Raw genomic sequence first — 218,920 nt, 5'->3', positions numbered from 1 at the left:
GCTGGGTTGGAATAGAGATAAGACTGACAAATGCTGTTCTAGAAGTGATAGTGAGGACTCAAATGGAAGCTGATCAATGACTCATTTGAAGATGATAGCAGTCAACCTTACAGCATTAGTTTAAGTAGTGATAACATCAAAAGAAGGACTTGTCAAAAGAACTTAAACTCAGATTACTTTGCCAGTTTAATCATTATTTAATACCTAAATATTTGCCAGTTTATTTCGTTAAAATAAATTCCTGAGAAACTAGGAAGCAAAGAACATGTCTTCTTTAGTATCCCCAGTACAGCACGGTGGCTGGCATATGATGTTTATTAAATGACTGAATTAAGCGGATGGTTTTGTCTTTCTTATGCCTTATAAAATCTATTAAAAACTTTTTAAAATGCAAATGTAGCCCTCCCACAACATGGCATCAGTCCTAGTTGTTTTTAATGGAATTTCTTTAAATATTCAAGAAAGAGATAATTAATGGATTATTAACCCATTAAATGGATTTTTAATGGCAATCTTCCCAGTGAATTTCACAAGGCCAGTCTTACCTTGTATTAAATTTTTTGCTAGAGCTGTAGTCACTATTAAGAAACTACATAATGGACTAAGAGTGCAAATCACACTTGCAGTAATGGAATCCGTGAAGAAAGTCAGGAAACTTTACTGATATACTGACATAATGGAAATGAATTCCATGTTTCTGACAGGGACCTCAAGAGTGCTAAATATCAATTAATCAATTTAATAAAATGCCTCAAAAGTCGCTGGAATAGCTAAGACAAATTTTGGAAAAATAAACAGAAATAAACAGACTCATATACTAAAACATATATTCAAGATACAGTAATTAAGCCACTGGAGCTGAGACAGAAACAGAATGACAGATGATTGGAAGAAAATAGTACATTGAGCTCCAGAAAGTCTACATGAGAATTTAATACATTTTGTGGCATTACATAACAGTGGGGAAAGGACAGATATAAACAAGTGATAGGAGGTAAACAGACCAACCAGTCATGAAAATAATTAAATTAAACATTTAAGATAACCTTACACAAAACAAACTCCAATAGGATTAGGGAATTACATATTCTTTAAATATACAAAATAAAACTCAAAAAGGAACTGAACATTCTTATAATCAAAGGCCTTCCCAAGAATAACTTTAAAATTAGTAATCATAAATGAAAAGACTGGTAGTTTTTTGGTAAAGAAAAAGTCAAGACTTTTGTATACTTAAAAAAAAATCAACAGCAGCTAAAGAGTTGTAAAATGGTGAGATAACAATCTCGTAGCTAACTTTTTAAAATAATCCGTTGAAAGCAACACTTGAAGTGAGAAAAGACCAAATATCCTTTCTGAGACAAAACTCGGACCCACCCATATATTTGAAGAATTGCTGCCAGGTTGGTGAAGTTTGGACCAGGGACGGGAGGCTGCGGGGGAAGCATGCGCACTACGGAGCTCAAGTGGCAGCAGCCGACCGGGTGCCTCTAAAATACGCGGGGCATGAACGAGGGCAAATCATTGACGTTTTCTTTGGAGATGTGGAAGCAGCTTCGGGGAACCCCACTGAATCCCTTTCAATACCACAGAGAGGCAAAGGAATCAAGGACAAATGAGGAAAGGGACAGAAGAAAAGAAGCTTCCAACATGCAACTCCTGGTACCACGTGACAGGGTTGGAGAGAAGCTGTGTTGGGCAGGAAGCTCTGCAGTGACTAATCCTTCTCAGCCAAAAGGAACAGAACCTGACCACTTACAACCACCAGCCTGTTTCATGTGCACTTCATTCTGAGCCAGAGGGAACGCCTGGCCCCTCCACACTGTCCTGTTGCAAATAACTGGCCCAGGAAGAATTCACTTCATTCAAAACCCAAGGCACATGCTGTGGGTGGGCACCGCCAGATGCGGTGGTTAATTTTACCAAAACTTTCTGAAAATAAAACACATCTGCCAGTATAGGAGGGGAGAAGGCATGGACAACACTTTTAGCAAGATTCCCCCCAAAGCATCTGTGACCGAACCATCACTAGCAGTAGGACCTGCATGAAATGACCGTCGTGTGGTGGAAGTCCACTACTGTATCCTAAAAGCCATCGAAACTGAAAAGTTGCCGACAAGTGCTCACCCCCAAGAAGAGAAACAGCACCCTGATGGAAAATCAGGATGGATCGTGCTGAGAAATACCCAACAGGGAAAGGCTCTCACAAGGTCAGTGTTTTGGTAAATACAGCAACAACAAGCACAAAAGTCGTGTGATGAAAAAGCGCTAAGGCTGCCTGGGCCCCTGAAAATCTCAGAAATAGCCACCAAGCCTTCTTTTCCAGAAGGGTAAAGCCCTATCTTAGAGGAAAATCGTGGACACAGATACCAAATTGAGCAGAGCCAGGACAATGAAGATTAAAAGAGGGAAGGCTCAGAGGAAGCAGATCCCAGAAAGTCCTGGAACAGCAGAACACAGTCTGAAGCGGAGAGCACCCACTGGGCAGCAAGGCCTGTGGTGCGGACGCTGGAACACACAGGGCTGAAGGCAGAGAATGTCGCTGAATCCAGCAAGGCCACAGAAAGGCTGTAGTAAGTTTCTTACAGTAATAACAGAGGAGTCATTGAGCTAGGAAGCTGGAAATATATCCACTCCATCCCTCCCACCCAGCAGGAAACTCCTAATAACCCAGAAAAAGGCCTTATTGACGCATGGGTAACACAAAGGACACAATTTAACCCCATATAATACAGATTATAAGAAAAAATATAAGAACAGAAAAAATTATAAGAACAGAAAAAACGTGCCCACAAATCAGGTGACAACTAAAATGACACAAATGAACTAAAATACATTAAGAAAATTATTGTACCTTTGAAAGAACAGCACAAATCAGAAATGGAGACTCTCAGAAATTAGCTCTTCAAGCTAATATGCAACACACACACACACACACACGCACACATTCTTCATGTGGATCCCTTCCATGTTTGGCTTCATCTAGTAGTTTTGGGCTGAATTGTTTGAAGAAAGGAAATTTTGTTTTCTTAATTATTGCCAGGGTTCTCTTGGTAGTGTTTGTGTTTCCACCAGGAGGACCTGGGAAAAGTAACATACCAGTAGCAATAGTATACCCGGAACTCAGATCTTGGTTTCTAAATACCATTTCCTATTAAAAGGAACTGGTATTCCTTGGAAAAATAAGTAATTCCAGGCTTGCCATAGGGAAAGTTCAAGATAAGCCAGGAACATCTTATTGTGCATGAAAAGAAAGAAGTGGTAAGTGAATTCAAAAGGATCCAGAAGCCATCTTTAAGAGATCCCCACTGGCCAAATCTGGGACAATGTGAACATTAAAATTAACAATGATAATAATGGATGATAAGACATTAAATTTAAAAATCCACATGTCCATCCTAATTTAAACAAATGAATTAAGTAATACTATGTTGAGGAATAGGATATTTATATAGTTTGAAAGTAACTCCTTACAAAACACTTTGAGAAAAAAATTAACAATAGAGAAACCTGGTATACAACATTTTAATCACGTGGCCAAGCGGACATTGCCAGTAATAGGAAAGTCTAAATAATGTACCATGGGATGGGATGCATTAAGAACTCAGTATCGATTTTGTTTTTACTGTCAGTGATGCAAAAATTACTTCTAAACATGCAGGAAACACTGACAAGTCTAAACTGAGGGGCATCCTATAAATTAACTAGCTTGTAACCTTCAAAAGTGTCAAGGCCCTAAAAGCTAAGGGAAGACTGAGAAATGGTCCTAGACAGCTAAGCAGCCTAAAGAATCGTGATAATTAAACAACATGAGCATCTGAGCCGGATCCTTCTGCTATAAAAGACATTGCTGGGGATATTGGCCCAATTTGAATGGAATTTGGGGATTAGATAGTAACAATACATCAGTGTAAATTCCCTAACTTTGATGGTGGTGTTGCAGGAAGGTAGAAAAATCTCCTTGTTAGCAGGATATACACATGAGTATTTGTTGGGAATGAGGCATCATGTCTACAAATTACTCTCAAAGCACCTGGGAAAATGTCTTTGTATTGAATCGTCAAATTTTCTGTAAGTTTGACATTGTTTCAAAAAAAGAATAAATTAGAAGGAAGAATAGACACATAGAATGTAGAGCAAAGGAAATGAAAAATGATAAGAAATAAAGTAAATAAAGCAGAACATTAGAAAAAATATTTTAGGGGAGGGTATAGCTAAAGCAGTAGAGTGTGTGCTTAGCATCCAGGAGGTCCTGGGTTCAATCCTCAGTACCTCCTCTAAAAATACATAAACCTAATTACCTCCCCCACCCCCACCAAAATAAAATAATTAAATACTACAATTTAAAAAAGAAGAATAAAAAATATTTTAAGACAATGACAGATATGGATGACCAACAAGGAAATAGAATATGGGTACTAATAGAATCTCAGAAGAAAAAAACCAAAACAAAAACAAATATTTAAAACTATAGCTTAAGAAATTTTTCTAAAATTAAAAAAGACTTGAAAATATAGGCTGAAGTGAAACTCCAGGGAATGGGTAAATATTTCTCAGAATGGTCAAACCCATACCTATTCTAAAGAGGAATTTCAATGTTAGAAAAAATAAAAAACACAGGAGGGGTAATCCTAACAGAAGAAAAATGGCGTTGGGAGCAAAAATCAACAGTCAACTTAACAACAAGAAAAATGATTTTGAGTGGTTTTCCTTGGCTCTTGGTGAGTTCATAGGTGTTATCAATACTGCTCCGTTGTAAATAAATGATTCTTAACAGAGGGAGCATTGTTGCATAACAGTATTTCAGAATTAGGAGAATGTGTAGCTTGAAAAAGCATAACCTGCAAATTTATTTTTAAACCCCCTAATATCTATAATTTTCATAATACAAACCTCAGAACGCTTGTCAAAATATTTTTGGCTGGCTGGCAGGAATATTCAGAAGACAATGATTCTAACAAATAATAGGAAAGGAGAAAAGGGATGTCAAAGAGATTCGCATAAGGAGAGGCTAAAACATGAGGTTTTGTGTTTATCGGAAGATTGTAGGATATTTGAAGGTGGGAAGTAGAACACAGGGAATTTCATGTAATGTCCTGGGACCATTCTACATTCTACACAGCTCGTGTTGCAAACAATATAAAGATGATTAAGTCTGGGGATAAAACATGTGGAAAATGAAGCAGCCAAAGCCAAAGGTCAGAGACATAGTGCAGGACCTTCACTGTGAAGATGAGGACACCGTTCTTGGGCTTTCTATTGTACCTTTGTTGTGATTCTTTCCCACACTATTGGCATCATAGAAAAACACGAAATGCCTGGAAGTTCAGTACAACAGCAGGGAAGGATCTCGCCGGCGGGGGTCCTGGCCTGATCTTGTCAGAGTCACAGGATTATGACGGAAGACATAGCCCCAAAGGTTTCTACCTCGAGGTGAACACATAGTCGTCAGAGATCAAATTTAAGCAGATTACATACCCAGTCTAGTCTTACCCTCTGGTCACGTAAACCCCCAAATAGTTTTTTCCCTCATAGAAATCTCGTATAAAAAAGCCAAACAAAATTGTTGTGTGAGTTAGCCAAGGTCAATGCTATATTTAGCAACTTGAGCCAAAAAAGGTTTCAACTTTCCAGAAAAAATTTTTTTGTAAGCAACAGTTTTAAAAAATGCCACAAACACAGCTGTGCAGAGGGCACAGAGAGATCTGTACCTGTGACCACGAGACTGGCCTTGGGGGCCTTTCAGAACAATGATGCCACCCTGGAGTGAAATTTTTAAAAGAAGGGGGAGGTTAAGAGGAGGGGATAAGGAGAAGGAGAATGGAATAAGTAAAAGCAATGTCTTCCCAATGAATCTGGCTTATTGGAGCATTCCCAAATGTCCATCCGTCTCAGTTCATCTGGAGCCCCTGCCTGGGTCTACAAATCCCGTCTGCCATAAATTGCCACCAGTGACCCTTCCCTCGTGTCCAGCTTGTATCTCTGAGTTTATTCTCCCTCTACGGCCAACCACTCTTCATGGAGAGGCCCTTAGAGGTCACAGATCTCACTCCTCTACTGACAAATGATAAGAGCAAACAAGACCCACAGAAGGGAAGAGGACTGTTGTTTGGTGAATTTCAATAAGCATTATAGAGTGTACCTTCGCCACAGAAGAGCTGATGTGTTTGCTGGAGGAGATCATCAGGAGGATATTGGGGTTTTTTTTCTTTTTAATTTATTTTTTACGGACATATGGGAGAATATTGTTGAGTCCAGTTGACTCAAGAGCTGGACCCTGGCAATCAGAGGCTCCTCACCCCTCCTCTCGTCTTTGAAATGTATGTGCTCTGCCCACCATTCCCACACTAGGAGCCGTTTCACGGATGAAGCCTTGAGAGAGTGAAGCATTGTCCAGACCATCTGGACTGAATATGGACTGAAGCTTGTTAGGGCCTCTATGTAAACTTAAAGATTCTGGGGGACAGGCATGGAGCTCTCCTCCTCCTGCAGCCGCATAAGACAAGCCTTGCCTCAAATATACGTTCTCTTCCTATTAAACCTGCCACTTACCAATCTGGAGCTGTGTGTCCCTTTCTTCAGTCTCTCCCTGTCCTCTGTGTATAGGGGCCAATTTCAGATTTCACCTGGGAAACTCCCATGGTGATGAAACAAATGCTTGACTTTAGTTTTAATAATTCTTATTATCACATGTAATGGAAAGTTGTTTTTGTATTTATTTATTCCCATAAGTAAGAGCTTGGCTCATCATGACAAATATTTGCTTCCATTCTCCAAGCATAGCTGGTGTTGAGGCTGGAAGAAACAAGGGCCAGAAACAAACGTCTGTTTATTTCAAGACGGTCATAACCAAGAAATGCTGTCTTGTCCCTTGGGTCCAAACTTAAATCATCACTAAAGTCATCCCAGTCTTTAACTTACTGATAACCTATGAAAGCTTCTTTAAGAGTGTGATTTCTATGAAAAGATTTATAAATGTAAATCATAACTGTATAGGTTTATACAAGTGGTAAGATTTTATAAAAGTTTAGCCAAACTTTTAACAAATGCCCAGAAATTTTTTTAAATACCATCAAATTACAAAACCCCCTAAACTACTGAAATACTGTTCTAAAAATATGAGATATTCTATTTCACTTGTCTTCATCAATGCCTTCTGAAAGATCCATTAAAGTTGTTGGTTGTCTATCATTAATAGCTAATTTTTAAATTTCACTAAGTCCCTAACTACACATTTTTTTCTTTCCAAAGACAGTACGTCTCTAGCTACATCTTTAAAAAAGAGTTGTGTTTTGCTAATAGTTAACAGGTCTCCTGCTGCTCATTCTTCTGAGCTCAGTAATTAAAATGAAATAATTTTTGTTAGGATTTCACCATGTTTGCTTAAATTTTTTGTTGCAATATTTTAACGTAAGTTACAGAGATACTATTTCACTCCCTAATACTTCAGCATGCATCTTTAAATAATTTAAGTATATTTTCTTATATAATCACAATACCATTATCACACACCTGACAAAACTTATCAGTAATTCCTTAATACCATACTCAAAATCCCCAAATCATTCCAAAAATTTTTTACAGCTGGTTTGTTCAAATCAGTACCCTTTGAAGGATCGTGAGTAGCATTTGTGCAGTATGTAACTCTAAAACACCTGCTCCCTCTTTTTATACCATGGCATTAATTGTTGAACAGTCAAGACCGGTTGTCTACAGGATAATCTGCCTTCTGAATTTATTTCCTTATTGTGCCTCTTAAGATGTTCCTCTAGTTCCTGTACTCCTGATGAAGTAGAAGTTGTAACAAAAGCTTGAATACATTCACTATTGGCAAAAATCTTTCACTGGTGACACTGCTGCTTTGTATTTGGTCCATTCCCTCTCCCAACCAGAAACCTTCCCGTAAGTGGTCATCTCTCTTCTCCCAGGATCTGTGGGTGACAGAAAATTAACTTTCTCTATATGATCCATCTACTCTGCTGACAAAAAGCTCCGAAGAAAAGTTTGCCCCAGGTCCTGTTATTTATGGCTTACCTTTTATCTAAATGCAGGTCCTCTGTAAATGCACATAATAGAATTTATCCCAAATAATAAAAGTAGATACTAATATCAGAGGCAGGGTGGCATAGTCAAGAGTTCTTAATTTTGGAAACAAATAGTTACAAATGTTGGCTCTGCCCTACCACTTAATTGTCTACAGAACTTTGAACAAATTATCTGATTTCTGAATCTTGGTTTCCTTAAATGTTTAAAGTTATTGGGAGACGTAAATAGATTCACGAGTAAAAGCATCTAGCAAGACCTGCACTAGCAAGTATTCAGTAAACGTTTGCTGTGACCCCGACGTATACTGGTGCAACTAAAAAGATTTTTAAAAGTAATATTCTGCCAAAATGAATACTCCATGTGTGTAAATAGATGGATTTATAGATTTAAAATTGAGATTATTTTGGAAACAGAGGCAATCTTAGATTGTGAAAGCCAGAAAGGAAGGGAACAGCTACCTCAATTCTGTGTTTACAGATAAGGATGCAAACTGAAAGAAATGTTTTTGCTTCTACCCACACGTAGCTCCCTTAAGCTTTGGTGATTCATTGGTAGAGCAGAAAATGGCAGATGAAAAAGTATTAATGTGCCCACCCTTATCAAGCCACATTGTGAATCCACTCCTCCTGAAAGGAGAGGGAAGGTGGTCTAGAGATGCAAACATTTTCATTTCAGCTGCCATACCAATACATGCATGTTTAAAGATCTTTGGATGATGCTTTTATACGAGGGATGAAGATTTTTCTGAAATTTCTTCATTATTCTTAACCACAAACATCCAGGCATGTGGTCTCCCTGACGTTTGATGAATGCCAGGACCCAACTTGGGGTTGAAAACTACCAACCCAAACTCAGAAAGCCAGGGTCACACTATATTAGCATGAAAGTTCAGGGCCATATGGCAAATGGTGCAGTCTATGAAACATGCTGCTTTTGAACTTATTGCTGATAGGATATCACGATAAAATGAGCAGAGAGAAATGCAATTATTATAGCTAAAAGTTTTACAGCTTGATTTCTACCATGTATAATGTATGTTTTCTTGAAAAAGACAGTTTTCCAGCTAATGAACAGAAGGTAGGATTCTAGACGTTGCAAATAATTTTCCATTGGTGAATATTTATTCTAAACAATGTTTAGATCATGGTTTTTTGTTTATCTATTGAAATTACAGCATTAAGAAGTAACTGTTAAAAATTGGCTATCTTCCTCATAGAGGAACATTAACTGTATCGATTCTGTTTAAAGCTACATACATATTTACCTGATATTAATAAAGTAACAGGACCAGGAAATGACGCCATCCTGTTCCTTTAGTGTAAGTAGTAATTAGTGCTCCAGTTAATGGCAAAAAGGTTTAGCCTCCAGATTAGAACATGGGGAGTATGAATGTAAGTCTCTTCCCGATTCCCAATAATGACCATTTGGGAAGTGGAGTAGCTGGACAAGCAGTCCCTTGGGTGACTCAGGGGAAAGGGTTCTGGAGAGCATTTTCAGGATGGAGTTCAGTATCTGCCCCAAAGCACTGCAGAGCTCTGGAGCAGCAGGAAGCCCTGAACCAGCAGCTGCTGCTAAATACAACCTTCATTTTCCTTCCCAGCCATCCTGCCCAAGGCTGAGATCCCAAGTCAGGAAACTGTTTTCAGCAAGGTAATGATCTGATCCAAAATAACCAACACTGAGCTGTGACTAGCCAACGGGCTTAATCCCCCCAGGAAGTGTTACAAAACACCTTAAAGAAACCTCCAATTCGTGATGTGAAAGCAGTGTGTGTGTGTGTGCGTGCGTGCGCGCGTGCGCTTGTGTTTATAACGGGGTTGGCAAAGAAGTCACTAAGGGTTCTTCAAGTAGCTCCAGAAGCCTCGTTCCTGTTTCCTCACATCTCTCTCTGAAAGGAAATGAGCCACACACGCCTGCCTCTCATTTTCTCTGAAATAACTAGTCATTTCAGGGATATTCTTATTTTTAAAATGCCTGGTCCTCTTTCGCTCCATCCACTCTGAAACCAACCTTTCCTTGCATCTTTAGATCTTCCATTTCAGATGAGAAAGCCATAGTGTCCAGAATAATCTACTGTTGAAACATGTAAAACCAGGTCCCACCAGAGAATTGAAGTCCCGTTGAGTTACTGCTTATAAATTCCCACACACCCCCCAAAACCCAGACATAAATAATATTAAAATTATGACTGCTGCCTTCGGGCATTTTATATTGTACTCAAAACAGAAATTGTTCTAACCAGTCTTCTGGGCGTCAGAAGGACAGAAGGTCAGTAACTCAATGACTGGCTTACATTTCGGACAAGAAAAGGTATCAGACTACATCCCATTTCTGCTCACCTTCAACAATGTCTGACTTGAGAGCCCTTGGTTTACAGTACTCACAGCAAATTCCGAGTGCCTCCTCTTTCGTGTCCAGGGTGCATGCTGCTGCCCCAGAATTCCACGCTAGGATCCTGAGCATAACCCTGACTGGAGCAGCTGATAGTATATGCCCAACCCCTAATTTATGACTGTGGCCAGGGAAATGGTTATGTTGACTGGCCTACACTAGTCAGGGTGCATCTCTGGAGCTGGGGATGAAGTAATTTCTCAAGGACGCAGATTACACGCAGGATCGGTAGATTACTAATAGGAAAACTGGAGAAAAGGCTGAATAGCTGGATCACCTGGCCTGAAAGACAACAGTAAGCCATAGGCTATATTTACTGAAAATTACTGTTGATATTACTAAATAAGAAAATGGTTTCCAGATTACAAACTAACAAAAAACAACAACAAAATTCCAAGGCCAGTATGTTTCTTTTATTATCATCATTTTTGTGTTCGACTTAAGGTGGTTGAATGATTTCATTTTCACTGATAAGCATTACATTAATTCCCATGCAAAAACCAAGACCGCATATGCCTAATTTCCATTGGCCAAAATCCAACCTGTGAGTCTGGACATTCAAGAGCAAAATCAAAGTGTTGCTTGGCCTTTCCAGTTGTAGACATCACGGTCATCCTTGGAGAGGCCGGCAGGCCCCTGACCTCCCAAACACTACAGTTGGCCATGAGTCCATACCAAGACAGAGAGCCGATGTCCTGCAGCACCTGACCCTTGCAAGTAATTTCATCTGTGAGGACAGGACACCTCTACACCAAGGCTGACACTCACAGTTAGTTCCTGGTTCCCACTCCACTGCAAAACCTGCTTCTGAACAGGCATGGTATCTATTTGGGGATTATTACTAATTTGTCCTGCCAGTTTTCCTCAAGACCCTCAGTAGAAGCAGAGACTTTACAAAAAAGTTTACCTCTATAGCTTCAAAAGAAATACAGTTGACCCTTGAACAAGGTGGGGTTGGGGCACCAACCCCTGTGTGGTTGAAAGTCCATATATAACTTTACGGTTGGCCCTCTATCCATGGTTCCAAATCCATGTATTCAACCCATCGTGTATTCAGACTGTACAGTTCTGTAGTATGCATTTGGTGAAAAATCCACATATGAGTGGTCCTGTTCAAGGATCAACTGTACATACAAAAGCAACTACTTTATCAAGTACGTATCTTCCCCAGCTTCAGATAAAGTCAGTTAGCAGGTATAAAGCTTTAAAAACTTCTCTCAGTAAGACAGGAACCAGGAATATCAAAGAGGGCAAAACAGGACCCCACAATTAAAGGAGAACTAAACAAATGCAAAAAATCATTCTATTGATTAAGAGAAATGGGCTAAATGAAGAAATGACAGCATTTCAACAGTAGATGTCAATTTATACTGAAACACACGCATTGGGACTCTGACAATGGCAAAGATTTCATTAGTGCAAATAACAAGTATAATGGTATGTTCTTTAATAGGATTTAAATAAGGCTTCAAATAATTACACACACTAAAACTATCATTTGGAAACCTTAACTGTATTTGGAAAGTTGTCGAAGACACCTTCCAAACCATCCAAAGTTCTGATTTGAGGACAATTACATTCAATGAAGTTGCTCCAAACACAATTTGTAGCATTATCAAAGTCTACATTGTTTGGCGAAGACTGGGAAACTACCCTGGCCACTGGTCAAAAGGAAGAAATTCAACTAACGTACCAGGCAGTTCCCAGATTCAGGTGGTTTTCAAATATCTGTACTGATGAACGCTCATTTGAAAAAATAAAGACAAAAAAAAAAAAACAAAAAACCCAAAAAACCCAAAAAATAAGAGAATCCTGAAGCATCAGTACGAGATTTGTTTCCCCACTTCCATTAACAAATTTGCACAAAGTATGAAACAGAAAAAAAGCAAGAGAATTCATGGGCTTTGTCATCTATGGCTCAAGTTCTCCTTAAAAAACAAACAAAAAACCCCACTAAAACAAACAATGTGACAATAACTACAAAAAAGTAAACAACAAAATCAGAGGCAGAATACGAAATAGTAATATTCTGATTCAGATCCTGCACCATCCTGCAGAACCAGGAAACTTAAAGTGTGTTCTTAACAGATCCAAACCTGGCTGGATATGTAAAAAACGGAAAGAACGCATCACAAACCACACTACAGAACAGGAGAGTTTTAGAACGGGGGCGGGGGGGGGGAAGGCAGCAAAGATGCTCAGAAAAATTTATCATCGATTCTGAAATGGGGCCGTGTGACGTCATCAGGATTAATAAAGACGGAGATGGACTTCCCCGGGATTCTCAGTCACTAGCTGCTGCAGTTTTTTGGCTAAGCGGTCATCGGGCTGGTTGGGGTCCCCTCCGTCGGACTGCGGGGAGGGGATGCTGGTGGTGCTCCCTCGCCTCTGGAGCTCCAGCGTCAGCCGGTTGGCCGCCTTGACGTGCTCGATGGCGGTGCGCAGGTGCTCCGCCGGGTCTGAGCGGACGGAGGAAAGCTTCCGTGCGTGGAGCATGACCGTCTCCTCCGACAGGTGCTCCAGCATGTTGCACTGAGGGATGAAATAATTGGGGCACATCTTGTTGACCAGACAGTGCTGCAGGTCATCAATGAGGCCCAGCAAAAAGTGTGCTGCATAGTCTTCTTGGGCCAAGTAGTTGGCAGGAAGTCTGTCGCAGGCCCAGAGCATCATGCTCCGCAGGTGATAGGGGCTGATAGCCTTGGGCCGGGACAGGAGTTTGATGATGATGGCTTTGCAGGCCTGGTAGGCCTGCATGAGGCTGCTAGAGATGCACTTCTTCAGCTGCACCTCGCTCCTGGCAAAGGACAGCCGCCACTCATTGTCCTTCTTTCCCTTGTAGGAGCAAGCAGGCACCAAGTAAAACCCACTGATGACCTCTTCCTCGGTGATCTTCCCATCCCAAAAGTGGTTCTCCATGAGCCAGCTCTGGGCCACTGCAGGCCAACCTTTGAAAGATACCACAGGGACAATATCGTACAACATGCGACTGCTCCCCACAGCCAGAATGATGGAGATGATGGTCCCATTCTTTTCTACCTTTTCCACCTTTGGCATCCCTCGCTGGGGTTTCTTCTGTATCTCGGACAGGACAATGCTGATGGAGTCATAGAACCAGTCGGCCACTTTGGTCGGGGAGAAGAAGTAGTTGGTGGCACCATTGATATGGTCTACGATGGTGCAACAGTCTTTCCATTTACTGATCGTCCCCTCATCGAAGAGCCGAAGGCTCAGCCAAGAGTGGCACAAGGCTGAGTGGCGCATATCCAGTGTCACAGGCTGATTACGGTCATGCAGCTTCAGGGCTGGCACCAGAAGAGTGAAGTCCATATCGTAGTCGGTCCCTCGGGCGTAGACATTAAGCTCATCTAAGTCCAGGTCCACCACGCCTTCCCGGACTCCTCCAGAGAGCAACAGGTACTCATTGGCCACTGGAAGTTTTTGGTCCAGCTTTTGCACCATTCCTAGAAACAGAGAGAGAAAACAGTTAGAGGAGGCACAGACATAGCGCGGTTTTATGTATCAATGCAGAATGTGCTGAACTTCCAAGAGCCAGGAATCACTTTCGCTGCAAAACCAGAGCTTCGGCTGCTGCAGACACCCAGCTAACAGTACTCTGTTCATTCTCCTCAGTGCTAGAACCCATCCTTTTCCAACAGGGAGAATTAGGACAGATTCTTCTCTCACAGTGGAAGCAGCATCATTTCCAATCATAACCCAAGGCTCCTCTTCCCCGAGTCATCACCTCGGTTACTGGCATTGGCATTAGTCACCCAGTAAAAACCTCAGTAAAACCTTACTTGCCTTTCTATTGCCACATCCTATCTACGAACCTGTGCAACACGGCTCGCTCCTTTCCTGTTCTCCCTCTCTGCTGCCATCATAAAAAGCCTGGCTCTTCTCTTGCCAAAGCAGCCTCCCTCCCCCAGGCTCTCCCTGCTGAAATCTTCTTCTATACTGGTGACTCTCAGTGTGGGCTGTGGACACTGAAAGACTTTCAGGGGACAGTGAGGTCATAGCTCTTTTTATAATAATACTAATATATTATTTGACTTTTTTACTTTGTTGACCCTTGTGCTGACACTTAATGGTGCAAAAGTGAAGGAGGGCAAAACTGCTGGTGCCTTAGCATTAGTCAAGACAGTGGCACAAAACTGTACTAGCAGTCATTGGATTCTTTTTTTTTAAATTTTTTTTTCGGGGGGAGGTATTTAGGCTTTATTTATTTATATATTTAATGGAGGTACTGGGGATTGAACCCAGGACTGCGTGCATGCTAAGCACGTGCTCTACCACTGACCTATACCCTCCTCCCTCGTTGGATTCTTTATTACTGACATGCACTTGCATTAAGAATAATAATCCAGTTTCACCTGCCATCCTTAATGGAAAAGAAAACTGGATTAATTTGATTGACTCTCAACTTCCAAACCACCTTTCTAACATTCTATGTGACGAGATGAGAAGTAACCATCAAGCATTTCTGCCTCATACTGAAATACGAACGCTGTCTTCAAGAAAAGCATCATGTTTAAGTTGTGTCCTAAATTAGCTGCTTCCTTCGTGCAACATCATTTCTAACTTAAAGAACACTGATAAACTGTGGGCATTCAGACTTGGGTATTGGATAGACATTTTCTTAAGAAATGAACCAAATAAGCCTGTCTTCACGAAAACAACTAAAATCTTTACTGCTAATGAAAAAAATTGGAGCTTTCAAGAAAAAAAATGTAGAAAACTCATCTCCCGCACCACGAGCTTAACATCTTCCCCAATTGTATACTCTTCTGATGAGACGGATGGTGATATAACCGATGTGATTTTTGATGATATTGTGAACTCTTTGAGAATGAGAATCATGTCTCAAATATGTATTAAGCAGGCATAGGGGTCTGTACCCAGTAGTCACACAACTGAAGCTAAGACTGAATGTCAAAGGAAGAAATTGATGAAATCAATCAGCTTACCTAAGGTTTAGAATGTATCTGAGATTCCCTGTGGTGTAATAAAGGATTCTTTTAAATTAAAAAAAAATAGGCTTAACTAGGAAGTACTTTAATAAAGATGGGACGTTAATGACTGTTCCACGAACAACATGAAAATTTACCTTCTCTGATGCCTGTCTTTTTATTATATATTTACCTCTGCTTCATTATCTGACAAACTACCAGCATCACCCTGTGGCTTATGGAACTTTTCTTGAAAGATCAAAAGGAACTACCACAAACTATGATTCTACTATTCACTGCAGTTACTTTCAATCAATATAGTTTTCTCTTCATAAGGCAATCCCAATGCAAATAAATAAACCACGTATGTGTTTATGCTACCACTGTATCTCAGAGTTGAACACTCATTTATGAAAATGTGCTCTTTTCCATTCTTTAAAATCCTGTTTTCCAAACAACATTAATAGCAAGCTATCATTTTCTTTTTAAAGCAATCAGTTATCCAACATTAAAGAGTCAATGATTCATCACAAAGAGTATCCAGTGTACCCAATTAAAAAAATTTTTTTTTAAATCTTTTGCTATTTCTCACACTCCCTGTGTTGTGATGGGGCACCCAGATCCCTCTTCAGTAAGGGATTGCTTGTCTCAGTTGCTAGGAGTGCTGTTAGTACTCCCCATAAAGATTGTCTTGCTGCCAAGGTCATGTCCCGTGGCTCGGGTTAGGGTGGGAGGTACACATCCCACAACTGATCAGGAAGTGTCTAAGTTCAGGATACTCTGAAGAGTCATTTGAACCCAGAGTTCCCAGTGGGGTCCGCGGAGGTTGACACTGGACCTGCAAGGAAACCTGACTTCTCCATCCGCTTGATCCTGCTCTCCCCCCCCCCCCCCCGCCTTCCACAGGTGCGGATCCCAGGGGAGCTCCTTAATAAACACACTAACTCCACTTCAAGGGCTGCTTCTTGAGGAATCTAATCTAAGATACTACCCAAGCAGCCTTCACTGCAAATCAGCACAGACCATTTATTTTCCTTTTAGAAGTGGTTTTAAAAGCCAAACTTAGCAACCAGAGTTGAAAAATTATCATCAACACCAAGACAAAGATTCAGTTCCCAGTTGTCATCATGTTTCAGCATTAACCTCATCTTTACAAAGTAACAGCTACTCCCATCCCAAGTATTAGCTGCAGCTCTAAAAGGATGAGATTGAACTCTTAGAATCCAGAGTAGGTTGTGAAAATCAACTATTTTACTATTTTAGAAACTCACATGTAGGTACAGATAGTTTCAAAAAGAAACATTTGATAATGAAATAATTTACTCATTATTTCATATACTATTTCATTCCAGCATTTGGAGTGCCACAGATATACATGAGGAAACCGTGAAAAGCTAGGTTGGAATTAGTCAATAAGATCTGAATCAATTAGCAGTAGTATTGTTATATGTACACTACATCACTGTCTGCTCTTAGGCATAAATAATTCAAAACTCTATACATTGTTTTGTCCTAAACAAGCTCCAACTGGCTCTGAGCACACTAGCCAGGACCTGTCTATACAACTAGAATAACACAGGCAGTAATGAGCTGCGGATAATCTGTTTACAAACATGCCACTGAACTTTGCCTTGGATTCCCACAATTTTGTTTGGAGAGTTATGGGTGAGAAAAAAGCTAAAATTCCCTTCTGCTCTCTGCTGGATTAAAGAAGAAGTTTCAGCGCGTTTTCGCTTATTAGTATACACACTAGAATAGTCCTCTTTCCTCCCAATTGCGGCTTATGCACCTAAAAAGTTGGCCTTTCTTTCAAAAGAGCCATACCAAGTATTTGGCTAAATTCTAATGTTCAGGAGTTAGGGTCATGTTGGACAATTTTTATTCCTTTTTTAAAAAGGGCAGAGCAGTATAGAGAATGTGGCTGAGGCTCATTTGCTAAGCTCCTAGGAGTTAAGAAACAAAGTCCCCGGGGCCACATTGTTCTGGAAGCTGATCCCCTGAGACCTCCACAGTTACATTCAGCCTGCCTAAGCCCATTAGCCTGCAGTTTTACAAGTATTTGGTAGCACAAATTGGAGCCTTCCCCAGCATGATACAAACTCAAATGCCCTCCTTGAAAACTTTCCTGGGCTAAGTTTAAGTGAAAATCAGCTGACATCAGCTATCATCACAGATGGGTTGCCAGGCAACTAAAACACAGCCAGGGGCTGAGAAGGAAAAAAAAAATTCAACTGTACACTTGGGCTGCAGGCATCGGTTCCAACAAGTGCCATCTCTGAACCGATCCAAGGATTTTTGTATAATTACAGGATATTTTTGTGATAACAAGTGTCTCTGGCTGTTAAGCTATTAGCAAATTATCCAAAACCATGAGTGGGAACAAAAGAAAGATTGAACACATACCACCGAGCCTGTTAGCGGCAGAGAAAAGGAGGGATGGAGAAATATAGCTCATTCCCTTGGGTGGGTCTCATCTTTTCAGGGAAGCATTGGCATATGATTGCTCTTAAAAACACAAAGTAAAACTGCCTCCTGGCTGCCTCTCTTGAAACTGATTCTTTGATTTCAGTTTATTGCATAGTTTCTACTTAAGACCTTAATATTACTATTTTAGATCGCTACTGGGGCCCCAGTTTAAGGATTGGCTTCCAGGTCATCCATCCACAATCAGTTCTTTGCTGATTGTCTTTAGAATGTCAAGTAACTCTGTCCCTGACTTCCTTATATCCTAGTGAATAAAACTTTATCACATTCTGCTGAACTCAAATTACTAACCTCCTTCACTCAAACATATAAGGCCCCACGGGTAACACCAGAGCCCAAGAACTAAGTATCATTTGTCTTTTCTCACCTTCACAGCTTTATTCGAGTACATATATGAGTATTCAAGTAGGATGTAATAAATACTAAGCAGGTAAGTGAAATTAGCACTTGGATAGATTCCTTAAAAAAAAAAAAGAACGCTTAACACTGTTGAAGGAATAAAGATTATCAAAGAGGCAGAACTTTTATGTCTTGTAATTAAAGCTGCAGAATAAACTGTATCTCTCTCTACGTTTTTGACTGTGTATATAAAAAAGATTTCTATGTAGATAAAATTGACCTGAATATCTCAATAATATTCATTGTTTTGTAAAAGAGTGTTCTCTTTTTCACTTCAACTCATGTGGCACGCCAATAACACTGCCTCATCATGGCAGTGATTCTTAATGGTAGGACAGGTACCAAATGGGATGATTTTGACAAAGCCCTTCTGTGATTCTTATACATTCCCTAGGGTAGCAGTCTCTTTGGTTGTTAATAAACAATATAAAACCTTCCTATAAAAATATTGATTTATGCTTCAACTATTTTTGTTAAGCTTACTCAATATTCTGAGCAACATTCTGAGAAGTAGGTGCAACCACCTTCCTCTAACAAAGTCACCAATCTTTGGGATTTATAATGACTTCCATTTGGGGAGAGTTTTCACATTTTCTTCATTCACAGCCAAAAGTCATCCATCCAAGTCCCTGACTTGACAGGTGAAAAACTGAAGTTCAGAATGGAGGACTAACTCATTCAAGGTCACACAGCCCTAGTGACAGACGAACAACATTGTCTTATTCCCACATTTGTTGTGAAGGTCAGGATGGCACGTGCATACTGTGATCTGTCTGACAACGACCTGACCTGACACGAATGCAGGATGGCTGGGAAGGGAAGTAGCAGAGGTCTCAAGGCCCAGTGCCAGCTTTGCACTTTTGTTGGTCAAAGCTTTAGTGTGACCTTGGACAGGCAAGCAGAACATGCCTGATCATCCACATTTTTCAGAAGGAGGAATGCACCTTCTCACAAGAAGCTATTTATATTCTCAAATAAACACTCTAAGACACAGAAAATACAGAAGTAAGGCACCAGAGGAGCTTCCCAGCTTTTCAATAATCTGCTGAGTGATCACTAATATTATCACATAATATGTTTTATAAGTCAGAGTCTGTTTTATTTGGCATAACTTCTGAGACAGCTGCATGTAAATTTGATTTAAACCTTTTAGAGAACTGATCAATCCGTGTTATGGGAATGACCTATGGACCAAATATATATAGTAATAGGAATGATTCAAAAGATGCCTCCTCCAAGAAGTCTTCCTTGATTGTTCCTCATTTTGACACTAATAATGTATGCAAGGACATTGAAGTCAGAGGAAGACAGGCTTAGTTAGGTTTGACTCTTGGGTTTGTCATTTCCTACTTGTCAGCCTGACAAGTTAATTTAACCTAAGCGTCCAATTCCTCATCTATTTAAAAGGAACAAATAAAACCATAAAACTGCACTAAGAGGGTTGATATGAAATGTCTAAGCACATAGTAGAGGCTTAGCTCATTTTCCCCATATATTCTTCCCTTTCTCCACCATCTATAAAACTGGATTAGCCAAACAACACCTATTCCCCAGAGCTGATACTCTATTTAACGTCTCTAAGCACGTGTAAGGCATACAAAACGTGTGATATGAAGGGAAATGAAGGGAGCATCCTCTCCCGCAGCCGCACCCAGACTGAAGCGAGCCCAGGGACGCCTCCTCTGGTGGCTGCTGCTGTGCAGCCTGGCAAGCAGACGGCGGGCTGGACCCCAGCCCTTTCTTGTGCCCTCAGAACAAATGCCCTGTAAAACCAACAACCCACACACCCCTGTGAGGGGTCCTGATCTGAATTCTTACCTTTGCACTTCCTATACCTGTAACTGTAGTGGGCTGTATTTATCATCCCGCTTTAATGAGATAACAACATAAAGCACTTGGCACAATAACTGGCAAAGAGGGTCTGTAAATGAAAGATGCTGTCACAGTCAATAGCGTCTATGAGCTCCTGTGGCCAAGGTTTCCTTACGGCTTGGCTAATACAGACATTGGGATCAGAAGGCGGCTGCTTACTGAACGCATCGTTTGGTTCAGTCAACTTGAATACCTCATCAACCATAACCAAGGGATTTTGAAGGTAATACGGAATAGTGTCAGCATATCTCTATAAAATCCTTTACTAATAATCCAAAAGTCAGGTTGCGGGGGGGAAAAGCCTCTCGAATCTTTCATTATTTGCTTTCTTAAAAATTAAAACTAAAGTTCTAAAAATTGATGAGCTTTGCCAAAGTTTACTCAGCTATTTTAAACAGAATGAACATGAGTTACACCTGGATTCAAGTCCGATTCATCCAGGACCATCATAATTAAGCACTCTGGGCTTCAGTTTCCTTAAATGGAATTGGGGAATAACAGCTAAAAGTTTGCTGGGTGGCTACGGGGATAAAATAAGAAAATACACACCAGGTTACTTAGCTTGTGGTCTGGTACTTACTTGGCAGTCAATAAACAGGGTTTTGGGCAGGTGCGTGTACCCACATTAGCAATATACTTTTCCCATCTAATAAGTTTTGCCCTTTTCTACTTTTAGGTCTTAGGCTAGTTTAAAAACTCGTGGTTTCTGCCAATGAGGGCTTATTGGCAAGACTCAAAGGAGTGTCTCATTAGCCCCACCTAGCTGCCTCTCACAGCTACGACAGGAAATGAAAGCTAGTTGTTAATTTACAAAAGGAGTGATCATTTTAGATGGCTCATTCTTGAAGGACAAAAACAGTAGCAAGTGAAAAGCAAGAGTGATGCCAATATTGTATCAAATGGCTACATAAAAATACAGAACTATATCAGTGATGACCAGATTACCTCTCCTGATCTTCAGAAGCAATAACCTTCTAATGGACATGTTCAGAATTAAGTCAAATGGACCTTCATTCAGCTTTGCCTGTGACCCAGCTGAGTCTGGTTTCCATTTCTTTCTCATTTGGGGATGTATATGAAAACTACTTACTTACCCTGAAGCTAGAAAGCTGGCTCTTATAGGGGGTTTAATAGGGGGTGGGGTCTAAATTTTGGAAGAGGAATAATGATGGAAGCCAAGTCTGAGAAATTGCAAGGATGGAGGTGGGATTCAAAACTCAGGTTTGATTTATTCATACACATGCCACATAAGCATCAGCGCCTCCTCTGAGCCAGAAGTACATGAGATACTGAAGACCCAATGGTGGAGAGAAACACCCAGTCCCCACTGCATAATGCTTGTCATGGAGTGAGAAAGCCAGACACACTGTATCAATCAGCATAGATGCAGTTATGCTGAGTAACAAACCTAAAACCTTAGTGACTTAAAAACAACAAAGTCTTATTGTTCATTCAGGCTACACAACCATCAGGGGTTGTTGGCTGGGGCTTGTCTTCCTTCATCCAGAACTCAGGGGGAGGGAACGACCCTCATCTAGAACTTTATGCTCCCTCTACTGGAGGAAAAGATCCCTGAGGATCTCTTTTCAGCAGCTAAATGCTCTGATCTGGGAATGACAAATACCATTTTCATTCACACACCCCTGGCCAAAATGAGTCACACAGCTCCCCCTCCCCGCCAACCCCAGGGAAGAAGGCACGGTTCTGCCTCGTGCTGGGAAGGCGGAGAGCCAGGAATATCTGATACGCGGCACAAACAACTCCCACACTAATCAAATGATCACACGCTAATGAACATGTAATTACAAGCTGAGAGAGTAACACTGAAGGAAGCGAACAGAGGTCCTAGCCAAAACAGAAGAGGGCAGAAGTGCAAACTGTTTAGCCTGGAGGATGGCAAATTCACGAAGGCCATGGGATCCGCTGTCAAATATTTGATGAGCTGTCCCGCTAAAGACGAAATGGACTTTACCTACATGATCTCAATCAGTAGAAGGTGTGTAGAGAGAAAAAAGAATAGTCTAATCTGTAAATGAAAGTCCCTCCTGTCTGGCAGAGTTCTCTAACAGCACTGCCTGTGGAGGGGGTGCATTTCCTGTCCTCAGAGGTGATCCACCAGCCTCTTCAGCAGGGATGAAGACTGAAAATACAAACATGTGATGGAGTCTGAGCATTGATGTCTGGGGCTGCCCATCACCACAGCCTACCACCGACCCCAGACAGCCATGACACAGACTCCTGCCGCCACCTGTGACTGTCCAGCGTGGGCCCCGTCACAGGCGCAGTAAGATTCCAAGGGAGCATTTCGCCCCAGTGCGGGCTACCGCTCTTCTCTCTCGTCTGGTTTACTCTGTGTCACGTCTCATCTGCAGCCCAGGTGCAGTCACATCCTCCAATCAATTCTGCCATTTTTAAAAGGAAAGATCACAGTACTAGCAATAAAACATAGAAACAAAAGAAGGACTGACTTTACAGAGCACATTTTCGAGGTACGTACATTTCAGGTCAAGTGCTCTCTGAGAAGGACACAGCTTTCTGACTCTACTGTGCATTAAGGCAGAGGCTGAACGTCTCACCCATGCCATTTCATTCTATACTCTTGGCACTTTCAAGGAGGTAGTCTTGTCCCCATTTCACAGGTGAGGAAATCAAGATACTTAACAGTCAAGTAATTGTTCATGGCCCTTGAAAATTCAAGCTCATTCCATGTTCTTCTCACTAGCCCACGATGCTTTCCAGCATTAAAAGGGCGCTCCGAGAGAATAAATACTTTAACACCTTTGGGCATTTAAAATTGCCATGTGAAACACTATCAGAAATAGGGGAAGCTTACTTCTCTATCTAAAAATAAAACAAATTCTGTCTTGGAGTAGGATGATTTTTAAAGCAGATTAAAAGCTTATTTTAGCCATCCCTGGGGAATGAAGTATTATGAGCAAAATGGGTCAAGGATTATAAGAAAGACTATAAATGACTCTAAAAAAAAAGTGAATAGTGCTGTGACACACAGCTATGTGTGCATGCACATGTGTGTGAAGCGGACTTAACCCCTAGACAATTCTAAAAGAGCATTCCACAGGTGTTTTTTTCTAAATTGAAGTATATTTGATCTAAAATGCTGTGTTAGTTTCTGGTATACAACATAGTGATTTAGCTATATATATGTGTGTATATATATATATATATATTCTTTTTCAATATAGGTAATTATAAGATATTGAATATAGTTCCCTGTGCTATAAAGTAGAACCCTGTTGTTTATCTATTTTATAGAGAGTAGTTTGTATCTGCTAATCCCAAACTCCTAATTTATTTGTCCCCCTTTCCTCTTTGGTAACCATGTTTGTTTTCCATGTCTGTGAGTCTGTTTCTGTTTTGTAAATAAGTTCATTTATAACTTGTTTTAGATTCTATGTATCAGTGATATCATACAATATTTGTCTTTCTCTGTCTGACTTACTTCACTTAGTATGATCACAAGTGTTTTAATTATAGCAGCATCCTTGGAATTCTTTCAAGCCACCAAGACAAACTCTGAAAATGTCCCTATATATTCAATGCATATGCATAGTTAAATTTGCTTATTTTAATCCAACAGCAAAGCCTGAATTTTAAAGTTATATCCCCTAAGTTTCTACTACTCGACTGGGGAGGCAGACAGAAGGTGGCCAAGAACATCATTACTAAAGGAAATACTAACCACAAAGCAGAGGCTCTTACTGAGTTCTGAAGCAAGAAAGTCTTTTTCCTTTGTGGACAGAGCAGAATCTATCAGAGCTTCTTTTTGCCTCTGTGCAGAACTCAACCCTGCACACTGAGCCACGGGGAAAGAAACATGAAGAATTCTGTGCCTTCTCTAAAACAAGACAAAACAAAACAAAACCAAACCAACAAAAAAACCCAACTGTGTCTGCAATAAGAGACATTCCCCCTTGTGACCCAGCAGCCTGAGAAAATGTCACGGGTGATTAGAAAGGGGCCCTATTAGCTGGGGTCTCCTCTACACTCAGAGCTGCTACATTAGCTCAAAGGTAATTGCAATTTACATAAAGAAGTCCCATTGAAAGGATTTCAAATCTGTCATTGGCTAGCAAAAATCCTGTCTTAAAACTCGTTTACTTTGGAAATTTTCAAACATACAGAATTGCAGAGATCACAGTATGATGAATCGTCATGTGCCCATCACTCGGCTTCATCAGTTAGGCTTGCCATTCTCGTTTCACTTATCCCCTCATTTTCTGGTTGTAATACTTTAAAGAAAATCACTTCTAGATATTTCTCTGACAAAGCCCTTTTTAAACTGTAACCACCATTCTTGTATCTAAAGAAGATTAAAAATAATTACTTACTATTACTATGATTGACTTCACTTGATTTTACCTTTCTCCTAGTGTGTGTGTGCACACGCGTGTGCAGCAGGGCTGGACAGGTTCATCTCTGCTCATAATTCTGGATGAAATCACATCACCTCCGATGTGTAACTGGCCATGAGAACAGAAGCACAAGCCAGTGACAGTGAATGGCGTGTTCTTCCCCACATCAAGTTACAGATCTAGCACATGTGTCTTATGAAACTAGATCTGGGCCCTGTTCTCACGTTGAGCTCCTCAGCCTTCTCTGATCAGTGAGCCTGTTGTCCAGGGCATTTATACAGGTAGCACTTTGTCTATTCACTTATCCCTTTGTTGGTATTCAAATTCTTCTCATTTCCCAAAGGGCATTTTAAAACCGCTTCCAATACCTGAGAACTCTGGAAAGACGGAAAGTCACTCATACACTCATATACTTAGAGACAGACATCTCTTCCTCAAACTACAAACAACAGCAACAACAGAACCCAATGGGGACTAAGGATTGAGGAGAGAAAGCAAAAAAAAAAAAAAAGTTTGTCTTCCCAGTTTACTGTAGGAACCAATTTTCAGAGAGGAGCTTTAATCAAGTAGACCCACCGTATTCCTGTATAAAAAGTCTCAAGACAAATTCAAAGACCAAAATAATATTTTCTTTCAGCCTCTGTTTGGGATCATTCTGCCTCTGTTCCTCTAAGTTGCATGGGAAAAATTCTAAATCACGAATTTAACCTCTCCATTCAACGCCCTCCGCCCGTCCTTTCCCTAGTGCAGTGCTTATATCCATTGTCAGTTCTTTGTTAACCTGTTGGTGTCCCTCTGTCTGATGACCTGTGCATCTCCTAACCTAACACAAGTTCAACGCATGTCAGCTGATGAATAATAAAACAGGTGGTACTGACTAAAGATAGGGTCTACTGTCAGAGTGATGTACTAGGACGTACAGTGTCAGGTTGACAGACATGATGAGACACTCCAGAGCCACTATACTTGCAAGCAAGGGACTCCTGTTACACACGCAGCAGAGATGGAAGGGAAAATCTAGTAGCCTGTTAACAGCTGACCGTGAACTATATGGTAACTACCCAAAGGCATCTCCTCTTGCTTTCAGCCAGCAATCTTAGCCAGAGATTAGAAGGAAAGCTGCTATCTAGTTACAGTGTCATCTAAGATCACAGCCTAATACCTGATTTTTAAAAAAAGATTATAACTGCATTTTTCCTTTGATGCACAAGAACAGACCAGGTAAATGAACAGATGCCATCTTACTAAGTAATTACCAATAACTGCCAGGAGATGGCGCCCACACTGCATTCATGTACTAAGAGTTCCTGGATCCAAAGTCATAAAATCCTCCAACGAAAGCTCTGGAGAAATTGAGGCTTAGCAAGGGGCTAAGACTTGATGAGATGACATTAAGGCACCAATAACGGCTTGTCTGCCCCCAGTGACTCAAAACTTTGTCTTTTGGTCTCCCAGAGGAAATCGCCTGCTTATTCAGGAGCTGACAGAATCCATCTAGACAGAGCCCAGACTGAAAAATGCTTTCTCTGGGCAGGCAACATGATTATCAATTGATTCTTAGAGCATACTGAAGACCCTGTCACAAAGCACAGTGTTTCAGCTCCCACTGGCTGCATCTGAGATAGAAAGATCACGAACACAGCTTCAGGAACCAGGGAAAAGGGAGCGAGAAGGCAGAGGAAACGGTTTTTGATGGTATGAGGCTTAAGGCACCACTCTCTCTGCAAAACTGTTTCATTCTAACTACCAATAAATAGATACATCCAAAGATTTCAGGAGCCAAGATGCAACTAAATTTTTTTACCTGGCTCCAATCAATAAATCATCCAAATAAACGTTCATTTACATTGTAAATAATTGTTAATTTACAATTAATTTGAAGCTTTCAATTTCCCAGAAAATGGTCACAATCATTTTCTCATTTGTTCCCAGCGATAATTCTGTGAAGAACACTGGAGTGTTCACTGCACAGGCGTGGAAACAGACTCTTGGCGGCTAAGTGACCAGCCAAGATAAGGGCACAAAACATCCACAAAAATCTCTGGTCTAAACAAGATTAAAAATGAGTCTGCCCACACAAAATTATTTTGAAAGAAGGAAGGATATGTCATTTGGCTTCTGTACCAAGTTATTAGTCTGTTGCAGAGTGAGCAGAAAGAGAAAGAAAGGGCTCAAAATGTAAATTATTTTGTCTGCAAATAATTAAGGGCTCATTGCTCTTCTGGGGGCAGTTGGGGGGGGTGGCAATCTGTGGGTGGTAAGCCTGGAGATCTCAGTTATGCCTGGACTGACTGGGTGATTGACAAAATGCCCCGCTTTCTAAGCAAACACACATCATTCCTAGAAAGTAACCTGTCTTTAAGTTTCAAATAATTAGATACCTAAAAATTACTAATTAATTTTCCAAGTAGCTCATTGCTGTATAGCTATTATTAATAATGACCCCTTTGTCTATATTGCCTTTACCTTCCTTTAAATTGTAAAAAATGTTATTTCAAATACTAATACCCTCGATCAAGTTTCCAAACACTACAGCGGTATAACATCCTAAAAATCTGCTATTTCAAAAGATAACGTCTCAGTTAACAAGTCTTAAAAGTCTTCCCATCGTATAAAGCTGGAACGTTCCACGCAACTACACTCATCCCTATAATTTAAGGAAGGACTAGAGGAATCAAATAACTGTTTCCAAGGAAAAGAGACGTGGGGGAAAAGTACGGCCAGCCTGACAGACTAACAAAGAATCCACTTCTGAGCCACAATTGTCTACCTGATAATTACTTTCAGTGCCTGGATGAAAACATACTTTATTGTTTGAGCTTGAAAACGTTTACATCAAAAGAAATCAGGCTTAAAAAACAACTAGTCACAAAGCCCCGTGCAGAGGCTGAAATCTGCAGTTTAAAAGCATGAGCAGATCATTCGAAAGAAGGTCAAATTATTGCAATGTTTTGAAATCCACGCCAGGACAATAAAAAAGGAGAGTCAAAAAGTGAGTCTCTTCATGCTGACAGGCGAAAGTGATACTTTGAAAAATAACTCCTTTCTCCTACTTTTCCTCTCACCATTAAAAAATATGGAGTAATGGCCAGCGGTGTGGGGACAAAACAGGAAATTCAATATTCTAGCCAGACATTGTAAACTAAAATGGTGGCTCAGAGAGATATAAAAGGGTTTGGGTTTTTGTTTTTTTTTTTTTAACTTTATATACTGTTATCTGAATCAGTTGCCAGTTCTGTAAGTCGGACTCCAGGGGGATGAAGCCGAGGTTGTCTGTCTGAACCCCACACAAAGAATGCGAATGAGTCATTGATTACCGGAGGCAGAACTGACTTCCAGTGTCATGTACTCCAACTGCCATGGGACAGGTCATGTTGCTAAGGCCCCGGGGAAAAGGACACAGCCCAGCACCCGGCACAGGTGCTGGGAAGACAACCCTAGGTCCTGATCCTCCGTCCAGGGCTCTCTCCACTCTGAGTGGGGGTCACCAACCAAACAGCGGGAAAATATGGGTCCCATGTCCCACCCTAGAAGGACTGAAGCACAATCTCCAAGGAGATATGGGAATTTTAGACTAGCAATTTTTAAATGCTTTTGCAAATGGAGACTGTCCGCTCTCTCCCTCAATTTCAGAGCAGACAGTCTAGCTGCATGGATTCAAGAAAGGCAGAGCCGTCAGGTTAGAGGAAGGGGTTCACTGGACCAGAGATTCTCCAAAATCTTGAAGAGGTGAGATTAGCTATTCCTCAAATCAGGAAAGCTACTTTGGTGGGACTTTTGGAAAGATGACAGTAATTGAGATTCAGGAAAGACAGGACATCTCTCATGCCTTTGGGGGACTGGGGGATTCATTTACACCTTCAACTTCCAAGTTATGCAATTTGCTTTGAATGAAAAAGATCTATTTTTTTCTAGATTTCTGCCAATTAGTTTTTCATATCTTCTATCTCCCTCTGCCCATCAGATAGTGGTTGATTTTTGTCCTCTATTCAATCTTAAGCTTGGACAAAGCAATTGTGTCACCAGCCAAGAATCCTTAAGGGCACACCCCCATCCTCTCTTGAGAGCACGTTATATGGGTCAGTGTGAATCAGCTGTAAGGGTGACTTGGCAGCCAAGCAACAAACCCGCGGTGATGGGCACAATTACAGCTCAGTCCTTGACATCAAAGAGCAACCTTTTGGACAGAAGTCTACAATTGCCAAAGCTATCAATGCCTGGGAGGTGAATTTAGACAAGATGGATTTAATACACATAACCATATTCATGCTGTGTCCCTTCCAAAAATCCAGTGAAATTAGGTTTTACAGTAAAGTGGGGAAAAGACTAAATGACAAGCATTCTTTTAAAAGACGGTGCCCACTCAAGAGAGGCCATTAAAGGACTCACAGCCAAGTGCGGTGTGATCGTGAGATGCAGAGGTCTCATTTTAAGGTCGTTACAACAAAAATGACATTTGTGCACTGACCTAAGTCTTGTCACGAGAGAAAGTTTCAGATGAAAAATTTCGTAGTTTTATTTTAAAGAGGGAAGGGGTGGTCCAGGGAGAAACCCTCCAGCAAAACCACAGGATGTTTTCTGTCTTTCCACTAGAGGTCGTGCTTTCCTCATTCTTCTTTACAGTTGTTGGCCAGGCTCCAAACCAAAGGACGGCAGAAGGGCCTGAAGGTTGAATAGAAATTTTTAAAATTCATACCTGATTTTACTGATACTATTTCAAAGTGAGTCAGAAATGGATTTGGGTTTCAGAAACAGTGTTCCTTACTGGTAAATCCCAGATGCCCACTGCTGCTTGCAGCAATGCCTTTGAAGTGGTGGGATGGCATATGTTCACTGAGAAAATTCCATGGCTTCAGGATGAAAAAGGCATACGGGAAAGAAAGATACCCTAAGAGATAAGGTGGGTGACGTGATGGGCAGATTATGAATTTAGGATATAGACAAGCTTGAATGTGAACCCTAGCTTCATGATTTATTACCTGTGTGACATCTGGGGAAGTGTCTTGACTTTCTGAAACTTTAGTTTCCTCATTAAAAAAAAAATGAGGATAATAGCCTTGTGAAAGAGATGGTATTGTGAGACTTGACTGAAACAGTTACATAAAGCTCCCAATACAGTTTCTGGAACTTTGCAGATAGAGAAAATGTAATTTAAAAAAAAAAAGCATTCTGTTCACACTTCTCTGGGTCAGTTAATTACATCAGTTTGTATTTGCTGTTTGGGCACATGACTTTTTTATTTTAAGAAAATGTTCCAGTATTTGCCTCTTTTCAACCATCTCCCTCCCTTTCTTTTTTCTTTTGATTTTAGTTTCCCCATGTTTGTCACTTAAGTAATGTGATCACTCTGCCAGCTTTGTACGGCAGAGAGAAGCATTTTTAATAAAAAGTTACCACAAAGTACCTGGTTGGTAGGAGTGCGGAGGGAGGGGAAGGGAGGAGGGAGGGAAACGGGAGGAAGAGAAAAAAAAAACACACGCACTGATTTTTGTGGTCAGTTTTAGCTTAACACCATCTCTCCTCTGTGAATTTGGTAGATGAGCAAAATGTAGTGAAATCCTGAACACTGAACAGATTCTGCCTTGTTACCACAGCAGTTCTCTAACTAGCATGCAGAATCCTCTGGAGATATTATTAAAACACAGATGGCTGGGCCTCGGCCATCAGCATTTGTGACTCAGGGGGTCTGGGGCCGGGCCAGAGAGCGCGCATTTCTAGCACATTCCCAGGAGCACTGGTGTCACAGGTCCAGGACCACACTGTGAGGACTGGTTTAGCACAGCCACAGAATTCACAGTCCAACTGTGGGCAAGAACATGGAATCAGAATAAGAAACCCAGGCTCTAGTCCTGACCGTCCATTAATTCACTGTGCGAAGAGGAAGGCTCATTCCCTGTCACGCCCAGCAGTGCTTACCTGGAAAAAGAAACGACGTCTCTCTACCAGTGAGATCGGATGAGGGTCAAAAGAAGAAATGGGTAAAATAAAACTCTGAAAAATTAGAATATAACCTGGGGGGAGGGTGTATCTCAGTGGTAGAGCACGTGCCCAGCATGTATGAGGTCCTGGGTTCAATCCCCAGGACCTCCGTTAAAAATAAATAAAATAAAATAAAATTTAAAAACAAACAAACCTAATTACCTCTCTCCCTGCAACTTTCAAAAAAAAAAATATTCTGGAAGAACAAAGTATCATGAACAGCAGTTCTAACAGCCCAACAGATCATCTGAGTTACCAACTTGACGGCATCAGAGGATGCCCAGATCTGGGGGTGTGTCTGCTGAGACTGGCATTGGAACTGGCTGACTCAGGGAGTGAGAATGCTCTTCCCAAGGTAGGTGGGCATCATCTAATCTGTTGAGAGCCTGAAGAGAACAAAAAGGTGGAGGAAGGAAGAATGTGCCTCTTTCCTCCTGCCTCACTGCTTGAGCTGAGGTCTCTCATCTCACCTTCTCCCCATCGTCAGATGGGAAGTTGCATCACTGACCCTCCCTTGTTCTCCGGCTAAATTACTGCACCCGCTTTCCTGGTCTCCAGATTGCAGAAAGCGGGAACTCTAGGCCTCCAGGATTGCATGACCAACTCCTCCTGATAAATCTTCTTTTATATCCTGTTAGTTCTGTTCCTTTAGAGAGCTAATACGCAGTCATTACATAAAAGACTTCCTGAAGACTGCTAACTGACAGTCCTAGGTGACATAGTCTGGATTCTGCCTCTGGCTTCCCCTGGACACACACTTGACCTTTCTGGGTCCTGGTTTTCCATCTAGCAAAAGGTTTAGAGGTAAGATGATCTCTAAGGTCTTTCAGATGTAAAAATGTTATGGTCCTAGGGTCAGAACCTGAGCAGGGACTGGGGCTCAGGCAGGTGGGCGTGTCTCAGTGCAGGGAACACCATCTCCCCGCCGAGAGCTGAGGGCAAGCCATTTCATCCCGTCAGTGTGGACCGCCCCGCAGTAACCTGGGGGCCACGTGCTTTGCCCACACTTCAGTACAGACCAGTCCCAGGACCCAGGTGTGCCAGCCCTCAGCGTGAGCTCTCGAACATTCCAAAAACCAAGCTCCGTATTGGCTATCGTTACTGAAAACAGTAAATTTCTCATTATCAGACAGTTATCAGCAGAGCCCTGTGCCTTCCACTCAGTTGACAGATGCTTGAGATTCTGTCTTAAAAGCACATTGCCACTGCATGTCATTGCCACAGTGGTGCCTAGGCCCTCACATCTCTCACAGGGACAATGCAACATCTCTTAACTGGACTCCCCTCCCCTCCACCATCACCCAGCATAAGCTGCCAAAAGGAGCCCCTCCAAGGGGTCTCTAACTCCATTACTCAGCTACTCAAAATCCTTTGATGGTGGCCACCATCCCCGGAGCCAAGGCCTCCACATTCTGAGGCCAACCTCCATGTCAACCCATATCTTACTGCTCCCTTATGTTCCCTCAGTGGCTCTAGCCCCAAATGGATCCCCCAACTACACTGCTCCCTCAAGTATGTCCTTGCTTTCCAGCTCCCAAGCCTTCGTTCATTCCCTCCTTGTGGCCCGCCAACCTTGACTGTTGAAATCACATCAGTTCTACTCCTTCTAAAAGCTTTGGCCTCCTAACCCCCCACAATCAGACATTATTCCCTTTCTTTCTTTGCACAATCTTTTATTAACCTGGTATTTTATGAGATTTATAGGGTGATTTGTATTACAGCGATCTGAATTGACTCCCATGTCTCACACAAGATCTTAAGTTTTTTGAGGACTCACCCATGTCCCTCTGAGTCCTGAGGATTAAGCTACTGAGATCTAGGAACAGTCCATCCTGATACAGAATGTGCCATCATAATAGGGACTAGCTTGTACAGGGCTGGCAAATAGTAACATTATGTCAGCGCGATAAAAGCAATGTTAATTCACATGTAATTTTCCAAGAATGTTAATATTCTGTACAACCAAGGAATAGCCATCAAACAGAATGTGCTCAAACCCAGCAGAATGCAGTAGCCTGTGGAGAGAAGGATGCTCAAGTTCTTCTTGACTCTAATTGGCATGTGATCTGTCACAGAAATGCTTCTCATTGTTTTCTATGATTTTCATGCATTTTTTTTCTTTGTCTCCAAAATTGAACAGCTTTATCCCCCATCTTTTTTTTTTTTTCTAAAACCCTTTTCATCAAACCACCTTCAACCTTTTCTCAAAGGTAAACTCCTATATTAGAGTGATCTTTTTCTTTTTTTCTTTTCTTTCTTTTTTTCTTCAGGATTGCTATTGCTTTTGTTAATTTCCTGGACAAAGTCTTTGGAGGTTTGAAGTGATGTGCTCTTAACTCTATTTTTCCCACAAGCCCTGTTGTTTTCAAAATGCGGCTTTGCAGAATGCAAGGACTTCATGGAGCCTGTACATTGTACTGTTGTGTAAATGCCTAGACTATTACTCATCGAGGGGCAGAAATTCGTTCTGCTGGTGGGAAGACAGGAAAGCTTATGAAGTCCCTCAGTACAACTCCCCTGAAGGTCGTTGTTCAGGCCAGCTCTAGGCTGCCTGGAAATCAGTGATGGGGATGGAGCGCTTCTGCTGGAATCTGGAGGTGTGGATGGAAATGCTCTTGGGGATGACAGAGCTGACCTGAGTTGACACTAGAACACAAATAACTCAGAGTTTTCCTGGGAAGCTGAGCATGTCTAAAAACTGCTGGTGCCAGAGGTCCCTGGGCTTCTGAAGAGGGGAGAGGACACCTAAGGGGAAAAGGCACAGAAAGGGGGAAGGAAAAAAAAAAGATAAAAAGAGAGGTGGGAATCAGTGTTTACAGCATGTCTGCTGTGAACCAAGTATAGGCTGTTATCTCACCACTTACATGCAAAGTCTTTCCATTTAATTCTTTATCCTCAATTTACAAGAACAGAGAATCAGGCTTAAGTGGTTAAGGGATTTGCCCACAGTGACGAACCTTTTCACTGCGAGGGTGGCTTCCCAACTGAGCCTCAAGGGCCCAGCCTCCCCGAAAGTCCTGCAGGGAGCGGAGGGTGGGGGTGGGCGACGTGTAAGGACAGACTGCGCCTGCGCCAAGTGGGCAGCCCCCGGCCTCCCGCCCCCACTTCAAGCACTTTTATCTGTTTTACATATTGGGCTTCCTCTGATGCTTCTATTTGAAGTAAGAGTCCTACAGTTTTAAAAGGGAGGGGGGAAAAAAAGGGTTGAAAATCACTGCCTCATATCAAGCTGGCTACTTCCCAATTCTGCCTGAGGCTGGCCTTCAGCAGAAAAATAAATCAGCTGCTTACAAAAGATCGACTCCGTACAGAATGCTGTTAGGGGAAGGGGGGCCCCAAACCCCTGCTAGAATCTTCCAAAGCTCTGAAAAGACTGCGCTTTATGCCAACTTTACCCGCTCATCTGACTCTCTCTACCCCCTTTTCCTGACATTCCAAGGCAGGTCTGGAGCTGGCGGAAGGTCAGGAGCCTGGAGAACAGACCTTCCAGCCAGTGCCCCGGGGAGAAGCCAGGGATGGACTGAGCTCTGAACCCCAGCAGGACCCCGGGTCCAGCCGTGATGCTCCCTAGAGAGGCCATTCCTCACCACCCAGTGAGCTGGTCGGACTAGATGGTCTTAAATGTTCTTTCTGACTCAGAAGAGTGTGTGTGTTTCTGAGCCGAGGAAAAGGACGGGGAGATGTTTCAAGAGTGTGTCTGTAGCAAGCAAATGAGAGTAATGGGTGAAAAGCTAAGGGGAGCTAACGGTGCAAAGCGCGAGCCCCACAGACGCACGCAGAGGCGAACGCAGACCTTTTGGATGACTGGTTTCTCTAAGACGCACGAGTCCCAGGGAACAGGTGGGAAAAGCAAGCAGAGGCATGATGAGCGCTGATGGGACTTGAGCAGAATGGAACAGAATACATCTGCCTTTCAGTCCCCCAAGATAATAACGCCTAACAGCACAAAAGGCCATTTCAGATCTTTCCAAAGACCTGTGGCAGTCCCACGGTGAGGCTGTGTGTTTCGGGGAAAGGACGTGCGGGGGAAGTTTCTTTAAAGTGGTTAGAAAGGAAATAACAGGGCGCTGGATTTACAGCCAGTCTCTGCGCAATGAATGATTTGTCACCTTCTCCTTCTGGTATTGATTCTCGCCTCAGACAGACGACAAATGACTGCTGATGAAAGCACGCGGTCCTCGGTGACTGCTCAGCCTGGGTGTGAAAGCGTCTCCAGCATCCTGCCCCTGGCATCTCACGGCAAAGGCTCGCCCTCCTCCCCTGCGGGAGCAGCTCAGCTGGCCGCCTCTGCACCCACCTGGAGGCCCTCCCCCTGGGGTACCGACATCACAGCCTCCACCACGTGTTTTCCATTTCCAGAATTTTTAACAAACTTAATGTTTTTAAATAATAAATATTTAAAACAAACACACAGAAGAGTCTCTGGCATTATGCACCCTTCAAATAACAGTGTACACATCACTTATGTGAAAATTCTCCTTGATGCAGTGGTCTTCCAGATACTGCTAATGCCATCATCCAACCATTCCCACCTCTTAGTAACACAGCCCATTTATTGAGCATCTATATTGAGCCCAGGCTTTTTTATGTATTATCATTCCTCTTTATGATGTCCCTGCGTGGTAGGAAGAAATGGAGACTCTGAGGTTAAATAAATGCCCACAGTTACATAGGCTGTGGATCTGATCTTTGAACCTACATGTCTGACTCAAAAGACTGATTTACAACATCTCACACAGGTGAGTGGGGACAACTCAGCCGCATCTGCTTTCAACCTTTTCTTATGTTTGTTCTTCCAGCGCCAGGGACATGGCTAAGGAATTAAAGCTCTCGAACATTTGTAGGGGGTTCAGAAATGACAGAGGCTGGGAAATCTAGGGGCAGACCAGAAGACCTGAACCTGGAGACAGATTTTCAGGCCTGAATTTTCTGTCTTTTCCTCTCCTCTTGCCTGAAATTCTAGCAGTGAGGTTCATCTTCACAATTAAAAAAAAAGAAAGAAAATGGAAATTGCTTCTTGGAAGTTAAGGTGCTAATTACCATTTACCCCTTAGTATAAGTGTGTTCCATCGAAGTGTGACATTCTCACTGCAGTGGAGACCACCTGCCCGGCTTGAAGGGGAGCTTTGATTCAGAGAGGACTGTGATTTTTGTGCTGGAAGGCCCTGAGGACTGTGATTTTGTGCTGCAAGGCCCTGAGGACAGAAGTCAGAGACGAGGAGGCCTCCAGAGCCAGTGCTGAGGAAATAATGCATCAGGTTTGTTTGCTTGTTTATTTTTTCTCCTTACCTGATGGACCCAGGACCTTGTGCATGCCAGACATGTGTTCTACCACTGAGCTACACCCTCCCACCCCCATGTGTCAGTTTCAAAACTGCTCCATCCCTCCTGCACAGGCTCTTCCCCAACCCATGTTGAGAAGACAAGGACTGGGACTCAGCTGATGCTTGAGTTAAAATGGCACCTGTGAACCCAGGCATCATTTGGGTTGTTTTTACATGGAAATACGTGATCTGATTCCAAACAAACAAACAAATATCCATCATATTCCTAAAAGGCCACCAAAATGCATTATTCATAGCAAGTCATACGGAAGCTAATTCCACAAACACAAACAAGCTTAACAGAATCAATCCAAAGGAAAATGGGGGGTGGTGAATGTCCTTAAACTCTTCACTCCCACGGGAAGTTGTTTCTAAATGCGGTTGAAGAGGAGGGCCTGGGATGCCCTGGAGAGTGACTCACTGTTTCATTATTTGTCTCTCCTCAAAATAAGATTCAATAGAAAAGGAAATATTTGTTCATTTCAGACACCAATTTTGACAGGCATGGCGGGAGAATTCAGCGTAAAAACGGGATTGTGCCAACTACCACTCTCATGCCTTTATACCCACCTAGAAGTTCGTCAACAGACATAAGAGCGAATGCAAGTAACTGGGCTTTGTGAACTACGAAGTCCAATATCAAATAAGTGTTATCAGGGTGGCTATGAGGGAGGCATGAGGTCCAAAGGGATGAAGAGGACCAAAAAATGTGCAAGAGCCTGACCTATTCCTATTCAGCTGGCGATGCTCCCTGCAGCCATGAGCAGGTCACTTTACCTTTCACAGCTTTGCTTGTGTGTGTGCAAATGAGAAGGAAGCATTCATCACTCACCTTCACCCACCTCAAAGGTGCCTGGGTCCTTAGAGCATCTAGCCTGACCACTTCATTTTATAGATGAGAACACTATTACAGATGAGAATGTCAAAGTCGTGCTGCCAGTAGTTAAAACCACAAAGCTAGTGCGTGTCAGAGCCACGACCAGATCAAGGTCTTCTAATCCTTGGACCAGCACTCTGATGCTCTGGTGTAGGAGTCAAGTATGACCAAACAGAGGCGGTGAGATGGGCTGTGTATGTACAAACCTCAGTCCTTTACAGGACAGCCTGATCATCACACTAATGCTGATAATCAGCTGACATTCGATTTGCCTACTTTCTACTCGATAGATATGGTAGAATACGATTAATATGATATGACCGAAGTCATTTCAATCCATTTAGAAGCCATTATACTATTTGTTCAAAGTTAAATTTGCATTTTTAAAACCTCTTATTTTCACACAATATTCCAAATTCCTGTTTTAGATAGCTTCAACCAAAGACACTTAAAACTTTCCAAAAGATCAAGATTACCTGCAAAGAAATTCTACTTAAAGCAGGTTTAATTTTAGTTAATGTCATACAAAAATGAATCTAGTTTGCTTTAAAAGCATTGAGTAAATAAATGTCTAATAATCTCTAAAATGACTTGTAGCTGGAGGATTCCTAATTGCATGTACTCACGGCTCAACAAAACGTATTTCTCCAAGATAAGTCTGCTCTTCTGACTGAGAGCTGGAGGGACAGGAAAAAGATTTCTCATGGCCGCCTTGGATACATACACAAGATACACATCATATACATAGAAGGCCCAGTACTTTTACTCATCTTATTCAAATCAGTTTCTGCTTCTGAATAAGATTAAAAATAAAAAGTTGAGAAAAGGTAAAAATCATGGACATAATCATTGGCTCTTTTGTCAAACCCTAACAGAAATACTTCTAATGGAAGACTTTCTGGCAGATAGCCGACTGAGTTTAGGACAAAAATTCCTGGGAGGTGCATAGAAAAAAGTCCATCCAAACACTCTTCTTCCTTCCAATCTTCACCTTGTTTCAAGGAGCAACTTAAAATATTACATCCTCTGAGCAGCTTTCCTTGATTATGCCTGGTTACGGCGTGAGCTCCCCCTAGTGTATCCCTGATGACTCTACTTAACTTACCTAGCTCCCAGTTCCAGGGTCGGCCCTTGGGGGTAGGGGTCTGTGGGCAATCTGGCCCACTCCCTTCTTTATTTCTGGTTCCCAGCACAGTAACTGACACAGAGTAAGCATCCCAGTGCTTACTGAATGAATGAACAAGTGAATGGGGAGAACAGAGGCCTGGATGCATGTGTGTAGGGGGAATGCAGTTCATTTCAGACAAATTATCTTGCCAAGCAAATAAAAACATGGAGTACAGAAGAGACCTCAGAGATCATCTGGTCCAACCTCCTCATTTTCCAGAAGCCAAGGAATCTTGGCTGAGTGCCCCGTGAAATATAAAAGAATATTTCAGAAAACATATGAAAGAATATTAGGAAAAGCAAACACTCTCTCTAATAAATGAAGATACCAGCCTACACAATCTTCAAGCGGAACTTAAATAATTGAAGGGTTCACGGCGCTAATTTTATTTGGCCTTTATTAGCACCTTCAAAAGCGTCCACCTATTACCTAGCAGTGTCAAATCTCCATCAACCAGGCTCAATTACTTCTCAGTATGTAGATCAGGCAAGATTCTCCCTTCGCCCCCTCCCGCGTCTCTCCAGCCTTTCAATGCTCATTAGCACCTCCAACAGAAGGCTGAGGAAATGAAACTCCAATTTATCAATGTCAACTGTTGAACCAGCAAATTGCATCAGTCCCGCCCCCAAATGGAAGTGTTTGGACAATTCTGAATCAACAAGATGTTGGCAGCTGTGTTCCTATGGTTCAGTAATTGCATTGTTTCCTACTGCTGCTCTACGGGTTGTGAAATGAATTTATTAAATAACCTACAGAGGGAATGTGGTGTGGGCTTGGGGAAACAGCTCTGAGATGGTGTGCGGAGGCTGGTCTCTAGTCCCACTCAGACCACGAGCCTTGACTTCGGTTTTCTAGTCCTTGGGCTTCTGAGTATTTAAGAGGATAATATTCCTGCCCTGGGCAGCAAAGAATCTCTGGCACCTAAACCACTCTACACACAGGGCTTGGTAGGTAGGATGCGCTTGAACCTGTAACAGACCACTTCATACTGGAAGACAACGGTGAGGGAAGGAAAACTGAGTCCACACACATGAAGCATATAACGGAAGGATTCAAACATACATGGTATAGAAATCAGTTCTATTGTCTTTGATAAGCTGGCTAGTTGGTATTCTGCAATTGTCTTAGGTTATTAAAACTAGCTGGTGTTTTGTAAATCTGGACTTAAACTGGCTATGTGACAGAATGAGAAATATTTCCAAGTGAAGATAAAAAACTTACTGGTTTATTATTATTATTATTATTATTATTAATTATTATTATTATTATTGTAAAAGAGGAAAAGTAAGTTTAATAAAAGTCAACCCTAAGCCTAGTTGCCCCTATTTCCATTAGCGTCATATCAGACTATCTCAGAAGGCAAAAGGATTTGTGACTACAGAGAATGTCCCCAGAGAGCTGCCCTGCTGCAGGGTGTGGGAGTGAAGTCTCCCTAAATAGCACAGGGTCTCCTGGGTTGCTGGGGTGTTTTTTTCTGGACAAAGACAGAGGAGGCTGAGTGAGCATGAGATTAGGAAAAATACCTTCCTCTCAACTGGGAGTTCAGGGCTCACTGAGGACCCTCATTTTGGTCTCAGTGTTGAAATAAGGCTCTCTCTCAAATTAAGAAGCAGAATTCCACTCCCTTCCAAACTCTTTAACCAATTATTTGAAAAATAGGACTTGATTCAGATCCATAATCATTTACTGTTTCCACAGAGCTCAGTGGTCCTGGCCAGGTGGTATAATGGCTAACAGATTACTTACCCCAGGCTTGATCATTTCTACACTAGGTGTAATAATGGTTAAGGATAAAATCGTATCTGTCAAGCCAAGCCCGGGGCTGACCACACTGAAGTCTATCCTAGCTGGGCTGGGTACTCTATTTCCAATCTCTTACCTAAACCTTGCAGAAACCACGTGAGGTAGGAATGAGGATTACTGTTCTGCAGACGGAGAAGGGTTTTACTCAAGGGCATGAAGTTGGGAAGTAAGAGATTTAGGAACTAAAACCAGGTCAGGCTCACTCCACATCTCCCCCACTTCCTGCGACAAGATGTTGGTGTGAATCTCGGGGAGATTCTGTTCTTTCTCAACTGACTGGGTGACAGTGCCCCACAAGGCACTCTTGCGAATACATTAGTGGCACTACACTGAGGCCCTTCCTTCCCTCCTTCCCAGCCGAGTCGATGGAATATGTACAGAGAAGTTCATTATTGGAGCCTTACGGGCTTTGGTTCTGGCTGAATGCTAATTTCCTTTATTTCTAATTAAGAGTCCTCTGGTCAAATTGCAGGTCAACAGCCTGATGGGCGGCACTGTAGAGTGTGTTTTAAAAGCCACCCATGGGCTGCATTAGAGCTGAGGACCGGCGCTCCAGCCCTCCCCGGGTGTACCGTGGACCAAGAGAGGAGGCCAAGGTCCCAGCTCACTCCTGCCCCAGGACTGGGGCTGAGAAGCCTGGATTCCCAACTCACAACTGCTGGAGCAAGTCATCCTCTCCTCTGGGGCCTGTTTCCCCATCTGCTAAATGGTGGGTTTGGACTGGCTGATGTATTTTTTAAAGACATATCTATGGATGTATAACTTACATACAGTAAAATTCACTCTTTTTAAAGATAGTTTGAGGAGGGGGTAGGGATATAGATAGCATAGTGGTAGAGTGATGTTCAGTGTGCATGAGGTCCTGGGTTCAATTCCCAGTACCTCCATTAAAAATTTTTTTTTAATTCTAAAAAAAAGGTAACAGTTTGAGGAGTCTGACAAAGATATACAGTTACATAACTCCAGCCACAATTAAGGCATAGAAGATTTCCATCACGTCCAAAATGTCCTCCTGTCCTTTTGCAGTTAGTCAGTCAATCAACCTCTGATCTGATTTCTAACCCTAGAGTTTGGCCATTTCCTGAGCGGCACATGGGTGATAAAGCACATAGCCTTTCATGACTGGCTTCTCTCACCTAGCACGGTGCTTTCGATATTCGTTCATGTTGCTGAATTCATCACATCAATAGCTGGCTCCTTCTCACTGCTGAGCAGTAGCCCCTGTACTGACGTGACACACTTTGCTTATCCACTCACTGTGGACATGCAGTTGGGTTGTTTCCAGTTTTGTGACAATATGAGTAAAACAGCTGTAGGCCTTTGGTGGACACAGATTCCGTCTCTCTTAGGTAAACAGGAGTACGACAGTGGTGCCATTTGTTGAGTCTATGGTGTGTGCATAACTTCCTAAAAGTGTCACACTGTTTTCCAAAAGTGGCTGTACCATTTTACATTCCCACCAGCCATGTGTGGACTGGCTGATATTTAATGGGTAGCTTCAGAAAATGACTGTGATTCCCATCAATGTCCCATGAATGGATAGACTCTTCTGGAGCGGAGGTCCTGTGAAATCCACCTCAGAGCCTTCACAGCACCCAGCACTGAGGCAAAGTAAGTGCGTGGACTCAATATTGGGAGCCCTTCCAGCTCTGACAGTGCCACCATCCTCTTGTTCCTTCTCTGGACATCTTGTTCTGACAGTGGACACTGAACACCAGCTTTAGGCTGCAATCAACCTGGGATGGCCCACAAAACTACCACCTGTGCAAGGTAAACGCTCTCTCCTCTCACAGGCCTGATTTCCTTTTCTGTAAACTGGAGTTGATCATTACCTTCCTGCATGGGTTGTTGGAAGGTTCAATAATGTAACATATGCGCTCAGCACATAGTAGGTGTTCAGTAAACACCAATTTTTAGCTTCTACAGTTATAGACTGCCATGGCTGATAAAGAAACGTTAGGTGATAAACTCTATCCCCTTCCAAAGGTCCCCAACAACCACTAGAATGTGAAAACAGAACTCCCTGTGCTTCAGTGCAGAGACCTCACCATGTTTTCCTGCTAGATTCAAAAGGTTCAAGAGTTCCCTCTCTCCAAGTATTATGTCGGTGTATTCATTCCTCCCTTTATTTATAATGTATACATACGCCTGTATCCGTGTGTATTACATACATACAGAGGCAGAGAGAGATGAGCAAAAGAAACATAGTTCCTCTCCGGTTGAGCTTAGTCTAATATGTTCCTCTTAACTAATGTGCAGGAAGACACAGGACAGAAGTTTTGCCATGGCCGAGAAAAAAGCCGAGTGCCGGGACCAGCGTTCCAGACGTCAGCCACGCAGCTACAGTGCGGCAGCATCATCAGGATTACTCCAGCTCTAATTTTCATTTTATTTTGGGAAATATATTGTAGATCTCGAGTTTTCCTGAGTGCTAATATGTGTGTACAGGAGAAGTGTGTGTGTGTGTGTGTGTGTGTGTGTGTGTGTGTTAAAGAGGGAGAGAGGCAGGAAAGGAGGACGGAGAACCCACTGATGGGCATCTGAGCTCTGAATAATGCAGCGACACGTTTCATTTCAAGCACTGTTTGTGTTCCATCCCCACCCCCACCCCCGCAAGCTAATCCCCTCGCCTTCTGAGTGCCCAGCTGCTGCCGTCTGAAACCTGCCCTTCGCTGGGAAGAGGCTCACAGCTGCAGCAAGCTGCCCACCTACTAATGCCTGGGCTCCTATCGGCTTCACGCCTCTCTTTCCCTTGACCGACTTAGTGAAGTGGGCTGGTTTCCCTAGTTCCTTCCCCCAAACCATTTGTTTCTCTGCCAAAATTAGAGGAGGAGGCGAGCACCCCTCAAGGAGAGAGCCATTCTGGTCGCAGTGCAGCCCTGCAGAGAGGGCCACCCGAGGCCTGCCCGGCTCTGCTCGCTTTCCTACCAAGAGGGTGCTTCCTGGACCAGGAGTGAGGGCAGTAGACGAGAGCTCGTTAGAATGCATTCTAGACTGACTGAAGCAGAGCCTGTGTTTCCACAGGGGGCGCAGGGAATGTGGCAGCACATTAGACTTTCAGAAGTGCTCGAATGGAATATAAACCCCAGAGAGTTTTCGTTGAATTTAAGGACCTGACCTGAGAATATGAGATCAGGACAAGGCGGATCAGGACAAAACTATATTGGAGAAGCAGCGCGGTGTGAAGGAAACAGCCCGACCTGACGACCCTCACTTTCTGATATTCACGCCCTTGCGTGGTCCCCGCGAACACTGAGTCACGGTTGGTCCAGGTGGCAAATACGAGCATGTGAGGCTTCCGAGGTGAAGTCAGAACAGCCACTGCGACATTGCCCCAGATTGGCTCCTTGCACCACTTGCACTGGGGGAGCCCATCACTATGTTGGGGGCACTTTCAAGAGCTTGTAGAGAAGCCCACCTGGGGATAAACAGAAGTCTCCCAGCACCACTCACCCTCCAGGCGAGAAGCCAGCTTTGCGAGTGGACCCTCCAGGCGCAGCCAAGCTTTCAGGGGACGGCAGATCCAGCCAACACCTTACCTGCTACTTCATGAGAGACCCCAAGCCAGAACCACCAGCTAAGCCGCTCCCAAATGCCTGACCCCAAGAAACCATGCGAGCTAATAAACATTCAATGTTGTTTTAAGCCACTGAGTGCTGGGGTCATCGGTTATTCAGTAACAAATAACTAGTACGAGGACAGAGCGCTGGGTCTGAAACTGGGCTGCTCCAACTAGCAGGGGTCTTCCGTGCTCACATCACCATCTTAGTCCCTCTGATGCCTTGTCTACAAAGGGAACAATCGCAGTTCATCCAACCTTCAAGCCCTTTGAGTATACCAATGCACCATTGCTCCCTATGTCACCAAGACCGAAAAAAGGTGTCATCAAATTCATATATCTTTGGTTCTCAAATGCAGACTAATTTGAGAGATATAAAACTAGGGAAATGTGCATCTTAAAATCAATGGCATACAGTTTGATGTTTGTTCTGCCCACCACACGGAGACGGTAAAAGGATCAATGGCATAACAGATGAGGAGCCACCTGGCGGGGACGGATGGGCAGCATTCAGAAGCATCTCTGCCTGAGAAAGGGAAATGACAAGATGGTTCCAGACCAGCTAATTAAACCAGCTCTGCTGGGCTCCCGCACTTCACTTTTAATGCTCTTGCCTCCGGCTCCTATCACAATTTATGCTCAAAATGACTCCTACAAAGCCCAACTGAGAGGGAAAAATCGTCAAGGAAAACCATCTATGACAGTGCTCCCCAAACTTGCTGGAGCATAAGAAATGACTTGGTGCATTTGTTAAGTCTACACCTAGGCCCCTTGCTAGAGACTTTGATTCAGTAAACCTGGGGTGGATGTTGGAATCTATATTTTAACAAGGGCCGCAGGCAGTTCTTGTGAACATACAAGATTTAAAACACTGATCAAAACAAGATAATATTCACCCACTTACTAATATTTTTCCTTGCATCAAATCATAATAGGAAAAGTACAAGTCTGGATTGCCTTAGCTCTGTCCCCAATTAAAAAAATGTCTTCAACCCAATTTGAAGATCAATGCAAAAAACTCTCTTACCAAGGAGAGTTTGCCATCAGCCGGAAAACTTACTGAAGTCATGGAAAATTATACCAGTCAATGTTTGTAAGTTTAAAAATCTGCATAACATTAGAGGAGATACATATTAAAGAATATATCTCTGACAGGCTGACCTGTTTCCTCTTTTGTTTTTAATTGAGGTATAGTTGATGTACAATATTATGCAAGTTTCAGGTGCACAACATAGTGCTTCATAATTTTTAAAGGTTATATTCCAGTTAGAGTTATTATAAAATATTATCTATATTCCTTGTGCTGTACAATATGTCCTTGTAGCTTATTTATTTTATACATAGTAGTTTGCGACCTGTTTCCTTCTTTATCTGTCAATAAAAGTTGCTAAGCAACCGTATTTTCTTTTTGCTCAGACTATCAAGAATTTTTTACTCAATATTCATGCCCCCAAACAATAATAATATCAATAATAGCTAATATTTTTGGTCAATAAATACAAAATTGCTACTGCACAGAACTTCTTGAGAGATTGTGGCTCTGCTGTGTATTTTAATGGTAATGTTATAGTCATCTGTTTTTTCCTTAAGATCCACAAGCCCTTTTGGAAGTAGGCAAGAAAAATTTTGGCAGGGGGTGGCGGGTAGATAATTAGGTTTATTTATTTTTAAACTGTTTTTCAATGGAGGAACGAGGGATGGAACCCAGGACCTCGTGTATACTAAGCATGCACTCTACCACTGAGCTATACCCTCTCCTCCTGAGAAACAAGTTTTAAAATCAATGCTGTTTGTTTTGTTCTGTTCTGTTTCTAATCACATTGAGACTAAACCACCACAACCCCATTTCTAGCAACTCTTCTCCAAGTTATGTGGGTTGTTTCCTCTCGTACCCATCCCTGGACCAGCTTTTAAAACACCACAGGGATGCTAACCCCATCTTGGCAAGGAAGTCCGTTTCCTACTCAAGCCAAGTAACTTACACAAATGAACAGAAAATAATTTTAGAGCAGTTCCTCAAAAGGCTCTTCTTGTCTATCTCTGGTATATAACGTAATTTTCTGACAATTTGACCCATCTATGGCAGCTGAGTCAGGCCATTAAAATCCTTTCCTGCAAGAATCAAAACCAAAAAAAAAAAAAAAAAAACCAACAACAAAAACCAAAAAGACCTTCCTCATCATTTTTAAACATCTTACTCATGTGCTTTCAGTTTTGCAACAGAATTTCATCCTTGACCTGAAACTAAATATCTCACAGACAATAATTAAGTCACTAGAACCCTGTTGTGAAAAGGGCATTTTCTGACAGATGGGATACACCAAGACAGAAATTGTTTGTCCTTTTCCCCAGCCTTCTGGAGTAAGGAGACTCAGGGCAAGGATTTCCATGATCAACCTTGGAGTCTGAGGAGCATGCAGAGGCTCAAAAGGACACAGTTAGGCTGGCAATGCTTTAGAGGACGGGGTAGTGTTACTTCCCATTGTCCCAGGGAATATTGTCAATCTACCATCCTGGCTGGCCAGGCTGACTTCACCTTGTTCTTTCGGTGGAAGACCCTTTACTCTGTGAAGTCCTCCCAGCTGCCCCTCTCCTCCCCTCAGGGCTAATCCTGTTCCCACCCGTCTTCCCATGACACTCACAACATGGCCCCACAACTGGTGGCCTTATCTATTTGTCTTTGCTGCCGGACTAAGTTGCTTGAGGTCAGTGATCCCAGTTAATTCATCTTTGAACTGCAGGACCAATCAGATTACCTGGTACATAGTAGGTGCTCGGTCAATCTGTACTAATGAAAGAATCTGATCTAGTTCAGGGATTGAGGTTCCTCTGATTCAAATTCTTTTGACCAAAGAAGGTCAAACCAGAACTCTTAAGCTGATTTGCATAAAGAGGTCATTATGCAAAGAAGGACATTAGGCCCAAAGAACTGAAGTGATTTTTCCTGAGTTAACACCAAAAAAAGGAAACAAGACAGACAAAAATCCAAACTCTCTCATTACCAACCCAACTGATTCTCCTTTATGCCACTTCACGCATATGTTCCTCCTTTTGTCAGACCCTTGTCTTCTGCCACCACTTCTTGGATGTTCCAATTTAGTTAGCGTCTCCCTTATCCACCATTTCTCAACCCAGAATCAGGTTCTCAGGGAGAAACCTTCCAGCCTGGAGCAGCCTCCTTCATCGTCTGCTCCCATACCTCCCTGAAACATGTTCCTTTCCTGTGGAGATTTAGCCCCAGCTTGCAATCATACTTTCAAAAGTAAAACTATTTTATGAGGGACTATATTTCCCATTAAACTCCCTGAAAGTAGAAACATGTCTTTGTCCCCTGCTTTATCCCTAATGTCTAGTACTGGAAGCCTCACTCAACTAATTATTTGTTGAATGGCTAAATCATTTTAAAACTCTCCAAAAATAAGGAGTGGGTCAGTTGTACAAATATTCTGTCTCATGAGTAGCAGAGATATAATAAAAGCAGCAAACCATCCCTGTGCAATATTAAAAGACACCTCTATTTTTGCATTCAGATAATTCACATTATAAATAACATGTAGGCAATGCTTAAATTCAGATGTCCCTGTTTCAGACTCTGGGGAAAATCTGGGAAGCACTCCTCTTTCAGTGGGTTCACATGGAAATGTTAGTTATTATATCATGAGATTAAGACAAACTGGGACCACCAATATGATGCTCACAATTTCTTTCCTTGGATAGACTGGCATGTCTGGATTATGTAGACAATTGCTTTTGACAACAGGAACAGACATTTGAGAGGATTATTATTTCATTTGTCCCTGGATCTTTAAAAAGATTCTTAAAAGCATATGACTATATTTGCAAATTTTATTCTACTTAACGCAGAAAAAGGACCAGGTTACATCTCTGATTCCCCAATTCACTTACGGATTCCAGAAAGAAATGATGACAATTTGATGTAACTGCTTGAAACATTTTAACAATCTGTTGGGTCTAATACTACTTAATTAGATATGAAAGATTGATTCCAATCCTAACTCTGGAATTGAACTAGAGAAGTAAATGGATCACTTCTGCTGTTTCTCTCTCTTCTTCACCTGTTTAAATATAACAAAACTGTCAGCATGAAGGGGTACTAGCCTTGATCCTACAACTCATGGTGGGAAATCTGCCTTCCTTTGGAAAACCAAGAACAAAATGTTCTCCCTTGGACAAAATCCTTTAATTATAGTATGTCACTATTTTTAGAATGTTCTTAGCACATTCCCTGTGAAGGGAAGCATATCTTCCCCTTCTTGGAGCTTGAAAAAATGTCCCACCACTCCTAAGTTGAGGTATCTCAGAGGTGTTGGAGTGAGGCAACAATGATGTCAGAGATTATGGTTATATGCTCCGATCTGTCTTTGAGTGGATGGAATTAGGTCATAAATCGAGAGACCTAATTATAAACACAGCACAATCTTTCCCTGGACCTCACCCTCTTCTAATATTAAATAAGGAGCATTACTCAAAGGTCCTGTTTATCACTAGCATTCTGTGACTCTAACTTTGACCTTACTAACACACAGGCAGTATCTCAGAGCTTGTTTCTGGAAAAGCAGAGAAAGGACCAGGTATCTTGAGGAGGTTTACTGCCTGTTCTGCCTGTGCTATAGATACCCATGGGTGCCCTGCACCCACCCCTGGGCACTGCTTCACAACAGACCTGTAACACCCAAAGGTAACCTGGATGCCTGTTATGGGCTGAACTGTGTTCCCCTCAAATTCAAATTTTGAAGCTCTAACCCCTAGTATCTCTAAATGTGACTATATTTGAAGACAGCACCTTTAAAGGAGTGATTAGATTAAAATGAGGCCATTAGGGAGAGCCCTGATCCATCCCATCAGACTGGCGTCCTTATAAGAACAGGAAACTGGACACAAAGAGACACAGAGGAAAGGCCATGTGAGGACACACCAAGAAGCCAAGAAGAGGGGTCTCAGGCAAAACCAAGCCTGCTCACCCCCTGATCTTCGGCTTCCAGGCTCCAGAACTGTGAGAAAATACATGTGTGTTGTTGTTTAAGCCGCCCAGTCTGTGGTGTTCTGTTACAGCAGCCCTGGTCGACTAATGCAAGGCTGAACTGACTCACCTGTCTAGAGAAGAACTTGGATCATCTTGTCTGTATCGCTCCTTTCTCCAGTGAAGAGACTTTAGTTCTAAAGCAGGAAAGTAACTCTCCCCAGGTCACAGAGGTACTTAGTGCCAGAGAGACACCAGAACAGAACTTACGGAGGGAAACGGGGATACTCAACCCCCTGGACTTTTTCCTTAAAAAAAAAAAAAAAAAAAAAAAAATATATATATATATATATATATATATATATATATATATATATACATACACACACATATATATACACGTATATATATATACGTATATATATATATTTTAGTGTATAAAATATAAAATACATGTATTTTATACACTAAAACATCACAACTTGGCATAGGCATCCAAACAGCATGCATCAGGGAACCCACACCCAGTCCAAAGTCAGCGTGCTTGAGTAACCGATTTCAAATCAGATTATGATATTTCATTGAACTAGAAACACACGTTTAAAACATGTCCTGTTTGTACCCAGAACTCCGTCAGCATCCAGAGGAGGTATCAGGACTAGTTCTTTCACTCTAGAAGGCCAACAACTCTCCTCCAGAGAAAGCTCGCCACAGCTACTGACTCTCCTCTGTGCTCTGTTCTTTCCCAAAGGGGACTCCGGGCATCTGTGTCCATGGAGACACTCAAGCATAAGCATGCCTGCTTTTGAGACTTAATATCAGGCATGAGACTTGACATGTGCATTGGAACCCATCTCCCTTCTCCACTTCTGGTCACACACAAGACTTGAACAGGCAGTCTCGACTCCTGGGCTGGCAGGGGCTCCATGCCAAGCACGAGAGGGGGCTCAAGAGGGGGGGTCTAGCTGCATGCTCCCCGGCCACAGAAGATGTGAGGTCCCGAAGGAGAACTCAAATGAAATTATCGATAGCAAACCTTGATTATCAGAACCAGGCTAAGGAACAAGGGAAGGGTTCTGGTTCACTGGTTCCTAAATGATGTTCTTTGGACATGTTCAGGTTGTCTGTGTATGAATCATCTCAAAAGGCTTTCTTTTTTCTTTTCTTTTTAAATACAAGTTTCAAAATCTCACCCTTAGGATGTTCTATTTCAATGGTCTAGGGTAGGTCTTTGGACTGTGTGTTTTTAGATGATCCCTGGTATGTAATTTGGGAAACACTCAAAGCTGCTGTACATTTTGCAGAGCTGAAAGGAAACAGTAGTAAGTGTGTCTACAAATCACAGTTCATATCATTGAGTCGTCATCATTAACTATCAGAAACATCATAAGCCTGGAGCTCTTTGAGGTACCATCCATCCGTTTCTATTTTCACCCTCCACTGTAAGATGACAGATGATCCCAAAACTTAGTGACTTATAAAAACAAACATTTCTTATCTCTCAGTTTCTGTAAGTTAGGAATTCAGGCATGATGGGGTTGGGTACTTCCAGCTTAAGGTTTTTCATGAGGTTGCAGTTAAGTCATTGGCTGGGGCCACAGTCATCTAAAGGCTTGACTGGGGCCAAATAATCCATTTTCAAATTGTTGACCAGAGGCCTCAGTTCTTCACTGACTGTTGGCAGAGGCCTTAGCTCCTCCCCACATGGGCCTCTACACAGGACATCCTATGTGTCCTCATGACATAGCAGACACCTCCCATGGAGCAGGTAATCCAACAGAGAGTGAGGAGGAAGCCACAGCGCCTTACATGATCCAGTTCCTGAAGTTACATCACTTTCACTTTATTCTATTCATTAAAAATGAGTCACTAAATCCAACCCACATGCAGGGAGAATATGCCTCACCTTTCATAGGTAATGTCAAAAAACTTGTGGACGTATTTAAACCCCTGCAACTTCTAATATCCGTCATACTTTGAGAATGGAAATAGAAACTAGAAATACAAAGCATCCTGCCCCCATGGAAAAGTCTTGGCTTTGAGACTCTCCTGTCCCAGCTTTAGCTCTGTACCACACTTAGCCACCAAGCCACTACCCTCTTTCTTTACAAAATGAAAATTATTATTTACTGGTGGGGAGATGTGGGTGGAGTTGGGGGCAGGGATTCTGCAAAGCCAAAGTAGATAAAATCCATGACAGTGCTGGACAGAGGTCACCTTAATTCCTTTTGTATATCCCCTCTCTGGATTTGTATACGTTCCTTCTGGGCACAAAGCAGCCCCCTAACACTCTCTAAGGAAATCCCATGCACAGGGACAGTCATCTCCCTGCTCCAAATTGTGTTTTCTTTCTGGTGGGCACATCCTACCTGTGCTGTTCCTAGCAATTATGCCTGGACAGGCCCTGCAAAATGTATCTAAACAATTCTTAATGCTATCTGATTAGGTAAGTCCCCTGGAGGACTTACCGTTGTGGCTGTGAATTCTTCAGTGCCCATTTATACTGAATGTGAAAGTGAGAACTGCAAATAACTGTGGACATGTCTGGAAACACTTTGGGCTTGTGGGTATGTCTACATATACATATTTAAGTATTATTTATCTAGACCTGATATATGTAAAAAATAAAAACAAAAGAGAGAGATTTCTACTGTGATCAGAATGGGAACTTCTCTGGAGCTCTGAAGAAAAGAATTTGGTTCAGAGTCCAGCTGCCAAAGAAAATGTCCATCAACACAGAAAACAACCTTATAACCACCTAGGCGTATGGAAAACAGCTGAGAAAGCTCATTCCCAATTCTTTTTCAAATCCCTTTCTCATCCTCCTCTCCTCCCTAGTGTTTTCAGACTCTTTAAAGAGATCCAAGAAATTCCAGTTTGGGGGAAACTCATTGTGATAAGGCATGTAATATTAAACCACCCTGTGGCCATCACAGGAAAAAAATAAAAAGTGAAAAGCATGCCCATGCAGAGATAAGAAAAGAGCCTGAAAAACAATACTCAAAAGTTTTCCAAGCATTGAGGCATGGAGGACATACCTAAATCAGAAGTATTTTTTTTAATGTAGCTTTAGCTAATAAGTCAAAAATTCAAGGAGCATCACAAGAGTAAGTGTAAAAGGTCCCCCGCAGACATGAAAGATGATCATGAGAGGGAACACAGAAACAGGAGGTATTCATGTTCTAGAAAGCCACCTGCAGGGCTCCCTTTTTTGCCGAGAATAAAGGGAGAATGACTGAAATTAGAAACACTTCTACTCATTTCACATTTTGAAAGTCAACTAAGGGGGACAGAGTGTTCAAAACAAAAAAGAAAATCGAAGCTCTTTTAAGTCAACCACCAGAACTCTGTGCTTGAGGGTGCAGCAAGGACTTTTCTTTTTTTTTTCTTTTCTTTTCTTCCCTTCCCATAAACCCCCAACCCTCCCTAGGAAGCTAAGTCACAGTATCTGGGGCAATTTATCAGGAATTATTCCCACTTAAATTATAGCCCAATTCAACCAAACCTAAAAAGTCCGGAATCTGTTCTCAAGAGCCGTCTCTATTTGAAACCGATGAGCAAGGTTTTGTGGTAGGAAGTTTCCTGTGGTGCAGGTGACAGGCTGGACCTCCCCAGATGATGTGATAAGAAAAATCCTCCTCCTAAATGTCCACCGACAGATGACTGGATAAAGAAGCTGTGGTATATTTATGCAATGGAATACTACTCAGCCATAAAAAAGGAGTAAAACAATGCCATTTGCAGCAACATGGATGGACCTGGAAATCATCATTCTAAGTGAAGTAAGCCAGAAGGAGAAAGAAAAATACCATATGATTTCACTCATATATGGGGAGGAAGGAAGGGAGGGAGGGAGGGAGGGAAGAAAGAAGGAAGGAAGGAAGGAAGGAAGAAGGAAGGAAGGAAGGAAGAGAAAGAAAGAAAGAAAGAAAGAAAGAAAGAAAGAAAGAAAGAAAGAAAGAAAGAAAGAAAGAAAGAAAGAAAGAAGGAAAGAAGGAAAGAAGGAAAGAAAGAAAGAAAGAAAGAAAGAAAGAAAGAAAGAAAGAAAGAAAGAAAGAAAGAAGGAAAGAAAGAAAGAAAACACTAATGAACTCATTTAAAAATAGAAACAGACTCGCAGACATAGTAAACAATCTTATGGTTACGGGGGGAAAGGGAGTGGGAAGGGATAAATTTGGGAGTTTGAGATTTGCAAATGTTAACCATTATATATAAAAATAGATTTAAAAAAACCTGATGTCTTCTGTGTAGCACAGGGAACTATATTCAATATCTTGTAATAACCTTTAATGAAAAAGAATATGAAAACAAATATATGTATATATATGCATCACAGGGACATTATGCTGTACACTAGAAACTGACACACTGTAACGGACTACACTCCAATTAAAAAAAAAAAATCCTCCTGCAGTATGGTACTGTTATGGGCCTCTTAAGCCTTCAGCTTTCTCCAGTAGTTCAGCCAGATTTCAGAGGCTTTGATTAAGCAGTCACTGAATAAATTAAGGCCCTGAAGTTTCAGTTCATTCAGGATGGCCTCTTCAAAACTTTCATATACAATTTGGGATTGTTATATACAAATATTTCCTGCAGTCACTGGGCACTACTGAGTTGTTCCTCTTAATTTCCCCCAATGTTAACAGACAGGAAGCAGGCTGTAGAAAATGTTTTACAGAAAATCAAAATCAGCAAACCATTCGTATAAGAGAAAGAACACAGGTTTTAGATCAGAAAGACCTACGGCTGAATTCAGCTCAGTCACACAGGAGCTGATTGACTTGGATAACTAACCCCCTTGGGCCTTAGTTTCCTGCATCTCTTTAAAAAAAGAAAAAGCCCAATAGGTTATTGTGAAGACAAAATAAGCATCTCCATGAAAAGCCCTTGGAATGACTTCACGGAGCCAGGATGAGTGAGACCAGCTTCTGATCTTTAGCAGTTCCCAGGGTAGCTGGAAAAGCAGAGCTTCATGCATGAAAAAGACAAGGGAAGTACAGTAACCAGCCTCCAAGCTGGGCCCTGAAAACTTCACCTTCTGGTAGTCACATCTTTTGAGTGGTCACTTTGCACTAAGTACCAGGGTTGGTCAGCGTGACCAACAGAAGTGATGGTTTTCACTTCCAAGATTAGGTTACAAAAGGCATTTCAGCCTCCATCTAAATCTCCCTCTCTCTCTCTCATCACTCCCTCTTGGGAAAGCCAGCTGGCATGTCACCGTGCAGCCTTATGGAGAGGACCAGGTGGAAAAGAACTGAGGTCTTCAGCCAAAAGGGAGCTGTGAAATGGATCCTCCAACCTCAGTCAAGCCTTCAAATGACCGCAGCCCTGATTGAGAAACCATGAGCCAGAACCACCCACCAAAGCCACTCCTAGATTTTTGATCCTCCAAAATTGTGGGAGGTAACAGATGTTTGTTGAGTTGTGAGTAAACTGTTACACCACAATAAACAACAATTTCTTAGGTTACACTAAGCGTGGTGAGGTTTGGAAGAGGAAGAAATCCCTGAAGGCTGGGACTTGTTTGTCAAAGAATGACGTTTGGAAGGGAGGATGGGTTTGGCTGGCGAGGGAGTGGTGCTGTGCTGTAGACGTGAGCGAACTAGGCAGAAAGGCAGGGAAGCATCAGACAGGTTCCGTGGGCAGTGCAGAGAGAGCCCCGGATGCCAGGCAGCGTGTCTGCATCTTCTGATTCAGGCAATGGAGAGTCAGTGTGGATCCCTGAGCAAGGCAGTAACTAGGAATGAGAGTTGCCACTGGTGGGCACATAGAAGATGGACTAGCTACGTAAAACCAGAAGCAAGGAAGTCAAGCAGGACCCTTTTGGAATGACCCAGGGGAAGAAATAAGGAGCTGACTCAGAGTGCAACTGAAGTCAGGATGGAGAGAAGAGATGAATGAGGTACAACAGGAACATGGTCCACCTTGTCGCACACGGCCGCCGGCCAGAGCCTGAGGTTTCTGAATCCTCACTTGGTCCTTTAATCTGTATGCGTATTCAGTTCTATGCCTGAGGACACAACCACCAAGGGACACATACTTCAGTCAAAGCCTACCATTCATGCATATAACATGCCGTTCTGGCATACGACACATGGCACTGCGAAATGAATGCCATAAATATTGTAGATGTTATAGACACAAAATGAGAGTGAATGTGTAAGCTTTGTTTCCCTACAGTCACCTCCACTGCAAGAACCGACTTCGAATTACGCTGTTATCTTTAATAAGGTCAGTCAAAGAGGACACCGTGGAAGTGACACACAGAAATTTCAAAAAACAATCATTCGTGACAGCAACAGGTCAGAGGAGGAAAGCCCTAAGAACCAATATTAGTACCATCAATCTTGTCCAGCCATCTGTGTAACAGGAGAAAAATCACCAAAATGCCAATGGAGAGTCACACCACATCCACACCGTGGGATCGCTGGGGTTCTCTGGGAAGGGACACCGACCAGTAACTCAGAGGCTGCCGAAACCGCTCATTGCTCATGCTGGGAGCAATTAGGGCCATTCTAGTGAAACTACAGCAGGACAGCTGACAAAAGGACCTGACCCTTCAGCCAACTGTCTCCGACTCAGAGTCTCCAGGCATCAGAGGAGAGGAAGCAGCATGCCACTGTGTGGGAACAACGCTCGCGGCTGTCCCCTCCCAGATGCCCAAGGCTAGTGCCCACCTGGTTTAGCCTATGTGGGAGCTCATCCCGTCCACTCTCACCTGACAGCTAGGGAAACTGAGGCTGAGAGAGACACACAGCAACCAGCCCAGGTCACATGGGCTGGAGAGTTGATCAGGACGACAACCTGGTTTCTCTAAGCCCCAGCCCAGCACTCTTCCTGCTTCCCCCCATCCTGCGGTGGAGAGGACAAAGATGATGAAGGTGCTTCCAAAGAGCCTCCGGGGAATGGACTACGCTCCGAGACGTACTGATTCCATCCAAAAACAAGCTTGAAGCCTCCCGTTCAGCCATCTTTGAGCACCCCTGGCAGCACTCTGCCAGGTCCCATGAAGTAAGACGGTGTGTGAGCTAATACAAGCAGGGACAGGGCAGTTTAGTGGAGATGGAAGATGCTCATGGCTGACTAACCAAAGGCTGACTATCAAGGGTGAAGGGGGAGCACTTCCAGGGGAAGGTGACATTCAAAGGGTGATGTGTCCTGACAGGGGGAGGTGGTGGCCACAAATGCCATTCAGAAAGCCTGGGAGGGCCAGCCAGGGCATATGCTGGAGGGCTGGCTCCAGGGAGGCCAGAGAGGGAAGATTACTGGGAGGCCAGGTACAAAGAGAGTCTCAACCCAAACTGCAGAGGCTTGGAATTCCAAGAGAAATTTGAACTTGACCTCACTGACAACGGGGAGACATGGATGCTTTTACTTAAGGGAGGAAGGTGATTCAACCCCAGACAGGGAGAGGCTCCATCAGCCCATCTGCGGTTTGCTAAAGAGCTGTCTGTCACTAAGGCAGTCTTTTCAGGGAGCTACAAACGACGAGCACTGAAAGCAAGCTCCTTCCTGTCGCTGACACGTCATAGCGAAATGCTGATTAGCCTTCCAGAAAGGGAAGGTGCTAAGAAGCCAGCTTCAGTACCCCGTGCTTCCCCGCCTGCTGTGATGACACGGCTGTCATCCTCACTGAGGGGCCGGATCTGCCAATACCGTCCTGCATCGGGACGAAAGGGATGCCAAGTGTCCTTCTCGGTTCAAAAGCAATAGAGGTGGGGACACTTGCTCACGAGAATGGGGCTTGATAAAGTTACAGAAAGAGAAACCTCTCTCTATTTGGAAAACAGAGAAATCTGTCAAAGGCAGTGTGGACAGTATACACAGATAAAAAAACTAGAGCTGGGTCGGGGGAGAGAGCTCCGGACATGGAAGGGGAACACCTGTATCCCCATCCTGGCTCCACCACTCACCAGCCGCCTCACCCGTGGGGCATTCACTTTCCTGAGCCGTGGTGTCCTCGTCTGTTAAACAGAAATAAATAGCCTCAACTTGGTCTACCTATCAAGATGCCTGAGGGAGAGAGGTGCCCCAGGGGCCCCAGTCCGGGATGTGAGCAGCCAGGGCCACCCTCCAAGCACAGTCAGACAAGGAGCCTCCTGGAACTGACTCCCTCTATGCAGGCTGAGCCCCACACTGCCGGATTTGGGCCAGAGTTCCTGTCCTCCAGCTCCGGAGCAACCATCCCTGGGCTACTCAGCTCACTTCATCTGCTGCCTATGAAACGTGCTGCTGTCATCCAGGTTTTGATGGCTGCTCAACTTTGCCAGAAACCTACACTGAAACCACCCGAAGGGGGTCCTCCCCACCCAGCCGGCCCGAGGAGACACCTAAGGCTGCCAGATCCCGGCCTGCGCACACAGTGCCCATCAACATTCAAGTTCATCTTTATGTTACTTTCAAACATTTTGGAGGAATGAGTTGAGGTCATGTCTGTTACCCCGAAGGCTAGTCAGGGCTGCGACTAACTCCCACTGTGTCCCTTGCCTTGGCCATGAGCTGCGCGCCCTCACTACCGTGGTTATCTCAGAGACATCAGCCCCCTTCCCCGAAAAGCTCTGGCGACCTCCATTCACCGTCCCCCTGCAGTGCTGCCCACCTTGCCCTTTCCTTCCCTTTCAAAGACTGACGGGTAAACGAGCAAGTACACCACGTTGCTATCATGAAGCCAAAGCTCCAATTATAATCCAAAAACGCAGGAAGGGAGGTAAGCAAAATGGCACCAGCCCCTTCTGCCCACCAGCAGATGGCCCTGTCATTTCTCTCCTCTGGCCAGTGGAGCCAGCAGAGCCCCCTGAGAGACTGGGTGGGGGTTTAAGTGCCTCTGTGACTGGGCTCCCACCTTCCAACAGGCTGGGACTTGAAGCGGGGGGGAGAGGAAATGCTTCAACACCCTTCCCCGCAGGAACCCCTGGGGCCTGATTCCAGCCCCCTCCTTCACAAAGACGCCATTCACACGAGGCCATGTTTTCCCTAAAAAAGAGAAGCCCGAATAAGCACAGAGGCCCCCTTTGATCTGCAACTTCCAAGCCTCCCAGCCCTCAGCCAGGCAGCTGGCAGCCTCTTTCCTTATTTCCTCCGAAGGGAGGCCAGCACGATGAAAGCTCTGGCCTCTGGGTCCCATTTGGAACGTCTGCGAGGGGAGATTAACAGCCTCTTACACAGGAGTGATCCTCCACTCACCACAGATTTGGCTGCCAAGTTAATTGGATTCAAAAGTAAAAGAAACACATGTATTCATTGTTCCATTTCCTTGGGAAGCTCAGAAGTTGCAAACTAAGTGATGCGGAACCTCCAGAACTGTAAGAGGAGGATTATGGGGGACCTGCACGTATTCTTCAAATGACATAATTTACTAAGTAAGGTTTTTTTCCCTTTGTAATTAAGAGCCGGGGAAAAAGCAACTCCAACCACTTCATCATTTACTAGCCACAGAAGAACATTACACCACCCCTAATTCAGGCGAGCGGCCTTGGCATCCAAAAAGTTCTCCTGTCCCATTAAAGAGTCAATGGTGATTTTTGTGGGGGAGACCATCTTGCATCTATAATCCCAGTTGCCAATAAAGCTGTTTCCTCTCCATCCCCTGATCTGCTGAGCATCCTCACCTACGTGCCAATCATAAATCCCTACCCAAGGCAGAAGGGTACCAAGGGTGAGAAAATTCTTGGCCTCCTTAGCCCATAAATCACATCTTAGCTGTTAATGTTTCCACCCTGACAGGCTGATAACCTCTGCCCCGCCCCCAGCAAAGCACTCTGAAGGACCTCACGGGAAGGACAGCACAGAGACTCAAATGTCACACTCCACTCCAGGCCCCTCCCTCTCCCCTCCACCAGAGACTTGCAACCAGTGTCCATGTAAGAGTCCACATTCACTTCATTGTCTAAAATAACGCCTGCAGCCACATCATTATAAAATTCTGATTGGGTGCCCAACCTTCTCACCTTTCTCTGGTTTAGACTCCAATCAGTCATCCCTTAATTCTAAGTTATAACTGCTATAAAACTTACACTGCATCCCTTAGTAATGCATAAGCCTTTTTCCCATATGCATCTGATATAACTATAACAGGAACAGAAGCAATGTAATGACATAAGAAACAGTATTTATTGAGTATCTGCTGGATGCTACGCTTAGAGCACTTCATACATATTATTTCAGTAAATCTTCATAACAGTCCTGTGATGTAGGCTGTTTTAGCATTTTGTTTTGTTTTATTTTTATATCTACTTACCTAGTCCACCGCTCCTCCCTTCTCCTCCCTGCCCCAGGCCACAAACCACACACTTGGATCCACGTGTTGGTGTGCGCATACACAAATCCACACCACGGGGTCACCGACAGCACAGGTCTCCCTGCCAGCATTACTCATCCCACGTCCTAGCCCACTCGTAGCATCACCGCTTATGGAATGTGAAGATTTGAGATCTCTGGTAAACCTCCTTCTATTGGAAACATACCTAAAGTACCCTGAACAAGAAAGCTGTGTGGCTTCACTTAAAATTGGAGAAACAGCCATCATTTGACTAAGCCGCACTCAGAACACTGCAAGGAAGAGCTCCCTAGAATAACAAAGCCAGGCACCACCTGTCATTCCTGCTCTGCCAGACCCTCTTCACTTTTCTGTCACACGTGTGTCATGACACAGGAGTTCAGCACAGGCAGCTGTGGGCATGCACCCTGAGTCCTGCAGTTAATTTAAAATCTCCCAGGCGATCTGGTTTCAAGGGTCCCTGAACCCCTTTATTTGGAGGTAATAACTAGAGCCCGGATGTGGGGACATCTAACCACATGGAGGCAGAGTCTCTGGGAATCTCCTGGAAGGAGCCATTCCTGAGTCTTCATGGTCTCAGACCCACAGAGCTGGAAGGAACTCAAAGCTTTATTAGTCCCCAAGACAACCACACAATTATCTGTCAAAACAAGATCCAGATGACTGGGTCTCAGAGAACCAATGTAACTTTGCTGATTAAGTGTTGAAAATAAATCCATCATCAGGTTAAGGCCTGGGCTCTCCATTTAATTATCTAGAGATTAAGAAACATTAGCTCTGTCAGACCCAACTTCTGGGGACACACTTGACAAACATCAGACTGCTCCCTCCCTAAAGCCAACCAAAGACAGTAAAAGGAACCGGGGCTTTTGAGTAGATCAGAACTGGGTCCAAATTTCGGTTCTGCCACTAACTGGTGGTTAGGGATCTTGGGAATGGTGTTGTTTAGAGGATAATTTTCCTAGTTATGAAATTGAAATATTAATTTACATGAGTTGGGATTAAATGAGATAGTACGAAAGTACACACCAGGATGTTTCTTGATACACAGTAGGTACTTTACCTTCATTCGTTCCCAGATTGTAACAGTGGTACACAGTAATACCCCAAATCAGAGTTCTTGCAGGACAAACAATTTCCAGTTCAACACAGCAGCAAGACTCTTGCGCAGACTCTTTATAAACTCAGTAACCCATCAACCTAGCCAGCAACTTACTTTTTTCACTGACTACAACATCCTAAAGCTGCTGGCAGAGCACTCTCCCTGGGGAACTAGAGTTGGAAATGATTATTTGGTCAGTATTTGAAAAATAGAAACAGTTGTATCTGTTTCACATCCAGTTAAAATATTCTAGCCAGTAGGAGCAGGTAAAATTCATAAACAAATGAAAATCCCATCAACCAAATTCAAACAGAAACTCAATTTGGGCTTAGCTTCAAAGTACTGTGCACTCTCAAAAATAAAATACAAGCCACCAAAATATATTCATGTCCACAGCTGTGACAGTAACATTAGTGACAGCTTGTTTACATGTAGCAGCCAAGAAATGCTCTTCCATCTGGTCAAACACCCAGCATTACATACATATTTTAAAGTTATTCAAATATTTCCTATGTGAAAACACAGAGGTTACTTCATGTAGACAAATTTGGAAGAAGTCAAGCGCAAATATGCTACAAAGATCCTGCTTCCCCCACAGAAAGTGACATTTTCCTTTCAACCTGCCAGTTAAATGCCTCCTCTGCTTTTTCATTCATTCGCCCATCTCTACAAGTGTTTGCACTGACATTCTGCCAAAGAGTTATCCCTCAAATCTCTAACCGGGAGGGGAGAAGGGAATCCAACAATTAGAACATGAATGTCAAACACTGGAGGTATCCCCCCAAAAATTCTAGCCCAGAGAAGGCCCAACATCAAGCCAGATTTAAAAAGTGACATCAGTACTTCAGTATATTATTACACATTTACGCCACAAGAGGCTACCTATTCCTATAGGAGATAATGTGACTACAGTCTGACCCGCTCCCTCCCTACTCCTGACAGAGTGAAGTTGTGATTGTGACAGATCCAATATTTTGCAGACTAAAAGCACACTTCTGAGTTCATATTTCTAACCTGAGGAAAAACTTGTGAAATGAAATAAACCAACTTATAACAGCTTACTCCACTAGCATCCAGAAGCTATGTACTGTATACATACATCTCTATTTCTTACAGTATACACTTAAGGTATGCAAATGACCCAGTACTCATTGCTAAATCTTCCCAGAATAAAATCCAAAGCCTGGTCACGTTTCCCAGCCAGCAGCAGGGAAACCCATCCCCACGACCGTGGCATTGGATAAGCTTCTGCTGTAGAAAGCGTTATTTCCCCTGACAAGGAAAGAAGCAAATGCATTCAGATTTTGGGAGCCTATCAGAGAACTCTAGAATTCCCCAAGTTTTGCTTCCACAGGTACCATTTTTTTAAAATTTCTTGAGTAGTCTTCTTGAGGAAGTGCACTTACCATATTACAGATTCAATATCATTATAAGATTCTCAATGCTGCAGCTAGAGAGGTCATTGTAAAGCACATGTGCAAATGCGTCACTCCTCTGTTCACTCCTGAAATGCCATCCGACTAAGAGGAAAGGCCGGAATCCTGCCAGTGGCCAGAGGGCTGACAAGCCTTGCTGTCCCACCGCTTTCCTCCACGCTCACACTAGCAACACCACCTGCCTCCCTGCTGTTCCTTGAACATCTTTAGAGTTTGGCCCTGGCTGCCAGATCCTCCCCGGTGTTCTCACAGCTCACCTTTAACCATCTGCAAAACCTTACTTCCACCATCCTACTCAACGTAAAATTTCAATCTCTTCCTATGTCCTTTACCCCTGCACTATTTTTCCTTTTTGTTTTATGACACTTACTGTATTAAATAAAAAACAAAATGATCATTTATTATCACGTCAATTGTTTACTGTCTGCTTTCCCCTGGGAGAATTGTTTAAAACCCAAGAGAGTGAGAGTCCTCCATTCCATTCAATGACTTGTGTCTCAGGTGCTTAGACTACTTCCTGATGCATATTAGGGCCTCAAATATTTGTTGAATGAATAACTGAACTGCCAGAGACAGAAGCGTTTTATCACAGAAAAATTCCCCGGGGCTCTGCTGAGGCAAAGACCAGGCCTGGAGATTCCATCTCCTGGGCGGTTCACTCTACAATGCCATAGGAAAGGACCTGGATCCCTGGGCAGGACCCCAGGCAGAAAGATGTTAGACCAGTGCTTGAGCAGAGTAACAGAAATATGGACAGACCTGGGCAAGACACACACCATCTAAAAATCACGTATCTCATCCCTGCAGGGTTCAAGACCTCCCAAGGCACCCTATTACATGGTCTCTTCAATGTGAGGTTCAAGGCTGTCAGATCTGGCACGCAGTCTCGCTATCTCTCATCGACTCCATCACTCCTCACATATGCGGTGAGCCACGCACCTCCCTTAGCCCTGCATGTACTCCTCTACATGCTGGCAGAAGAGCTGCTTGACGCCAAGTCCCTGCCTGCCCCAGCCCCACCCACGTGCACAGACTGTCTGAAAACGTCTGGCCTCAGGCTCAGCCCCACCCACCGTTTGAGTCAGCCATGACCAAACCTGGCAGTGGATTGGGAGCCCTGCCCCATCACCACGTGGCCTAGATCACTTGTTGACCTAAACCCACGGTGTCCCATAATCCAAAGGGCATGGAAGAACGATGCAGGGTACAACACACATCGGATCAGCCTCCCCCAACTCTGAACTACTGACCCCTACAGTAGTTTAAGACCTTTGTACCTTTCTCCCATATTTATAATCACTTTTAAACGTCTTACATCCTCTGACTCGTAATGAGGATGGGGGCTAAGAGCACAGACTGCAGTTAAACTAAGCCGATCACCAGCTGTGTGACCCACCCTTGCCTACTTCTGTAAGTGTAAAACGGCGATTACAAGTGCACCTACCATTAGGTTTAGGTTAAATGTGAGGACAAACACATTTAAGAAGGTAAACCTCATGGAACAACAAACATAGAAAACACCTAAAGCAAACACTAAAGATATTATTCCCAGAAACAAAAGGTAATAGATCCACACAATGGAATATTATTTGGCTATAAAAAGGAATAAAGTTCTGATACAGGCTACAAAATGGATGAACCTTGAAAGTCTGCTCAGTGAAAGAAGCCAGAAGCCAGACAAAAGGACACATACCATGATTCCATTTGTTAGGTCCAGAACGTCTAGAATAGGCAAACCTATACTCAGAAAGCAGATGAGTAATATGAAAACAAATATGTGTATGTGTATGTATGACTGGGACAATATGCTGCATATCAGAAATTGATACATTGTAACTGACTATATACTTCAATCAAAAAAAAAGAGAGAGAGAGATTAGTGGTTGCCAGGGGCTGCTGCGGAGGGGGAAAGGGAAATGACTGCTCATGGGCACAGGCTTTCTTTTCGAGGTGATGAAAATGTTCTGGAATTAGATAGTGGTGATCACTGTGCAACTTTGTAAATATGCCAAAACCACTAAATTGCACATTTTTAAAAAAAGGGGGTATTTATTCCTCCTCTTCCTCCTCTATGAGCTACTCCAGAACTGGGTGCAAGTGTTATCACGGAATCCCCTAAAGTCCCCAACAAGAGGCAAGACAAACTAAATGTCAAATAAACCAAGTAACCGGCGACAAATGTGGAGCCAAAATTTTCTAGGAAATATCAACAAAGTCTAGAACAACTAAGCAGCTGCAAAGAATGACCAACTTGGGCAAAGTTTCATCCCCCCCAGGCATCTGGAGTTGGGCCAGCACATACTCATTCACTGCGGCTGAGGGTCAAAGGCAGGTTCTGCCAACAGGGGAAATAATCAAACAGCAGAACTTGGACAATCCAGTTCAGGATTTAAAAAAAAGGAGGCGGGGAGGACTTCATCCTTTCAGCTGGGTTCATAATCAGAGACCTCAATCAGCATGCCCAGCATCAATTTCCGACATGCAGACCTATTTATACAGGCTCCCTTTAATCGATGTAATGGCTACAAAAATAAATGAACTGGAAAGGAGGGTTGGAAGGAGAGAGAATGCCACAGGAAACAAAGAGGCACATATTTCAAAGCAACAGTTTCTTTGTTAGAACTGGCAGTCAGTGAAGAATTCTTAATTATATCCTACCACTCAGCTGAACCATCCTTGCAACCTGTTCTATGTACATGTTCTAGAGGTCATTTTCTCAGCAGAAATTTTTTAAGGAGGGGAAAAACAGAGGAAGGGGAAATGAGGTAAAGTCTCAAATAAGAAAAGGAAAATAGTGTTTTCATTTTATGGTGGAGAGAAAAAGAGAAATGTCCTTTCTTACATTGCCCAGAGCCCAGAGGCTTATAAATATAGGAAATTTAAAACAATTAGAATGAATCAAATGTATTAGTATGGTTGACATAATTGGAAGAGGGATAAACAAACAGGTGAAGCGCAGTCGTCCAGTAAATCCTCCAAATGTGCCTTAGAATTTTCAGACTGAACTCCCCACCGCAGAGCCGCTGGACAGTCTTTCCAGGTCACTTTAATCAAGATGCCCATTTTCTCTGCCTGTAGCAATCCTATTACATTTCCAGACTACTCTGGGTTTGCCTGTTTCTATTTTCAAGAGCACTCAGAAATCCAGATTCTTAAAAGGGCTTTTAAACCACCTCATCATCTTTGATTTCTCTCAGCTACTTTTCTTTCCCATTATCACTGCCCTGTATCCAGCCCTCAACATTTCTCTCCCTCTGAGACTATTTCAATCGCCATTGACCTCATTTATCTTTAGTATACTGACTCGTTGATACACCTTCCACACACCCCGGTATTTATAACTGGACAAACGAATGAATGAATGAATGAATGAATGAATGAAATTTAAACTCCTTAGCCTGGGCTTTAAGACTAATCATATCCACTAACCACATCAGCCTTCCAGGCTCTTCTCTCATTTGAGCCCACTCTGCTCCACATCACCACACCCTCTCACAGTCATTCTACTCCCTGATGACTCTGTCAGAATTCAACACTCCTTTCTCTACAGGGCAGTTCCGTGGTAAGTGGTTTTTCACACTAAGGTAGCATTTAATTCAATGTGACTTTTATCATTTGATGCTCACCAAGTTTCAGTTCACCACAGATGTAACCATGTCTCATCTACAATGCCTGACTGAGTACCTATGATAGGCCAAAGTAAGGCCTACAGCAATGGTGTTGGGGTTACAACCGGAGTGCCGTTCAGTAAGTGCATACTAAATATATAAATGAATAAATGACTCCAATAGAAAAATAATGCCCATAAACATTGATTTTGCACTATGCTAAATGACAGGCACTCTACTAAAGGTTTCACCTATTTTTCTGTTTTTTTTTTTTAAATCATATCCTCAAATGACCTTTTAGGTAAGCACTATCATTTCCATTTTACAGATAAGGAGACTGAGGTTCCAGCTGCAAAGATCACAGGGTCAAAACGCAGCAGTGCCAGGGTTCTGCGCTAGGTCTGCTGACTCCAGAACTCATCCTCTTGAATATTAACATCCTCTCCCTCTGCCTTCCCCTGCTCCACCCACTTTTATTCAATGGGTAGAAAATGAAGCTTTGGGGAAGCTGAAAAGCAAGACAAAGGCATCAGAGATCTACACTCAGAATAAATGGAATCAGGACAGCTGTGGTCAGGAGGGGCTGCCCCACCGGGTCTCACCAGAGGACAGGTTTGAAGGGGTCAGACGTGGGGTACCTTCCATCAGCACAAGCCCTGGAGCCTTGGCGTACCCCAAGTGATCTCGGTTGAACACCCAGCTCTCATACTTTTTAACGGTGTGAGCTTGCGCAGATCAGCTTCAGCCCTCTGCAGCATCAGTTTCCTCCCGGCTTCAGTGAGGCTCACATTGCACAGAAGAAATGAATCACGGACAAGTCCGGACTCTAAGCACCACATGCAAAGAGACCCAGTTCCCTTTCTCACAGCTCTACCCGAGCCCCTGGCCCTGCACTTGCCACATTTCCTTAAGTCTGGATCATGGTTTCTTGGGTATTTCTCTTGCCCATAATAACCTTCTGCCTACTTGATATCTAAATGGAGGAACTGATTAAAGAAGAAAAAGCTCCGGGGCAGGGGGACATAGCTCAGTGTATTCAGTGGTAGAGTGCATGTTTAGCATGCACGAGGTCCTGGGTTCAATCCTCAACATCTCCATTTGAAAAAAAAAAGAAGAAGAAGAAACTTAATGATCACATCATTATCATCATCATCACCACCGTAAAACATAAGGAAAAAAAATTAGGCAAAAATAAAACAAATTTAAAAATCATATGTTCCAGCGGGCAAGCGAGGAGAAGAGCTTGCATTTCATTACAGCTTCCATGACTGCACACCGTTTACAATGGAAGAGAGATAAAGAGAAGGAAAAAAAAAAAAAGAAACATGAGGAAATAGATTAAAAAACCTAACTGATATCCTAAATGTGTAATCAGAAAGAACAGGCCTTGGACCATAAATGGAAAGACCTGCTCAGAGAGAGCCGACTGAAGGCCCGAACTGAACAGTCCCAGCGATCTGTGGGAGAAGAAATATTCTGAAATGGCATAACGTAGGCACACAGAACAAAGCGTTTTTATCTGGCTCCCAAACAATTAAATGAACCTGCCAATTCCATGTGGAAGATGGGCTTTAAAGCACTGCAGCCCAGCCGAGGGAGCATTCAGAGTGAGTCGGAATTCATTAGATGCCAGAGGAGGCGCAAATACAGATTTCTGAACAGGCGTCTCCAACCCAGGCCAGAAGGAGCCCGAGGCCGCCCAGAGCCGGCTGAGGACTCAAAGGGAAACCATCCTTGGATTAACCCATCCAGCCTGCACACCTTGCCCTGCTCCTGGGCCCCGTTCCTCCCATAGGCTTTGCTAGTCCACAGGCCCATAATCTCTGAGGAATTACAGACATGAGGCTAAAGAGGAAAAAGCCCTGGTTGCAGGTTAGGAAGACATGGGCTCAATTCTCAGCCTGCCCCTCATGCATGCAGAGAGAGGAGGGAAACCCCGCCCTCTGAGACAGTTTCCTCCCTCACCTGCGCAGTGGGCAAAGGCAGGAATGCATCGCATCAGGAAATCGGTTCCTAAATCAATGGGCAAAAACCAAGTATGTTAAAAGCAGCCTTCAAAATCCCTACACTCACCCAAATGGCAGGGTCAACATGTTTTAATGCTTCTACCATGAGAGCACATGGGTCCTGAGGCCAAAGGAGAGAGAAGAGACTCATGTCTCCATCATCTATCTCTTGCCCCTAAGGACACTGCCTTCTGGTGGGATTCCAGACACCAAGTACCAACACCATTTAAATCGCTCTCTCTCTTTGCATTTTTTTCCAAGTCATATTACTACACTTCTGTGATTCAATGGGCACAAAATATAACATCGTCTTTTAAGTCCTACCTCAATCGCTGGGATGTCTAAAGACCAATAGGGTAAGACAGATGTGAAAGCACTGTGAAAACGACCAAGTGTCTTATGATAATATTATTCACCAGCCATGCTGCGACCTTCCAGAGGACTTATCAGAAAGTATTTCCAGTATCTAACACAGAGCCTAACAGACTTCCCAGGCGCTCTATAAATAATGGAGATCAATGGATAAAGCTATGAATCAGCCAACCCTCAGTTCAGTGCCATCTTCTGCAGGTCATGAAGGGGACAAGACACGTTCCTGGGCCTGCTGCACAAGTACTCACAAGCTATTTGGAGAAGACAATCTCCCAGGACACACAGCTCTGAAGACGATATACCTGCAGGTGCTTCTTACAGGGTACAGCCCACAGCATAAGCCACAGAGCAGTCTGTGAGCTGGACTCATTAGCAAGGAATCCTACGTGGGATGAGGCCTGAACCAGGATTTCATAACACAAAATAGAGGAACTTTGGAGCTGGGAGAGCTCTTTAAGAGTCAGTTATTCAACTCCTTTATTTGAAGGTTGAGAAAACTAAGCCTTTGGAAGGGACTCTTGGGTACTGGGTTCACACAGCAATGGCAGAACCATCACCAGAGACCAAGGACCCAGAGGGGTCCCTGATCCCTCACTGAGTAATAACTGCACCATACAGAACAGGTCCTGCTTCACCTCACTGGGAACAGCAGTAAAACAAACCTGGTCACCAGTATTCACTCTAAAGTCACTTATTAAGCACCAGGAGACAAAATGCTGGACGGCACGGCAAGACACACACACGCTCTCCCGTATCTTTCTTTCTCCCTCCTCCTCCCGCTTCCCTCAAAAGTGGTCCCTGGCCACAATGAAGCTGGGAGAGTGCCTGAAGGAGGTCAGAGAAGAAGACAGCACTTCCATCTTCAGATCCCAGCTCAAGTATCACCCTCCCAGTAAGGCCTCTCTCCTGGACCACTATTCCATTAAATGACAAGCCCACCCCTGCTCTACTGCCTGACATCCTACACATACATTTTTACTCTCCCTCTCCTGAGTAGGGTGTAAGGGCCATGGGCAGTGACCTTTGTCTGTTTTCCTCAGTGCTTCATCCACAGTATCAAGCACGGGTTAGGTACTCGATGAAATGTTTACTGAAAACAATGAATAAAAATAGAAATCAAGGGCTTCATGAAGAAAACATCATTTGACCTCATCCTGAGATGATAGATGGTATTTGGAAAAGACAAAACACAAAAACCAGATACTGATATGAGCAGGAACCAAAGTAGACATCACGGGCAGAGGAAGCGGTGTAAACACAAGTGAGGAGTTCCTTGTCCTAAATGCATGGTGAATAAAGAGAACTAAAGCAGAGATAATGAACAGTGAAACCCAAACCGTCTGGGAAAGTGTATACACATCATTCTGTATAAGGAGGGCTGGAAGGCTACCACCCGATCTCAGGAAGCCACTTTGGTAACCCCAGACCCACAGAGCACCTGTCAGAAAGCAATTCAGTTGGGGAGGGGATGGAGGAGGGGGAAAGAATGGCTCGAAGCCAGTGAATGTAGCTCAGACCTTCCAGCTGTTGTTCACAGGGCCAAGTGCTTCCCTGAGCCAAAACCCCACCTCCCTCTTGACTCTGCCTTGGCCTCAGAGGGCCCAGGAAGGCCAGCCAGGGTCTCTCCTGCAGTGTTTTCCACCCCCATCCAGATTCATGCCACAAAACTCCAGGCAGAAACTCACGGTGATGTAGAGGACTCTTTTTTCTTTTCTTTTCTTTTCTTTTCTTTTCTTTTCTTTTCTTGTTACTTATTTATTTTTTAACGTTGCAAAGACTGATTGGGGAAACAAGTACATTTCAAAAGGAGAAAAGTCATTAGCATGCATAAAAAATAAAGGCAGTAGAATATTGATTGTGGCAATTTAGGAAAGCTGGCACCATGCACCTCTCTAGTTCACAGGAAACTGAGAGAAAATATAGTCCACGTTGTATTTTAAGTGGAGAGAACACGGCCTGAGGACGCAGACCGTTGCTGAGTGTGCAGACAGCCTCTACGCTGTGTCTGCCTGCCCGCTCCGGGGCCAGCACTTCAGGGCCACCCAGCACAAGTGGGGACATTAACAAGGTCTGGGGCAACTAACTTCTTCACTTACGTCCCTGTCTCAGAGGGCAGCCATTTTCACAAATCATGTAGACAAATCTGAAATAAATCCAGGGACACTACAGAGGGACTCAATCAATGTTCTGGAGAGGAAGGTTTTAAATACCAATTTTACTTCTGTAGACAAAAGCAGACTGCTAAATAGATAAGCTGATGATTTCTGAAGTGCTGCGGTGGTTCAGAGCAAAGTGCCTTGAACTAAAAACCAAAATTCCAACTAAAAACCTTGAACTTCATTCCTGCTCTGGGGCCGCGTACCCCAAGTGACCTTGGGCAAATCATCGGAATTCTTTGGGCCTCTGCTTCCCTTCCTAACTGCATCTTAGGAGAATTAAACGGATATTCTTATCTCATTTAACTGTGACAACCCTGAGTTGATACTATTATTAACTCCACTTAGCAAAGCAATTTTTCCAAACTCACAAGCGAGAGGTCCAGCCAGGCCTCGCAGGACCAAGTCCTGTCCAAAAGGTCCGTAAGACATCTGGTCCACGTCAAAACGTCCTGGAAATATGGTCCTACCCAAAATGTCCACGAGCACATTTGTTCCATGCCAAATAGTTTCAGACAGGACCCAATATCAAGGACCTTTGAGTGTGGATCAAATATCTCCATGTCCATGGACATTTTGGACAGGCCCAAGTATCAAAAATCTTTTGGCATGGACCAAATGTTTTATTGACCAAATGTCTTATGGACATTTTGGACAGAACCAAACATCTGCTAACTGAGCCAGGAGTGCAAATCTGCCTGATTTCCAGTCTCATGTTCTTAATCCAAACCTTATACTGCCCTGGGGTTATCATCTCCAAACCCCTCCTGGTTCTGACCATCTAAGGCATTAATTTATTCATCTGTGTAAATTCATTCAAATAGAAGGGCTGAGAGCCTACTTGTATCTGAGTATAGGAGGAGACCTCCCACCTAATGGTATGAAAGAGGTGTCCTCCGTCTCAGTAGCAAATCAGAGAAGCAGTAGAAACCCCTTAGAGCTCCAGATCATATCCGGGTTCTGTTCTGATCAGCTGTCTGGGGACAGACAAGCAGTACAGTGACCTCTAACAAAGAACCATTTGTAATGACAGCCCCTTCTCGTACCCTCCCCCATTGCAATCTGTTATCATCTAATATGCAACATGCAATGCCAACTCTGTGATATGGTTGTGTCTGTAGGCTGGGGCCACAGGCCAAATGCAGCAGAGAAAAGTATAATCATACTAGGGTCAGGCCCTGTTCTCAGAGTCAAAACGCTAAATGAGAAGAACAGAGCTTAGCAGCACCACATGCAACCAAGAATAATCCAAGTGTTTCGAGGGTGGGTGTTGGCCACTAAGACAGTGTGACTGAAGCTGCAGGAATAGAAGTGGATTCCCGGGAAGTAGATGTGTCTGCTTTGATTTGTGCCCACACCACACCTGGAAAGTCCTCATTTCATTTCACCCAATGCACTGACAAACAGGGCGTTGCATCAGTGTGGAGGAAGCTTGGTAAGGAAACTATATCTGGACGAAGACTTGAGGAAACTGGGAAGATTTAGAGAGGAGAAGCCTTGGAGTCCAGAGGCACCATCTTCAGAACCTGAACGCTCTCCCTCCTCCCCCCAAAGGAGGAAGCTTATTATTCCATATTGACCATGACTGCTGAATGACAGGGACAGCAGGGAGGTAGAGCTGGGCCCAATTACAGCTGCCACCCAAATCTAGAAAATGTGCCTCTGGAGGAGGTAACTCCCCAGTGCTAGAGTCACTGAAGCAGGGACTGGACAACCACTGGAAGAAGAGGCTGAGAAGTCAAGGAGTCAAGATTTCATGATAGAGGTCAACGTGCTATTGTGGGTTGAACTGTGTCCTGCCCCTCCCCCCCCAAAATAAAATAAAAAATTCAAGACCTAACTCCCCACCTCCCTTACCTGTGAATGTGACCTTATTTGGAAACAGGGTCGTTGCAGATGTAATCAAGTTTGGATGGGGTCCTACTGAATTAGGGTGGACCCCCAATCCAGTAACTGGTGTCCTTTAAAGAAGAGGGACATTTGGACACAGATCCACACACAGAGGAGTCAGCCATGTTACAATGGAGGCAGAAACTGAAGTGATGCAGCTACCGGACACGGAAAGCCAAGGATTGCCAGCAACCACCAGAAGCTAGGAAGAGGCGATGAAAAGGTTATTCCTTAGAGCCTGCAGAGAGCACGGCCCTGCCAGCCCTTTGATGTCAGAATTCGAGCCTCCAGAACTGTGAGGTATAAATTTGTTTTAAGCCACCCAATTTTGGACAATGCATTACCGCAGAACTACGGACCTGACAACAAGTAGCAAGCCCTGGCCCTAGTGACATTCTATCTACGTCTTAGGAACTGAGAGTTGTTTTCCAAGTGGGAATTTTGATGGGGTAATAATATTAATTTTTGAATCAGAAGGACTGTCAGGAAATCAGTTTTTTTGTTTGTTTTACTTTTTAACTCATTCACTGAGTGCTCAGTATGTGACAGAAAGTCTGCTAAGCCCCGAGGCTACAAGGATAAAGGAGACGTGATTCCTGCCCTCAAAGAGCTCACCATCCACTTTCCACCAGAATGTGACAGATGTCTTTACACCAGTGAGAGGTGCTGTAACAGAGGCATTTACCAGCTCAGAGGTTAAGGAAAAGAGTAGAATGGTTGGTCATCTGTGACAGTGAGGGGCAGGGAAGACCTTTTACAAAGGTTACATCTGCACTAGATCTTTAAAAAGTAGGTGTTCTCCTGGTGAACCAAATAAGGAAGTGCTTTCTAGACATGACAGCCCAGTTCAAAGACCTTGGACCAACATCTCCAGATATGGGTAGATCAGGGTATAAGAAGGGACCAAAAATAAAACTCCAGAGCTATGAGGAAGCATCTCCTCCTTTACAGGAACTAGTTCAGGAAACCTCACAAGTGCTGGGACAATTCTGACTCCAATTTTTAAGTCCTAGTCAATTACTCCCCTCACACCCAGGGCACTACGTCATTCTCACTGCTCCATTTCAGAGTAACTAGAGTGCTATACCCCCTCCCCCACGCTGGTGACATACCCACCTTGCCGTTTTAACGGGGATATCAAAACTTAAAATACGCATGGACGAAAAGCCAAGACAGAAGATACATCAGATGGCTTCCCTCACCCCAGCAGATTTTCAAGCCATTCATGTCTCCTCATTCTGGCATATGGAGACGGGAGAGGCAGAAATGAAACGAAACTAACAGCTGCTTCCCAACAGTGGAGGAGCATGAGAGGATGTCTGTGTCACATATGACGGCTCTGAGCGTTCTCAGAACATAATTACATAACCTCTGGTGTAGAGAGCCTCCCCCTTCCAGAGCACTCTCATGTGTCACTGGAGTTCAATCTTCTAACAACCGTGGGAGCCAAGGAGTGTCCGTGAGGTTAGCAGGCAGCCCAGGGGTTAGGTGAACTGCCAGTTAGAGGCTAACCCAAGGTTCAAGCTCAGCCTCTTGACCTCAGGGTGCTCTTGCCTTCATGGCTTTGTGTATTTGTCTTTTGAAGCATGGAAGACGCCTTCTGGGATGGTGTGCTGGGAAAATGGTTTGGTGGGCATAAATGGAAACGACTCACATTATATGAAGAGTCTACTGGAAGGGCTTAAAAAGAGCAATGCCTGCTTTCCTTCATCTTACATGTAAGAGGTGTTTCATGCATGTGATCATATAACCCCATCTCCACGTTCGGATTGTGGGAGTCTTAAGAAATGGGTTGAGGGTTAAGTAGGAAATTGAAGATGGGGGGTGCATGTAGCTGTGCTGAGCTTAGGGAGCAGACCTGGTCCCTCCAAACTCTCCTCCTGACCCCCCACCCCCACCATTCTACATTCAGTATATGACTTCTGTGTCCAATATATGACTTTATCTGCCTCCTTTAAGAAACAAGGGCCAAGAAGTTGCTGATACCAAGGGTGATGATGATATCAACTCCTGAGGAACTGAGAACAGAGCCACTGACCTTTTGCCCACAGATTTTTCTTTAAATATCACTATATTAAGCTACTTGTTCATCTCCAGGGCTCAGAACTCTTCCCAAATGCTCAGGTAAAGAAAGCAAGGGCAAACTTTAAATACAGACAAAAGCTACAACATACGAATATAAGCCAGAATCACATTCTTCCTGAAAGAACTGAAAACGTGCCTGGCGTTATTCCTTTAGAAGGATTAAAAACCAAAAAAGAACATCAATTAGATCGCATCTTCTGGCTGTAAGATGTCTCTCTGATTAAGAGCAGAATTAATACAAGGAAATAAATGAAGCTTACATTTAATTAATCCCCTCATTCTGTCCCCTGGCCCAAAATGTGTGTTTTAGGGATTTATTTTTGCCTGATTTATAATGTTAAAGACACAATGCATCTCAGCATGCATGTGTGCGCACACACACACGCACACACACACACGCACACACACGCACATATGATTCTGAGCTGTAATTTATTCTTTCCCAGGTGCCCCGGGTTGTAAATGATTTCGAAACTGACTTAATTGTCTTGCATTTCCATGAAGGCAGCACCTGCTTTTGAGGCATTTGGGTGATCACATGAAACATAAGGCTATAAAAAACAATCTGTCCTCACACCAGGTATAAGATAACTCAGAAGGAGAGAAGAAAGTTCCCATCTTTAGAGGAAGTGAGTCCACTGGTTTCCTGAGAAATTGCTGAAATACTAAGCACAACACGTTTTCTGACCATCTCTCTCCTCCGGCCTCACGTTCCCTGAAACAGAGGAAAGGATGTAAATTCCTCCCGGATGAGACGGGGGAACCTAGAGGGACTGGAGAAACCCATTTCCCGTCCCTCTCAGGGCCTGGCGCGAGCGCATGCGCACAGATGGCGAAAGCCAGGGGTTGGAAGGAGACAATAAACCCGGAAAACGTTGAAATATCGGGTTATGAAGTGACTTTCAAATAGGAATATGTCAGTGGCTCACCAATTAGTGGGAGGAGCACTGGGGTGCAGGGAGGAGGAGGCAGCTCCGACAAGCGTGGAAGCCTCAGTCCCTTCTGCAGGACCCCCACGCCCCCTCCAGGGAGGAGAAATGTAACAGGCAAAGGAGCAGGAGCAGCACAACTCAGACCAGCTCGCGGGCTCAGGCGCCTGCTCCAGGCCGAGGCCGGAGTCCCAGCCGAGCAGCTCCGCCAAACCGACAAGCAGCGTTATGTCGGCACCTCATCTGCAAAGAGGAAGCCCTCTGCTCCAGCTCCCCCAGCTCTGGGCCTCACAGCTGCAGAGCACAAGGAGAGGCAGCAAACGATGGTTGAGGGCAGACGTTCTGGCTGGAGAGTGTGGACCCAGTCCTGGTTGTTGTTTCTTTCCATTTTATTTCTGAAAAAGAGGGCTCTTGGATCAATCGCTGCTTCTTTGGCAGCCTCAGGTGTTTTATCTGTGAATGGACGGGGTCCTCTCCCCTGGAATCTAGGTGGACTCCTCAACCACGTGACCTACGGAACCCATGGGAGGGATGCTTTGCGGGTTTTCGGGCCCAGGCCTTGGGAAGCTAGCAGCTGCCACTTCCCTTCTCTGGGAGCCCTGATCGTCCACGTAAGAAGTCTGACTTACACGGCAGCTGTCATGCTACGATACAGGCCAAGCTCATCATAGAGAAAGACTGGAGGTAAGGGAGAGATTAGAAGGAGCGAGGGAGAGAAGTGTCTGGCCAGCCCCCAGCTGAGGTACAGAAACCACAGAGCAGTGAGAAGCCATCCCCTCTGTACACTGTCTGAGTTCCTGACTCACAGAGTCATCACATACAGTAAGCTGTTATTTTACGCTACTAGGTTTTAGGGTCGTCCCAATGCAGCAATCAGTACTTGAAGCAGGGACCTATAAAAGCCCTTCTAGCTCAAACAGCTCTGATCCTGTGACCTTTATGCATGTTGGTGGTCCTCCACTTCTTACCCATCCTCAGTACAGCAGCCAAATCCAGAAGTTAAAAGGGCCGGTTTATGTTGGACCTTCACTGTCTCTGTTCATTCTCCTCAGAGCCCAGGAACGTGATTTTCATTTCAGAAACCACCCCTTCCCCACTCTCAGTCCACATAAATGGAAGGGATTTACCTCCCACTGCTCCAGGGGTAATCCCAGCCCTCAGCTATGCGCACTGGCCTGACCATCCCTCTGATCTCAGTGATTGCTTCAGGGCTGGGTAACTGACTTTTTCAGAGCCAATGAGACATAAAGGCTCTTGCCAGGAATGCTGGAGAAGAGGCGGAGGTTCCTCTCCTGAACTTGAAACAGAGGCAGGTAAGCCAACCCACTCCTGGACTTGTCAATGTCGCAGGTCAATAAATTCCTATTTTCATAAGCAGGTTTATGTTGAGTTTTCTGACATGTTGCTGTTGCTGAAATTCCTAACTGCCAGTTAATGGAGAAAAGGTATCACTGGCCCCTGCTTTCTTCCACTCCTAGCCAATCAGGCATTAGCAGCAGGAAAGATCATCTTGCGGGGTGTCACGGTGAAGTGGGGGGAAACACTGGCAACATTTTAAAACACATCAGGTTTTCCTGATTTTGTTTCCCTTCCATTTTCTGGTCTTGAAAGCAAAGAGATCAGACTGAGCTATGTCGAGGGAAGGAAGAATTCTTTCCTCCTAGGAAAGAACAACCCGAGGAAGATCATGCTAGGAGTCTGAGTGCAACGCCTCCGTGCTATTCACTAACTACCACACATAACCATGAAAACTGAAGGTAACCTCCCAGATGGGTATCAGTGGCTAGCTAAGCAAACCACCAGAGGAAGCACAGTGGGAAATGATAAAGCCAATGGAATGGTTAAGTTTGGGGACGATGCTACTAACTGAAAATGTGTCCATGAAATAAAACACTGATTAAGTAGGTCACAGGCTAGTTGTAAAATAAATGTACCATATTTAGTAATGAAATAAGAGGAGGAAGAGAAGAACGTGTCAGGATCGGGTGGTGAAGGAGACGGACACGGTGACTGAAGCAATCCAGACTCTGAAAGCCGGCTCCAGCTGAGGTCTGCTGCTCTAATCCTGTCTCCACCAGCACTGGAAACAAACCCCAAGCACAACACAGTACGTGGCTGATGCTACCCGGGCTCTAATCACAGAGGGGTTTCCTAGCTATGCCACAGGAGAGGGAAGGCTGCCAACTACCCAGATGAGACACTTGACTCTGCAAACCCCACCCCGGCAGCCCTTGACCTCGGCGTGCACTTGGGGTGACGGCCAGGTCCACAGGAAGCAAGAGGAGCTGGCCCTGCTGCAGTCCCAGCCGGCGCAGGCCAAAGCAACCAACCTGCCGCCGACAGCGTTAAGAAGGGAAGAGCCCACTGCTCTCTGGGCCGCCACCAGCCCGGTCTACCAGCTGCTGAACGGAGCAAGGAAAAGAAATCAAACCGCAGGAAGCGGGGCGGCTGCAGCACGTGCAGTGTACTAGAGGCCCGCGAAGCCGCTCCCAGAGGAAAACAGACTGTACAGCAATAGCGCTTGGATGGATGATGCTTGAGTGGAACAAGGGCCCTGAGATTTGTCAGAATGACTTGCTGAAGAAGGGCAATAACAATCATCATAAAATAAGTTAAACAGCCAAATACTGATGCTCTTGGCCCAGAACTGCTTAGGCACACAGTGATCCCCAAACCATGCAATCTGGGCTGCCCCTCACTCTCTGGTGCCCAGAGAGGACTTCCCCAACATGAATCAGGACACCTGCATCTGAACCTCAACTCCATCCCCCAACTGAGTCTCCCTGGGAAATGACATCTTCTGACTCTGAGCTTCTTATCTGTAAAATGGGTAAATAACCCAGAACACTTACAGCATGGTGGGTGCAAGGAGTGGGTGCACTAGACTAGCTGAGGGCTTTGACCGCGCTATCTTTGAATTTCAAAACACAAAATCCACATTGAAACAGGGAGGTCCAAAGATAGCTTCTCATCATATGCCTTATTTAGGTTAAAATATATTAGTTCCAAACTGGAAATAGTTTCCTTCTGTAACTCTACTGTTCTCCTTCAAATCAGCATGGCCTTGATCCCCAGAGCAAATATCCAATTCGACTTCTCAACCACACACTATTCAGTTATCAGGAACATCTCTTAGCTGTAAAATGGGAATAAAGACCTTTCAGGTTATTATGAGGCCATCAGTGGAGATTATGCAAGGAAAAATTGCCAATTATAAAGTTTCAGTTCACATGGGAGATGAGCTTGTTCACAAAGGCAGGGCTGAGTCAGTCACTTCTATACACAGTCCACCTTCTGCCCAGCCCACCCACGCTGACAGTCCCCTAGCATAAAAAGTTGGAAATACTTGTAGATTGAAGGTATCCAGGTTCTTTGGAAAAGGACTGATACTAACTTGTTAAAAATTATGGTCATGGAGTTGATGAAACCTACTAAATATAGATTACTAATGTCAGAAACACTGGGCTACTGTAGGACACACACTTCCTTTTTCACAACAGATCTTTCCCGAGCATGTCCTGCTTGCCAGGCACTGAGCAGGGTGCTAGGGATACAGTGGCACCAAGCACAACACAGAATCTGTCCTCATGAGGAGCATCTTCTATGGAGAAGCGCTGACAAGTACAGGTACAGATGTGGGAACAGAACAGAAAACTCTAGCCTCACCTATGGGGTCAGGGAAAGACCTGAAGAATTAGAAGAGGGAGAGGGCAAAGGAAGCACGTTCCAAGGTTTGGAATCAAGAGGAAGTGAGTCTGGTTAAGGGACCTCAAAGAAACCCAGAGTGGAGAGAGCAAAGAGGGTGGAGGCCCAAGATGAGGTTGGGGGAGTGGGCAGAGGCCAGGAGGTCCTTAAAGACACTTTTAATTTAATGACACAGGGAGCCATAGGAGGTTTCAAGCAGATGAGTGACATGATGGGGGCAAAGCTTTGTGGGGAGAGCAACTAGGTAAACTCTATTGGATGGCTCAAAAGGCATTTCATTAACCAGAAATACTTTGGGGTACTAAATAGAGACATCATATGGTACTGAGATATACAGAAAAACTAAGAGCTGAGCTAACCTTGTGACATGTCCTAGACATTTCACTCATTTAATAATCATGATCGAAGTTGGTTTCTCATAATACTGACATGTGGAAATAATTCTTGCCTTGCTTTTTGGTTGTTTAGATTTAGATAAAGTCTACTCAATTACTACTCAAACCCCTACCTGTTTCCAAAATAGATCTGAGGCGGTTTACAATAAAAAAAGGCAGAGAGCCTCCAAAACCAAAATGCATCCCAAGGTAAAGGGGAGCTCACTGGGGACCTTCTGCACCAGCCCTGGAGGGCTCTGGACCCAAAGGGGCAAAGCTCTGACTTTGGTCCAAACACTTCAATACAGAGAAGAGAATGGGTCCAGGGATGGCTGAAATGAAGGCACAGAATCAGTTCCCCAGTTCTCTTTAGGCTCATCTCCAGACAAGCCCCACTCCCTCTATCAGAAGAGCCAAATAGAGCAAGAACAATGGAAAATCAATAATTTGATAGTGTTAAAGATCTCACACTATGTCTTTGAAAACAGAGGCCACAGCTAAGGTTTCACTTCTTCAGAAACACACACATGCACCCGTTAAAGATGCCGCTGGATTCTGACCTCTATCGTCTTTTCCCTAATAACACTCAGCCTAAGTAATTAGCTTCCCAAGCCCAACAGATCCCCAAATTGGCAATGCTCAGCAAAGCACCAAATATGAAATTCACACGTTTAGAAGACACAGATCCCAAGGATGGACCCCCAGCTCCGTCTTACACACCAACCAGCGGGAAGCGCTGATGTGCTCTGCTCCCCCATCTCTCCAAAATGAAGCCCTTCCCCGGGCCCCATCTGACTCCGCCCACTGTGACAATGGAAAGGCCACTGTACAGGAAGTTACTGTTGATACGATCACAGCAGAGTTGTGCAATGTTTACCAGTACTCAAGGGTGTAGCTTCGGACAGTACGGGAAGAGTTTCTCCAATGACAGCACTTGATAACTGGAAAAGCCCCAGACACTCCCCAGCTTCATCACGTCCTGGCGCACGAAACAGAGTTAGAGTACGTGTAGGAAATGGAGATGATGGGGACGAAGCTTCCAGGGAGGTCACTCCCCGGAGGCAGCAGACTCCCCTAGAACACTCCCTCCCTTCTCTTCTGCTCTGGGTACAATATCTAGGTGCTTCTCAAATGTTTACTTCTAAAATGTCTCCTCCTAGGGCCCCTTCAGACAAACAGGTACTTTCTGGTCACCAGCCCTGGGGAACGGCACCTTCCTGGTGGTTTCCTTACACTGCTGACCACACCTTTGTACACTGTCCCATAGCAGACCCTCCTCCATTTTCCCTAATTCGGGTGTGCCACCTGGATCCTTCTGAGACCCTGACCAAGACCACACTGAACAGTAAGAAAGTGGTTATATGGCACCTACAACATGAAAACAACAGGTTGCACCATGCTTATTAACTCAATTGGAAGATTTTTCTGTTAATATGCTACCCACCAACCATTCCTCTATTCTCCAAATGTCAGCTTCATGAGCACCGACACTGCCAGGTCCCCTAATACCATGCAGAAGGCCTGGCATTTACAAGATACCCAGACGTTTGCCAAATGGATGGATGAATGAATGAACGAACAAATAAACAGCAAGGTAAAATATTTGATGGAAGAAAAAAGTTAGGGAACCGAATATGAATTAGGATTAGCATACGGCTGTAGAAAGAAAGAGGGTAACAGAACTAAAGCTTGATTTTTTTGTTGCTGTTGTTGTTATGGGAAGATTGTGGTTGGATTTTTAATTTTTAATTTTTCATTAAATTTGCAGTGTTTCTCCAGCAATAATACCTTAAAAAGAAAATATTTTTGTGTCACTGAAATCTGAGATGAAAGAAGAAATGTAAAAAAAATGCATTTATATATGTTTATGGGTACACAAAGGGAATACTAAAATCAACTTTTTCAAGACACAACCAAATGATTAAACATTTAAGTTGACTTTCCCTCTGCACATAGCTATTAAAAAGTAATTAAGACTTTCCACTGTGTTAAGCAACCACTTGCCTAACAAAGTTGCCATAATCATGTTAAGACAAGGCAGATGGCATCAAATGAGATGCAAATGGGGCATAGTCCCCACATGGATTTATGGTCCACATTTTTACTGCCAAAACAGTTCTTCCCAAGCAAGGGACAACATGGCTACATACGTTCATTTACTTCTACATGTTTCTGAGATGCTACCAAACCAACAGCAAGAGTGCAAACGCTTCTTGACAGATGCTAGAGACTTAAGATACTAGACCCAGATCAATCAGTAAGTAGCTGTGTGACCCAAAGCAGGTTGTTCTACCTCTCTGGACTCTACTTTCCTCGTGCGTAAAATGAGAGGATCCCTGCCAAACGTGGGAGTCCCTACAGTTCTGACATCCTACGCCCACTACCTGTAGTGTTGGGACACCTGATGGCAAAGGTGGACTGTTAATACGTTCCCCAGGAATCTGCCAACTCAGCAGGGCCAACATCAAACTCTCTATCTCACTGTGAATCTTGCTCCCCTTTGGTCTCTGTCCCTTTTCCATGCACGCCTCCACCATGTGTTCCTGTGCTCACGAGAGCAATCTGGCCATCACCTTAGATTTCTGCCTCCCCTTTACCACTCACATCAAACCCCCTCAACTGATCAGTCTTACCTTCTAATTGTCCCTTGACACTCCCCAGTTTTTTCCATAATTGCTGCTCCTATTCCAGTTCAGGCTCCCATCATCTCTCTCCTGGACCATGGAACACATACTTGACTGGTCTCCTTCAGCTGGGCTATTTACTCTGTGATCAACATTGCAGCCACAGTGGTCTTCCTAAAGTGCAGTTTGCACCCCTGCTCAAAACCCTTCAACTGCCCTATATCTTGACGGTTGGCCCACAGGCTCTTCATTATCTAGCCCCTGTTGGCTCTCAGTTTCTTCCTCTGTTCCCTCCACTGTTAGCCCACACTAAGTCATTTGCAGCTCCTCCGGGGGCCATGTTTTCCTTGGGCTCCTAACATAATGTGCCCTCTGGTTAGAAAGCTCTTCCTGGCCCCATTTCCCCTATGTGCTGGTCTGGCTACTGCCTACTCCTGGTCCCTCAGGCTCCAGCTTTCTCCAAAAACGTCCTTGGGACCCTGAATCTGGGCTGGGTGCTCTTGCTCTGTGGTCTCAAAGCACCTGACGCTTAACACTCAGAATTACGGTAGTCTGTTTCTGAGCGGAAACTTGAGGGCAAAGGCTTGTTCATCACTTTTTTCCAGAATCAAGAATTAAGTCTGCCCACAGTAATGAATACATGTTTATGGATGAACGCATGAAAGAGAAAGAGAAGAAGTGAAAGGGGAGGGTGAAACGCAACCAACTTTCAGGCAAGCCTGAGGGCTGCACTAGTGGGATTCATCTCAGCCAGGACCCCGAGGACTCCAAAAGGGCCTTGCCTGCACACTTGTATTTTCTTAGAGTTCTAACTTAGGAGACGGAAAGAATTCTGAGATTACCATATCTATTATTTGGGGTGTATTCAAGCTGTATTATCCTCAAGTCATTCCAGATGATTCCAAGGTCATCTTTAAAGGAATACCCACAACTACCTAAAACTACCTAGGTCATAGCTTTTTTTAAAAATCCTGAAATTAAGCTTTCAAAGTAATGAAATCTGACAATTATTCTGAGTGTTCAGAACCATTTCAAACCAGTTACCTTCCACGAAATACGTCATGTGCATACTTTCTCAATTTCTGAAATTTTCTTTAGTGCCACTCCCAGTTCCCTACTCTGAGCTCGGCCCATCTCAAATATAAAGTCATCCACAAAGGCTTCCCCGCCATCCACATAAGTGACACCAAAGGCCAACTCATCTCACTGTCCTCCCACAAGGCTTCACACAGAGATCTTCCCATGGTCCACACTTGATCTGTAATTACCCAAATACACATCATTTACGTATAGTTAGTGTACATAACACATTTTACAACATTTATCTGTAGTTACTCAAATGTTTGCTCAGGATTCAATCTAGCTCAAACTCCCAGCCAATGCATCTTTATTAACAAGAATAACAACTGAGTGACACCAGACTACTCAGATCAGGGACTGAGGGTTTGGTAAACTCACACACAAGTATTCCAGATTGTTGCATTGGTTTTGCACATCTTTCTCTCCGGCGATTTCCATGACTAAATTCGGATGGGTATTTTTGTTGTCCAAACTTGGAAGGGCCAAAAATATCAGCTGTTGGGAATGTGGGGTTCTCAAGTAAATCACAACCTCCCTTTCACACAAACCTATTGTTGAAAAAGGAAAAAAAAAAAAAAAACACAGAGAAGTAGCATGATGGTAGAGAGAAAACATGAAATTAGGTAGGGACTGTGCCCCAACTAATGTTTACCTTCAGACAGTCCCTCCTCTTTTTCCCATCTCCCAACACCCAAAATGAAAAAAGTAGGGGCAGAGAGCTCAGTGGTAGAGTGTCCTGCTTAGCATGCACGAGGTCCTGGGTTCAATCCCCAGTACCTCCATTAAAAAATTAATAACAAAATAAATAAATCAATAAACCTAATTACCTCTCCAAAATTTTTTTAAATAAAAATAACAAAAAATCTAAAAAAAATAAACAAATAAAGTGAACTAAAAGACTTTAAAAGGCTTGACTCTATGGTGTACTATCTACTTTTAAGTCCTCTTCCCCCAGGCAAAGTCAGTGGCAGGACTAAGTTATAAAAAAGGTGGACACAGATGAGTGACTTTATAGACCTTTCTCCTCCTACAGAGAAAATTGGACCAGAAATAAAAAGCTTAACAAATTCTTTGGTATCAGGTCTTTGCCTATTACCTTCTATAGAATAAAGACTTATTCAGCAGCATCTTCTGGTCCAGTTTGCCCTTTCAGGAAAAACTAACTTTTTGTATAGCCTTCAAAAGACATCCATTAAGCAAGGGAGGCTTTTGAATGTCTGCATTTATATGAACTATGTCTTGCAGACCTTACTATGAGAATTCCAATTCCCCTCTTCAGCCCTAGCTGCATGCACACTGATCACGTGGTGGGCAATTTGCGCTAAAGAACGAGGTCACTGTGTCAGCCAAATTCTAAAGGACACCCCCCATCCCCCCAAAAGAGACAGAATGAGGTCCTAGATAAGCAATGATCAAACTTCCAGCAGGCATTCTTTATCTCCCTAAAATTCACTTCGATTCTAAAATACACACAGTGGTTGCTGGCTGAGGCTGAAGGTTAAAGGCACCAAAATAAACTGCGTCTTAGGGGTTAGGAGGGGAGGTGAAGAAGGACTCTCTCTGCCCGCAGTGGTACTTATTAAAGAGAAAGGAGACATTCCAAGGGACCACAGAGCACATGGGGTTCTTTTTAAGCCAGATGCCACTGGCACAAGGGCTGGCAGTACAAACAGTCTTGAAATGAAAGTCTCCAGGGGGACCTTGAGAAGATGGAGAGGCAGGGCCCACGGATGCTCCCAACATCAACCAAGATGACAAAGCTGTTGAGCAAAGACAGTGACTGGAACAAACCCCCATCAGGCCTCAAAAAGGCGTTCACTGCTTCCTCCATCTTCTATCTCCAGATTCCCTTCTAGCTGATTAGTGAGATTATAATTTCTGCTGGAAATTAAACAGTGATTGCAGAGATTATGCAAATAGGACATCTCAAGACAGGAAACCAATCATCGTGCAGCAGGTTGGAAGAAGGGGGTATCTGCTGGAGGCAAAAAAAAAAAAAAAAAAAAATCTCCTTAATCAATTCTTAGGCAGGAGCTTTCAACAGTTCTAGAGAAATTTCTCCCAAAGCAGATGAATCTTTAACTGGTTAATGTCATAAACAATTAAAATAGATCTTCATTGCCAAGAATATCTCATAGCAAGAAAGCCTTTTAAGCTTTCCCTTAAACCCACAGAGCAGTCAGCTTGCTCAAAGCCAAATTCTTCAAACGCCAAACCTCGGAGGAGGAGTGGAGAGACAAGGGTTGGATTAGGAGATCCTGAGCTCGCTAGGATTCCACTAGCTCGCAGGAGGGGCTGCAGGAGGCGTTCCTGCTGCATCAGTGGCTCCTGAACCACTTTACAAACACACAGTAGTATCTGCGACCGCAAGTTGGGTTCTCCAGAAGCAGAAGCTGAGATGGAATCTGGGGTTGAAGACACTTATTAGGGATGAACCCTTGTAAAGGGAGGAGGAGGATGCAGGAGTGGGCAGAGGTGGGACTGCAAAGCAACCCAAACCTCAGCCTATCAGTGGGGGCATTCTGGTGTCCGGGGAGCCTTCATACTCCGTGTCACCAGATGTCACCCCAATGCAGGTGCCCCAGGAAGGACATGTCCTTAGGATGTGCAGCTTTCTGTGTGGCCCAGCCCAGGGGTCCCTCACGGAGCTGACAGGTAGTGCAGGGCTGTCTGCAGACCACGCTCTGTGCCACTGTCAGCATACCTTTCCTTCAAAGGGGACCTGAGTGCCCCATCTCTACAGCCAGCACAGCACCTCTTCAAAGACATAACCTGCCTTTATATTGATGATTAAACTTAAGGATAGCAAAAGTTTAACTTATATTACTGGGAATACGTTAACATGAGTAAAAATTAATATGAGTAAAGTTTGCCAATAGGGAAATATTTCCATCTGTACTTAAAATGAGTTGATAATCGTTTTTTCAGATTAAAGGAAAATTAATTGCAAGAAAAATGTTGCTATTCTCGTTTACTGAAATTACAAAGAGTTAGATACATCTGTGTCTGTATACTAAGATAGATACAAATGTATATATTTATATAGAGGATTGCCTGGAAGGATGTTCCCAAAAATGTTCAGGATAATTATTTCTGGGTGCTGAGATGTCAGAGGATTTTTGCTGTCTTCTTAATATCTTTCAGTATCAATTGGATTTTCTATAATAAAGCATCTATCTTTGTAAAAAGATACAAAAATGCAAACTCAAAAAGTATGCTCTCTGGACTTCTATATCCCACCCATGAATCCAAAGGAGAACCACCATAATAAAAGAAGGAACCCAATACTAGACGAAAGTCTCAGATCTGATAGTGACTCATCATGAGAACAAAGGCTAATGAATGGATATATTTGCTGTAAGAAGCCTGTACTGACAAGCATGAAGTTTGAGCTGTCAGTTACCAAAACCCTGCTGGGGAGAAGCAGCCTCTCCAACAGGTCTTTGCTACAGAAGTTGCTGAAGGTTTTGTCACAAACTGATTAAGCTCGGAGTAAGCAAATCAGTATCTGTGGAGGCAAACCCAGCAGGATGGGCCAGTGGGAGCCCTCCAAGGCAGATGACAAAATCTTGATCTTGTGAAATTGCATCACTAGAAAAGTATAAATGCAACATGAACAGAAGCCAGTGGCATCAACGTTGGTGTGCTACTGCCCCAAAGGGCACTGGGCTCTGGCTGTCGTTCTCTGGTGTTTGCCTTTCATCTAGTCTTATAAATAAGCACTGAGACCCAAAGGGATTGCAAGCCAACAAAGATCATTCCCATTGCTTCTGATTCCCGAAAAGAACTCCCTGTCTCCCTTTTAGGATGTCACTGGAGTAGCCTCCAAGGTGAGAGCAAGGATCATGTCTCATTCAGTTATATGTTGCTAATGCCTATTCTACTGCTTGGCACAAAACTGACATTCAGTAATTATTAAGCAAGATGAACACATGAGTGAACTCATACGCTCCTTGGCTAAGTGCAATGACGCTAAGGATATTAGAAAACAGCATGCAATGCTTAGAAGTAAGGCGAAAGGAGGGCAGCACGTGCTTTTAACACCATACTCGAGCGTTATCTAGCAGGCACACTCAGGGATTAGTTGGTTCTCTAGGAGTTCTACTTGTGGTTGGTGCTAATTACCAACGATTTGGGTACAGACGTTGTGAAGTTACACATTAACTTGTGATTCTCATCCATTATAGATGCAGATGATTTCTAATTGGTAGAAATGTGAGCCCCAATTGTTACTGCTTTATTGCCCTGCAGGATATTAACCAGTTTTGTATCTAACCTAGCAATCTTATTCCAATATTCTTCAGTACCTATAACTACACAGCTGTTCAAATGCTCTTTGAACCCGCTTTGTTTCCCTACTGGTTCCCTCATTTATGAGTTAAATACTTCTTTGGCATGCTCATTTTATATCTGTATGAGTCATGTTTATAACTTTAAAAATATATATACACTGACAAGAGAAATAAAAGAAAAAAGATCTAGTTTCTAACCTCACATGCAAGTAAAACATACTCATAAACATTTATAATTAGGCTAGAAAGGGTAGTAGAGGTGACAGATATGAAGAGATACCAAGGTACAGGGAATCAAAGAGACCGCCTCTAGCTTAGGTCACAGCTAGGTTTAGTATTTATTATCAAGACTGTAAATCTTTGGCATTCCCTAAAAGAAGGGGGAAAAGGAAACAATCCTTTAGAAGGCACCTAGAAACATTACACAGCAGCTGTGTCTGCTCTAGTTCAGTAGGAAGGGTCAGGAGACTGAAATGTCAGTCCCAGGGACGCTGCTGTAATACGAGGAAAGTCACTTCTCACTTCTCTCTGAATGCCAGTTTCCAGCTCCAAAGTTCTTTAATTACTAAATAGTTCCCTGACTTGAAAGTTAATTCACCTCTGTTCCTGCCACCTCCGTTTTCCAGAGAGGCATCTACTGTGGGAGACACGGACAGGAGGGTATTTCGTTTGTAATGATGGTGGTGCTGCTGCCTGAAGGCAACAGTCCAATCTGGATGAAATCTCACAATCCTCTCGGGCTCGGTCTGTTTGTACGGTTGTCTTTGGGCATCTGAGACCCCTTGTCACAGCAAAGGAGCTGGACATGAGTCAAAATCACTTAGATACATAAGGACACAGGTTCCCATGCATGAAAAACCAGGACCAAAGCCTTTAGCATGGGGATATATCAGATCCTTCAGATGAGACATTCCCTTGCCTTTCAAAGTTAGGGTCCAGAGTCTATGCAGTGAGGTTAATGTGGAATTGTACTGCATTTCCTTAGTTACTATTGTTTATCTCCCAATAATAGACCTCAAGTTCAAACACCATTCAAACATAGTAACTCATTCTGTGATTTTGCACTAACCATCTCTCGCTTGTAACTATCTGCAATTGGCAAAGTGAACTACAGCAGAGCTAGGGGGTTGAGGGAAATAGAGTTACATCGGTTTGTTTTAAAACCGGCCACTGCTGCATCCTGATAAAGTAAAACACACGTTCTGAGGCTGCACTGAGAATCTGTCTATCTCAGCACCTGTGTGTCTGTGTCCACTTCCCCTCTTCCCATGACTCTGTCTCTCCCATAGCACCCAACGCAGCACCCCAGACAGAGGAGGAGCTCAATAAATATCTGATGAGTAGCTAAGTGAGAGGACAAATCCATGAATCACGTAGAGATAGGAAAGGACAGAGTATCATTCCTACTCCAAAGAGGTAAAATCTGATACAGAAAGATTTAGTGACATGCAAGAGTCAGGAGGCAATTCTTCTGCTCCATCTGGCCCAATTCAGACCCTTCAACGATAATTATATATGTTTCTCGAAGATTAGAGATATTTGAGAATTGCGATAAGGGCAATAAATATGATTAAGAGAACAAAAATTGGTTCTGTGAGGAAATTAAAATCACAGCAGCAAAGGTTACATTAGACGAGAGGCAGACCTTCGGGCTGTCTTCAGGTCCTGGATAAGACTATAAGCTCGATTTAATTACAAACAATAAAACATCCACAACGAAGGGACCTTGACGCTAGACACCCTGCAGAAAAACAGCACCTTACTTAAACTCTCGGCAAGACACAGTCTACCATTTTTGTCAATGAGGCTCAATTAACAACATTTCTGCTCCCACCCCCAGCACACGTATCTTGGTTGAAAAGCCAAAACCATCCTTGTTGCCAGAAAGAACACGGTCAGCGATCGGTTTCAGTTCTATACTGTGCTCATGAATAAATATCACATCTGTGACCTTTATCACACCCTCGAGGCAAGGATTATTATGATAAGACCACTGATCAGTGGCCTCCACGTGCACAGCAGGAAAACCCGGATGTGTGGAAGGCCATTCTGAAGGGACAAGTGATTAAACATGAAAGAGTTCTCCGAGAAGCCCCTTCCTCACTGATCTTTCAAAACACCATCTGTCTCAGAGGACTCAGGAGGAGAGCTGTCCAGGCCTGGGACAGCCAGAAATGAGAATGAGAGCCGTGTGCAGGCTCTGGGAATGCAAGATGCTTTCAAGGCCACGGCAGAGATGGGACTTTGCCACCTCAAAGCTTCCTTGGAAGCAGCAGCACTATAAATTGCAATAAAAATCACAAACGGCCCTGGCCAACCTATAACTCTTTGGAACATCACCAGAATCTACATAGATAAGGTGGCCAGGGCAGAGAAGAGTAGCTGAAATTTTGGATAATCCCACACACTTCCCAAGTGGTTGCTTTTCATTTTTTTTTTTTTGAGTCTTGAACCCCACCAGTTAAATCATTTTCATAATGTGAATGGAGTACCTAGCACCACTGAACTGTGAATGGTTATGTTGGTAAATTTTATTTTCTATAAATTTTACCACAAAGTTTGAAAAAGGAAAAAAAAAAATTTAGGGGAAAATTATAGCTCTGGGATTTGTTTTAGAATAATCCAGGGTGGGAGGGTGGAGGTTACTGATGAAACAAAACCAGTTGAGTTGATAACAACAGAAGCTAAGTGATGGGGAAGCGGGGATTCATTTCACTGGTCTTTTATATTTTTGAAGTTCCCCCAAATATATTTTATATTTTTAAAGTTCTCCCAAATAAAAAAATTTCAACAGGGCTTTAGCGCAAACCACCCCAACCAAATTTATTACTTCACCAGCTGTTTTACTTTTAAGTAGAAATGAAAAGCAGCTTATTTTTCAAATGCTAACAGGTTCTGAGACCTACTTCACCTGCTGTAGTTCTAGAACGGACAGTGCTTCTCCAACTTGAATGCACGTGCATAGTCACCTTGGGACCTTGTTAAAATGCGGTTTCTGTTCAGCAGGACCAGGGTAGGGCCTGAGATGCTACATTTCTAGCAAGCTCCCAGGTGATGCTACCAGTCCAGGAGTCACACATTGAGTAGTAAGGCTTGCAGGCAGCAAGCAAGTGTTTGCAAGCGGAGAGGCCAGAAAAGCTTTGTTTAGACGGCATCTTTAGGGGCCAAAAGGGCATCAACACTGCTGCTCTGTTCTGGAGAAAGGTATCCCCACCCCTTTGCACTGCAGCGCCAGGCACCACTACTCATTCAGCGGTAACCACCAAGACAGACGACAGGACGAAAACAGAAGAATCCCAGGAATTAAGTTTGGTTTTTCAGGGCCAGTCCTGTACACCTAAATTCAATAAACAAGGAAAAATTACCACCCTGCTAGATGTCTGCTTTTAAATCTATTAAGTAATGTCTAAACCAAAGAAATCTGTCTAGAAGTCAAAGCTCAGAGGCCGAGGCAAGACTTGGGAATCATTAACAAGCTGTGAGGTTAAAAGATCAAAATATCTTGGAAACTCTAGTAAATTCCATCTGATAAAAGAAACAAAACCCATTTCAGCACACACGTTCCTAAACAACCATCAAATCTCTGAAGAACTAAAGAAAATTTTTTTAAAGAATGTCTACATGTAAAAAACTCCAATCCACAAATACAATTAGTTCATCTAATGCTTTATGGTCATCAGGTAGACTTGAGGACAGAGTCTTCTGTCCTCAGAGACTGCTCTATTATCTGTTAGATGAGGCATGCCCAGAGGGCAGGGATTATAATTTATAATCGAGGATTCCCTCCTTTAGCCAGTGTGATATGTGATTAAGCCATTACCATACCATCTCACAGTTCCCCGAGAGGTTGTTAAGTGCTAGGCAAGCACTAAGCAGTTTACACTAATTATTTCACTTAAAATGCTTTGTCTTCACTCATTGTCTTCTGAAATTTAATTATAAGCTTCTAAATCCCTCCCCTCTTTGCAAATATTTTTCCTAAAGGGTTCATTCTTGCTTCTCTCAGCAGGGAATGATGTTGCAAGAGAAGGCACTAGCCCTCTGCCTTGTGAACTCCAGGTCCAATCTATCCAAGGTCTAGAGAAATGGCTCAGACCACGCCCCTCCCTCACCATCCACACACGCATGGCAGGGACCAGCCATGGGAGGGGTACGGAAGAAACCCACACCCAGCCTTCAACAAACAGACCATGTGCAATAAAAAAAAAAAAGACAAAAGTCAACTTATTTACAAAACAGAAACAGACTCACAGACATAGAAAATAAACTTATGGTTATGAGGGGGGAAAAAGGGGTGGGAAGGGATAAATTGGGAGTTTGGGATTTGCAGATACTAACTACTGTATATAAAATAAACAAAAAACAAGTTTCTACTGTATAGCACAGGGAACTATATTCAGTAACTTGCAGTAACCTATAATGAAAAAGAATATGAAAAGGAAATTATGTATGTATATGCATGATTGAAACATTAGGCTGTACACCAGAAATGGACATAACATTGGAAACTGACAAGTAAAATTTTTTTTAAAAACAGACCAGTGGAAAAGTCACCAGCAGATAAATTAAAACTCATTTTTTCAGTTGACATAAACACACACACACATACACATACCCCTTATAATTCTGTTCAGAGCAGGCAGAGGGAATACGTCTGACAAAAGAATTAAAGAAGTCTCCATTAAGAAGTTTTTCAGGCTGGGCTTTGAAATGCTGGTACTTATACATGAAGAAGGAAAAAATAAAAAATAAACTAAGCACTGAGGCGTAGTGAGAGCTGAAACCAGTGAGGAGCTTGGAATGACTGGCATGCAGAGACCCAGACAGCTGGAGCTCCCCAGGGAGGAGAACTTAATGGACTAGTTATTCTGAGAGGTTCCTTGGCCCTGAATCTCTGAGTTTGCACTTAATCCTTAAGTTTTACTTCATACATGTTACTCTTTGTAAAAATCTCATTGCATCTTGTCCCAGAAACATTTCCTCAAGACTGCAGCCTGTAGGAAAAGTACAAGACACCTGTCCAGGCCAGGCCCTAGAGCGTGGCACAGGATGATAAACACGTCCCAAAACAGTTTCTATACACTTGTTCCAGGGTGGCTCAAGCCCAAAGCTGTCACCCAAAATAAGTCACAGAGAAGCAAAAAAGAAAGCCATGCATCCAGAGTACGAAGACCTGAAAAGTGTTTTGTGGGCTGTTTGCAACATGTACAATGGTAAAACATGATGGTAAAATTTTCCACCCATAATGAAAAATAATTCTACCATTTCTAAGATTAAATGCAGTCCAAAAACTTTTGATAAAAAGACTTCAAGTCCTGAATACCCACATCCAGAGAGCTGACACCCTGCTTAACAAAATTATAAACATGCCGCTGAATTGGTAAGAAACTCGAAAGAATTCAAAGTTTGGACTTCAGAAATGTCTGATCTTCTCTGTAAAGGATAGGTTTCAAGAAACAAATGTCTAATGCTATTTCTGAAACTATGAGTAGTCAGAAAAACATTTCTTTTTATTTTTCTTTATTTCCAGAACACACAGAAACAAGAGCAACCTTTTCTTGGCATTCCCTTGGTGTTTCTGAAAACAATTCCTTGGAATAAGTAACTGAAGAAATGTCTCTGCCTCCATCACAGGAGAAGTATGAAGGCTGAATACATTAAAGTCCTGTGTTGATGGTAAAGTAATGTGTAAACAAAAAGTCTCATCATTGTGTAGATAGTCTATTTTCACAGATCACAGTTACCAAGGGAAATATCCATTAGAAATCAAAGGGACTATGAAAATTTTTCCTACTGTGTTCAACTCTATAGACTTAGGGAAATCACAACCTGAGTGAATCCTAAAAATTCAAGATACTAGATAAACAAAGGGTTTGTACTTGTCCTTTAAAGAAAGCCTGAGTTTCAGAGGGTGGCAGGGCTTAGCTTTTTAGTGCCTGATGGGGCTTGGTGACAAAAGGTAAACCTGAGCTTCCTGAATAATGTTCTGGGTATTGAAAACCGTCTCATTCGATCTGTTTTGTAAACAATGATTAAGGGGGAAAAACCTTACCCATAAAGTTAACAGTTGGCAAACCATGCCTCTTCCTGACTGCACAGGTACAAACTCATAAATTCTAAAAGTCATGGAGCCAAGTGATTGTGCTTTCTTGTAAAAACCTTTGAAATAAGTGAATTTCAGCAAAAACGACCTGAGACGAGAACATGGCATGAAGTCATAATGGCCACCCTCACCTCTCCCATGGCAGGTGGGTAACATGACAGGATGTGCAGACCTCTCAGAAATACCAGGTCCAGGCAGAGCGATGGGGAGAGGGAGAAAGAATGGTGATTTTAAAATATTAATAATAAAAATTCAAAGACTGTCTTGTGTGGGGAAGAAATGATGGCGACAGGCTCAAAGTTCTTGCATTTTTAGAGGTAATTTTCAGCATTTCTTAACAGCTTATCTCAAGAAAAAAGGGCACCACTCAGAGGAAGATGAAACCAAAGATTTATTTAGAGTACAAAACACACATCATCTTCTGAATGTTCCACTGGAAGCTTCCTGCTCAAATTAACTGGGCGAGCCATTTTACCTCAAATAGGTAAGTAAGGTCCTGCCTTGATGTTCCTAAACTTGTTATCTTAGCTCACTCCCCAAAAGAGACAACTCAGTCTTGGACATAAGTACGCACCTCCTTCCTCTTCCCAGCACACACCCACATCAGGGGATGTCCGCACCAGCTCCACCCCCATAGCTGGCAACTTTGACCAACGATTCCCATCTCTCTGGGCTTCCATTTCCTTCCATGACAATGATGGTAGCCATTTTTCTTTGGTACCAACTACATGCCAGACGTTGTGCTAAGAATGTTTTATACTTAATTCAATCTCACAAACATCCAATGAATTGCCCCGAGGGTCAAGGAAGTTAAGACTCATGCCAACATTTAGATAGGAAAAGAGAAAGCAGGGATTTAGATCAAGGACTGCCCAAAGTCCTTGCTCTTTGTTCTTTACACATCTCTACACAGCTTTTGGAAAAACAAAGTGTTGAGCCTGATGACTGTTAAGGGCCCTTCCAGACCTGATGTTTTATTTCTGATAGTTTTAACCTCCAGGTTCAGAATTCCTTATGTCTGAACTCATCTTGCCGGTGCCTAACCATTTGTCTACGGCATGCTCTGGATGGGAAAGGACCGGGATCAGAGCATCAAGGCAGCTCTGGCAGTGGTAGGAGTTTCTCTCCGTCCAGGCTCCCATGTAGCTGGGACTCTGTGGTTCCCGTCACCTGCCTGCTGGCATACCTGCAAGCCCTCAGTTTCCTTCCTCCAAGAACATGATCATCCCCTAGCGTATGTGCAGGAGGAAGTTTTTAAAAACCAGCCTAAACTAAAAACTGCAAGCTGTCTAATATATACTGACACTCTGCTTGAGGCTTTATATGCATTAGCTCAGTAAGGTCTCAAAAGTCACCATCACCATATTCATGTATTTATTCACTCACGTATCCAGTAAAAATATGGAACATCTTCTCCTTGCCAGGCACTGTCCTGGGTGCTGGGAGACAACATTAGCCACGTTTATATACACATATGGAACTGGCTCAGAGAGGCAAGTGGCTTGTCAAGCCAGGGACAAAGCAGCAGCAAGCAGAGATTTCAAAGTCTGTCCTAAGCTTGAAATGGTAGTAAGGGGACAATGCTCTCAGAACATCTCCAATAACTTATTGGCTCAACATCCAACAATAGGGAAAACGCTTTCACAGACATTATCTCATTTAATGCATGAAATTTTGGATTTGTTTTAAAGAAAATATTGTAACTTCATATTCCCAAATGCTGGGCAGTACAAGTTTATCAAGAGTAGGTTTGTGTATGTCCCCTTTGAACTTCTGATGAATCCCAGACCTTCATGGCGAGGGACAGGGCCCTTCTTCCCTTATGTAACAGATTGAGCCCTATGTGCCCACCTGCACATAAAGCACCACGAGGACAAGTCACCTCACAAATAGCAAATGTTCTGTTCCCAAACTAGGCCTGTTTCTTAAGCCGCCCACTTTAATTCAATACAACACACGCTTACTGCATTTCACCTCTATGCTAAAATGTACTTATTTTTCTATCTTCCATAAAGCATATACTCCTAGGGACCTCAGACTAGTAGTTAATGTGAGATGGAGAAAGGAGATAGGGAGAAAAAAATGAAGATCGTTTCCAGGCTAACGGGTGTAGTTTGATACCAGTATGTGGATAGGCAGATCCTGTAAAGCCACAGTTTTACATGAGAAACCAGAAATCTAAGGGTTTGGTTTTTTTTTTCAATAGTCACCTGAAGTATCAGCTATTGTCATCTAATTCAACCGTGCGTATGTTTTTAATGGTAAGTCTCCAAGCAAAATTCAGGCGGCAGACAGCCAGTACAGAACATCTGGATTAAAATAACAAATGTAACAGGAGAGTCCAAAAAGCATCCTAGAGGCACTGACTTTCCCTGTCTCCAAATCCTTAAGAGAAAAGCAAAAGGGCGATTTTGCAAATTGACTGTGAGGGAGGGGTGATGACAGGTGTTCCCGATCTGCAGAACATTTTCAAGGGCTTCCTTCACAGGGCTAGTGTGCCACCAAGTGAGATTCTGAGCGGGCAGTATCTCACACAGCCCCTAGCACAAGAAGTATACAGCCAAGAAGGCATTAATGTTTTCAGTACTAGTGGTAGTAGTATAGAAAAAACTCAAACTGGTCTTCCACACGAGCTGTGTAACCTTCGGCAAGCGACTTAGCCTCTCTGAGATCACCTTCCTCATCTATAAAATGTGCTAGCATAGATCAAGCTTCAATGATTACTGTTACAGAGGTGATAAGAAGCCCTTCCCAAAGAAAAAAGGTGCTGAAAGAGAAAAGAGAAGCTCCAACCGCTGCAAACACAAGCCAGAAGTTTTAGCAAATTACTTTGAATGGTTTAATCTGACTCTTGGCACATTATTTAACCTATCTCCACCAACTACTGGGTTAAGAGGAGGGGAAAAACCAAAACCACTTACCTTCCAAGGTTTGGGGGTAAAAGCACCTTGTACATGATTATGTGTCAAACAAATTCTACAATCGTTAGCCCAAATATTAAACTATAAAATGTCTCTTCCACAAAAGACACGCATGGGACCACCCAGAATCATGTAAGAAAGTGGTGGCTCCTTGTTGCCAGGACTTCAGGAATTGTGTTATCAGCAACCCCCACTGCATATCGCGTGTACAGTCCATCCTTAGCTTCCAAAGTACTTTCACACCCAACGGGCTTGCTGGTCCACACCCACCAGTGACCAGGAGTTCAGAAACTTTTGTCCCCTCTTCACAGATGAAGATTCAGAAATTGGGTCTCTGAACTCCTAACCCAAAGCATGTCCCCATGGACCACCCTGCCTGCCTGCAGTAGCACATAAAATGCTAGGGAGAAAGGCTCAGAAAAATCTTAATTTAAAAGGCTACTGAATTCTTTTTAATTTTCTGTCATTGCTTATTAATACGGCCAGTACAAGCAGACTCAGGGCTAATATTTCAGCAATTGAAAAGCAGAAAGTAGCTCTATAATTACCCTAATGCTTCTAATAGAACTCTACAATGAGCATAGAATTATGTACAGAGGAGGGAAAATTGTATTAGACACCTCTGAACCTTTCTAAATTATATTACTGAGAACCTTGGCAAATGAGCAGGAAGTATTTAAAGAAGATTAAGATGAATTTCCCATTTGGTGTCCTGCTTAATTTGCACGAAAATATTTGGCTGTCACCTTCCGTGTAAACTGCCTTCTTGGGGCCTGCCACGGTGAAGTCACAGTCTGCTGATGAGACAGCCCTGAGCTTTTGTACCACTAACAGCAGCAGGGGCCAGGTGACCAGACCAACAGGGGCCAAGCTCCCCTGGAATCTAATGAGTCATTCTCCTGAAAGCCACAGGAGGGGATCTGGGCTTCCCCACGTGTCCTGTGACATGACACCAGGACTTCCTCAAAAGAGAGCAGAAACCACTCTCCAGACATTACCTAGAAAAATAACTAACTGCCCCCAAACCAACCACCACAGCAAACCTCCACATCTACCCCAGGGATTTCAAAAGCAGAGCTATTGGATGCAAGTTTCAGTGTCAGTTAAGAGGGATTTGATTCCACGTTTGGAATCCTAGCATCATAGATCCGAAGGCAGCCCAATTTCCTCATTTGACAGCTGGGGAAAGTGAGGGCTGAAGAGAGGAAGTGAGTTGAAGACGCACAATAAGGAACACAGCGAGGTCTCAAATGCCTGTGATATTACAGGATTCTCCACTTCCCGGAACACTTGGGAACGTCCTTAATGCTTCTTAGCCTTGTGGAGGCAGGCTTCATCAACCACTTCTCAGAGCCCAGTCCAGGTGTTTCCCACGCCCGGGTTCTTCTGTCCCCAGCTGATTTTGGAGGAGAGCATAGCATCCCCAACTTGTTGACCAGCTCTCTACCGGCTCCCCTGAAGACAAATACAGGGACTTTTTCATCTTGGAGATCTCTACCTCTCATCACAGCAGAGAGGCAACAGGTAAACGGAGCACCAAACCCAAGGACATTTACAAGCTCTGGAATTTTCTAAACCTTGTTGCCCCTGGTCCGTGATGTACAATCTCATCTCTTTTTGAGAAAGGTATTGGAACTTCCACTTCTGTTCCTTAACTGGGAGGTGAAGTCCCACCCCTCTGTCCTTTAAGAATCCCTCTTCTCCTCCCCGCCAGCACCCCTCCATCCACCTCCCACCTGAGCAGTGGGAACCAGCATTTGACTAGAGATGCACCCACTTCCTGGGGCAGCTATCCCCCCAGGGGAAGACTCCCCTGTGAAGGCTTCTTCTCACCCAATCACAACACAAGAAGGCAAGACTGATCAGAAAGGTAAGGAGTGGTAAGAAATCTCCTCCTTGTCTGATGTCTCAGAGCTGCATTCCCAAGCCCTTCTCAGCCTCTTCAAGACTCTTCCTGGCATCCAGCTCATCAGCGGCTCCAAGCTCACCCAGCCTCTGCACACAGCAAGCCAGTCACAGGGATTCCCTACGGAAGTGGGAAATGAAGAGAACTAGGGGTGGGGAGTGGAGGGGAGCTGCTGGGGAATCTCTCCACAGCCCCCACTTCTCAAGGGACCTGTAGGAGCAGAAGTCTTAATACCTTTACTTCCAGTCCAGTGCCCACCGTCTTCATGTCACCAGCAGGTGCCCAGTCTCCAGCACCACCTTAAATTCTCAGAAAGATCCGTGTCACCTTAAACTCCATATGCAGACTTGTCAGTGAGAATTCCACATTCTCCCACTACCTGAATATACACCCCAAACCATCTCTAAGTCACGTCTCTCCCCTAAAGGATCTCCCGCTCTTCTAAGTGAGAATTATTAGTATAAGCATCAGATTTAAAAGCCTCAGCTTTATTTCAATTCCGTTAATCCAGCCAAGCCAGAGGTTTTCAATCCACGTAGCCTATCACTATGGACTGGGGTGGGGGCTCTTCCCCTCCTGAAGGCCCCTTGGGCTTGTTCTCCGAAGTAGCTGAAATGAGCATCCCACTGGGTCAGTCCTATATTTTTTTAAGTGTCTGGGAAACTAATAAAGGCAGGAAAATTTTTTTTTAAGTTTCCTGGGAAATCTAGCTTTTTATTTACAAAACTTAAAAAAAATAACTAGGAGCTCCACTCTAAGTACTCAAGAAGATGCTGAACCAAAGTGTGTAAAGAATCAAACTAGATCTTTATTCAGACAGCTTTATGTTAGGCTCCTCTGTTCACAGGCTGACCCACTAATCCTATTTAGAGGAAGTAAAAAAGGATTTTCAACCAAAATGTGGAAGAGAAGGGCAGTTTCATGTACTGTATTGCTCGCTTAACATATCACACATGCACTAATCTGTAAAGCAACCCTATGAAGTTGGCATTCTCTTCAGAACCTTTAAAAACTAAAACAGAGTATAAAATTAAGAGATGAAATACATTCGTTTATCCCTGCGTCATTAAGGAAGAAAAGGTTCAGAAAGGATAGTTTGCTCAAGGTCACACAGCGATCCAGTAACAGACTCCGGTCTGCCTGACTCCTAAGGCCACATTTTTGTTTCCCACCATCCCACTCTGCTTCTTATAATTTCAGAGACTGACAACTCCTGTTTATCTTCTCCTCTTCCATCGATGCTTACTCTCACTTCCAGATCCAGGAGGACCAAAATCATGGGTATTGTTCCTCTCAAACAATGAAATGTGTTTGATCCACAAATTTGGCTACAAACATACTGCCGCTGGACCCGAAATTCTCCATGCCAACCTGGTATCCTGTGAGCATTTCAGAGATGTGCGCAACACCAGTCGGCTAGTTACTGAGCATCTCAAAGGGCGATCACATGGCTCCAAGTCTTTGATATTTGGAGCTCAACTTTGGGATGTCTTGGGTGTCGCTGCAGGAGCTTGCTTATGGCTGTGGGACCCCCAGCAGGAGCAGGGGGGCTGGGATTAAAGGAGGCGTCCAGACATGAGGTGGGTAAGGGAGGGTCGGGGAGAGAAATCAATAGCTCCCTTCCCATATTTCTAAAGTGAACATCAAGGTGCAACAATAAATGATTCCTCCATCACAGAGAGAGAGAGGAGACATGAGGAAAGAGAGGATGGGGGAGTTAATAACAAACATATTCCTTTATACTGAACAGTTTTCCCTCAGGAGATCCAACAGCTCTGAACGGGTCAAGAGGTATTTACAAATTGGTGCCAAGTGACAAAACTGAGGTTCAGAGAGGTTAGGGTCTTGTTCAAGGTCACCAAGCCAGTCAGTAAGGGTGAGAAGACAAGGATTCAGGTTTCCTGACTCTGCACCCAGGGCTCTTTCTTTTGTACCATCCACTAAGAGGCACTACACACCAATATAGATAAAAGTATGACCATGGCTAACTAAGTAGGTAGATAATCACCTACTATGTGCCAGGCACTGTACTGGAGACTGGGAATATAGTAGTGAACAAAACAGATAAAAATCCCTGAGTGCTCACAAGCCTCCTCACACGATGGAGATGGCCTCGCTCTAGGGGTGAAGTCACCGGCTTTCTAGTTCCCACCCTACCAGGAACTTGCTATGTGGTAGGAGAGATGGACTGAAGACTGGGACAAACTGGAGAAAGGGTGGCATTTCTATGGAAGGCAGCTGCTGTTCAGTACCAGGTGATTATGGCCACACAAAAAATAAGGTATGGTCCTTCTAATTTTCCAAGTTGGAAATCTGGTTTTGTGCAAAACCTCCCAACTTTTAAATGTTTGCTCTAAATATTTAAAAACACCATGCTACTCAAATCAAATGCATATACAGGAGAAACCCAAGCCCACAGGAAACCAGTTCTAAGTCTGATGTGAATCTGGATAATACACGGTCAGACCAAGTGGCCGGTTCCTGACGAAGGGACCACAGAGGCATGGAGTTATTGGTGCTATAAATCTGTGTGCCCATCAGCATTCTCTATTTTTCAAATATCTATAGATGTTATTATGAAAAAATTCAAAGTAATGTACATGGTTAGCTAAAGTCACAGTAGCTTTCTATAACTGCTCATCTTTCTCCAATAAATGGATAGTAAAAGTATAACCAGTACCATTTGAACCCTCATAATTTTTTAACTGGTAAAAAAGACCCTCATGTTTAGAAAAGGTTGGAAGCAACTGGACTAGACAAGTTCTGAAGCGCACACTTTTATAATTCCACGGCCCTGTGCTGCAGAGAAGTGCGAGACTCAGAAGAGAGCTCACCTCAACACACCAGGGTATGTACTTCAAACTCAGCACACACGGGGCCATCTCAGTGCCTACTGCGAACTGTGTTCCACCTACCTGCTCAAGTTCAAGAACAAAAAACCAAGTAGCCAACCATATCAGCAGTGTTTACTGAACAACTCTGTTTCCGGCGAGGAGAAAAAGACAAACAAGAACAGAACCATGATAATCTATCACTGGGCTCTCATGACAATGGGAAACGTCAGACACCAACCACAAATGACTGCAGATTCATGACTGATCAGGGCAACTGAGACACCTGGGAAGTCAGACTGCCCACTGAGGAGAATCCACCCTGTCCCGGGCCAGCCTGAACGGCCTTCTCAAGAAGTGATGATCTGAGTGAGCTGAGAACATTTGGGGAAGTAGAGGTGAAGGCGCTGCACAGGCGTGTGGGAGGAGGGATGGGGCATTCCAGAAAAGGGCTGCAGTGGTGGGGATGAGGGGTTTCCAAAGAACAGAAAGGCCAGTATGGTAGAAACCAAGAGAGGGAAGGCATCTGAGGTTTGAGATGAGGCGTGAACATAGGAGACCGAGCACTGAGGCCTTCTCATCACATTCAGAACCTTTCAGGTCGCGACATCAGGACCTGGCCGGAGGTGGAGCCAGAGACATAAGCAGGAGCCAGGTCCCCCAAGGCCCTGTGAAATAAGCTAAGGAGTTTGAACTTTCCGTGAAGAACGATGGCAGGCCCCTGAGGGTTCAGGCATATTTAAAAGGCGACTCAGCATGCAGAATGGACTTAAGAGCTGCATGATTAGAAGTGGAAAACCCAGGGAGACGATTGCAGTAACCCAGGAAACAGGTAACAGTGGCCTGAAGTGAGGAGGTGACGGTGGGAATGGAGGTGGGAAAAAAAACAGAGTCTGGAGGAGGAGGCAGAATGGACAGGCCTCTGTTCCTTTTCAGCTCTGGGGCAGGAGGACGAGACGGGGGCCTCAGGGTGACTCCCAAGTTCCTGTCCTGGGCACTTTTGTGAAAGGTGGCATGGCTGGCTGAGGAGAAGCAGGGCTGAAGCACAGACAGATTCACTTTGGACACTCCATCTGTGGCACCTTTGGGCCATCCAAGTGGAAGAGTCTAAGGGGGAGACCAGCAGTCCCGGCTGGGGCACCGGCTCGGAGGCAGCAACAGGGATGGAAAATGGCGCTGCAAGTCGGTGAGAGAAAGTGTGAGGGGAGAAGAGACCAAAGCGTCACCAAGGGCTGGACAGAGAAATACAGGTCTGTCCCTTCCATGGAGATGGAGAAAAAGGAGAAAACCAGGAAGAGTATGCTGCCACGGAAGCCAAGCGGGGAGAGTTAGGAGAGAATGGTGGACAAGGTCAGGCTGGAGAAGGAAAGGCGAATCTCAGCACCATGCTGGTTTTTCCTTCAGGGCCTTAAACATAATCTACTCCCCCCGTCCACTGTCCATCTCCTTCTAAGACTTGTATCAACGACATGAATGCTTGTTCCCCACAGACAGCTTACTGCACTGAAATTCTCTAGGGTCTCTACAGAAGGAATGTATGGAGACTGCTCGTGTGATTGTTCAGGAAGGAGTCAGTAAAGCAGGAGAAACTGCAGAAGAAGGGGGCAGAGATAACCCCCAAGGAGGGGGCTGGGCCTGCAGAGAGGATGGGATCCAGGACACAGAACAGAGGTAGTTGCTCTTGAATGACACAAAGATATTCAAAGATCATTTCCCATCAGTTCTCCTTCTCCAGAACCAGAAATGATAAAGTTCTCTCCCATGAATTTCTACTCTGTCCAGATGAGCTCATCCACCCAGGATGTTCCATCCCCCCCTGAGATTACATCACAGGAAAACAATGAGTAAGGAGGCTGGGGACGAGGCTTCTCAGAGGATTCCAGTTCCAATCTTTGCATCATAAGCACTAGATTTTCAAGCAGTCATTTTGGTCCATCGATGGATTTTGAAGCCCAATGCCAACGTGATTCAATGCTTTAAGTCAAGCAAGGTACAAACATTTGCCCTTAGAAAGCAGGGAAGCTGGACGGGGTTATTTACTTAAATAATTACTCACTTTTCAAAAGCAGACACAGCACTAAAGAGGCAGATCCCTTAGTTCACATAAAACCCAATTCAATTTATAAATTTTGATTTCCAAATAACTGTCTTAGTACATTTGGCATCTGCCTTTCACTGAGAAAAGATCAGCTCCCCATTCTCCCCAAACGATAGACTACATTAACTATGTCCTAATTAAATGTTCTAAATCTGGAGTGAAACGGGGAGCGGGGCAGCACTGGGGAGTCTGCCTTCATACGACTGCCCTAATTTACATAGCATCAAGAGCCCATTTAACCTTTATGCAGCCTTAAATCAATCAGTTAGCTGAGACATACATTATTATTTCCAAAATGACGAGACTGTGGATAAGATAGTATTTCAAACAAAGGACTTTCAATAAATATAAACCACAAGCATCAAAAGAATGTTTGTTCTGAGGGCTGCCAAGAAAGGCCAAATGATAGAATGAAAAAGACTGGACCAGGAGGCAGAAGAATCATATTAGCAACCAACCGGCTTGGAGAACAATCAAACCAACCTCTCCTCCACTCTGCCCACTACTCCCTGACTTCCATCCTCCCTCCTCGTTTAACACCTCTTTGTTTTATGCCAGCAACCAGCACAGAGCCCAGCATGGTAACGGCGCTCTTGTTATAGAAAGGTGCAAAGGGTTAGGAGCCCGACTGCCTAGGTTTGAATCCAGCCTCTCACCAGCTTGAGCAAGTTGAACTGCTGTAGTTTCCTTATCAGCAAAGCAGGACAGTAGCAGCACCCCCATCACAGGATTGTTGTGAGGATTAAATGAGTTAATGATTACAGAGCACTTCGAACAACACCTGATAAACAGCAGGGAAGAGTTTCTCAACACCATCAGTATCCTCACCACCACCAGTTTGACCTTGAAAAAGTCACTCTTCACCATGGGGTTAAATTTCCCTACCAGCAACATGATGGGATGGATGAACTGATCTCAGGAAGATCCCCGCTGGTTTAAGTCCTCTATAATTCTTTGAATCCTATTACAACTCTCTAAATCCTCCTAAGGCTCTGAGTTCTTAGACCAGCAGCAGAGAGAGAAGATCCCCAGGAGTCTTACCAGCCCCTGGAGCTTTGACTCCTCCCAACCACAGGCTGGACCCAGCGTCCTGTGGTCCACTCAGCCAGCCCCCTTCCTTGCTGTAGCTACAGACTGTTCAGAGATGAAAATATTCATTGTGATACTCAAAGCTGTGTAGACAGCAGAGATGTGAGAAAAGAACACACATCACAAGAAAAAAAAAAGAGACAAGGAACAATCAAAAGACAGAAAGCAAACATGACACTCTAGAAATACACTGTGCCCACCAGGTTATTTATTTAGCATCCTTCATCTAATAGCAATTAAAAAAGACTGCGAACTACAAGGCAGCTCGGCGGCAGGGAAACGTTCTGTACTTCGAAGCACAGTATCTCAACGTGCCTTCCCTTCACTTTAAACCCAGGCAGCCCCCCCACCCCTAGGGAGGTTAGCAGATGCTGAGTGGACAGTCTCAGGTGCAAACACCTTTCTCAAGAAGCAGTCACTCACTGGACATTTATCCTCACCTCCACCTTGCTCAAAAGTTAAATCAGTATTCAGGATGATCAAATTTCCTTTCCCTTCAGGGCCTCAGTTTCCACTTCTGTGAAATGGAGGTGGGAGAAACTCAGGCCACCCAATTTCAAAGTTTCCTAACAGCATTAAAGTTGTAGTATTCCATCAGTGATTTCCACTTTGTGGAAGGAAAATTTTTTCTTAATGAGGTTAAAAAATAAAAAAGAAGAACGTTTATAATTATTTGCTGTTTTCTGCCTGAAGCTAGACTTCCTGGGTTCAAATTCCCACTCTACCACTAGCTCTGTGACTTTGAGCAAATTACTTAACGTCTCTGTGCTTTGGATTTCTCATAGGTAAATAAGAATAAAACCTCCCTCATAGGATTGTTGTTAGAATTAACTGTTGTTAATATATATATAAAGTATAAAGCACTTAGACTATTCTTGGAACATGGTAAACATTATTTTAGTGTTGTTTTTATTATTTTCAGTTACATAGATGGTTTTTATATTCAAAGGGAAAACCTGGGAAACAGTATGCTAGGACTAACACACACAAACACACACACACCCCCACACGGCAGGCAGATGGAGAAACCTGTTTTCTAATCATGATTCTGCCCCCAAACTAGCTATGTGCTAATGAATAAACTACAGCCCCTGAGTCTCAAACTCCAAACCAGAGAAGATAAACAGACAGCCACAGTGTTCCGTTTGACCTACAGTTTTAAACCACATTTTGTTCCTTTAGTATTTAATTTTGTTCTCAATATTTGAAAATCTGGAGATTTCACATAAAAATCAAGGTTCATCAGGTCTCTTAAAACATTCAAGTTCTATCTGCCCTAGACTCTCAGCAGTGGTTCTGAAAGTGCAGAGTCTGGCTCAGCAGCAGCTACGTCACCTGGAAGCTTGCTAGGAAGGCAAATTTTCAGGGCTGGAGCCCAGACCTACTGGATCAGAAACTCTGGGGGTGGTCTCAGTGTGTTAAGACCCAGGAGACTGAAGCACAGTAGCAGAGAGCACAGCAGTGGAGGGATGACTGGCCGGGGCTGAGGAACAGGGGCCCCCCTGAAACAAGGTTGGTAAGAGGTGATCTCCTTCACCTGCCAACTCCCCGGCATCCCTGACGCTGACATCAGGAACCAGCTGGCATTGACTGCGCTGCCCACTGTGCTCATTTTCTTTACTGCCCAGTCCCTGGTGGGCGCTGGGCTCCCCAGCTCGGATCGAGAGGGACCACCCCTTCTCACAGCTGGGCTGTAAGCCCCTCAGGCACCATACGCCAGCGGATTGTGTCGTTCCAGATCAGAAACACAGTCTGAACGGAAGCAGGCTGCGCACATCCAAGGGCACAGCTGAGAGAACAAACTGTTGCGTTTTCTTTATTAATCACAACACCATCCGCACAAGCAGCTGCTATTAGGAACAGCTGCAGCTGCTAAAAGGGTGATCTTGAAGCCACCTAGAAAAGTGCTTACAAGTTGCACACCAACCACAAGCATGTGCAGACCTGCAGTCTATTGCCTTGGCTCTTCCAACCGATCCTCAGTGCCTCTCTCTGGACCAGAAATCCTCCTTCCCCCATACTCTGAGGTGAGGTAGGAGGGGTAGGTTTTTGGAATCAGCATCACACAAAGAATATGGAGTGAGCTTCAGAGGACTTCAGTTTGACTCCACCTCAACCATTTAGAGACCTTGAGAGAGCTACTTAATGTCTCTTGATCACTTTCATCCCATGTTAAAAAGAGGCAATAATAAGACCTACCTCATATGGTTACTGTGAGAAGTCAAAATTAGGTTATGCCTATGAAAGTATTTTGCAGACTGTGGAGGTCCAGGTAAAAAATAAAGGCTCTATCATCATCCCATGAAAACTGCAGTGTGACCCAGAAATCAGTTAATACAGAATCCACTGTTACTAGCTTAGGGCTATCAGAGGTGAAATCAGAGAATTACATGCTACAAAGGGCCTTCTGGGGACCTGTAACCCAACATTTCTACACTGTCCTCCTCTCCCCTAGTCCCTGAATTCTATCAACAGGAGCCTACGCATAGGGCAACCCCACTTGGAAAATCTCTACCTGTGGGAAAATCACTACATTCTAAGGCAGGCAGCCCATTCTGTCCACCTTGGGCAGAATCTGAATATAGACCATCCCTCCTTGTAGACGCCAAATAAAACTTGCTATAATTTAAGCAGCCTTGAAAGCTGCTTTCAGATGCACCCACCCCAGGGCCTTTGCACATGTTGTTCTAGCTACCTGAATACTCTTCCATCAGTCTTCAGATGCCTGGGTCCTTCTTACTCTTCCAGTTCAAATGTCACTACTTGAGAGAGGCCGCCTCTACCACTCTGTACCTCATTCTACCCAGTTACCCTCCGTCATAATAATCTGTTTGGTTTTTTTCTAAGCACACATCCCTGTTTATTCGTGAGCTCAAATCTTGTTGAATCCCCCAAAGAACATAAGCCCTATGGAGGTAGTGACCTTGCTTCTCTTATTTGCCACTCTGTGCACTTAGGATATGCAGTAATTACACCATAGTAATTATACTAGTTCATGATAGGCACTCTGATATATGTTGAACGAATTAATGAATGAATGCTTAACACTATTCTACATACATTGTAAATATTCAAATACTCGTTAGAAGAAACAAAAACCTACACAAGACTTACACCAACCCCCACTACTAACTTAACTCACAAATAGTAATCATGTCTTCTTGTGGTGAGGAAAGAACTATAACAAATAAACAAACTGAACAACAGTTCCCCATGCCAGCTTTATTCATAGCAGCACTGTCCCTAGTAATCTGTCTCTTTCTCTTGTGCAGAGGGGATTCAAGAAAAGGCACTTAAGTGGATGAAAAACAAGATAGCTGTTTCTTGGAGACAGGTCCTCACATAATGGCATAATTATGAACTCTCCTTAAAGAGATCACTCAGCTGGCAAGTAGTCACCCAAGTCCATTGTGAACACTGTCTCAGACCCTCAGAAGCAGACGGTCGAGGCCCAACAATCAGACACGGAGAATGCGTACCCACAGAGTATGTACTTAGCCACGGCACCCTCAGCCAGCCTCACCTACCCTGTACCAGGGAGGGTGGGAGAGCCCAGAGAGGCATGGAAGCTGCTCCCCTTGCCTGGTCTGGGAACACGGACTCAGGCCAGTAACCATGAAAGATGCCTGGGGGAAAAAGCCACAAGCCCTTTGCAGGCAGTGTGTGGAGAAGACACTGGAGATCTGGGCAGAGCCCTGTTCTGTAACCTACTAACCTACTCTATGACCCTCAACTAAGTCATATCACCTCCCAGAGTCTCAGTACTCCCATCTGTAAATGTACCAGTTCCTATACAACAGTTCTCAACGACCGGTCCAAAGACTATACCACACCATACCAGATGCTAATACGTACTGTAGTCTATAAAGCACTGTACAAAGATGAATTATTATTGATGGCAAATAACAGTAGTTTATGATCATAAAGAACTGCTGCAATTTGAATTCCAAAGGTGGCATCTGAACACTTGTACGCTGACTGATAAGTACACAGAACACCTTTGTGGGCAAGATGACTTAATGCTTTCTGCACATCCTTTAAAGCCCCAAGTGTGGGTGTGCAGCAGGCTCTCAAGTACCCTGGATGCCCAGGGAAGAAAAGCCAGAGTCTACAAGAAAGGGGACATTTCCACAAGTCACTGTTTGCTGCTCTCAGTCAATAAGCTACAGCAATTACTTGGGACATTCCTTAAACCGCCCTGTGATAAGTTTTGAGGATGTTATTTCTGGGATCTAGAAAAAAACTCCCCTACCACATAAGGAGATCAAAAAAAGATTTTCTTGACTCCAGAGAAGATGACATAGAGACTGGCTTAATGGGAGGGGGAAGTCATAAAGAGACAGTGTCAGAAAGAGCTCATGCCTTAAATAGAGCCTGAAATAAGGCAGCTTCACACAGAAGGGCTTTTTGAAAAATCACTTAACATTCTGTTAGTAACTAGTGTTTACACGACCTCACTGGGTGCTGCCAAGATAAAGGAGCAGAGATTACTTAGCCAATAGCATGGGGAAGAATGTGCTGGGGGCTATAAAAGGTGACCAGGTGTTAGAAGAACCCAGAGGAAAGGAAAATTTTTTTCTCCTTGGAGAGACAAAGGAAAGCTTCATGAGTCAAGTGGCATTTGAGCTGGGAGAAGAAAACAAAGCAGAGATAAGGTGTCAGAATGCTGTCATCAGAAGCTGAGACTCTTAACTGCCTCTGTGACATAGATGTCTTGACAGGTTAGAAAAGCAACCAACTTTGGACCCCTGCAAAAAAAAAAAAAAGTATATTTAAATAAATGTTAACATTACACAGAACTTCAAAGAAAATTGGCATTAAAACACAAAATACATTTAAAAAATAAATCTATGAGTAACAGGTGTGACTCTCTATTAATGCATTAAATAAAATCTAACAGCAAATCTGACATCCACCATAATTTCAAAGCAGTGATAAATGATTTTTTTCAAGGCATCTGTAACAACTGTAACGTGAAATGGAAATATCTGTGATTTCTACTGGCAACAAAAGCAAAAAAACAAGAGGTACTGCTAATGGCTTGGTACCTACTTTTATAATGGAAGGAAATTCAGTTTTTCAGTTAGAGGTTAAAAATAAAAGATGTAATTTTTCCCCATTCAAGTCCACAGAGTTCCAAGTTTCCATGTTTCCATTGACCATAGGTTAAGAAATCCTAATAGAGAAAACAGCCTGAGAAAAAGAAGTAAAGGAGAAATGCGGGTAATGTTACGAGACCATGTAGAACATGCAAAGACACGAAGAGGAGGAGGCACTGAAAGGCTGGTCAGACCCTCAGAAGTCACCAACAAGAAGGTCCACCATCCTGCAGTCATCAAATCACAGAATGTGCTCTAAGTTCCAGAACAAGCATCTTCTTTTGGAATCAAAGATGAATGAAAGGAGCTAAAGAACACCTTTTCACAGGTTATAGCTTCTGTTCAAATGTGTAGTAGATGACAGCGTATTGACAAATTTACTAAAAATACACATATCCGATAGGATTATGTACATAAAACATACGCATGTAAGTATGAGTGGGTAAAAGCATGTTTTATAAACATAGATGTCTAGGGGGAAAAAGTACGTCAACTATTAGCAGTAATTAGAATTTGGAGGTGATTTTACCTCTTTGTATTTTCTATAATTGGAACATGGGCAAAAAGGGCCCAAAGAGGTTAGGTGACTTATTCAGGGTAACACACATTCTAGACAGTACAAAACAGAGCTGGAACTAGAACTCAATCCTTCGGTACTCTCAGATTCAGAACTGAATACACTTGTACACACAAGGTAGGTATGATTATTTGCGCCAACCTCCATACTCTTCTGAATATGAGACTCAGAGTCTGTTAAGTGACTTGCCCAAAGCCACACAGCAAGTAACTGGAAGAGCTGGGGCTAGAATCTGGTTCTCCTGCCCCTCCGGAGTGCAGAACAGTGTCACTTTTAAAGGCAAGGGTTTTGCATCAGCCTGACATTGGTTAAGCCCCAACTAAGCCATTTACTTGCTGGTAAACTTGAACAAATTTCTGAATTTTTCCAATCCTAGAGTTCCCCATACATCTTTACCTCCAAAGGTTATGATGTCAATTAAATGATCCAATGATGTGAAACCCTATTACACCCTCTGACACAGAGGAAACATTCTAATCATCTCAATCACTCTGCCTCCCTGTCTCTGTCCCACAGGGAAGGACTCCAGCATTACCTTCCAGGAGCCCACAGACATATCTGCTTGTTAGGCTGAGCAGCCTAGTTCGCGTCTCCAGAGTCAACTGGGATCAGCTCATTGTGCGTACAAGCCGCTCTGTTGGACAGGGAATGCAACATCAGGCCTAATACGGGACAGGATGTCAGAGTGCTGAGCAGCCAGTTTGGGGATCTCTGGGGATTCGGATTCAATAGGTCTGAAACAGGACCAGAGATCCCAAATTGTTAAAAGGCTCCAGGAGAGTCTAAAGAGCTAACACTCAGTGACAAGTTCCTCGCTTGACATGAGAGACTCTACTGTTTCTATAAATACAAAAAGGGGCCCAGTCTAATCCCAAGAAATGCATTATCCGATGGGGGGCCCAACAAGGCGTCCTGGGAAGATCCGGGATCATCAACTGCTCCAGGGGTCTCCTGTCACGCAGGCAGCGACCAACCACCCAGAACCACGGATGGAGAACTGAAACCAACCCAAACTAGAAGCAAAAACAAATGTTCAAAGGGACTTCCCGGCCCTCGATACATAATGTTTTCAGAGTTGGAACAGACTTCAAAGACAACCTTGTCATCTGCAGATACTACAGTACCTTAGTGACTAGAACGCTAAGGAACTTACCAAGACTTGGAGGCCCACAAAGCAACGATCCACAACACAGTCCCTCAATAAAGATGGCTAGATGAACTTGTTACGGAAAAGTGACATTCAAACACTGGGAAGACAGGGTTTCAAGATGGCCTATTCTGAAGATACAGAAAATGCCTAAAGATATGGCAGGTCCAGCAGCCCTCAGGAGCACCTCACCAGAGCCCTGAGAGGAGCCGAGAGCCAGCAAACTATGCTCCTGGAGTTGACGGGATCTCCAAAGGCCCGTATGAATTCAAGTTTTTCCTCACTATTTTACCCTTAGCACCCTGCACACTGCTTGGCAAACAGTAGAACATTCAGTAAATATTTGTTGAATGCATGAAAGTAAGAGAGAAAGACAGACAGAGACAGATAGGCAGGCAAAAAGAGAACTTCCTTGCTCCTGCAGGCCTAGCAGGCTGCCGAGGACAGCACTCGCCAGGGACTGGGGCGTTTTTGGTGGCCTGACCCAAAAGCGATGGAAGATGATTGCTCCTGCAGTGGAAGGAACATGAGCTTTGGGGTCAGACATACCTGGGTTCAAACTCAAACTCTGTGTGACTTTTGCATAAGTACTTGACCTCTCTGAGCTGCACTGTTTCACCTTTAAAAGGGGATAATACCACCTCCTTCACCTCCACAATAGGCTTGATGATATTTATCCTTACAAAGGTTTTTGGAAGAAAATTACATGAACTAACAGATTTATGCAAAGTAGCTAGCACAATGGCCAGCAACCAGTATGAGCTTAACAAATGGCAACCTGGGCTGGAATGAATCACGCCCTCTACAGCCAGAGCATGTATTCTCCTGGGTCACCTCTAATCATACTCTGTAGTCTGACAGCAGGCTGCAGAAACAATTCCAGGGTTAAGGTCACTAGATTTTCTAATCATGCCCATTTCTTTTAAATAAATAATAAAATCAGGTATACGTTCCTTTTCAGCTTACAAAGCAACAACATTCACACATAACAATTCTGAAACAATGCATTACTACTGTCCACATTTAATAGATATGAATACCATTATCTGTGTTTAAGAGATGAAAAAACTAAGACCACCTAGCCAGCAAGAGGCAGACTGAGACAGGAACCACAGATTTTAACATTTTATTATAATGACCATTATTTTCTCAACCTGAAGTTCAAACAAATGCTTTTATTCTGGAATAAACTACTCGAACTCAGAGTGTTCCAGAACTCACCTTGGATGCTACTTGGATTACCCTAATACTTACAGTTGAAATCAGCAACAAGATCCTAAAAAGAAGAGGCGGTATTTTATTTTATTTTTTTTGAAACAAAGCCCCTCCTCTAGGTTTAATGCATCAACTCTTAATAGTCTCAACTAAGAGAAGAGGAACATGACTCAGAATCGAGCCAACGTGAGTTTTAGCAGCATTGCTTCTGTTTATTGGCCGTGGGACTCTGGATGATTCTTAACCCCAATAAACTTCAATATCCTCACTTGGGTGATGGGAAAGCAATACCTACTCCTAAGGCTGTGTGACGCTCCTGGCACCAAGAAGGCAATCAGTAAGTGACAACTTCCCTAATGACCACACCATGGTATCAACTGTTTGGATTGGAGGGGAAGCGATGGCTTGTTTCTTCCTGGCTTTTCTAGCTTCTGCATAACCCCTGTTCTGCATCTGTTCAATGGGGATACAACCAGTCTTCATCCGACCTCGCCAGGGAATGAAGATAACAAAAGAGCTGGCAGAGACATTATGCAAATACCAAATATTATTAAAACATTAATGAACTCTGGCAATTTCCCTGAATTTTGATAAATGGTGTTTATTATGCACTGCCAGCCTCTCCCACAATCTGGGCTCTCAAATATTAACTAGATAATAACAGCAATCATTCTCTTAAAAGACCAGGGTATAGAGAGAAAGGAGTGAGTCTAGATGACTCCCGCAAACATCTGCCTCCAAAGGACTCAGAATCTCGGGACAAGCAGAGAATGTCAGGACAGACCACGGAGAGCTGGGTGACCACCAACAGGCTCAGATCAACTCCACCAACTATGCAGATCCCTGCTGTGATAAGACAGTGGAGTTGCCTGGTGCTGATGGGTCACTGATTATGACAACAGTCTATCACCACTTGGCTCTTCTGTGGAAAGTTGCCTCCAATCGAGAGAAAACAAAAAGGATCTGGGAAGCTGGGGGTCTTCAGTCCAGGCTAACAGTCTTATACAGACAGGGGCTGCCCCTGCCAACTGCCTAAAAACAGAGGTAGTGTTACCCACAGCTCCATCAAAGAGGTCTGCACCAAATTCCTCTCCCATTTGGTTCTGTGTGAGGGGATACGTTTCAAAGTCGCTGACAATCCTCAGGTACCGCTCAGAAAGAGGCAGAACAAAGCCATGAGGACTCACACCCCGCACCCCCACCCCCCACCAAAACTCCTGGAAATAAGGGCCTGCCACTACCCCAGCAACACCTTCACAAACTGAGGGTCATTAAGATAACTTATTCGCATATTCATAAAAGACTGTGGCAAATGAAACAAAGTGCACAGAAAGGGATTTTGGGGTTTTTTTGTTTTTTGTTCAGCCCAGCGAAAATCCGCTTTAGAAAAAGTAAACCCACACAGGGACCCTCACTGTCGCCAAACCTTCACTTGTCTAGAGCGGCCGGCACCTCATTAGAGGACAGCAAGGAACTCACAAATGAATGCAGCACCACACACAGGCAAGCTCATTTCGCCATCTGCTTTCTAGTGTCCAGAGGGGCAAGAGGCTTAAATGACATTCTCCTGAATTTTCTCTCCTGCAGGTGGAAACATCAAATTCCTAGGGGGCAAGAAAGACGTCTCTTGCAAGGTCAACTGGATAAAAAGGAACAAAAGGGAATTTCATTGACCTGTCAACACAATGCCACTCATGACATTAAACACATGTATAAATTAAGCACCCTGCAATAATTCACCCTTCATATCTGGGTAAAGCCTTTGTGAAATCAGTGTATCAGCTGTGGGGTTAGCTGAGAAGTTCCTAATGAGCTGGGCATGGAAACTTACCCCTCCCCTCATCTTCCCATTTTCTGTTTCACGACTATCCTGATCAGTGGTACCCAGTACATTTTTCTAGCGAACACCTAGGGCAGGAGACATCAGAATTGATGCGGGGTCTGTACCAACACAATGGCAGACTTCCATGATTTATGTCAAAGAGAAAGGCTGTGATTAAGCAACTTAAATAACTGCCCTGAGCCTTCTCTGTGTATCCCCACCCATCTGACAATCACTGTGCCAGTTTCCAGATCTGGAAGCTCATCCCACTATCAGGTTAAGGAGCTGTTTAAACACAGACACACAGACACCACGTTTAATTCATCTGAATACACTTGTATTGACACAGGCTGAATGGCCGGATATCTAAACGGAGAGCTTCACAACGCCATACACAAGCTAGGCTACGCTAGGGAAGTGTGGAGCAAAAGGTAAAATCCAGCCCCAAGTTTTAACATGCTTCATCCAACTTCCCAGAACGTTACCACTGTCCGCGGCCACACGTTCAATTAGTATTACACCCCCCCCACCCCGCCCCCGCCCCCGGGACTGTGAGGAGGAAGAAACCCTAGAGGTCAGGTACCCTGCGGGAGAACCAGCAACGGCAGAAAGCCGGCTGAAATTCAAGTCGGCAGCGGGAGGAAGGCAAAAGCTGTCTTCCCGTGCGGTCAAAGACCTTTTTTCAATCAAATTTTCCACTACCTGGAAAACTGCCTCAGAATGTATTTGTAGAGCGCTCAGAGACACGGGTTAGGGCAGCGCTACATTGGAGCCCCGGTCCTGCAGAATGTGAACGGCCAGGCCACGTACTGCACGGCAGCCAGAGTTGCACTGTCGGAGCTGCAAGCTACCTGGGGGGTTCACAGCAGCCGACACTCACACAACACCTCAGTAGCAATAATCCTACCGACAGGATACCTGGGGAGGGGCTCGGTCTCCCAGGCCTGGCTCGATTATCTTCCTTCACATAACATTAAACAATCTCTTAAGGACCTGTAGGTGCAGGGCTGGGGGATGGGAGTGGCGGCATTATTCTACACCCGGACGTCCCTGGGGTTCGAAACCCGAGACACCTCTCTAGGCCAGCACAGAGACAATACACAAAGAGGAGGGGGCTGGCGCTCCTTGGGGTTGGAGCTCCGAGCGTTCATTCTCGAGCAGGCAATTAGGAATTCCGAGCTCAGCAAGAACCCCAGAGAAGCACCGGAAATGCTTCCGACCGCTTTAATGGGAAATCTGTTTGCAAACCAAAGTTGCAGAACTCTGGGCGCCCAGCCTCCTTCAGCGGGTTACTAGGGAACACCCAACAAGTTTGGCCACCGGGGGCTCGGCGTGACAGCGCCGCGCCGTAAGACTGGAGAGCAACTTGTCGCTCGGGCGCCAAGCCAGAGCCCCAGGCTATCTCGGCGCCCCGAGCTCTGGAGAGCACCCGAGACTCGGCGTTGGGAAGGGGCAGGTCGGTGCCTCTGGAGACAAATCCCTGAACTGAAAGGCGCCGCCGGTTCTCACCTGGACCGCGCGGCTTCCAGGGGTTTCCCCTCAGCAGTGAGACGTTTCACCACAAGACACCTCACCTGCCTACCAGCCCCCGGCCGGTGAGAAAATTAACAAAAGAGCCAGCGAATGGGGGCGGCAAAGGGACCCGGAGCAAAGTATAGTAAGGAGGGGAGGGAAGGCAGCTCAGGTTGCGGCAGAGAAAGAAGGGAAGAGGCGGGACAGAGATGGTTTATACCCCCCGGCACCTGGCTCCGGGAAGAAAACCAAGAAGAAAAGAGAGCGCGAGAAGGGGAAATGGGTTCTTTACTCCGCTTCCCATTACACGCACACACCTCCCTCTTTTCCTCCTTACCCAGCATGGAAAAGATGAAATCCTTGGCTGTGTGAATCTCCAGTGCTCTCTGGTCGTCGTATTCCCGCTGGTCGTGCTTCGTGAATTCTTGGATGAGTTTGTTCAATTCCTCCACCCGAGCTCCCGACCTGAAATCCAGCTCCGGGAACGCAGGCTTGTTGTTGCAGCCCAGGGAGGCTGCCTTGCTGGCGGTGGGAGCCGCCATCTTCATACAAAACGCGCCGAGTAGCAGCTCCGCGGCGGCTGCAGCACCCACCCCCGCCCCCCCGCCCGGCCCCCCTGGGCCTCCTCCCCTCGCGGGCTCGCTGGCGGTGACCCCCGCCCGTGGGCGGGCTGGCGGGCGGGCGTCTAGGCGGGCGGTCCCGGCTCGGTGCGCTCCGGGCGTCCGGGCTTCAGGAGGAGCTGGACTGCAGCGAGAGTGCGTGTGTGTGGCCCCGACACCCCTTCCTGCGGCCCCACGCCGGTCCCGATGCTGCAGGTCCCTGCCCTCCCCTGGCCCTCGCTGGCAACGGCGATAGCCCTGGTAGCGCTAACCCGAGCCTCCCCCGGGCGAGGAAAGTGAAGTGGAAACAATGTGAAATTCACCAGCTCTGAAATCAACAAGCTGCCGGCTCCGGTGTTACGGAGCCAGCACCAGCGTCCCCCATTTAAAGGGACAGCGCACCCAGTGGAAAGAAAAATAAATAAATAAGAGGTCTGCGCGCCTATGCCACTTGGCAATCTGTACTCAGGCAAACGTGAGAGGTGCGGACGTATTCTTTCCCTACCTCCACTCCCTTTGGCGGCAGGACTTGCCAAGCGCGTTGAGGAAAGAGTCTTCCTCCGTCTGATTTTAAGGGCGGTGTCCTGAGCGAGGGCATCCCGATGGGAGCCTTTCCGTCTCAAGAACTCCAGTGCCTTTAGATGGTGAAGTAAACAGCCTTAAGGAATGTAAAAACAATCTTCTGCTCTTTTTTTTCACAGATTGCCAAACACGATAGAAGTAAGCGTATCAAACACACACACACACAAAACTGAGTGCCCACCCCGTCCGCTACAGACACTCCCATTGGCCTCTAAAGTACCCCTACCTTTGCCCTAGGTAATTAATTTTCCTGGATAACAGCTTATTAAACTTAACATAATGACTTAATGAGGTCCAGCCTGCTCTCATATAAAGATAGGAAAACTAAAGTGTGGGTGTAGGGGAGGGGAAACAATGAATTGCCCCAGGTTCCAATGAACGTTGAATGACTAGGTGAAATTCTCTTACTCAGCAAATACAATTTGAGCAGAGTGCCAGAATCTGGGTGAACGGTGATAAACCAAATGATGTGATTCCTGAGTTGGAGTCATACTCACTTGAAAAGGCAGATTCCACCTAAATCATGGTCCTTTAGACAGAATAGGATCTCAGAGGAGTTTTTGGTGTTTACGAGGCTTTTGACTTAAAAACTTAGGAGGCCTATTGGTTCTTAGAAAAAAAAAGGTCATCTTCCTCTCTAATTCTCCGAAATCCAACTTGTCTCTACCCCGCAGTCCCTGATATAAGATTGGAGCTTTTTCTTACCTAGGTTCTAATGGCCAAGGATACAAACTCTTTTGTTAGCCCAGACACTGTCATGCCTTTCCCTATAAAATGGAGATGATAATTCCTGACTCATCCGTTGTTTTAAGGATTACATGAAATAAAGTGGGTCAAGCACTTAATGCAATGTCTGACATAATAAGTACTTAATCAAATGTTAGCTGCTACTATTGTTGCTGTTATAAACTTAATTCTTTCCAATCTATTCTCCACATTGTTGCCATGGTGACTTTTACAAAACACAGATCTAGCCACTGACATCCTCCTGGATTGTTCCTCGTCCTTACTCCCTTCTCAACTTTACACCAAAGCCAATTCCATACATACCTTTTCCAGAAAGCCTTCCCTAAGACCCTCCCCCAAGCTGGTGGCAACATGTCCCTCCTTAGAACCTCCACTGAACCCTTTCAGAAACTTCCACATGACTCTGATGAGCTTTGACCTTATTTTATCACTGTTAATGCAAGTTTCAAACTATGAGTTTCCTTAGGATAAGGACTACAACTTACTCATCTTCAGATTTCCCCCAGCATCTGTCCCTGCACCAAGGTCCTCAAAGTTTATTGAATCAAGTGACGAGGAAAGAACTTTGGCATAACCAATCAATTTCTTTTACTTTTGGTTTCCTTCTCTTGAAACAAGCTTTCTCACCCACTCAATATTAAAAACGGAGGATATACGTCCAGATGAAATCTGGCAGACTGACGGGGGCAGCTATTTAAAATCTCTGGTTTTGCAGGTCTGCTATGCTGCCCTGACTCCTCATCTGAGAGAGTATTACCATCAACTGGGCAGTAGTATAAGCTATGCAAGTGGTTGGAACTTCAACACAAACCCAACCACTCCCATCTGTCAGTACTTCTGTCATGATCAATGGCAGGCATCTGTGACAGAGCTGGCTGAGGCACAGTCATTTTCTGAATCAAAATGATCCTGATTTACCTGTGCAAGCAACAACCTCCAACCTAATACAGTTTGAAAGAATTCAGGCAAAAAAGTCAAGACACTTTTTCTTTGTTAATTTCCAAAAGTGTGAATGAGGCAATGCTCCTCCCTTGTGATACGAACTTTCATAGAGATAAAACAGGTAGTTAGCAGAAATTGTGTCTTACTGTGCCTCAGCCCTTGGTCTTGGATGTTTTGAATAACTGAGTCAACAAATGGTCTCTCTGTTTTTCTACATTTTCTGTTCACTTTCCATCAGCCAGATCAGAATTCTCTGAATCATTGACTTTTAATGAGCTTATATATTTAGAGAATGTCCTGAATAGTGAACTAAATACCTTTTAGATGCTCTTAGAGGACTCTGATAAGATGATGTAAATATCCCTTGTCCAACTGGCAAAATAGAGAAAGAGGATCAGACCATAATTTCTTGAATTAGTCTCTTGGGAGACTTTTTAACCTCACAGTAGACTATGAGGTCCTCAAGGACAAGTGCTATGTCCCTTCACCTTCATAAACACTGCATTTAATACATTTCCTGGCTCATCTTATGACCTCAATTAATATGTTTGAATGAATAAATGAACAAATTAATACCATGTCTCAAAATCCAGGAAGCCAGCATTTAAGTGACTTTTTTTTTTGCTACAATGAAATATCTCAACATAAGCTATCTACGGTTTCCCAACAATCACTTAAGTTGTTATAAATGTAGATATTTCTGCTTAAGTTTAGTTAAGTGCTTCTATCTTTGTGCCTTTTTTTCCCTGTGTATGTTACACAGCCAAAAAGAAGGAAGGGATATGGAGAGGCAAATGAAGAGAAAGAGAAAGAGAATAATTATTAGAGGATATCACAGGAGTCTCTCAGTCTTGCAATAAAAGTGTGCATGTCTAGAGTTTTGACAAATGATTCAGGAGAGGTCAATGGAGTCTACCATCTAAATGAGCACTAAAGTCAGTTGTTCCTTTACTTCCTCCTGCAGCATCAAACAGACCAAAGAAACTTGCTGCCTTTCCAAACTACTGTCCCCCTTACAGGCAGAACTTGCCCCTTCCCTTTCCCACTCCCAAAAGGTATTAGCTTGTGAAAGAAGCCCTCTGCTTGCTTCCCTGGGGCTGTTTGTTTTTAAATACAGCTCTGAAGTTCTGTGGCAAACTCTCAGCCATGAAAACTGGGCTGTGCAGCACGTGTATTAAAAATAGCAAGCTCCACATCCACAGGACGGATTAACAAACTATGATTTTAAACAAAGATTCTCTGGTCTGACAGGGATGAAAGAGCAGCCCAGGCTACAGGATCTGGTCTTTGGGGGCAGCTGGATTTTCAATAAAAGTCTAACACATGGAAGTAGCCCAAGCTTCTTATGATTTGAAAATGGAGGCAGAAAAAAAGAGAGGCAAACACCATAGGCATGGGGAATGTTGATGGTGGATGGGACTTGGGGGATAAATTCCATTCGCAGATGGGGAACTGGGACACAGAAAAGGCAAGGAGGCTTGCCTAAATAGTAGAGACAGTGCTGTTTCTATTTCTCATACTAACTTCAAAATTTAGTAAATATTTATTCTGTTTTCAGACCACCAGAGGGGGTGTGGGAAATGCCATGAAATTGGACCAGCATCGTAATAAAACCAAAAGAGGAGAGTGGCCCTTGGGCAAAATGGACTCATTGATCTCGAAAGTGTAAATCTCGATAAACCAGGGATTTCTGACATTTGGAATTACTTAGCTACAGCTTTTGCCTCTCGCTAGTAGGTGGACCACCATGACTAGAGCTGAGTCTCCTGGGCAGCTCACAGGGTGTTCAGGTGCACATGATCCTGTTTGGGGCAAACCGGCAATTTTATCTCTGGTGAGAGTAGACAGGTGAACGGTTAGTGAGGTCTCCAGGGAAGGGTGGATAAGTCATGGCTCAGTCTGTTCAGTTCTAACAAGGTGACCCCAGAGGGGAGCCCACCCCCTCTGACACTCACAAGGTTCACAGGGCCTTGTTTTATCCTCTCCTTCCACCTTGTGCCCTAATAGCCCTGCGGCCTGGTTGGTCCAGCTCCGGAGAGACACAGCAATATAAATCTCTGCACCCAAATCTGTCCTAGTATTCTCTGCTCCTGCCTGCTCAGGGGAGCCAAATCTGTACCTGCGGGAAGAAGAAAATGGACCCTAAGATGGGAGACAACAGTATCTGATAACAATTATGAACAATTGTCTTCCTTACAATGACAGAGCACTTTACAGTTCAACAAAGCACATCACTTAAATCTGTTTATCAGATCCTCAAAACCTCTCACCGAATAAAGCAGGTTGGATTGCTATTATTATTCCAATTTTAGAGATAAGGAAGTGAGAGATGGTGATGTTTGTGAAGTCACCAGCTAGTAATTGTCATCCATCAGCTCTCTATTTAGTTATGATCTCCTGCAAAGAGCTTTTCCTGAACCTCTTACACACACACACACACACACACACACACACAAGTCCTGAAGGCTCCTTACAGACTCTTTGCCTTTGGACTTGATCACCATGCTTACACTTCGTTGTAGCTGCCTTTTTCACTTGTTCGCCTCCCTCACACAAATGTATTCTCCGTGTGGGCAAAGACTGTGATCTCTTGATCGCAGATGTGTCTGGCATATAGTCAGTGTTCAATCCAAGTCTGATAAATGAAGGAGTAAATGAATGAACCAGGTGGCTGGCTCAGGCCCCAAACTCAAGTCTTTGATTTACGACCCAGGTTCTTCCCATCAAACCTCACTGACTCTGCTGTCAGCAACCGTTGGGAATCCAGAAAAACACCACCAGTCTCTCGCGTTTTCCAGAGCTATACACTCTACCTAGCATTTCACCTACCCAGTCTGCTCCTAGAGCTCGAATCATGTTCCAAACCACGAATCATGGCAAATAAAACCTTTTCTTTCTCCTCTATTGTAAAATCAGAGCTCAGGCCCTTTGTTGAATAAACTTGATGACAAAATAACTTACAAAAAATTAAGTCTCAATATTCAATACATCATCATTTGGGGAAACCGCCAGTCTACTTGACCTCTATACCTCAGGCCAGAAAAAGCAAATGGATTAATTGCCCTAGAAATCCTCTTTCTTTGCAAATGTCTTAACCTCATTGACTGCTGTGGGGAAACTCTTACCAATCCCTTGGCACTGCACCATCCGTCCCCTTCTAGCTCTTAAACTTGCCAAGAGGCCAAGCTCTAGGTCCTCTACACCAATCCACATTCTGTCTTGTATGTACCTTGGGTCCCATCCTGAGGGGACCCACAGTACCTTCTCAGTGAAGACTGGAGGTGTTCAGTTTGGTTTGCTGTGAGCAGTTAAATGAAGAGCCTCACAAGGGAAATGAATTTATCTATTTTTCTGGGTGGCAATAGAGGATGGGACTAGAAGAGACGGGTGGCAGTTGCAGAAATTCGGGCTTCAGCCCAGGATACAGAAGCATTCTCTATCAATGCGAGCCACTCTGCACGGAATATGCTGCCTTAATAAACTCCCCATCTCGGGTGGTGTTCAGAGCGCCGTTATCCATCTGTCAGGGTTATGCCAGAGGAGGTTCCGGAGTTGGTAAAGAGCTTAGACTTTGACCCCTGAGGTGCCTTTCAGCTCTGAGAAGCTATGACTCTGTGATTCTTTTTCAGATAAAATAATAACTGAGAACGTTTCCTTTAAAGATCCACTTCAAGACAGAACTGTGTTCTGCACTCTAAACACAAGGTGTTTTATATCCATTTTCACATAAGTTCTCAAGATCAAGGATTGTGTCTTTTTCTTTTTCTAGTCTTAAAATATCTCTGTATTTCGTTGTTTCTGGCTTTCCTACTGTCTGATCTAACAGGCAATTTTATTCCACCCCATACAAAGAAATTCTGTAGTACAGACAAATGCCACACACATCATACAACCATATTCCACACACCCCAAATCACATTCAGAGAAGCTCTCAGGAAAAAGAAAAGAGAGATACTTCCCAAACACTTTTATTTACACGCTCCTTTTAGAATGCTAGAAGCTGGCTCTCTGAGCAGATCTATAAAATTGAGCAGGGAATGGTAGTGATGCCTGCTTTGTTTACTAAAGCTAGTCAAAAAATGATTCTCTAGGTCCTGCACTGTAACGAGTTTATCTGAAAAACTTAGCTTCCCCTGCACCCCCAACTATGCCCAGCACCGTACATGAATAGAAGGAGCTGTTTCCCCTGATCTGAGACCCGATGTCTTGAGTTGTGGTCCAAAGCTCATTTTAAATTCCAAGTTGCAAAACCTGGAGAGAGGACATTTGAGGGAAATGCTGACATTTCTTCAGCTCTGACAACATTATCACACACAACCATAAATATACTTCCTGGACCATGTCTTCTGATTCTGCTTTCCCTGTTAGTAGTTTTAAGAAGAAAAAACAAAAACAAAAACAAAAACCCAAAACCCCAACCTCTTAAATAATTCCCCAGCACTTCTGTATAGTCTAGTGGAAAACCAAAGAAAAAAGAAAAAGGAAGAAAAGAAATATAAAAAAGAAAGGAGAAAAGAAAGAAAAGAAAAAATACCGCAGCCCCCTTACTCTATTTAATTTTTGATGATTCGTATCTATTTAAGCTACCCTGGGGATATAAGTATGTGCATTTTATTGTGATTTGCCTCAGAATTTTTTTAGGGGGAGGTGGAGGCATATAGATATGCATTATGAATAAATAAATTCAGATAAAAGTAAAGGGCTGGCAGTCAGGAGACTGATTTAAATCTGGGTTTTGCCGTTGGTTAATTCCACGGTCAGAGGAACCTTCTCTCTTCTGAAACTCCTTTTCCTCAGTGTAAATGGATAGAATAAGGTGTCTGTCATCCAAGTGTGGCATTCTGAGACTGCAACTCTGACATGAAAAGATGAACAAAGCAATCTTGTGCTCAGTCCAATTTCTAACACATTTTGTGTATTTATTTTCCCCTAGTCTTGCCCTGTATAGCTTGACACTCCATAGTTGGATGTCCTAAGAATTTGTTTTTAGGGTCTTAGCTCTAAAAGAATTAGCCTGAAATCAAGAGAGGAGAACCTGTAAGTGCATTAAGACCCCCTTCTTGGCATACCTTGGCTAACAGCCTCTTCTCGGCTGGTGGGGGATGCCGCAAAGCCTGATACGGCCCCTGCTTGGCCCTGGGGCGTGGATCTATGGCCTCTGGGCTCAGCAAGTATGTTCAGACCCCAGAAATCCTCCCCACAGGATGAGAGGGAACAAAGGTACCCAAAGAAAATACCCCGGGAAGCATTTACAAGAGGTTACAAAACAGTTATAAAATAATTTTCTGGCCCTAAAATTAGAAGCCAAGGTCTGATGTTCTGAAGCCCAGGTGCAGGGTGAATCTATATATGGGCCTTTACAACTAGCTTATAAAGCACTTGAAGACAAGGAATTGTTGTTTTGGTAAAAAGCCTTAAGGAGTCTTTTTATTTCTTTACAACCAAGATGTAAAAGAAGTCTGGTCCCAGAAATCTAAGCTGAAGTTTTCTTTTGAGTTCTTTGGAAAAGAGCAAATTTATAAATCTCGAGTAGTAAGTGATGATAACATGAGTCATGAAAGAAATAACAATCCTCACACAATAAATAATATTGAAATGTGTATGATGACAAAAATAGATGCAAAATGAAGGCTATTATAGCCATACATACACATCACAGATATTAAAGAAGGGCAAGAGGGAGTTCAGAATTTTACCAGATCAAAATCTTAGTTGTTCACATGAGAAAGATGAGGTACAAAGAAGGGAAGTGACTCGCCTATGGGAAAACATAGAATGACAGGACTGGGATCTTTCCTGCCACACATGTCAGCGCAAGGGACAAAGTATGCGATGGCAAGTTCCATCCTACTGCATAACCAAAAATGGTATTTTCCATAAGGCTGTCTTTTTTATTCCTTCATTTCAGCAATTATTTCTTGAATGTGTCTTATGGGTCAGGCACTGTCCTAGGCACTGGGGATACAGCAGTGAACAAAGGCAAGGCCATCTGTGTCCCCTTGGAGCTTACATTTCATGTAAGTCACTTAATTTTTTCCCCCAGGTTGAGAAGAAAATTTCAATTGGAGAAGAATTGTCTTTATGGATATAGATGACATTTATTTGGTAAGTCACTTAATTAAAATGATAAACTGGATATATTGTGCTACAATTAACCTCTCCAGCTATATCAGTCGGGGTTCTCTAGAGAAACAGAACCTATAGCGTATATATACAAGAAGAGATTTATTTCAAGGAATTGACTTATGCGATTGTGAGGGCTGACAAACCCAAACAACCTGAAAAGCGGGCAAGTCCTAAATTTATAGGGAAGGCTGGCAGACTGAAAATTCAAGCAGGAGTTGATGCTGCAGTCTTGAGGCAGGATTTCTTCTAGAAAACTCTGTTTTTCTTCTTAAGACCCTTCAACTAATTTGATAAGGCCCATCCACATTATTGAGGATACTCTCCTTAAAGTCAACTGATTATAAATATTAACCACTTCTACAAAATATTTTCTCAGCAATAGCTTGATTAGTGGTTGATGAAATAACTAGCGACAATGGCCTAGTCAACTTGACGCATGACACTGACCATCACAAATCTACCCAGCAAACATTTATTAAGTGCTTACCACATGCCAAGTTCTGCAATAAATCATCCACAGGCCCTGCCCGATGAAGGAAGGGCATAAGCCATTTACTTAAATAAATATGTAAAAAGATGAAGCCCTATAAATCCGTAAGAGAGGTAAAGAACGAGTGCTATCTTTGAGGGTTTGGAGAAAGAAAGAGTTATTTCCAGGTAAAGAAATCAGGAAAAGCTGAAAACACAAAAGACTGTTGACCTTGTCCTTAGAGAATGAGCAGAATTAGGACAAGGGAAACTAGGAGGGTGACTTCCTCGTGGAAGACATGGCATAAGCAAAAGTGTGGAGTCAGGGAAATGTGTGATGTATATAGAAACATTGAGTGGCTCAGTTGGGCTGGAAATATAGAGCACTCATCAAAACCTCTTTTATTTAGCTAGCGATTACTCAGTGCTTGTTCAAGTACTCATTCCAAAGACATTAAAACATTTGCCGATGAAACAGAGAGATCAAGAGACTCCTCTGAAGTCACACAGAAAACTTTGCCATACAAGTCAAAGCCTTTTGCTTTCAGAAGCTACTGTTGACTTCAAAAATCAATTTTGCCATCCCTGAGAAAGGAGACTATGCTTTATCTTTGTTATTTCAATTTAACTATCTTTGAAAGGTCATGTTATTTTTTGATAAATGGAAGAAAATTATTAGGCCCTAGTTTTTAATGAACATATAGATATCAATGTCCCCAAACAAGATGCTGGGGGATTTATATATCATAAAATTGAAACCTTATTGCTTCCCTACCACTCATTCGAGGGTATTTCTTGGTTTTGTACAATAATTAAGTTGCTATGGTCAGGGGGATGGTATGTAGAAAGAAAGTAGATATATAAGCCGCAGCCTTCACAAGAAAGTCGAATTCCTCTGGGACTCCTTTATTTCACAGTTGTGTGCTTTATAATTTTTTTTTTGTTTGTTTGCAGGGGGGAGGTAATTAGGTTTATTTATTTTTTTACTTTTTCAGTGGAGGTACTGGGGATTGAACCCAGGACCTAGTGCAAGCTAAGCAGGCTCTCTACCATTTGAGCTATACCCTCCCCCGCCATAGTTGTGTGCTTTATATATTCTACTTATTACAGTTCCTCTCAGCCATCATGTTTCCATGCCCCAAGTCCCTCCCTCATTTCAAGGACTAGCTGTTGGTCCAGCAAGCTCACCATTAAATAGCATGGCCTATACCTTACTCCACTACCAGCTTCCCCCATCCCTGCATTAAAGCCAATCATCCTTTTGCCTGCGTAAGAATTCATGTTTTCTACTAATGACCTAACTAGCAATGGGTTTGTTCCCCAAACTGATGGTTTTATGACACTCAAAACAAAGCGCTTGGCTTTGAAGCTAATGTAATATTTTTAAAAATTAAAATAATTATAGGAATTAGAGGATTTCAGACACTTGCCAAACAAGTCTTTACTCAGCTTCATACCACTATGAATTGGGCAGAAGCAAATTATACCTCCCAGTCCCCCTCTGCCCCTCCTACCTTCCACTTTATGAAAGGGAAGCTAAGTACCCAAACCAGGAAGTGACATCATCAAGCACCTGGTTTCATAACTCCATAAGGTGTATTACTTTAATTAAATCCATCAAAGAACCTAGTAAAAGGGATGCTGGAGAGAAATGAGGTTATTGATCAAAAGTATTAAATAAATGGACATCACCAAAGAGTGGACATTCACAAATGTGTGGAACACTCAAGAGGGATCAAAGTTCAGTTTCCACAGTGGATAACTGAACATTTGTCTTGTGACAATGCTCTTTTATTTCCAAGAGAGGGGAGGATTAGAAAGTGTCTAAAGGTTTAGGATCATAATATTACTTTAAGTTTACACAATGCTTTAGATTTATTGTGTACTATCTCATTTTATTGCTAATCTCCACAATCCTGCAAGACAGGCAAACTACAGATTCACAGACTGTTGGGTTACATTTTGGAGGGCAGAGTTCAACCCTCCACAGCACGTGAATAGCCTAGGTAGATGTGTGTCTAGGAGGGTGCCTGTGTGCCTTTCAGAAGGGCAAGTGTGAAGAGAGACACATGGAGCATCTTGGTGAAGATAAATGGTAATCCCACCAACTAACTAATGGTCTTCGTGAAGTAAAATGTCTCCTCTAAGAATGGGTATTGTAACAAGGTTTAGTTTATGTTTTTCACCCTGACCTCAGGATAAGGTCACATCCCTTCAGACAGAGAGCAGAGTCTCCCCTAAAAAGAATGGACATCCTCAGAGACAGTCAGCAGGGCAGAGGCAGGGCCTCAGAAAAGTACAGAAGGCAAATCTGAAGAGGTAAAAAAGAAGAAGTCTTGCTTGCTTGGGGTTGGAACTGGAAGAGTATGAAAAGTCAAAAGTCACTTCCAGCTGGATCAGGCTCCCAGTGGGGTGTGACGGCAGGGGAAGGCATTGGCTTGTTCCAGGGCTTGACCACACCACAAAGTGGGGTGGGAAAAACTACTGGTGTAGCTGATCATTAAAGGAGAAAGTGCCATCATGTGGGGAGAGTGTAACAAGTACTTTAGCAAGAAATTCCCTGGTGAGTAGGAAGTTTCAGGTGGCATGGGATTAGTGGAGATCCAACGCCTCCACCCTCAGATTCTAAGCCTGCCACTGCTCTCCTTGGGGATCTTAATCGGAGTTTTCTCAGGTGGGTTCCCTTGTATATTCACTGAGGGATCTTTCAATGATAAACCCATGGAGGGGGACAGTGAATGCCAGCAATTTCTTCTTAATGTTCTCCAAAGAGGGAGCATTTCCCACAGTAGCAGCCCTTCACAGTGTGTTAAATAGACGAGATAACTAGTTGATTTCATCCAAATGGAGATCGCAGTCCAGTTTTCAGACCACTCTCTGCACCTGCCTGACTCCTCATTTCCCCAACAACTTTGTCCTTAATAGCTAGTGATTTCTAAGCTCTCACCAAGTCACAGACAGTATGTCATTCAATCTTCACAATCTCCTTGGAAGGTTGTAGAGTTATTCCCGCTTTCAGAGTAGAAAACTGAATCTACCATGTAACTTGTCCAAGGCTATATGGTAGTAAGTAGCACCCTGGACTTTCACCAATGTCTACTTCAGTCCAACTTCATAGTCTTGATCATCACATTGGGCTGCCTTCCTGGTCTCCTCCCAAAGCATGTGACAATATAGTGGGTAGAGCATTGAGTGGGAAGTGAGACATCTGGGTCGGGAGGCCTGATACCTTGGGTCTGTTGTTTGCCAGCTGTATGACCTTTAGGACCTCTGAGCCCTAGTTTCTTCCTCTGAAAGATTTATGTTATTTTTCCCTCTTAGCTACAAATTTTTTTGGAGGGCATGTTAAAAAGATGGAATGTGAATAAAAACTACAAAAATACTTAGCAAGCAGGGTACAGCTCAGTGGTAGAGTGCGTGCTTAGCATGCACGAGATCCTAGGTTCAATCCCTAGTACCTCCATTAAAAAAAAAATTAAATAAATAAACCTAATTACCTCCCCCCACCAAAATAACAAACAAAAACAAAACTATAAAAATACTTAAAGATGTAAGGAACTACATCTTAATTTTACATTTTTTTCTAATATTTTTCAGGAATTAATGAGATCCTGGGTTGAAGGAAAGAACTCAACAGAAGGGAGATATCATTTATTCAGTCAACAAATACTATACACCACAGTCCATCAAGAATAATGAAGAACAGGTATTTAACAGCTTCAGGATAGCTGATCTGTGAAGAACTCGATTTCTTTTTTCACGTTTAAAAGAGAAGATCACTTAGATGAGTTACTGGGAAACCCTCTCTGAATTGCTGTCTGAGCTATACCTGTGTTGAAAATGAAATAAAGAAAGAGGTCAACTTAATGCTGACCTCCAAGAAGTCTTTGGTCAATTCAGCACTTTGTTCAAGCTGTAAATTTAGTCCCCAAATTGTCTAGTTAGATAGTTACTCTCCTCTCAAACAGAAAAAAAATGTAGACTGTTCAAAATTTAGAAGTCTGCTTCCCAGAGAAATGCCTTTGTGGAAAAGTAATTCAACAAGTACCTGATGAGTGCTTTCTGGGTTCTGTAGCATACTAAGGACTGAACTGCTGTGGGGGGTAGGAGTGCGGAAGGTAATGTTGACTACCGTTGCCTCCATGGGAGCTGTGCTAACAAGTGGAAGTTTAGAGGCTGAGACAGGCTGAGACAGAAATGGACTAAAGCTGGATGTCAATATGAGAAATAAGTGCTTGGGCATCTAAGGTTTACGTTCTTGGATTAGGAAGGTGAGCCCTTTTTGTGGAAGGTTCTGAAAGTGAATCAGAGATTCAATTTGGCCTTGTGGGCAATTAAAGAGCCCATTAAAGGTTTTAGTATAGCAACAGGATGAAAAGATACGACAAATTCAAACCAAGTGTCATAGTTAGGACACTTTTAATTTTGAAGGTTTTATAACCAGAAATAATTCAAATCAAATTAAGCAGAGAAAATAACAAGTGTAAGTGGAGAAATTTATTGGCTCATATAAGTAGAAAGTTCAAGTAGTGGACTTTGCTTATGGTTGTTTAGGCATTCAGATAATGCCATCAGCTCTCTGGATTGGCTTCATTCTTATTCTATCTCCATGTAGCATTAAAATGGCTGTCAACAGCTTCAGCTTACATGGGCTTTAGAGATTATGGCCCCAGAGAAAAAGCCTCTGGAGAAAAGGCACCAGAGTGAGCTCTCATTGGCTCAGCTTAGGTCATGTGCTCATTTCTGAAAATTTACTGTGGCCACAGGGATGAAGCTGCTTGATTGGCCAGGACTGGGTCATATTCAAGCCCAGAAGTAGGGAAAGGACTCTAGTCAGTCCTTCTCCCACCTCCGTTAACTGTATAAATTGAGTACAATATTTACAGAATAAGGGTGGAGCTGTTTCTCAAAGGGAGAGAAAACAGGCACACGCATTACCCAAGCTTGACTTAACACACTTACAGTCTAAAATAGAACACCTCTCTTTTCTTTAAACTATAGTCTGTTCCTTTCAAAATTACTTTTAGTCATTTTACAGGCACTCAATGCTGTGAGTCATAGCTTCAATTTTTGAGTACTTACCACAGAAGTTTTCTATTTGCAGATAGGTTGGGTTCTGAAAGTTAGTTGTAAATCCTTTTGTTCATAACTGAATCAGAAGGTGTAGCAGAGCTGCATAATTAATCCCCAAAGACTACTTTATAGTGTAGGGTTGTCGCTAGGAAGTGATGCCCAGCCTGGGCTGATATTTCCTGCTTCAGCTCCTGTGCATCTGGTATGGGAGGCATCTGGCTAGTTCTTGCCAATGGGAAGCATGAGGAAGTGATGTGTGTCTCTTCTTGTGGGTGGATATAGAGAGGTGAGTGTGGCTTTCCCAGAGTCCCTTTCTCTATCTGTTAGGTGAATGGAGAGGCTCCTAGAACTTAAAGGAGAACTTAGTCATGAGAACAGAGTTCCTGGATCTCTGCACAAGCAAGTCATCCCACAAGCATCACCCATATTGAATTCTTACACGAATGAGGAATATACCTTTACTGTATTAAGCCAATGAGAATGAGTATTACCTTAATAAATACAGAGGGGTTTAATCTTATCATTCACATCCTCATTTCCACCACCTAGAATTTAAGTGTGATCTTCAAAGTTTAAAACAAGTGTTCACTTCTTCTTATAGCTATACCTTAGTCCTCCAACATCTTTTCTAAAAATAACCAATTTATTTCATATGCTGGATATCTGTTGAGTCAGGCAACCTCCCTCCTTGATAACTCCTCTGAAGTATGGGGAATTCTTTAGTAGTTTCTATGCCTACACTCCCTCTTTCTTTACTGAGGTCCTTCAACCCACATACTTCATAGCTTGTGACAAATCTCATCAGCAAGGGTATGCTTCTTTGCCTTTAAACTCTTTAGTGAGCTCATAGCCTTCTCTGTCCTGAATGAACACATCGCTGCTAATATTGCACACTCAAGTGGTACTCAGGTTCATCAGTCACCTTTCTGTTGCTCTTAATGATTATCGCTGATTGCCAAGGCAGAGACAGATCCTTGCACTTGCTTCTTGAATAGCTCTTTGTCTTCAGAAAATTTCCTGCAGTCTAGTGAATCATGCCACTTAAAATTTTTAATATACCCTACCTTATTTATATAATTATCATGTGCCTTTTCTTATTAGCACTCTCAATACTTTCCTTGCTTTTGCATTTATCAAATATTATGGGTTATTAATCTTTGTAAAACAGCTGGAAACCTAGACCCATAAAGCAAGTATGTAGCAGAATATGGAAAAAAATGTGTTGACCTCACCACCAACGACAACAACTGATGTCCCCTGTTGATAGTGAGCCTAGCTTATGTATTTTTACCTTGCTCTTAGTTTTATTACCATGTATGAATGCTCTTTGGTTGTAGAATCTCAGTATGACTTTAACACACACCCAGAAGTATTATCTCCTTCAGTTAAATCCTTACATTTTACACATGAAAAAAAGAGAGAGAGAGGTTGAAAGAGGGGAGTAATGGATTTCTGATCACATAATTTAAACTTCAGTGAATATGAGAAGTAGAATCAGATAATATGTGAAGATTTTCTAGATGTCCATCAGTCTGCCCCATCAACTTGTCATAACTACATTTTATTTTCTCCAGCCCAGCTTCTTCTCCTAGTCCCCTAAGAAAATACTATGCTTGCCTCACTCACGGGAGAAAGTGTAGAGAGAGATTCACCTGGAGACACATGGGATATGGTGTGGATTTGTGTCCATTTCATCAGTTCTTAGGCTTTGGGTTATGGGGGAAAATGAGAGAAGCTGAACACATCTATATGAACAAGATCGATTAAAAAGAAAAGGGGAAAATGTTAGGGTCAGGTGAGATAGAAGGACTCTAAAGAAGCTGAGAATCCAGCACTAATTAGCTGGAAAGAGAGCCATTTCTGAGTTAGAGCCAATTATTCCTACCACCACTGAATATTCCAAAAACCACCAAATAAATTTTATTGAGCAAAGTGCCACTTTTCAGACTTTTATTTGATATATCCCTAATGTCAGTGGAAAGAAAAGTTTCATTCCTAGGCCTGGGGATGAAGCCCAAAGAAAAACATTTCTGTTACCTTTAAAAGGTATCAGGTTAAACCATATGCAGTTGCCATCGTTAGAGGCCAAACATGGTTGAATATTGACAATTGCATAAGGGTCAACCCAAAATAAGAACTTTGCTTTCTATTTGCAATATACATGTGTTTATTTGAATATAAAGACAGGATTTTAAATTCCTTATCTTTGACTAGAGTTTGTGGACAGGGAAGAGCTGGTGATCTGAGTTGCCTCTGGCAGTTTGAAGGTGAAAGAAAAGCAGCAAACCTCTCAGAGACACCAAACTAGGCAGCTTAAGAACCACCAGGGAGCGGCTGGCTTGATTCCAAATCAAACTTGCTGGTGGGGTTGGCAGGATGCTAAGAGACCGGGGTATAAGAATGAGCCAAATAAAGTCCCTTCTTACAATCTGACCCCCTAATTATTTCATTCCTGTCCCCTTCACAGCACTGAGTATGCCCTGTGTCAACAATTCCTAAGAAAAGTTTAGAGTTTTCAGAAACAAAAGTTAAACTCATGAGAGCCAGGAACATCTATTTTGTCTTGATTGCTTCTTCATGTGTGTGAGCGTGCGTGCAAGTGTGGCAGGGGAACTTCCCCACGGGGGATCACACTTTGGATCATGCTTTCCTGGAATAATGAAAGCAAAGGATGGAAAGCAAAGAGTTAGAAATCAACACTAGCTCTGGACACTGGCTCTACACACTTTGTAAGATGCTAGAAACTTTCCATCTTTCCCATGTAATTTCTGTTAGCTAATATCTGTGCTCTATTCTGGTTGATAGTAAAACATTTAAAATTAGAGCTCTGGTGACTTGTCCAAGGGGTAGAGTGGGAAGTGGTGTTGAGCTTTAGAAAGAGACAGTAGGTTAAGTTCTTTGAGGTCTAAGGCAATGGAGATAAAAAAGACTCTAGGTCTGAGAACTTACTGTTAGAAAGGTGCACATAACAGGAAGAGGGTTCCTGAAAAGCCCTAATAGAAGGGCATGAATGCTTCCCCAGATTCTCTGGTCACAAAAGTGAAAGTACTTGGATGTTGCTGGCTGTGTGGGTGAGAGCCTCGAGGACTAATGAGTCAAACCTATACACAAAAGAGCAGAGCATACTTACACAGACTCTTGCGTCCTATAACCACACACACAGGTGTCCATAAAAGGGTAGAGAAGGGCAGCCTCATGGAAGGAGAAAAGGAGAATTTGAAGCCCAGCTACTCAGGTCCAAAGCTATGGAATGGGAGGAGTAGGATAGAGAGATGTGCTGAGATGCTGGGTTGAACAGTGTTCCTTCAAAATTCACCTCCCCCTGGGATCCACGATTGTGGCCTGATTTGGAATAAGGTCTTTGTAGATGTAATCAAGCTGAGATGAGGTCACACTGGATTAGGCTGGGCCTTAAATCCAATGACTGGTGCCTTTACAAGGACAAGAGAGATTTGGAGACGTGAAAGACAGACACACAGAGGCAAGAAGGTCATGTAACCATGAAGGCAGAGATGAAAGTGATGTGGTTGCATGCCAAGCAACACCAAGGACTGTCAGCAAGAAATCAGTCACTGGTTACCTTCTAAAGCTCCAAAGTAATTCAGGAAGTGGGCTTTTCTATTTCTGAGAGTTATCTCTTCCTTTTTTCCCACTCAAATCTTAAAGAAGGGGACGACATCAAGAAAATACTTTACCTACTCCAGGAGTCATATCGGACATTATGTATTCAAGTCCTTCTTTTATTTCCAAATGAGTTCTTCTTGATCTTTGGGTAAAATCTGATCCTTTTCCTTTAATACGTTTTTCTTGGTCACTACCAGGACTTTAGGAAGAGCTCTCATTTGATTTTTAAAAGATAGTTAGCAAACTGGGTATCTATACAAAAGTAATTTTGTACCTCAGCAAAAGAGTGTAGTCAGCAGATAATTCACTCTTGTGGCTTTTCATTAGCTAACTCTCCCTCGGGGCAATTTAGAGGTTAAGGCCCTCCTCATCCACTTTCTCAGCTGCTGTTAGAATTACTGGTTCATTTTACCAGGCAAGGGGGAAACACACTCACACACACACACACACACACACACACACACACACACACACACACACACGACAACTCTCACCACTACTAACCCTTGTAATTGAGGATTACACATTTATTAAGTGTCTCATATGTTACTCATTTTAGTATATTATTTAATCCTCTCAACAATCCTATGAGTTAGAGCTCATTTCTATGTCAATAGGGAAAAAAACACGAGTTTGGAGACATTAAATAGTTTCCCTCAAATCACACAGTTAATAAATGGCAAAGATTTGTCACAGTCTTTGGGACTCCAAAGTCCATTACTTTTCTGCTCTGGCCTTAAAGCATTCCTCTCCTTTAATCTCACACAGAGGGTTAAAAAATCTCAACCATCATTATGGCTCCTGGGATTAAGAGGGTCTAAGAGGAAATGCAAATACTTCATCTACTGAGAGCAACACATGACCCCACTGCTATCCTGGTTTTCATAATTTTTTTAAATGCAATAAAATTGTACCCAGAACCTACTTGTGTGATAGAAACACATTTTATGAATGTTAATGTACTTGGTAATATCAAATGCATAGCACTTCCTTAGTATAAAGAAGTGAGCTATTTTTATAAACATGAAAATTTGAAATTAAGAGTAAAGATGACATTTGAATTTTTTTTATCAGTTTGACTGTTAATGAAACACAAAATATTTGCATGCCCCCTAAAGCACCTTCTGAAAATTATTACTTTAGCACCTTTCCTTCCTCTTTTCAAAATATACTGTCTTCTCATAAGATCCAGACACTGAGGGAATGAGCAAGGGACCCTGCTCCTAAGAGCTTGTGTTTTAGTCAAAAGAGAAGTAGCACGATCACAAATAATGTGAGGATGAAAATTGTCCAGTGAAGTACAAAATATTAGGGGAGTTTGGAGCAGGGGTGACTATTCTGGTTTGGTGTGAGGTGGGGACCTTTGTAGACTTTGAAAAAGAAGCAGCTTTTCAGGAGTGGTGGAAAAAATACATGCTGTGATCAAGAGAATGGCTTTCAGATGGAGAGAAAGACATGATGAAGGAGGAAAAGGGCAGATGATAGAATTAAAGGCCACTTCCAGTTTTGCGTGGAGGAGTGCTGTGTTGGTGTGACTGGACAGGAGAGTTGGCATCGGTGGAAAAGTCTGTGAAGGTCCTTCTGAGGAAGTGTGGCTCCTCTGCTATAGCAATGGAAGCCATCAAAAAGATTTTGAGCAGGGGAGTGAAAATAACCAAACTGTCCTTTTTATGAGGTTAGTCTGACAGCAGACTTTGGTGGAACACAGATTGAAGGAGGAGAACTAATTGTCAAGGAGAACAATGAGTATGATCATCATGACTCCAGTGAGAAGGATCGTTCGGAGGAAGGGCTCTTCACGATGAGGGCAGAGGGCAGGAGATAAGGTCCAAAGCTATGGGGTGGAAAGAGTAAGGATAGAGAGGTGTTCTGGGGTGCTGGGTTGAACAGTGGTCCTCCAAAATTCACCTCCCTCTGGGATCCATGATTGTGGCCTGATTTGGAATAAGATCTTTGTAGATGTGATCAAGTTAAGATGAGGTCATAATGGATTAGATTGTCCCCTAAATACAATGACTGGTGCCCTTACAAGGACAAGAGTGATTTGGAGACATGAAATGACAGACACAGAGGGAGGAAGGCCATGTAATGATGAAAGTAGAGATTAAAGTGATGTGGTTGCATGCCACGGAACATCAAGGATTGTCAGCAACTTTCAGTAACGAGGAAGAGGCAAGGAATGATCCTTGCTTAGAGCTTTCAGAGAGCATAGCCCTGTGGACACCTTGATTTTGGACTTCTAGCCCCAGAATCATAAGAGAATACATTTCTGTTGTTTTAAGCCACCAAGTGTGTGTTAGTTTATTATAGTAGCTCTAGGAAACGAATCCACCTGGCAAACCTTAGAGAGGATGACACCCTCAGGGTCAAGGAGAGATTTATAAGAATTCAGTATAAACAGAGAGAGAGCACCTTTCTATGCCAAATTCCATAGTGGGCCTTTGTCAGGGGCACAGAGGTAAATGAGGCATTGCCTCTAACTCAAGAATCTTACATACTAATTAGTGGAAACCATGAATAATCAATGAAAGAGACTGTAATCATGGGAACAGATGAAGAAATTGACCTTCAAAGGACAGAAGGTATGTACTAAAATCCACAGGGCTATAAAGTGCCAGAACTGGGCTTGAACCCATCTCTCCTGCCTTCCGGTCTCGTTCTGAAGACAGATTTTCACGGGAGAGAAAAGTGAACGGGAGAGCACTGTGGAATGGAGGAAGAGGCTTAGAAAAAAAGAGGCTAGGGCATTCCAAGAACCAGCCTCTGCCTTTTTTTTTTTTTTTTTTTTTTTTAAACTCTGTTCCAAGATAGAAACATGATGATTTGCAGGGAGATTCTCAATGCCCCAGGCCCCTAACTTCCCTAGTGTCTGAGAATGCTGTCCTATTTTATCTAAATCTCCAAAGACTGACAATGATGACTTCATTATTTTGACCATTTTAATCTCAGCTGCTAAAAGAATAAAACTTGGAATAAGCAGGTCACCACAAATTCAGAACAAATGTGTCAAGAAGCTCTAGGCTTAGAGAAAAACTAGAAGGGCGAGACAATGGAGATAGATAACTTTGGGAAAAGCATTAGATACATGTTCTCATCATACAATAATATTACAAACTGGATTTGGGAGGGAAAAAACCACCATGCTGGTCATTTAAGTTCATCTCTCAAAGGACTAAAATAAGAACCATTCAGAAAGAAGAGATCTGGGTGACCAAGGCATGTCCTAGTGTCTCTGGTCAAGGAACACGCTTCCTGGTGTGTACACTCATAGACATGCTGAAGATGGAATCACTTTCACTTATTTATTTAAAGAATTGAGGTAGAGCTTCAGAAGGTGCTGTCTCACTTAATTCTCAACCTTAGAGATCTCACTCAACCTTTTCATTTGAAAGATTATGTAGCTGATTCCCCCAGAGAGGGGAAATGACTTGCTCAAAGTAAACTAACACCAGAGGAAATCACATGAAAAACACTTGGAGAGATGTTTGGCTTACTCACGAAAGAAATAGAAAACAAAGCAATCTCGTGACATTATTTCATATCTCCTGAGTCATCCAAAATTAAATATTTTACATATATAATTTTATTTTTTTCTCCCAATGATGATCAGGTAAGGAAAGAGACACAGTCATACAAGATATAGCAAATACATTAAATTAGGAAGAGTCTTTTCAAAGACAATCTGCTAATTTAAACCATGAGTCATAAAGACGGTCCTCCCCCTGTGACTCAATAGTCTAATTTCTGAATTTATATTCTAAGGACTTGTAAATTTTAGAAAAAGAATATATTTGTTCAAAGACTTTTTAGAAGAGTGTGATTCAGAGTTTGAGACTTCTAAGGTCATGTAGTCTGAGCTCTTTCAAAATCACACGAGCAAAGGGAGACCGGTAGAGAAATGATTTTCCAAGGTTCTGAGCCAGGGTCAGAATCTAAGGTTCCTGTCCAAAAAGCTTTCTATCATGCTCTGAAGCATTTCAGTGAAAAGTGAAATACAACCCAGATCTCCTTAAATCAAAGAGCTAGTTAAGCATATTGTTAAAAGAGCCTGGTTTTCTGGGTTCAAATCTTGTCTCCAGCAGTTACTGGCTGAGTGGTTTAGGGCAGGAACTTAATCTCGGTTCCATCAGCCAAACCAGTGCAATAAGAGAATCTCTTGTGTATTCCTCGTTGCTGCCACAGCGGGTTTATGTGGGCTCTGACTGACTCCGTGACTTTGTGCAGGCAAACGACAGAGCGCCTAGCCTTGAGCCCTCATGCCTGCCTCTTGTCACCTATCCTGAGGCTTCCCTGCTGAGACTCAGGTGTGATATGTGCCAACCCAGAAGTGTGCGTGGATAAAGTCTCATGGGGCAGCTAGGACCTGTGCATAAACAGTTTCTCCTTTCTCCCCTTGTACGACTACCTGAGACACAGTTGATGCAGCTTTTTGCAGGGTGGTCTCATGGGAGGACAGCCTTGTGAGATGGAGCAATCCATCACTTATGATGGTAACCAGCTTGGTAACGCACCTTCAGATTGACTCTTCCCCCTTCTGTGCCTCATTTCACTTCCCCCGCACCCCTGCTCCCTTGGGATTACACCTTGAATAAAGTAGTCCATGGAACCCTTGGCTTCAGGCTCTCTTTCTTTTGAAGCCAGACTAAGACAGATGGTACCCACTTTGGCGGATTATAGGGAAGAAACATTAAGTGAGTAAAAACAGGTGAAGTGCTTAGAACTGTGCCTGACATAAAGTAATTACTTTGTGAGTAGGAGCTATTTTTATCTACTGTATCACTGTGCAGTGCTGCAAAATCACAAGTATTTAGATTGTGTTGCTACATGGAGAAATGTATGTGAAATAATGTTAAGCGGAAACCAGAGCACTGGGAAGCAAGCATCATATGGATTATAACTCCATAAAAATTATATTTACACCCTGATGATAGAAGAGATGACACAGTTGTGGAATTGTGACTCTACATTGGGGAAGAGGTGCTGTGTTTATGTTTCCCCAGAGGTGGTTACTTATCCAAAGTGGAGTTTAAATAAACAGAATGGATACAGTCTCCTGGAGACTCTACACACACCTCTGCTCAGAAATTCAATCCGGGGCTTGTAACTTCTCATAGTTGGAAAATCCTTCCATGCAGAACTTTTATTTTTTATAGTGCAGTCTTAGCCAATTTCCTTTAATTTGCTGTTTATGAAGATTGGAAACCACAAGGTGGTAGCTGTGATGAAACAACTTGTTCTACCTGCGAACAGGGCTCTCTGTTTCTACTTCTTATGGGGCTGTGATGCGGCAGGCGCCTGTCCCTGACTCAGGGCCCAACCTCCTCTGCATTGGGTCCTCAGCACATCATCAGCTCAGCAAGAGACTGAGAATGACTTCTCCCCTCTCCTCTCAATCCAGTTGGAGTCTAGGCTAGGAAGAGGTGATGTGCAAATTATGAGGACTGAAGCCCTGGACTTGGCTTCTTAAGAATCTCACTTACCTCACCTGTGCGCAGAGAACAGCTTAATGTGAGCAAGGGACTTGTTTCCACGGGGATAGGAATTGGGGAGATTCATTTTATTCCCTCTCCCCATTTGTTCGTCTGGGAGCCCGTGGCCTTTGGCCACGTGACCTGTCTTGGTTTAAACTCTCTAATGGCTTTCCAAGGCACTTATTAAACGCAGCTTCCTGTCTTGATTACAAAACCCTTCTTCAACCTGTCCCTGTTACCTCTCAGCCCTTATTTCTTACCTCTCTTCCTGGCTCGCTCCTTTCTAACTACACAATCTTTCTTTTTTGTCTCTCAGATGCATCAAGCTTGTTTTCATCTAAATCTCTTCAGACTAACAGTTCAGAATACTCTTTCCCTTGATGTTCACCCATCCAAGATTTCTTCTTGTCATCCAGCTCTCTTCAGAGAGGCACTCCCTGGCCGTGCAGTCTAAGATCCCTGAGTCACTCTTTGACACGTGACCCAAGTCCGGTTCTCTGGAGAATAGCCATCCCATCTCGTTCTTGCGTCTAGTTGTTATTTGTTTGCCATATGGCATAAACCTCACATGAAGAAGAATCATGTTTGTCCTGTTCTTCTGTGCTTCCTCAGAACCTATAATGGTGCCCAACACAGCGTGCTCGATGCTCAATAGATATATAGCATGAATGTATTTTACATAGTAAATGTGTTTAGCAGGCATTTCCAGGTGGTTCAGGCAGAGGAAAAGCTGTAAAAGACAGCCTTTCTTCTCTCTCTCGAGCTGGAAAGTAGGCCTGATACATTACTTTTCTGCCCCTTTGTACACAGCCCCCCCTAAATGTTATTAACACCTTTCTGGTAGCAAAGGAAAAGAGGGCACTAAGGCTGACCCACCTGTGCCATGCAGTTTGTTGGCTCAGAATGGGAACTGGTTGAAGAATCACACACAGCTCCAGACTTTAAGAATTAATATAAAACTCCAGTAATCAGGACAGTGTGGTATTGGTGATACAGCAGACACATTGATCAATGGAACAGAACAGAGAGCCTAGAAACTTTACCCACACAAATATGGCCAATTGATTTTGCCGAAGTTCCAAAGGCAATTCAGTGAAGAAAGAATGGTGGTTTCAACAAATGAGGGTGGAACAATTGGACATCCCTAAGCAAAAACAGGAATTTTGACCTAAACTTCATACCTTATACAAAAAAAAAAAAACCTCAAAATGAATCATAGAGCTAAATGTAAAACATAAAACTATAGAACTTCAGCAGAAGTCATTGGAGATTATATATATATATATATATATTTTGATCTGGAGCTGGGTAGAGTCCTATTTTGCAGTTGAAAATAATGGAAATGTGTTATCTTACATTTCTGGAAGTCAGAAGTCTGAGTTTGGGCTGAAATCAAGATGTCAGCAGGATGCAGTCCTTTTGGAAGGTCTAGGGGTGAAACTGTTTCAGTGCCTTTTCCAGCTTCTAGAGGATTGCTTGGCTCGTGACCCCTTCCTCCATCCTCAAAGCCAGACTGTAGCATTTTCCACTCTTTCTCCCTCTTTCTGCTCCTGCCCCCGCCCCTTTAGTCAGAGAGTTCTTAAACATGACACCAAAAGCCTACTCCACACACACACACACACAAATCGATACATTAGATAAATAGAATTTAATCAAAATTAAAAACATATTTATTTTGACTTCATCAAAAATAAAAACTATTAAGATAATGGAAGACAAGTGAATGAATGAAAATATTTGTAAACCCTATTTCTGACTTTTATTTGGACTCTATAAAGAACTCTTAAAACTCAATTGTAACAAAACAAATGACTCAATTTAAAAAATGGGCAAAAAATTTGAACAGACTCTTTGCTGGAGAGGAATACTGATGACAAATAAGCACATGAAGAGGTTGGAAAATGGAAATTAAGCCACCATGAGGTACCCCTGCACACCTACTAGAATGACTAAAATTTTTAAAATTTAGAAAAACAACAACAACTAACACTACCCAGTCCTGATGAGGATGTGGAGCAACTGAAACTCTCTTGTAATTACTGGAGAGAAGGTAAAAATGATACAGTCATTCTGGAAAACAGTTTGGCAGTTTCTTATAAAATTAAGCAAACATTGACCCTAAGGAGATGAAAACTTATGTTCACACAAAGCTGTACATAAATGTGTATAACCACCTCAAACTGAAGAGAATCCAAATTTCTTCCAATAGTTGAATGAATAAACCAAATGCAGTGTATCCATGTATCAGCAGTAAAAAGGAACAGACGGGCAAGCAGCAAAATGAAGGAAGCTCAAAGGCATTATACTGACTGAAAGACACCATTAAAAGGAAAACTGGGGGCAGTGGGAGGTAATTAGGTTCCTTTATTTTTAATAACAGTAAGGGGGATTGAACCCAGGACCCTGTGCACGCTAGGCGTGTGCTTTACCACTGAGCCACGCCTGCTCCCTGAAAGATGCCATCTTGAAAGGTGAGAAGCTGCATGTTTCCATTTATATTACATTCTCCAAAAGACACGACTGGAGTGACAGAGACCAGATCAGTAAGTGCAGAGGTTGGTGTGGGAGGCAGACGTGGCTGCAAAGAAGTAATGTGAGGGGCGACGGAACTGTTGTGCATACCGATTGTGGTGGTGGTTACAGGAATCTATACGCGTTTTAGAATTCATGGAAGTGTACACCAGGAAGGTCAATTTTATTACATGTAAATTAAAAAAAAAAGGTAGAGAAAAATATGAACTGATACTGAGACCTTGAATCCAGATTCCATTGCTTTCTAGTCGTGCTATATTGGACGAGATGCTTTCTTTAAAAAGTTTTCTCATTACCTCAAATACATATTAGTATCCACATGTCATAACGATGACTGGTGAATTGAATGAAGCAATGCATGTGAAATTGTATGGCCAGTGGCATACGGTGAGCACACAGTAAACATTAGCTGTTCATATGGGGTCCCTATTTTCAGAAGAAAAATCTGAAAAGAACATGAGATTTGCAGTCATACTCAGCTTTGAAGTGCTTATCATCTTGGATGAGTTGGTCACCCTGTCTGAACTTCAGTTTCCAAATCCTGAAAACAGATATATTCATTTTACAATACTATGGTAAGCGTAACAACTAATATATGTATAATGCCTGGTACTTAGTCGGTGCTCAATAAATGATAGCTGTAATTATGATTTAGACTGTTTCAATAAGTAAAACATAATTTCTTCTGACACTGAAAAATTATGCTTACAAATGGGTAATCCCAGATGATTAATTATGCAACCAAAGAAAGAGCTGATGTTATGCAAATGTTTTAGTTTGTACTGGACTGGCCATTCACACATATTTTCCTATTCATAGCCAAAATATTAATTGCTTGAAATGAGCACTGTTGCATTCTAATGAACTCTTAAAGGGTAAAAGGATTTTTTTTTTAGCACAGTGCAGAATAGATTTTCTACGATAGTGTTTTTCCATTTTGTTATTTTATTTTGCAAATGGAGTCCACAGTTCTACAAAGTGACCTTCTTCATTTTATAATGCTTCCTATATCTAATCTCAAGGGTATGTTTCAAAGTAAATTAAAGTAGGAGCCAAAGGAACCTAGAGCCAACTAGAGAGCCTAGTGGCTTCTATGGGCTCGGTGCCCAGAGACAAGCTGAATCTCTTCTGGACAGATGCTTTCCTAGTTTGCTGTGATAGTCATTGTCATTGTCAGGGTCATTGTCATATTGTCATCATCAGCCAGGCTCTAGTTATTCAAAAAGGACTCCTTGATTCTATAGCACCTCCAATCTTCCCAAATGTTATTTAAGCCTTTTTAAAAAAAAAAAAAAAACTTTCTTCCTTTGTTCATTGATCCATGAAAAGGGAAACTGTTCCTTTAAGATGACAAAGCCTGCACTTTTAAAGAAATGATGTAACTCTGTCAGCCAGGTGCATAAAAACACACTTTCAGCCAAAGACATTTCTCATAAATTAAAGATTATTTTTCAATGTTAATAAAAATCTTCAGAAATGGGTGACATGGTTTTATTTTTGCTTATGACACCATGGAAGTTCTTGATAGGAAAAGAAGAACGGAGACTTGAAGCAAAGAGCTGGGACAGATCTCAGAGATTCTAGCCTCGTACCTTTATCCTATCAAAGGGGAAGCCTGATATCTAGAGAAGAGCATCCTGGGTGCGAGTGACCATCAAGTGAGAGGCTGAGTCAGGATGCGAGCCCAGGTGTCCTGCCTGCAGGGTGGGCAAGCCGTCTCCCCATGGCATCGCCTCTCCAACGACAGCCCTCCCTGTTTTCTTTTCTATTCTTTGACCCTAAGTTCGCAGAGTTTCTTTAATTAAGCTCATTGGTTCACAGAATACAATCTGTCATCATCAGTCCATGCAAAGATGCTCTCTTGTTTTATTATGTTTTCTCCTTCATCCACAGTTGTCATTTCTAGTCCTTTCTCTCCTGTAGACACTACTGTATTTGATGTTCTTAGCTGTGCAAATACTGTTTTATGTATGTGTTTAAATTTACTTAAATATATCGTGCTATAAATCCTCATTCAGTATTATGTTTTTGGGTCTATCTATGTGACAATATGTTTACTTAGTTAAATAACTCTGACCACGGCCTAGTATACCAGGGTGTTAACGTCCTACATTTTGCTTATCTAGTCTTTTCTGTGGACACTAGATAACTTCTATGTTTGATACCACAAACAATACAACAATTCACACCCTTGTCTGTGTCCCTTAGTGAACTCATGGGAGAAATTCTCTGGGTATACCTCTATCGGGATTTTGGGTCATAAGATACATCATTCTTAATTTGATTAATTATTACCAGATTCCTTTCCACAAGGCTATGTTTTACACCAAAACCAGCAATGCCTGATTGTTCCCACCTCTTCACATCCTTGTCAATAAGTGGTATTACCTCCTTTTCTTATTTTGCCATGTTGGTTGAGTGTTAAGTGGAATTGTGTTGCTATAATTCGCATTCTTCTGATTATTAGCGTCTTTTCCTATAATTCTTCAATGACCTTTTTAAGAATTTCTTCTTACAAATTACTTTTTCATATTCTTTGAGTACTTTTCTATTTGTTTTCCTGTCTTTTTTTTTAGCTGATTTGCAGGAGTTCATTCGATAGTCTAGATATTCATCCCTTGCCTTACAAATGTTGCAAATACATTCTCCCAGTCTGTTCTCTGTTTATTGAGCCAAAATTCTTAATTTTGATGAAGTCAAATCCATCAACATTTAACTTTATGGTTTGTGCTTTGGGATGTCCCTTTGGAAGACTTTATCTTTCACAAAGATACCCAACATATTCTTTTGACAGCTTTATAGTTTTACCTTTAGCAATTAGGTCCTTACTCTACCTGTAGCCCATGTTTGAATATAGTATAAGGTAGGACTACAGCTTTGTTTTTCTTCATGTAATATTAACATTCCAGTTTTCCTAGGGCCATCCAAGCAATCCATTCTTTCTCCTCCATTCCACTCTAGTCCCATTTGAAACGCTTCAGTAGCTAAATATTTTCCACTAGATTTCCTTTCTGGATTTACTAAACGCTGAGAAAAATGGTGCTCATCCTAATTAGATATTTTATTGACAGCTGAGGCCAAGATCTAGGAGTCAGGATGCAGGGCTTAACGTCTACAGAGTCCATTCACAGCCTTGTAAGACTCAGCTTATTGCAGTAATGGAGCCTGGAATTCAACAGGAACGCACAATCTTTCATGGCTTCAGATAAGAGGACTAGACCTGGCTGTACCCCATGAACTGGCTTGGAGGTGCTGGCCAATCTTCAATCCTCTTTGGACTCCAGCTGTGTCAATTAGAAAATGACTTTCATTGGATAGAGTGGACTCCCAATTAAAATTTTATGTCAGGAGTTTTTGAAGCTGAAGAAAATTTTAGAAAACCACTGGTATAGAGGGTCCCATGAGGTTTTCTAGATATTCCTGTTAAGGCACCACCTCTCTATTGAATTTTAGTTGTCATCCATTATTAATATGAATTCATCTTTAGTTTTATTTCTAAGCTGACAATTCAGCAACGGGTAGGACCCACTATAGTATACCGTGCTCTGCAAGTGGATGGTCAATAAATATTTGATGAGCAAAAGGTGGTTGGTGATACCAGGGGAAAGGAAAGGGTCATCCTCACTGTTTACTGTCCGTAAACCATGGCGGAGAAGGCTACATTTAAAAGAAAAAGTGAATTGGCAATTCATCTCTTTTCTTTACAAATTAAATAACACTGACATACTTTCTGAGACTGTTGCATTAAATGAACTCAATTTTATGAAGGGGTGGTGATAGAAACGCTTTCCATAGGTACCCAAAGATGCACCTTGAGCCAGGCTTCTTCACTTGGCTTACAATATACCAAAATCACTTGAGTGAGGCCTGGATGCAGTTCTTTTTGGAACAGATGATGTTGTGTGTGTGTGTGTGTGTGTGTGTGTGTGTGTTTGTGTGTGTGTGTGTTTGTGTGTGTGTGTGTGTTGTCTGGAGGAAGGGAGTTCTGTTTAACAGTCATATAGTCATAGGAAGTTGGAAAGAAATGAAACATCTATCTGAGTGGGAACAACAAGACTTCCCAGAGGAAAATGAGGGAGGTTGTTAAGAAAACGTGGTTTCAGTCCAGGAAAAGCTTGCTGTAAAATCCTTGGATTCTTGGCAACAAACCAACCTTAATGCTTCAGCAAAATACCTTGGGATCTTGAATCCTCATCAAATTCTTAATGAAATCTTTAGCCAGCAGGGTTGCTCAGTAGAAGAGCCCAGTTCTGTCCTTAGACATCTGTGGAGAGAAGCCACCGAAGGCAGGAAAAGGAGCTCAGTTCTTGGAATAAAAACACTGCAGAAGGAAGACCTGTGCAGGAAGGGCTTCTTTAGAGACATCACAAGCCCAGTCCTTGAACGTACTATTTCTCCAGCCACGGAGGACTACTTGCCTTGAAAGAGTTTAACGGATGTTTGGCTCTCAGTTACTATGGCAGATGGAGAAACTGAGACAACCAGGAGGCACTGAATGGGACAAGGGAACCGTTTAGACCCTGTAGTGAAGAATCCTTATGGAGATCTGAAACTGATGCAGGGGGAGGCAAGTTACATAATTCCTATGCGATGATCTGTCTGAAATGTTTTGCTGAAGGGTATGACAAGGAAGGCTCCAGTTTCACCATCTCAGAGCCCTTGGGTCTGGAAGAGTTAAGGCTTCTCCTGAAGGGGTCTCTACCAATTACAGGAGCCTGAGGGAGGCATGATTCCTATGCCTTTGCTCAAATCCAACCCAGTATCTTCTGCCTAAAGCATGGCCTCAATGTGCTCAGTCATTCATTCATTTACTTGCTGTGTCTTGAACACCTACTATGTGTCAAGCACTGCATCAGGAGCTGAGGAATCAGTGAGGATACTGGTCATGCCCTCAAGAGGCTCACAGTTCGATTAGAGAGGCAGATAAGGAAACCTGCCATTGAAGGGCTTCTACAGATCAGGGTTGTAACTGACATGAAAGCCGAGAGGGAGGCAGTTTCATATACTGTTAATGGGCACCAAACTCTGGCAGCCTCAGTTCACATCCCCAGTCTACTATTTATTGCTGTGTGATTTGGGACAAGTTACTTCAGTTTGCTGTGTCATAGTCTCCTTCCCTGTGAAATGGGGGTCATAACCCCAACCTTGTAGATTTGTGTATGGATTAAATGAGTTTGATTCACGTGAAGTGTTTAGAACAGCACCCAGCGTGTAGAACGTGCTCAATCAAGATTAGCAGTTGTGATTTATGTATTAAGGGAGCGCAGAAGAGGAGCATTAACTCCTCTTGGGAGCAGGTGGTAACTTATATAGGTTGACAAAACCAAGATATAGAGAAACAGCTTCTCTCATGGGCGACATCTTTCTTACAGAGATCCTGAAGCTCTTCACCAGACCACAGTGCATCCTTCCATTAGCATGAACAGAAGCCACTCTCAGAGACCTGGAAGGCCAAGGGTATTTTCGTTTTTTCAGCTCTACCTCTGACCATTGCTCCCTGTCTTCAGTTCTCAGCTGAGTTTAGCAGTTTCTGGGCAGGATGAGGAAGAAATAGTCATTTCCCCACCCACCCAAAGGGAAATGCGTGATTCACCCCAGCATCATGGAGTCTGAAAGGGGATTTCTCTTTTTATCCAAGAAAAATTTGGGCAGGAAAAATAAGCTAAAACCATTCCTCAATCCAGACAGCTCTTGTAAGATAATTTATTCATTTAATATTTCTGTGAGCTCTATTAAATACCTACTGCATGCCAGAAACTGTGGGTTACAGGATATGAGCCTGTATTCATTGACTGCCCCTTCGTGCCAAGCACTATAGAAAGCACCTTGTATATCTAATCTAATGCTCACAGCACCTCCTCATGAGGGAGGTTTGTCATTATTTACAGGAAGAAACTGAAACTTAAAGAGGTTAACTAATAACTTGTCCAAGGTTATACAGCAAGATAGAAAATGGCGGAGCAGAAATTTCAATTTGGGCAGAATGAGCTGACAGCCCAAATGCCTAACCACTGTGTTTCCCTGTCTCAACAAGAATATAATCACAGTCCATGAGGAGATCTCACTCTTGTGAAGGAGACAGAAAAGCGAAGAGATAATTAATATACAGTGTAATCTCTGCTCCATAAAGGTGTGAACAGAGCACTGTGGGAACTCAGAGGAGGGAGTGAATTCCTCTGCCTGCAAGAATCATTTTTAGCTGTAATCAGCAAAGTACTTAAGATTGTACAAAATTTCCAAAATATGTGCAAACCTGAAATGATGAAAATCTGTCACAGTGAAAGAAAAGCTTAAATTCTAAGATGACTAAAGACTGTAAACAGACTAGGCAATCAGCCTCTATATGAGCAAGAGTCAAACTTAAATTTTTAAGAGTCTATCATGCCAGGTACTGTGTGCTTCCTACGGCCTCACTCCACCATGCTTTGCATTGCCAACTGTCGGGATCATGTACTTTAAGTCCCAGCTCAAATTTTGTCTCTTGGAGCGTAGTGACCATGATTTCTTTATCTTTATTCACTTCAGCATCTCCTGCCCCTCCCACTCTAGGGGTCTAGGTCACTGCTCAGCTTAAGATAGGAGCTTGAAAATGTTCATGCTGAGTCTTTTAGAAGTCGATTATTCTACTTGTGGTTAGACCAAAACCTCATTTTTTTCCTCTCACCTTTCTCTCTTTTCATTTCGCACCTCATTTATATTTCTCACAGATGTTGCAAAGAGGAAAACTCTAAAATTCATCCCTTTTAACATTTGAGGAAAAGTATGTCAAAATGAGAGCCCAAGATAAATTCTGGTGGTAACTTTTGGGTTTTCTTTGATCAGTTACCATAGATTATTTTTTATCAATTATTATAGATGGCCCAAAGTTAGTTTAAACTTGGTGGGAAAAAAATGGTCCCATATTGCTTAAGATCTGTCCTGACTCCCTACTCAGGTCTGATTTTGTGAACAATGGGTACCACCTAGAACACATCCTCCTCCAACCCTTGGCATCAGAACTATCTCGAACAAGAGGGAGACGAAGGAGAAAGGGGAGAAAGACAGGGGCAAGGAATGAACATGGTGAAAAAGATTCTGTCAGTCTAAGCTCAAAAATCAATGGCGGAGGCAAGGATGTCCTGCTGAATGCTGCCGATAACGTTATAACACATCACCACTCCTGATGAAGCCACGTGCATCCCCACAAAGAATCAGTAAAGATTTGAGGGAAAATATCCATCTTCAGTAAACTTCATCCTTTTGAGTTCAAGCCAGCGTGCATCATTATGTCTGATCAATCACCAGTCCAGTTGTAACTGAGGACTAGCTGTTGCCTACTGCCCTGTAGGCATCAGATTTGTCAGTGACTCTGCTCAGGTGCCCACTTATTGCAGAGCTGCTCCCAGCAGCACAGACGTTGCCTTTGATATACTTCAGACACACTCCCAGGACATCCCAGTGGCTTCCATTAATTCAGCTCTCTCATTGTGCTCATAATAGAGCTCTGCTACCCAAACATGGCCCTGCACCATCCGTTGTCATAGATTTTTTCTTGGTTTGTCACAGTTTTGTAGTAATTTATGTCAAACCATTAAGATAAGGTCTCAGCTTATCTCAGTATCTCGTAATAAGTTGTAAGTTTATTTTTAAAACTTTTTAAAGCATTCATTAAGGAGAAAGGAAACTTTAACCTGTGATTTTTAAAATCCAAATATATTAATGTACTTGTATTTATCTTTGTTTGCAAATATTTCTTATGGCTCTGTAGTGTCAGAATTTCTATTTATAACAACTCAGATCATAGCACCAGCTAACAAGCAATTTTGTTTAAAAAGAGGCATTCTTTTTTGTTTTGAATGTTAATTTTTTAAATCATTGGTTAAGTAGGGACTCTTAAAAACGTAGTTGAGATTTTAGAATGAGGGCCCCAGTTATTTTATTTAATTGTAATGAAATTCATATAGCATAAAATTAGCCACTTTAAAGGGAATAGTTCGTTGGTATTCAGTACATTCACTGTGTTGTGGAACCACCACCTCTATCTGCTCACAAAACATTGTCATCACCCCAAAAGGAAACCATGTACACATTAAGCATTTACCAGCCCCTCCATCCTCTCTTCCTAGCTCCTGGCAACCACCAGTATACTTCTTGTCTCTATGGATTGACCCACTCTAGACATTTCATATAAATAGACTCAAACAATATGCAACCTTTTGTGTCTTGCTTCTTGCACTTGGCAGAATGTGTTTTAGGTTCACTCACATTGTAGCACATATCAGTGTGCTTCATTTCTTTTCATCACGGAATAGCATTCTGTTGTACGTATATACTACAATTTGTTTATCCATTTGTCTGTTGATATACATTTGGGTTGTTTGTGCCTTTTGGCTGTTATAAATAGTGCTGCTAGGAATATGCATGCATATGTGTTTGTTTGGACATTTGTTTTCAGTTCTTTCAGATGTATACCTAAGAATGGAATTGCTGGATCACAAGGTAATCCTATGTTTACTTTTTGAGGAACCATCAAACTGTTTTTTCAATAGCAGCTGCACCATTTTACATTCCTACCAGCAGTGTATGAGGGTTCCAATTTTTTACATTTTCACCAATACTTGTTATTTCCTGAGTTTATTAAAAAGTTATTATTATAGTCATCCTAGTGAGCATGAAATGGTATCTCATTGTGGTTCTAATTTGCAATTCCCCTAGCTAATGATGTTGCAGATCTTTTCATGTGCTTGTTGGCTATTTGTGTATCTTCTTTTGAGAAATGTCTTTTCAGGTCCTTTGCCCATTTTTTGGTTGTTGTTAGGTTGTCTTGTCATTGTTGAGTTGTAAGAGTTCTTTATGTATTCTGTGTACTAGACCCTTATCAGATATGTGATTTGTAAAGATCTTCTCCCAGCCTGTGTCTCTTCATTGTCTTGATAATTTCCTTTGATGCAAAAAGTTTTTAATTTTAAGAAGTACAATTCATTTATTTTTTCTTTTGCTGTTGTTGGCGTCATATCTAAGAATCCATTGTCAAATCCAAGGTCATAAAGATTTACTCCTATGTTGTCTTCTAAGAGTTTTATGGGCTTAGCTCTAAATTTAGGTTGTTGATCCACTTTTAGTTCATTTCTGTAGATGGTGTGAGGTAGGGGTCCAATTTTATTATTTTGCATGTGGATATCTCACTGTAGGGATTTGGTTTTGTGTACACAAATACACTATGGAAGAATTTTAAATGAGGGATTAATGAGCTTTATGGGGATAGATAGAGACTGAGCAGGTCAGAGCCAAAGTCTGGTTCTCAGTAATAAACAGCTAGCCTCCCCTGGCCCTCCTCCCCACCCCTGCCAGCTGCAGACCAAACACCTGAGAGGACAGTTACACTAGCTTGAAAGGAGGAAAACAGTTAAAAGTAAGAAGGATGGGTTATTGAGATTATTGTTCAACCTAGTGCTTTGGGCCCGTATGTCAGAACTTTGATAATTGCTAAACAAAACAATAAACACATAAAACAGAAATTCCAAACAACAAGCCTAAACATCAAGTGCACCTCCATTTGGTGGCCTATGGTTGGAGTGTTAGATGAGAAGAGAGAAGACTCAGGAGATCTGGGTCCCACTTGCTGCCCCATGGTGACCAACATGAGCCACTTTCTTCCTCCACCAGCAGGGAGGGAGCCAGTGGAGGCTTGGAGGAGCCCGCTCTTACACCATGATGGTGGCTACACTGCAGTGGGGGAGTGGTTTTGGAAAGTCCAGGATTCCTGATGACAAGAAGTGCACCAGGAACCGAAGCTGTAGCCAGGACCGAGTGTGAGATGGAGCAGATGGCACCAGATGAGTGAAATGGCTGACCTGGGCTCTTTCTAGCACAGGTGAGTCACACCATGAGGACCAGAATGAGAGACTTACAGCCTGGCCGCCAAGGATTTTCCTGAGACAGGGAGTCACTGATATGCCCTTCGAATATTCTAGTTATATGAAAGTAACCTTTAAAGGTGACATCTTCATACTATAACCGTGGCAGAGATGGCCAACTGTCCTTTGAACATTTGTATCCTCCTCCGTGGTATAAAGTTGTTGCTGAGAAGCAGCTGCTCAGTAGAGGGCTACATTTCCCACCCCCTTACATTGAAATGGGACCATATGACACGCTGTGGCCAGTGGAATGCGAGTGGAAGTGTGACATCACCTCCTCCAGGCCGTGGTGCTTAAGGAGCTGGTGCACCGTCTTCATGCTCCATTTCTTTCTGTCTTCACTGAATACAATGTCCAGGACAACCCTGAAAGCCACACGTTGAAGCCGGCAGATCTCTGTCGGCCTAGGTCCCTGAATGACTTTGGAGCACCCATGATGGACTGTTGCACAAGTGAGAAATAAACTTTGAGGAAGACTAAGCCATTTGATGCTTGAGTTTGTTGGTTACTGAAGCCGATGACACCCCAGAGCAGCGGTTCTCAGACTTCAGGGTGCGTCAGAATCACCCAAGGGCTTGTTAGGACACAGGGGCTCCAGAACGTGCATTTCTAACAAGTTCCTGGGTGACGATGCTGCGGAGTCTCCATCCTTTGCCCATCACGGAAAGGTGTCCTGTGGGGAATGCTCCCCAATCTGATGTGAGGCGTACGAAAATTAAAACAAGCATTCATTTAACAAACACTTGTTCAACTGCCTTTTGTGCCAGGCAATAAGCTAAGTCCTGGGCGTAGAGTGATCAGCTCCTTGGGGAACTTACCATGTAGTGGAGGAGAGACACATTCATCAACACAGATACATAGTGGACTATATGGTACAATGAAGGGAAGGGATAGGGAAATGTGAGACCTAATCATAGGGAACTTCATCTAGTTTGAGGGGTGGGTTGCAACACTCAGAAAAGCCTTCTCAGAGGAAGTGTCATTTAGGGTAAGATTTGCATGTCTGTAAAGATGAAGATTTTATTTTATTTTTACTTTGTAAGGAGGAGGGTGTGTATCAAAGGAAGATAATGCATGAAGAAATCGGGAAACTGGAAGAGGGCCAGTATATCTGGAACAGGGAAGCGAGGGGAAGAATGATAAGGAATGAAATTAGAGAGGTGGAGGGGCGCCAGATCATGCCTGGGATGGGAAGTTGCACAAGGATTCTGACTTTCATTCCAAGAATGGTGTGAAATTATTTGACTGGGAAAGGAAGGGAAACAGAATTTGCACTTAGAAGCATTTCTATTCCTTTCTCTCAATTTTTCTATTTTGTCTTTCTTTAAATGAATAAAATTAGTATTGTATTTAATGTTTTGCTAACATTTTCCTTTGTGGCATGTTTTTGACTTTCTTAATGTTATTTTTCTATATGCAGAAATTTTAATTTTTATATATTTAAATTGGTCACTTATTTATGATTCTGGGTTTTATTACATGCTTAAAAAGCCCCTTCCCATCTCAAAATGATCTTTTTTTATAGGTGCACCATATTTTCCCCTTGTACTTCTATGAGGATATACAGTTTGAAAACAAAATGAAATATAAACTTTCACCTATGCAAAAGGCAAAGATAAAAACCTTTGATAGTACATTGTGTTAGCGGGTGGTGGAGGGGAGTAGACATTCCCATATTTTTGGTGGGTACATACATTGAAATGTTGGCATTCGGTAAATTAGGGGGTGAGGGCAGTGCACCAAACAGCTTGACGGGGTCCTGATCAGACTCCCGTTGCCCCACATCTGAACTTCAGCAGCATCCGTATGTCATTTCTGTTTCAATCCATTCACATAAGGGCAGTTTGGCTCAGGGAGGGGGCTGAATCTGGTTGATCAAACACACAAGAAACCCCAGTCAGATCCTTCTTTGGTTAATGAGTCCAGATAATATTTTAATTTATTAATGAACTCATCGGTTCTACTACTTTATTAGTAAAGTTAGAGGTTCTTTCCATTATTTTGGATCCCTTAGGCAGTGGCAAAAAGAAGAAACTCTCCTTCCTGAGCTCATTTCTTCTTAACTGGGGTGCAGGGCTCCCTCTACCCAGCCAGGGGCATATCCCACCCTGTTGACCTGCACCTCACATCTCCAGCTCAGCACACGTTGAGCTTCCTGAATGGCTGCGAGCCTTGGGACCCCTTTCTGAGACCCTAGATTCCTGCTCATAGATTGAGGCCTGTGGTGGTAGGTATGGCAAGCAATAGCCGAGGTGCTTCCGGGAATTTTCCCAGGACTGACACCTCACCCTCTTAGTTCGCTTCCTCCAAGTCAGAAGGGATCTGTGGCTTGGCATCCTTCCTCAGTATTTTTTGGTTTGTGGGAATGGGGCAGAGTGAGGAGCTGCACCATCCTGTGCTTTTCTGTGCCAGAAACTCGCTTCTTTCCTTGGTTGTCATTTCCTGAATTAATGGCCAGGAGTTAGTTTCCTTCCCTTGCTTATTGCTGATCATGAACACTTTTCTGATTTAAAACAATAACTATTAACAAAGTGACTGGGTAAGGGAACATCTGTTAGCTGGCTTCATTCAACCACCTTTACAGGCAAGTTAGTTCCTCATTTGTAAAATAAAGATGTATCACATTTGTCAGAGGCTAAATAAATACTGTTTTTTTTCCCCTTCTCTTTCCTTCCTTTCTGCCTTCTTATATTTCACATATTAGATATGCTTTAGGATAAATTTAATTATTTTATATATTAAAAAACAACAGACCTATTTTAAAGTGTTCAATGCATTTTATATGTTAATCTATTTTATAGATGGAGGATTATATTCTAGAGTCTAATTAACACATTTATTTATTTATTAGATTGGGAAATGTAGTTTATCACCTTTTATAGTGAAGCTTTAAAGCAAGATTTGAAAAATATACACTGGCTACATCTGGGGTTTTACAAATCAAGAGAACAGAGAAACCATGAAAAATAAAAAGACACGCCTTCTGATGAAGCTTGAAATGAAATAAAGTTGAAAAGAAAAACAGAAAAGACAGAGAACTGCTATCAGAACATTAAATGCATCCCGCTTTCTCCCCCGATGCAAAGGCAGAGCAGGCTGGACTAGGACTAGAGACCTCTCTGGGGAATCCAGCTCTCCAGACTCTTGGCTCCATCGGAAGCGGTTGCCTTGCTCTTTATCTTCCTTCACACACTGCTGAGATGTATGTTGAAAATCTTTAAATGTGATGTGAGAATGAAAGCCCAACAAGCAAGTTAAAATCTTGGTACTGCCTTTACTAATCCTATCGCTTTCTCTGGTCTGTCCTGCTTCTTCCAGGGACTCAGAATTCCTGTTCTCTGTTTGCTTCTTTCGACACCAATCCTGCCTCTAGTCTGGCCCTTCACCTTGGGCGGAGGGAAGGGGTAATACTCCCAAAGTGGGATCTCAGGCACTTTGCCCACAGTGATTCCGATCTTATCTATCGGTACTTCATTCCTCTGGTGGATGATGGGATGGGGACACAAAAATCAAATCACAGCTCTGCGTATTAATTAGACTCTAGCAATAGATGAGAAAATTTGCTTAATCAATGTGGTTAGTTTTCCTTTAAGGACTGTGCTTGAGGAAATATTTCTCAATGAAAGACAAAGTAGTTCATCCAGAGCAATACAAAATAAGATTTCTATAAAATAATGAGGGCATTGTTTATAATACACTGAATGATTGTTTTTTAAAAAACATTAAAAAGTAGATTCTTAAGTTCTTTAATATTGCTACAATAAGGGCAAGATGTAATATTCCAAATATTCTAACAGGTAAGGTATGAAATATGCCTTAGAGTTCTTGGAAAAACTTAACTTTACACTTCCCTGAAGACTTAAATCTGAGCAACTTACTTGGAAAAAAGAGTCAGTTGAATTTAATGAAAATTCTTGAGTGAATAATTTTCGGCTGACTGCTGTAATCATAGGTCTTTTTCCTTTTAATTATTTTAAGTAGGGAGAAGATAGTCATGCCACCTGTGAAACAAACCAAGAAGACTTTACATCTATAAAAAATGTAGTTAATTAAAATAATAAGCATGGAAATTATTGTGAAGCATGGTGGCTGGAGGAAAGAAAGGCTCAGTCCATCTGGAAAAAGCACTGGCTTTGTACTTTAAGACCCAAGTTATAGAACGGATCCTAACAACATAATAGCTGTGTGAATTTGCATGTGAGCTTTTAGGAATAATCAGTTTTCACACCCATAAATTACCTCCATAAGACCTTCCATCATCTGACACGGTAAGAAGTTAGATGTCAGTTTTACATGTAATAATGTATGTGAAAGTATTTTGTATATTGTAAAATACTATATAATTTTTGGAAAACTTTTCTTGCTTATTTGTGATTATAAGGCGTTTGTCAAAGTAAATAAGAAATGCAGACTTCATTAAAAAGAAAAAAATTTCAAAAAAATTAAGTGGTGGCTATTAGACTTACAGGTCTCTCCCAATCCTAAGATTCAATTATCTCAAGCATTTGAGAAATTTTCTTTTTTGGAACGAAGTAGTGTGGGAGAATTTGAATCAGTTTGCAATCTAAAGAAAATATGTGTTTTCTCAACTTCAATTCAATTAACAGTTTTTGAGGACCCAAGTGTGCAAGTGACAGAGGTAGGAACTGAAGGAAATACAGACCCTAGTGAGGAGCTCACAGTTTGTTGGGAGAGGCAGGAGCATGTCTCAATGATTTCTGTCTAGAGCAGAAATGGTAAGAATAGAATCAGGTGACCAAGAACTCTGGAGATACTGAGAAAATGTAACAGTTCATTTTCCTTGGTTGCTTAAAACGGAAACTTTCATCAGTAACATGGAAAGTTGATTGAAGGAAACTGAATAGTTCTCAGAATGGAAGGAAGAGTTAATAACAAAAAGGTCTCAGAAAGACAGAAATAGAAAGGCAACTCTGGTGAGCTTTGGTGGCCTGAGGTCAAGGAGAATGTCTTTAAGATTCAGCTACTGGAATAATTCAAGACTCAAAAGCTCACAACTGAACAGCCCTCTGCCCTATGACTCAAACCCATATTCTCAGCAGAGACCCTGTTTGCTTGGCTTGGATCACATATCCAACTTGGTGCTTGTGAGCAGAGGTGGTGTAGGGCTTGGGAAGGCAGAGAGAAGGAAAACTGGATACTGCATTTTATTTTCCCACTAAAACTATTTGGAAAAGGTTTTTTGATACTGTAAGAAGAAAGAAAGGGTGCCAAACAGGTAAACACTACCATGTCCTCTCTAGGCATCTGCTAAAAGGAACTAAGGGGGTTTTTGGAAGGGAAAGGACTCAGGTTAGGGCTTGACAAATGGATAGAGGTTTACAAAGTAGATTTGGGGAACTAGGAGAAAGGGTATTCCAATCAGAGGGAACAGTGTGGGCAAATGTATGAAACAAGAAAGAGTACAAGATCTGAAGATGGGGAGAAGGCCAGTATATTTGGATGGTAAGGACATAGAGTGAGTAAAATGGGAAAGACAACTGAGGAGGCATAAGATCAGAGTTCTAACCCATTGTACAGGGTTGCAAAGATAACTGGTTGAGATAATGCATGTGAAAGTGTTCTGTAAATTATAAAGTGCCTGGGAAATCTATAAGGATTTTCACACTTACGAATTGTTTCAATTAAAAAAAAAGTGTTCCTCAGTCTATTGAGGTTTTTCTATTATCATTCTCTGCAATGTTTCATTATTTGCAAATGAGAAATGTAAGTAGAAAACCTGACTGTAAAATTCTGTAATCCCTAAATCTGCAAACCTTGATGAGATATATGTCAATACACAATCATGGAAGAATTCAGATATGCTGATTTATAAGTCATCTTTCTGAAAGACAACATTTTAAGAAATCAATCTATTTTCTAGGGAAAATCGGTGCCTTTATATTTTTTTTCTGAAGCATCTATGATTATAGAGGTAATTTACAAACATGATGTCCTCTGCAACTCTCACTGACTCTGTAAAGTATTATCCCCGTTCTGCATAGGAGGAAACTGGGGCTCAGAGAAGTGAGATCACTTTCCAGGGTCATATAGCTAGACAGTAGCAGAGGCAAGACTCAGCACTGGATCCGTTTCTAAAGCCAGGGCTTCTTCCCCGGGCCCACGCTACCAGTACTGCCTCTACCCAATATGCCACCAAGTCCCATCATTACTGTCTAAAGCCACAGAAGAATGTGAAGGCATCTAGTAGGAAAATCTAGTACCTGGTGTGGTTTGAGTCTGTAAAGGGGTGAGACGGCTGAGAGATGGGTGTTCATGATTTCAAATTTCTCGTGGAAGAGAAACAGTAGTCAAGGAGTACAACCTTACACGTTGTAAGGGACTATACTTCAATTAAAAAAAAAGTTCCACTACTGTGCAAGATATTTCTTATATCAATCCTCATAACATCCCTGTTAGGTGGGAATTATTCTGCTCATTTTACAGGTAAGAAGCCACGACTTAAGTGTCTGCTAATTGTTCAAAGTAAGTGGTAGATCCAGTTGTTAGTCATTCATTTAAAATATTTATGGGGGTGGGGAGGATTTAGCTCAGTAGTAGAGGGCATGCTCAAGGCCCTGGGTTCAATCCCTAGTACCTCCATTAAAAAAAAAAAAAAGACTTAATTACCTCCACCCCCCAAAAATTAAAAAAAAATTTATTGAGCACTCCAGGTCCTTTCAATACATATATGGACTGAGCAGACAGAGATCCTTGGTGGAACTTGGATTCTAGTGTGAGGAGTCAGGTAACATGCAAAAAGCTTAATAAAAAGTCACAGGGTAAGTTAAAAAGTCTGAAGTCCTACAGCGAAAAGAAGTAGTGTGGTGCAAAAGGAGTCTGGGGAGCAAGAAGGGGTAACTTGAAAACCGGATTTTAAATTGGATGTTTTTATTACAATATCCAGAGATCTAGAAGCTGATTTGTCAAGGAGTAATCTAACTTTTGCTTTCAAGGTCAATAACATTAAGGTCTTCCTCCACTTTGCAGTAATAGCTAGTGAACTGGCAGAACTGGGGAATCTTTTTCACAAAGAGTATCTTACAGGCATGAGCATTTCAAGGAACTAGAGACCCCACTCCCATTCTCTCCTTCATCAGTGCTAATGACCACATTGATCTCAAAGATTGCCTACAATTCCTTCTTTAATTCAACAAGCAATATGAAAGGCTATCTGATGACCTGGAAATCACATTTGCCTGGGAGCTGGGAAAACTGGGGTCTAATCCTGTGGGTCATTACATAAAATTTGACCTTGAAAAACTCCCTTCTCCACTCTGGGCTGATTTCCTTATGAGACAAACCAAATTGGTATCTAACAGCAATTCCAGGTCTAACACTTGCGGCTCCAACTTTCTGCTGAAAAATTTCTAGGGTGCCCCAGTGAAAATCGTTTTAGCAGAGAGACTGAGGCTCGAGGAAAGAAATTTATCTTTTCACATCTCCTAATGAGATTTCAGCATCAAACTTCTCTTTTAAAACCACCCAGAAATATCTGCGGGCTCACATGAAGGTCCAACCTTCTTTTAGGTGAACACTGGGTATGGGTACTCTGCTATGGACTGAGTAGCCTAACAGGACTGCCTGTTCATTTCCAAGGGCAGCTCAAGGTGTTGGAATGATTCTGTAAAGCTCTGTGTGGCTTGGGGCCAGGTTACCTGAGCAGTCACTTCCCTCCCCATGCAGTGTTAATTAACAGGCAATTAAAACTCTGAGCTGCTCTCAGAGCACCGGAAAATGAGAGGCAGGGTCTTCATTCCATTCATTTTCTTTTATTATTTTTAAAAATTCCTACCAAGCTCTTGCCTCTGGAAATCTGCCACATTTGAGACTTTCAGGAGAAATATACATTTGGTCATTTTTCCTTGTTATTTGGTTTATACATATTGCTTATCTGCTCAAAGAAATCTTTAAAGGCATCCAGTCATTCACGGAAACAAATCTGAAATTTTCTGCCTAGCTTTCGCTAAACCCTCCTTAATATAGTCCAACTCTTACTATCCAAACACGTTTTCCACATGTCCTTTCAAATCCTCATTATTTGCTTTCCTTCTAGCCCGAAGCCTTTTCTTTTGTCCCCTAATCAAAAGCTGCCCATTCAGTAAAGTTCAGCTTACAGCCAATATTATGATCACTCCAGATCTCAATTATGATTCTGAATAGTCAGTCTAACTAGAGTTAGAATAATTTCATTTCCCATTTATTCATGCTACTTATCCTTATCAGTTTTCCTCTCCACAAATAGATCAAAACTCCTGGAAGAAAAGGAACCATGTTTTATATTTCTCTTCATGTCCTCAGACCCTCCCTATCACAGTGGTACACACTGAGAGCCACTTAGTAGGGAGTTTAGACATTGCTGCTGTTATATGCAATTTGACAAAATCAGACATTTGGATAATTTAGACTATATGCTTAGAATCATGCAATTGTGGAACTTTAAAGCATTAGGGACCTCAGGGATTAGTATACCAAATTCTTTATTTTACAGATGAAAAAAACCCCCACAAGATTTAAATGGAAGCAGTGAGTTGCCCAAAGTTAAACTATGAGTAAATGAAAAGCTTGGATCTAATCCCAAATCTTTAGACTTAAAGTCCATGCTCTTTCCTCTTCCCCAGTAGTTTGAAACCTTTTTCCCACTAGGAGACATTTGATAGATGCTGCCCACTTGAATGAGGCTCTCCCATGGGCATAGCCAGGGTTCAGGGTTGAAAGCAATGCTGGAGAGAGCAGTACAGCGTCCTCTGTCCCTACCACTCAGGAATGACATCATAATGCCAGTGAGAGTCACATTAATCTAAGCATCGTCTTGCCTCCTCTTTGATTTCTGAAAAGTTGCAAATATCAGTACTTTAAATCAAGTGACTAGTAATAAAAAACTGTTGCTCTGCACAGGCTGCTGTGTCTAAAACTGCTGTCTTTTGACCACCATTTGATAATATTTCAATGAACTCACATTGATAAAATTTTACTCTGTGCCGTCAGATAGGTTGAGAAAGTTTAGATCAGGTCAACGAGACTGGTGCTTACAGAGTCCTTTTACGCAGAAATTTCAAAGCGCAGAAGCAACATCTTTCTGATGGAATGGCTGGGACAGGCAGGCAGGGAGAGGGAACTTGTGTAGCAGGAAGGGGAGCCCTGGAGATCAGATTACAGGATCCAGGGGCAGAGTGATCTTAGCACTGGTAGATAAACGGACTCTGAAAGTAGATGGGGGAGGAGTCTGGAATCACGTGGTACAGATACATAGCCAGTTTAGGGGTGGAAATTAGCAATCGCTTTTGTGTGGAAAATAACTAGAAAGGCAAAAAAGAACATCACTACAAAAGTGGTGGGGTTGAAAGGCTGAGTGCGAGAGGAAGGAAAGACGGAGGGAGGGAAGGAGGAAGAAATGGAAAGAGGGAAAGGGATTTTTTTTTGTTTTTTTAGTGTAAAATGAGCCGATTTCTACGTTAGGCACTTCCACATACCTTTTCTTATTAAAGAGAGGGAAAGAAATATTGTAGGTGCTGGGGGACGGAAGGGACATGCACGAGGTGCTCCAGTGTGTGTGTCTGTGGCTGTGACACCGACTCCGCATTGCTCCACCATCTCTGGCAGATGAGGGTTGTGGTTCTACACATAGGAAACAGATTCTGCAAAACTGATAACCTAATTGTACCTGTCCTGAAATTTCAAAGACTCTTCAAAAATCACCCAGCAAAGCAAAAGTAAATGAATTCTATGTGTCTCAAGGGTAAAAATATCTAAAGTATTTTAAATGAGTCTGTGCCTCAGTTTCATCATCTGTAAAAGGGGATAATAATAGTATCATATAAGGCTAATATAATTATATTATTAGAGGTAATTATAGTAGCTACATAATAGAATTGTTATGAGGAATAAGTAGGTTAATATTTGCACAGTGCCTGGCCCATAGTGCTATGTTTGTTGAATAAATAAAAATAAAATAGCAGTTGACTCAGAGATTGTCAGCATTGGGAGAGAATATAGGGATCATGGGTCAAAGTATCCCTTTTGAGAAGTGCAGTTGGGTTTCAAAGAGGGGAAATGATTCACCTGTCATCTTCACAGATGATTAAGTTGATGGCAGAGGGAGTAGGAATGAAGGCTGTTGACTTCCATTCAAGTGTCTTTTTTACTAAGAAACACACAATAGGCAATGATATAGTACAGTTTTAACAAATCCTAACTTTAATATTTAACCAGATTATTAGCTTCTGGAAGGATCTGTCTTGTTGATCTCTGCACTCACAGTGATAATCTGGACACCCCCACACAGTAGCCTTCTATAAATGTTCACTTAAACTTGAGGCACTAAAAGCTCATCAAGGCTTAGAACTGATAAAGTAGGAATGGTTTAAAGGAAGGAGGAGCTTTTCAGATATGGCAGTTTTTCTAGCTCTTTTTAAATCTTGTATGTGAAATCCTTAGCCCAGGGTCTCACACACAATAACTCTCAATAAATGCTTGCTATTATTTTTAGGCATTTGCTTCCTAGGCCAAGAACTGATGGTATAGCTTGGCCACTAGAACAGAGGTCCTGCCAAGACTGATTCCCCTTCCTTTACAGGTGTTGGCAGATAGCAGTTTGTGGGGAAATAACAGAAAGGGGTTTCAAGTAGGTGACAAGCTGTTGCTCAAACACTGGCCACTGTTCCATTTAACAGGAATTCATTACTTCAGTAGCAATGAAAAGTAGTCAGTCCTGCAGGATTTCTCGGTCTGTATCATCCTCTGCCCCACTTTAAAGTTTTAAGATGTTTGTTTCCTGTCAGCACTATTTTTATTTAATTGGATCCTGTTGGGGATTTTCATGTACTTTTCCTGTTTAGTTTTCTTCCTGTTTCTCAAAAACAGGACTTGAAAGATAAAGATGAACAATTGTAAAGCACTTTGCATTGACCTTTACAAAATTGCTATTAAATCTTTCAATCTTCCCACCCTTGTCAACCCCTTATTGCACAACATTTAGAGGCAGATGAGAGGACACTGAAAGATGCTCTGAGACAGCTGGGCTGCCAAAAAACTTGCTCTTGCCTGGTTTGAGCCCTGCACCACTGCTATTTCCTTCACATGAGACATTTTTGTCTTGAGTCTGGCTTCTGGCTCTTTGGCATGTTTCTCATCCTACCTCTTAGGTAGCAAATGATTCTGCTTAGTTTTTGTATCTTAAACAATGTCTCAACCTCTCTGAGCCTCAGCTTCCTGTTATGAATGTAGGACACGTTCTCCGATGAGGAAATTAGGAGAAAAGGGGGAATGGGAGGGAACACGAATGCCAGAAGGCAGAGAAGATATTAGTATTGATGGTTACATGAGGAGAAGTTTGACGATGGCCAAGTCATTGCAATCAGATAGATTGGAATGGAAAGACGATGGCCAAGTCATTGCAATCAGATAGATTGGAGTGGAAACGGACTTCTCCACTCACAAGATCTAAGGGAAACTACTTAAATTATGCCCATTCCTAGTCATAACTCTCTTTTTTTTTTAAACTGAAATATTGTCAGTTTCCAATGTTGTGTCAATCTCTGGTGCACAGCATAATGCTTCAGTCATACATATACATACATATTTGTTTTCACCTAATCATAACTCTTGATTTCAATATCTCATATGCATTTCACTCTCTGATTTAACCTTGCATATTTGCAGCTTACTCCTTCTTATATTCCACCTCTAACAATTTTGAACCCCACTGAGATCTACAATCATCAGTCCTTCTACCTTGTTGCTTTTTTTTGTATCCCTTCATGTCCTCTTCTCCCACTTTACTCAGCATGGTTTCCACAGTCCATTATTAGAATCATCCCTTCTCAACATCTTCAACTACCCTCCCCGTCTCCCTTCAGCAAATGTGCCTGGCCAGACCCCAAAGCTGGTTAAATTCAGTGCTCCACCTACACTGTGACTGCGCACTGCATCTAAAGGTACCTGGAAATTAACCATTAACCATGCTGTCAGGAATCACTTTAAATTCAAAATCACACATTTCAAAAGGGCCTTAGTGAAACCTGGAAATATGATTAAATTTCCCTGGTACATCTAATCTCTGATTTGCTTATGTTTCACACTCTCTTCTTTCTCCTCAAACTTCCAAGATCTCTTTCTCTGTCCTGACTTTCAGCTGATGACCTTCCTTTTTACTTCATTTGGAAAAGGGAACCGGGAGAAAGAGAGGAACTTCCAGTTGTTTCTACCACTACATCTACCACTTCATGGTGTGGGTACCATATGGTTCACTTCCATCCTCCTCTCTTCTCTAAGGCCATCTTTCAGACTAATGCCCTGAACCCCATCATATCTCACCTACACAGGGATGTCCCTCCAATATTTCTCCCTTCTCTCTCCCATGCAATCGATTTTCTCCTCTCAGCTGTATCATTGGCATGAGCACACAAAGCTGCTTTAATACTAGAATCTGAAAAACAAATCTCTCCGGACCTCCACTTACCACGGTACTTCTCTGTTCACTTCTATAGCAGAATTTGCCGGAGAATACTAGCTGTCTTTGATTTCTCTCTCCCCATTTTCTCCCTTTTATTTGCTGAGCTTGAATTTTGGTCCCACCACTTCTTAAATAAAACAAAAGTTAGAAAGGTTCTCATGACTTCCACTTTGATAAATCTGGTAGTCTTATCTGGATTGAAGTATCAGGAACCATTGACTCTCTTAATCACTCCCACCTTCTTGAAACCATTTTCTCACTTCAACACCATTCTCTCCTAGATTCCTTCCTACCTCACCAGACACTCCTGTTTAATATCCTTTGCAGTTCGTCCTATATATTGGACTACTTTGGGGATCACTCCTCTGCCCTCATTCTGTCTCTGTTGATATTCACTTTCAAGACGATATAATTCAGTTTCAAGGCTTTAAGTACCATGTATGTATTGACAATTCCAAAATACATATCTCCAGCAGAGCCTCTCACATGAATTCAATATTCATTCAGCCGACTGAAATGTCCGCCTCAATGTCCACTTGGATGTCTAAAGAGCATCTCAGGCTTAACATGCCCCAAACTGAACTCTGAGTTACCTTCACCTGCTTCTCTTCTAGTCTTGCCCATCATAGCACATGGCAACTCTAGCCGCTCAGGTCAAAGCTCATTATTAAATCTCTTTTTCTCATCACTCATATCCAAAATAAATCCAAAATTTGACTGCCTCCTCACTACCACCCTGCTTTCTTACCACCCTGTCAACACAATAGACATATATGAGATTATGTTACTTGTGGTCTTAAAACCACCAAATGGCTTCCCATTTCACTCTGAGTCAAAGCCAAAATCCTTACAGTGGTCTACAAAGCCCAAGCCCTACATGATCTGGCTCCTCTCACCTCATAGACATCATCTCCTGACTTCCTTTCTCTCACTCTCTGATGGAGCCATTTCAACCTTTTGGCTATTTCTTGAACACGAAAGGCACATTCCAACCTCAGGGCCTTTGCACTTACTGTTTTCCTGCCAGGAATGCTTCTACCCCATAGCCTCATGACGTGCTCCCTCTCTTCCTTCATAATTCAATTCACATACCCTCTTCTAAATGAGGCCTCCTCTGTCCATGCTTCTGACTCAGGGCTACAGCTGATGAGCTAGGGATGGACACCTAGGGATGGGTCAATTGTTTCTTCCTTGGGAATTTGGTACTGGAACCAAGGGAGCTAGGCCATTTACTGACACTGTAACATAATTTTCCACAGCTGTTACAGATCCTGTTTTCAGCCAAGAGGACCAGATGCAGAGGTATCTATCAAAAAGAATAAAATGATGATTAGAGAGAAACGGAAGTGACAGATGGCAAGAGGAACTCTGCAGGGCTCTAGTCCTCATTACCAGGTGTTCCTCAGGTCTAAGCAGACCCCTGCACTTCCTGCTGCATTAAGGAAAACACCAGCTTAATGTCTGCTATTGTAATGGGTGGTTAATAAATATGAATTGAATCTGAATCTTCAGGGGGAGGAATCATGTCTACATCTGTTTACTCTCAAAATCTTCACCATAAGTCAAATCAAGCTAAGTTGCAAAAATAAATATGCTTTATGAACATTTGGCATCACATCTAATCTGAGAAAGATGGGATTCTGTTCTTTGTCTTGGAAGGCTGCCTGAGGTAATAGAAAGACAACTGGATCCCGAACAGGAAACCTGGGTTCTGGTCCAGCTGTGAACTTGGGCTGGTTATCATCCCTCTCTAAATCCCTCTTTTCTCATCTGGAAAACAAAAGAGGTTGAATTAGACCTGAATTATTTCCCAGGTCTAGATTTTAGAAGTCGGAGTCCTCAATGATATGAGGCACTATGTGGAGGCATGTTCTTTTCCTGATTAGAAAAGATAGTACTGGTAAATACTTTAGATGTTTTAAATATTGGTCTTTTTGTGACTGCCACATATCTGAACCCTTGCATCTGTTGAGGAATTTTCCACTCATAAATCTTGGTGGGAGATGAAACTTATCTCCAACTATAGACATTGAAAAACCCAAATATTCACTTCACAATTTCTCCTGGGCCTAGAACTAGTTATATGATGGAAGCAAGGGCCATTTGACTCAGTCACTGAGACCAAACTGGAATATTGGAACTTGCTGGGTTCAGGCCCAGCCAAAAGTCCACTCCAGAGGCAGGTGGTGGTGGCAACTGCCGCAGCATCCAGGATTGACCACTGTGATCTCCTGTGTCAAGGTTGAAGTGTACAGCGGTGCCCCCTTGGCATCCAGTGTTTGTGGAAGAAGTGTGGGGTCCTCAGGGCACCGGATGGGTAATGTGATGGCTGTGGTCCTGACTGACCGCAGGTCCCACTGCCCCTCCTGTTTCTGCAGGCTTCTTGTGAGTCAGTGAGGTGCTTTCCTTTCAATGAGCTCCTTTTTAACTTAAATCTGTCATAGGTGGTGCCCCCACCCCTAATTTTACAAATAAGAACCCTGATTGAAGCACCAGATTAAATGAGGTCAGGAGAGTCCTGAGCCCTAAATTCTCAATGCAGTTAAGGTGATTAAACAAATGTGGTCAAAGGCTCTCCCTGACTCCTGACTCTGCCACTTTCACAGGAAGAATATGTTTCATCAGAATAGCAAAACCAGAGGGGAACTGAGGGATGGTTTAACCCGAGTTCCTCATTTTTTATCCAAAGGCCAAACCCAGTTATCATGGGAAATAACTTGTATGGAATCACACAGTGAGGTCCAGAGGCGAGACACCTGTCTCTCTGACACCCTTTTCAGGATTTTTCTTACCATGCCAACTCCTGTCAATTCGCACATTATTTTGTTTACATTTGTTTTTCAATTTGTGTCTTGTTGATCTGTACATTATTTTGTTTACTTCTTTAAACTTGAGTCTTGTTGATTTGAACATTATTTTATTTACATTTTTTTTTTTTCAATTTGAGTCTGTTTTTTGGTGCTTCCTGAGTTCTTACCTTCCACCCCACTCCCAGTGTTCCTATCTCTGTAAGTGGCATTTGCCTAGGTAAGGCATTTTGCCTTCTGGTTTCAAGAGAAAGCCAGTTTCCTCCCACAAGCCTCAAGGGTTAGAGGTGGTGAGTGAGGTCCCATATTCTCAGCAACACTGAGGGCTTGTCCTTCTGCGGGGCTCATTGCTAGCTTGGCCTCAATACTGTCGTTTTTTAAATGCAGAGAAGAAGATTTGCAAACTGCGAGCCCTTCCAGGAAAAACACACAGTCATCAGGATTCTCCAAATGTGCCTAAACTTGTACTCCTCTGGTGCTTCTTCAGAAATGCCAGCCCTGCCTGCTCTTCTGAGGGAAAGGGAGGGAACATCCTTAATAAGAGACAGCAGTGACGTGATTACCTGTGAAGCCACAAGGGGAAAGAGCTCAACGTTAGATCCAGGCATGTACAGGCAGGCAAGGTGCGATTCCTTGCAGCCATTTAGACTCTGCCCTGACTCTAGGAAACTGGCCCTGATCTGTTCAGCCCCATTTCAATTGTGTTCATTACGCAATCAGCATTGAGCTCCGAGCTACATCACACAGAAAATAATACACCTTTAGACTTCTGAGTGAGCAGTGTCTCGGAGTCATTGTTCTCTCATATAAGAGTTCTGCGAAGTAGGCAGGGTAGGAATTATCCTCCTTATAATGTTCCATTTGTTACCAAGTCCAAGCTTGTACTGCTTGCCACATAACAGACCAATAATTGAGAGACCAGTCATTGGGGCAAGGAATAGCGACTTTATTCAGAAAGCCAGTGGACCTAGAAGTAGATGGTAGCCTAGTGTCCTAAAGAACCATCTTCCCTGACTTAGAATTCAGGTTTGTTTTATATTAAAAGGGAGGGAGTAAAATCCTGGTTCTGGCCAGACTCTGGAGGGAATGGGTTAATTTCTTCCTTCCTGCAGCCATTCATAGGTGGGCCTGGTCAGGATGTTTCCTGTGAGCTAGACAAAGCTATTTTAGCTTAATGCTTGGTTCCCAGACATGGGCCATCATGTATACGTAAGCTTACAGGTAACACCCCTTCAGTGATTAACTTAGAATACAAAGGTTCTTCTCTATTACACATTCATCAATTCAACAAATAGATTTTGAGTGCTTAGGACCTGCCACATACTCTTTTTGGCACTGGGGTACAGAGAAAACTGATAAGGTTCTTGCTCTCAAAAAGTTAATTTTTGTTAATGATAAATTTTTATACTGTGGCTATTTTACCGGTTTTTTAAAAGTTTGATCTATTATTCATACACCCTTTAAAAAGTTTATATGCTGTTGGAAAACAGACGGTGAGCAGGTAAACAAACAAAAAGTCATCGTTATAGATTGTGATGAACTTTTAGTAAAGAAAAAATCAAGGTATGTAATAGACAGTAACGGGGCGGAGGTGCCAGAGGATGAAGTGGGGAATTGGTCTTATCTATAAGGGTCTAGTAAGGCTTCTCTGAGGACATGACCTGAAATGGAAGAAGGGTAAATTGTCCCAGACAGAGGAAACTGTATGTTCAAGGGCACTGAGGCAAGAAAGAACGTGGTGCATTGGAGCAGCAGGAGGCCAGTGTGCCTGGAGCACAGTGAGCGAGGGGCATTGAGGAAACAGAGGCTCAAAGAGGTCAGAAACTGGCCCAGGTTCACATGCCTCGCGACATGGTCTTTCTGCTTAGTCTGCTGTTTGTAGGGTGCTTGGCCTGATCCTTTGGCTCGGTGGGAGATCCCTTGACATGGGCATCATGATGTCCTTCTCCTTTCTTTCCCCGCAGCCGTGACTGGTGTAGTCTCTGCCGCAGCCCAGGGGTTTGGCTCATTTACTGGGGGCATGAATTTAGAATGCATTGACCTGAAGGTGACTTCAGGGAAGCTGATGATTTCTATGGCCTCCTTTGTTCCCAGTCTTCCAGGCCAGCTAATAAATTCCTCATCCACTTGCTTGCTGATGCTTGTTGCTTCTCATTCTGGGGCAGCCTTTTTAGCTCCTCGGGTGGGACTGGTTCCACAGCTTCAGAGCTTGTTTTCAGGTGACTGAGGATGTCGATACATATACTTAGGAAACTGGAAAACAACAGCACAATTTATTCTGTATCCTATTGGGAAAACTTCTCAGAAACATTTTCCTATTACTCCAGTCTGTCCCCACTATAACTAAACCAGGAGAAGCATACTTCATTTTCATATTCTTTTCCACCAGAAGTTATTATAAAATATTGAACATTGTTCCATGTGCTATACAGTATGAATTTGTTGCTTATCTATTTTACACATATTAGTTAGTATCTGCAAAACCTGAACTCCCAATTTATTGCTTCCTACCCTCTTTCCCTGCCCAGTGACCCTAAGTCTGTTTTCTATGTCTGTGTGTCTGTTTCTGTTTTCTGAAAAAAAAAAAAAAAAAAAAAAAAAAAAAAAAAAAGAACTTATTTGTCTTTTTATTTTTAAGTTTTGAGAGTTCTTTACATATTCTAGATACAGATCGGCTGTCAGATATACGATTTCCAAGTATTTTCATCTTGGTCTGTGGTTTGCCTCTCCATTTCTCACTATCTTTTAAAGAGTATGGTATGTTAATTTTGATGAAGTGATCTTATATTTTTTTTAATGCATCCTACATATGGTATCATATCTAAGAAATCTTTGCTTAATTTAAGGCCACAAAGATTTTCCTCCCATTTTTTGGGACTTTTTATAGTTTTACATTTTACATTTAGGTCTATGATCCATTCTGAGTTCACTTTGTATATGTTGTGAGGTATGGATCAAAGTTCACCTTTTAAAAAAATTATTGCCTATGAATATTCAATTTCCCTGTACTGTCTATTGAGTAGATTATCATTTCTCCGCAGAATTATCTGTCCTCTGTCAAAAATCAATTACTATATATATGTGGAGTGATACCTGGACTTTCTGTGCTGCTATGCTCTTCTGTTTATCTTTATGATACTACTAAATCATCGTGATTACTGTAACTTTACAATAAATTTTGAAGTCGGGAGGTATAAGTCCTCCAACTTTGTTCTTTTCCAAAGTTGTTTTGTTTTATTGATAAATAAGCCAAAATACCTTTATCTCTTCTTTTATTTCTTTAAGAAATATTTTGTATTTTTCAGGGTATAAATCTTGCACTTTTTAAAATCAGTTTTATCCCTAAGTATTTTATAAATACTGATAATATTGCACATTGTTTTTTTTTTAATTTCAATTTCCTATTGTTAATATCTAGCCTGTTGAAATGCAATTTATTTTTATGGTGTGATCTTAGAGCCTGAATCTTTGCAAAGCTGTGCATGTCTGTAGATGCCCTTTATCATGTTGACGAAGAGCCCTTACATTTGCTCAGAATTTTTATCAGGAACGGATACTGGATCTTACCAAATATGTTTTAGTGTAACAGTTGAGATGATTATGTTTTTAAAAACCTATTAATATGGTGTTTTACATTAATTCAATTTTTAAATGTTAAACTGCCTCTTGTTCCTGGAATAAACCCCTCTTGATGTATTATCCTTTTTATATATTCTTGCACAATTTTCTAAAGTTACATTTAGAATTTTTGCATCTATGTTATTGATAGATATAAGGTCTGTGTTTTTCTTTAGTTAAAATGACTTCATCTGGTTTTGGTATCAGATTACCAAATGCTGGTTTTAGAAAATGTACTGGGAAATATTCATTCCTCTTCAGCTTTCTGGAAGAGTTTATATAAAACTGGTATCATTTCTTTCCTAAATGTCTGATAGAATTCACCAGTGAAGCCAGCTGGGCCAGGAGTTTTTTGTGGCTTTGGTTTTTAACTATAAACTTGATTTTTTTAAATGGATATAGAACCATTTAGGTTTCTGTTGTTCTTCTTCTTTTTCGTGTCATCTAAGTTGTTGAATTTATTGGCATAAAGTTGCCCATAGTGTTTCCTTATCATCATTTAATACCTCTAGAATCTGTAGTTAGTGTCACCTCTCTCATTTTTGATATTTTTATCTGTCCTTTTTCCTAGTTACACTTGGTAGAGGTTTATTAATTTTGTTAATCATTTTAAAGAACTATCTTTAAGTTTTCTTAAATTTATTATGTTTCTGTTTTTATTTTATTGATTTCTCTTGTGATCTTTATGTTCTTTATCTATTGAAAATGATAAAAGGTTGGTCCATTTATTATTGTGAAATGATCCTGTTTATCCCTGGTAAGATTCTTTGCTTTGAAATCTTCCTGGTCGGCTATTAATCAAGCCACTTTATCTTTTATTTTTTTTTTTTCATTTAATGTTAGCATGGTTTATCTTTTTCCATGCTTTTACTTTTAACCTATTTATATTTACACTTGTTCCCTGTAGGCAGCATATGATTTGGTCTTCCTTTTTTAACCCAATATGATAATTTCTGCCTCTTAGTAAGAGTGTTTAGACCATTTACATTTAATGTGATTACTGACATGACTGGGTTTAAATTAACCTTGCTGTTTCATTTCCATTTGTCTTGTTTGTTCTTTGTTCACCTTCTTTTCTTTTTCTGCCTTCTTTTGGGTATTTTTTTTTTTAAGATTCCTTTTTATTATATGATTTGTTGGCAAATTAGCCTCAACTCTTACTGTTTTATTTTAATGGATTCTTTAGTGTTTATGATATTTGTTTTGAACTTCTCCCAGTCTTTCTTCAAATAACATTATACTATTTCACATCAGGTATATGAACGTTGTAAGAGTACACTTCCATTTCTCCCCTCTTGGCCTTTGTGATATTACTGTCATACATTTAACTTCTACATGTTATAATCCCTACAGTTTATTGTTATTATTTTTGTTTTAAAATGTCAATTATCTTTATAGAGATTTAAATAATAATAGAAATGTTTTTAAATTTAATCCTGGTGTGATCAGCTCCCCTGTTCAGAGTCCTCTCCTCATCACCTCTTTCAAAGCAGTCTTAGAAGGAGTGCAACTTAAAAACTATGGCTAGAACCTTGCCTTCTTGCAGTCGCCAAGGTTGGTTTATGTTGCCTTGTCGATGGAACTGGGGAGCAGCTGGCTATGCAGAGCACACTGAGAGTTGTTAATAACTCAGCATTGTGGAAGCAATAAAAGGACATCATCCCTCTTGATAATTATTGAGCTCTTCACAATTTGCTGAATCATTTCGTATCTCTTCTGTTTGCCAAAATACATTATGCTTGTAAAATACAATGCACCTGGAAAATCTTTCAACTTTCCTTCAGTATCAGGTGTTGGAAACTTCAAGAGGAGGTGGTGAGATAGTTCGGACATTCACTATCCACTCTTGGCATTGTTATTTTACCCTGGGAGTGCCAATTTCTTGGCAACCTCTGGATTTGCTTGTTTGAGCTGCAGGTGCTGTGGACAGACAGCCCAACAGATGACCATTATGACCCTGGCACCCACAGACCAGCTTTTGGAGAGGAGAGAAGATAGAGTCATTCCCTATTCTCAACATAGGCCTTGATACAAAATGTGAAGCTGGCACAGAAAGCTGATCTAAGTGGGCCAGGTGCCTGGTACCATCTTTTCTACATTTGCCAGCTGTTTTTTCTTGGCTGGCATTGCCAGGAAAGCTTGCCTTGATCCCATCAGACACACGACAGTGCACAGACATAGTGAGGCTCTGGCATAAGTAACACACCTTGGCTGCCATAGGAGATGGGTGTAGGTCAGCGTGCCCTTTCCCAGTCCTGCCTGCACCGGGAGTCACCAGGCTTCTGGCTGACAGCACTAATACCATAGTTTCCAAAGAGGACACCGACAGCCATATAGACACTGACTAACGAGGAGTATAATTCAGGCTGAAGCTGGGGAAGAAACTACACCAGTTAACATTTACTGATTGGCATTGTGCCAGGGGCTAAGAGTAATTCAAAGAAGTGTGATCCATGTCCTCATCCATGTATTCAATCTGGTTGGCAAAACAGGACATAAATAGCAAAAGATGACCAAGAGCTAAGTGATAATAGTAAAAGTCATGACTTATTTTTAAGGCATACACATCCATTGCCAAGTGAGAATTACAGTTGGGTGAACTCACGGAGATCACAGCAAATACAGACTAGCTATATGTTGGTGGTTTTTAGAAGGCAGAGGTGGGCTGACTCTTATTTTTTTAGTTTATTTGTTTGCTTGTTTATTTATTTATTTTAATGGAGGTACTGGGGATTGAACCCAGGACCCCCTGCATGCTAGGCTTGCACTTCACCACGGAGCTGTACCCTCCCTACATGGGCTGATTTTCAAATGGGATAAAGTCTTCAGAAATGGTCAGTGAGTACAGAAATAGTGAACCAATGTGAAGGAGGTAAAATCATGTACTTAGGACCAGAAATCAAGTATTTCAAGCAGAGGAGGCCAAGAAGGAAGCTGAGCATCACCATATGAATTTAGGTAAGTGAGACATTATTAGGGTACCACAGATATGGAAAATGTGAATTCTGAAGCTCTGTCATTTACTGGCTGATGTAACCTTGGCCAAGTTATTTCACTCTTTAAGTTTCAGTTTCTTCATCTGTAAAATAGAGTAATATTACTAAATTCCTTCAAAGGGTTATATAAGTAAATTTACATATAGCAATTAAGTACATAGTATCTGACGTGGAGTAAATATTTTATAAATCCTAGCTAATAGCGGTGGTTGTGTCAAAGGCAGTGAAGTTTGGTGGGACCATACCTTAAAATGAAGCCTGTGAATTGCAAGGTCTTAGCAGTATCTTTGCTACACACAAGGCACCTGAGGCTGAACGATTACACAGCTAGCTAGTGGCAGGGCCTGTGGCCAGCTGAGGGGCTCTGATCTCCTGTCTGTGCCTTCCTACCTACCACATGGCATCACAGCCTTAAAAAGCCAGGCATTGTAGTTGTGGCCAATTAGGGCCTGGAACAGGTCGATTTGAACTCAATTTCACCTTAATTAGTTATCACTCTTTTGATTGTGGGTAAAGTGTGATATTTTGTTCAGGGTTCTTTATACAGTTGCCTGCCAGCATCCGATAACCAGCTGGAGGGGCAGCAGCAAAAATCTGGCATTTGACAGTGAAAACTGCCTTGTACATCCCACAAGGTTCTGGCAGCCAGCCCACACCTCGCCCTGGGCCAGGCACTCCCTGGCCAGGCTTCAGGTCAGCAGAAAGTGATCCATCTTTGTTATGCATTTGAAGAAAGCAGGAGAATCACAGGGTTTTAATGAGCGTATTTAATTGGGGCTTTTTCTCAGGAGAAGAGAACATGTCCTCTTGGTGCCTGTCATATGAGGAGAGAAGATGAGAATCCTAATGACCCGAGCACAGCAGGGCTTCCTTTCAACCACCGAAGACGGAGCTGTGGGGAAGTGTCAGGCTGTCAGGAAGAGATACCTGCGGGAGGAAGGTTGCCTGAGGAACAGGGGCTCCATCCTTCCAGGAAGCTGGAGAGGGAAGCACTGTCAAGACAACTTGTCTTGGAGCCAGGATGTACCTATTACTTATGTATGAGCCAGGTTGCATTACTTGGGTAATTGTGTATGATGTATGCTTTCCAAGTGATCAAAAACATGCAGAAGTCTCTTTTTTGTTAGTTGGATACCATAGTGTACTCAGCTTGGTTTGGTGTGGCTGAATCAAGAAAAACTGCAGGTCTATTATGTTCAATTCTACTAACGTTCATTGGACACTTACTACACACAAGGCTAGCAAGGCGTTTGAAAATACTGCATAAAGGTGAAACTGACAGCCTCCTTGCCTTGTAGAAACTGACAATCTACTTGGGGAGACACACAGTGGAAGGTATTACACACTTCCTGGGGTGGCTGCTATGTTCACAATGATTGTCTGCTCTCTAGACAGAGCCTCTCATGCCTGGGGAGGGAGTTCTCTAGCGGAGAAATACAATGTGGGTAACTTTCCAACATGCACAATAGCAGACTGGTCCATGGGGAGACATTGGATCCAAGCTGGACCCATCTATTCCCTCCCTGTCTGTCTGTCTTTCATTTAATACTAAGAATAAAAGAGAGAGAGACTGAGTGTCAATGGAATCACATTGCATTAATGGCAATACTCTGGGCAGAAGATCCACGAACCCCAGAAGTTTCTTTCCTTTCCAAAGTCAACACTTCCCTTTAGTTCTGGAAAACACTTACAAGTCTTTCCTAATCATGTCCCTTTGCCTTAATTAGTTGGAATTGGTTTTCTGTCACCTGCATTCAAGGAAGCCTGATTCATGTAAGTGATATGATTTAAGTGGGTGATAAATAGAAAATCTGTGGAGGGAGAAGAGGAGAAAGGATAGCTAAGATCTCTCTAAATGCAAAAATAAAGGGAGGCTATGCATCTACTTACCCTCACAGAACAGAGCTCAGAGATGCCAAAGATGTTGCACATTTATGTATATCTTGGTATCTATGAGCAGTATGGTAGAGTAAAAGGAATTCTAAATTGGGAGCCAGAAATTATTGTTTTGGTCCTAGTTCTAATAAAAACCTGGAGGCCCTTACCCATATTACTTCCTGTCTCTAGGTCTTAACTTCAATATATACAAATTACAGAGGCTAGACTTAATCTCCAAGACCCTTTCCAACTCTATGACCATGACTGATAGAGATGATAGATTGTGATACCCATCTGCCTTAACCAATAGTAAAATCGATCCAATATCCCAAAGGATACAGAAAAGCACTAAGTACTGTGTTGTGCACAAGAGGTCAGGAGCTGGACTAAGATGGATCTCCTGCCAGCAATTGGAGGTTTTCTGTTGTTAACTCTCTCAACAGGTTGTTTCGTCCATCTTCCTTTCAGTGTAGATGCCTGAGAGTTTTTCAAGCAAAGAGAGCATTGCCAGAAATAATTATTGATGATAATATTAATAATAACTAAACATTTTGAGTGCTTACTGTCAGCCACTGTACTAAGTGCATGCCTTGCATGATCTCATTTAATTCTCTCAGCATTGTAAGGTAGGGGCTATTATGTCCCACATCTTATGGATGAGGAAATTGATGCCCAGGGAATAATTTACCTGAGGTTACACTTCACCTCAGGCCTGCCTGCCTTCAACACCCATGATCTTAACATACTCAAGTACTTCAGAATGGTACCCGCGTCATACTTACTATTTATCAAATGTTCACTACGTGAAATGAGGTAGGCTAAGAGTTTATAAGTTAAAGTAAGCTTTCAGAGTCTAGGTAGGTAGATGGATTTTGGACTCAAATGATTCTTAAGAACTTTCTGACCATTGGAGCTATCCCAAAGTAAAAGGAACTGACTCAAGAGGTCATAAGTTCCCTGACACTGAGATTTGTTCCCCTAATTTGGAAGATACTTAGAGAAGTTTCGAGAAAGTGTGAATAATTATGCGGGGCAAGAGAATGAACATGGGCCCCCTGTGAGCTCTCTTGCATTCTGAACTCCTATGGAAAGGCTGAGGTTGGCTGTTTAAGATATGGCCTGGGGGGAAGATAACTCTTAGACCTGTCAGAAAACCTGTCAAGAACATGGAGTATTACTAGAGTTAGCCATGCAATCACGTGACTATGAACTTGCATAGACTGTAAATCAACAAAATTAATGCAATGAATGTGAGCCTAGCGTCTCACTGAGAGAAGGGGTGCAATTTATCACATATGTGAACTGTGCACTGGGTGGGCCTCTCACAGCTCAAGTCAGGGATTGAGATTTGCTCCTTTGCAATGCAAGCCCCAGCTCCAGTATTCCTTCTGCAACATGATTTTCCCTGAGTGTCAGATAAATCCCAGGGCTTCAGTACATTTCTTCAGCCAAGGAGAAGATCATGGCCTAAAACAGAAAGAGTTCCTTGGCTACTGAATTTCAACCACAAATTTGATGTTCTACCAGCAACAATAAATATTGCTCCTATTGAGATCATTCTCAGTCCTGGGTTTTGTCTTGGTGCAGGAGGTGAGCACACAGTGAGTCACTATCTCTTCTTAAGTGGATGTGAACAGGACTTCTGACGCTAGCATTTTTGGGGGTTGTATAATCTTAAATGAGCTCAAGCTTTGAACACATGAATGAGCATGAGATTATCTGGGTCCTGCCCAGACGATCAAATGAGACTAAACTAGGGCCCCCAAATTAATATTCAGTGTTTCCATTAGACACGCTGTCATTTATTCTTGCTATGTCAGCGTGATCACCAGGTTCACCCACCTTATGCACAGATGGGAAAACTGAGGACCAAGTGAAAGGAGTCTTTTACTTTTCCAGCATGACTGGGACTACAGTGAGGACCACAGAGTTCACGGCCACCCAGGGCTCTTTTCAATACTATCAAGCCCCACTCCACTGTGGCTGAGCTGAACTGTGGATGGAGCAGGAGGACTTGCCTACTGAGCGCTGAGAGGGGGCTGGAAGGGGCAAGTTTCTCGCCCCTGGGCTCAGAGCTGGATGAGGTGTCTGGTTAATTGGGGATGACCTCTCAGGGCCTTTTGAGGCTTTGCACTACTTCTTTAGCCACCAGGATAGGATCAGGCAGGGCCTGAAGCAATGAATCGCTGATGTAGGGAGGTTTTTGTTTAAGAGCAAATTTTGGTCGTAGCTGAGGTAAGAGCGTGTTCCCCAAGCGTGAATTTTCACGAGGGATTATTCTTTCTTCTGAAAGAGGATGAGGAAGAGGATTTCACATGAATATAGCAGAAGGAGGGATGAGGAGAAAGGATGGACTCCAGGCAAAAGCTGAAGGACCTGTTTTTCTGACGTTCTCCAGGAGACCGATGAGTAAAAGCAGCCCTTCTCCGAACCCAAGTGATGTGGTGTGGGGAAACGAGGCAGTTTCCTTCGTGCCTGCGAGGGCCCGTTATCTCTTTACTCATCCGGCTGTTTCAGCGTGCAGCTTTGGGAGCCCTAAGAGAAGGAGCTTAGGAGACTTGGTCAAGGACCGGGGCAGCTGTATCAGACAGAGGTGCCACATGACACTCAAGGAGCATGGTGGGCAGGAGACTACATTCATAAGAATGTTCACGAGTTCACGTGAGATACCCATTTGGGAATGGTGCTGGGGAGGGGAGGACTTTGTAGGGGGGTGGTGGGTTCCTGTATCATGCTGGTAGGATGAAAGAGCCTATGAAATGTGGGTTATTAAGGTTAAGAAATAGCAAGAAACACGAAATAATACAGGACAAGACTCACTGCCCCTCCCTCTTTCTACCTTTCTCAACTGCCCAAGGCTGCTTTTTAGAAATTTCTCCTTTTCAAGGCTATCCTTGACGTCCATTGATTTTTAAATATGTAATGAAATGGCTGTGGAGAGGATAAGTACATGATATGATCTGCCATCAACTCTAAGCCTTTTGGTTTATGATCTGCTTGCTTTTAAACATTTAAAAATTGCATTTCCTTGCTATCTACAAATTTCAAAGCTCTATAATAGATGCTGCAAAGCACGCAGCCATGAATAAGGTAAAGTTCCTGGGATGCAGGAGCTAATAACACGGCAATGGGAGAGAAGACATATTCACAGCTGCGACCACTGAAAGCTGTTTGTGGTAAGTGGCTTAAGTGATACAAAAGACACATTTTAGGAATTGAGGCAGGTGGAAGCATACCTTGCTGGTGACAGCAAGGCAGACTCGATGGAAGAGCTGATATATCTCTTGGACTTAAAGCGATCCAGAAAGTGAGATTTATTTTCATTGCAAAAAAAATATTTTAATTACATTAAGTGCATACAAATCTCTAATAACAGGACATTTACTGCTGTAGTGACATTTATTCAACAAACTCTAAAAAATATGCTGATTGCCTTCTGACTTGCACACTTCTTGATAGACTGGTGTCAGGCAGCATGCCCCTATGAGGTCCCAAGTCACCAGCATGAAGTCCAGTTTGACCAGAGGATGGTGCCCTGCTAATTCCACGTAGAGTTGTTCAGGTATGTGCAGACCTAATATATAGCTCCCTCTTGTCCTTTAGGGTCCTGAACCAAGGGGAGTATAAGACTTAAAAGTAAGGTAGGTTGGAGGGCAACATATTTTATTTTCAATGAAGCTGAGCATAGAGAACGCAGTTTCAGTTTGTGGGCTAGAGTCTTCTGCCTACTGAATCCCAGAGGCAGATAGGCTTTCTGACCGACCCTGACTCAGAGCATGGAGAAGCAGAGCAGAATGCATGCTTCCGGCAGGAAGACCACATCTCCAAGTGGAAAAGGGGCGATGGAAGGCCCAGACTATGGAGATTAATTTCATAGTTCCAGCCAATCAGACAAGTCGCTCCTCCTCCACAGGGAGGAACAAGACAGAAGCGGGAGAGGACCAGGCTGCTGTGGGAGTGAGGTTCCTCTTCTTGGAAGGGAAAGCTTGGGAGAGCATTTCCTACTCCCAGTCCCCACGGTAGTACCAAGGAGCAAGGAGAAGTCTGTGTAGCAGGGATGATAACTTAGCTTACTCCCGCTTAAAAGAACCAGCTGCAGTCTGGATGAAATGCACTGAAGGGGAAAAAAAATCAAAACCACAGGAACGCACTCCTTTGTCTTCTTCTTGTCCCTTCCTCTTTCCTAGATCACCCTTCTCCATTCCCGTGTCCATCAAATCTTGGCCACAGAAAATTCTGCCTCAGTTTACTGTTGATGTCATTATACCTCCAGGTCCTCATTTAACGAGGAGTATCATGAGAGGCATCGTCTCTCAGGACGGGATGGGGAGGGAAGTGGGTCTCTAGAGTCATTTTCTTAGGCTACGCCTGTCATTTTACCCTAAACAGTTAGATTCTCTTTCTACCTGGTATGTTCGTGTCATCCCAGGTTCTGCTTAGTCCTGCCTGTTTTTAGTGGAATTCCTATTTATTCAAAAACTCTCTGGCTTACTCTAAATTCCTTGGATTCATCCTTTCTTACTCCCACAGCTGGAGAGAAATATACACCTATTTTTTAAATATAGACTAGTGGTATACATCTTATCCTCAAAATCCACACATCACAGACAGCTATATGCTTAATAAATAAAACTAAACCTACACATGTGCTAACAAAATATACTAACACATTGTGATGGATGAATGTTTGGCCCCGCCCCCACACAAATTCGTATGTTGACACTGTAACCCCCAATATGATGATATTAGGAGGTGGGGTTTTGGGGGAGGTGATTAGGTCACGAGGGTGGAGCCTTCATGAATGGGATCAGTTGTGCTTGTAAAAGACATCCCAGAGAACTTGCTAACCCTCTCTCCTCCATGTGAGGATACAATGAGAAATTGGCAGTCTACGCATGGGAAGATGTGTTGGCACAGAAACTGACCACGCTGGCACCCTGCTTTTGGACATAAATGTCTGCTGTTTCTAAGCCACCCAGTCTGTGGTGTTCTCTTACAGCAACCCGAGCTGACTGAGACGTAGTTAATGTCCCTAGATTCCTTAGCGGACTAGCCAAGTAGTCTAGTCTGTTAGGAAACCTGGATTCAGTCTCAACCAGCTGCACAGTTTTGATTAGGTGTTTCAACTTCTCTGGTCTTTACTTCACTCTTCTATAAAATAAAGGAATAAGATTCCATTATTTTTGAAGTCCGGGGTAAGACTTACTGGTTTAAGTATTACTTAAAATATTAAAATTATACATTATACATTTTTTGATAAAAATTCAAGCAATTTTTGAATAGAATAAACAGCCCAAGTCTGATTCCCTGCCCACTCCCTCTTTCCACCCCAGATATAATTTTATGTAGTTACATTTTTATGGATTTACTTACATATGTATTTATCTTTGTGCAATACCACTGTTTCCTATAAATGAAATTATATGTAATTCTATAGTTTGACTTCTTACTAGAAAGTGTAGTTTTGTGATCTCATTTCACAACACTAGAACACTTCATCAACTGCTGTCAGAGATTTTTATGTTATGGCTATTCTGTAGCTTATAAAGCATTCTCTCTTTTATGAATACTTATGTTGATGTCAGTTTTTGCTATCACGAGCAGTGCTACAATAAATACCTTAGTACATGCCTCTTTGTATATATATGCCACTATCTCCTGGAAGAGAGACACCCAGAAGTGGAAATTTTGCTCTAAGTGTGTAAATATTTAAATGTAGCTAGGCGAATGGGTGGGATTTCGGCAGTGGTGATTGGAACTCACTCCCTGCTTTACGAGTCATACTTATCAAAACCTCTCCTTGACATTTCCACCTGAGTGTTCTACAGATGTTTTATTGTTCAAAATATGACTCTATTTTCCTCCCCCAATTTTTCTCTTTCCCGGTCTTCCCCAATTCATTAGATGGCGCCATCATCATCTCAGAGTACAGGTCTTCAAATCACAAGTCATCCTGTATTGCTAACTTTCTCTTATCCTTCAAGATTTGTTGGTTCTACCTTCAAATTGTAACTAGAATCCATTCACTTTCTTTAACCTCCACCATCACCACCTTGGTCCAAGCCACCATTCTCTCTTTCCTGGTCTATGGCTATAACTTTCTAACAGATTTTCCGGCTTCTGTCCTCTACACCGCCCCCACCATTTCAAATGCTCTATCTATACTGAAGCCAGAGTAATATTTTTAACATATAAATTTGAATATATGATTTTGATGCTTTAAATTCTTTAATGACTTCCCATCTCACTATAAGCAAAACATAAGCTCCTTCTCATGGCATGTAGATCCCACATAACCCTATGCAGTCCCACTTCTTTGACCTCACTGATCAGTTTTTTTTTTTTCATAGTGAGATCTTTATTTAAAAAACCCATTTGCCAACTTAGTGTTTTCCACCTACTTGGGGCGCAGAAACCTTCACAGGCTTCACAGTCCTTTGCTTAGGTGCGGCCTTTGTGAGAGCCTTTGCAGCAGCCACTGTTGTCTTTTTAGGTGCTTGCTTAGCCTTTTTGGCTGCCTTGGCAGCCCTGGGAGCCTGTTCTTGTTGAGCCTTCCAAACTCCAGGTTTCTGATTCCTCTTGGCCATTATATCAGCAAGAAATGAACCAGTTATGGCCCTCTGGAATTTGACTGCACGGCGAGTTCTTTTCTTTTGAATTTCTTCCAATTGTCCCTTTTTGTGCTTTCTTCTGTAGAGGACAGTCCAGTTGATCTGCCGAGGATTCCCCTTGGAAAGGAAAGCCAACTCACATTTTGCATTAAGAAACTGGAAAACCTTCCCATCGGTCCTGGCATAGCACCTCCCGTGTCCTGGGTCTATCTTGTACCTGCTGAAACTGCACAGCTCGACCTTCATGGTTGCGAATGGGCCGGGAGAAGGGAAGATGGTGAAGAGTGGGATCAGTTATTATATTATGGTCATTTTTCTTTCAATTCAGTTGCCTGAACTTACCAATTCCATTCCCACCACAGAGCCGTCACATTTTCTCTCCCACTGCCTGGGATGCTCTTTTCCTGTTCTTTGCACGGCAGGCTCCTTTTTATTCCTTGATTCTTAGTTTAATGTCATCTTTTCAGAGATGCTTTCCCTGAAGCCCTGCCTCTCTGCCCCGGCTACCCTCTATCACATTGCTCTATTGATTTCCTTCACAGCTCTAATAAGAATCCAAAATGATCTTGTTTAATTATTGGTTGCTTGTTTATTTATCTGCCAACCTCACCTACAGTTAAGCTCTATCAAGGTAAGGACCCTGTCTATCTTTTTGTCTGCTTTGGGCAGACAGCTGATGCTCAACAAATGGATGCTGAGGGAGTGAGGAAGCTTTTCTAGCAGGGGTAATACTTGCTACGGGAAAGGCATGGAGAATGGGGAGCGTGGGTACCATCTAGACCAGAGAGAATCGGGGGTAACTGAATGGCAGAGTTGGACAGGAGATGCCAGAGAAAGGCTAGAAGGAAAAGTCCCCTCCAGGATGCAGAAGATCTCCAGTGACAGAGTTGGTCCTCTCAGGCAGGAGAGGCTGCCAATGCATCCTAGGATTTGAAATTTGACATCCTAGGGTGTCATTTTTTGAAAGTAGCTCTTGGCACATTTGCTTTATATTTCACTTTCAGGAAAGCTCGGAATCTCTTTAAATTCACAACTTGTTTTTCTAGATTTGTCATGATTTGACTCCATTTGATGGCTTCGAGTTGTAAGAACTTAATAAAGTGGTTTCCAATAAACTTGTGGGCCCCTTATTCATTTTCTTTAAGTCAAGAAAGGTACAGATTTCCCTAACAATTAAAAAACAGTCCACAGTGACTCTAGGTATTAAGGTATGTGATAATCTCATTAAATCTCTTAGTATAATTAGCTTCTTCTTTTTCCTTAAGGGATATTCATATGCGTTTCAATTAAAAGATATTTTTAGGTGTTCTGAGGTATGTGATTTCCTTTATAAAAGAAAAAGCTCAGTCTCTTTTTTGTTGTTTGAACAAAAGCCACTGATCCCGTTGAATGATTTTAGATGTATGTTTCTTATTTACTTAGAGCTGTAAGTTACGACATTTAAAGATCAAGGAATGATTTATTGACAGCTCTGGGAATCTCACAGAGAAAGTGCCAAGACCTCTGAGTTGCAGCATGTGTCTACTGTCAAGAGCAGGGGATCCTAACATTGGGCCCTGGGTTCAGTCTGAGGCCTGAGCCTGCTGCCAGTCCTCAGGGGAACTTGCAATCACCCCACTTCTCGCTGTCATTAACTTGGAAATCAAAAGAAAAATGTGGTTTGCTTTAGATATGATTTCTCATGAGCACTCAGCTGCAGCAGAGGTGCCTGTTTCTATTAGATGCATTCTTGGGTTTAATATAGGAATCTCTCCATAAAGAACCATTTTGGGGGGGCATAGCTCAACAGTAGAGTGTGTGCTTAGCATGCATGGGGTCCTGGGTTCAATCCCCAGCACCTCCATTAAAAAATTAATTAAAACTAAGTAAATAAACTTAATTACCTCATGCCCCCCTCCCCCAGAAAAACAAAACCACCCCCTCAATTAAAAAATATTAAAGAGGGTATAAAAAAAGGACCATTTTATTTTTGTTAGATGAACAAATGTTAAGCAAAACACAGTTTAAAATATCAGTCAGTAATCACCTTTTAAAATAGATAAATATTCCAAACTTTAAAATTTAAGCTGCATTTTTCATTTGCATCCCCAAAGTTTGTTCCTTCTTGTTAATGGGTCACCATTAGATTAAAAAAGCTAAAGTAATTGTAATCGAGATGTTATTTGGTTCTTATTTTATCCTGAAGTTAGCATATTAATAAAGCAGCATATGAGTATCCTGCTGTGTAAACTATAAACCAAATTTTCAGAATGGGTTTGCAGCCTAGTAACAACAGAGACTTGTTAGAACATCACTAACTTTTCTCTATCATTTAAGCCTTTTGTTACTGTTTTTCATCCTTCTATTGTTTGCAATAGTCTTAAAATGTAGTTTTCAAGGTGTCACTTTTAGGAATGAGATTAGGACAGGAGTGAAAAGGAAGTAAAAGAAAGGATGGAAGAAGAAAGGAACACAGAAAGGAGAGGGATAGAGAAATAGAGAATAAAAGAATCAAAGGGAAACCAAGACATGTTTTGTTTCTCTTTTCGAGGCCCCAAACTGTCTTTTGAATCATAGTAATGTTAGAATTGTGGGGTTTCTTTTGCAACAATCTATTTTTATTTTCTTAGTTCATTGAAAAAAATCTTTTTATTTTGAAATAGTTATAGATTCACCAGAAGTTGCAAAGATAGTATGAAGAGGGCCAGTGCATCCTTCATCAGTTTCCTCCATTGGTCCATCTTAATTAGAGTACAGTGTCAAAACCAGAACATTGGGATCATATTTTTAGATTCCACACATAAGTGAAATCATGATTTGTCTTTCTTAAAAGAATATGAGAAAGACTATATATATGTATGTAAAGCTGAATCACTATGCTGTACACCAGAAACTGATACAACATTGTAAATCAACTAAACATCAATAAAAAAAACCAAAAAAAACCCCCCAAAATCCTGCAGAACATTGACATTGGCATGTTGTGAGTATGCAGTTCTATGCCATTTTGTCACATCTGAGGTTGATACAACTTCGGCAATCAAGATACAGAACTAATCCATCACCCCCATGATCTCTGTCTTTCAATCCCTTTATATTTACACCTTTTTCTCTTCTCCACCCACCTCCCTCTCCTGCCCATCCTTAACCCTTGGAAACCTCTCATCTGTTCTCTTTTTCTATAATTCTGTCATTTCAAGAATGTTGTATAAATGGTATCATACGATGTGAAGTGTTTTGAAACTCTTTCCAGTCAACATAATTCCCTTGAGATCTGTCCTTCTGTGGGTTTATCAGTAGTTGGGACCCTTTTAATGCTAAGTTGTATTTCAAGAATCGTGTTTGAATGATTTGATGAATGCTAAAATGCCCTCTAGTCAAGAAGGCATTGTTTAGATCATCCTGTACTAACTCTGAGAAAATTAGGAATCCTATATGATAATGGTCAATTGCTTCCATTTGGGTTTCTGAGCCTCTGCACAAGCCACATCATCTCCTAGAACTGCCCTTCTCCCCCTTGGCCTCGTTCAGAACTCACCTTCACAAATCCCTTGCTGAACCCCACAGTGGTCTGTTTGATTCCTCTTCCCCTGCCTTCCTTGTCCAAGGAGCAATGGCGTGGCCTTCCTCAACGCTCTCACTGCATCTCTTCTCACCTCTTATGACTCCGTGGACATGTTTTTCTCCTTCACTAGACTGGGTGATTAGAGGGTGGGGAGCAAGCCCTCTGCAGTTCCTGATAATAAGTGGCCTTTTCTCAATGAATACTGGTCATACCGATTTTGATTTTAAGTGCATTGGGATAGGGGTTCTTGCTTTGTTGGCACATGGAGAAATTTTTTAAAAACTCTGATGCGTGGATCTCATCCCCAGAGATTTTAACTTAACTGATCCAATGTGCAGTTAGGGCATAAGGGTTTTAAAACCTCCTCAGTTGGTTCTACTGGGCCACCAGACCTAGAATTGCCTGGGTCAATATCAAGAACCTCTATATTAGGTAGAAATTCATCTCTAAAAGAGACACTGTTTTAGCCTGTTTTTTATTTATTTATTTATTTTTTAGCTATCCACAATACTTTTCTTTTTGTCAAAAACACGCATTTACTTGCATTTTGATGTTCAGGTGCCTCCTCTATGTTAACAGAAAAGTTCTGTATGTGAATCAGAATATGATTTTGTGAATTTTGCCTATTATGTTGATTCTATGGAATCCATTCTGCAAACAGAAAAAGTATGTTCTCTACTCTCCACAAACTTTATATCAATTCAAAACACATTCCTGAGGCTTCTAAAGAAGTCATTAAGCAGCGCCGTTCAGCCTTGGCTGCACATTAGAGTCAGCTGGGGAGTTTTAAAAATCCCAGTGCCTGGGCTGCACCCCACACCCATTAAATGAGAGTCTCTGGGGACGAGACCCAGCCATCAGCACTTTGTAAAGCTCCCTGGGTGATTCCAGTGTGCAGCCAAGGTTGAAAAATCATTGTCATAAACGAATACAGTTCCTTTGGACATTCGCGATTTATCTTTGTAAATATAGATGTTAATTCTTTTTGTTTGCGTGAGTTAACTTTTACATTAATTGGGTGAAAAGTAAGAAGTGTCACTTATTCTACCCTCATGCTTTAAAAAAACTGGCTGTCATAAATGAATGCATAGCACAGGGAACTGTGCTCAGTATCATGTGGTAACTTAGAGTGAAAAAGAATGTGAAAATAAAAAAGAAGGAAAAACCAAAAATAAAAAAAGAAAAAGAATCCGTAGCATTTTACTACTGACAGAGTACCTTCACATCCACCTGCTCGTTTATTTCTTACGAGACAAAGCAAAACAAAGAAAGCAAGATAGAAAAGAGTAATGATTAACTTTATGCCCCAATTTTACAGATGAGAAAATCAAGGCATAGAGTGATGTAGGATCCAAAGATAGATAAAGTGTAGCAGGGCCTATGAAAAGGCATGTGAGGCACCTAGAACTTGAAGGAGGCCCTCGTTCTCAGGGTTGTGTGAATACAAGTTGGCACCCGAGTGTGGGTACCACCTAATGTTGTGCTCCCTGGGTTCCTCATGTCACCCTCCTTCCAGCTTTGGAAGTGAGTCACCCCTAATCATAGTTAGGCAATGGAGGGAGAGATGCTAAGATCAGAATCCGGGGCACCTGCGATTTTCTTACTCCATCATCTTTATAGGTCAGGAAGTACACATTTATATTAGAAAGTGCAGAATTGCCTCTGCTTTAACATAGTGCAGTGGGTTGAATATTGCCCTTTACCCCGCAAAGGAAGTTTACATCCTAATCCTTAAAACCTGTGGACATGTTATTGTACATAGCAAACGGTACTTTACAAATGAAATTAAGGACTTTGAGATGAAGAGATTAGTCTGGATGATTCTAGTTGAGCCTAATGTGATCAGAAGAGTCCTTAAAAGAGGGAGGCTGGAGAGGCAGAGGCAGAGAAGGAGACATGAGGGTGGAGGCAGAGGTTGAAGTCATGCTATTGCTGAGAGGAGACTATACGCCAAGGAGTGCAGACAGCCTCTAGAAGCTGGGAAAAGCGAGGAATGATTCTCCCCTAGAGCTTCCAGAATGAACGAAGTCCTGCTGACACATTGATTTTAGCCTGTAAGACCTACGTTCAGACTTCTGACTCTCCAAAACAGGAAGATAACAAATCTGTGTTGTTTTAAATCACTACCCTTATGGTCATTTATTGCAGCAGCAATAGAAGACTAATACCCTTAGTTTAAAATTAATATTACTTGCCAAATATTAGTAGTTTGCCAAATGAAGTAGTTGGCTCATGTTTAGATGCCATGTTATACCAAAAAAACTGTCATCTTATATAATTAAGGCACGTTCAATATGGTAAGTTGCCTATACCGTGGAAGACACCTGGGAACTGAGCCAACAGAGAAAATAGATTCACAAATTATCCTGTGGCGCACAATCACTGGGGCAAAGGACAGAATCACTAGCTTTATTTAGGATGTTAACTGCTCTTTCTCTTGCTTGCTATTCTGGTTTGCTGTCTCTGTTTCTCTCTGTCTGTCTCTCTCTGATAAGCACATGCAACTGAATTTGAAAAAAATTGAAATTCAATGTATGATGCTACTCCATCATAAAACTAAATTTCCAAAGGGACCAATGCAGCATTAGAAATATTAGACAATACAACTATCATTGATGGAAGGCAGACTATAGAGAGGAGAAGGGCTGGGAAGATAATGAGATAGACCTATCCTCTGATCCACCCAACTTGGCATCAGGACCAGTGGGTGAGAATTGGAGACACAGACTCACAACGTATAAGAACTTTCTAACAGTTCAAATATTTCAGAAATGAAAAGAAAAAAAATTTGGAAACGGTAATCTCTCCAATACCTCAAGTATTCAAGCAGAGTTAAGCCAACTACAATGTAAGGAAGAGATTACATCTCTGAATAGAAGATATGAGGGGGTGGTAGATCCATTTAATACTGAAATTCTCTATTACGAGGCTTATTCTGTTCCATTTCTCTATGAGATTTGATTCTCTCTTTCCAGAGACACTGGCCACAAGTAAAACATGACATGTTATTATTTATGTCTTGTTCTCTTGGTAAGATTACTTGCTTGCCTTAGAAATTCCAAAATGCTGTAGCACACGCTTCTTCTCACATAGGACACGGTGCCAAGTTTTCCTATAGGATGGAACTTAATACTAAATGTTTCTTTGCTGACCTATCCAGTAGGGTTTCAGGTGAATTCCACCGAAGTCCCCTTGTGAGATATAAATTCTAACACATGAGGAGCGAAGGAAAGTGTTACAGTGAGACTTTTGTTGTCCTTATTTCTTTCCTTTAATGTAGGTGCCACAACATTTTCCAACTACTGGGTTTTGTGTTTAAGAGACCGTGAAAGAGAAACCTTCTCCAGAGCCCTTCTGGGGCTGGCTGCGGTCCATGTCTGTCAGGGTCCTGCCATGTGTAAATCACGCACCCAGATATAGCCAGAGAGAGCCCATCCATCACAGGCTGGCAATGACATGGGCCTGCACTGTCTGTAAATCTGGTGAAAATAATGTATTTGCGCTGGGAGATGACATCCCATAATGAGATTGTGATATTCCATAGCATGTGATTTGCTATTTGTGACAAAGATGAATTTCACACTGAGCACGGCCGCTGAGAGGCTGCTGGGCCTGGTGGACGCGTATCACGGAAAGGCCCTTCTCAGGCTGCCCGGTCATAGCTCTTCTCTGCTGGAAATAATTTCTCAGGACTGGCAAGAGTGACTTGCCGAATTGCATTTTCTCTAAAAGGTAGCTGAGTATTTAGGCAAAGCAAAATCTCTAAAGGAAAAAAAAAATGTATAGAAGACATTCGTCAATATTCCTTGACTGCATTCATGGTTTATGGTAAGAGAAGCCACAGTCCACAACTGAGTTTATGTGACAGACTCCTATGCCTTCAGGACATGCGATCAGTGCGAAGTAAAAACTAACTTTATTGTCAAAATAGAATAAATAACCTAAGATGTTCAGATCCTTATTCCCAGAGTCACATGCAGAAGCATTTTGGACATGTATCATTTTAAGGGTCCTAAGTTGTCCTGAGTCCTTGCTATGTAAAGTACAGTCCCCAGACCGGCATTATTGGCATCACCCAGGAGCTTAATAGAAATACAGACTCCTGGGTCCCATCCCAGACCTACTGAATTTGAATCTGAGTTTTAACAAGCTTACCAGTGATTCTTGGACACATTAAGCATCTCATCAGCACCAGTAATAAAGATGATAATGTAACACAAATAATTCCAAATATGTGTGTATAATTTTTTTGCATCTTATGAGAAGCATTTTCACAAATATTACCAAACTTGAGCTTTCCAATGACCTTGAAGTAGGTCGTGGCCATTTTCCTCATCTTACAGTTGAAGCAATCAATAGTGATGAACAGTTTTGCCCGTGATACATACCAGTGAATAGGGAGCCTGAACTGCTTATGTCTTTCTTCTCCAAGCCCGGGATTTCTTTCTGATTACTGGTAGAGCACATGCTGTGAATTTGCTTTCATCGGTCCCCAGGAGTGATGGGAGGCTCCATGAAGCCACTCACACATGCTCAATTATTCCCATCATGAGCAAGAATAGGCATCCATTTATGACCAGCTGGACCAAGCATTACTGCACATGGCTGAGTCTGTGCAGATCTTTTCTGATTCTGACAGGATCGAACCTGAGCTCTATCATATTAGTTCTGGATTGGGACAGGTCCAGCACCAGCGACTCCGCGTTATAACTTGACTCAGGGTTGACTGCACCAGTCAACTTGGTGATACCCAAACCTGTGACAGTCTATTAACCCTACAGCTCCTTTAAGGGCCCTACTGCTCTAGAAAAATCTCCCAGGCCAGCCATTGAAATACAGACCAATAGAGCAAGCACTGTGGATTATATACTGCCTCTGGCAAGAGATGCTTAAAAATGCTTTTGGTGATGATGGCATGACTTATTAGCCACTAAGTGTAATGTAAAATGTAACTGTGGCCCTAGGGGGCATTTGTGCTCTGGCTCTGGCACTCACAGAGGGCGTTGTGACAGGAGGAAGCCGGAAGTCGGGGATGCTAATGAGACACAGGCTGAAAGAGTTCCCCAGCCCCTCTTTGAGGAGCCCAAGGCTATTCCAGCCTCTTGGGCAGTAGAATGAAGAGGAAATGTTTCAAAGCAGCTGTGCAGGGACAGGCTAAATGTATTAGACACAGATCTTCTTTCACTCTACTGCATAATATACTATTTTTTTCCCCATAAGGGCTTGATATGAAATTTTTAACAAAGGAGGTTTAATGTTAAAGAGAACAAATGGATATATGTATTTGTGGAATTTTGAGCAGAGAAGTAAACTCATTCAGCTTCTCATTTAATATTCTCAACTAACTGTCTTTGAAAATTAATCATCTTATCTATATAATGGTCTAGATAGGCCCTCAAGGAGATTTCAATGTTAAAAAGGAGCTGTGGATAACACTGAATTTTTTCCTGAACCGAGGAGTGGATGTTGCAGAATATATAAGAACAGCAACGGGAAAAATAAAGTGATGCTAGCTCAGAATTTAACCTGTATTCTCATAGGTCAGTGAATCTCCCATTTAGATTTTGGAAGATTCAATTCCAACATGAATAATTCATGGAAGGTACTTTCTTAATTGTATACAATCTGTATGGGTTTTTCTAACTATAAAGAATTCTCTTGGGAGATTGAACACTAATTCTTATGCTCTACTGGTCACCATTTCTTTCCTGTAATTCTGAGATGATACAAATCAAATTCTGACTGCATTTCTATCGCCTTCCTTCTTCATTCTCCAAAAGCCTAATCATGCAGAAACTCACAGGCACGGCCTCTCTGGTTTATGGAATCACATTTGATAATGATGGTATTTATGCCTACATCATTGTTAAAATATTAAACCTGGTGATGGACTTCTGTCTCACCTGCAGCTGTGCAGGGGGAGGTCTGCCTTCATATCTGGGAATGATTTTTTTTTTCTTTGGAAGCTGACTTGCCTTACGAATTCTCATTTATCCTTTTACCATTTTTTTTTTTTTCATGGAGGAAAGGGCTCTGTCTGTAGCAAATTAGAGAGAAAAGAAATGCTGTGGAAACTTCTTTATGGTGATCTTCCATGACCAGTCTCATGTGCATTAGAGGAATGGCCCTGCTCAGTGCAATGTGTGCTTGTCTAGTGCAGATTCTAGAACACACTTGGTTCATTACCATTTCATCACATGCTGTCTCAGGAAAAGAGGCCAGTAAAGATATAATTCATATAAAAACAATAATGATTTTCACAACAGAAAATTGGAAAATATGATGTTTCCATATGGAGGAAGAAATTATCCAAAATTCAGAGTAGACTGGAAAAGGTTAGAATGACTTAGAAGAGGTAGCCATGCTTCAAGGATTCCCCCACTTTTTGGTTTTCTAGTTAGTTTGTTACTATAAGTCAGGTACTTTTATTAGCCCAACTTAATTTTTTAAATTTAATTTTTATTGAAGTATAGTCAGTTTACAAACGTGTTAATTTACAGTGTGTCCATTTCTAGTATACAGCATAATGTCCTAGTCATGCATATGTAAGCATATATTCATTTTCATATTCTTTTTCATTAAAGGTTATTACAAGATATTGAATACAGTTCCCTGAGCTATACAGAAGAAATTTGGTTTTTTAAATCTATTTTTACATATAGTGGTTAACACTTGTAAATCTCAAACTCCCAAATTTATCCCTTCCCTTTCCACCCCCTTCCCTCAGTAACCATGAGATTGTTTACTATGCCTCCAAGTCTGTTTCTGTTTTGTAGATGAGTTCATTAGTGTCCTTTTTTCTTTCTTTCTTTTTTTTAGCTTTCACATATGAGTGATATCATATGGTATTTCTCTTTCTCTTTCTGGCTTACTTCACTTAGAATGACTCATTGTCCCAACATTTGATTAAAAAAGAAAACCCAATAAACATCAATTGGATCATACTTCATAGTCAACCTGGGTTTCCTTACAGCACCAACAATATTGTACTATCATCTTTGTCAAGATGGAAAGCAAAACCAAGTCTAGGGAACATTGGTTATCCAGGTAGAGAGTATTGGAAAGAAATTAAAAAAATGCTTAAAGCTGTTCCTAGGTTTGACATACATTAAATCTCTACATTATTGGCAAAATTACTTGCCACAAAGCTACTTAGTTTTCCTAGACACACTACAGAGATATTTAGATAGATGTAGTCCCTGTTCTCGGAAGCCTTTGTTTTTCAATATATCTAGACAGTTGTCGTACATCATTATAAGAAACAATGAGAAATAATGTATTTTAAGAACATCAAAAAAATATTATTCTAAGAATATACGTTCATATACATAAGTAGAGCATTTTGGGTGAATGATAGTATGCAAGGTGTGTTGGGTTTGTTTTGGGGGTGTGTGTGTGTGGTGGGATAGTTTGTGAAACATCACAAAGAAATTTTGATTTGAAATAATATGTGGATTTCAATGTATATAAAGATATGTCCATTTCTCCTAGAAGCCTCATGGCCTTTCTCACTCTGACCATTTCTGCACTTGCAGGGCCTCCAATATGCAGCCAGTAGCACCGTTGTTTGTTCAGGTTGATGTGTTATTTTGTAATTGTTTTCAAGCTCTTTTATACTTGGTCTTCCCAAGAAGACTGACTGTAAGATCTTGCAGGACATGACCATTTTTGAAATGCTCTTCAGATCATATCTGCAGCCAGAGAGCGTTCAGCTGATGTATGTGAGTCTGCTGATGTGGATCAACATGTAAGAAACAAGGCAATCAGATAAAAATATTAGTCAGATTTATAAAAACAAAGCATAAGTCCCTGCTTCAAACACCAGGCAGAAAGAAAGGTATAATATTATAAAAGCAAAAAAAAAAAAAAAAAAAAAAAGCCACAAACAAATGTGAGGCCTGGAATGTTGCATCTCCTGCAGGGGTGAGGCTGGAGAACAAATGTTTTCTCCTCAATTGAGCATCTAATAAGACTTGGCTGCTTGCAACTTTTCTATATGTTAGTCCCCTTATAGCCTAAAACAAAACAAAATAAGACAAAAAAAAAAAAAAAGAATCAGGGTCTTCAAACTCATATACTTTCCCATGAGATCCCATGGCTGCCTGAAGAAGTCTCCAAAAAATACCCTCTAGGTTAAAAGACAGCAGATATGTGTAGCAAACAACATGCTGCCACCTCCTGGTAAAACAGTACAGAGTATTTTTTCTGTCATTTCCACTGAAAGAACAAAGAATTATTATAATAACAATAACATTTGAATTACACTTCGTAGCTAACAAACACTTTCATATGTGTTATCTTGCTTAATGCTTACAAGATCTTTGTGAAGTAGGTATCATTATCCATATTAGAGAAAAAAATTGAGGTTCAGAGGGGGAATGTAACTTTCAGAAAGTCGCAGGTTTGACTTAAACCTCACAAGTGAAGATGCATAATGTATTAATGCAAGTGAAGAGCGAACTATCATTCCATGCCTTGACAGATATGAAACATATCTGCCAAGCATTCAGCAGAAATGTGTGGGTTCTTTTGTCTGATCACCTCGTATCACAGCCTTATAATACGTGATGAACACATAACTCTCACTTTCTGGCTCTGCAGACTAAGACAGCATCCTCCTGACCTGAGTTTTGGTGGAGTGGACTGGGGAGCACATCTTTCTCCTCTTGAACAGGGCAAGATGTATTTTCTTCTACTCTTTTTACCCCTTAGAGTTTTGTCAGTAATCTTCAAATACAAACTGAATAAAAACTTTTGCTGTCCTCCTGGTAATCCCCAACTGATACTATAATAGTCATGGTTTCCATACCAAGGTTTATCTCCCATCACACAACCTGTGCAGCCTCTCTTACATGACCCTGGACATTCCTTTTCAAATGTTAAGTATTTTTAGTAACTTTTCCTCTGACTCTGCTTAGCAATACCCTATATATCTTTCAATGACATCTCCTTCATCAATGATGCTCTGATGTCTTTTTTTTTTCATTTTTAATATTGAATACAGTTGATTTACAGTATTACAATAGCTTAAGGTGTACAGAATAGTGATTCAGTATTTTTGAAGATTATACTCCGTTATAAGTTATTACAAGATAATGTCTATATTTCCCTGTGCTACGCAGTATATCCTTACTGCTTTTTACACATAGCAATTTGTATCTGTTAATCCCATACCCCTAATTTGTCCTTCCCTCCTTCCTTCTCCCCTTTGGTAACCACAAGTTTGTTTTCTGTATCTGTCAGTCTGTTTTTGTTTTGCATATATATTCATTATTACTTTTTATATTCCACATATAAGTGATAACATATAGTAGTTGACTTATTTCACCAGCATAATATTCTCTATGTCCATCTATGTTGCTGCAAATGGCAGAATTGCATTCTTTTTATGGCTTAATAATATTCCAGTGTGTGTGTGTGTGTGTGTGTGTGTGTGTGTGTGTGTGTGTATATATATATATATATATATGTATATATATATATAATTTATACATATATACCACCTCTTCTTAATCCAATCATCTGTTGATGGACACTTGGATTGCTTCCATGTCTTGGCTATGTAAATAGTGCTGCTATGAAGATTGAGTTGCATGTATCTTTTCAAATTAATGTTTTTACTTTTTTTCTGGATATATAGCCAGGAGTGGAATTGTTGGATCCTATGGTAGCTCTAGTTTTCATTTTTTGAGGAATCTCCAAACTGTTTTCAATAGTGGCTGCACCAATTTACATTCCTACCAACAGTGTACAAGGGTTCCCTTTCCTCCAGACTGTCTAACATTTGTTATTTGTAGACTTTTTGATGATGGCCATTCTGACAGGTGTGAGGTGCTACCTCATTGCTGTTTTGATTTGCATTTCTCTAATAACTAGAGCGGTTGAACAACTGATGCTCTGATCTCTTTAATGTTTATTCAGTACTTTTCTTGCCAATGTGGGCTTAATTCCTTCAGTTCTTATGCTAGCTCATTGTTTTCTTTTCTATTATTCTGTCTCACTAGTTTGTCCACCTTGAGGATAGGAATTCATCCTTATTAATTTCTGTAACATCCGACAAAACTTTGCATCCATTAGGTGCTTAGTAAATATTTGACTTTAATTTAATTTTCTTAACTCCAGAAAATCCCAGGAAGCACTGTCCTGATTATAAGAGGCACAGTAAATCTTTCATAATTTGGGGGACATAGGGTGACAAATGCCCGTGTCATTGCTTGTAAAATCAAGGGAGAAATCACCAAAGACAGGAATCCCACCTCCAAGCCTCTATTTGCTCTTCTCTGTGCAGGAGCGATCACTGTTTAGAGAGACTATTTCTTGGAGAGCATTCTTCCCCTCAACCCCTACTTTTGTACCAAATTCTCAAATTCTTGTTAACACAAAGCATTTATGTTAGGATCCCTGTCTGATGTATTTACAATCAGAATGTCGATCTCTAAGAAGGCTTGTCTGGTCTTGTGCCCAAATAATATTGGCTGTAGAATAATACTCATAAATATTCTAGAAATATTCTAGCCTTGTTATGGGCTTTCTCTCTCTCCCTGTATCTTTTCAAAATTTTTTTTAAATAAATTTTAACTAAGAAAAGTTTTAAAAATAATGCAAAGAATTTCCATAGTTTATTCCCATTAAGTTATACTACAGTCTTTTTTGAGCATTTTGCATCTAAAAACTGATTTATCAACATGCAAGAGTATCAGAAGCTTTCTTTATTATAAAAAAAATTTGAAATGACTTAAATATCCCAAAATAGAGACTTTATTACATAATTATATCAAAATGATGAATCTGTAGTCATTCAAAATCAAATTCTTTATGTAAATATATAGGGACACGCCCAGTGTATTAGCTTGGTAGGGCTGCCATGCAAAATACCACAGCCTGTCTGGCTTAAACGGGTATTTATTTTTCATGGTTCTGGCCTTGGCTTGCAGGTGGCTGCCTTCCCGCTGTGTCCTCATGTGGCCTTTTCTCTGTGTGTACATCCCTGGTGTCTTTTCCTCTTCTTATAAAGGACACCAGTCGTACTTGGATTAGGGCTCCACCCTTATGACCTCATTTAACCCTAATTACTTCTTTAAAGAATCTTTCTCCAGATACAATCACACTGTGGGCTAGGGCTTCAACATATGAATTTCAAGGGAACACATTTCAGTCTATAACACCCAAGAGATCTAAACGGAAAAAAGTACATCATAAAACCATGTTTACAGTATGCCTTCAATTTTGAAAACACACTTACACACATGCTGTGCAGAGAAAAAAACAGCGTGAAAGTTTACATGTCAAAATTTTAACAGGTGGTGTTTCAGAATTCTGAGATTGTGAGTTGTGTTAATTCACTTCATACTTTATTACAGTTTGGCAGTTTTCCATAATAAACCACCAATACTTTTATAATCAGAAAAATGTATTATAAGTCACACACAAAGCTTTCGTAGATTCCAGGTTCCTTCATGTGCGTTAATGTATTTGAGCTCTGCAGCTCTCCTGTGGGAGGCAGGAACAGGCATTATGTTTTTTCAATTTATAGACAAAAGTGAGGCTCAGAGGGGTTAAGTCACGTGGCCCAATACTCAGCCTAATAATCTGAGTGGATCTTCTGAATATTAATGCAATGATCTCTCCATTGTACCCCAATTCTCCAAAATACCTTCCTTTGATAAAGAAAAATCTCACAGTTCTCTATGATAACCCACAACAATTTATTAATAATACATATAAAAATAGAAGGAATAATAATAGCAGCAGCAGCAGCAATGTTAGGGAGCAAGTATTTCTCAGGGATCATTTGAGCTGAGTCTCCTGTGGAAAGATTTGGGATGTAATTAAACATAAAGAAACAGTTACATGTTGAAAATGGTCACTGACTTGCTTTTATCTACACTGTCATCCTATGATTGTTGTACATTAATGAAAATACAGCATACTTGTAGGAACAGAGACTGTTACCTATCAGAACGCACGTGCACACAAATCCTAAGGGTCAGAGGCTCCTGGTCTGTGAGAAACTTGGAGGAGGTGGATGAAAAATTGGAGAGATCAAGGGTTATGGCACACATTCCAGAGATCTGTTAAGTATATAAATAGCTTGCTGTTCCATGAATACTAAAGCATGACCCCAGCTATGGGTGAAGGGGTTTCCAAATACATGGTGGCCTTTAATTTAAAAAGATATGAATTATCACTCTAGGTCAATAATATTAAAACTCCCATTTATAATACATTCTTTTCCCCTTGAGTTTCCATCCCTACGACAAAATCAACAATCACAGTAATCACCACGTAAACGTAATAGTCTGAGGTGAACCCTATGTTGTATTTCTGAGTGAACTGAACTCAGTCAAGATGTTGAACAACTTTAACCCATAAGATGTAGAGCATCTGGGCTGGGTATCACTCTGGGAAGTGGGGCGGTTGGGGAGTAAGGAGCTCTGCTGAGTGTGGCCGAGAACCTCTTCTTCGACTCAAGAAGTGATGTTTTTTGAGCACCTACCACGGAACCAGGATGGTATGTGGTGAAAATCCTTTTTAGCACGTGGCCCGTGGACAGAGCCATGGGGTCAGACACAAGCACCTGTTTTAGGGGTCAGTGCCCCCTCGCTCTGCGCCAACTGAACTTCATCCAGGCGTCGTGGATCTCTGTTGCTATGTGGTACGACAGACAACTGGAGTAACAGGAATGCCAAAATGTATTTCAAGACTTTCAAAAAGGTCCCATGACTCGGAGCTGACTGTCTGGAGCCGAGCAGCTGGGCATTCCCTTAGGAGGAGGCTCCCGAACAGCTGTCAGGCCTAATCTGCGTGAGAGATGAAAGAGTGACCTGGGGGTTAAAGTCTCCACCGTCGGCTGCAAATCCCCTGAGTTATCTCATCTGCCCGGCTCACAGGCTTTCTGCAAAGGAAGCATTATTTTAGACCTGACCCTTTAACAGAGGGGAAATAGCAACTGTTAGAAAATGCAGTAAGTAGTTGTTTTAGGATGATGCTGCTGGACAAATCCTTACAGAGATTTTTTTTTTTAAGGATAGATACACATCTGGAAAGCCTACACAGACTGTGCCTGAGAGGCATGCATTTCAGTGTGGACTATAGCCTGGGTTCTTAAAGGGACGGACACACACACACACACACACACACACACACAGAAGGATCTCACAAGCTTCAAGTCCTGGACCTTGGCCAGCTGCCTGCATCCTGGGAGAACCGGAGTCTCTGCCATACTTGTGGAAATTTGGATAAGTCTGTCCCCGGGCTTCAGTGTTCTCATCTGTGAAACCAAACAGCTGAAAATAAAAGAGGGGATTTGGATTGGATGGTAAATCCTTGGCATACCGTCATTTTTCATTCTTGTACCCATAACAGACATAATTAATTGGTCATGGTATTTCCACCAATCCTGGTGCAGACTCAGAATTCTCAACAGCAGTTGGTCTGAATTAACATACGAGAGGAAGCCCATTTGACCTACTTGCGATTTCGTGATGCCTCTGGTCCTTCCCATCGGCATCTCAGCAGACTTGGTGGCTCTGACTCACGGTGGCACCTCCGGCACAGCACGGTGTAATTGCCATCAGCAGGACATTGCGGGAACAGCAGCACCATGAGAGCTTTTGGAGGAATCTTCGGGTTTCAGAGATGACACACGTGTCAGTTCAGGGAAGAGGAGCGCAGGTCAGAGCCAGAATCTGAGAAGAGCAGAAAAACACCACGAATGAAATGGGGTGTTTATGAAGGTATGCCTTAGTGAACCCACAAAATACCAGGAAAGAGGGGGAATGGGAGCATCTGAAATAGCAGGAGGGGTAGAGTTAGAGAAACCAAACTTACATAGTTAGTGATAGCCCCTCAACCCCCAACCCCTTTTAAAATCTAGGCTGGCATATTCTGACAAAAAGTTTACATTTATATGACTATTTATCTTATTACAAACATAAGAATCACAAAACAAAGTTCTAAAATCAGATTTTGCGAGCTAGAGCAGACCGCAGAGAGCGTCTTGCCCGTTGGTTCCCAAATGCTTCCACCTGCACAGGTCCAGGCTGGCTTCATAAGATCACTTGAAAGATTGTTAATAATCGAATTCCTGGGCCCAGTTCTCAAAGATTCTGATTCAGGAGGTTTGGCATGGTTTTAACAAGTTCCCTAGGTGACTGCAATGATTATCCAGGTTTGAAAATCAGTGATCTAGTCCACCTTTATCATTTTTAAGATGAGAAAACAGAGGTAAAATTAGAAGAACTGACTTGCGCAATTTCACCTAGCAACTTAGGGACACATTTGCAAATAGAAACTAAAAGTTTTCTGACTGCCAGCGCTATACCGAGGGAGTAGGCTAATTCTTTTGGGGTGTTTTGAAAAAAAAAATGACCAATCATGTCAGTCCTGTATTTCAGTCATTCCATTTGTTGATATGGAACAGGCTACCTTAGAAGGTAGTGAGGACTTCGACTACGGAGGTGCTTAAGCATGGGCCAAATGCTACCTGGAAGGAAACCTGTAAGTAAGTGTGTTAGTTGAGTGGTTGGACTTTACCTTCTAGTTTTGTGTTTGTTTCTTTAGCTCAGTTAAAACCTCTTATATGCTGGTATCATATCTTAAATACTTTTTATAATTAAGTACTGATGTAGTCCAAATCATAAGACTCAAAAAATGCTTAGTAAAGACAGCAGTTCATTATGCGTTATAACTTTAAGGTGTTTCCACTTCCACTGTTTTATTGGGGCCTTCCAATAATCCTATGCATTAGGTGTTATGAGCCTCGATTTACAGTAAGAAAACTGGAACTCAGAGAATTTGAATGACTTGTCTGAGGCCAAACAGCTAATAATTTATGAAGTCCAAGCAAGAAGCTAGACCCTTTCATTCTTATTTAAAAACTTTCCCAGGGTAATATGATACCAAGTGAATAATACATGAGTGATTCTCTGATTATTTCTTACCAAACATTCTTCTTTCTCTTTTTTCTCTGTCCTACTTCCACACCCATCCACCTGCTTCATAGTCTTTCTTTGTCTCTTGCTATGCTTCCAGCTTGTCATTGGCAACCCATCTCACTTCTAGGCAGTGGTTTTTAAGGGGTTTGGGGCAAAGAGACTGTTGACCCCATCCTGCTGGCATTCTTATGCAGTTGTCTTGGGGGGGGGGTTCCCTGGAAAGGGACCTTGAGACCAGGACTATGTGTACGTGAATTATTAAGAAGATGATCCCCAGAGATCCTAGTAAGGTGGTGAGGGAAATCAGATGTGGCAGGGGAAGAAGTCAAGCAATTTCTGGCCGCGTCCAAGTCCAGCCTGAGTCCACAGATGCACTGGAGTGTAACCCACATCAGACTGTCCACTGGAGGCAGGGGAGCTGGCTTCCATACTTCTTCTCCAGTCTGTTATTGGCCGAGGACCTTCCCAGGGGGGTGGAGACTCCAGATACCCAGCCTGCTGCATGAGTAAGCAAAGCACATCTGAAAAGAGTCACAGGTGTGAGCCTTTAGAAGCAAAAGCACAATGGAATTGGGGGAAGAGTGTGCTGAAACAGTGAAAAGAATCTGAGGGAGTCTGGCCAGAGCACCAACAGCGTCTGGCATGGCAGGTCTATGATGTATATAATAAAAGAGGTTTTTACATTTCAGGGCGTCACAAATCACTTTTAGGATCTGATGCATGCATTAGATTCTCACCTCAAAAAAAAAAAAAAAAAAAAAAAGCAAATGCTATAGCAGTTGGCATTCATAGGTTCCCAAACCCATGGGGCCTATGTTAAAAAGAGCAATGCCAGTGTATCTAGGAGGCTTCCGTCAGGCTGTTCCACCTAAAGACTAACTTCTGGGCCTCCGTTCCTGTGATTCTGCCCTCCAAGGAAATGCCACGAGCTGAGCTGCATAACCTCACATGACATCATGACTCCTGTAGTCACAGAGCAGGAGAAGATAGCATTTTTCCGGCCTGCCTGGTTCAAAGATGGAGCAACTTTGCCATGTGACCTGGGGAAAACCTCCATCCTATTAGCTAGAATGACATGAGGATAATGACCAATAACCTCTGTGAGCTGAGAAGCATCCTTTGGGAGAGAAGGCACTCAGACGCGAGACCTGGAGCATATGGATCGCAGGTCTCCTTGGAAAGTAGGCGTAGATGCAGAAAATCAAAGTCGAGCCTGTGGGGCCGCGGCACATACACGGCAGCTCTTCGCCAGTCACCTCTTTGTGGCTCACTAAGGGGACACCCTGGGCTCCCCATCTGCCTAAGTAACAAAAGAGGCAACTTCTTCCCTCCTCATTGATGGAGGAGTCCACAGAGCCTGGTCTTACAGATCAGACACAAAATGACAGATGGGGCTGACGTCCTGCTCCCCTTCCCCACACCATCAGAATTCCTCTACTGCCCTCTCTCCCGAGACGCAGCCTTGTTATGAGGCTGCTGCATTTAGGGAATGTGGGCTTGGAATCTTGATGGCAATTGAGGAAAAGACTATACCTCATCACTTGTGTTTATTTGTATCTAAATGGATTATTCTTTATTGCTTGAAGATTTTATAAATATACTATTTTACTATCAAAAAACTATTGATATTAAAAATAAAAAATAAAGAAAACAGAATGTAGAGTGTGGTTCTTTTTATAGAGAAATATGTGTAAGTATGCTTATATATGCATTACAAATCTGAAAGTATTCCAGCAGTCTGCTAAAAATGGTTACCCCCTAGGGGGTGAGATTATACAGAGATTTTTACATTCTCTGCATGGTTTGGGTTTTTAACAACAATAAGAAAAAGTACAATGATATTTTCATTAAAAAGAATTTATTATTAAGTCAGTTTCACAAGGAATTATATCTTTATCCTTTTTGCTTAAACAACTATTTTCATCATTCCTTGGCCTGTTTTAAATCTTTCCACATGTGACCATTATCGTAATTATAGAGTGTAGATAATAATTTTTATTTGACTTTTCCACTTAATGTTATTTCATTTGCACTTTCCTAAGAACATAGTCTGCATATTTTTATTAATGGATGCTTAATTGTCCATTGATTCAATGTCTATTTTTATAGTATAGTTTCCCTTTGGAAATCATAGAGTAGCTTTTTGCCAATAATATGTGAAGAGAGTGGCTGATGGGAGGGAAACTCTCAAGTCTCTAGCAAGTCCCTTGAATTGTTATCACCAGAAAAAGAGGTGATAGATCATTTGGAAAATGCCCTTGGCTTGTTTCAAGCACATCTTTCCTGATTTCCAGTCGATGTTCACTGGATGCCTACTACACACCAATGTTGTGCTTGGTGCTTCATCTATATTTCTTGAATTTTAGCACTGTGCCAGTTCCCCCTGGAAATCTAATGGGTAGAGGTCATCAGGGTCCAGGTGGCCAACCAACCAGCTCCAAGCTCAGCCTGAATTCAAAGACCAGCCGATCACTCCTTTCACCATGTAAACCATATAAGGGAAAGAAAGACAAGAGTACAGTTCCCCAAAGAGTGGGGACAGGATAATCAGCATTATCGTCTCATGGCTCTAGGCAGTTTCTTCTCAGAGCCAGGCCTTTCTTTGGGCTTGTAGAAGAGCTTCCATCTTCTCCCAGCTCTACGAAATCCGCCTTACCTCCCTCTGCAATAGTTGCTCAGGGATGTATAACAGATCTCTCCTCCCTCCCCTGGATGGCTTCTCCATTTGGCAAAAAATCCAATCAGGGTCTGGATATAAGGCCATAGAATGTGGCCTTGTGTTGGCCCTATGGGCCATCCGCTTCAACTTACAGATAAGGAGACAGAGTCAGAGAGAGAATATAATTTGCTCAAAGACACACAGCATCTGCCAGCCCTGAGTATAAGGGAGGCTGGAGGAACCTTCTAAAATGTGTGGCTGTGTGGGGTATCCGCGTTTGCCTGTCAGTCTGTGTCTCCACTTTGCATTTTTATGTCAGGCTATATCTGGCCAGCATTATAAAGATTCTCTGATCTCCCTAGCTGCAAGTTAGTCCTCTACCAAACAAACCTTGCCTGTACTTCTTTTGTGACGCTTACTATTTTTTGCTGTTACGATTATTTCTGTTTGTGTGTATTCTCTACTTCTGCATCCCAAGTTCTTTGAGGAAAGGATCCATGTCTTACATAGGCATCCCCTAGAGAGCCTAATAAAATAACTCACTTAATTTAATGTTGATTGAAGGAAACTGTATAGCTTTTCCTCTTGAAGGACTCAAAAATTTTTTGTAGAACAATTAATATGAAGGCTTAGGAAACTGGTTTATCACATTACATTTGTTAAAGCTTTGCAGTCTCAAAGCCCCCTGTTGGGATGACATTCCATGTTTAGTTGCCACGTTACCTCAGGCAAGCTACTTAACTCTTTCCTCGATGAACCTATCAGAACATTAGAGGAGGTAACCCCTACTACATAGGGGTTATGACTGTTTTAGATGAAGTAATATAGGTAAAGTAATTAGCACGGTTGTTTGCATATGGTATGCACTTATTAAATTATACTTATTATTACGAATTACTATTAGGGAGTGATAGTGTTAGTAGCATGGTTTTCTGGTAAAGGGCATTGGGCTCAAATGCTTAAAACAGAAAAAATAAAAGAAAGCAAGTGGTTCTACCTTACCTGCTACTGCCTGCCCTGGACAATCCTTTGATTCTTATCCTATTCTAGAAATTAACGCCTTAATGCTGACAGATACCATAGATACCATAGAAATCATGATGCCATAGGTACCAGAGTAGTGGTAGGACCAAGAACTAGATTGGTCAAGTACCTTTCTTCTCTACAATTCCATCACCTAAAAGGAGTGCAGCCTGGAATGTGCTACCATGGACAAAGATGAAATGGTCCCTCATTGGTTGGTCCAAAATGTTAGAAAAATTCTTGGAAGAAGTTGAATTGGACAACAAGGTCTTTTCTTTCTCTCTCTCTCTTTTTTTTAAGCGTTAGAAGAGACTGCCTGCTTAATGACAAATGAGCATGCCCCTCCTCACTCCAATGTGAGAGAAGCATACATTTAATCCTAAAAATACAGAGAAAATTACCAAAGAGAAAATGTATTCCCTGGAGGAACAGAGATAAGAATGCTGATGCTTACTGAAGTGCCGCTGCTCGTGGGTGTGTAGGGTTGATGGAATACTGATGTTTACATTAAGAACAGCTTGCAATTGTATTGGAAACAAATGCTTACCCTTGCATTACTGAAATGAAGGCACATGCAATAAAAATGTTCTGCATAGGAATATACAGATGCATAACAATTATTACCATTGTGGGAGTTTAACTGCATGATTATGAAATTCCAAACTCCAATAGACAATGAGAGTAGGAAGCATTGTCATTATTTGAACTGCAATAAGCAACAACATTAGATATTAAAACATAAGAGCAAAAAAATTTTAATTTAGCTAGCATAAATGTTACAAAAATTTCCCATTGTGCAACAATTTTTTAAAAAATTACTGATATTTATAAACAAAATTTAAAATTTTTCTAAGAAATTATGATGGAGAAAGGGAAATGGCGAGAAATTCAGGATCCTTGAAACCTGACCTCCGACAACCCTCTCCCCATCTTTCCCACTCTCTCTGAAAAGGTTTCCCAGGAACCTGCAGGCAGAGGGCAAAGTCACCTGCTTTACTACCAAGAGTGTTTTATTCCAAATGTCAGTGTAATTCTTTGTGATTTTGTTTACCCAGACTTAAAAGTAGAATGAAGCTGTGTCTTTTTCATCTTCACATCACAAGCTTTTTATGGGTTTCAGTGCATACACAGCAGTCTATAAACATCTTTTAAATAAGGTATACATTACATAATGTATAATAATGAAAACTTAATGATTATTGTTTCATATTGGTATAATGGACAATATGGTTTCCTGTCTTTTACCAAAATATCGGTACACAGATTTCTGGCTCTATGATAAATATACCTGGAGCTGTTGGTCACGTTTCACATCTACTTGGTTTCTAGTCTTCATTTTTTAATGAAACAAAAATAGAATATCCTAATTTACAACTATAGGTCATCAGAAATAGGAGTGAGTGCTTGTTGACTCTGTCAGATAATTACAGATATTAGGATCAGTGAAGACCACAGCAAGGTGGAGAGAAATTTCACTGAATGCTGTTTTCAACATTTCCGTCACATACTAACTTGGAATATCATGTCCCAAACTGGAAGGCTAGATGTTTTAACTTGGGAGATGGCAGGAAGTTCACTCTCCAGTTGCTTTCATGTTTTTTCCCTTACAGTTTTATTGAAATGTAACTGACATATAGCACTGTATAAGTTTAAGGTGTATGACATAATGATTTCACTTACATCCATCATGAAATGATGTGAATACGGTGTGAAATCACAGTAAGTTTAGTGAACATCCATTGTCTCATATAGATACAAAATTAAAGAAATAGAAAAAAATTTGATGAGAACTCAGAATTTATTCTCTTAACAACTTTCATATATAACAAACAGTAGTGTTAATTATTATTTAGCATATTTATACTCTGCTATGGCACTTGGATGTGTTTTTAAAAGATGCTCAATTAACTCATCTACAAAACAGAAACAGACTCACAGACATAGTAGACAATCTTATGGTCGCCTGGAGCGGGTGGGGAGGGAATGGGAAGGGATAAATTGGGAGTTTGGGATTTGTAGATGCTAACTACAATATATAGATAAACAGCAAGATTCTTCTGTATAGCACAGGGAACTCTATTTAATATCTTGTAGTAACCTATAATGAAAACAAATATGAAAACAAATATATTTATGTATATTTATGACTGTAACGTTATGTTGTTTACACCAGAAATTGACACATTGTAAACTGACTATACTTCAAAAAGAAAAAAAGATGCTCAGTTATATATTATTAAATTTTTTTTCTTGGGAGGAAAAAAAAATCATCAAATTCTGGTAAGACCCAAATCCCTGAAGACAAAGCTGAGTTCATCATAATTCTCTTTTTAATAAATGTGATATATTTTCCTATACATTAAAAATTTTTGAGATAGTCAGCTGTTACATAAAATGTTTTGAGCGAGTTACTTACAATTGCAGAGATGGCCTTTGCCGATTTTAACAGTACCATGAAAAATATTTCATTTCATACCTTATTTGAGGGGCTTCAAGATGGTGGAATAGAAGGACTCAGAGCTCACCCTCTGCCACAGGATATGTCATACCTTATTCAACTACTCACTGTCAGCATCTTTCCCCTTTACAATCAGCAAACATATATGGAAAGAGTCTTGTACTTGCTGCCTATTTCTTTGAACAGCAGGCTGAACACATATACTCAAGTTCTACAAATGAATCACAGTCATAGGTTTCACTATTTATTCCAACAGGAAGTCAAGATCAGGAGTATATTGTTGACAGCTATCCGTTCTCTGTGAATAAACTAGTGTATGGACTGGCACCCAGGAGCAGTATCTTTTATTCTATGATTAAGCCCTCCTTTGCTGCCTAGTGGTGCCTCTTCAGTTTTGATCCCAAAGTGCCATTTCCAGTCTATCGCATGGCTCACAAAACAGGTGTTATCTAAATGAGAAATCTCTCTTCTGTAGAGTGTGTTTTTAGGGATAAACAGAATAAGAAGTTATTGGGTAATTTTCCTTATTTAAGTTGCATTTATCAAAAGCTGGTCTACACTCTGCTCAAAGAAATGTTTTCATCTCACTGTAAAGCACAGCGTCTTCCAGCATGCCCATGGGATGCTGATTGCTTGATCATATCATATGTCGTTGACAATATGTAATGTCTAAAAGGTACCATTCGATAAGTTTGCCTAGAGCTCATTCTGCTTTCTCTCCCCATAAAATATTGTTAATGACTTTGTCTCTGGTTTTACATACTTCTTGGAAATAGAGTGACATACCTATTTTTTGCTATATGTAATGAAAATTACTTTGATGCCTGAGTAGTTTAGATGCATGAGTAATATTGTCTCATATCCAACTTTAATAAGAAAATCAATCAATTTGCTTGCTATTCCAAACCATTATTTTGTGTTCATTCCAAGAAAATGTGATTGGTTTACCAGAAAGGCTGCTGTTCTGTTTTGGAATGATGTGAAATCTCACTGCTTCATGCCTCTAAATGACAGTTTCATAGACAACAAAACTGGGGACAGGGAGCAAATGGATCACTTGTCCAGTAATATCTGATTTTCAGATATTCACTCTTTGCTTTCTATGTCGATTTTCCTTTTTTGGGATGCTCGTGTAAAATCATCACACCTTCAGATTCAGTAGAATCGTATTTATGTTCCCTTTTAAATGGCTGTTTTAATGCTTTAATGATCCCCTTTGAACAAATTTCAAAGAATGTAATGCAACACAGTAGAAATAATTAACACCGTTAATTTTATCAAAATTGATCACGGTGCAAACAACTGGAAAATGTGGTTTTTAAAAAAACAAACTACACGCTGTTGATGGAGATGAACAATCAACTTCGTGACTAGAGCACAATGTGCAGAGCTCAGGGATGCAGTATGAGGGATGTAATGTGAATCTGGGGAAGACATATATATTTCAAATATATGAAAAGCATATTGCTTTCTCTCTTTTCCTTTGAAACTGCCAGCTTGATAGATCTCAATGACTAGAGACCACCAGTGCTCCACGGATCACATTTTGTGCTGCCTTAAGTCTGCTCTGCTTACACTCCTCCATGAGGAGAAAGAGATAGAAAAGCAAGCCCAGGAAGAGAAAGGTTAAGTTCCAGAGCAGGGAGGCCCGAGGTGCATCAGAGACCGGGCTCATGGAACAGTCAATCTGCGCCTTTCAGGTCAGGAGGAGTATTTGATTACAGACATTATTTAGAATTGCTGGTGTGTGGTGATAATAAGTAGATTTAAAGTTATTCTTATCATTGCTTTTAAATTCTCTCCAGATGAACTCAAATTCAAAAAGATACATGCACCCCAACGTTCACAGCAGCACATGTACAATAGCCAAGCTGTGGAAACAACCTATATGTCCATTGACAGATGACTGGATAAAGAAGCTGTGGTATATTTATAAAATGGAATACTACTCAGCCATTTAAAATAATAAGAGAATGTCATTTGCAGTAACATGGGTGGATTGGGAGATCATCATTCTAAGTGAAGTAAGCCAGAAAGAGAAAGAAAAATACCATATACTATCACTCATTTGTGGAATCAGGAAAAAAAGAAAAAAGAAGACACTAATGAACTTATCTACAAAACAGAAAGAGACTCACAGACATAGAAAATAAGCTTATGGTTACCAGGAAGGAAAGTGGGTGGGAAGGGATAAACTGGGAGTTTGAGATTTTTCAAATACTAACAATTATATATAAGATAGATAAAAAAATAAATTTTTTCTGTACCACACAGGGAACTATATTCAACATTCTGTAGTAACCTATAATGAAAAGGAATATGAAAATGAATATATGTATGTATGTGTATGACTGAAATATATGCTGTACACCAGAAATTGACACGTTGTAACTGACTATACTTCAATAAAAAAAAAAATTCTCTCCAGATGACTCACACCTTTATTGTGTGGACTTGGGGCAAACCACTCTTACCTCCAGCCCTTGGTAAACTGCTTTGGCTGAACTAATAGCAGCAGTGCAGACTCAGTAGGACAGGGAGCACTGAAGTGAGAGTAATCCTAGGTCTGTCTTACTTTGGTAGTCTTGTAAATGAAGAGAGAGAGAGACCACCAAGAGGGAACACACACACATACACACACACACACACACACACACACACACACACACACGAAAGAGATAGAGAATGCCCTGGTTAGCACAGGAACTGATAGATAACCTTAATCTTCACCACTTCATTTTTGCACTATTTCTCCTTTTTTTGGTAGTAGGGTGGGATATCACAAACTGAGGGTCCAGGAGAATAAAAGGAGCAGAGAGGACCCTGGAGATTTTCAGAAAGACAGCCGGAGGACGTCCTGTGTGCTCTGAGTTCAACATGATTCCCAAACAAAGCATAAGCATTGATACATTTCTCACATGATTTCAGCATTGCAATGCCAACTTCACTAAAGTTTATGGTGGTATGGTGCTTAGTGAACAGAGTGTGTCAAAATCCTGAGCTTGGATGACACGGGGAAGGCAGAATGCCAGTGTTGATACTGTGGGGACCAAGTTGTGTGCCCAGGAATGTAATCATATTAAACATGGGCTCACAGAGTCACACGTGCACCTCCTCTGTCTTATCACGCTCTCCCTTATGCCCAACACAATGGATATGACCAGGACAATTAGTGGATGGCTTACTATACATTAGGAATCCAATTCAGAAAATTTCCATTTTTAAAATGGAACCAGCCATTTCTAGATGAGATTTTCCTAAAATGAGACATACTCACACTCTCAGAGCATCCATCAGTTAGTGAAGCTAAAGTAGCCTGCACTTTTTATATTTTCTTGGGGAAAACTGATGACCTGGGAAATTACTCAGTGATTAATGGCAAGGTGTTTTGCCTCCTCTGTGGAAGTGCTCCAACCCTGTGGGGAACAGACATTAAATTAGAGCTTTTGAACACCAAGTATAATCTCCCTAACCAGCACTCTGTTTTCAGTTAAGGAAATTCAACTAATTCAATAAATATTCACCCAGTGCCTATTATGAGCCAGACCCTAGGGCAGGAACTGGAGTTATGAAAACGTATTTCATAGTCTCTGCAACAGATGTCCACAGTTAAATATATTAGAAGGCAGAAATCTACCAGTGCAATAAGAAAGGGATAAACAAAGCTGCTAGATTAAGGGCTGTTTGGGAGGGGCTGTACAACTTTCCAGTTTGACCAGCCTGTGAGCACCTTTGTAAGTATCCACATAAGTTTGATGACTTCTGTGAAGCTTAAAGGAGATAACAGGGCTTGGAAGTTACACGTTCTTCAAGAATCACTTTCCCTCCCCTCCCATGATGCTGTAAACATATTGTAGGCAGGGACAGTCTTGCTGTCACTGTGTCCTGTACCTCTATTCTAGTGCTTTGATTTAATTATGCTAAATAAATATGGACTGGATGGAACAGCTGGCACTGATTGTGTTAGGAAAAGAACACAAATGACAAAAAAAAAAAAAAAAAAAGAAAAGAAGGAAAGAAACATTTGACTTAAGCACTGTTGGCAAAGACAAATAATCAAGTACATAGGCCCAATGGAGGCATTTAAGCAGTTGGGAAAAGATGGATTTAGCAAAAGTACGAGATGACTATTATAAGTTATCAACGTGAGATAATATTACCCACTTTTCTCTGTGTTTGACCAGCTGGCACACTGAGAACACACTCATAATGTATAATCAGAAGTGACATTTTATAGTAGTTCCAAAATTTAAAGCTTGCATTCTACCATATTTATCAGAGATATTCCCTACTTCTTTTAATTCCTATCTCCTTCCATTGAGATATGAAATAAACCTCAGTCATTTGAAGTGAGATTTCCTAATGTCACCAGATTATCCAAATAGAAGAATTTGCAAAATTTGAAAAGGGGAATTTTTAGCCCAACAGTTATTTTTATTGTTTTTTGGTTTTTAATCTATGATACCAAATAGTAAATCTGGCTGATTTTACCTCCAGAATAAACTCCTTAGGAATAAGGAATTTTTTCAGTGTTCTGAAGACCTAGTCTAAGAGGATTATTATCTTTCCTCTTAGCAAATATTGCAACCACCGCCAACCCCACACCTGCTTGAATTATCCACACCAATCTTTATGAAAAACAAGTCAAAGCTGCTCTAAATAGAAAGGAAGACTACAGTTCATCTCTCTTTCATTAGACTATTCTAATTTTTTGAGGCCAACATTTAACCTTTCAAGTCGCATTTTAAGAAAGCATTTAAGCTGATAGAAATAAAATTCTTACTGACAAGACCAAGGCCTGAAACCACGACTGTTTGGAGCAGCATTCGGCATCCTTTTGGTCTGCAATCCTGTCCTAAACCTGGGTAGATATTCTAACAACACCCACCAGGTCACTGGGCTACAAGACTGGAGCATCGCCCTCTCCCCACAACCCATCTCCCCCACCCTTACCCCAGTTCCAACCTTGAGTCTGCTCAGTTCCACTGCTCAGTTCCACTGAGCCTTTTAGCCCCTTGCTCAGCTGGCTTGAATTATTTATGTATTTGGATTCCTGACCAGAATGTAAGTTCTTTGGAGGGCAGAGACCACGTCTCATTCACCTTTATATTCCCTAATTGCCCTTTGCACAGAGATTTTGAAATATGATTAGCATTTGCTAAACAAATATTCCATACAATAGGCTAAATTATTTATCATGAGCGGACATCAGATTTGCAGTTATACATCAGAGTGTTCATTGTCAACTATTATGCCATTCAAAAATTAATCTTAATTTAAGTTGGTATTGTAGCTTGACAAACACTCGGAATAAAAACTAATATGAGAAAAAAATACATAAAATTGTTGAATGGAGCATTTCTTGGCTCATTGCCCATATGTTCAAGTTGACTTTAAAAGAAAAGATATTTAAAAAGAATTTGGTATTTGCAATATGTACTAAGAAGATAACATTAAACTGCTACAAGCAAATTTCATTAGATAGGAGTAAATCCCTAATTAGTTTAAAGCTGTAACATGTTAAACAAATTATAATATTTATATTGTCAGATAATACCACACTGAAGACAAATTACCCTTGTTAGCAAAATAAAAGTGCAATGTGCATCACTCACAACTTCAGGGATTCAAGATAGGAGAGCAAAAATACCCCTTAGTGTTAAACTAGTGCCAAAATCAGAAGATCAAATGTCTGGCCAGGCTAGGCCAGAAATTTAAATGCTTCTAAGTGGGTCAGTGGGACAGTGGGGGGAGAAACAGAGCTAAAGGGAACAACTGATGGCAGGTCCAGGTCATGGTGGCCACGTGAGAACGAGTGCCAGAGATGATGTCACAGAAGAAGAGACATGGGCTAGATCCATTCGTTGTGAATGTTAAACAACATTTTGAAAAGAAAAGAAAACAAAACAAAACCATGAAACGGTATCCCTTATATTATTTAGGCTTCACATTTTCTTTGGGTCTCTGTCAGAGATGTTACAGCTGTAGGTACGCACCTGGGTTCTTGTGGCTTTGACACAAGAATCATTCATTTGTGGGGACTCAGTTACATTCACTTCTACGCTTATATCGACAGCACTATATCTAAAAGCAGAAGTCAATGATCAACCAATGTCATTCAATGCAATCACATTCCAAAGCCACATGACATCTTACCACTTTGCTAACTGTAATTTTTCAGACATCTATGTAAAATAACAGGAAGCATTTGTACCTCTTACCCCCCTTCACCTCTAATGTTCAGGGAATACAGCCACTATTTTATAACTTTATATGAAGTATAATCTATAAAATCATAGAATCACTGTTGTACACCTGAAACAAATACAATATTGTAACTCAGCAACTTCAGTAAAGAGTAAAATAAAATAAAAAAACACACAAAAGAGAAAAAAATAGCAAATGTTTTCTCTGATACCTTGGAAATCCATATGACAGAGTCCAGAAAAGAAGTATCAGAGGCTAGATTTGACAGCATGAGTTGGTCTGAGTGTTACAGATGGTTTGACTAGTCAAGGTAATTTGGACAATAGCGAGATGTCAAACTCGTCTTCTGTCTTTCTTCAAATTATTCACATCGTGCTTCCTGACATCTCTCCCCCAGTGCAGCAGCCTCTCATAGCATACCAACGCTTTCCAGTGTAATTTAGTGATTAAGTAACTCAGCATTCTTTCAGTAAACAGTCTCTGGGTATCTACTAGTGGAAGTCCCTTCACCAGGCACTGTGGAGAATGAGGCAGGTGTGACACTCTGAGTGCTGGGAGACTCCTCGAATGGAACACAAGGTCCTTGACGGCCTGCACCTTTCTTCACTCAAGATGCCTACTACGCCTTGGACCATGATGAAGGAGACAGCCATGGCCTTGCCTTTACAGGACATAAAATATCCCACAAAATTAAACAAGTAATAAACTTTAGTACATATAAAATTAAACAAACAACACAGTAGTTTTCAATTCTAGACAGGGCTATATGGAATTGCCTCATTTCTTGTCATTATCTCCTTACATTTTATGTCCTGTCAAACCAGAACGGCGAATAGATCTCTGAACACAATCCGCTGTCTCATGCCTTGGTTTCTTTCCATATGCTAGTTTCTCCACTTGGAGTCCCCCGACCTGCCACTTGTCTGCCTGGCAACTCCTAGTCATCTCTTCAAAGCCATCTGGATCAATATCTCTTGTGTACCTCTTCAAATCTCTTACCCTCACCAGTCTCATTTCAACTTGCTGCAGTGGTTCTGGGCTGGCTTTGGCCAGCTTCCTGCAGGTGCAAGCTGACAGCACCTTGCTTGGGGTCCCCACGTGTGCCTCTCATTTCCCACACTCAGTGCCCACATGTGCAGGATCCAAAGGTGCCAGCAGTCAAAGGATATGTACAGAGCATTTAGAAAAAAAATCAAAGAGTGATTATGTGAATCCAATGTGATAACAGAGGTTAATCAAACACCACAATAAACTAAAAGTGACAAATAGTAATTAGTAAATGTTATTGACTTGCTAGAATACATCCAATCTGGCTGAGGGTTCAGCGAATAGGGAGGGATGAGGAAACATCAGTTCTCAGGATTTGCAGAGAGTGCAGAATTTCCTAGTGCCACCTCTTTGGGAGCTGTTTGGCTCCCAATGATGGCGCAGTGGTGGAAGGGATAAGCCAGTGGTACGCGTGTGGGGATGGGCAGAGGTTACTTAAGACTTTTTTTTTAAATGATATCACAATGCTATAAAGTGAGGCTAAAATACCACAATGTAGATGCTTTCAGTGTATTGGTAAAAAACGTGATTCTTCTTGTCTTTTTCTAGGTTTTGATTGTTTGTTTACATTTTAAAAACTTGATTGTTTTAGTGCTGAGCATCTATGAGTGAAAAAGCTGTGAATTTTTCAGTGATAAACATCCAACATATGGAGAAGCCTCTGGCAGTGATTCTCAAACATTATTGACAAAATAAATGCCAAGGAGCTTGTTAAAAATGCAGATTTCTCAGCCCTAGACTAGATCTTCTGAATCAGGATTTTTGGAGGTATGACCCAGGAATCTGTATTATTAATATATACTGCATGTTATAAAAATACAATCTAAATCCTTGGAAGTTTTTGGGGGTTGGGGGAGGGTAATTAAGTATTTATTTATTTGTAACGGAGGTACTGGGGATTGAACCCACAACCTCATGCATGCTAAGCTATAACTTCCTCTCTCTAAATACTTGGAATTTTGAAAAACACTGTCTTAAATAAAGCAAAATTATTGTTAATCAAAAGTACACATGTGTATGAGTGTGCATGTATTGGTCTGCTAAAAGTAAACATGTGTAAAGACCAATAGCTAATAACTTTTACTATTCATTACAATTAGTCAAAGAAATGAAATACTTGTAGTTCCAGAGAAAAGAAATACCTCCTTTGACTCTAACTTTAAAGAACAGCTATTTGTTTTAAAGTGTTAGTCTAATCAAGCAGAGTGCAAATCTGAAAAAAAATTATTCTTACTTTAAAAATAAGAATTGATCATTGTGTTGCAAAAGGAAAAAACTGAAGCAACACAAACTCTCAAAAGCATCATGAAAAAATAAAAAGCATAGAGCAAATTTTTATTTTTAGTCTGTATTTTGTTCTTTTAACTGTGAAAGCTTTTCTGCTGTGTTCTTTGAATGTCCCAGAATTCCCCAGTCTGGAAGGTCTCCAAATCACACTATCAAGGGTCTCTGGCACACTCACCTGTAGGAAGTCCAGACTTTAACAAACCTATTCTTTCCATGAAGTTCTGGAAACCCCCAGGCAGGGCTTCGGTGGGTTGTCCATCACCCCGGTCAGCTGTTGGGTTCCTGCTTTGGAACATTGCTTCCTGCCATCCTGAGAAGGCTTGGTTCTGTGGTTCAGGCAATTGCTGCTCTCCCCGCTCCTTCAGGCAGACCATGGCAGAGACCCTGCCAGTGAGAGGGGAGTGCTGAGACCGAGCTGGAGCAATTAAAGGACTTTACTGAAAGCTTGTCAACAATTAGAGGAAATTACAGCACAAATAACTTAAACATGGATACGCTGCTCTTGGACACAGACCCTTATCACTGACTCCTTACTATGCAACTTCCTGTCTGGCTGTCTGTGGTCTTGCTACTTTAAAATTCAGCCAGGCTGTTTAATCTCTGGATTGCAGCTGTGATAGGGTTCAGCCTGCTTTACCCAATGGGAGTCCCTCTCATGATGCTCTCTTCTCCAGAAACCTAGCCCCGTTTCCTTGAAAACCAGAAAAAAATTGTTTTCCCCCATCCACAAGTCAAAGTCCCACTGGGGCTAGTCCTAGATCATTTTAATCTCATTGAGGATGACTGTCATTGGGGATGCCATTTCCCTTGAGAGAAAATTTCAAACTTATACATAGTGAGATAATCTTACCCCCTTTGACCCCAAATAAATCAGATCATATGATTTCTTATAATTTGCATCAAACTATGTCTCAAATATTGCCTATTCAGCATCAGTATAATCCTCAAAGACACAACCCTTCAGACATTTGTCCTTCAATAAGGTTCAACAATAACACACTTCCACATCAAGACTATTCTCCTGTATTATGTTATGACCGGCCTACACAACCTTCTAAGTCTTTTAGAGATCTTGTCCTGATCTCCTATGAGTAACAGTTTGAATAAGAGCATTCACATGGGCCAGGATCTATCAATAATATATGAGCATCAAGCAGACTAACATAATCTGGAAAGACAAAGATCTGCTAAAGAATTAATCCTGTTTATATACTAACCAGAACCTTAATTTCTCCACCTGAAACACCAGTATTTGGGTTACTACACTGCACATGAAAGTTCTTCCCAATAATAATACACGGATATGTGTCCTGTCTAGTAATGGAGTCTCCACGTACTCCCTCCCCACAACTAAGAAGATCATCTCCCTGGAAATTCAAGATTCTATCCCTTAGAAAATAGAAATAGTCTGCATCTTATAAGTAACATTTTTTCCAGCCTTTCTCATTCAAGTGTTAAAAAAAAAAACCTGTGGAGCCTTATTAAAGATGAGTTATTTTGTGTGTTTATTTACTTCGTTGGTTGCTTTCGTTTGATGATTTGATTTAGTTTTGGCCTAGGAAGTACATCCAAGAGTGGGATGATTATCCAGGCAAATTTCTTCCTTTTTTTCTCTTTTTTTAATTGAAGTATAGTCAGTTACAGTGTATCAATTTCTGGTGCACAGCATAGTATTTCAGTCATATACATACATACATTCATTTTCATATTCTTTTCCTTATAGGTTACTACAAGATATTGAATATAGTTCCTTGTGCTATACAGAAGACATTTGTTTTTAAATCTATTTTATATATAGCAGTCAGTATCTACAAATCTCAAACTCCCAATTTACCCCTTCCCAGCCCCTTTCCCCTTGGTAACCATTAGTTTGTTTACTATGTCTGTGAGTCTGTTTCTGTTTTATCTACAAACTTCTTCTTTAAGCTACTGCTGCTAATTCTCCCCTACAGAGTTAATGTTTCTTTGCCTCCATTTTCCCAATTGTTAAATGAGAACAAGATACTACTTGCCAAGTACGGATTAATCTATGTAAAGTACTACTCAAGTGCTAAGTAGTTTTGCTCTTGCTACTTATCATCAATAAGAAATTATCTTAATGCTGTGGAGGTGACGGTAATTTGTTGAAGTCTAGTGAGAAATAGCATAGTAACACATGAAATTGACATCTAACAGTTTTAAAACAGCACGGTTCATTACTTATAGACTGCATAGTTGGATTGGATATATATTTTAGAACCCTGACATTCTAAGAGTGGTTTGGCATCTAATTAATATGCTAATTAATTGGTTAATAAAACATTATCTTGAAAGTTTAGTAAATTTCCATTCTTGGTGGGGTAAGGGGTAAAAATGTGAAATAGTCTTTTTTTATGTTTCAGTGTATAACTATCTTAACATTATGTATCTATCTACCTGTCATCTACATATTTTTGCATAGAACCTTAGTTGTGCAGAAACAGGGTAATACTAATGTACAGTAAGAACCCGGACTTCAAAATCTGTGATCTTGCTATGCACAACTGGCTTATTTCCAGTTTTTCTCTTGCTTCATAATAGCTACATGAGGTGAGTGCATCAAAAACATCCTTTGCAATTTTGGTGTAAACTTATTGTTCAAATTCCCTTTTTAATCTATATGACATTCCATAAAATAGAATTAAAGAGTAAATATGCAATTCTAAAACCAAGCACAACACTGTGGGGCCTTCCCAGGAACATACCCCCTTCCTTGTGTCCCCCGCTTCTTGTTTGTAAAAAAGCTTTAGCCTCCTAAGCTTTCCTTGAATTCCAAAGAGAAAATTTTATCAGAGAAGTGATAAAATGCAGAAATAAAGGAAAACAGCCAATCAAGACAAAATAATAATAGTTTAGCCATAAAATGAAGTCCAGGACCTTTAGTTATTTCTCAAGGGCTGTAGATAATATCCTGAGCCATATCCCTGAGTTGTTTTGCAGATACTAAAACCCCTACCAGGCAGAAGTTAACTGCATACTGACCACAAGCATGTAGACCCAAGACCTGCTGGAACCAGAAGACTGAAGACATTAACTATAAAAATAGCCACCTCACCACCAACCAATCAATCAGAAGAATGTCCATGAACTGATCAGAACCCCTACAACCCTAACCCCTAATGTTGCCTTTAAAAACCCTTCCCTGAAAGACATTGAGGAGTTTTGCTCTTTGGAGGATGAGCTGCCCATTCTCCTTGCCTGGTGCCCTGCAATAAATGCTGCACTTTCCTTCACCACAATCTGCTGTCAGTAGATTGACTTTGTTGCACCTTAAGCTAGTGGGCCCAAGTTTGGTTAAGTAACAGTTTGGGCAAGTAAAATTTTACTGATCGAATAGTTCCCAAATGAAATTAATATAAAGATTGGAAATAAATAAAAAGAGTAAAACAGAAAAGAATCAATAACATCTGCATCTGAATTTCTAGAGAACACAAGGGGAGTTCTGCTATATAATCTTATTCCTGGAAAAAATGGCCTTCTTGCATTGCATGTATTCTTTCTCATCCAGGCAATTCAGAAAACAAAGAGTATGCTACTGCTTATAGGTAAAAGAGTAGCTTGTATCAGAATAAACTCCTGCTGAAAATAATTATAAAAGAAAATAAAATGCACAACACAGATGTTGAAAAGTGCCAGGGAGCAACCGAAGTAGCCATGATGTGAGGGGTCACGACAACGAAGAAAAACAAACTTTGGATAAGTAAGCCCAGCACATAACTTTCCACTGAGGCATTTGATGATTCCTAAGCTGTACATATGGGGGAAAGAGGCTGAGAAAACAAACACAAAGCAGCTGCTCAAAGGCTAAAATGCTAATAGAGCCTCTGGAAGTCTTACTAGGTTGGGCAGCTTTATGGACTTGCTGTTTGTGTCCCCCCAGAATCACAGTCCTAACCCCCAATGTGATGGTATTTGAAGATGGGGCCTTTGAGAGGTAATTAGGGTTGGATTAGGTCAGAGAGCAGGGTGACCATGATGGAATTAGTCATCTCATAAGAAGAGGAAGAAAGAAATCTTTCTCTCTTTCTGTGTGATGCATTGAGGAAAGGCCATGTGAGGCTGCAACAGGAGGTAAGTATCTGCAAGCCAAGAAGAAAGCACTCACTTCAATCCAACCATGCTGGCATCCTAATCTCAGCCGTCTAGACTTTACACAGTGAGAAAATAAATTTCTGTTGTTTTAGCCACCTGGTCTATGGTGCTTTTTATGGCAACCTGAGCTGACTAAGACCAAAAGAGAAAAACAGGAGTTAAGGGTCTCCTGAGCAGAAGGGGACCAGGAATATAACTAAGGCTTTTGCTCAGGATGACAGAAGGCTTATGTCTTAGGTGTCAATACAAACTAAGAATAGACAGGCTATTGAAAAGCCTGAAACAACCTCAAAATATCTCAAACCTTAATTGAATCATGATGATCCGTTTGCTTGTACAGTATCTTCCCATCAGGATAAAATTAAACCTTCTCCGGAGAAAGATAACATACAAGGATGCAAAGATTTTATATTTTCTTTATATATAATAACCAAAATTCACTTAAAAGAAAAAGTATAAAGCAGGCAAACCAGGGTATAAGGCTATAAAACCCAAAACTCAAAGTCAAGCTTTGGGATCAGAGGTAGGAAGAGAAACAGCAGACCTATAGGTTATCTAGATGTTGAAACTAAAAGCAAAATACTTCATTATTCATTATTATGTAGAATAAAATGGAGGCAAAATGGATAAAGTAAATGAAGAGATGAATAATTTCTTTGTTTGAAACACAGAGGAAAAAAGAGTAGAAAATAGAGAAAAGAACGTAAGCAAAATGTGGGACACAGTCAAAAGATAGGACCTACATGTAATTGCTGTTCCAAGAAAAAA

At 42.0% G+C, this 218,920-nt stretch overlaps 2 protein-coding genes across 3 annotated transcripts; both read right to left on the bottom strand.

The window, feature by feature from the left end:
* Positions 1 to 10,828: 10,828 nt before the first annotated feature.
* MB21D2 (Mab-21 domain containing 2) lies at positions 10,829 to 115,867 on the bottom strand. Of its 2 annotated transcripts, XM_032482043.1 has the most exons (3): positions 115,565 to 115,867; positions 114,798 to 115,002; positions 10,829 to 13,901 (listed from the first exon to the last, which is right to left on the bottom strand). In XM_032482043.1, the coding sequence occupies exons 1-3, from the start codon at positions 115,655 to 115,657 to the stop codon at positions 12,688 to 12,690; spliced, it is 1,512 nt and encodes a 503-aa protein (XP_032337934.1). In that variant the 5' UTR covers positions 115,658 to 115,867; the 3' UTR covers positions 10,829 to 12,687. The 2 variants fall into 2 exon arrangements, with proteins under 2 accessions (XP_032337934.1, XP_006179013.2); XM_006178951.3 differs by lacking the exon at positions 115,565 to 115,867 and having other exon boundaries at positions 114,798 to 115,486.
* A 64,736-nt stretch (positions 115,868 to 180,603) lies between these two features.
* Positions 180,604 to 181,165, bottom strand: LOC102510980 (60S ribosomal protein L24-like). The gene has a single exon (XM_032470763.1). It carries the CDS (start codon positions 181,125 to 181,127, stop codon positions 180,654 to 180,656), a length of 474 nt encoding a protein of 157 aa, XP_032326654.1. The 5' UTR covers positions 181,128 to 181,165; the 3' UTR covers positions 180,604 to 180,653.
* Positions 181,166 to 218,920: the final 37,755 nt, after the last annotated feature.

The sequence above is a fragment of the Camelus ferus genome, chromosome 1 (assembly GCF_009834535.1).
Source record: "Camelus ferus isolate YT-003-E chromosome 1, BCGSAC_Cfer_1.0, whole genome shotgun sequence".
Classification (NCBI taxonomy): domain Eukaryota; kingdom Metazoa; phylum Chordata; class Mammalia; order Artiodactyla; family Camelidae; genus Camelus; species Camelus ferus.
The sequence above is the reverse complement of the archived record's forward strand: the minus strand, read 5'-3'. Positions and strand labels throughout refer to the sequence as shown.

Excerpts from the sequence above, each read along its gene's own strand:
- MB21D2 (XM_032482043.1), bottom strand. The coding sequence starts at position 115,657 with ATGCCCTCGCTCAGGACACCGCCCTTAAAATCAGACGGAGGAAGACTC. Across the intron at positions 115,003-115,564 it reads TGCCGCCAAAGGGAGTGGAG|ATGGCGGCTCCCACCGCCAG; the intron begins GTAGGGAAAGAA and ends TTTTGTATGAAG. Across the intron at positions 13,902-114,797 it reads TTTCATCTTTTCCATGCTGG|GAATGGTGCAAAAGCTGGAC; the intron begins GTAAGGAGGAAA and ends CTCTGTTTCTAG.
- LOC102510980 (XM_032470763.1), bottom strand. The coding sequence starts at position 181,127 with ATGAAGGTCGAGCTGTGCAGTTTCAGCAGGTACAAGATAGACCCAGGA.